Source organism: Magallana gigas, chromosome 9, assembly GCF_963853765.1.
Source record: "Magallana gigas chromosome 9, xbMagGiga1.1, whole genome shotgun sequence".
In the NCBI taxonomy this organism is placed as follows: Eukaryota; Metazoa; Mollusca; class Bivalvia; order Ostreida; family Ostreidae; genus Magallana; species Magallana gigas.
The window spans coordinates 37,696,461-37,984,818 of record NC_088861.1 but is presented as its reverse complement, the minus strand read 5'-3'; the positions used below and the strand labels follow the sequence as shown (position 1 = coordinate 37,984,818).

Below are 288,358 nucleotides of genomic sequence, written 5' to 3'. Positions count from 1 at the left end.
GAACAAGGTAGGATTTATCTGTACTTCCCCTAGATATTGTTTTATATTATTTAATACTGTTGGATGGAACGGTAACGAAGTGAATTTCCTCGGCTTTGATTTTGTTTACTTGTTTACATTTGTTTTTCATGTAATATTGTGTTCAAACATCAGTTTGGTGACTCAGTCAGGCAAAGTAATTGTTCTGCGTTTCGCTAGTTTTGATCATAAAGAGCGTTGATGCTCATTGTAGCTTTTTACTGGTCTCACATCGCGATAATATTAGATCGCATTTCCTCCATGTTCAAAGTACACATTAAAAAGGCCATGGCCAAACACTGTATGTGCTAGCACTACAAAGATTACTATGAGGATCTGGAATGATTATAAACAAGATTGTAATGTTGTTTAAGTAAATCGAAATGTGTTATTTTATTCAGCCTTCTTTTATGAAGATCTAATTAATTTTATTTAAGACAAAATTAAAGTGTGTTCAAACTGAATTTCCACACATTTAAAAAAATAAACATTTGATTATGCCTGTTGTAATATCACTGAAATTGAAACCGCCATTAATATGCCCAATACTAGAGTAATGTTTCATTTTCATGTTATCTTTAACACAATAGCTTGCTAATTATGACATATTATTCATTTTCAGGGTTACTTAGGCAGTAGATGGTCCACTGAAAACACTTCTTGGGATGTTGATAAAAAGTAGGTACTACAAATGTATATAAATATTTCTTTTACTCATTAACTTCAACTTCATGCATAGTTTGTTGTTTTTTAATATCATATTGATAATGATACTAATGTAACATATTATAATAATTTGCATTGATATCTATTGAAATGAAATTTGAAATTGATATATATTCATCATTTCAGGTATTGGTTTTCTTATCAACTGGACTACCTCCTATTATCAAAAAGACAGAAGAGAAGAACATGTGGTGTGCAAGAAGAATTGTCAATTTCCATAAATTACACATTATGACTGAAAAATACTAAAAATCAGAAAACACTAGTCTTGTTGAACAGTTTGTCACAGAAAAGCAATCTTTATAGTATTTGTAAAGTTGATTATCAAAATAAATTCTTGATAATATTGATATATTGTTTCTTCTTGCTTTCTTTAATTAGTACTAAAATATCAATTATTATTACAAGTAAACCTGATTATACATTAAAAGAATTTATTCACCAGCATAGTAACATAAATTATTATGAAACATAAATGTGTAAATTACAAACTCAACACTTACACCCCCCCCCAAAAATGCAACTGATGAAATTATTTTTTTCCAATTTCAACAATTTTATAATGGTGATTGGTGTGAACAGAAACAACATTTTAACATTATTTTAGTGAAATTCACAGCGTTAAATTATTTTACGAATGAAAATTAAAATCATGATCTTAGTCAGTGTTGCGTTTGAATTTCACGCAAATGACGCTGAAAGTGAAGTTGGTCAGATAAAATGCAGTAGTGCAAGGGCATACACTTGATCAAATATATTGAAAATTTCCATGTCTTACCATTGTATCCCTATTATATCAAAAAGTGCTGGGAGCTGTATGAAGTCGCTACGCATTTCATATAAATAAGCGTTAATTGCGGGAAATCCCAGTAAACTGATGTTCATACACTGTTTACATTGAATTTAATAATTGTTCTTACTTGAATATTTTAAGCTCCCAGCACTTTTCGAAATTTTGAAGGTTCATTTTACAAGTTAGAAACAGAAATAACTATATTTGTTTATGTTATGCCCTTGCACTTTGCATTTTTTCGTATTATTCCTGGTTCATCTTTTTTTAGCAGTATCACGTGACAGGGTATTCCCAAGAGACTCAAAAATTGCTCATCCGATAACAAATTATTTAATTTGTATAATCGATAAAATATCACTTTGTTTAACAAATGTTTGGAGTAGAATACCAAGATTGTTCAAAGGCTAACATTTTATGTGATAAATATCGCTATTTTTGTATGGACGCCTTTAACATAGCTGAGCTGCCAATCTTATTAAAATTTCAGGATATTTGATGGACCAGTATATTTGTATTCGCTGTTAATATTACTGCAAAGTATTTAGAATTGACGATTGCCGATCTGCCCCGGCTTTTATTTGGCCACGGCCCGGGTTTGCATACCCATTTTACCAAGACTCGTATTCCATACTTCTAAAACGAGGTTTTTCGTTTAAAGCAGCCATGACATTATACGAAAAAGGGTCGATCTGACTATGATGAATTTGCTTGTTGTGCAACAGTTCGCGTATGAAGGGAAATTTTTGAAACATGCAAAATATATTGGTGCCGATTTTGTGAAGTAAATTGAGGCTAAATATTTCAATGCGTTGACAGTTTTCACACATGACGTTGGTGTTAGCTTGTTCTGATTTTCGTTTCGTTTTCATTATTTATGCTTTGTAACCTGGAAACTATCGTCTGTATTTCGTGATATTTACGTTACAAATCAAACGGAGACTTCGGTAAATCAAACAGTTAACTGTTTACCTGCGCAAATTAAGCAAAATCTGATGTATCAAACCAGTACTGAAATACAATTCATTCTATCGGTAATTCGGTATTATCTTTTGCGTAATGGTAGATTAATGCAATAGGTTTTGTTAAGATGCTCGGCATTTTCTCGAGTTTATTCAGTTTAAATAGAGTTTGATACCGCTGACGGAAATATGTAGGTATATATAGTACATGTATATATATGATTCATTTCGAAAAAATAAATTGTGTACTTTATTTGTTATAGTGCATGTTTCTTGTGTTTAATTGTTTACAATTTCTATTTACCAACCATATTTGAGTGTTAAGCTTCGAATTATAAGCAAGATACAGAGATTTGCTCACAAGTCTATGTTTGTACACAAATCTTAAAAACTAAAGATTAAAAAAGTCAAAAATTTGTCAATATTTTTAAAGTCTGTTCTTCCAGAAACCAACTTTAACAACTTATTGTATTGTAAAACTAACTTTTTTTTCGTCATTATTACTCCTACTGTACATGTCATCTTTGACTGTGTTTGCGTACATTTGTGTTACGAAAATAAATTCGTACATCTGTCATACCATTCATATCCCTAAAAGCATTAATAAACTAAGAAGTGAAAACCCACACAATTCATACAAGGGAAAATAATTAAATTATGATAAATGTTTTTATGATATTAAATCACATTGATATACAGGTAACTCTCGATAGCTCGAATTCCATGGGACCGAGGAAAAACTTCGAGGTTTCAAGAGTTCGAGTTTTCAAGAGTTCGGAATTTTCCAGGTTGACCGACGGGTTTTAAAATTAGTCTTACCGGATGTTATGATTCAGCCATTTATTTAGTGCTAACCTTACGCACGTTCTTACACAACGTTTTCTTTTCAGTAAAATATACAGAAATGGATGTTTTTCTTTAAAACTGAATAAAACAACTATGAAATAAATTCATAATAATTATTTATTTTGTCCATCATATTAAGACCAGATTGCTCAGTACTACTGTACTGCGAGATGATCGACATGTCATAAATGTGATAACTGAGTACCACCCATTGTTCCCACTGTACGGGTCCTTCACCAGCTGTAAGAACTTGTTCAGCAATAACCATTATAATGACAACGATGCTGCTAAACACAATTTTTACAGTTTCATAATTTCAAAATTTGACCATGGCTCAATATCACCGTTTCGTCTTAATTAATTTCTCATTTTCATTGCGTCTCCAAATTATCGTAAAACGGTTGGTGTTAATTATAGATTAGGTATCGGTATGGGCAATCATCAAACAATTATCACCTTGCAGGACAAGTGTCGCCTAAATAAACAACCCGTGACACGGGTCCCACGTCTAACGCCTGGAGCAATTTAAATGACCAAGTAGGTGTTAATTAGGTATAGCGGTTGGAGATACAGGGCGACTTCGAGGTATCGAGAGTAAAAAACTATAGATTATGAATAACGGGACTTCAGTTTGACTTCGAGGGATCAAGGGTTTCGAGAGATCAAGAGTTCGAGAAATCAAGAGTAAATTTGCTTAGTTATATAGGGAAAAAAATCGGGACCCTAGACTCACTTCGAGCGATCAAGAACTTCGAGGGATCGAAGTTCGAGCCATCGAGAGTTACCTGTATATTGATATAATTACCGAGGTATCGTCATAACTAACGGGAGTGAATTACCCGAGTTTCCTCGACGATACATTTGGTCTTATTTATAGTTCCATGCATCGTCAAACCCTTTCGTTTCATTGAGTTCCTCAATCACAACTCCCTCTATTGCTTTTCGATAATACATATCGTCAAAACGCCGTTATTCACGTGATTCAGTTCTCCCATCTTGTTTACTGCTTTCCCCATTATGGCGGGTTTGTATAGCATGCGGTATGACGTCATAACGGCCGAGCCCGATGCTTTATAACCGGGCTGCCAGCTGATTTTTAAGCAAACGGTCGAGTCCACATCTGGACAACATCCACACATTGGAAATGACCATGGAAATATCCCGTTGGGTAAATGCTGAATAATTCAGCAGTGGGAGCTGATGCAATAACCTTCTTTTATTAATCAATTTATTATATTTAAGTATATAGGCTACAGGGGAAAGATTGTATAGGAACGGGACTCCCGCACGGTTAAGCGGGATATTTAGAGCTATATTTATTAAGGGTTTTGACTATTTGTAATATTTGTATTTTAATCCCATCAAGTTGGGAATTAAATTATGTTATATTTACACTCCCAGAGTCTTGGGACTATCCTCGTTTAATAAACTGAAATATCTATATTTTATTTGAATCCTGACTTTGAGTTTTCTTTGGTACCAATATACAGATTTGGGAGACCCACAAGTTGCGTTTCACAACATCCCGGGTTATATATAAAAGTTCATTAAAATATAATTTATAAGCGGGACAGTTTTAAAAACGCAACATTGGTGTCAGAAGTGGGATTATATTTTTTTATTCCCAATATATCTGATTGGACAAAGAACATAAACTCAAAATAACATTTTTTTAGTAGTAATTTTTCTATAAATTTTTGTGTAAAAATGTCCCGGGAGAATAGTCCATTGGGAGATTCCGGTGAGATCATCTTCAATCCAAGATCAGTTGGGATAAGTGAAGATGCATCTTAAGGGGGGAGTGACTTCAGAAATTCTTGTTCTCCCGATTTATCATCAGCTCCCACAGCATCTGAAAATGTAAATGAATTATTGTTAAAAGCTATTGAAACAATGAATAGGGATGTGGTTTGCATGAAACAAGATTTGGGTGAGGAATTGTCCCACATTAGTGAAACGTCCCGAGGTTTACAAGAAAGAATTGGGATGCTGGAAAACAATGTTAATGTAAATTCCCAGTTAGAGTATGGGAGGCCTACAGAACATGTAAATCCCAGGCATTTACCATTTGTAGGGGCAGGGGAAAGTTTCCACTGTGACAGAGTCACATACCAGGCACGTAGCATCAGGGGGGGGGCCAGGGGGGGGGGGCCTGGCCCCCCCACTTTTTCTCGCAGCAACAAATTTTTTAAAATATACATATAAAAAATTGAATTATCATGGAGTTGGCCCCCCCACTTTTTTGGGAGTATGTAAAAAATTGATATGAAAATAAGGAAATAAGGAGTGAAATTGAAGTTATATACTACGCCAGCCCTTCCCCCCCCCCCCCCCTCCCCCCCACGGATTAGGATTTTGAAGATTTTTGAAAACCTTAAATTTACCTTTTTTTTTTTTTTTTTTTTTTTTGCTTGTCAAGATTTTTTGGATGAGTCTGGCCCCCCCCACTTTCAAAAACGATGCTACGTGCCTGCATACCCCCCGTTTCAAAGGGTCAATAGAAACGAAATAGTCGTCAAAATATGGTGTTCAATCCAAAACCCACAGTATCTCTAAAACCTCAAACATATGATGGGTCTGAAGATTTTGAGGAATATTTATCCCAATTCAAAATACTGGTTGATTTGCATGGGTGGGATTATTGTACCAAATCCCTTTATCTGGCAAGTAGTCTTACTAGGAGTGCTAGAGCAGTATTGGGAGAGCTAAGTGAAATTCAAATAAGGGACTTTGATTCCCTAGTCAAAGTTCTCAGCATGCGCTATGGGTCAGTGGAAAGATCAAAAATGTTCAGGGCAAAACTGAAAATATAGAGTAATGGGAACCAAAGAATCTCTATCGGAACTATCCCAGTCTATTAAAAAGTTAGTCCGTCAAGCCTATCCTACAGGTGACCCAAACTTGTTAAACATTTTGCCCTCCCAGTTCCTAACATGCGGTTACGGCTCAGAGAATCCCGGGTAAGAGATATAGGGGAGGCCGAAATTATGGCCATAAGATTGGAAACGTACAAAATGGCAGATGCTCAGAGGCAAAGACCAATAAACGTTGTTTCTTCCAATGCCCCAAAAGATGAACATAAAGAAATTATATCTCTCCTGAAAAACATTCAGGATACCTTAAGTCAAACAAACCAGAACTCCCAAAATTTTGGTAGACTTCCACAAATGCAGAGAAATCCCAGTTTCAGAAATTGTGACAATGGGAGAAGTTATCAAAATAGGTATAATGGGGGAAATCATCAGTTCAGAAACCATAATATGGGAATCCCTCAGCGGAAAAACCATAGGTTTAATGACAGCTATCACTCTCAAAATAGAGACCAGTCAAACGGTCAAACGTCGTGTTTAAGGGGCGAAAGTCGGCGTCCTATGGCAACAAGCCTCGGAAACAGTCAATAAAGAAAACTAAAGGGGAAGATCCGGTATCAAGAGATAAGAAAACAGAGTGTACAATTGAAAATGAAAGTATTGAGAAGAGTAAAACTAATCCCATCCCTACACTTCCTAAGTCAGTTCCCAGGAGCATAATAGTGGGAGATGTAAAACAAGGCAATGAAGGAATTTTTATAACAGGGAAGATTGGGAATGCTAATACAACAATTTTAGTGGATACCGGATCAAGTGTGACAATTATTAACCCCAAATTATTAAGAGAAGTAGATTTAGAAAATAGATCAGATTTAGTTATAACTGAAAGTAGCCTTAGATTGAAATCAGCTAAGGGAGATGACATCCCAGTAGTGGGAGAGTGTACACTCAGTATTTTTCTTGGAAATTTGGAATATTTCCACAATGTAGTCATAGCAGAAATTGAAAATAGTTGTATATTAGGAGTCGACTTTATGTCAAAGTTTGCTTGTGGTATTTGCATGAAGCAAAGATTATTAAGGATACAGGGAGTAGAGATCTCTTATTTTAGTGACCAATCAGAGATTACGGAATGTAGAAGAATTGTTTTATCAGAGGATTTAGTTGTTCCTCCCAATTGTGAATTTGTAGCACCCGCTAGAGTAGAGAGCCCTAATTTTTATAGAAGGCCAGCTATTGTTGAACCAGTAGAGAAATTTATGGAGAAGAAAAATGTACTAGTGGCAAAGTCATTAGTTAAGGTGTCAGGGGAGAGTGTCCCATTACAATTTTTGAATTTTAGTTGTGAGAGTTTAAAACTTTACAAAGGGAGTGTGGTAGCTACAATTGAAAGAGTTGAAGATGTAGATGTAGAAAATACTGATACAGAAGTAGTTAGGTCAGTGTGTTACAGAGATGAGGGGGATCCCTCGGCTTTACCAGATCATTTAGAACAGATTATTGACAAGGTTCATGAGAGCATAAGTGTTGAAGAGAAGCAAAAATTAGCAAAATTTTTGAAAGAATACCAATCAAGTTTTTCATGCTCATCATCAGATATGGGAAAGACAGACTTAGTTAAACATTCCATCAATACGGGTAATGCAAGACCCATTAAACAACCCCCTAGGCGTATTCCCTTAGCCAAAATGGCCGAAGTGAGAAGGGAGATAGATGATATGTTAGAAAGGGGAGTTATTGAGACATCAGACAGTCCATGGAGTTCTCCCATAGTCCTTGTTAAGAAAAAGGACGGGACAATCCGGTTCTGTATAGACTATAGAAAAATAAATGATGTCACTGTTAAAGATAGCTATCCTATACCTAGAATTGATACTACGTTAGATGCGTTGTCTGGAGCAAAATGGTTCTCCACTATAGATTTAAAGAGTGGGTATTGGCAGGTGGAGATGAAACCTGAAGATAAGCCCAAAACTGCTTTTTCAATCCCGGGGGGGTGGTCATTGGCAATTTTTGAAAATGCCATTCGGCTTGTGTAATGCCGGAGCCACTTTTGAAAGATTAATGGAGAGAGTATTGTCTAACCTCTCCTGGAAGGTATGTTTGGTGTATTTAGATGACATTATTATTGTCCAAAACTTTTGATGAACATTTAGAGAATCTGACACAAGTTTTTGAGAGGTTAAAGGGTGCAAATTTAAAAATGAACCCAAAGAAATGTATTCTTTTACAAAAAGAGGTATCCTTTTTAGGACACATTGTTAGTGAAGAAGGGATAGCTACTGACCCTTCAAAGATAGAGGCAATAAAGCACTGGCCTATTCCTAGGAGTGTTAAGGAAGTTCGAAGTTTCTTAGGCCTATGCTCGTACTACCGGAAGTTTATCTATAAGTTTTCAGACATAGCTAGGCCACTGAATAAGCTTACTGAGAAAAACAAAAGGTCGAATGGAACGAAGATTGCAACAGTGCATTTGACAAACTAAGGAGAGCTTTGAAAAGTACTCTCATTCTGTCATATCCCAATGAGGACGGGTTAATTATCTTAGATACCAATGCCTCAAACATGGGACTGGGAGCAGTTCTCTCTCAAGAGCAAGATGGGGTTGAAAAGGTCATCAGTTATTATAGCAAAACTTTTAGCTCAGCTGAACGGCGATATTGCGTCACGAGACGGGAATTGCTGGCCATAGTTAGCTCCATTAAACACTATCACCATTACCTATATGGGAGAACCTTTAGGGTGAGAACAGATCATGGATCACTAACATGGCTGCTAAACTTCAAAAATCCCGAGGGACAAATAGCTCGCTGGTTCGAATTCTTATCATCCTTTGATTTTAAAATTGAGCACCGGGCAGGTCGTCTGCACAATAATGCAGACGCACTATCCCGCAGACCCTGTTTTTGCGAAGACCAAGATTGCAAACATTGTAGCAAGGCAGAGGACAAATTTGAGCCCACTGAGTCGGTCAATGGTCAAATAAAACAGCCCTTATGTGATTTAATCACTGATGTATCGAAATTCTGCGCTGTTCAAACAAGGTCCAAGATGGGAAATACCCAAGATATGGGAAACCCAAGTGAACCTTTAGCAGAAACACACAACCCAGATATAAAGGATTCAGAGTTTGGGAACAAAATAAAATCCTTGCAAACTAATGACCCCGACCTAAATGAAATTATTAAATGGGTAGTTAATAAACAAAAGCCCCAGTGGGAAGATATATCACATACTAGCGAAACACTGAAATACTATTGGGTTAGGTTTGATTCATTCTCCCACAGTGATGGCGTGATTTATCACAAATGGGAAGGTATTGTACCGAAATATTAAACTGTACTCCCTAAATCCCTTGCTTGGGAAGTTTTAGTGAATATCCACTGTAATATAACTGGAGGCCATCTGGGTGTGAACAAAACTCTGTCCAAAGTCCGTGATAAATATTTTTGGCATAAAATGTCTCAAGATGTCAAAAACTTTTGTAACGTCCGTGATAAATGTGGGGCCCGAAAATCTCCCAATAATGCACCAAAAGCCCTATTACAGAAATATGTTGTGGGCGTCCCTATGGAAAGATGGGCCATTGATATACTGGGACCCTTACCCCTAACTCCCAAAAAGAATATGTATTTAATGGTTGTGGGAGACTATTTCACTAAATGGATCGATGCAATCCCTGTGAAAAATAAAAAGGCAATTACCATTGCACATAAATTTATCACCCATATAGTTGCCATATTTGGTGTCCCTATGCAAATTCACTCTGACCAAGGGCAAACATTTGAGTCCGAGGTGTTGAAAGAAATATGTCAGATTTTAGGTATAGATAAGACCCGAACTACACCCTATAGACCACAATCGGATGGCATGATAGAGAGGGAAAACAGGACAATTGAAAACATGCTTGCCACCTTTGTTAGTAAAAATCAGAAAGATTGGGATGATTTAATACCTTTGCTTATGCTGGCTTATAGATCAGCTACCCATGAGGCAACAGGTGTGAGCCCCAATGAGATGGTGTTTGGGCGCTCTGCAACTCTCCCTGTAGATCTGGTTCTGGGTCGTCCTGATCCTGAAAAATATGAGCAGATATTGAGCTCTGAATATGCAAAGAATTTATCAAATAAACTAGATAAAATTCACGAATTTGCTCGGGGTAAACTAAAGATTTCTTTTAACAATATGGCAAGGGATTACAATGCTAAAATACAACAAAATTCATACAAACCCGGGGATGCTGTATGGGTCTTTTTCCCAAATCAAAATATGGGACTTAAAAAGAAACTATCATTGAAATGGCACGGGCCCTACATAGTATTGGAGAAAGTAAATGATGTTCTGTATAGAGTGGGAAAACATGGAAAACACAAGGGGAATATAATCTACCACAATAGACTTAAACCATATCAGGGATCTGACAAACCCAAATGGTTCATGCAATCCAAATCCCAGTAAAACAGTTCAACATTTACAAATATCAGTTTAAATCAAATGGTTCTTAACTTAAAATTTTATCCATTAGGTTCAGCATTACCAATGCCTGCTATGCACAGAGCAGAGGGCCTTTACACAGATGATGCATTGCGAGAGACATATAACCTCAGTGCATTCCGGATTCGGCTTTAGATGCACAGACTGTTTTGAGATCTTCAGTAGGAGAGATCAAAAGCACTCCTGTAAAGATCATAGGGTGACTGTAGTAAAAAGGGCAACGGATACTTACACGGAGGAAGAAAAGAAAGAGTTTCTAAGATTCCAGATATCCCGGGTGCAGCATGTCAAACCGTTTATGCAAGAAACAAGTTGCTGTCCTTTAAAAAAGGACTACAATACGTGGACCATTTGTATGTGTTTCCAACGAAAAAGTGAAAGCCTTAAGATTATCAGAGATTTCACCGACTCTAGCCCTCTGCCTTTAACCACTAAATGTGTACGTTGTATTACGTATACATGTATGTATAGCCCTGACTTTTTATCTCAGAATTTAAAGGATTCATACTTCTAAAATAATTATGATCTATCTATGAATGAAGTTTGCATGTACAGTATCAGGCATTCGGTGAATTCTACTATTTGCGCACACATTACGATTCGCACTACTTTGTTAACTATGCAGTGACAGTGTTGTGTAAATTAAAAATTTCATATGATGCATTTTTCTTGAGATTTAAACTTTTATACAGTGACATAATTATTCAATCATACTTAAATGCTTAAAAAATTTGATCGGGAAGTTCTTTAGCCTCGCATACTATAAAAGTAAAGTTAAGTTACTTGTGTATTCGGAAAACAACAAAACATTGCAAATTATGCTATTTGTTGCATGTTGTAGTTTCGGCATAACATTAACTTATTTCATGATACTGATAGTTCATATCACATGCCAATCATTTTTTAAAAGGAATACTTTGTTTCTGTACTGTACCGACAACTTTACAATTACAGCGCCTTTGAACTTATGTGTGCATATGGCACGGAATCCCGATCCCTATTCAGATAAACGTGTGCTAGCCTGGTTCCCTGAGCTACCCATTACGCACAGGAACCAGGCTAGCTCATGCGCAGGCTGAATTTTCCCCATAGCATCCGGTTTAACCTCGCTTATATATTTTCTGCGTGGACCTCAGGGTCCACGCAACGCTAGCTCATGCGCAGGCTGAATTTTCCCCATAGCATCCGGTTTAACCTCGCTTATATATTTTCTGCGTGGACCTCAGGGTCCACGCAACAAAAACAGATATGTACCCAAAGACCAACAGCAAGAAGAGGACTATATGCGTGGAACCACCCTCCACTTTATATAAAAAGAAGAAAAGAGTCTCCCTGATGAATAAACCCGGAAGTACTGGAGATGCGGGCAACGCCGAGGCCCCCACACAGGCCACAGAAACGGTTGGCTCACCACCAGAAGTCATACGACAACTAAAGGAAGCTGCCGTCATTGTGCCTCCAGCCGCAGATCCTCTTCCAAAAGCTGCACAGGAAGTCCCGCCACCCAATCCGGCTAAAGAGCCAGTACTCACCATCACTTCCGCCAGGAGACCACACATGTCATCCAGCTTATCGTCATCTAGCTCCTCGTCATCCAGCTCGTCAACCAGCTCATCATCCAGTTCATTATCCAGCTCCAGTTCATCTTCTGCTCCAACAACATTTTCAAAATCTGAAGACCCTCTGCTAGAGATCACCGATGAAATCACCACCCCGCACACCGTTGATGAAGTACCTGCGCCCATCTACACTCCAACAAAGAAAAATGAGGGCCCATTAAATATATTAGCTCAGTGCCAAACAAAACGGATCGTTCTTAACGTGGGAGGAAAGAAATTCGAGACTAGTACGCCGATACTCACCTCAGCACCAAATGGTTTATTGGCCGACATGGTTGCGCCTGGGCCCCAGTCAAGCCTTACAACACCGAAGGAGTGTTTTGTTACTTTATTGACAGAAATCCCCGGTTCTTTGACTTTATCCTGGATTTCCTTAGAGATCCTAGTAATTTCCATAAAATTGTGCCCACAAACCGCCAAGTCTTGAGACAGATTCATGTGGAGGCGGAATATTATCAGCTTCCAGAGCTGTGTGAAATCACTGTAAAGAAGAGCATGTCCGCCTTGTGGGAAGAATAAAAATGAACATTAAAATTTGTTAATGTCATTCAGGACGGTTGGTAAATTGTTAATATTGTGTATGTATGAATTTTATATTTTTAACTTAACTTTATACTTTGTTGATGAATTGTTCAATTGTTGTTGCATGTGATATTGTTATGTTATAATGTATTTATTAGAACAGATTAATGAATATTTAACAACCCATCATGACTTGTGTTTTATGAGGAAAATTTACTTACCAAAAGTTTAATAATAAGTTCCATTCGAGGACGAATGCTTTACAAGGGAGGGAGCAGTGTTACGAAAATAAATTCGTACATCTGTCATACCATTCATATCCCTAAAAGCATTAATAAACTAAGAAGTGAAAACCCACACAATTCATACAAGGGAAAATAATTAAATTATGATTAATGTTTTTATGATATTAAATCACATTGATATATATTGATATAATTACCGAGGTATCGTCATAACTAAAGGGAGTGAATTACCCGAGTTTCCTCGACGATACATTTGGTCTTATTTATAGTTCCATGCATCGTCAAACCCTTTCGTTTCATTGAGTTCCTCAATCACAACTCCCTCTATTGCTTTTCGATAATACATATCGTCAAAACGCCGTTATTCACGTGTTTCAGTTCTCCCATCTTGTTTACTGCTTTCCCCATTATGGCGGGTTTGTATAGCATGCGGTATGACGTCATAACGGCCGAGCCCGATGCTTTATAACCGGCCTGCCAGCTGATTTTTAAGCGGACGGTCGAGTCCACATCTGGACAACATCCACACATTGGAAATGACCATGGAAATATCCCGTTGGGTAAATGCTGAATAATTTAGCAGTGGGAGCTGATGTGATAACCTTCTTTTATTAATCAATTTATTATATTTACATGTAAGTATATAGGCTACAGGGGAAAGATTGTATAGGAACGGGACTCCCGCACGGTTAAGCGGGATATTTAGAGCTATATTCATTAAGGGTTTTGACTATTTGTAATATTTGTATTTTAATCCCATCAAGTTGGGAATTAAATTATGTTATATTTACACTCCCAGAGTCTTGGGACTATCCTCGTTTAATAAACTGAAATATCTATATTTCATTTGAATCCTGACTTTGAGTTTTCTTTGGTACCAATATACAGATTTGGGAGACCCACAAGTTGCGTTTCACAACATCCCGGGTTATATATAAAACCCAAGTTCATTAAAATATAATTTATAAGCGGGACAGTTTTAAAAACGCAACATTTGTATAAACTGATTTTGAACCTCAAATACCCGTGAACTGGTCTTGAGTGAATAAAAGAATTGAAAATCTTAGGCCATTCTTTTTTTCCATTTTAAATGCTGAATAGGAAATACCAAGTTAAAAATCTTAAGGTGAATGTAATAAACTCATGTGAACAAAATATGACTCAAACCTAGGCGACCTGTGAGCTCTGTTTCTTGCTTATAATTCTACGATTGACGCTGAAATTTTGGTTGAACATTAGAAATTCTATATGAATTAGAGTATGTTAAATACTTGTACAAAAAAATAAAAGAAAGATATTCTGTATATACCTACTCCCTGGGGCCCCCTCTTTATACATAAATAATGTGAAATCTACACCAATTTTGATAGTTTTTCAGACACGAGTAAATAAAAACGAAATCTTTAAAACAGTTTCCATAGTTCTGACACATTTATGTTGCGGGGATAAGGTAATTATTGCTATTCCTAATAAAATATCACAGCGGAAAATTATCCTGGTTTGTACGCGATGTTAATATCAGTCATTTAATTATAATGGAGAAGATAAATTAAATTTTTGAATGTTTTTAATTTGAGGAATTGAGCACATTGAGGTACAATTTTCTTTTTCACATCTATACATGTAGGATTTTTAAAATAAAAAACAATAACAATTATATTTTTTTAATACAATAACTAGTATGTACAGTGCTTTCGTGAAAGTTGACAAAACTATCCTATCCTATCCTATATCCTGTATCCTGCATCCTATCCTGCAAATAAGCTCTATCCTATCCTATCCTATCCCATACTTTCAAAATATAGGAATGCAAGTTAAATGAAACGAAATTTAAAAATAAAATGATTTTATCAATTAATGTAGTACTCACAATGAATAATTAAATCTTAAAACCGAATATTCATCGAGCGGGATAACTTACTTACCTGTGCTACGGTAAAATTAAATCGTACGCGGAATGGACACAATAGCGTAAACAAACAGGTAAGCGATTAGATTTTTGATTTAATTATATTTATGCATAAAAAACAGATAAATAACTTCGATGCACTTATTCAGGAACTGTTTAGTCACATATTTTTATCAAATTATTTTCTTATCACATATAACTGAGTGTTATTCTCATTATTCAAGCGATTCGTTCGGCGATGAATGTAAACACGATCTGAATATAAATAATTCCTTTAGGAAGTTTATATCGTTTATAGTTAAACCACTCGGAGTTATTTTTAAAGTATCAATTCTGAGGCATTTATAGCTAGCTAACATTCATTAATTCGATATGTTCAGGTTAATATCAGACAGAAATATGCGTCCCTGTTATTGGGCATCGAAGAAATTATATTAAACGTGAATCAATGTCTGATTCTTGTATACATGTTTATCTTTTAAAATGCCAAATTAGTCGTTTATAAATTCAAGCTTTAATTAATTTGCAGACTTTAAATGAAGTAAATACAGAAATCTATTTCTGACGTTGTCAAATGTTGCAACGAATTCTCGCAGTAACTCCGTACTTGCGTACGAATTGACAAAGATGTAGCGCCGACATTTTAGCGCGCATTAATGTTATGCACCGCGTTCTTGATTTAATAATTATTCTTAAATGGTTAAACTTGTAAAACGTATTAATTTGACATTAAAAATATATTGTTTAGCCAATTTTCGTTTCGCAAAATAACTCTGAAATTTATACTCGAATCTGATTGGCTACAGGATGCAGGATAGGTTAGGATAGGATAGGATAGAACTTAACTTTTATATTTCTATCATGTATCGTGCATCCTGCATCCTGCATCCTATCCTATCCTATCCTTGTCAACTTTCAGGATAGCAGCACTGTAGTTTATGGAAAAATGTACCTATATGCTCTAATATATTTTGATCGCTTTACAAAGTGGGGGAGGGGGCGGGACAGAACGAAAATATAGGGAATTGGAAGTTAACAACTTACAGTGTACCCCTACCAAATGTTTAGTTTTATATCTTGCGTAGGATTTTCTTATTCTGGTAAAAAAAAGTATTTCATGAAGGTACAATGTCAAAGATTACGTGTATGCAAAAATAAGTGTAAATTTCGAATACTTTACAACATTTTTGTTATTCTACCGAGGGACCATATGGCACAATATCTTTTGAACGCCCATTGTTGCTCAGGTGAGCGATGTGGCCCCATAGGCCTCTTGTTATACTTTATCCTCTTTTGGCTAAATTGTTACAGGTTTTACTTATAAAATTAACGCCTGTTGAGGGTTCGTATATTTATTGTGGACACTGCGACAATGGTTGAAATTAATCAAATGATAGAGAGCCTTGCAAATATAAAACAATAATCCTCATGCTATGAAAATTTACTTAATTTCCATCTAGATTTGAATTTTCACATAATATTATATAGCGATATCATAATTCATATAATGTATTTACATAAAGCAATTAAAGGGAGGTCACTCTTACAATATCAATGTATATACAACAGGTTTGGGGTAATGCTAAATGTAATGGTAATGCATTGTAATGCATTACATGTTTTCAAAGTAATGCTAGTAATGCGTAATGCCACAAAATTAGCATTACAAGTAATGGTAATGTAATTCATTACATTCCAAAATCTAGTGTAATGCTGGCATTACATGGCATTACTTTGCATTACTATGCTTATTTATGAATGTTCACTTTAAAAAATGTGATGAATACATGTAAATGAATAGTTGAAATTGAATTTGACTAAATTTATTTTTTAAGAAGAAAGAAATAATTCTTGAGATAAAAATTTTTAATTGTATTATTAAAAAAAGATTTTCAAAATTTTATTTTTGAATTGTTAATATCACTAAATATTACAGCAAATTTTCATAACATTTTTAAGAGTGCTGTTATTAAGAGTTTTTAATCATTTAAACAATTTACTCCAATTAGTTTGCACTTCAATAAGAAATGTGTCAACAACACACTATGCCCCCAGGATAATCTAAGTATCAAAACAATCTATTGTTATAAGAAGTGCTAAATACCCCAACCCCCTTCCCTTCGCTATGTCCAAATAGAATAGAAGACAGACATGCACCTTTAAAAGCAAAATGAATGCACTGTCCATCCATGATGAAAATCAATATCACTACCAATTTTATAACCCATTTGAAAATAATTTTACTTACTTACTCTCTCTCTCTCTCTCTCTCTCGTATATTAAGTACACTGTACATTAGTTTGGACTGATAGAAAATACAAGATTCATGTATTTTTTCTATTATTGCACTAAATATATCTTAAGATAAAGATAGTCAAACAGTACTTTTCAGTCCAAGCTTCGACTGCTCCTGTAAAACATTTATTCAGTATAGCTGGGAAGATTACTAACAGGATGCAGTTAAAAGATGAACCCTTTGAAACTTTGATCATAAAGTGCAATAGCAATCTTTTGTCTTAAAGTGTCCTCATTAGAAAGAAATACATTCAAATACAGTATCTTAAGAAATATAACTGGGAAAAACCATCTGTTTATGAATTATAATACAATTAAGTGTCCAAAATTATAAAGATTTGTGTAATCTGGGGAAATATCTCTATTTAGCTTTTGATAACCGCAACATTATTCCATAAATTGTTTTTTGTTATGCATGTAATTCTGTGTCTCTATTTCGTATCCTACACTGTATCATGCCAAATGTCTATAGATATCATTTTACTTATGTAATATGTTGTTCATAATGCCACAAGATGATTATATATTGAGCAAATAAAGAATGACTCTTGTATAGTCATTGAATTTGAACCTGATACTGAGCATGAAGCTGTAGGTATGTTAAAGAGTGTTTTATATTTGAAACATTTGCAAAAACTCTTTATTAGCTTTACTTTTTTAAAACAAAGTAATGGTAATGGTAATGTATTACTTTACTCATGTAATGGTAATGTAATGCATTACTTCAAGAAAATCAAGTAATGATAATGGTAATTTAATGCCCAAATTCATGAAGTAATGGTAATGTAATGCATTACTTTACAATGTAATTCGCCCCAAGCCTGATATACAATATGCATTTCTTCCATAATAATCATAAAAATAGGTTGCAATTAAAAATATAATAGACACATTATTATCTCACAATTCTATGGGAATGAGCTTTCCTCAATTCATCTAATGATGAGTTTATAATTGGTTATGTATATCTGTAATTCAATTAACAGAATACTAAAAATACTTATATTGAATTAAATACATTTACATTGCTCATTTTGAACAATTAGACCAAATATTTGATCATCATAAAATCACTCTGTAAACTGATTAGAAAGTCAGTTACTCCTTTGAATAAGAATCAAATACTGACTTTACAATCAATATTTACTAAATAAATCTATAATATACTCTTTCACGACACTCATTCATTCTAATTAGTTAAAGTGCTTCATAAGAAATTACTTATTTGCTAATTTACAAAAAAGTACATGTTAATAATATTTTAATACATGGGATATTAGTTTACATGTTACTTACCAGAAAGAGAAATAGTCTGTTGTCAAACTTTATGATGTAGGTCTGATTCAGCTAGTTCAACTATATATAACTGCTACCCTCTGGCTGACCAAACAAAGATTGACAAACCTTGGCAGCAAAATATCATAACCAGAACAACCGACCAACCACAACAACCCTAACAAATATCTGACCAATAAAACTCGTTCACACAAATGTTTACCAAAGCACTGCCTCTGGGGTATATATACAGGTGTGAAAAGGTACAGGGTGGATCTACATGTAAGTGTGTGTGGTGTGTATTTAAAATGTGTCAATTTTGGTTGGTTTTATCTTAAAATCTTTATACATATCTATATTCTTAGATAATATGATATCCATAATATTCATTCTATTACAATATGAATAAATTCATTTTTAACACAATTATAAAAACTATATAAGAAATAGTCCGTATCTCAATCTCAAGTTAAGATCACATTTGATATATTAATTATTTACGCTTATTTTTTGTAAAATCGATACGCATTTAGGTATACTTTGAGCTATGTTTCTTAAACATAAACTGGGAGAGCAGAGGGGGCAATTTATTTGTAGTTATGACTGTTGCGATTTAGAATTTTCTTGTCTCAGAGATGGAAAAAATCTTCAGAATAAGTTGAAATTGGTTTCTTTAAAACATTTAAATGATTTATTGGTTCAACTGAAAGATGGTTTTGGTCTTTAAAAATATTAACTTCTACCAAGTAGCAGTCAAAGGCAGGTCGGTATTTTTTTTTAAAAGTACGCTTACGTGATGAAACGTTATCTTCACACTTTTAATGCTAAGAACAAATCAAGAATCACCTAGCACATTGTATTTTTGATTTCTCTGGCACTGTCGTCCAAGTGAGGGTAAAGCGTATCTGGCAGCAAATCCTTCAGACAGACTGCAGAACATACCTATAGTCTGTTTTAAGATAGTTATGCAGCGCATTTGGCCCATTTTTAATGAAAAATACACACATCTGTAATTGAAATCGATGAAAGGGAACATTTCCAAGATATCTTCATTGACATATTATCATTTTCACTCATAAAAGTTCACAGGAACGAAAACAGATTTCTTACGGAGATTTATAATAGGGATTGTTTACATCTTTTCTCCATTCGGAAGTCACTCGGAATACCTCTCCCAATTTTTCAACGTTATCACCCGGGTCTGCTGCAATACAAAATCCCCGTAGACATCACATTTGTAAGCCGTGGATACCTGATAAGCTATAGGGGGCGTTTCAACAGAGAAATCTTGGAAAACTCTTATACTTTTGAATGAACACCATTTAAACCCTAATGTATTTATGAATATCGAAAAAGTAAGCAAAATATGAATCCAGGATATCTTGGGACAGAGTAAAGGAGAATTCACAGTGATAAGATCGTGGAATTGATGCAGTGAGTAAATTAAATTTTAAGAATTAGAATTCCAAATCAACTTAGTCTAATATTTCACTGAATCAGCAACTCGAAACTATGTGAAACAGTAAACTTTTTAAATTAACATATGTTTGAATAGGTCCAAGTACCTGTAAATTCCAATTCCGTGATCATCACTCCAACTAAGTTGGTGCGGAGCGTCCACTTATTTGAAGTAAACTTCGAGGCGTGACAAAGTGGGGGGATAACCGTTTTACTTTTATCAATGCCATCGATGAGCATTGACAAGTTTTTGTCCGGAAATGCCCCTGCCCTTTGCTGGTGATTATAATACATTGTCCTCTTCTGGCTATATGAATGAATTTTATTTTAACATAATTATAAAGGCTATATAAGAAATAGGTCGTCAATCTGAATTTTGTAGGGATGAACATTGGATTCATTTGCAATCGATCGTTTTCGCTATTTTATTGTCTCCTATAAAAAAGGATATTTCCAAATATATGTTGTAATCCAATTAAAATGAGAACTCCCATCAGTTTCCCAGATTTCGATATGTTGTGTGGCAACGTCACCTCCCTTCTCACTGCAAAATATAAAACATAGGTAATCATAGATTACTAAGCTCACCGAGACGGAGCATCACCCTTATGAGACATCACCTACATAAGACCACCTTTATCATTTTATATGAAAATCATACTTTATGATCTTGGATATTCATGGATTCTGTTTTGACAAAATATCGTATATCATCTGATAAATTTTTTTATGATAATCATATGTTCATATGTTAATCAATACAATGATATAAAATTAAATATTGCATCATGTCATATTTATAATATATATCATATAATACAATAAAATACCGTAATAAACAATAATGAGATATGATATTGTAACGTATAATATGACATTGTATTGTGTTATACCTTATTGTATTTGATCACATAATACAATATCATAAAATATTATACAATATAGTATTATATTACAATATCATATTACATAATACTGTTATTTATACATCATAACATTGAAACATGATATTATATTGTATAATATAGTATGATATTGTATTGAATGACACTGAAACATATTTGATACATTATATGATATTATATCATATAATACAATATAATTTGATTCCAACATTGTATCTTATCAAATGATACAATATCATGTGATAAAGTAAAATATTATAAAATACATTATTATATTAAACATATTGTATCATATGACACAATAATATATTACAATATCATATAATACAATTTCATGTGATATGATAATATATCATAAAAACCAATATCATATCATACAATATCGTATGATACAATATTATATAATATTACAATATCATATAACACAATTTCATGTGATATAATTCTATATTACTGTAACCAATATCATATTATACAATATTGTATGATACAATATTATAGAATATACAATATTGTATCATAGGATACAATATAATATTTTGCAATATCTTATGTAATTGTATCATGTGATAAAATAATAAATTAAAAATACAGTATAATATTATACAATATTGTATCATAATATACAATACTATACATAACAATATCATGATACAATATCATAAAATTAAAAAAAAATGATACAATATCATATCGTATAACTTTTATAATATAACATATGATATCATATTGTATCATATCAAACAATATTGTTTCATATCATACAAACTATATCATAGAAATCATGTTATATCATTTATCAACAAACACATCTATCTATCGAGCTGGTTTGAGTGAGGTAGGAGATTTCTTTAGCATCCTTGATAATGGAGATCAGGCTCTGCATCTGAAGCAACCTCTGCATTTATTTTATAATAAAGTTAAATCAACTATGCAAGCTATCATCTATAAAACATGTGACCTGTTCCAAAAAACTAAACCTCATCCAGCATCCGAAACCTATGGCTCAGATTCAGCATTCAAGCCCATCAGGTGCATTGGTATCATAAGACGCATCATCCATGCAAGTTTGGTGAAGTTTGGACCAGTAATAACTAAGATATCATCATCAGAGGGCACTAGCAATTAAAACCTTAACTTCCCCCAGGATCCCTAACCTATGGCTCAGATTCAGCATCCATGCCTGTCAGGTGCATCTGTATCATAAGACACACCATCCATTCAAGTTTGGTGAAGTTAGGACCTGTAATAACTAAGATTTATTTTTTAGCATCCTTGATAATGGAGATCAAGCTCTGCATCTGAAGCTACCTCCTGCAATTCATTCATATTACAGTTAAATCACTTATGCAAGTTTGAAATAGTACTACTATCTATTAAACATGTGACCTGTTCCTAAAAACTTAACTTTATCCAGCATCCGAAACCAGACTCAGCATTCAAGCCTGTCAGGTGCATCAGTACCATAAGACACACCATCCATGGAAGTTCTGGTGAAGTTAGGACAAGTAATAACTAGGATATCATCATCAGAGGGCACCTGTTTCAAAAACTTTATTTAACCAGCTCTTAAAACCTTAACCTCCTCCAGCATCCGAAACCTATTGCTCAGATTCAGCATTCAAGCTTGTCAGGTGCATCAGTATCATTAGACGCACCATCCATACAAGTTTGGTGAAGTTAGGACCAGTAGTAACTAAGATATAATCATCAGAGGGCACCTGCAACAAAAACTTTAACCAGCTCTAAAAACCTTAACCTCTTCCAGCATCCGAAACCTATTACTCAGATTCAGCATTCAAGCTTGTCAGGTGCATCAGTATCATAAGACGCATCATCCATACAAGTTTGGTGAAGTTAGGACCAGAAGTAACTTAGATATTGCTATCAATGGGCACCCGCAACAAAGACTTTAACCTGCTCCAAAAACCTTAACCTCCTCCAGCATCCGAAACCTATAGCTTAGATTCAGCACTCAAGCCTGTCTGGTGCATCAGTATCATAAGGCACACCATCCATGCAAGTTTGGTGAAGTACGGACCAGCAGTAACTTAGATATTGCTATCAAAGGCCACCTGCAACAAAAACTTTAACCTGGTCCAACAACCTTAAACTCCTCCAGCATCTAAAATTTAGGACCCAGATTCAGCATCCAAGTCTTTCAATTCCATAAGTAGGTCCAGATGCATCATCCATGCAAGTTTGGTGAAGATAGGACAAGTAATAGCTTGGATACAGGACCTGCAACAAAAACTTTAACCAGGTCCGGACGCCGACGCCGACGCCACCGCCGACGCCGAGGGTATAGCATAAGCTCTTCTTGACTTCGTCTCGGTGAGCTAAAAATAACAATATGTACTCCTCTACTGATCTTGCAACCTCCTCCATTCAGTTTCTCTCTCCAGCATTCTGCTCCTTGACTCTATAGAGTTTAATTTATTGAGATTTTCTGCTTATATTATTAAAAAACCATATTCAGAATACTGTAGTCTACTTTGCTCAATGCTGGTGCTCTTTCTTTGGAGTGGACTTAATGTTTGTAACGAATGGCTAACCAATCACATACTTTTCAGTATTATCAACGTCGAGAAGATCGTACAAAATATAAACTACTTCGGCCATTTTTCAACACGACGGGCCTTCCGTACAATACAATATTTTGCTTTTAACGAAATGCATAAGCATTTTTGAAGGCGGTATATATTTTTTTTTAAATCACTGTCAAAATAATGCGTACTTTAAAGAAGAAAAAAATATTTATAATTCAAGCTTATAACAGTGACTTTACACAGTAAGTAATGTCCATGAAAAAAAACCACACTCCCAAAACATTACATTAGCAGGCGTTTGAATATCATTTTTTAATCTATTTTATTTTCAATTATTGATGTATTATTTTATTATTATGCGATTGAAAAAAAAAGAATTAAAATATTCTAACTGTTCGGGGATTTGAACCTAATAGTAGTTTAATTCCCGCGGATAAGGGTTTGAGTCAAATGAGTGCGCTTGACAGGCCCCTATAATGGGGGGGGGGGTGCAATATTGAGGTCAAATTTACTTAAAGTCAGTCAAACAAGCCCGCATGTCTTACGTCAAAAAATGAAAGACAAGACAGTTGACATTTTGAATTGCTTTTATTGGAACTTGAAGCTGTGAATGAAACAATGAAAATTGAACGAACAACCCATTCGAAATCCAAAAATAAGTTAAATTTGAGTCCAAAATAAAAAAAATATTCACACTGAAAGTTCACTGTATTCACACAGAAACAGACTTCTATATCAGAATTTTACATTTTTATTCGTTGGCTTTATCCGTGAAAATTACAGAAAGATAATTTGGCAGCTATGGACCATTTTAATTGTGCTTCTTCTTTTAGTACGCCGTTGATAAAGTTGTGGGGGCCAATGGGGTCTGCCAGTTCTTCAATGTTAAGCGGTTTGTTCAGCTGAATTTCTCCGCTGATGTTGTTAGTTTTTCCGTATTTGAGAACAGTTCTTTCAAGTCCTTAACGAGGCCGAGTACAGTTGGAGTACGGAGCATTTCATTTGCATTGTTGCGTCATGTTTTAGCTTGGTTGACGCCATGGCGTTATGGTCTCAACTGCAGATATTCGGCGAAATTTGTCGAAAATAGCTCGCCTGAGGCGTAAAATGTAATATTGAAAATGAACATAAAGGTCTTGAAGTATAAGCTATATTTGGGCTCAGGTCGAAAACGTGAAGAGGGTTTAGCAAGCCTAGCCCGCTGTATCGTTTCTTACCCTTCCTAAATATAGCTTAATACACGTATTCCAATAATTATACTATTTTCAATACTAATACTATAAAGTACACCATTTCCGCCTTTGTCAAAAAAAAAAAAATAAAAGCCATTATCTGTCAAATATGGGAAATTGGGCATACAAAAAAAACCCAACCCAAATTTGATAGTCCCCCGGAAATAACCAGGAGGTTAGAAGTTCTTTTTTTTTTTACCATTTGATGCCTTTTAGCAATAACTTTCATATGTAGTAGAACAGAAAAAGAAATCCTTAAAGCAGAAGTTAATAAAAAAGTAAACAAATGTGCAAAATTGATACATTTTAAGCAAACCCAATAGGGTCCTATGTTAAAGATTAATGAATTTTGAGATGACCTTCTAAACAAACGATGTGGTAAATGTCTGATTTTTTTCATCTTAAAATAGTAGTTATTTGAGTAAAAATTAATGTAAAAAATTTCATTATAAAGTCTATGGCATAACAAATTAGACCCGGACTCGTTAAATCTGTTTTCCGTGGCATGATTGGGGTCAACGTAGATACTCCACGATTTTCTTTGTTTTTTTTAGATTCCATCCAGGCTAATTTTGGATCTAGTTCCTGTTCTACCATCCATTTTCGCCGCCTAGTTTTCTAAACGACAGAGGACTTCATATTCTGACATTTGTGCATCCAAGAATTTATTTCTCACCTCTTCTATTTTAGATCTTTACCTTTAAAAGAGATTCAACTTTAAAGGTCAATAATTGTTCAACATGGTGTTTAAAATCAATGTTTTTGAATTGCGTATGTAAATGACGTTAAACATTCAAAAGTAGTGATTAGGTTGTTGCATTTAGAAGCATTTAATGATCACAGAATGTTGAAGAAAAAACACAATAGAATGTTAAATTAATATATAGATTTAAACTCTAATCGAAGCTACAACGGAGAAGAAACCAGATAACGCCAAAGAGGACTTATTACTTATAAGCTTGTGTTGAATTTTAATTGCATAAAAACATATTTTTAGAAATGATATTCAGCGAATGGATATATTTATTTGTAGCAGGTAAGTTTAGTGGTAAACTTTAAAATCAAATCTCGAGAATAATATATATAAAGTTTGATTTTTTAAACTTGTGGATAGGTTTTTCATAAACACTGTATCCATTTAACTTAAATTCTTAATATACTACAGTAATTTAAATTGGAACAATTCTAAAGAATATTTTACATGACTTTAAAATGTCATTTTAAACAAATTATTAAGGCTTTGATTATAAAGGTATTTTAGCTGTATAGAATGATTCATATTGTTTGCACGATGCTTAGAGTTCAATAGTGTGAACAAGATATAAAACTTCCTAAAATTCTGTACAGTAATCGCTGAACCTTCGCTCACGGTTTAGAACGTGCGTTAAGTTAAGACTTATATTGTAAACAATTCGACGACAATACGAGAAAGAAGTTTTCGCAGCAATGTTAAGGCGTCCCGATGCTAAAATACGGCTGGAAAACAATAATATTTGAACCATTGCAAAAATACTTTGACCAGGAGTATTTCTAAAAATCTATGTTACATTTATTGACAACGATGTTAAACATTATATTTAATGCATTTTTGTGACGTCATATGTTCTTTGTAATCAAGTGACGGGCGAATCCTAATATTGCAAATGATCTATTTAAATCGCATCGGCACAGGTGATTAATGACATTAAATCATACATATTTTTAAGAAAAATCCTTTGTTAAGTCATAAACTTTGATGTTCTTGCTTGGGAAAGAAATATATATTTCGTTTTATGGAAGATATTGTTGAAATATTCTACAAAATCATCAAAATAATGCACATTTTTACTAATCAAAAGCGATTTACAAAAAATTGGGGTAAATCCGTAGGTTTCCCAAGCACGATTCAGATAGTACTTATATTCTCTACCAATTTTACGTAAAATATTCTAAAATTGTGTTCATCTTTCACCTGCGCTAAGCTGGTTTTACATGCATTAAAATTTCTTCATTCAGTTGTTTACACGTAGCAGCGAGAGTCTCTTAACCACTAATTTATAAATAGTCTTTTACTTAAAACGAAGCTTAAAAACTGCCGATTATTTGATACTGGTTTTAGATATGAATCAATTCTGTACGTCTAGCATTAACGGCAGCATCTATGTAAAGGAAACATGCGGTTTTATAGTGGTTTGATATTGTTTAAAAGAGCACCAAGTAAACACGTGCGTCCATTTCTAACATTTATTCAAGAACGCAGAAAACGTGACGTCATACACATCTGTACACATAAAGGTCACATGGTACACAAACAGCTGATTCAACATAGAAAATGAATGAGACATGAAACACCTCCCCCTCCCAGTTATGAAAATACAGTAAATTTTAAACAAGTTCCCTTTGGCTAGAAGTGTGACTAGAAGAAATTTAAAGGTAAGTAACCTTATTACTAAGGACATATATGATACACATGAGACACAAATATTACAGTCTTAGAACATACAAGTCTTCCGCAAATGAGACATTCATACAACACATAGTCATTCAACAAACGTAATCGTCCAGGTTCTTTGGACGTCTGACAGCTCGTCCACTGCGCGTTTGAGTGACTCCAGGCGACTGCGGAATCGTAGGAATATCACACGCGTTTTGGTTATGCGGTCGCAATTCCTTATCAGTGACAGGTGGATTTGGATCGGCATCTGGGACGAATGTTTCGGAGGGTATTACCGGTTCACTGTAATTGGAGTGTACAGGTCTGTCGGTTTTCTGGAGATGTCGGCGGTTCCTGCAGTATGTTCCTCTGGGAGTTTCAACAGTGTATGATCGCCTTTTTGTATCTGCTTCCTGTACAGTTCCTTGAGTGAGCCATAATTTGTCTTTGTCTGTTTTGATTCTGACTGAATCTCCTGGCTTTAGTTCGGGTAACGGTTGCGCGTTGTAATGTTGGTCATAACTACATTTGTACCGTTCCTTGTATCGTTGATCGCGAAGGAAAACGTCATCGCGGTCCATCCATTCTGGGTCTAGCATTTCCGGTATCATGGGAATTGTTGTGCGTAGCTTTCTCCCCATCAAAAGTTCAGCTGGACTTTTACCCGTCGCTTCAATAGGGGTATTGCGGTACGATAGTAATGCTTTGAAGATATCATCCTGGCGGAGAATTCGTTTTGAGATCTTTACGGCACTTTCTGCTTCCCCGTTGGATTGCGGATAATGAGGACTCGTAAACGTCTGTCGGAATTTGTAGTCTTCTGCAAATTCGTGAAAAGCTCCAGAGGTAAATTGGGTACCGTTATCTGATACCAACTCTTCTGGTATTCCCCATCGAGCAAATATATTCTTCATTTTTCCAATAACATGTGCACTGGTGATAGACTGTAGGAAAGCTATTTCAATGAATCTGGAAAAATAGTAAATGATAACTATAAAGTGTTTTCCGTTCAACTCACAAAGGTCTGCAGCGACTTTTTGCCATGGTCGACTAGGTAATGGAGTATACTTCAATGGTTCTTTATGTTGCGATTGACGGTGTGTTTGACAAAATTCGCAAGAATTTAAGAAATTGCGAATGTGAGATACCAGGCCACCAAGCTGAATCCTGAGCTCGTGCCCTACATTTTGTAAGTACAAGGTGTCCCTCATGTATATTCCTCAGAATTTTGTTTCTAAGTGTCTCGGGTATTACAATACGATTTCTGTACAAGAGTAGTCCTCTCGACTCTGACAGTGCACTGCGTATTGCAAAGTAGTCCTGCAATTCACTTCTGTAAATGGATTTCAGGTGTGTTGGCCATCCGTTTCGAGTATGGTTGATGGCCTCTTGTAGGATGCTGTCTTCTCCTGTGGCTTTCTGTATTTGCTCTAATAGCTTGTCGGTCAATGGTCTTGAGTTCTCTAGCGAATCAACATAACACTGAAGTTCCTCCGCAAAGGTATCACTCTGGTTTGGTCTTCCTATCGGACTTCTTGAAAGTGTGTCCGGAACAATAAGGTGTTTTCCTGGAACGTGTTCTGCATGTAAGCTGTATCCCCGTAGTCGCATAAGCATACGCTGACAACGTAATGGTGCTTTATCCAAGTCTTGAGTATTAATCAAAGGGACGAGGGGTTTGTGATCTGTGAGCAGCTTAAATGATTTCAGTCCTACCACATAGCGCGAGAATTTTTCACAAGCCCAAAGCGACGCAAGGCATTCTTTCTCAATTTGCGCATACTTTAGTTCAGTGTTAGTTAGTTTACGTGAACAATATGCCACTGGCTTGTATTTGTCTCCTTCCATCTGAAAGAGTGCTGCCCCTAAGCCATAGCTACTAGCATCTGCACTAACGACAATAGGCTTCTGTGGATCATAGAATGTCAACACTGGAGCACAGGTAAGTAATTCCTTAACACGACTGAATGCATTAGCTTGAGCTTGGTCCCACAACCAGGCATTTCCGGATTTCAGTAGGTCTGTCATTGGGCTGATTACTGAGGCTAAATCAGGAATGAATCGTCCTAGGTAGTTCACCATACCAATGAATCTGCGTAGTTCGGTAAGGTTGGTCGGAGTTTCAATCTGTCTAATGGCATCAACTCGACTGCTACTTGGTTGGATACCTTCAGATGAAATGTTGTGTCCAAAGTATTCTATCTCAATCTTACGGAATTCACATTTTTCCCGGTTCAATTTCAGTCCTGAATCTTGAATTCTGCGCAACACTGTGTCAAGCCTCCTGTCATGTTCCTTGCGTGTTTTCCCGTGAATCAGGATGTCGTCAATGATAACTTCCACTCCCTCAATTCCACGCAGTAAATCAGTCATCTTGCGCTGGAAGATTTCTGGGGCGGATGTAATTCCAAATGGTACTCGTCTAAAGCAGTAACGTCTCATCGGGGTTATGAATGTTGTCAATTCGCAGCTGTCTGGATGCAAAGGAATCTGATAAAATCCACTTGATGCGTCGAGTTTGGAAAACAACGTTGATCCTGCTAATCTCGGAGAAATATCATCAAGATTTGGAAGCATGAAATGTTCTCTTTTCACTGCTTCATTAAGCTTTTTGAGATCTACGTGAATCAGGATGTCGTCAATGATAACTTCCACTCCCTCAATTCCACGCAGTAAATCAGTCATCTTGCGCTGGAAGATTTCTGGGGCGGATGTAATTCCAAATGGTACTCGTCTAAAGCAGTAACGTCTCATCGGGGTTATGAATGTTGTCAATTCGCAGCTGTCTGGATGCAAAGGAATCTGATAAAATCCACTTGATGCGTCGAGTTTGGAAAACAACGTTGATCCTGCTAATCTCGGAGAAATATCATCAAGATTTGGAAGCATGAAATGTTCTCTTTTCACGGCTTCATTAAGCTTTTTGAGATCTACACAAATCCTCACATTTCCATTCTTCTTTAACACTGGCACCATAGGAGCACACCAATCCGTTGGTTTCTCCACTTTTTCGATGATGCCCTCCTTCTCTAATCTGTTCAATTCCGCTTCTACCTTTGGCATCAGTGGAAATGCAATACGACGAGCAGTAGTTAGACTGTATGGCTTTGCACCTTCAGTTAGTGTGATTCTGACAGGCTCACACTTAACAAGTCCAAAACTTCCAAACAAACTTGGTTCAATACTGTCAATTTTCTGAATTAATCCAAACTTGTATGCAGCTGATCGTCCTAACAGATTACTTGTTCCTTTGATTACATGGATTGGAAATACAAAGTTTTTGCCCTTGCAGCTGGTCTCAGCTGTAAATACTCCAAGACAGTTTATACGTCCTCCTGGTCCGAATAAAGCTGTGTTTGCAGATTCCAGTTTTGGTCGGTTTTGGAGTGCATGGTAAGTTGGTTCACCCATAACTGAGGTGTCCGCTCCTGAGTCGATCTTAAATGTTACAGTTTTTCCACAGATTTTCAGATTTATTTTCCACACTGCTTCATCGTCAATACAGGTTGTGACAGATCCAAGAAATCCTGTTTCCTCATATGGTTCTTCTCGCTCGGATTGTACTATTTCTGCTATGCTATTCTGGTTACAACACACGGCAAAGTGATCATATTGGTGACACCGTCTGCACTGTTCGCCCTTAGCAAAACAATTGTCCCTTGCATGGTGTAGGTTACACTTGTTGCATTTCCCTAGACCTTGTCTCCTGTGATGGTTACCTCTGCCACGGCTCTGTGGGTATCTGTGTCCACGACTTCGACCTCTGCCTCGGCTGTTATTGCTCTGCGGACTCTGACCTGTAGCGCTGCGCTTGCGAACTGCCTCCACGTTGGTAGCTGACACACTCTGGTCCTTGATCTGTGATTTCACCATTTCTGATTGCCGCGCAGTTTCGACTGCTTTCTCGAGTGTCAGATCTGATCTGAGCTGTAATTTTTCTGAGAGTTCTTTGTCCAAAATACCAATCACCAATCTATCTCGAATTTGCTCTTTCTTGTCAGGAAAGTCACAATGTTCAGAAATTTCGTGGAGAGTTCTAACAAAAGTTTCTACTGACTCACCAGGTTGTTGTGCACGCTGATGAAATCTGGCTCGCTCGTGAATAGTATTTCTCTTTGGAACGAAGTACTCGTCAAAGTTCTAAAATACTTTTTCGAACTTCTTCTTATCCTCTTCATCAGCAAATTGGAAGGACTTAAAAATGTGTTCAGCCTCCTTACCCATTGCGTAGATGAGGGCGCTGATCTGGACCTCCGGGTTGTCCTTGTACAATTTCGACGCCATTCTGAAGCGCGAAAATCGTTCCCTCCAGTCGAGCCATTCCGTTGGGTTGCTGAAGTTAAAACTTTCAGGGGGGTTGAACAGAGGCATGATTACGTTTCCGCTAGCTCTGATATAGTAACTGTGGGTTTAATTTCACTGAAGAGCCGCTTCTGACACCATGTTTAAACGAGCACCAAGTAAACACGTGCGTCCATTTCTAACATTTATTCAAGAACGCAGAAAACGTGACGTCATACACATCTGTACACATAAAGGTCACATGGTACACAAACAGCTGATTCAACATAGAAAATGAATGAGACATGAAACAGATATCATTCACTTTAAAGTAGTCCGAGTATCGCACTACGTCATAATACGGATTTTACAATATCGGTTCGACTTTTACAAAGCGTTTTTGATACCCGGTATTGATTTTGCTCTACATCGCTGTTGTAAACAATGGCAATAATAAGGAATTAGAACGGTAATATATGTATTCTATGAGAGATAGAAATGATTAATGTTGAGAAACTCGATTCTGTTAATATAAGTAAAATGAAAAACGGAAGTTTCTGATTAACCAGGATCTCAGGTATGCTTATATCTTCTTTGTTTTGATCCCCCCCCCCCGAATTTTTTTTTTTATTTTACTAAAACCGGTTTTAATTTAGAGACAGAAGCTATTTCGAATTTAATCGATCGTCAATTAATTAATGTTTAAATGATATCTAACATTGTTGACAGATCTAGGCAGAAAACTGTTGCAAAATGTGATTTTTACGGATTTTTTTGTCAGGGTCTACTTGGTTTAGAGCTTATAGCGTGAAAAGTAATCCGTCAACATATAATTTATTTTACCAAATCTTTTTTCTAAGATGTCAATCTATAGAATAAACACCATGAATTTAAATTTGAGTCCATAAAATATTTTAAAAATTACCAAACGCGATACTAGCATTGAATTTTTTGTATTCTATTTTGATACATCAGGTCCATAAAGCGTACTTACTTACAAATATTTGCGCAAAATTATTGATGGCTTGAAAAAATATTTATACTCTATTTTGTATGTTCAGTTCTAATTTTCCCAAAATTGGTAATTATCTTTAGGAAAAACGGACGTCTGGCAAAGGACTATGTGCGGTATGGTCAAATATCTGCCCCCGATTTCAACCAATTTTTAAATATCATCGTATAAAAATAAAATCTTCACAATTCATTGAATAGAGGATGCTTATAACTTTAAGGCGATCATAATTTGATTTTTAGTTTTACGGATTTTTTTCCAAGAAAAGTCAAGTCGGAGGACGAAAAAAAAAAAAAAAGGCATGTCAGCTGCTGGCCCGGGTACTTTGAGGCAACTCTTGCTGCCATATATCACTACCACCTCCAATTGTGAGGACTCCAACTGTGCGCATTGCATGCAGACACTAGGTCTGAGGGTCTCTTGTTTTGCATTGGATGAATTGGTTTGTAAGTGTAATTTCAATGCAGGGACCAACCTAGAGCAAAATTTTTGGGAGACTTCAATTCTCTCTAATAGAAAAATAGAGAGAAGTTTGAGAAATCAGGGAGACTTCCATTACTTGACAATGACATAACACTAATGATGATATACACAGATTCAACCTTTAGTAATTTAAATTAGATTAGAAGCAAGTCAAAAAAAAAAACTTTTAATAATTATGAAAAAAAAATTATTAATTTACTTTATTTGAGGCATTCATTCATTAAATAGATGAAATGTGTTGCAATTGTGTTAGCTAAATGACAAATAACAATGACAGTTTATGTATTTCTGTGTATTTTGGGGGTATTAGTACAACCTTTTGACCCAATTACAACCGTTATGTAGAGGGTCTTTTTTTTTTAAAGATAACTGTAAACAACCCTAGGGTTTTATGATTATTTAAGCATTAATTTGGCAGAGTTATCAATTAATTACAAGTTACCACCTAATTGTAGCATCAACACTAAAAGAAATCAACATCGGTTGCACAGTATGTGGTTGCATCATCCGTATATTAGGCCTACCCCTAAAGATAAGTCTCAGTAATTATCCTAATCACAACAGGGGTTAACTGAGGCTGTGAAAATGTCTTTAGAATATGTAAAGTATCATTTTATTGCCTTTTGGGTTAATTTAGACGATTGTGAACTCATAATACAGGACGACTTCCAACTTCTCTTTTGGAGGAAATTCCGGCGAAGTTAACTATTTCGCCCAATTCGCCCCCTTTCAACACAACGAAACCAATCCAACGATGTTCTGCAACACCTTGACCTTCCTCCATCATTCTGCAAGCGTTTTTACATCCAGATTTAAATATCTCAGTGATTTATTATTATAAAACACGGGTTTGACTCGAGCAGCTTGAACTGAGCATGAAAATTTCGATTTTTTTTTTTTTAAAATGCAAATTTTTAGAGTCGGCGGATCCGTAAAACTAAAAATCAAATTATGATCGCCTAATCTTGATTTTAGTCACCATTGCTCATTCGCTGTTTATCTATGACGTCACTTAAATGACCTAATTCCCGCAAATTTGCAAAAAAATGAAAATATTCTCATTTTTTCACCATATTTTGCATTCGGAAGTATAGAGCGCAGGTCTGCTCAAGTGCGATTTTAACATATGTTTTTCGTCAAATAGTTATACACATTGTATTAAAAAATGGTACTTGGACAAGCCTGAGCTCGATGTTTCCCAGTCGAAAAACCATAGGAAAATACCCATATTTTGCAACAAAACACCAATTTATCAAAAAAGTGCAATCTTCATGACGTCATTTCTACATTATGACGTCACTGTGGTGATAACCTTTTACACCTTTATTTCCAATATGATTTTAACTATCTTTCACCTTATTTTTAAAGCTCTTTCTAAAACTTAGATTTTGGGGGCAAAAAAAATGCATAAAACCGCACATAGTCCTTTCATAATTGTCAATAATTTTCGCAAGGGGGTACATCCGTCTGAGAGGTGATAACAAACAAACTAGCATGTAAACATACATATTTTCTTTTGTATATGTATTGCTAGAATGTATATTTATCATTTAAAGCTAAGCTTTTAATGATTGAGCCCATTTAGTGCCGAGTATAGGACTACTTTAAACGTTAAGGACGTTGTTTACTCAGGGTTTGAGTTCTCAAATCCGGATTGTTAAAAAGTTCAATGTTATGAGTAAAATTTGTTTTAAATACAAAATGTATTATAAAATAAATTATCATTGACATTACAATCGATAATTGTACTAAGTTATTGAATTAGGCTCTAACAAACTTAGACTTTTAGCAAAACAGAGGAAATTCGGACTAAATTTTTCAAATTTTGTTTTCCACTGAAATATTTTTGGTAGTACTATAATATTTAAAGTTAAGATTTTATTTGTTAGTTAATATAATTTTGCATGTTTTCTGTTGGTTTTATCTTGCTTTTTCGTTTAGATAATTGTATGGCACGCACTACAAATATTTTGAAAAATGCTTAAAAATGATACAAGACACCATATCTAAAATTTTGATCATTCACCTCATATAAATTTTATGCCAGCAGAGAAAGATCAATATACTTAGATTAATACTATAAATATTTTAGCATTATCATCATTCAGTTTTTTGTTATATTGAATCAAAATGGGTAGTATTTTGAAAACTGATAGAGGAAATTCGGACTAGAATATCTATAAAAAATGTGAATGAAAACTTAATGCTTTGTATCTATTTAATGTCACTGCCATTCATAAACTGTTTTTCATTTGTTAAAGAGTTAAGCAATTCGTATTATTTTCACAATTAAGAAAATCTCAATCAAAGTGTAAAATTTTTATGGATTTTTCTTAAATTTTCAAAAAATATTCAATGGCCATTAACTCAAAAGTAGGCATTGACCTACTTTTTTGAAAGTAAAGAATAACACTACCATGTAAGGTCAATAACACACAATAGTTGGTTTTTCATTATCATCAGTGGAATTTTTTTTCATTCTGAGTAAACGTTATCCTTAAGGTAGCTCGCGGGTTTACCTGCTTGTGAGAAAAGCTAAATTGAAAATTTGTCCACGTGATCCATAGGTTTTATAGTTTTATTTCTAAAATTTATTTAAGATTCGTCTGCGCGGTAATAATGTTATCGTGTTTCAAATACAGTGTCATTAATAAAATCAAGCTACGCCATTTCAATGAAATATGTAGTAAAATGCACATTTTAACCGAGAAACGCATTACAAAACTATGCTCCAAACTTTTAAACGATTCAGACGAAATTAATCATACTCAACACAAAAACAGAGGAGATAATTATGAATCAATTCATAAAAAAATATCAGTATGTGTTCTCGGCCAATTTTTGGCAAAAAAACTTTAAAGATTTAAAAGATTTCTCAAAACCTTATATTTTCATTACGACGTTAGCCTGACGTCATCATTTCCTTACTTCTTAGAACACCAAAATTGAAATGCATTTATTGACAAGACTAGCTGTTTAACACATTTTAGAACATGTAAATGCTTATTAGACATTATTGTGAATGTTCTCAAATGCAATTAATGTAAGGCTGTAAAGATACAGAAAATTGCTATTTTTGTATTTATGAAACTCTGAGTCAATCAATGCAAAAATAAAATGCCAGGCAACTACTGACATTATAAGTAAGTAATCGAATAAAACAGTTATCTCAAGCCAAAAGAAATTTAAGAATTTAATCGGTAGTACAAATTACGGAAGTTATAATTGTAAAAAAAAAAAAGCGAAGTTAATGCATACATTCTATTTTAAAACATGACTTTAAATGGAAGAGTTCTAACGCACACTCATTCTTTATCTTTATAAAACAAAATGTGACAATGTATGTGACATCTTTAAATTTTCAGCACTTGTTATCATAAAAACTTTGTATAAACAGTCATAAACAGCATATAAGCTTTTTAAAATATTTTCTTTTATACTTCTAAATATCTCATTTGTCATTTTAAAATAAAATTATGAGTTTACTATGACGGTCAACTCTTTACGTCGATTCCTATCATGCGCGGATCCAGAAAATTTTTCCAGGGGGGGTCCGAAGGATAATTGTGTTTGCCAGGGGGGGGGGGGGGGGTCCGAGGCATGTTTTCGCGATAATTTTACTATGTAAATTTAATAAATTTTCATTTTCCAGGGGGGGTCGGGACCCCCCCGACCCCCCCTCCCCTCTAGATCCGCGCATGCCTATTGTGACGTCAGCAAACCCGCGAGCTACGTTAAGATACATTCCCTGAGAACTATCGACAGGAATGCAGATCGTGACGTCAAAGTTAATTATGACGTCATATCGTATGAAGTACAGACAAGTGACTTTTTACACATCGCTGCAAAATCCATCGGGAAGCCTTTTAAAACATGCCCGCGTTTTTTTTATATGGATTGAAGAAAAGGGTTTGAGCGTATTAAAACATTCACATTCTTAAGAGTTCCATTTAACTATTTTGCTGAACTTCAGTACAACATTGTATGATCTAAAAAAAATTGCAAATAATTTTTTTTTCTTACATCTAGTTATTGTGAGAAGCACAGATTCCCTACATATAAGCGAATGGTATCCTATTGAAGCCCAGAAAAAAAGTCCAGTAACAATACCACATCCATTACAAGGCAAACCTGCCAAAGTAGAGGTGCAGGTCAAAGTTCAAAAAGACGGACGTGATGTCATATTTCCTGCATCGGGGTCAGCACAGCGTGACGACGACTCGGACAATGTTTACGGAGGTGTCGTTTACTTTTACAACGAACATCATGTAAAGATATTTGTTCCTATTAGAAACTCGCATACATATAAAGGAGTCGTTATCTACTCAGGTAAAAACACAATTAAAATGAAGCAAAATGTTCAAAAGAAAGATTATCATAATGGTAGTTAACTACAGAATCATGTCTCAAAAACTGTACCCTGGTTTCATTGACTGTCTACTATCAGGTAACATTGTCTTACAGTTCAATAATAGATATATTCGCTGAAGGGTTTGAAGGATCAATAGGTTTCTAAAAGAACGAATTTTGATATGCTTTAAACAGTGGGACGGACGACTCTGACATGGACAAGATTTCATGGGTTGTACAATTCTTACATTCAAACTATCTTCATTGATTTATCAACACGATGCATCTGTACCTATAATGTTGTTGCACTGTCATATTAGCCCGATTACTTGACATGCGACAATGAGTAGTGTGAAGTTATGTTAGTAGAACGTGATGGCGTGCTGTTCAAACAGTGCGATGGCAAGTTAAGTGTGGCTGTGAAAACGCTAGTGCTTAATCAGAAAAGGTGTCAGCACAGGGCGCCTGTAAAGTGCGAAACGAAATCGAAACGAAACGAAATCGAACGAAACGAAACCTAACCAATTGAAACGAAACGAAACCAATCGAAACGAAACGAAATCAATCGAAACGAAACCAAAAATTGAAACGAAACGAAACGGAATTTAAACAAAACTAATATCAATCTTGACTACATAAAAGTGAAAATAAATCGTAAACTGTTGCCGAGATAATCGCATTTGAAAAACGTATTCGTACGAAATTCGCACGATCCTAGCGAGCGTTGTGTGATGTAAACGCAATCAATCTTGTGATATATCTTGCGTCTATATGCAACTGTTGAACAATAAAAGCGACTGTTGAAATATAATGCGATATGATCGCACGAGAGACCATATCTGGCGCTCCTCAGTAGACATAGGTGAGAGTGAGAGAACATGCCGCCCAAGAAGAAACAGAGATACAGCAGCATTTATTATTATACCTTAATATCATTTTTAGCTCACCTGAGCTGAAAGCTCAAGTGAGCTTTTCTGATCACCTTTTGTCCGTCGTCCGTCTGTCTGTCCGTCCGTCCGTCTGTAAACTTTTCACATTGTAAACTTCTTCTCTAAAACCACTTAACCAATTTCAACTAAATTTGGCACAGAGCATCCCTATAGAAAGATGATTATAAATTGCAGAAATGAAAGACCGATCTTTATTTAAAGCGGAGGAAACAACGAAACTGTAGAAAAAGGTGGGTGCATTTTAAAAAATCTTCTTCTCAAGAACTACTTAGTCAATTTCAACGTAATTTTTCATAAATAATCCTTATGGAAAAGGAAAAAATTATCGGCAAACTCTGTTTCAAATTTGAGTAATTAACAAAAATAAAAATAAAGAGATAATTGCTGTCAATCAGTTGATAACTGCGGGTTCGGTATTCCAAATCGAAAACGAAAGTTCATTGTGTTAGGCAGTCAAGTTTGAATGTTGACGCATGACAAACGGGTCAAACTGACAAAGATGATTTTGCTTGTTGTGCAACAGTTTACATGCGAAGGGATACTTGAAACATGCTAAAATTATTTGTGCCGATTTCGTGAAGTGAATTGAGGTTCAATCTTTCAATGCGTTGACATTTTCACTCATTACCGTGGTTTTACGTTGTTTTGAATTTCGTTTATGCTTTTTTACTTGAGAGGAAATATTGCCTGCATTTTGGAATTTTTACGTATCGAATCAAATATAGACCTCGGTAAATCAGACAGTTAATTGTTTACCTGAGCAAAATAAGCATAATCTGATGCACTAACAATATATTATATTATAAATACTATACATTTTATTGGTAATTCGGTACGATCTCTACGTTATGGTTGATTATAATGCAACGTGTTTTGTTAAGATGCTCTGCATTTTCAGTCTAAACGGAGATTGTTTTTGCAGCTAGAAATATATAGGTATATGTATGTTATGAAAATTAAATTGTGTTCTTTCTTTATTTTAGTGCATGTTTCTTCTGTTGTAAATACTTGTAATTGTTTACAATTTTCTCTTTACTAACCATATTCAGCTGTGTCAAGTTTCGAATTATAAGCAAGATAAAGAGTTTTGCCATGCTTTTGTTTATTCTGAATAGGAAATACATGTATTAAGTTTAAAAATCTTAAGTTGAATGTAATTAACTCTTGTGAAAAAAAATTGACTCAAACCAAGCAGAATTGTGAGTTCTGTATCTTGCTTTTAATTCTACGATTGATGCTGAAATTTTGATTTATCACTAGAAATGTCTTACTTAGCGTTAAATACTTGTACAGAAAAATTAAAAGGATGATATGCTGTAACAACTTTTTGGGGCCCCCTCCTTATGCGATGAATCTACACCAACTTTGTAAGTTTTTCAGACACAATTAAATTAAAACGACCTCTTTAAAACAGTTAAAAACATTACTATTACGGGGATAAATTTATTATCGCTATTCTTTAGAAAAAAATACAGCGGAAAATTATCTTGATTTGTTGCCATTTGTTAACGTTGATTTTGAATAAAGATGAAAATAAAATGTGGGCTTAAGTAAAATAGAGCGATATACCTGTCAATACATTGCAGTCTGAGACTCATTGAGAGGGATTGGAAGGGGGGGGGGGGGTAGACCTTATCAAAAATCTTGGCGAGCAAAAAAAAAGGGGGTTTTGAGTACGGCTATGTCTAACTTTGCAAAAAAGTGGGGAGGGGCGACACCCTCCCCCTCCACCCAGTTCCGACGCCTATGCATTGATTATTCATGTAATAGCTCTTTAACATATCACATGACAACATTTTTCATTCGAGTGTTATCATCGATCAAATAAAACGTAGCACGAAATCACACCTGGTAACAACAATCGTTTATAATGTGGAAGACCAATTAAATTTTTGAATGTTTTTAATTTGAGCACCTTGAGGTACAATTTTCCTCTTTCACATATAGGAATTTGTTTAATAAAATACAATAATTAGCCAGTACAATGTAGTTGAAGATGAATATGTACCTATATGCATATGCTCATATATAATTTTTAATCGTTTTATAAAGTGAGGGGGCAGACCTAAAATAAAGAGAATTGGAAGTTAAGAGTGTACCCCTACCAAAATTTAGTTTTATATCTTGCATACGATCTTATTTTTGGTAAAAAAAAAATCATTTATGGTATTTCATATAAGGGTATAATGTCATAGATTAAGTGTAAATAAATGAGTGTAAAATTTGGATACAGTTTATTTCATGGTAATCTTTTTTTTCTTCCGAGGGGCCATATGTCACAATATCCTTTGAATACCCATATAAAGCCATTGTTGCTCAGGCGAGCGATGTGGCCCCATGGGCCTCTTGTTCTATTACATCTGATTGGTCTAGAAAGTCACGTGACAGTGCGATTTCATAGGAATGAAAAAGCCGATATGAGCATACGATGTAGACAAATATGATTAAATCAAAAATATTTATTCATTATGATTCTCTTTCTACCACAAAACCATCTTAATTATTTATGATTCGAAATTATGAAAGAAATGTTAGACAGTAACATAGGAAATCCAACAATCACGACGTTATTTCTATTGAGGTGATACAATTCTAAAATTCAACGTATTTTGTATAAGCATATGTTGTTCGGTATAATAAAACGTTTATTGCATTGATGTTCAGGGAATCTGAAGATTTATTCTTCCAGAAAAACCAAATTTCCCTCGAGTGAAGCCCTCGGGAAATATAATTTTTTTGGAGAAATAAATCTTCATATTTCCCTCATTATCATGCAATAATGTATATTGTCAATTGTGGTCTGAAACAGAGATGCTTATATAGAGTAAATATACTAGTGGTAAAGCATGTCATATTGAGGCTGATATATAAGTCGTGCAATGATAGCAAAACGTTGCAAGATTACATGAGACATGTTGAGTAACAGTCTCATGGTCGCAAAACACACGCATAAACTGCAGCGATTCATCTCACGACCTTTAAAAATCGTGCATCACTCTTGCGGGTACACAAAACTTTGTAAAACGTTCGTACGAATGTACGTGCGTTGCACTGCGATGATTTGGATCGCATTCGGTCGCGTCTGAATAGTGTACATGTTAACTATTCTGGAGACTTGATGCAAGCACTAAAACGCATACAACGAATGCAACGAATGCGGGAGTTTCTGCAACGCATGCGAGAGCTCGTGCGAATCTAAAAACTTCCGATCGCATTGTGTTGTAAAGTGCTCGTGCGCCAATTGTGAAAGGGGCTTGAGACACATTATTGCTGTCTTTTTCATACTTGTTTAACCATTATTCATTCAATGGACTGACTATGGTTTCTTTCGTGTTCCATCATGAGAATGTGTTTGCTCTGCTTTGAATTACTATTTCGCTATTTGGATTTTTGAGACGGTTAACAGTTTGTTATGGTTATTTCTTTATTTCTCTTATGTCATCAATATTGTACTTATAGGAGGGAGCTCATTTTCCGGACCATTTTCCGCTTACTACGCAAAGGGTGAGGTCAGAGTGAAAGTTTGGAGTAGATGTGATCTTCCACAAGCTAGTTTTACATCATTTGAAAAAGTCTCAATTTCGGCCAGTAAGTGTATGAATTTTTTGTTTATCCATTTACTTGGTACATGTATGTGTATTTTGTCAACAATGACCCAATCCCAACTTCTCGGGCCTTTTTGACAAGCTCGGAAAAACACCTCGAATGTATTACCTAGGCATCCATGACAACCCCCCTTTTTGTAAAACGTGATAAACACGGGGGGCCACAATGGGGGGGTCGAAGTTTTACATAGGAATATATAAAGTAAATCTTTAAAAATCTTCTTCTCAGAAACTAATCAGCCAGCAAAGCTGCAACTTGTGTGGAAGCATCCTCAGGTAGTGTAGATTCAAAGTTGTGAAATTCACGACCCTCGGGGGTAGGGTGGGGCCACCATAGGAATATATTGAGTAAATCTTTAAAAATAATCTTCTCAGAAACTAATCAGCCAGTAAAGCTGAAACTTCTGTGGAAGCATCCTCAAGAAGTGTAGACTCAAAGTTGTGAAATTCATGACCCGCGGGGGTAGGGTGGGGCCATAAAGGGGGGTCGAAGTTACACATTGGAATATATAGAGTAAATCTTTAAAAATCTTCTTCCCAGAAACTAATCAGCCAGCAAATTAAAGCTGAAACTTGTGTGGAAGCATCCTCAGGTAGTGTAGATTCAAAGTTGTGAAAATCATGACCCGTGGGGGTAGGGTGGGGCCACAATAGGGGGTCGAAGTTTTACATAGGAATATATAGAGTAAATCTTTAAAAATCTTCTTCTCAGAAACTAATCAGTCAGATGATTCTTTATAATTGTTAAGTTCTTTGGCCTCACAAGAAGGTTCAGAGTTTGATGTAGCTTTATATCCCATATATACACAATTGTTAAGGATCTTTTTGAGAACTGCAATACTCAACATGTGATATGACTATAAAATCATCCTGTTAGAAAAGGGACTAATGATTATAAACATAAGAATATCCAGGGGGGAAAGTGGATTTTATTTATACAGGATCTACATGTATTATTGTACATTGTCCACATTTTTTGTATTATGACTCCATTAATCTGATTTTATCATACCTATTGTTCCTCAGGTGAGCGATGTGGCCCATGGGCCTCTTGTTATGCTATCCAATTGAATTGCATCGTGATCAGAGAGGTAATGTAAACATTAAGAATAGAAAATGAAAAGGAATATATTTGGTATGGTTTAATATATGCCCCCAATTTTAACCAATTCTTAAATAGTGTCTAGTAAAAATCAAATCTTCATACCTTGGTGTACAGAGGATGCCTATTACTTTTATCTTGAGTTTATTCATTATTACTCATTCCTTGTTTATATATGACGTCACCTAAATGACCAAATTCCCGCCATTTTGCAAAAAATGAAAATATTGTCATTTTTTCTTTATAATTTGCATTCGAAAGTATAGAGCACAGGTCTGCTCAAGTACCGTTTTAACGTATGTTTTTCGTCCTATAATTACACACAACATACAAAAAGATGGTACTTGAGCAAGTCTGCGCTCAATGTTTCCCAGTCGAAAAACCATCGGAAAACACCCATATTTTTCTACAAAACTTGATTTTATTAAAGTAAGACAATTTTTAATGACGTCATGTCTACGTCATGACGTCACTGTGATGATATCCTTTTACACACTTATTTTCAATATGATTTTAACTATCTGCCACCCAATTTTTAAAGCTCTTCAAAACCATAAATTTTTGGGGCGAAAATGCATAATACCACACATATTCCTTTCATTTGAACATTTTACTTCGAGTTTAAGCGTAGAAATGGTTTTGAATAGAAAGATTCTTTTATTTTCTCTCAAAAGGTAATTTCAAGACAATCAGCCATGGACTGGGTACAGTACCCGATATGGTGGTGGTGCAAGTGGTAATGAGAAACGGTTACATTTCAGAGGCAGGAGGTAAAAGTCAATGTAATAAATGATGACGGTAGGTGTAGGTCAATGAATTCAATGTAACAAAAAGTTACATATCGAGAGCGGGAATATAATGTGGTCAATTGAATAATGGTCACCGAAAAATATCAGAGTCGGGGGGTAAATGTTGCTAGAGTGAATGAAATAAATAGTTACATATTTCCAGAGAGGAAAGTATAAATTGATCTAGTTAATGCCAAGCGAAAGCTACAATTTGGGGGCAGGAGATTTTAAATAATATCATCAATGCTTACAATGTAAACATATTGGAGAAAGGACATTTAATTCAATGTAGTCAATGTTATAATTGGTTACATATCGGAGACAGGAGGTAAGTCAATGTAGTCTTTGTTACAAAAAGTTACATATCAGAGATTTTACGTAGTAGCAAATCTATAATCAATAAATTAAAAGTTATACATCAAAGGCGGGGGTATAAGTCAATGTAGAATGTACAGTAAATAGTAACATATCCGAGTTAGAAGATACAAGAGCTTATAAATACTTATATTTAGGTGTAAGCTCGTGTAGTTAATGCTTTAAATGTTTACATTTCGGAGGCGGGAGGTATTTATCAATATTATCATTGTTACAAACGGTTACACATCTGAGGCAGGTGTGAATTTTAAAATTAGTGACTAATAACTTTTTCAAAGTAAAAAATGCCCTTGCAGACTATAAAAGTGTGATACAATGCATTTTGTTCATAATGAAAAGGCTATTGTGACGTTACAATACTGATCATGCCTAAAGCGTTATTTTCCATTGATTAATTACTTTTAGTATAGCGAGGTATTTTTGAAAATTAATAATAAAAATATCTAAACCTAATTGATAACGCGATCACGTGTCAATAATTCACAAATTACATGATTAAGGAAAATACTTACTCATTATGAAATAAATGTAAATGGATATTACTTCTACATGTTGTTCTTTCATATCAATGTTTTATGATACTTTGCAAAATTGAGATGAACTTAACGTATCATTCAAAGGGTTTGATAACATCCTGTATAATACAGTTATCATTCTATGGGCTAGCTGTTCATTCGACCCACAAAAGAAACAGGGTTTACACGACCAGTAACAGACATATGCAGACTTTATCACTTTGAGTTATCCGAGTATTCGAGGGTAAAATAAATAAAAATAGGTTCTTTCAAATCCATTTTGTCAAAATATCAGTGTTCGAGCTAGCAAAGCTCAACTGACATTTCATATAAAAGCGGACAATGCAGCTTTAAATTCAGTTATCAATGCAGAATTTGAATTCTGTGTTTAACCTGGATAATCATGTAAGCGTAATTTGCATGTACTTAAGGTGGGTCGCGGGTTTGCTTTCGTGATCAAATTCTGTACGCAATTTAGACAACTTGTTTGGCCGTTTTGTGCACATTCGATTATGACGTCATAACGGATACATCTCAAGTTTCCCGCTTACACTCTAAAACCAAATGTTCGGGGTGATAATGAAGTTATTATATATATATATATATATATATATATATATATGCCGTTAATACTAGACAGTAGTAGTCATTCATATCTATTCTCCACGAATCAAAAAAGGAAGTGCACATTGAATGCAACGCATTATAATTATGCAGATAATCAGCAGGAATTGTAGCGTTCTTTTTCAGTCTATGTTAAAGTTTAAACTGTAAATAAAAACCAGCGGTGTAGTCTCAAACTTATAACACAGGAGAGAGAAAAAGGGAGAGAGAGAGAAGTAAAAAAATTGGTCCTCGGCTTCGGCAATAATTTTTTAACAATTGATTAGTTATTAAATTAATATATAATGCTATAATATATCAATAATATATTATTATTACATGTAACTAATTTGCCTGAAAAATAGGGAAGAGCTATTTTTAGTTGTGAAGATCTTGATAAGCAAATTAATTGCCCAGAGCTTACAAAAAGCAACCGTTTTATAGATTCGAGATTATATACATGTACATTAGGTCTAACTTATATTTCGACCAAGCAAATTACAATGGAAATGCACTTGCTAACAAATTTGAAGCCCCCTTTCCCTCCGTGATTTTAGATATTTATATTATTATGCTCTGCATCATCTGATTTAGAATAAGACTGTAAAAGCCAGCTTTTCTGGTTAATATTTTTTTTAAAATCAACTAAACAGATCTCTTCATGTATATAAAACTGGAGGTACACGAGAGCCCTGCCCCCCCCCCCCCCTTTAATAGTTTTGGTTTCATTATAAAATGTCTTTAATCTCGAGCTCTTTCAAAAAGTCCATTTTTTAAAAGAAAGATGTATGCTTCATCAAGTTTATTATGGTAGGTGGTCCAATCACTAGAAAGAATTGTCACTTTAACTTTTTCAGAATTATGTGTACGAACGTGGCTTTATATGGATGTATGTAAAATATTTTCTCTTTTCAGTAATTTTGTGGACAATATTTATGTAAAAAGAATATACATCGTCCTTTGAACCTTAAATCTGTAAAAGTTTTAGCTTACGCAGTCCTAAATTTAGTTTTTAAATGATTGCATCATAAGTGGAACAAGTTTAACATATTTTGACATCGTAATCATGACGTCAAAAACGGAAAAAATGCGACAATTTTTAGTAGAATAATCAGAAACATAAAATAAAATAGCAAAACATCTAGCGAAAACACATATATATTTTTTTACATAAATAATTTGTAAATCACTCCATCTCGAATATAAAGAGAAATATGCTCATTTTTCTATATATTTCATTAGAAAAGCGTCAAAATAACACTACGAACGATACTAAATTTAGAGCGGTATTGCATAAAAATAGCTTAAGCAAATTTGATAAAAATTTTATATAATGAACTGTGTATCCTAAATAACGATTTAACAAATTTTCAGGGTATGTTTTCTCGTGAGGTTTTTTATGGGGTAAACGCGCGACCAACCTTAAATACGTATTAAAATTTTATTTAAATACGCATTAAAAATTTACTTTAATGCGTATTAAATGTGTTTTTGTCATACAAATACGTGTTTGAGCAATTTTGCTGAAAGCTCAAGTGAGCTATTCTGATCACAATTTGTCTGTCATCCGTCTGTCTGTCCGTCTATCTGTCTGTAAACTTTTCATTCACATTTAACATCTTCTCAAGAACCACAAGACTAATTTCAAGTAAACTTGGCACAGAACATCCTTAGAATAAGGGGATTTCAGTTGTGAAAATCATGACTTTCGGAGGTAGGGTATGGTCACATTTGGGTTCGAATTTTTACATAGAAATATATACACTAAATCTTTAAAACTCTCCTTCTCAAAAAGCAATCAGCCAGGAAAGCTGAAACTTATGTAAAAGCATCCTCAGTTAGAGTACATGCAAAGTTGTGAACATCATGACCCCTGGGGTAGGATGGGGCCAAAATGGGGGTGGGGGTGGCTTTTCACATAGGAATATATAAAGTTAATATTTAAACATCTTCTTCTCAAGAACCATTTGGCCAGGAAAGCTGATACTTTTTTGGAAGCATCGCCAGGTTGTGAAAAATTCAAGTTTATTCAATCATGATTCATGGGGGATAGGATGGAGTCACATCATCATTTGGTTGCGTAGATTTTAGTTATGAAATTCGTGACCCTATGGGGTACGAAGGGGCCACCATGGAGGGGTGTGTCGACTCTCTACATACTAATATATAAAGTAAATCATTAAAAATCTTCTTTTCAAGAACCATTCGGCCAGGAAAGCTGAAACTTGTGTGGAAGCATTCTTAGGTAGTGTTAATTTACAGTTTTGAAAATCATGACTCATGAGGGTAAGGTGAGGCCACAATGGGGGGGGGGGGGGTTACATGGGAATATATAGAGTTAATCTTTAAAAAATCTTCTTCTAAGAAACCATCAGGCCAGGAAAACTGAAACTTGTGTGGAAGCATCCTTAGGGAATGGAAATTTTAAGTTGTGAAAATCATGACCCTTTGAGGGGGGAGGGGAGGGGTGGGGGGGTTAGGCCACCATGGTGGTCGACATAGGAATATATAGAGTAAATCATTAAAAATCTTCTTCTCAAGAACCATGTAGGCAGGAAAGCTGTAACTTATTATTGATGGGGGGAGATAGGATGGGGTCACAATTGGAGGGGGGGGGGGGGAGGTCGGGGGAGGGGTCAATTTTTACATAGGAATATATAGAAAAATATCATTGAATATTATTCTGAAAAAAAGAAAACGTTTGTCTAGAAAAGCTGTCACTTTAGTGAAAGAAGCTTTCGATAGTGTAGATTCAAATTTGTTCAATATTTCGGATTCTTTAAAATTGTTTAAACTTTAGCCCCTGGGCTAGTTTTGGGGCTCACAAGGGGTTCAGAGTTTGATGTAGGTTTATATCCTTTATATATACAATTGTTAAGTGTCTTTTTGAGAACTGCAATGCTGAATGTGATATGACTATGAAATCATCCTGTTAGAAAAGGGGCTTAATTATAAATATAAGAATATCCAGGGGGGAAATAGATATTTCGTACAGGATCTACATGTATTATTCCACATTGTCCAGATATTTTTTATTATGACTATATAAAGCTGATTTTATCATGCCTATTGTTTTCCAGGTGAGCTATGTGGCCCGTCGGCCTCTTATGAAAGAAATACGATTTGAAAACTTGTGCAATACTAAGATGCATCTTACAATAATAATACATTTCAATTGGTGAACACAAAATAAGTATCCCTGGTTTTGCTTTTTTGTAGGTGTTACATTCAATTCAGAACACTATGATACTAAAGATTATTTTCAAGAAATTGGTGGAACAGTCTTTGCATTTAATCACCTGGATATTAGGATTTGGGCTATGTCTGGTCAGAGTTTTTCTCTTATGTACATCCTATACGTTTCACAATGCCCTCAAGAAGGAAAATAATATTGTTGTACTGAACTGTTAGTTAATGATGAAATGATTTTTGAAAAACCTATCATTCTCCTTTCGTTCTCGAATACAGTCAACTTATTTTTCTGTTCTAGCTTTTGTTACGCTTTTTAGCTCACCTGAGGGCCACAAAAAGTAAAAGGGGGGGGGGGGTATAATGGGAATAAAGAAAAAACTTTCTACATGTACAACAACAAAAGGGACTTGGTATTTACCATAACAATATGTGAAGAAAATTGGCAGATTTTTAAAGTTTTTTTAAGCAAGTTCTTCTGATCTTAGTTGTCAAGATTTTTATTCTTTTGAATGCTAATTTGATCAGAGTTAAAACTACATGTAGTATTGCTCAGGTGGCCCCTGAGCCTCTTCTTACTACATGTACATGTACTTGGTTGATAAGGTTGAATTCACGTTTCATGCCTCATCGCATTTGAATATTTCTTACAACCAAAGACAATATATAAGACGCAAAACATTGTTTTTGAGGAATTCGTGTAATTTGTGCTGATAGATTCCACTAGATAACGCTAATAGAAGTTCAGGCGTCATCTTTAGAACTCTCTGCACATATGCTAAACATATCATCATTTATTTTCAATTTTGAAGCCTATAATATACATATACCAATTATTTTATTCAACATGAATACCTGAGGACATAGATTTTACTACCATTTCCTTATAATTTGAGCCGAGCTAAAAATTATAAAACAGATTAGATAAATATATTTCTTTGACTTATTTGTCGACAGAAAAGTTCATGAGTATTAATACGAGTATCTCGAAATCAATGCTAAACAAGACATTTTACCTGCTAAAATCCATATGTGTGATAAGTCAAACCCTTTTATTATTCGTTCACACAAGAGAGGCACAGGCCTTTTATTTGAGATATCTAATTGCCATTTTGTCGATATTGATTTTTTATGTACAGTTGACGTAAAACTAGAATAATACATTCTACATACTACGAATTTACTTAAAGAGATGGTACAGCTGAAAACACTTGTATGAATAACTTCAGATTTACCTATTGTATCGTTAGGAAATAAGAAATAACGTTGATTGTAATAGTTGAAATACGTTCCTCTGATTTTCAGACATAGCGGCCTTTTCCTCAAGGTATCTTTTCGCGAGTTCGGGGTCCGGTTGGTAATATTTGCTCCAAGGAGACTCCAAGTCTTCCTTCTGTTCTCTGAATCGTTGTGCAAGACTTTCTGAGGTTGTCCCTGTATTGTGAACGGTCTTCCGAGCTTCCAACTTTCTGCTACGACGGAGCTTCTTGGGGTTTGAAATGTCTCTCAGTTCAATATTTTGTTTGGAAGTCCGTGCTTCAGGATCGACACAACTATAGGATGTACTTCCAGGAGAATCCCTTTCAACTCCGTCACTAGGTCTCCTGTGGTAACGTGTCCATTAACAACCACAGCAACCACACAGTTTCCTAACCGTTTTATGTTTCTTAATACAAAGTCCTATCGTTACTGTCACTGCCAAAGTTAAACACACATAAAACCAGGGGCTTCCCACTCAAGACGAGGATTTCATGGGTTGCAAATTAGTTACTGGCAATTCCGCCATTAGTGCATTTATATGGTAAACTTTAATATCTTTATAAGTCTTAAGACATTAAACCATGAAAACCTGATCAACCTTGCCCCATACTCAAGATGTCGGTCGCAATTTTTTAATTGTTTTTACCAATAATCTTAAATCACTTACAAAAATTAGTTTTACAGTTTCTTTACTTATTCGCTGTCTCATGTATTTCGAGTATATGTTAAATCTCTTTAACTTCGCATATACATATAAATAACCGAGGTGCTGAGTCCGGGTTTGCTAGTCGGCGTATCTCAATACATGTTTTAATGTCACAGGGGGTCATCCTGTCATACCTCTTTAAAAGCGTGCAATATATACAAAGCTAAGCATCTTCTAAAAGTATTTAAATCTACAGTCGGTTACGAGTGGCGCCCTCCCTTACAACACTAGAAGAGGTATTTTCTCCTCTCATGCTTATCGTAACCACATCGGAATACGGTTCATGATTGAGTATATCCAAGGTTGCTGTTAATGTATTTCTTTCGAACGTTATTTTGATATAAAGTTCATTAAGGGGCGTCAATCTCAAGTCCAATAACTCAGATTCTGACACCTGAAAATAAAGGATACTTTATCTACCCTATTACTAACTGCTTTAAGACAGCTAAACAATCCTTTTTAAATTTATCTTGTTTATTAAGTTTACGAGGTTTAGGGATTGGTTTTCGTTGATTGGGGTTTGGGGTGAAGCCTAGACCTATTTTAACTTCATATACTTCCATGTCTTCATCCAAGGGAACTCTTAAATTATCTAAGGGAATTTGTGACTCAGGGTGCTCATTTTCAGACTCTGGCTCATAGTCCTCAAATGTCTCTTCTGTCGATTCAGTGTTCTGTTGTTGATCGTCCATTATCTTTTTGGCTCTTTTTCATTGTTGAAGTTCTGCTAAAGGGATATCTTCTTCATCGGAAGATTCTTCTCTTTCTTAAATTGAATTGCTCTTTCCAGTGGTTCTGGTTGTGTATCTTCCTCTTCGGAAGAATCGGATTCTTTTTCAGGTGGTACCATATAATTATTTCTTCTTAAGGTTCGACCATTTTCAGCACTTCCTTGCAAAAACGAAGTGGGCCAATGCGAGATGTCAGCCAACCTTAACTGTCGTGCATGACACTTGGTAGTTGCTCCTGTCAATTGGTCCTTTATGACGAACCTAACTGGTCCTTTTTGCTTGATGATTCTGTAATACGGAAGCTATTTTCTTATCTAATTTATTCTGCCTCCTATTATTCTTTAAGTAGACTGGATCTCTTACTTGAAATTCTTCGTCTTTACTCTTCTTATCTGCTTGATCTTTTTGTTTTTTCTTGGCTTCTTTCATGTTTTTGTGTACCAACATGAAGGCTTTATGTTGTTCTTGTAACGCAATCTTATGTTGTTCCTCTCCCATATATTTTCTTCTAGGTTTCAACAAGGTATCCAAAGGTGGTAACACGTCTCTGTTATACATAAGATAGTACGGAAAGAATTTTGAAGAATCATTGGGGTGGAATCGGATTGCGGCCAGCGTTTGGTTAAGATGAATATCCCAAGTTTCTGCACTGTCTACCAACTTCTTAGCCATGCATGACATCATGTAAAGTTCTGTGGAATCTTTAAACTTTGCCATTTCCTTTGGGGACTGTAATAGGACGTAGTTATATGGTTGATATTAAGTTCCCTTAACGTCTCTTCTACTTCCTTGTTGATATTTTCCGTTCCATTATCCATGAGGATTTGTAAAGGGCAACCATATCTTGGATATATTTCTTCTAGTATCAAGTGTTCTATATTGCATGCTGACTTGTCGGGTACAGGAAAAGCTTTTGGCCATCCAGAATAGATGTCGATGAATGACACTATGTATTTATTTCCGTTTCTTGCAGTGGAGGTTGATTTTTCTTGTAACTTCTGGTCTGACACACAACACATCCCTCTATGTAGGAATGTAACCTTTTATACAGGGTAGGCATATAATATTTCTGTCTGATGACGTCGTAAGTCTTGTCCACTCCCATGTGTCCGAGTGCGTCATGATATTGTTGCACCACTAAGAACTCTAATTCTCGTGGTACGTATAAGCGAAGTCTTGGGCATTCTGCGTCTCCGTCTGACAGATAATACATTAACCCATCGATTTCTAGAAATTTCTTCTCTTCGGTTGCTGTCGCTATTCCTTTCTTGAGCCTATCTTTCAATTTCTTAATTTGTTCGTCGCTCATTTGACTTTCCCTAACATCAATGTCTTTTGGGAGGTCGATGAACGGCTTATATAATTCATCGGGCTGCTTTACTTCACATTTAGCTAGACTCTTAGGTGAGAAGGCGTTTGAATTTAGCCCATTAACTTCAAAGAAATTATCTTTCACATCTGGTTCATCACAATCAGATTGATCTTCTGTTTCATCGTCTTTACTTCCAGATGGCACTCTTGACAAGAGGTCAGCACAGCAGTTAAATCTGCCTTCGATGTACATGTATTCCACTTTACAGTTGTACCCAGCAATACTTAGTGCCCATAATAGAATCTTTTTATTGTGCACCGGTGATTCTAGGATATACTTCAATGGTTAATGATCTGTCCTTATGGTAAACTGAGCCCTGTGAAGATAGTGATCTAACTTCTGTAAGGCATAGTGTATGGCAAAAGCCTCTTTTTCAATAGTTGACCATTTCTCTTGAGTTTTGCTCAACTTATGAGACAGATAGTGAATTCGTTTGTCTTCTCCTTCATCAGTCTTCTGCGAGAGACAGGCTCCTATGCAGTTGTCACTGGCATCGGTATACAAGATGTAAGGTTTATTGGTGTCAGGGTATGCAAATAATGGTACTACTGTTAGGCTTTCTTTAAGGAAATCAAACGCTTCCTGACAGTAAGGCGTCCTTTTGAATCTGGCGTATTTTCGAGTTTGGTCAATCAAAGGTTCCGCTATTTTCGAGAAGTTGGGGATGAATCTTCGATAATAGCTGCACATTCCTATGAAACCACGGACTTCTCTGACAGTAGTAGGTGCAGGTAACTTCTGGATAGCTTCTACTTTCTTCGGATCGGGTTTAACTCCATGTTCATTGATAATGAAACCGAGATATTCTGTTTGTTCTTTGAAGAAACTACACTTTTTAAATTTCAATTTCAGTCCGTGTTGTCTTAAGCGATGGAATACGTCTTGGATATGGCGTAGGTGGTCTTGTGGTGTTTCAGAAAATATCAAGATGTCATCCAGGTATGCAATGGCAAACTCCTCCTGTCCCTGAAGAAATATGTCCATCAGTTCTTGAAAGACTGCCGGCGTGTTACTCAACCCGAATGGCATCCGATTGAACTGGAACAGTCCTTTGTGGCATGCAAAGGCTGTCTTTTCTTTACTAGAGTCTTCTGATTTTACTTGCCAATATCCACTTTTAAGATCTAAAGCTGTAAAGTACTTGGCCTTTCCTAGCAAGCATAAGATGTCGTCAATTAATGGTAATGGAAATGACACTGGCTTCACAATCTTATTCAAGCTTCTAAAGTCAACACACATCCGATTTGATCCATCTTTCTTTTTCACTACCACTAAAGGAAATGACCAAGGTGATTGTGATCTTTCTATTATCTTGGCATCCATCATCTCTGCTATTGCCTTATCTATGATTTGTCTCTTATTTAGGGGGGCTCAGTAAGGTCGATTCTCTATAGGGTGATGACTTTCTGTGTCTATCTTCATCTTCACTGTCTCCGTAACTCCCAGATCACTATCCTTCTTGGCGAATAAGTCTTTGTTCTTGTTTGCTAGTCTTTGTACAGATTGTTCAAATCTTTTTGGTACGTCAATCTTTTCGTTTGTGTCTTGTCCGGAGGATATTTTTGAGATTTCCTTCGGGTTTATACTGGTAATACGGCCCACGATATACCCTCTTGGAATCTTGTAGCCTTTATTTGATTGGTTTACGATGATCAAGGGAATTTTTCCGTCCTTGCGAACTTCACAAACAGAGTCTTTTAAATAAAGTCCTGGTTCCTCCATTATACAGTTATTGTCTATACAATTCACTTCAACCAAGTCACTGTCTTGAGAAGGGGGTTTGTTATTCACTTCCCCATAAAACACAATTACAGTATTTGGTTTCACAAATAGTTTCTTTGGGGTTCTCACAATTGTTGAGATATGTAAGTCTTCTTTGAGTTCTGCATAAGTTTTACCATTTATACGCATGAGTCCTAAGTCAAAATATAATCGAACATTGTTCTCCCTGAGCCAATCGCGGCCAAGAATCAGATTCCGATTGAGTCCCTTTGTCACATAAAGCTTATGTTCTAACACTAAACCTGAAATCTTGAAAGAAATATTTACGTACCCTATCGCAATTAAAGAATTACCGTTTGCTGCTTGAAGAGTGGGGGTCTCGTTTTTACATAATTTAGGGCGAGGGAATAAATTATCAAACATTTTCTTGCTGATTAAAGATACAGCTGCACCGGTATCTACTAAAGCTTAATTTCATGTCTAGGTCTTTGTTTAAAGTTCTTTCTTCGGGCTTCAACGAAGGAGGAACATCTTAGTTTTCCTGATTTTGTTCATAAAAAGAAGAGCGAGGGGTATTTCCTGAAGTCGACCTCTCATTGTTTTCATTCTGATTGTCGCGTGACATATTCTGACGACCTATCATTCTCCCACGGCTTTGTTGAGTTATCTGATAGCTACGCGAGCTCCAACAGTCAGCACGCACATGACCTACTTTTCCGCAGTTCCAACATTCCACAGATTAGCGGGGGCTTCGTTCAACAGTATGTACATGCCTGTTTTGATTGATTGGTTTATTTATTTTGGGGCGGGACCTAACCTGAGGTTTGTTTTGTTTACAGAATCTGGCTCGGTGGCCTGTCTTTTTACATTTAAAACATCTATTATTTCGCGCATGGTCAATTTCCATGGGCTCTTCATGCCTACTGTTTACCGGTGCGGGATTATCCAAACGATCTCTGAAGAAAGGAAAGGTAGTATCAAAAGCAGGGGTAATTAAACCATTACTTATATTCTGTTTTTCGGTTATATCTGACCCTCGAATGGCCAATCTCTGTCTTAAATTTTGTTCTCTCATAGTAACTTGAATCGCTGATACTAAGTCTTTCGGACACTCTCTGAGAATTTTCATCCTTAAATAGTCGAACGTAAGCCCATCGCAGAAAATGTCAACCAATTGCACTGAAGGGTCTTTAATTCTATCTTTGTTATACGCGTCTTCCGCGATTTGTAATAATCTTTCGGCAAATAATTGCACGCTCTCGTTAGAGTTTTGTCTTGTCCTGCGCATTACCGCTAATGCATGTTGTGGATCTGTTATCTCAGCAAATCTATTTTGTAATGAGGCCCTAAGATCATGCCATGATGGCACTTCTTCGGCTGCTGCCGTTTCATCTAGATATCTTTTTATAAAATCTCCCACGGACCCTTTACTAGTTACGTAAGCTAACATCGGAATTTCATGCTCTGGTTTTCCTGACATTAATGCATATTTCTCTACCTCTTTAAGCCACTGTTTAAATTTTCTGGGGTCCCCCTCAAACGGAGTGATTACTGAGGACAAGGGTACTGATAGAGCGGCTGTCACTGCCCTCATTTGACTCATGAACAAAATTTTTTCGTCAACCGGCTTCGGATGTCTGGGTTCACGGAACTGATATGCCTTAGTGTCATCAAAAGATTCTTGACTACTTGATGGTGATTTATCTGAAGGACCTTTACCCTGTTCCCCTTTATCTTGGCCTAGACCTGTCATACTTTGTTCTAACTGTTCCATTTGTTTTCTATACTCTTCCCTATCATAACCAGTTGCCATGTTAGTCGCTGATCAAATTACCACTAAAAATAGAGACGATAGTGCTATGTAAAAGGATTCTTACCTTAAGAAGTCCTCCTGAAGAGTTTTCCTTGTCTTTTCTTGTACTTCGTCTTATCCTGGTCACGGCACCAAAATAACTAAGACAGATGTAAGACTTCTACCGCAGATAGTATCCCCGTTTGTACTTGTTATTGACAAAGTCAAAAGTCCGGTAAAAAGCTTCACAAGTTTATTGGATCGTTTAGTGGTATCAAAGCTGGTCTAATTCCGTTCTGTTCTGATCTACTAACAATTTGACATGCATATATATACCTTTTCGGCTGGGACAGACAGTTTCGGTTACTCATGACCAGCGTAGGTGGTCATGAGTGTAGATTTAGTGATCAAATTCCTAAACAATATTTTAATTCTAAATACAGTATCAACACTGTCAAACTGTCCATCACAGCGTAGGGGGATGCGGGCTTACAATCTCCCGCATCAGTACAAAACATGAATATAGGTTAAAAGGTTAACAGAAAACATACTTTGTGACAAGCTTGCAATATCAGGATTCCATAGAGTCTGTAAATATGGCAAATATAGCATTATTGTCCCACACCTAGACGTTTGAGATCATGCTGCTGCGCAATTAATTTCCAAAATATTTTTTACCAAGGACTTTCCAACATAGCTATTGACAGATTAATGCGCAGTTTAACATGTTCATTTCATAGTACCTTTCAAGGTGACCTTATAGTCATCTGTTTACAAGGGTCGTAAAAACCGGAATAATCTCATATCGTTTATTTGTACCACGTGGACTTTGACTGACAGAAATAGACACGTGCTGAAAACTATAGGATCTTCGTCCGACTACGGTCATCATGGTATACGAGGTTAAAGGGACTCTCTAAACGAAACACATCCTCACTTGCTAGATAATGAACAGACATAAATATGTCATTTTTAACCCCTCAAAGGGCCCCATTTAAAAAAAATGAATTTAGAATGTAGCAACTCATATGAAATAAATATCGTGGTTATTTTAAAAACTTTGAACAAATATTACCTAGGAAAAGTAGAAAAGACATATTTTTATCGACAAACACACATGTTAAGGAGGATCTTCGCGAGCCTTGCATGTGTTTTGTTTACAGAAAATACGCATGCGTTATAGTAAAGAAGGCTGAACCTCGTAATACGTTTCGATGTCAATATGTAATACGTTATTCATACGAGGGTTGTTCGGAAATTATTGAGACATTTACTATTATTTCCTTTGGAAAAAAGATAAACCCTTGAAATTTCACCAAAACGTACACCAGGATAGAGTTTACCAATGTAAAAAATTTATTTTCCATAGCATGATTAGATCATTCCTGGTAAACTGACCAAATTGCCATCGCCCAGTTACCCGGCGCAACCGCAAAATTACCGCAACGTCATTTTAACGCTTCTTATTGATCCTATGCTTTAAACACCTAACAAACAAAGTGAAAGTAGAATAAATTCTTCATTTCTCATCTTTTGTTTACATTTCAAGATGTCGACATTCGTATATTCCCTCCATTCTTGATTTTTGTGAGAAAAAAATCGGGTCATTTCTAACCGAAAGTCAAATTACTGTGCAATGTCTCCTACAGTGATTCTGTGTACATATTTTAGAACTATTGACATCAGTTAGTGTGTAAAAAGTACTTGATATTTAGTCACTTTGTCTGAATTCTAGCTAAACAATTAGTAAAAAAGACTATAAACTGAAGTTCTCTATCCCTTGCCATCGTATAGTTTTTGTTAAAGCAATTGGGTGGCATTAATAGGTTTTTTTCCGAAATTTCCATCAATTTGATGTATATTCGCTGCGCCGCCTTGACGTCAAATTTCTATATACCGTCGTTTTCAAATTCCTATTGCTTGGTAAATATATCTGTACCATATCCGTATTCCAACTCAAAACACTAATTAAACTTAATCAAAAGTTAGTCACAATAAATAGCAAACTGAACATATATAATCTGATCTCTTTTAGTATAAGCTGTAAATTTGCTGACACTTAGATAGACGATGTTTTAGTTTTCTTACTCTCCAAGTTTATGCTTGCGCCGGGTACCCCGACCACCGATTTGTTAGCTACCGTTGTAAACAAAATATTAAACATTTTTTAAATATTACTTTCTTTAATTATTTGTTAAGGTTTCTTCAATGTTCATGCTAATTTTCACCCAAATTCGTCACTTAGAAAGCGAAATATCCGTGTTGTCTCAATAATTTCCGAACAACCCCAGTAATGATTAATTTTAATGAAATAATTAGATTTATTTCATGGAGAACTTTGTAATTTTCTGAAAGTTTATACATTCATGAGTTGTACAAGAATACCGTACCCGATCAGAAAATTTTTTTCAAGTCGGTTTTTTGATAATTTGCGCCGAACCGTACTGTCTCTTTAAGTGTTTGGCAGCATATCTAATTATAGTCTTAGCACGGAGTTTTTAGACAGATGTGCAATCATCACTAGTTGACAAAATTCATGTTTCACACTGGACGGTTTAAATATTAAACTTAAACAAATATCGCGTCTCTCTCTCTCTCTCTCTCTCTCTCTCTCTCTCCTCTCTCTCTCTCTCTCAAATGTACATATTTTTTTGTATTTAAAATAAGAAAAACAACCGGTGGTATGCTGTATCGTGGCCAGCGGTTATATTTAATGTACCATATACACATCATGTAAAATTCATGTATTTTCCCTATACATGGGGTAATGTCTATATAATCAAAAGATTTTTCATTGTTCGTTGATTGTCTTCATATTGATTGGAAGTCCTCGCTAAAACGTCATGCGTTTGCACCTGTGTTTATGGAGTAAACAAATGTGAACAGAGGGGAAATACACTATTAAAAGAAATTAATTTCGCTTTTAATAAATATATTGATTACAGCAGGTTGCATATATATTATAATTGATTTAAATCTGCCTTAACTTTATAATTGTTTACAAAGGACAAGTACATAGATTTGATAATTGCCTAAAATAGGACATTATTAAACCTATTTAGTGTTTACCTATCTACTAGGTGAAAATTAATATACATTTAATTTGTATTTGTTTAATCAACCTATTGTTCAACACAGAGCACAAGGGTATCGTGTGAAGAAAGGCTTTCGTCACTGACATACATGCAGATGAAAAATGCCCGATTTTCCCTATTTATGTAAACATCACATTGCATTTATTATGTGGATAAGGGCGTGATAATAAGGTTCATTTCCTTTACCCCATGAATGTTTTCTAGCCAATATCATAATGTTATCTGGTCTTAAGCCGCTGAGTCTGACCCCTACATGTTGTAATGTATATTTTACTGGTTGAGGTTTTCATTTTGAAGCCTAGCTGCTTGATCGATTCCGGTCATATATTTTCATGGTATTTATATGCTCATTCCTTCTTTCCTCTAACATTTAGTGCCGTGACATGCCCCTGGAACAGTGTATGGTGTGTAGTTCAATAAATTAAAGGAAAAGTTGAACTGGGCATATCCTATATGACGTACTGCAGGACATGCCTCTAATGAAATGTTTTGCACCCCGCTGCAGCTATTTGCTATCAATAAGGCGACTGAACGCGCCTTGTTGACGCGGATGGTAAGCAAACGACAAAGCAAATCTAAAAAATAAACACATTCAATCAGAGAATTCCGATTTATCATTGTTTAAAATGAAACTCAAAATGTTTTTTTAAAGCAATCAATCGATACATTTTAATCTCTTAACTTAATGGAAATGAGAAAAAAGACGAAAACATGAATAATTAGCGGAGCTAACGTAATAAAGGTCAGGGGATTTTCATTCGCTGAAATCTATGGAAGGCCTTTACCCAGCTGCGTGACATGCCGCCAAAACACCCACGCAATTCGACCGCATTGAAGCTGGAAGGATCGCTTTGCTGGCATTAAAGAAAGGCTGTCATCTTGACGATTATACACGACATTAAAAGGAGGACTGTCTAGTATTTACCTAAATGGATACATGTATGCTTGCAAATATGCATGCGTTTAATGATAAATGTTGTTTATATATTGATTTCCTAAACACCACAGGTCACAGCTTACATACATGTATGTCTTTATATATTTGAATAATTTCGACACAGTTACTTCCTTACTCTCTATCCCACTCTCATTCAAGTCACGAGCGGTAATTGTCTTAACTCCACCAACTACGATATCATTGGACAAGATCAATCAAAAAACAAATACGTAGTTCACAAACCTGAATTGGGTTCAGGGGTCAACCAAGAAAGATGTCGATACTAAAAATTGCATTCTTCTCAACACAATCAACTGCAACTATAACAACTCTCTCCAAAAATTCCAAGATTCTGTACAAATACAGAAATCTGACATGTACAAACGGCTAGTTTCTTTGGCGTTTTAGTAGTGATTTATACAATGTTGATCATGTGGCGTATTGAATTGATGAATTATTTGACATATTTAATTGATAGATTATGTTGCGTGCGCGCGTGATGGTTGGGGGACTGAGGAGATCAGTGACACATATGGTACTTTATACATACAAGCCTGGCTTCTTGATTCCTGTAAAAAGAAGTTTTCTAAATCCTTCATGATGGATAAAAACAACATAAATACAACGTTTCCTACGGAAGACAATGTTAAGTTTGATTCATCATATAGCCTGACTTCTACAATTGTCTCTGTGCAGGTACGTTTACTATCCATTTCGTTTAATTATATCAATATGATGTCAATATCTATTAAAAATCTACACAAATTGGAGTCTGTTCAAAATAGAAATAATAAAGAAACTTCAATATTTTTCCTTTAGGCCAATACAAATGTGGCTTGTTTCTTTATTTTAGCAAAGTAAGTGTCTATATAATGATTAAACACCGGCTCTATTTTACTGATCATCTATGTCACCTAGAATTCTTCACTTAAGAATTCATTTGTTCAAACATTTAAATCCAGTCTATAATTCATAATTGCAATCCCTTGTTTAGCTGGACTAAGCTAAAGGTTCTTTTCTGATCTGAATTTGTATGGGGGGGGGGGGGGTTCTGTCGTCGTCGTTTTAACATTTTTTACATTTTCATCTTCTTCCACAGAACTTCTTGGTCAATTTTAACCGAACTTAACACAAGGCATTCCTCATCTTCCCAAGTCAATGGTTTGTTATTTGCTACGCTCAACGGAAAGCCTTCGCCAAATAGGCAGAATTTTACGGGGTTAAATTTCCCGCACGCTGGTTGGTGTTATAAAAGTTTGCATGGTCCAATATGAAACATTTTTTTTCAAGAATGGTGTTAATTGTGCTTTTTTATATAATTTTGAAACAGACTATGAAGTATTGACTTATTGCTATCGGTTGGAATTTTGCGTGAAACCCATCAAATCACTATGAACAATTTGTTCATTGGAACAGCCATATTGCGATAGTGTATCAGAACAGGAGGCAAAAATGGTTAAAATGAGTAATCTCACTACATGGCGCATTCGCAAACCCGGATATCTTTTATCTGCTCGGTCAAGAGGTTATTTAGAGCGAGCGATTAAGAAACTCTTGACTTAGGAAGATAGGCGTCCTTCCGTAAAGGGAATTTAAATGTGTTCAAGCGAAGGACCATCCCCTCTTCCAAAGGGATCGATAAAAAAAAGTTCTTCTCAAACACATTTTGGCCAGAAACAACTGAAACTTGGGTGAAGGAAGTCTTGATTCAAGTTTGTGTCGAAGGTACTCTTGATTCAAGTTTGTTCAAATTATGATCCCCCACTGTAAGGTTTGGGCACAACAATGAGTTGAAATTTTTTGTAGGAATATACAGAAAACTTTTTTTTAAAAAGATTCGGAAATCATGTGGCCAGATAAGGTTTAAGCTTGTGTTGGAGCATCGGCATGTACATTGTAGTTCAAATTTAAGAGTTTGCAAATCTTGATACCCTGAGATAGAAGGGAGCCACCATGGGAATTGAATCTAAACATAAAAATAAATAGAGAAAATCTTCTTAAACATTTCATTAACAAACGGGGTTCAATGTTTAACTTAAGACTATGTTGAGAAACATTTAAAATTCTTTTTAAGCTGCATCTACTGTACCAGTTAGGCTAGCTATTTTGTAATATATAATAAAAGTAATGGCTATTGTTTCCCAGCTGGTGAGCTTTGCAGCCTCTTGTATAAACAAATGTGTCAGGTAAAGTCATCTGTTTTTATGTATTAAGGAATTCTAAACCATATAGTTGATTTCCATCTGCTGTGTTTGTAGATGAAAGTTTTCACATCAAACAATGCTGGATTTGTGTTTCACGCCGGTGGAAGTGCAATGATTGACACATCATCAGACCGATACGGCGCCATTATATACGGTTACACAGAAACGGAAGTGTTTCTATGGAGACCGGACAAAGACACATCAAATGGTTATTTGGTCTATGTTGGTGGGAAATGGGGAAATGGAGAAAGCAGCCAGCAGGATTCTATTGTAGAAGTCACTGTAAAAGTCATAGACTTCGATGGTGCGTACTTACTCTGTGTAACATTTAGTGTTTTAAAGTATATATGTTTCACATGCACATTTTGAACTTCTTATCGTAGTTCGCAAAAAACCATCTGATAAAGACTATATCCAAATTCATCTTCTTCAGGAGTATGCCAATTACCACCAGACATTCCAAACGCAGATGTGACGGTCAAGAACAACACGGCTAGATATTTCTGTAATCCAGGGTATTATCAGCTGGAGAATACAGATGACTTCATTTCCTTTGACGGCAATAACTGGCAACCTACGAACTTTGAATGCATACGTAAACTATCAAATTTGATATTGATTTTTTAATTCCAAAACCTCTGTTTTATATATTTTGTAATACATGAGTTTAAAACAATTTACTGGGTCTACACCTATCGCTATCGTTAGTTATATGACATTCAAAGTTTGTTCAACACAGTAGAATTTGAGACAGTTAGTGAAGTGCAAACAAAAAAGATTGCCTCTTATCCATTCTCACAAATCATCTTACATCACAAAGTTACATATTATGACTCTATTATAATTAAATTCATATAGATTGATGTACTCTGTTTTGATGACAAAGCATCAATGAAACACCTGTTCTGCATACATAACTGTATGAAACAGTTTTTCATACGTTGCCCCTTTTACACGACTCTTACATGTGCATCACTTAAAACAAACGAAAAATTCGTAGGTAAATCAGATGAACCACATATGATTCATACGTTGGTAGGGTTTCTCTGTATACTACATGTATGTACAAAAAGTCATTACTGCAAAAACGAAAGTCATTTTGAACATTGTTTCTACGTGACGCCAGTATGTAAACCTGACTCAATAAGAGAATGGCGCAGCGACACTTTTGCGCAACAATGAAATATTTTATTGAAGGTATAAATACTACAGAAGGTAGGCTTGTATATTGGTAAACGAAACGCACCAATAATATGAATTGAATTATAGTACAGGCTTACAAATTAAAAAGAAAGATTTATTTATAGGCAACTGTTTTGTATATGATTTTCCTCCCTTTGGCAGATAGTAACGTTTTAACACATGAGTGTCGTTTATGTATCTTACTGTTTGTGTCTTCTTTATAGAAATTTGTGAAGACCCGCTCCCCATACCAAACGCCGAAGTGATGAGATTTTACAACAGAGCAATGTACTCTTGTCGGGAGGGTTATCGCTCGATGTCTGGCAGTAATATAATCAACTGTACAGCGTCTAATTGGCAATCGACGACATTCTCATGCTACGGTAGGATACATCTTTTTTTGATGTTCTTAAAAATAAGAATGATGCAAAATTGTTTTCTGAATAGATGTTTGATACATTAGAAAGTCTCGACTTTAGATATATTATAACTGAATTATCTTAAATTTCAGCATTATCCTGTGGTCCGGCACCAAACATAACAAATGCAGATGTACTTGTAAACAATGATGGTGCTATGTATGGCTGTGATTATGTTACATACCAAGTAACACAAACAACAAGATTGTCTGTGACGATGGTGTTTGGTCATTCACGGATTTCAAGTGTCTAAGTACGTATGATATACATGATATATAACCGTATTGTACAGCAAGTATCACATTATTGTCTATTTCCACTTCTCTATTTTAAAAAAAAAGTAACATCCGTTCCAACAAAAGCTAAAAACCGTTCGGGTCTGTTGACCAACAGGTGTGTAACGCTTCGATTTCAAAAACCCACCTGCACACCTTAAACTCGTGACTGACAGCTAAAACTCGTGACTGACATGTCGTTTTCCTTTCTAGGTCTTTAAATTTTATGCCTTTTTTCATTTTATATGCGTATTCCGTTTGTAAGTAATGCATTGACCTGTTTATTTGATGTTAGTATTATCCTGGCTTGGAAAAACATTGCACAAATATTGATAATCGCGACGGAGTAACACGGCCAAAAAAAATTAACTTGTTACACGCCTTGCTTTAATATGAGCTAATGTAAAAGATTCCGTGCAACAAAACCATCCTATAAAGACTATATTTTAATTCATCTTCTTCAGGAGTATGCCCAGTACCACAAGACATTCCAAACGCTGAAGTGACGGTTGAGGACAACACGGCTAGATATTTCTGTAATCCAGGGTATTATCAGCTGGAGAATACAGATGACTTCATTTCCTGTGACGGCAATAAATGGCAACCTACGAACTTTGAATGCATAGGTGAATTATCAAATTTGATATTGAAATTTAAATTCAAAACCTTTTTTTTTAATAGATGAGTTAAAAACAATTCATATCGCTATCATTAGTTGTATGACATACACAGTTTGTTCTACACAGTGAACAGTCCACAGTAAGTGAACTGCTAACAAAAACGATTGCCTCTTATTCATTCCAACAAATCATTTCACATCACAAAGTTACATATTATGACTCTATTATAATTAAATTCATATAAATTGATGTACTCTGTTTTCATGACAAGGCATCAATGAAACACCTGTTCTGCATACATAACTGTATGAAACAGTTTTTCATACGTTGCCCCTTTTACACGACTCTTACATGTGCATCACTTAAAACAAACGAAAAAATCGTAGCTAAATCAGATGAACAACATATGATTCATACGTCGGTAGGTTTTCTCTGTATACTACATGTATGTACACAAAGTAATTATTTACTACAAAAACGAAAGTCATTTTGAACATTGTTTCTACGTGACGCCAGTATGTAAACCTGACTGAATAAGAGAATGGCGCAGCGACAAATTTGCACAACAATGAAATATTTTATTGTAGGTATAAATACTGCAGAAGGTAGGCTTATATATTGGTAAACGAAACGCGGCAATACTATGAATTGAATTATAGTACAGGCTTACAAATTAAAAAGAAAGATTTATTTATAGGCAACTGTTTTGTATATGATTTTTCCTCCCTTTGGCAGATAGTAACGTTTTAACACATGAGTGTCGTTGATGTATCTTACTGTTTGTGTCTTCTTTATAGAAATTTGTGAAGACCCGCTCCCCATACCAAACGCCGAAGTGATGAGATTTAATAACAGAGCAATGTACTCTTGTCGGGAGGGTTATCGCTCGATGTCTGGCAGTAATATAATCAACTGTACAGCGTCTAATTGGCAAACGACGACATTCTCATGCTACGGTACGATACATCTCTTTATAGTGTTCATGAAAATAAGAATGAAGCAAAATTGTTTTCTGAATAGTTGTTTGATACATGAGAAAGTCTCGACTTTAGATATATTATAACTGAATTATCTTAAATTTCAGCATTATCCTGTGGTCCGGCACCAAACATAACAAATGCAGATGTACTTGTAAACGATGATGGTGCGATGTATGGCTGTGATAATGGTTACATACCAAGTAACACAAACAACAAGATTGTCTGTGACGATGGTATTTGGTCACTCACGGATTTCAACTGTTTAAGTACGTATGATATACATATAACCATATTGTACAGCAAGTATTACGTTATTGTGTATTTCCACTTCGCGGGCATGTTAAGGCTTCCCGATGCGATATGTAGAAAGTCACTTGTCTGTACTTCATACGATATGACGTCATAATTAACTTTGACGTCACGATCTGCATTCCTGTCGATAGTTCTCAGGGAATGTATCTTAACGTTAAAAGTGAATTATATCAAACCAGTATAATACCGCATGTTTCCTTTATTTAGATGCTGCAGTAAATTCTAGACGTACAAAATTCATTCATATTAAAAACCAGTATCAAATAATCGGCAGTTTTAAAGCTTCGTTTTAAGTAAAAGACTATTTATAAACTAGTGGTTTGGAGACTCTCCCTGCTACGTGTAAACAACTGAATGAAAAAATTTTAATGCATGTAAAACCAGCTTGGCGCAGGTGAAAGATCAACACAATTTTAAAATATTTTACGTAAAATTGGTAGAGAATATAAATACCAATGTGAATCGTGCTGCGGAAACCTGCGGATTTACCCAAATTTTTTGTAAATTGCTTTTGATTAGTAAAAATGTACATTATTTTGATGATTTTGTGGAATGTTTCAACAATATCTTCTATAAACGAAATATCTATTTCTTTCCCAAGCAAGAACTTCAAAGTTTATGACTTAACAAAGGATTTTTCTTAAAAATATGTATGATTTAATGTCATTAATCACCTGCGCCGATGCGTTTTAACTAGATCATTTGCAATATTAGGATTCGCCTGTCACGTGATTACGAAGTACATATGACGTCACAAAAATGCATCAAATATAATGTTTAACATCGATGTCAATAAATATAACATAGATTTAAAGAAATACTCCTGGTAAAATCATTTTTGCCATGAATCAAAAAATATCGTTTTCCAGCCGTATTTTAGCATCGGGACGCCTTAACAATGCTGCGTTCTCTATTTATAAAAAAAGTAACATCCGTTCCAACAAAAGCTATAAACCGTTCGGGTCTGTTGACAAACAGGTGTGTAACGCTTCGATTTCTAAAACCCACCTGCATACCTAAAACTCGTGACTGACAACTAAAACTCCTGGCTGACATGTCGTATTCCTTTCTAGGTCTTTAAATTTTATGCCTTTTTCATTGTATATGCGTATTCCGTTTGTTAGTAAGGCATTGACCTGTTTTTTATGTTAGTATTATCCTGGCTTGTAAAAAAAATGCAAAAAATTGATAATCGCGACGGAGTAACACGGCCAGGCAAAATGTACGTCCAGACTGAAGACGTCTACTGAAAAATACTTGAGACTGTGAAGAGGTCTGCGGCTTATAGAGGAGTTGTAGAGATATATAGCGGTGTTGAAAGAAAAACATAATGGGCACTGTCTATTTACGAAATGCGTTTAGCTTTAAGCAATAGATAGAATTACATAGTTAGGAAAAGTGCGAAAAAAATCCTTGCACCGCTCAATATTAAGTTGAACAATAGTTTTACTATTTATAATACCGTCTTGTATGCCTGATAACAATAAAAATTCTAAGGATTGAGTAATGCACTGTCTCTGGAACATGGTTGTCATCAGAAATGAACTTTAATTGTAAACGTTTGCGACTTTGTTGGTTAAGGCGTAATTCTACTGTAAATTAAACTCATTAATTAATTGAAAAAGTTAACTTGCTACACGCCTTGCTTTAATATGAGCTAATGTAAAAGATTCCGTGCAACAAAACCATCCTATGAGACTATATCTAAATTCATCTTCTTCAGGAGTATGCCCATTACCAAAAGACATTCCAAACGCAGAAGTGACGGTTGAGAACAACACGGCTAGATATTTCTGTAATCCAGGGTATTATCAGCTGGAGAATACAGATGACTTCATTTCCTTTGACGGCAATGAATGGCAACCTACGAACTTTGAATGCATACGTAAATTATCAAATTTGATATTGATTAATTCCCAAACCTCTGTTTTATATATTCTTTAATACATGGGTTGAAAACAATTTAATGAGTCCACACATATCATTAACTATATGACATAAAAAGTTTGTTCTACACAGTGCACAGTCCACAGTTAGTGAACTGCTAACAAACAAGATTCCCTCTTATTCACTCTCACAAATCATCTTACATCACAAAGTTACATATTATGACTCTATTATAATTAAATTCATATAGATTGATGTACTCTGTTTTGATGACAAAGCATCAATGAAACACCTGTTCTGCATACATAACTGTATGAAACAGTTTTTCATACGTTGCCCCTTTTACACGACTCTTACATGTGCATCACTCAAAACAAACGGAAAAATCGTAGGTAAATCAGATGAACAACATACGATTCATACGTTGGTAGGGTTTTCTCTGTATACTACATGTATGTAAACAAAGTCATTACTGCAAAAACGAAAGTCATTTTGAACATTAATTCTACGTGACGCCAGTATGTAAACCTGACTGAATAAGAGATCGGCGCAGCGACAAATTTGCGCAACAATGAAATATTTTATGGGTAGGTATAAATACTACAGAGGGTAGGCTTATATATTGAAATGTAGTACAGGTTTACGAATTAAAAAGAAAAATATTATTTATAGGCAAATGCTTTTTTTTTTTTTAGGTTTTTCCTGTGTTTGGCAGATAGTAACGTTTTAACACATGAGTGTCGTTTATGTATCTTACTGTTTGTATCTTCTTTATAGAAATTTGTGAAGACCCGCTCCCCATACCAAACGCCGAAGTGATGAGATTTAATAACAGAGCAATGTACTCTTGTCGGGAGGGTTATCGCTCGATGTCTGGCAGTAATATTATCAACTGTACAGCGTCTAATTGGCAAACAACGACATTCTCATGCTACGGTGGGATATATCTCTTTAAAATGTTCATAAAAATAAGAATGAAGCAAAATTGTTTTCTGAATAGATGTTTGATACATGAGAAAGTCTCGACTTTAGATATATTATAACTGAATTATCTTAAATTTCAGCATTATCCTGTGGTCCGGCACCAAACATAACAAATGCAGATGTACTTGTAAACGATGATGGTGCGATGTATGGATGTGATAATGGTTACATACCAAGTAACACAAACAACAAGATTGTCTGTGACGATGGTATTTGGTCACTCACGGATTTCAACTGTTTAAGTACGTATGATATACATATAACCGTATTGTACAGCAAGTATTACGTTATTGTGTATTTCCACTTCTCTATTTATAAAAAAAAGTAACATCCGTTCCAACAAAAGCTATAAACCGTTCGGGTCTGTTGACAAACAGGTGTGTAACGCTTCGATTTCTAAAACCCACCTGCATACCTAAAACTCGTGACTGACAACTAAAACTCGTGGCTGACATGTCGTATTCCTTTCTAGGTCTTTAAATTTTATGCCTTTTTCATTGTATATGCGTATTCCGTTTGTTAGTAAGGCATTGACCTGTTTTTTTATGTTGGTATTATCCTGGCTTGGAAAAAAATGCAAAAAATTGATAATCGCGACGGAGTAACACGGCCAGGCAAAATGTACGTCCAGACTGAAGACGTCTACAGAAAAATACTTGAAACTGTGAAGAGGTCTGCGACTTATAGAGGAGTTGTAGAGATATATAGCGGTGTTGAAAGAAAAACATAATGGGCACTGTCTATTTACGAAATGCGTTTAGCTTTAAGCAATAGATAGAATAACATAGTCAGGAAAAGTGCGAAAAAAATCCTTGCACCGCTCAATATTAAGTTGAACAATAGTTTTACTATTTATAATACCGTCTTGTATGCCTGATAACAATAAAAATTCTAAGGATTGAGTAATGCACTGTCTCTGGAACATGGTCGTCATCAGAAATGAACTTTAATTGTAAACGTTTGCGACTTTGTTGGTTAAGGCGTAACTCTACTGTAAATTAAACTCATTAATTAATTGAAAAAATTAACTTGCTACACGCCTTGCTTTAATATGAGCTAATGTAAAAGATTCCGTGCAACAAAACCATCCTATAAAGACTATATCTAAATTCATCTTCTTCAGGAGTATGCCCATTACCAAAAGACATTCCAAACGCAGAAGTGACGGTTGAGAACAACACAGCTAGATATTTCTGTAATCCAGGGTATTATCAGCTGGAGAATACAGATGACTTCATTTCCTGTGACGGCAATGAATGGCAACCTACGAACTTTGAATGCATACGTAAATTATCAAATTTGATATTAATTTTTTAATTTTCAAACCTCTGTTTTATATATTTTTTTTAATACATTGGTTAAAAACAATTTAATGGGTCTACACATATCGCATATCATTAGTTGTATGACATAAAAAGTTTGTTCTACACAGTGCACAGTCCACAGTTAGTGAACTGCTAACAAAAAAGATTGCCTCTTATCCATTCTCACAAATCATCTTACATCACAAAGTTACATATTATGACTCTATTATAATTAAATTCATATAGATTGATGTACTCTGTTTTGATGACAAAGCATCAATGAAACACCTGTTCTGCATACATAACTGTATGAAACAGTTTTTCATACGTTGCCCCTTTTATACGACTCTAACATGTGCATCACTTAAAAACACAAAAACTTTGTAGATAAATCAGATGAACAACATACGATTCATACGTTGGTAGGGTTTTCTCTGTATACTACATGTATGTACACAAAGTCATTACTGCAAAAACGAAAGTCATTTTGAACATTGTTTCTACGTGAAGCCAGTATGTAAACCTGACTCAATAAGAGAATGGCGCAGCGACACTTTTGCGCAACAATGAAATATTTTATTGAAGGTATAAATACTGCAGAGGGTAGGCTTATATATTGGTAAACGAAACGCGGCAATAATATGAATTGAATAATAGCGCATGCTTACGAATTAAAAAGAAAAATTTATTTATAGGCAAATGTTTTTTATATGATTTTTCCTCTCTTTGGCAGATAGTAACGTTTTAACACATGAGTGTCGTTTATGTATCTTACTGTTTGTGTCTTCTTTATAGAAATTTGTGAAGACCCGCTCCCCATACCAAACGCCGAAGTGATGAGATTTAATAACAGAGCAATGTACTCTTGTCGGGAGGGTTATCGCTCGATGTCTGGCAGTAATATAATCAACTGTACAGCGTCTAATTGGCAAACGACGACATTCTCATGCTACGGTACGATACATCTCTTTATAATGTTCATAAAAATAAGAATGAAGCAAAATTGTTTTCTGAATAGTTGTTTGATACATGAGAAAGTCTCGACTTTAGATATATTATAACTGAATTATCTTAAATTTCAGCATTATCCTGTGGTCCGGCACCAAACATAACAAATGCAGATGTACTTGTAAACGATGATGGTGCGATGTATGGATGTGATAATGGTTACATACCAAGTAACACAAACAACAAGATTGTCTGTGACGATGGTGTTTGGTCATTCACGGATTTCAAGTGTCTAAGTACGTATGATATACATATAACCGTATTGTACAGCAAGTATCACGTTATTGTCTATTTCCACTCCTCTATTTTAAAAAAAAGTAACATCCGTTCCAACAAAAGCTATAAACCGTTCGGGTCTGTTGACCAACAGGTGTGTAACGCTTCGATTTCGAAAACCCACCTGCACACCTAAAACTCGTGACTGACAACCACAACTCGTGACTGATATGTTGTTTTCCTTTCTAGGTCTTTAAATTTTATGCCTTTTTTTTCATTTTATATGCGTATTCCGTTTGTAAGTAATGCATTGACCTGTTTATTTGATGTTAGTATTATCCTGGCTTGGAAAAAAAAAATGCACAAATATTGATAATCGCGACGACGTAACACGGCCAGGCAAAATGTACGTCCAGACTAAAGACATCTACAGAAAAATACTTTAGACAGTGAAGAGGTCTTCGGCTTATAGAGGAGTTGTAGAGATAAATAGCGGTGTTGAAAGAAAAACATAATGGACACTGTCTATTTACGAAATGCGTTTAGCTTTAAGCAATATATAGAATAACATAGTCAGGAAAAGTGTGAAAAAAATCCCTGAACCGTTCAATATAAAGTTGTACAATAGTTTTACTATTTATAATACCGTCTTGTATTACCTGATAACAATAACAATTGTAAGGATTGAGTAATACACTGTCTCTAGAATATGGTAGTCATCAGACTTGAACTTTCATTGTAAACGTTTTCGACTTTGTTGGTTAAGGCGTAATTCTACTGTAAAATAAATTTATTAATTAATTGAAAAAAAATTAACTTGTTACACGCCTTGCTTTAATATGAGCTAAAGTAAAAGATTCCGTGCAACAAAACCATCCTATAAAGACTATATCTAAATTCATCTTCTTCAGGAGTATGCCCATTACCACAAGACATTCCAAACGCAGAAGTGACGGTTGAGAACAACACGGCTAGATATTTCTGTAATCCAGGGTATTATCAGCTGGAGAATACAGATGACTTCATTTCCTGTGACGGCAATAAATGGCAACCTACGAACTTTGAATGCATACGTAAATAATCAAATTTGATATTGAAATTTAAATCCAAAACCTTTTTTTTTTTTAATAGATGAGTTAAAAACAATTCATATCGCTATCACTAGTTGAATGACATACACAGCTTGTTCTGCACAGTAGAATTTGAGACAGTTAGTGAAGTGCTAACAAAAAACGATTGCCTCTTTTTCATTCTTACAAATCTTATTACGTCACAAAGTTAAAAATTATGACTCTATTATAATTAAATTCATATAGATTGATGTACTCTGTTTTGATGACAAAGCATCAATGAACCACCTGTTCTGCATACATAACTGTATGAAACAGTTTTTCATACGTTACCCCTCTTATACGAATTAAACATGTGCATCACTTAAAAACACAAAAACTTTGTAGGTAAATCAGATGAACAACATATGATTCATACTTTGGTAGGGTTTTCTCTGTATACTGTATGTAAACAAGGTCATTATTTACTGCAAGAACGAAAGTCACATATTATATTTATATATACATATTATATTTTGAACATTGTTTCTACGTGACGCCAGTATGTAAACCTGACTCAATAAGAGAATGGCGCAGCGACACTTTTGCGCAACAATGAAATATTTTATTGTAGGTATAAATACTACAGAAGGTAGGCTTATATATTGGTAAACGAAACGCACCAATAATATGAATTGAATTATAGTACATGCTTACGAATTAAAAAGAAAAATTAGTTTATAGGCAAATGTTTTGCATATGATTTTTCCTCTCTGTGGCAGATAGAAACCTTTTAACTCATGAGTGCCATTTATGTATATTAACCGTTTTTGTCTTCTATATAGAAATTTGTGAAGACCCACTCCCCATACCAAACGCCGAAGTGATGAGATTTAACAACAGAGCAATGTACTCTTGTCGGGAGGGTTATCGCTCGATGTCTGGCAGTAATATAATCAACTGTACAGCGTCTAATTGGCAAACGACGACATTCTCATGCTACGGTACGATACATCTCTTTATAATGTTCATAAAAATAAGAATGAAGCAAAATTGTTTTCTGAATAGGTGTTTTATACATGAGAAAGTCTTGATTTTAGATATATTATAATTATGTTATCTTAAATTTCAGCATTATCCTGTGGTCCGGCACCAAACATAACAAATGCAGATGTACTTGTAAACGATGATGGTGCTATGTATGGTTGTGATTATGGATACATACCAAGTAACACAAACAACCGAATTGTCTGTGACGATGGTGTTTGGTCACTCACAGATTTTAAATGTTTAAGTACGTATGATATATATATAACAGTATTGTACAGCAAGTATCACGTTATTGTCTATTTCCACTTCTCTTTTTAAAAAAAAGTAACATCCGTTCCAACAAAAGCTATAAACCGTTCGGGTCTGTTGACCAACAGGTGTGTAACGCTTCGACTTCGAAAACCCACCCGCACACCTAAAACTCGTGACTGACAACCAAAACTCGTGACTGACATGTCGTTTTCCTCTCTAGGTCTCTAAATGTTATGCCTTTTTTCATTTTATATGCGTATTCCGTTTGTAAGTGATGCACTGACCTGTTTATTTGATGTTAGTATTATCCAGGCTTGGAAAAAAAGTGCAAAAAAATTAAAATTGCGACGGAGTAACACGGCCAGGCAAAATGTACGTCTACACCAAAGACATCTACAGAGAAATACTTTAGACTGTGAAGAGGTCTGCGGCTTATAAAGGAGCATTGAGATACATAGCGGTGTTGAAAGAAAAACATAATGGACACTGTCTATTGAGGATTTGCGTTTAGCTTTTAGCAATATATAGAATAACATAGTCAGGAAAAGTGCGAAAAAAATCCCTGCACCGCTCAATATATAGTTGAACAATAGTTTTACTATTTATAATATCGTCTTGTATGCCTGATAACAAAAAAATTCTAAGGATTGAGTAATACACTGTCTCTGGAATATGGTCGTCATCAGACATGAACTTTAATTGTAAACGTTCGCAACTTTGTTGGTTAAGGCGTAATTCTACTGTAAATTAAATCTATTACTTAATTGAAAAAATTTCCACGCCTTGCTTTAATATGAGCTTATGTAAAAGATTCCGTGCAGCAAAACTATCCTATAAAGACTACATCTAAATTCATCTTCTTCAGGAGTATGCCCATTACCAAAAGGCATTCCAAACGCAGAAGTGACGGTTGAGAACAACACAGCTAGATATTTCTGTAATCCAGGGTATTATCAGCTGGAGAATACAGATGACTTCATTTCCTGTGACGGCAATGAATGGCAACCTACGAACTTTGAATGCATGCGTAAATTATCAAATTTAATATTAATTTTTTAATTTTCAAACCTCTGTTTTATATATTTTTTAATACATTGGTTAAAAACAATTTAATGAGTCCACACATATCGCTATCATTAACTATATGACATAAAAAGCTTGTTCTACACAGTGCACAGTCCACAGTTAGTGAACTGCTAACAAAAACGATTGCCTCTTTTTCATTCCAACAAATCATCTTACATCACAAAGTTACATATTATGACTCTATTATAATTAAATTCATATAGATTGATGTACTCTGTTTTGATGACAAAACATCAATGAAACACCTGTTCTGCATACATAACTGTATGAAACAGTTTTTCATACGTTGCCCCTTTTACACGACCCTAACATGTGCATCACTTAAACACACAAAAAAATCGTAGGTAAATCAGATGAACAACATACGATTCATACGTTGGTAGGGTTTTCTCTGTATACTACATGTATGTACAAAAAGACATTACTGCAAAAACGAAAGTCATTTTGAACATTGTTTCTACGTGACGCCAGTATGTAAACCTGACTCAATAAGAGAATGGCACAGCGACACTTTTGCGCAACAATGAAACATTTTATTGAAGGTATAAATACTACAGAAGGTAGTCTTATATATTGGTAAACGAAACGCACCAATAATATGAATTGAATTATAGTACAGGCTTACAAATTAAAAAGAAAGATTTATTTATAGGCAACTGTTTTGTATATGATTTTTCCTCCCTTTGGCAGATAGTAACGTTTTAACACATGAGTGTCGTTTATGTATCTTACTGTTTGTGTCTTCTTTATAGAAATTTGTGAAGACCCGCTCCCCATACCAAACGCCGAAGTGATGAGATTTAATAACAGAGCAATGTACTCTTGTCGGGAGGGTTATCGCTCGATGTCTGGCAGTAATATAATCAACTGTACAGCGTCTAATTGGCAAACGACGACATTCTCATGCTACGGTACGATACATCTCTTTATAATGTTCATAAAAATAAGAATGAAGCAAAATTGTTTTCTGAATAGTTGTTTGATACATGAGAAAGTCTCGACTTTAGATATATTATAACTGAATTATCTTAAATTTCAGCATTATCCTGTGGTCCGGCACCAAACATAACAAATGCAGATGTACTTGTAAACGATGATGGTGCGATGTATGGCTGTGATGATGGTTACATACCAAGTAACACAAACAACAAGATTGTCTGTGACGATGGTATTTGGTCACTCACGGATTTCAACTGTTTAAGTACGTATGATATACATATAACCGTATTGTACAGCAAGTATTACGTTATTGTGTATTTCCACTTCTCTTTTTATAAACAAAGTAACATCCGTTCCAACAAAAGCTATAAACCGTTCGGGTCTGTTGACAAACAGGTGTGTAACGCTTCGATTTCTAAAACCCACCTGCATACCTAAAACTCGTAACTGACAACTACAACTCGTGGCTGACATGTCGTATTCCTTTCAAGGTCTTTAAGTTTTATGCCTTTTTCATTTTATATGCGTATTCCGTTTGTAAGTAAGGCATTGACCTGTTTTTTATGTTAGTATTATCCTGGCTTGAACAAAAATGCATAAAATTGATAATCGCGACGGAGTAACACGGCCAGGCAAAATGTACGTCCAGACTGAAGACGTCTACAGAAAAATACTTGAGACTGTGAAGAGGTCTGCGGCTTATAGAGGAGTTGTACAGATATATAGCGGTGTTGAAAGAAAAACATAGTGGTTATTTACGAATTGCGTTTAGCTTTAAGCAATTTATAGAATAACATTGTCAGGAAAAGTGCAAAAAAAAAACCCTGCACCGCTCAATATAAAGTTGAACAATAGTTTTACTATTTATAATACCGTCTTGTATGCCTGATAACAATGAAAATTCTAAGGATTGAGTAATACACTGTCTCTGGAATATGGTCGTCATCAGACATGGACCTTAATTGTAAACGTTTGCGACTTTGTTGGTTAAGGCGTAATTCTGCTGTAAATTAAATGTATTAATTGATTGAAAACAAATTAACTTGTTACATGCCTTGCTTTAATATGAGCTAATGTAAAAGATTCCGTGCAACAAAACCATCCTAAAAAGACTATATCTAAATTCATCTTCTTAAGGAGTATGCCCATTACCACAAGACATTCCAAACGCAGAAGTGACGGTTGAGAACAACACGGCTAGATATTTCTGTAATCCAGGGTATTATCAGCTGGAGAATACAGATGACTTCATTTCCTGTGACGGCAATAAATGGCAACCTACGAACTTTGAATGCATAGGTAAATTATCAAATTTGATATTGAAATTTAACGAGGCCGGGTCTAATTAGTTCTGCCCTAGATTTTTTAATGAAATTTTTTACCTGAATTTCTACTGATATAATTATTGTTTTAAGATTAAAAAATAAGACATTTACCACACCGTTTGTTTAGGGGGTCATCTCAAAGTTTGTTAAAATTTAACATAGGACCCTATGGGATTTCGCTTGAAATGTATCAATTTTACACATTTTTTTAAACTTCTGCCCTAGGGATTTCTTTTTCTGTTCTACATATTAAAGTTATTGCTAAAAGGCATCAAATGGTCAAATAAAAAAAACCTTTTACCTCCTGGTTTGTTCCAGGGGTCTTATCAAAGTTGATTTTTGTATGCCCAATTTCCCAGATTTGTCAGATAATGGCTATTTTTTATTTGACAAAGGCGGAAAAGTAATCTTTATAGTATTATTAAAGCCTTCAGACATATTTAAGTAATAAAAAAATATATAACATCACATATTAAGGGTCATTAATATAAAATACATGGTTACTGTCTTGAAATATATGAATTAAGCTATATTTAGGCGGGTTAAGAAAACGTGACAGAGGGTTTGGCCTGCTGAACCCTCTTCACTTTTTCAACCCGAGCCCAAATATAGCTTATACTTCGAAACAGTTATGTTTATTCCACAATATAACATTAATTTTACGCATTAAACGAGCCATTTTCAACAAATTTCGCTGAATATCTGCAGATAAAACTATCACGCCATGGCGTCAAACAAGCAAAAAGATGACGTCACAATACAAATGAAACGCTGCGCGAAAGCGTGCGTACTCGTTCTGTACTCGGCCTCGTTAAATCCAAAACCATTTTTTTTTAATAGATGAGTTAAAAACAATTCATATCGCTATCATTAGTTGTATGACATACACAGCTTGTTCTGCTCAGTAGAATTTGAGACAGTTAGTGAAGTGCTAACAAAAAACGATTGCCTCTTTTTCATTCCAACAAATCATCTTACATCACAAAGTTACATATTATGACTCTATTATAATTAAATTCATATAGATTGATGTACTCTGTTTTGATGACAAAGCATCAATGAAACACCTGTTCTGCATACATAACTGTATGAAACAGTTTTTCATACGTTGCCCCTTTTACACGACTCTAACATGTGCATCACTTAAAACACAAATAAAATCGTAGGTAAATCAGATGAACAACATACGATTCATACGTTGGTAGGGTTTTCTCTGTATACTATATGTATGTACAAAAAGACATTACTGCAAACACGAAAGTCATTTTGAACATTAATTCTACGTGACGCCTGTATGTAAACCTGACTGAATAAGAGATCGGCGCAGCGACAAATTTGCGCAACAATGAAATATTTTATAGGTAGGTATAAATACTACAGAGGGTAGGCTTATATATTGAAATGTAGTACAGGTTTACGAATTAAAAAGAAAAATATTATTTATAGGCAAATGCTTTTTTTTTTTAGGTTTTTCCTGTGTTTGGCAGATAGTAACGTTTTAACACATGAGTGTCGTTTATGTATCTTACCGTTTGTATCTTCTTTATAGAAATTTGTGAAGACCCGCTCCCCATACCAAAGGCCGAAGTGATGAGATGTAACAACAGAGCAATGTACTCTTGTCGGGAGGGTTATCGCTCGATGTCTGGCAGTAATATTATCAACTGTACAGCGTCTAATTGGCAAACAACGACATTCTCATGCTACGGTGGGATATATCTCTTTAAAATGTTCATAAAAATAAGAATGAAGCAAAATTGTTTTCTGAATAGATGTTTGATACATGAGAAAGTCTCGACTTTAGATATATTATAACTGAATTATCTTAAATTTCAGCATTATCCTGTGGTCCGGCACCAAACATAACAAATGCAGATGTACTTGTAAACGATGATGGTGCGATGTATGGCTGTCAGAATGGTTACATACCAAGTAACACAAACAACAGAATTGTCTGTGACGATGGTGTTTGGTCATTCACGGATTTTAAGTGTGTTGGTAGGTGATGAATATATTTAAGAGTATTGTTTCAAAATTACACTGTTGCCAGTCGATTTTAAATGTTTCGATAAAATATAAAGCATTACATACCAGACATTGTGTCTAGTAATTTCTTAAGCTGTAAACAAAAGTGATACAATTATTATTACGAAAATTCAAAACAAAAGTTTGCAAATATTTATTGATTTGTTTTAAACTTTACATTAACTCAATAGTAATAGCAGATTTGATGTACCCTATAGCTTAATATATTTGCAGAAAGTCGATAAAAAGCAAGATTTTTTCCACCGCTCTATGTCATTTTTGATATAACAGTTGTCAAATTTTCATCTATACTTTAGCAGAAGTTGTCATATAGTGACATTTTTTTCACATTGTAAAAATATAGCTTTAAGTTAATACTTTACAGATGGATTAGGGAATACCAGAGGTCTTTTAAACAACCAGAGTTTAGAAATATGGCTGAAACAGATCAAAAAGGATCTTTTGATAGATAAAAGAAACACCAGTGCCTATAGGCGCACGCTGAGCAGTGTTTATGATCCGCGTCCTGCCTCGATTGCCATCGGTGGATCAGGAGTTGTTCTAATATGCACGGCAATATTCATTCTTGTTTTGCTGGATGTTTTAAATTTCTGTAAATACGATTTCAGAAAAATCTCGAAAGTAACAAAATCAAAACCCCGCTTTAAGTGATAAATGCATGTTTGTACCCTGTCATGAGAAAAATAGTATAAAGGGATACAACTAGATATATTTAACTTAAATATGATGCACAATGTATATCTGGTTGAACATTAGTGATGAAGGGAAACATCTATTACAAAAATAAATGCTATTCTACATATAAACTTTAATCCCACCTTGAAAGCAATAAATGTTGCACGCACGATGCATTATAGCTACGAAGTTTACGTTTTTTCAATGGTGTTGATTTCGAGTTGCTTAAACAACTTTTTTTGAAAATATACTTTAAAAAGCAAAATAGTTGTTAACAATCTTTTTCTAGTTTGTGGTTTATCTCAGGAGCTCCGATAATGCATCCCAACAAAGACACTACAACGTCACAAATGACAATAAAAGGGATAAATTACATTTTTGCTGCCTACTTAATTTTTATCCTACATTGATCAAAGAAATCTTTTAAAACGTCATATTTTTCTCGTTTTTCTCTATCTCTGCCACTTTTCTTTTTATGTCACTTGACTCACCCAGATTACCTATCATTGGAATTGCTTTTCGTTTGTCGTCGTACCTTTTAAATTTGACATGTTTAGCATCTTGAAAACTATAAGGTCAATTGTTACCATTATTGGTTTGCCACATCAGTTATGTATCAATCTTTTTATTCTTTAATATATTAACGAAAAACTAAATACATAGCAATGATATCCAGAATGCTTTCTTTCACAATTGGGAAATTCGCAGCCCCTTTGTAAGTTTTTCAGTTTCTGTGAAACAGCTATTGAATTGAGTGATGTTTTGGTTTTTTTTAATCAAAATCAATTGATTGTTTTTTTTATTCACACATTGGTATATTGATTACTAGTGTTTTGAAAATAAATAGTTTTTTTGCCTAACTTTAACAGATTTAAGCGCTGTGTTTAAATAATTCGTTTACCTGTTTCGAACGGGAATTTTTGCACCGTGTTTCTCTTTATTTTTACGATAACAATACGATTTTTGATTTTATATTTCTATTGTAGTCTAGCTTATTTTACAAAATGTAGTTTTCAAAGAATATGTATGAACTGTATGATAAATGTCTCATTATATAACCTATCAATTTAATTGTTTAAAACAAAATCACTTTTAAAACGAATTTCCTTCACGTGTTTTATATATATATATATCTACAATTACTGCTTGACTTTCAATGTAATATTTGAATTGTACATGGAAAAATAAATCACTCGCCGTGGCCTTCAACTCAACATTAATGTATAGCGACGATGTATTTTAAATAAACAATAATTTATTGTTACTTCAATTTTTACGTCGACTTGATATATCCCAACGAGTTTGAAATAAAAGATACCACACAATCCAATTCTTATGTTTTACATTTAGATATTTTTCTAGCAAGAAACATTGATGAAATCTTATAAAAAATCTTTATGATTAACATGGCGACTTCAAATTTTCTATTGTCAACTGTTCTTACTTGTGTAGGAATATACCTTTATCACTGGCATATGAAGTTTTTGTCTCTTAGTTGATGCGATACGCAAGGACATATTCTACCTATTAACAATTTTTATAACGAGACAAGCTTCTGACAAACAAGTTGATAAAAAAAAGACTATAAACAGTCTCAATTTAGGTCATCATTTTGTTAGCAATACGGTCGATACCAAGAACTTGTTAGCAAATAAAATCTTCTGCTAGGTCTAATGCCGACTGAAGTTGTTCATACTTATAGTGAGGCCGAAGGACTTTTCTGTGTTTTTTTTTCCTTTTGACCGATTCCTAAAAAAAGCACGCCAGTTGTAACTGGTCAGCAGAGGATGCTCACTCCTCCATAGCACATGCTCCTACATGTACCTCTAATTTCTGTAGAAGTCCGTGTTTTTTTATTTGCTTTTGATTTTGGTATACTGTTCGTTATCACCACATTGCATTTATATTTCTGCTACTGTTTCTTTAATATGGTACTGCAAGACCACATTGCGTGTCTAAATTTTATTACTTATGACGACTTTGTTTAGCATTGATAAATTTGTCGATGACCGGGCGACGGGTTGATGGAATAACTGAGTATGGACCTTAATACTTGAATTCTTTTTGTTATTTTTTTTTCTTTATTTTTTTTACTGAGTTTCTTCCTTTTTTCCCAAACGATGTGCATGCTCAGGCATACACTGTATAAGCATACATGGTAGCTACGCCACTGTATGCCTATGTAAACCCTATTTCAAAAAAGTATATATCTACAGATATAGATCTTCAAATAAGCAAAACTTTGTTTTACAATATGCAAGAAGTTACTTCCAAAGCTTACGTTTATAAAGCTGTACATGTGTTACATGTATTTTACTTTTATGAAAAAAATGTTAATCTACTATGTCTTATGATATACGAAAAATGTCTCAATGATGCATAATGTTTCCACCATAGTATTACTAATTTATTTATGTAATATATGATTGATGGTGCATTATTTAATTAAAAAAGATGAAAATATTTACAGTAGATTTTTTTGTGTGTTTTTAATGTGAATTTGTGGTCCTTATTTTATATCAATTGCCTATGAATCTAACATAAGTAGCCCAATATATTATAATTATGTACAGTTTCATAAAAAATCATAAGTGAAAGAATATATCAGGTTTTGTGTTATGAATACTGGTTTAGTATACCCAAAAAACTCTTCTAAAAAAAATATGTTTTTTGCATTTCACTTTTACCGTTCACTTTCTGAACCCAAAAGCTTGCTTGTAAAATGAATATTCGTAAAAAAAAATTCAGATCTTTATAAAAGTACATTAATATACAATACAGTAAAACTTCTTTAGCACAAACACGGAAACAGAGAAATATCATATATAGTCAAGACGTTTTTGAGTCCTCTGTAAAATTATCAAAAAATTGGGATATACGAATTTACGGATATAGCGATCCGATTTCGAGTCACGTGGAGGTGAATAATGATCGTGATAATTAACACGATAACAACGAATTTCTTAACAGTTTAAAACAGTTTACACTACCTTAAACATAATAGTTTGAATGAATTTATTTTCACGTCAATTTTTCAATTTACCATCCGATTATTAAAGGTATCAAATAATGTATCTTTATTCTATTCATCTTAATTTAGCAAAAACTCTAGTCGGGCGAAAGAAAACATGTATATACTGATTTTGCTGTAGTTATTTTTGCGAATTCATTATACAGATATAAGAAATTACAGATACAACGAAGTAAATCCATTGGTCCATAGGATTATAACTGAGTTTAAATGTGGAATGGTGTGGAAAAAAATGCATTTTTTTTTTACAAATATTTAAATACATTCAGGTTTTAAAAAGGCATATTTTGGAAGAAATATTGATTAATCATTGATTCACAAGATTAGTATATTGGTTATTATGGAAAATTGTTGCCTTTTAAACAATATTTAAGTATCTACATGACCTCTGCGTTAAGTTTTTTTTAATTCACATTAATCAAAATGACCCAGCAGGGTATTTACATCAAAGCATATATAAAGAGAGTGTTTTTCTCCCTTCCTCAAGCTTTTTAAACATGGAGGAGAGAAAAGAACGCGTTCTGATATTTATTTCTGCAGTTTTCATTGAATTTTTTAATAATACCAACGGGGTCATTCTGACTAGAGATCAGGAGGGGCAGAGGCTGGTCACTTCTGGACAAATTCTGGACATTATAGGACAGAAACAGTGCGTTCGAGAATGTATGCGGCGGGGGGATTGTCTATCGGTCAATTACTGGAGGAGAGACCTACGATGTCAACTGAACCCCTCCACAGTGGGCCTGGGGGCTGTCCTAATACCGGATGTTAATTGTGTGTATATGGAGAGGGCATCGCAGCCTCAGGTAATGTCGGCATTTCGTATTGAAATCAATTAGTTTTATCAAACCATTCAGACAAAATAAGAAAAAGATGAAAAATTAAAATCAATATAAAAATGTTATAATTTAATGATTAATTGAAATGATTTAAATCAGTGCATCAAGTCTTACCTTTATCCTTAAAAATATATACCACTATATTCTTTTGCATTGATTGCTACAGCTATATTAATTATTTTTGTGATTAAAGATTGAACATTTTCAATCCCGAATTTCTGTATATAATTGGGTAAAAAAATTATGTTTACGATTATTTCAATTGAGTACATTTTTGCCTTAATGCATTTTGATATTAAAAAAAAAGAAATATGGTGAAAGGTTATACAATGGTGTTTGTTATATAGATTAATCGAAGAATAATATCACAACTGAACTTTATCACTGCCATATTGCTCCTCATTTTATTAGTATATTTCGTTTCACCACGTTTAGAAACAAATCTTTTGTGAAAATATGAATTTACTTAAAGAATATTATTCTTCATTTTCAATAATTTCTTTGTATTATACGGCCCAATTGCACATAAAATGCACATGTCACTTTCATGAATAAATTAATTAGCACTTACTTTGTTCTTAAGCTTCATTTTATCTCTAATAATCAGTAACGAAAACGATTTTGGAATAAAATCACATGATTGCAATCTTTATAAAAGACAGAAAGGTTTAGGCTTTGTAGTTATTAGTTGGATGTTTATTCATGTCAACACATTTTGATGTATACTCCTCTGGGCCAGCATTTTTTTTATTTTTAGGTTTACAAACAACAAGATGATAAAGTTCCGTAGGAGGAGGAAATAAAAAAAAAATCTCTTTTGACCTACAGTTTTTTTATTTTTAGGTTTACGAACCACAAAATTGCAAAGTTCTGTAGGAAAAAAAACCTTTTATGACATCATAAATGTAATGATAATAATAATATAATGAATGACAACTTCATGATAGTGGTGTGTAACTGCATCAAGTGTAGCATGTGAAAAGTATGTCATCTGTGTAACATATCACTGAAATAGTACAATAGAATATTAGACATACAGTTTTGATATTACATGTACATATAGCAATGTCAAGGGTGTGCAATTACAAAATTTGGCCACAAAGTTACTAGCCCAATTAAGATTCAAAGTTACTAGTCAGACTATTTTCGGACATGTCAACATTTCATTTTTTTTAAAAAAACGAAATTTTATGTACATAAAGTCATAATGTTTTCTCCTGTATGATACTAGTATATAATTATTAATATACAAAATATTTTTTACTTTCATGTTTTCTGCAGTAGACTAGTTAAAAAATATTCAACTTCATTGATCTCTCACATTTTATTTACAAAATTGGTTTGGGTATTTATATGTGAGAAAACTCAAGCATAACATTGTGAATGTGAACAGACTCTATAAAATCACTGCAACTATATGTGTGCATGTATTTTATCCTGTTGAATTTCCATGTACAAAGTACAACTATGCAATTAATTATGTAATGGTAAATTCTAATTTTTAATTATGGTTTTTTTTTTAATTCACTGGGCACGTCACTTTAAAATGTGTTTATGAGAATAGTTACTGCAGAAATTTATAATACCTCGAATACATCTCTCTCTCTCTCTCTCTCTCTCTCTCTCTCTCTCTCTCTCTCTCTCTCTCTCTCTCTCTCTCTCTCTCTCTGTGTGTGTGTGTGTGTAAAATAACTTTTAAAGAAGCCAATGAATACATATGCCAGTTCAACACAAAAAGAAAGGGAATCATTTTACAGTGATGTACTTGAAAACAGCTGCACATATAACTATCGAAGCCATGTTCAGTGAGGTGTGACTATCTCGTCTAGCCACTGGTCAACACTGTCGGTAAAACTTCAAAGTATGAAACTTACGGCAGAGTGTTTGTAGAAGCTTCTCTGAAGAATGTAGCACGAGAAAAAGATGCGTAAGAAATTTTTAGGCTATAGTGACACAAAAAGAGCAGATTTTATGCCTCTGTGATAACAATGACGATACACTTTTCCTACTAGGAAAAATTTGCTGTCGGGGAGAATTTTTTTTATTTTTTTTTTATTTTTTTTTTCTAAAAACTCAAAAACGAGCGGCGGGTTTGTAAACCTAAAAATAAAAAAATGCTGGCCCTGCGTGTGTACAAAATTTCAAAGAAAATTCATGTATGGCTATAGAAAGGTAAATTAAATTTAAATCATCCTTGGGTTTCTTTAGTTAACCGATCATTATTTAGATACAATATGTGGTTATTAAATTCACTGTTTCGCATTTTTGTTACATTTCAGTTAAAGGAAAATAGTACGAATTAAAAGGCTGTCAATTACATTCCTTATTTGAACGCTGTTTTGTTAATTATAAACGCTGTTGCTTAATATGTGATAAATTTTGGTTCATTAAATCTTACAAATAAAAATATTGACCGCGGTCAATGATTATTTTATAACTCAATAACACAGAAGGGTTGCATTGTAACTTTTAAGTGTGTTCATTTGTTTTGGTTGAGAGAGGAACATAATCTCGATACAGTCCTTGTCAAGCAATAGGAAAGACAGAGAGAAATGACTTAAGGAACGTAGCACGTTTTTATGGGGGTATGGTAGGGGCAGTCGTACCCAAAATCTTGATAGTGCTTGTTCGCTTTTATAGTACGTCAATACTTACGTACAAAAATGTACTGACTAAGATACATCGTGAACATTTGTTGGCGCATTAATAAACGTAATATAAATAAGATGTAGCCCAGAAAATTTTTGAAAAAAAAAATGCAATTGTATCTAAATATCATGAATTTATTTTTTTTTAATGTATGTGCATATTTGGAACATATTGAACGTTTTTAAGGAAAATCAAATAATGATTTTTTTAAGATAAATTATACCCTAAGGGTTTAAATGTTTTAATTTGTTCGTCAAGTAATCAGTCCAGTCAAGTAATCAGTCCCCCAGTCTTTTTTTTTTGTTCGCGCATCTCTGGTTTAACTCCTGCAAAGATTTACCTAAACTATGTTGGTATTTCGGACACAATGTGAAATGTACATAGTGAAAATATTTTCCCTTTTAAATTTCCAATGAATGCCCTATTTTTGATATTGTATTTAAGAGATTAAGTGAAAGAGCAAAGTGAAAAAGCAAACCCTCTTAATCTGATTAATGAAATTTATTGACAGTTGTACATTTAACGATTTATTTAGATCACAATGAGTAGATGTGCGTAATACCAATAAGTCTTTTTCTTTTTACTTTGAACTTGGCAACAAGTTCATCGATTTCTGACAAGGCTGGCGTAAAGCAAAATAATGACCCTCGTGAAATAATGGACGGAGAATACTGACCCCCGGTTAAAAGTAGAAAAATGACCCTTTTGCCTGAAGAATAATTGTCATTTTCATAAAAATGAGCTCATTCTACGTAAAATTTCATTTATTTCATTATTTTTTTTCTTTAAAAATGTTAAAATAGTTTCTATCATATTGTAATTTTTATTGCAGAACACAGAAACAGCAGAAATTATAACTCAAATAAACTTAAAATAAAAGAATGTTCATATATAAGAAGGAAAAGAAATTCTTTTGTTATAACAAGATACTACGATGGCTGCTAAAGAAGCCTACAGCAGCCACCTCAAGATACTAAGAAAATGTACCGAAGTATAGTTCTCATCTCAACGAACAGCATATGCATCTCATTACTACGAGGGGAAACGCATTGAAATTGTTTTAAAATATAAGTCATTGTGAAATATACGTAAAAAATATATCTCCGCGAAAAAACGCATTAGTTTCGCGAATAAACGCGTTAGTTTCGCGAGTAAACAGTTAACTTTCGCAAATAAACGCGTTAATTTCGCGAAAAGACGCAAAACTTTCGCAAATAAACGCATAAGTTTTGCGAACCAACGAACTTTTTTATAACATATTTACAAATTTTTCGCAGACATCAAAATGGCAGGCCTTGTCATAATTCGATGCGGTTGCAGAAAAAAAGTTCAGTGTGCATGGAGAGTACTGTAGAAGCACATATAGTCCTTGGGTTAGAATTTAATTGTTTTTTAAACCAAATAAGTTTGGAACTAATTTATCATTTCGTCATCTCCGAAATATATAACAAACCAACTATGTCTTTATAAATACTTATGTTCAAAATTCGTCAGGGATTTAATTTAGTTGATCTTTGCCACTACCGAAAATAACGAAATTAAATTCACGACGAATTTTTTTGCTTCTCCAGTATATAAAGAATTTTACTGGAGTTTGAGAATGAAGTAGCGGCGTTTAATTGGAAATATTAAAAGATAAGTGCACTCCGCTTTTCAGAATACTACTGTTATCAAAGGCAAAAACCCATCAAAAGCCTCGGGCCAGTTAATGTCAGAGTAAAAATAAACTGGTGACATCGAAAGAAACATGAAGTACATCTCTTCTTTTTTAGGACAACGCAACTTGAATTTCAGCATGCGTGTATATCAGACTTCACTTTTCCTAAAACTAAATGTATATTGCAAATTTTATAAATTTAGATTATTTATTACGCTATTAAATCGAGCTGGTAGTTTTTTTTTTATCTGGGTCAGAGTTTTACTCTTTTCTTTATGCATGGTTACTTTAAAATTATGTTCAAATGGGCTTTAATCGTACTGCTTTTAAATTTTGTTTTGATAATGACAAGGGAATAAATTTGTACATTTACAGGCAACTTTGAGCCTACGATCTTTTTTTTATTATATGCCCTTAATTAAAACATATTGTGTATTATTACATACCTTGCAGTAAAATACGGTTCGCATATAATGGTAATAGAGAAACGTGGGTTATGTGCGATTGCTCATTTTTTCGTCATATTTGATGGACCGTTATGGTAGAACATGAAGTATAAGGTGAAACAAAGCATTTTTTTCATATTAAAAAGAATGTTTACAGGAATTAATTACCGGGCCATGTGTTTCCACCACTTGTCCATTCAGATGTACGTACCTTTCGAACGGAGGGACGTTTTGTGGACCTGATATCAATGATGCTGTCGTAACAAGTATGTACTAATTAAGGTATTTTTTACGTGTACTTGTGAGTCACAAAAGTCACGATTAGTTGGAAATGAGAAGACATACAAATGTATATAATTAATTGGATAAAATAACTAAGGAATAAAATAACGAATTTCAAAATTGTGATTAGAAAGCGTATTCATATTTATCTTTCGTTAACATTCGAACTTTTCATATAAATGTACATAATGTTTAACAATAATAAATATACAAAAAGTGATTATATACCAATATTAATTATTGTGTTAAGTACTGCAGACTGATGAACTAATATAAATAATTACAGTGTACAACACACTGTTAACAGTAATGTTTACAATACGAGAATGTGGCAAGCTCAAAAATGATACCCTCAGCTAATAAAATATAAAAACTGAAGTATTACTCTATTAGAAAATAAGGGATGGTTTGTGTCTTATCATTCTCCTTTACAATATATGGCCTAGACAAGAACTAAGCATTTTAAAACTTTAACCTTGAACTTGCACAACTGACCCTCGGCCATTGTCATGACACACCCTGAGGTCTTAAACAGTATTTGTGTGGAGAAAGAAATTACAATGTTTCTCCGTTAAAAAGATATGAACCGGACACGAATTTTGCACTTTACTTGCTAGTGACCCTGACCTTGCCCAAATGACCTTGTGTCAAGAATATATTTTGATTTTTTTTAGCATTACAACTGACAGTGCAATTAATGATTACTTTAAAATTATGTTGACGTAACATGTAACACTGATACATATCTTATTTGTTATCAGTAAAAGTTAAATCAAAGCCATACTCATCGGTGTTGCATAAATGTTTGCGGTTATTATGAGACATAACCAAACGCCAGAAAAAAGGATTCACACCGATATCTTGCGTCTAAAAATATTTAGCCTTTCAAACATCAAACACCATTAAGTTATTGGCGTTCCCCTTTTTAATGTTCTTCAAAGGACTGCCAAATCTCACGTGTTGATCAGAGCGGCTAGCTAAGAAATATTTCGTTTCTGTTTTCAATGAATCAGTCCCAGCTGGATGTTGGTAGTACTACTTCTTGCATACACAGCGAGTACTTTCTGTCGGGGATAAAATGAAAATCGAAAATCATTTCATACAAATATTTAAAAAGGGAAAATAATTACGACTTTTGGTGATGTGTACATGCGTATATATAGCATGTGTATAGTAGATATTCATTCTTGTGTGGGATAGTGCAAATAAACCTTGAGACCAAACGTAGGACAGGTATCTGCCTTAATTCTAGTCCACAGTAGAATCTTACAGTCCCTCACCCGTATTATTACTGAATAGTACTGGAATATTCATGATCCAGGGAATTCTAAACCGTTTAACTTGAAAACATCTTCATTTTTATTATGTAAATACATGTACAGGTATATTTCGCAGTTTAGTTTCAGCTTCCTCAAAATCTAAGATGTCTGCTACACATCACGCAAATAAAAAAAAAATATTTATTCCAAATATGTGCAAAATATGTTTAGAAATTACAAATATTCTGTGTTTTTTTTTTTTTATTGCAGAAAGAGTTAGAATTACATCTAAACATAAACATACTTGTAGCATAAACAATTACAAAACTTCAACTCATAAAAAGAAATCGTATTCTGAAAAGAGATAATTTTTAAGCCTTTTGGACATTTACCTTTTTCTAAACAAACAGGAATGAAAGCAAATTAAGGGATTTTGACAATGATTATTTACTTCTAACTGCGAAAAAAACTTTATCTGTTTTTAAAAAGACCAATTGCCTGCAATTTTTTTCTCAGCCATTGAAACAAACTGTCCATCAAACTACAGATGGGTACCCTCTGTAAACCTTTGCTACATAGTATTTGAATCAACAAGAACCTGGCAAGACGCCAAGTCTCTATGTGAAGGTGCAGGAGCCAGACTTGCTCTACTAGACACCCCTATGAAGCTTACTGCAATGCAGAATGGTATGGGCTTCAAATTCACAATGTAATAGGAGAATATAGACACTTACTATTCTGAATACAATTCAAATAATATTTGATGCTACTGGTGGCATGATGTGAGATACATTGAAGATGTTTTGAATGTTTTAAAGTTTTCCAAATAAATAAAGTTTAAACTTTTATCATGAACAATTGGAGAAATCAAGTAAATGCTATTTTGAATAAAAGATCACAGTCATTATTATCATCGTGTATTTTAAGTAATGTTTTTCAGCTTAATTTCATATTAAAACATGGAAAGCAAGAAAGGCATTACATTTCTTTTTAAAATAAATCGAATGGTTTGTTTATTTTTTTTTGTGCATCTAGAGTATGATTCGGGTGCTGTGACGAGTCAACCTTATTATATTGGAGCCTCGTTCGACAATACCTTAATGGCTTGGAAATGGATAAACGGCTTTAGCGTGGATCCTTTTTTTCTTTCTATGTATTCGGTACCTAATGTTACTGATACATGCCTCACGTGGAATCATCTGGATACCCTTCAGGAGTTTCCCTGTATTTTGAAACATCCGTACCTTTGCGAAATTCCTACTTGATTCAATTTAAAAAGATACAAAGAAACGATACCATTGTTTTGTAATTATTTGTAATTGTACATAATTTTACACGGTGTTTCATTACATTTATCTGTTTGAAACTGAGGAGTTATGGTACCCTACTAGTGATTTAGAGGGCAGAAACTGTAGAGTAACATGATTGTATTGAGGATAAATAATTGGATAAATATGATTTGCATTTTTTAATATATTCAAAAGCCATATTTTATGTATTGTTTTAAATGTATGATTATCTTATTCCAAAACAACGAAATCAATGTTGATTGATGTTCATCTTATAACACCTTTGTCTCAATTGATTATAAGATTAAAAATAAATCTTGATTGTAAATCGTTTTGTTTTTATTTTTCAAAACCAGGTATCATAAGACCGAATGTACTTATAAACAACAATTATGTAAGAACTTTATAAACTGCATGTAATTTCTGATTTAACACGTGTCCTGCTATAGAATAATTGTGAAATATAAAACAACTCGAAGATAATTACGCATTTAATGTTACTCTAAACACATATTTAAGTCGTAAAAATCACTTTAAAATGATTTATTTGTTTGGTAACAGAGAATCTGCTCCAATTTTTCTTGATAGCTGTACAGTTCTAATACACCGGTGATCCACTCTGTTCGGCGCTGGAAAATCGATATATATCATATAAACATATAATTCATTACTACATCTTACCGTATATCCGATAATTTTCGCGATTATTTAATTTTCGCTTTGTTTGCTATCTCTTTTCAATAAAAGAATATTTAATATGCAAAAATTATTTATTTCATTATTTCTATAAAAAACTTTTGAAATCACAACATTTTTAAATCGCAAAATTTGTGACACGCGAAAAAAACCGAATATACGGTAATAATAAAACTTTGAATTTTAAAAATCTATATATATCGTACACAATTCCGAATCATAACATTTCAAAAACTTTTTATTATTTCTTATAGGACATTGCAAAATGGATTGTGAACTTTTTTGAGCATACATGTACATCTAAAAATATTGCATAAGAAGAAAGAATTAAAAAATCAAAAATGTTACGAAACCCAGCTATAGATAGTTTCATTTTCATAAACAGTTAGCTATATGTACCCGAGTTTTAATATAGAGGACTGTTATACCAATTTTAAGCAATTAAGTCTGATACAAGTATTACACCACAACAAACTTTTGAGAGCATGTGTGAAAATTGCAAAAAATGACTTTAACTGATTGATAAATTGAGTAAGACAAGGCATAATAAGACTAAAACAAAGTGGGTTTTTTTTTATAAAAAAAAATTAATTGATTATTTTATGAGCGATGAAAAGCAAACAAAATAACCATTTAGAAGCAAAAATATTTATTTTGCATACACACTGGCCTGGTTATTTTCCAATTATTTGAACTTTTTCAGTAGTAACAGAGGCAGTATTTTCCGCACTGTAAAAATAAACGTTATCTTGAAGTTTAAATTGATTAATGAATCACAAAATTAAAACTGATTCTTATGCTTTTTTTCATGTTAATCAAGCATTTGTCAAACATCTTTTTATAGACCTCTCACAAAAGCAAGAAAAATTATTAGAATATGTTAAAGGTAAATCCTTCATCCGTCGCATTGTTTTTCAAAATAATTCAATTTAAAACATATAATTATAAAACAATGAAAGACTTTTTATTTTTAAAAGTTTTATTTAAAAGACAGTTAACTTCATTCAGCACGAAACCAAAACCTCACTTTATCATTGTATTGTCAATTGACAACCGTTGAAAATTGACAATAAAAATACTTCTTGAACAGTTTTTTGTATAGTTATCCCACCAGAATACATTTCGTATAATTATTCCATCAGACAATTTATCTTGTTGGTTCTAATCTATATATTTGCTATATTGTGGTCGAAATTTTTTGCCTGATTGAAATGAATTACATTGTTGGTTATACTCTTAATTATTGCCTGATTATAGCGTTTTGTGATTACTTTTAACATATCTGTAATCGGTATATCTAACCATCAAAGTTTGTACTTCAGAAGAGCACTTACGGTTTCTCACAAATATAATACGTGGTTCTATCGCCACAGGAGACGTCTTCCCATTTATACTGATCTCCATTGTAGAACATACGTAAGCAGTTGTTTGTATCGTTACGTGTTGGTTTCCCTGAGCCCCAGGCGGAGAAGTTGCCTATAGGCAGCCCGGTCTCCAGCCAACGGAACGAGCCTTCTATTGCAAAATCATTGGCACCGATCCAAAACGTGTTTTGATGTAATGCTAGGAATAAAAAGATACACAGTTTCATTTCTCAAACTTTTCATTCTAATTAATTTATTTTATTCATTTTCAAAGGAAAATACGGTTATTGAAATGGCGGGCGGCTGCGAAAATTGTACTCCTCTTGTACGGTTAACCTACAGTCTTTGAGATATAATGTTGATATTTTGCAGAAATGTATAACTTTGTTTTTTAATGTTTGATAATTTATGACAACAACCAGCTGCTGAACTCAGTTTTTTTCTTGCAGAACATTGCATAAAGGGTACCTTATTTGTACGGATAACTCCTCCCACATTTTCTGAGATAGGAATGTGATGTTTTGCATATCAATTGTACACATACTTTGATATTTGATGTTTATAAAAAAAATAAAAGCTGCTGAATTTAGTCATTTTAGAATATTGCATATAGGGTACTACATTTCTTTGGATGGGTAGTGTTTATCAATTCAGTGTTGACAAATAGATTATAGATACAGTTATCATAAAAGAAAACCCGGTCTGCTGTCTCAAAGACAGCTTTTTACTTGTCTTTATTTCCTTTAATCAAGGAGAGCGCTGAAAAGGTTAAAGCTGTGCCCGTGTTATTTTAATCCTTATAAGATATTAAAATGATAATACATGTGCATGTTTGAATTAATTTTTTTTAATCATAGAATACAGAAATTGGGGAATAATACATGTAAGATGAGAACAATTAGTTACAGGTTCAATCTCAAAATATCTCATTACAAGTAGAACCGAACACGTCTATTACGGATGTGATAGCCTGTTGTTTTGGCAAGCAATGCATTCACATATTGGACAATTGATGGAAATACTCACAATGTAAAACACTAATGACATTTGAAATAAAGTTGTGTTTGTCAGCATTATCGTCTGTAACAAGATATGCATGGAATTTTCGGCAGTGGTTCTGAAAGGAATAAACACGTTTTTCCTCGTATTGTTATCATTAGAATGGACACTTGAGGCATGATCTAAATTAATAGGCACTTATGACGTATGTATATTATTTTATGATGAATCTTCTTACTTGTTCGACGATTACAACAACAAAATATTGATGTATACACAGAATTTAAAAAACAAAATGTAGCATTTTCAAACATTAACATTCAAAATCCTTTGCTCCAAATTTGAAGCGCACAGTTTTCATTTTCATTTATTGTATCAATTTACTTTTGTTTGGCATCTTCTCTGACAGTTTTCTCTGAATTCTGTTTATGAAATACTTTAAAGATAATTTAGTAAATATCAATCAATTAGTTATTCTTGCCAGACGACTGCTTTGTTTTGTTTTCTAACAGTTTCTTACCTCTGCGTCCAGCCAGCGTTGACGACTATTACCAAAGAAGAGACATTCTCCTTTATATTCTGCCCAGTCCACCGGGCAAGACGTCTGTACGGTGAATATACCTAAATATCATACAACTATACGATATAACACAGTAGTTTTCTTCAACTATTAAAGGTCAACAATGTTTTTCATGCTCGAATACTTTGATGTATTGTTAATATCATGAGAATACATGTTTTAAAAATAACCTAAGTGCCAAATCCTTGAAAATTGAAACTATAGAATACAGAATGTGAATCATTCAACATAAATGAATATTATGTCGGTAAATAATGTGATCAGTGTCTACGTACATAAAATATGAAAAAAAATCAAATAATTATTCACTTTAGATACATAGATTAAATATAGATTATCTAGAAACATTTGATATAAATTAAAAGAAACCTGTAACAGCAAACACGGCAAGGTAGAGAATATTCATTGTCCCAATGTTGTTATCTATGATTTGACCTATATGTCATTCCTTTAACACTCACAAAGAGCGGTCCCTAGGCATAGTACATTCTGTTGTACTTTTACCTGTCTGTTTGTCCCAAATACAGACAAATTCTATGTATACTTAAAATGTACCGAATATAATACAAAAATATAGGTCAATTAAAAATTACTCTGAAGAAATTGATTGCAAAAAGGTTAAAAAAGTGTTATTTAGTAAAATTTGATAATATCCCTTTTGTAGTAATACAGTTCCACATATAACATCTAAACCTTCAAAATGTAATACAGAAAAATTGATTTCTAAAATTACTTGTTTATCTCATTTGGATCGGAGGGATTATGAAGCATTAAGAAGTAATTATATCACATTTTTAACTTATTTTTATATTAGAAAAAAAAACTTATAGCAAAACTTTCAAAACGTATTCATTGAATGCAATCAAATATATATATATATTGTTAACGTATTTTTGACGTGCATATTTATAAATCTACCTCTTAAATGAAAATCCCCTAACAACTACACTTACTTGTTGTTTCAAAGTGAGGTGGAGAGGCGGTTCCTTTTACGCAGGCTTTATTATTGCAGAAACTGCTGTCACAACAGTACTGACACTCTGTCAGTGGAAACTGGATCTGTCGTCTGCCAAGAGCAAGAGGTGGGGTTCGGCTTGGTTGCCCATAAAACTGTCCTCCAACCGACCTGTCACATATCTGTAAAACTTATGATGTTAGCATAGTAAGGGGTTTGGGTGAAATTAAAATTACATTCTGTTGCTGTTAGTGTTTTGTTGTCACAAATGCATACGTGTAACCTACGTGCTTTTTCTCGCATCTAAGTTGATAACGTTCTTGGAATAATTCCGTCAAAACTAATGCTGCTAGACATATCTGCAAAAATAAGAAAATTAAACTCTGCCAACTGAAATTAATGTGACTAAAAGTTACCTAAAAGCAGATAGTTTGTCAGGCTATTAAAAAAAGAAACATTTTGCAACAAACAACATGCAAATAAAAAAACAGTCGACGTAAAGATAAATTTTATTGATAAAAGTATAACTTTTATAAATATGTAAGTTGTCTTTAATGTAGAATAATCTACACTCGCTTAGGTTTATAAAATGGTGAGTTTTAAGCAATATAACTGAAACGTTTGATGTCCTAAAACATTTAAGGTTAAAATAATTTCATACCTCGTCATAGTTACAAACATCAACTGTGTCGCACTTCTCTGGACTGCTCGCGTCTTGACAGTTAAAGCATAAAGTATTGTTCACACGAGTCACAGCTTAAAAACAAACCCAGGAAAAAACGACATACATTGTAATAAATCAAAGAAATACATAAATATTTTCGAAGATAGAACAAATGCTGAAAATGTACATTTAAATGGACGGCTTAATGCAAATGACCATCTGAAATAGATAACACTTTAAATAAGGAAAATCCATTCAATCTGTAAATAAACAAACATAGAAATGACTAGATTTTGTTCTAACAAAACTGATGCAAAAAGAAAACCAACAAACAAACAAACAAAAGTCATCTGCTTTATGCAGTATGATGCTCTCTCCTCTTGCCCCGCTCTGTATCTCTCTTACAACAGGGAACTTCTGTTCTAAATAATACAAAAACTACTAACTGGTTAAATAAAAAAGTAATTACTGATTCATTGTACTCACATGTACACAAGAGCTCATAAAAAATCCAATGCAAATGTTTTTCTACATTTATAAAATTTACGTGCAATATTTCGAAAAAGCACTGTTCTAGACCACCTGATGTGCAGAGTCACAGTGATCGTACTTTTTATGTCCATTATTTCAAACAATTTAAAATGTACCACGTTTTCACTCTTTTCTTTGAAATTTTGAAGCAAATAATAATATTTGAAAAAAAAAATTTCTCTTGAATAATAAATAATATAACTTGCATTTCTCTGGGCATCCTTGTCTGTTACAAAAGTCGGTAGTGCAACATTCCTCACAAAGATGGATATTTTCGAATTGTCTCTTTTCTAAAAACTGTGTTCGTGTGTGTTGTCCATTAAGAACTTGACAAATCTATGTTTTGATAGAACGATTAGGTAAAAATCAACTGCAGGGAGGCTGTCTTGATTTTTTTTGGAAATCAGCGTTTCATATATTACTAAAACCCTACCTGATTTATCCTGCATCCTAAGTCATAATAAAGAAACCCTTGCTCAGTTACATAGAAGTCGGTGAAACATTGCTGGAAATAGAAAACAGAGTGCTATAAACTATCAATTAGATAAAAACAAATTACTGTCCATCCGGTATATTTGATTTATATGCTTTTCTTCACATTGGTGAATATAAAAAGGAGCAAAGGACTATATATGGTTTGAGCCTAAAATGGCCCCCTTAAATGAACATTGTCACTTTACTGTAATCCTTTGTTTTATTTGTACAAATATACATTTGAAGTTTTTTCATAATTTTCATTTCGATTTTAGTGCCCACAATTTAAAAATATGACATCATAAAGTTAACCCTTTTCCCGCCATTTTCTCATTTTAAGCATAAAACGGCTATTTTGAAGCAGTTTTTCTTTAAGGAAATATTGAGCGACTGCTTGAACAAACAAAATATTTTCACCAAGGATGTATCTCCCCAATACTTATAAGTGACAAAAAGTGCGTTCTTGTTCAAAGAGTCGCTCTATATTTCCCATTCGAAACAAGATAAGAAAAATGTCAATTTTTGACTGATTTTGATTGAATTATAAAAATAGCGTCACTTCTGACGGCATATGCTGCCGGTGACTGCATATGAATAAAATAAATAGGTGAAAAACATATTTTATGTCAACTCTTTTATAAAATAACACAACAAATTAATGTACCTGAATCATTTTAATTATGGGGGCCAAATTTGACGAATATCATATATAGGTCTTTAAGTGAGCACAGAAAATAATGTATCTTTAACAACAGTATCAAACGAAGAATTAAAGACGGGATTAATTCCTTTACTTTCGCAATTTTCCAAATATAACACGGGCCAAAATTATCCGATATAAAGGTTTTGAAATATTTATAATCTATATGTGTTTTTATTTCAAGTAAGAAAATTTTTCTTATACGGAGACCGTTTACACAAAATGCAAAGATACGGTTTCAAATAGCACACAGAATTAAATTCATATTCTACATATCAATTTATGGTTTTGAATTTGAATTTGTAAACCTTTTGTGTTAATGCAATAAAGTAACATAACATATCAATTGTGAAGATGTTTTTGCATTGCCTAACTTTATTGTGATTATTTCATGTACTCGCTGACTTTTGCTAACAATTTTATTAAAAATTTTAAAAAAAATTGAAATGTAAAGACTTACATATTGGTCTGGACATGTAACTTTTGTCAAACAATCTTCTGGACTTGATACACCAGCACATTGCATACATTGTAAACCTAATAAAAACTTGTATTTGTAAGGTACTTTCATTAGAATGGGAAAATGGTAATTTATTTATCAAAGGGAAGACTTGATATATGAAGAATAACTTTATGCGTCATTTAGCTTACTATATGGACAAAAGTAGAATCATTGTTTTGAAAGGTAATTGTCCTACACATATCTTGGAAACGAAATCATTTATATTGTGCATAAAATACTGTTACCTTTAGTGGTGGGGGGCGTGGTTATACATAAAACTGGAGAAAAAAATGTATATTGCACTAAAATCTAAATCATGCTACTTGCAGAACTAAATGACATGTGGTGACCAAAAAAAACAGTATTTAAAATCAAAACTCCAAAGGAAAAATACAAAACCGAAGAGCAAACAGGGACTTCTAAAAATTAGAGGTAGGATCAGAAATTTAACATCTTAGTACTTTTTGTTCTTTCAGTAAAGGTATTTTAGAAAATACTCGTTATCAGCTAGTATAGGTACACTTTATGAAAGTTTATCTTGCTCATTGAACATAAACATGTATAGCTCAGAATAAAATCAATAACGATTATATTTAAGCGCAACTGTACTACTAACAGGTAGTGGTAATACTCAATTTCTACACATGTACATTAGTAAGAGATATGTTCTAACTCTGACTGTACTTCTTAAACGTTCATTTACTTGTTAAACACAAAATGGTGAAAAATAACTCTTATAAAAGCTTCCTATATGACAGCTCAAGACTTATGACATTATTTCCATGGTGACGATAACAAACGTAACTCTAAAACATTGATATTAAGACACTGCATTGGTAGTGTATAGTTTGATACATTACATGTAATATCAACATAAAAATAATTTAAATTCATGATTGCGGTCTTTTTTTGACTTACCAAACAGTAGAATGAAATCAAAGTTTTCTAACATCATTATACGTTTTGTTCTTTCAGAGTTAAGAGTTTTTAACAATACTTTGTTATCAGCTAGAATAGGTGCACTTTATGAACTATCTATCTTGTTCATTAAACATGTAGTACTACATGTATTGCTCAGCAATCATATTTGCAGCCCAAATGTAGCACTGAATTAATTCAATTTATTGATAATCATTTAAATAATTAATTATTTTAATAACAAAGAATGAAAAAAACTTCTGACATTTCAAGGAAAAAGAGTCAAATTTTGGCTAGGATTTGTATTTACTTTATAGAGAATGCAACACGAGTGCATTGTTAAAACAAAATGTATTATGCATGTATCTCATTTTGTTATGTATGGTTTCCCATAAAAGCTATATCTAACTGGAAAGGAAATTTGCGGCTCTTTATTTGTCTTTTTTATGATGATGTTTTTCTTTTTGATTTGAGGTCAAGTAATTATGTCTCTTATGACAAACACCAACATGATTAAAATCTTATAGTTTTATTATATTAACAATTTTCTCAAATATATAAATTGTCTGTTCGGATTTCAGCTACTGGACACCCTGAAAAAAGTCAAAATGGAAATGTTAATTTTTTTTTTTATTTAACATATTAAACCTTGTACGATTTTGTTTAATTAAACGACAACTGCAAAAATAGTAAATTTTAAAAATTGCAACTTTTGCAAAATGCTTTGTTTAATGACGAATACAAATATTTGGAACAACTGCAATTGTGCAACATCATTTGTGTACATATAAACGATGTTTATGTCATTATATATCTTTAGGTACCACAGACTACGTGTAAGAATGTTCGAATTGAATATATCTTTGACAAAAAATAGATAACAAAGGCAATAATATTTGCCACAATAAAATAGAATTATAAAATTAGGTGTCCTGCTTACGCTGTTTCACATATGTAAGTGACATCTCGATGGTTGCATTCAACATCTACCCACTTTAGCCCATCGCCCACCCATTCCATCATCATACAGTTGAACGTGCCGTTGTTTGTTGGGCGCCCATCAGCCCAGTTTGTGTAGGGTCCAATTGCTGACCCTGTCTCCAACCATCTCCAAGAGCCCTCAATGGCGAAGTCAGTACCACCGATCCAGTAGCGGTATAGCCGATTACCTTAAATCAGATAATAAAAGAAGTTCTAATTGTTAGACAATCATGGCAGCAGTGAGCTGGATTGTCAACAAAATCATCAATTAAAGATTCCTTTTATTTTCAATATGATTATTTAATCCATAATGTGTCATTAAGAAAAGAAAAGTTGTCTTTATATATAGAGCTATTCTTGTTAAAGAGATTGTTTGAGTCTAAAATGGTAATCAAACCCTCTTAAGCAATAGGAAAAGCAGTTCAAAAACCAATACATATTTTTCTAATAAAATCTAACAAATTCGAAAAAATATTATTAACAATTTAATTTTTTCATATTCAGATATGTATGCTAAAGTCTGAATTATGTTTTTAAATTAATGAATCAATAATATTTGTTTAAGTTAATATCTGCTGTAGGTAAAGAGTATAATTTTTTTGATGACCACCAACAGAGTCTACGAAAACTAAGCAATTAAGAATTTGAATTATTCTACAGAACTTTTTACTAGTTGATACTGTTATTGTAATATGATAAAAATGCAGTTTCAAGAGAAATACAACATGAACTTTGTGTCTATACCGTTTCCAGTATCTGATAAACCTACATAAGGCCATTTGATTTCATTTGCTAGACTTTATTGATAAATTGATACATTTATACACAATACAAAGAAACAAACTACTCACTATGCATTACACTGAGAATCTGTCGGATAAAGTTGGCTTTTCCTGCATTGTCAACTGATGCTAAGTAGCTATGCCTATGCTTGCAGTCATTCTACAAAATTTTATAAGACAGTTATCAGTGATAGATCAATATAGTAAAAAACATATAAACTAAACAATACATATAGTACCTGTTCTAAAAAGCGATACAAAGTTATAATGTTCTAATTGAAATGATTTAAAACAAAATTAGAATTAAAAGTATGAAAAAAACAAGACATTTTTGCCACATAACATGGTTTATATTTCCTCATTCCCATACTCAAACAACAAACCAACGTGTACTGACAAAGTACATTCATTTAATTAGAATATGATACAAATATTTGTCTTATTAAAAAAATGAGTTCTTGGTCATATATTCAGATACGATCAATAGCTAAATTGCAACTTCATATGTATAAAAGGTCGTTTTGCAAGAAAAAAAAGTATTAAGTTTTGACCTAATGTGGAGAATCGATACATTAGATTTTCAAACTTACTTCTAAATTGCAATTTCTAAAACAATTACACTCATCATATTGAGTGTCATTGCACTATATTTTAAGCTTAATTTTCAAAATTCTAAAGCAATTATTACATGCATTTATACCTCAGCTCCAATAAAGTCCCTTCTATCATGTCCAAAGAACAGACACTCTCCGTCATACTCCGCCCAGTCCTGTGGACAGGAACAGAGAGTACAGGCGATGGCTGTAGAGAAAGAAAAGATGAACGCTATAATATGCAGAATTAAGTAATGACGAGGAGGTGCAAGTCATGGCTGTGTAGCAAAACAATATAAAAGGTAACATTGCAACAATAGTAGTTTTAGTATTAATGGATAAAAGACAATATAACTTTACGGCAAGCCAAAATGAAAGATCTACTATTCTAAAACACGTTAAGACAAGAGTCGAATTTGGTGGTTAATTCTATAACATGCAACATAGCATTATAAGACTAAAGTACACACACTAAGTATAGATGTATGTGCGATATAGTCGTTTTATAAGACTTTCTCGCAATTCACAATCAAGTGTGTACATGAATGTGCGATGTAAAACTTTCATTGTTATATTAGTGTAATGATTTTTATAGACAAGATGATTTAATGTAATGAATTTCGAAAGAACAAGCATGAAAATATAATTAAAAGAAAAGAACAATTGCATATGTGTTGCATACCAATAACAGAGAGAAGTTACATTACGTTACAAATATATCATGGACGGAAAATGATTCATAAACATAAGATTCCAAAACTATGTTGCAAATTAAGGTAATCGGAGAATATTGTGTGAACTAGTATTGTAGAGAATATTTTCATAAAAAAAAATCCTCGACTGTAGCAATGTTGAGAAACAAAAGCTTAAAACAAACCTGTACAAATAAGGACAAGATATCGAATCATGATTGACTTCGTTCACGAGTCATGTGACTATATTCTGCCCTAGATCAATGTCTTGATAATTTTCCAACGACGTCCAACAACCAGAGACCCCGAAAAATTGACCCCAATTATATAATCTTTTTGTTGTCATGTAGATTTCATATTACATGTAACACTGCCGATTCATATACTGGAACAAGTGAAGAACTTGGTCAATTTACTCATTCAACATTTAAATATTATTATCCATGTACTCTTTACAAATTTATATCTGAATTAATACAATAGGTTTTTCATCAATTCATTAACAAATATCAATTGTCGAATAAAAAGGTCAGATAAAAACTCTTTAACTAACAATTTTATAAAATCAAGATTGCAGATTTTATCTGCCTTTTTATCTCGTTTGGAAATATTCTGTAAGAGGTAAAAGCAGCACTTTATCAATTGGGTTATTGTAACTGTACTTTAAGGTGCATCTCATAAGACGACCAAATTAAGACCTAGGCCTCGTCTGATAACAAAACCGTGACAACAATGGCGACCGAAGTGCTAACAGGGTTTGTACTAGTCTATTGTGAGTACCTTGAAATGTTTCTTGATATACCGTTAACTCAAAGCAAATTGATCCAATTAACAGAGTTGAGAGGAGTTGCAAAAGCAATACCAAAGAAAAAAGCGATTTTGTTTTATTTAATGGCGATATAATGACTACAGACACTTTGCTATCTTGTTTCTGTTTTACACTAGGTGTCGTCTTTGCTTTCGCTGCCTGTCCAATAGACTGGTCAGAATTTCAGGGAGAATGTTTACATTTCAGCAGAGCCAGTAGAGGCTGGATAGATGCCGCGGTAAGTTAGGACCATGCACAAATAATAAAACTTAATCAAAGGACTTAGGACATAAAAAGTTAAATAGTACGTGCAGCTGTATACCTCACCTAAGGTAAAAACACGTGAGCTATTCTGGTCATTTTTTTTAATCCTGCGTCCGTTTGTCTGTCTGTTCGTCTGTCTGTCTGTAAACTGTTTTTCGACTTTTTCTGCAAAACGTTGCTTTCAATCTTAACCAAATTGTGCCCAAGATGAAGAGGAGTTTGTTAATTAGGAAGGCATTTTTACATAAGAAAAAATAAATGATTCTTGCTAAATGATAAAAGAAATGTTATAATACATGCTTTTACTAAAACAAGACTATCTTGACATAACATTGATATTCACTTGCTTAGAACGTGAATAATTATGGGCTCAAATTAAAGTTTGATGTAAATTTATAGATGTTTAAGATGTTCTTTAAAACTTAAAAACTGTAATACTTACTATGAGATATGACTTCGAAATCTTCCTGCTCAAAAGTGGTTCAATGTTCAACATATCTTTTTATATCTTTATTCAACTACATTGTCAAGATATTTTGTATATGATTCCATAAATCTGATTTCATTATGGCTTTTGTTGCTCAGGTGATCGATGTGACCCTTGGGCTTTTATTTCATTAATGCCTTGCATTCATATTCTGCTTGGTCGTCTTTCTGAACAACGTAATAATACATAGTCAAGCTATACAGCTCCTTTTCGGAAACCAATGGCATTTAAAACTCGAATAAAATTCAAAGCACAAATGCCACACAATTCGTATTCAATGCCTTAAAATTTCCGTTGATTTTATTGTAATTTTTCATTGACAAATTGATTCGTGAAATTCACTTTCCATCTCTCATTTAAACGAAATCAAACTCGATCTTGACATGCCTTACAACATGCAATAAATGTTGTCCACGAAAAGATGCACTGTTCCAGCTAACTCAAAATTACATGTATTTGTGTAAGACGTGTAGTGTTTATTGAAAGTGATTTTTTTTTATTTATTGAACAAATATATATTATTTTGTCATATTGACTACTGTATATAGGGTTATTTTCCCTCCGTGTTGTTTTCGCCCTTATACATCTGGAAACTATTTCGCCCCGTCTTAAATTCCGAATCGCCCAGTCATACTTGTGTACTTAAGCAATAGCTCGGAATATTGGAATTTGCCCAGTCTTAAATTTGCCCGCTGACAACGAAAATACAATGGGGTGCATATTTCCCTGTATACATTATATCCATGAGTATTTTTTCCGGTTTTTTTTTGTATGACAGAGGGATTGCAGGAGTAAAGGTGGCTATCTGATGACAGATGACAACGAGGATAAACACAACTTTGTAACACAGATCCTCAGTGTTCTTCACGGTATATACGTCAGAGAGAGAGAGAAAGAGAGAGAGAGAGAGAGAGAGAGAGAGAGAGAGAGAGAGAGAGATTTAAATGATGTGAATGTCGTAAATCTTTCTTTTGTACTTTTGATTATGAATACCATTGACGAAGGCAATCCTTCGCAATTTATAGATCTATATCAACAGTTCGTGTCATTTACAGAGTTTAGGGAGTCAGGCTTTTGGGTTGGGGCAGAGGACAATGTGTTCGAGGGTCAGTGGCGATGGTTAGAGACAGGCACCGCTCTCGGTCCCTACACAAAATGGGCGTCAGGATATCCAACTAAAAACGAGACCACAAACTGCCTCGTTATGAAGTTTGAGGGTACCACTCTATTTTGGATGGATGATAATTGTGTTCCATGGGCCCACGGCAAGGAAAGGGGAGGATCTCACTTTTACATTTGCGAAAAACCGTAGGTTTTTAGTTTTTTATGTTTGTATTTCAACGTAAAGCGATTCAAACAATGAACTTAAAAAATATTAATTCTATGATTATAGTTATTTTTAATTAAATGAAAATTGCATGTTTTACTCTTCTTTTAAACATTATTTTTACAGAGAAAATGCGGACGGAACCGGTGTGATAGGTTAGAAATATTGGGCTCAGAAAGAGAACAAGAGGGAATGAACAGTAAATAAAGATGAAAACTAATAAGTGTTTAGATTTGGGTTGTACAGCCGAGAGGCACGTTTGCTGTTGTGACAAAAATGACCCTGTAGGATTATGACAAGGGGTTCAAATTTAACTTGGAGTCATTACTGTGGACTCCTTTTTAAATGCGAGGAAATAATTTCCGCGGTAATCGCAAGGAGCAACCCTCGGGGATTTTGAAAGTCTCGTTTATCGGACAGTTTTAAATTACATATATATGAACTATTATAATCACAAAAAACTGGTGATCGCGATTTAATGTTTTTACGATTTGATACACAATAGTGGAATTGCTTAAAATGAGAAATTTACAGTAATTGCATCTTTTGTAAAGTTTCCTCTCGACCATTTTGTAAATTTTAAGACCCGTCATATTGACAAAAGACCCCCTGAGAAATTTTATACCTAACTAACATATTATCATTCATTTTAGAAGAAAATATTAAGTATAAATTGTCTCGCATCAAATAGTGGAATTGCTTAAAAAAAGAAAATTACAGTTACTGCATCTTTTGTAAAGTTCCCCCTAGACCATTTTGTAATTTTAAGACCCATTATTGATAAACGACTCCCCGAGAAATTTTATACCTAACTGACATATTAGTATTCATTTTAGAAGAAAAATATTGAAGTATAAATTGTCTCGCATCACCAGCATCGTCGGTTCCGATTAAGGCTGGTTTGACAGCGAACTGAAGTTAGAGCTTTGTTTGAAATTAAAGATTAAATAGATGTTAAACTATAGTCTCAATTTCTTGTACGTTACGTGTTTTTTTAAAATACAATACGTTTCTCTGTTAGAACATTTCGCTTCCCTGTACATATAAGTTGTGTTTTTCATTCGGTATGCTGTGTTTATACAGATTACAGATTATGTCGATTTTGTGAAATTAAAATGGGGAAAATTCGTCATTTCATGCAAGATAAACATGAGCAGAAAAACGCAAATGTATAATTAGTCGGCTGGTTTTAATAAACAGAAAACGGGAGTTTTGCTTTGCAACGGGGTAAAAGCTGAAATATGCATTTACATTTTGTACTTATATCCATAGGCGCCTGACATATATTTTTCTCATAATCAAAAATGTATACCCTCTACCTAATATTCCACAGGGTAGACATGCATCACCGCCAACTTAGATATATTTAAAACTGTCATATCGGCTTGAATCATCGGTAAAAATGTTTGGCGATGATGACCTCTCTGACTTCGGAGTTCATATCGGTCTTTCAACATTAAAACACTTTTAATCGCCGTTGTACAAAGTCACTATTTAATTTCAATCAAGACAACATTTTGCTCATCTCAATTTAATCACCAATTAACAAACAATGTTTCTCCATAGTATAAAGTCAAAACCATTGCCGACTAATGCTGCGCATGCGTGTGTTTGTGTTGAGTACTGGTGGGAAGTGTACTAGGAGGGAAATTTTCGTCGACGTCTGCTTTGCATGTACCATAGACGGAAGTGTAAGTAGGGACATTGATGTTCGGTTTACACTTTAGGCCGCTGGCGCATGCGCACTCGGATTCTGACTGTACGGTGATGCAATGGTGGGTTTCTGTTGGTATCCGTTTACAGTAAACATAAGATGCTAGGAATTGGTCTCGAACGCAGCAAAACCCTGAATCGCATGTACCATATCGGTCACTCATATCACATCGAATATTGTCCTGAAAGAAATTTGTCCTAAACTTGCATGTGCATTTATTGATATTCTTGTAGAATAAAAAGAAATGCTAAAACTTGCAATATCTAAATTTTTTTTATTTTAAATATTTTATAGATATTTATATATTCTTTTACATTATTTGGGAGTTTTTCTAATATAACATGAAATCAGTACTGTTACAATTGTCAAGGGGCAAGGTCATATTATTGTAAGAGTGATAAAGGCAGGTCAATCATACGCGGCGAATGACGTACATCTATAGGTCAGCTAATTTGTGGTATAAATAGGTTGTAAATATGATTAAACTTTCATTATACATAAAATAAGACCTGGTACGATTGTTTTCATTGTGTACATCATAGCACAACATTTTGAAAATAATTGAAAGCATTGTTCCATAAAAAACATTTCAATAATATTAAGTAATTGATCGTTACACTACCTGTAATTTCAATCAAAGCACTAATATTGATTTTAGAATTTGAGAAAACGTCGTATACAATACTTACCTGGGCCTGTATACCTACAAAGAGCAAAATTCCAACGAAATTAAAGACTGTTTTAGCGGCCATTGTTCATACAGGGATTGGACACAAAAGCGCCATCTGTCGATTCTCTTGGCATACTGGCGGCTATATCGTTATCTTACAATTGCAGCTAGTATTTCAAATTATTCAAAGTCGTGAATTATAATTTTGTTCGACATTTTTCTAATAAAAGTAATCTATTAATTTACATATTTTCTCATCTAATGTCATTCGTGCTTGACCGTTTTTGAATGATGGAGGAGGTGAAATTGTTTCTTACATTTTTGTTTATCTCAACAACTTGCCCCTAGGTTGAAAATATTTAATAGACTACTAGTAAATGAATGGGATTAGGAAAACTTCTTTTAAGTTACGAGATCATCGATATCTGACTCCCTTGATTGTTGCCCTTAAACTAATATACATACAAAATATAAATCACCAGGGTATGTAAAGCACCCTTACCAATCACTAACACATTGCATAATGCCTTTTCGTGTGTGGTTTTGAAGACCGCTGTTTCTTTTTTCTTAAAACAGCGATGCATTGCTCAATGCCCTGTCGGGGCTTTTACCCGACAAATTATTCCTATACGTACTCAGAGCAGTAAGTTACTGATATGTCACTTGCCATGATCTTATTTTCAAATTGATTGATTTCTTTGTTTCTATTATCAAATTTGTAAAGCTTCCAAAATGTAGTCGAAGTAGAGAGAGACTTTACACATTTGAGTTTTGATTACTTACTTTTTCTTTAAAGATTATTAAAATAAATGTTTATGGCAGTAGGAAACATAGCTATTATCGATACAAGCCCTTATCATACATGTATTTAAGATATCTAATAAATCACACTATGTATGCAATAAGCTATATGTGCATTCAATGTATTAAAAAAAACAAGAAAACACACAAAAATCACGTAAAGGTTAATGATCTTGCTATCTCGAAGCATATCTGATTTCCAATGACTTTTGAGGTAGTTGATCATTTAAAGGTATATAATTATTTATTGAAATTGATTTTTAGGAGAAAATTCAATTCGCTGCATTCCCTTCAAATGCGCAGTGAAAAATTTAAACTCGTCTCGTACTTTTCTTCTTTTATGATAAATGAATTGCTGCAATTTTTTTTCAAGACTTGCACAGTAATTAGAAATATTCTGTCCGTGTCCAATGTAAACATCCAGACCATAGTTGTATGTTGTTTTTTTTAATACGGAAACAATTTGTATTAAAATTAGAAAGTGTTTTTGCCCCTTGCCGTTTTAGATAATAGAGTATTGATCCTAAAGATCGAAAAGGCACTTAGTATTGTGAAAAAAAGCCTCTACGATTACGTGGTATAACTTAAAGAATCAAAAGTAATTAAACAGTATATATGAGACAACTAAAATTGAATTCACAATTTTTATTAGATTTTAGAGTAATGGTAAAAATAAACACTAAAATGGGTTTATAATACGTGTCCATTGTCCGTGTATAAAATCGTACCGATTGCCAAAGATTGTTTATCTACCGGTTCAATGTGAATACTACAGTTTATTTTCCAATCACGCTGGATGATCCGTGACCCCCTCCGAGTCTAGAGTACACATAGAGAGCGGGGTAGTGTCCCTCGGGTAAGGTGTAGTAGCTCTGACCGTCAGCACTCCAGCAGATGGCTTCTCCAAGACCAGTGGGATGGTAGGGTACTTCCACAGGGGGTTTTGTGAGAGACGTCAAGACGTCGCCGTTTTCGATTTTCCAGTAAAAGATGTTGGACTTGGATTTGATGAGGAGTTCAGTACCGTCCCTTGAGACGTCCCCAGACACGGGGTCGTGGTGGTGGGTGTGGATCGGCAGAAACTGGGTCGTTTCGATATTGGCGGGGGTGGATGATCCCCAGGCGCTAGCAGGGAGGTGGGAGACCATCCCACGCCCGCTGTAGATGACCCCGATCAGATAAACCTCTCCGTTTGGATCAACCATTAACGTTTGGGACTCGTCCTCAGACCAACTGAATATGAAAACAAATCCTTTTAACCACTTATCAAATGAATATTGTTTCCTAAATTCATAGAAAAAATTCGAAAAATCTTTTTTGCTAAAGTAACTGACGCTTGTTTTAGATTGTTTAAAGCTTTTTCGCGTATACGGTCCCTCAATATATGCATATCAGTGGCAGAAGTTATCATTTGTTTAGTAAAATCATAAAGCAAAGGTAAAGGAAGAGGTTTATAGTCTTTCTGGTAAAGTAAATTGCCTCGCACGACTACAATTCATAACAACCTACATACTAGCAGAGCTGCCAAATTATGATGCTAATGTTTTGGTTTTTTTTTTTTTTATTCAGATAGTCTCGTGTACCGGGTACCCATATTAACCTCTGGGTGGTGAGAGTCAGAGTGCACAAGCACAAGTAGAGTAAAATCACCCTCATAATCTTGCCCAAGGTTACAATGTTACATGTACAGCGAGAGCGACAGACAGAACTCGAAACAGGGGCCACCGTTTCAAAATCAGTCGCCGTCATCAAATGCGTTAAAGGAGCATGGTCACGATTTTGGTCAAAAATTATTTTTTCAATTTTCAAGTTTAGAATGCTTCAGTAAGGCATTTTTAATTGGCAACCAAAATTTTAGTGTCATTTGTTGAGATATAAGCGAGTTACAGAGCTTACAATTCCTCGCTATGTGTACAAAGCTTTTGTTTAGATTTAGAACGTTGAAGTGAAAATTCCAGTTTTAGACCAAAAATGAATGTGTTAATCGTTAGGAACTGTTCATTTATGCTTAAAATGAATAAGAGTATAGACAAATCATCTTGAAAAAGATGTTGTACTGGTATATTGAACCTATGTAAACAAAACCAGGGCACGAGCCTTGTTTACATGACGAACTATGTGAGCCTTGTATCTTGCTTAAAACTCATCGACGGGCACCCAAATTTCATTTGATGATTAGAAATGCATTCATTAAGCATTGTAAATAATAAAAACAGAAAAAAAAAATATGACCAAAATCGTGACCATGCCCCTTTAACAGCTACTTGAATAAAATATTGCTGATCGATACATGTACATGTACCTATTAACAAAAAACCCCAAAATAATTACGTGTATGTTGCCGTTGAATCGATGGCCAGTGTTAGGCTGGGGCTGAGTGTGGCTGGTTCCTGTACTCTGTAGATGGTGTTGGCCGAGGAGCCGCCCCTATAGCCGGAGTCAGCGATGTATATGCAGCTATTCTCGCCACACGGACCCACCGCTATATCCTCCCAGTCGTGGTTGGTCGCCATGGCAATCTCCATTGTAGAAATTACCTCCCCTGTCGTGGCGTTAATGGCGTATATGTAAGGCCCGCCGGCGCCATCATTGTGAGTGTATATGACGTCTTTGAATTTCTGGCTTGCTGCCAAACCGGAAGCGTCGGTGAGTTGAGGTTCGTGGACATTGGCGACAAGCTTTCCAGCAGAAAAGGCAGGCACTGCAAAATGGGATTGTTTGAATTTACAGCGTCATGTTAAATATATTAATATAACAAGTTGCTGTCCTTTAAAAAAGGACTACAATACGTGGACAATTTGCATGTGTTTCAAACGAAAACGTGAAAGCCTTAAGATTATCAGAGATTCCACCGACTCTAGCCCTCTGCCTTTAACCACTAAATTTGTACGTTGTTTTACGTATACATGTATGTATAGCCCTGACTTTTTATCTCAGAATTTTAAGGGTTCATACTTCTAAAATAATTATGATCTATCTATGATTGAAGTTTGCATGTACAGTATCAGGCATTCGGTGAATTCTACTATTTGCGCACACATTACGATTCGCACTACTTTGTTAACTATGCAGTGACAGCTTTGTGTAAATTAAAAATTTCATATTTTGATGCATTTTTCTTGAGATTTAAACTTTTACACAATGACATAATTATTCAATAATACTTAAATGCTTAACAAAAATTTAATCGGGAAGTTCTCTAGCCTCGCCTACTATAAAAGTAAAGTTAAGTTACATGTGTATTCGGAAAACAACAAAACATTGCAAATTATGCTATTTGATGCATGTTGTAGTTTCGGCATAACATTAACTTATCTCATAATACTGATAATTCATATCACATGCCAATCATTTCTTTAAAAGGAATACTTTGTTTCTGTACTGTTTACCGACAACTTTACAATTACAGCGCCTTTGAACTTATGTGTGCATATGGCACGGAATCCCGGACCCGATTCAGATAAACGTGTGCTAGCCTGGTTCCCTGAGCTACCCACTACGCACAGGAACCAGGTTAGCTCATGCGCAGGCTGAATTTTCCCCATAGCATCCGGTTTAACCTCGCTTATATATTTTCTGCGTGGACCTCAGGGTCCACGCAATAAGTCAAGTTTTATTTCCCAAGATATTCGATCAGACAGTCATTTTAGAAAATAGTGGGACTGAGCCTTCAATACCGTTCTAGGGAATTGGTACTTGATTTATTGTTAAAGTACATTTGTCATGCAAATGATCATTATGTTAACTGATGTCTACAAGAAAGAGACAATCTTTGTGTGACCCTTTTAGCTGATAAATATTGGTCTGTAGAGTATAAACTGTATCTATCTTGACTGACTACTCAAACAGTACCTCAACCAAATATTCAACGTTTAAGGTACCTCACTACACCTACACTTATACTTTTTAAGACACTACGTCACAAGATGGCGATTTAAATGTTTTGTTAAACTATTTTAATCGTTCAATTCGGCTGTATATCGTCGTAGCTCAGTGGTTAAAGTATTGGGCTTCTGAACCGCAGATCATATGTTCGAATCCACCTGGAGCTTTTGTTCATTTTAACTTATTAAACTTTTGAAAATGTAATTTTTCAGCTTTTTGCACATTGTTTGCATATTAGACTTGAATACTTCTTATTCATCATGATATCTATCATAATCAAGTAATTTTCTGCTGATTTGAGAAAATATTTCCCGGTGTAGTGAGCCGCCTTGGGGCAATATTCTGATCTATTGAGTGCCGTTTGATAACCAAGACAAACAGGAAATTTTCGAAATACTCGTTACATATTTATGTCTGATTATGCATGAATTTACCGAAGAAAGTGATTTAAAACGCTAGAAAAAAAGGGGGTTATGATAAGATTCCAGAGTTCTGTTCATTGACATTTTTACCAATTTGAAGTACTTTCATGTTGCACTTGATTTCGATATCTTCAATACTTTACTAGTTCCTATTTTTATACGTATAGTTTCCTGTATAAATCATACAGGTTACACAATAGTTAGTTAAACAACATTTTCTTTTAAAACAATATCCAATATATTTTTAATAGTTGATATATGTGTATTTTTGCCTGTGGTCAGTTAATCCCACGGACAACAGCTAGAAATAAATTAAAAGTTTATGCAAGCTTTTATATTCCATTTTAAGGGGCTCCTTTTACCTTCTAAATTGGCCTGTCGTCGCACTGCCAACGTTGCAGTCAAACTCAGCAGAAGACACAGAAACACGGCGGCCATGTTGGTTGTTCGTCTGAGATAACAAGATCCCTTTACCGGAGTGTAACCTGGGCCTGCGCAATGTAACCTTGAGATCCATTCTTGTATAGATAATATATGTTTAAAATAACAGACATGTAGTGAATTTGTAGGAAGACATGACTTGTGGAGTTTTTTAAAGACAATTTTAACTTTATTAAGCCCTGAATTTCTCCGTTCTCGGTCATATACTAATAAGCTCATTTTTTCCAAAATGGTCGTTACATAGTTGTTGGTTTTAGATGGTGTGCATACATGTATATATTGGAACTTTCTTTTTACGAAGCCACACACATATTAATGTTTTTTTTCGGGTGTACAATTTATATTTATTCATTAAATTTTGTGTGGTTTTTCGGGTGTACAATTTGTTCATGCTTGTGGTTTTACTTCTGCACAGGCAGAAACACCATGGAGTTCAACACTTTAAAAATGTAAAGTGCAATACATTTTAAGGCCAAATAAATCAATGCAGTTAAGAGAAATTTTTTAAAAACAAACCTTTTACAAAAGGTCATAAGTCTTAGATTCAGGTCTGTAGCCCCCGGTCTGATTTTTTTTTTTTCATATGGACACAGGTGTTATGGTAGGTTAAGCCACGGATGCTAGCGGATTTTTAGCATATTACAAATAACGCCATTTCTAACTTTTCTAAACTTTTATCTGCGCATGCTCAATAAACAAATCAAGTCGTACATAGAATATTTCTTATAATATGACATCTCCCTTTTTTCAAAGGAATTGGAAATTAACTTTAACTACACAATAAATTTGATGTATTAATTATATTGTACACAAATAATGACAATTAACTGAAAAGCCAAAATGGCACATATTGGTTTGTAAATATATTGACAGTAGATTGTATCAAATGTCTAAATTACACTTCATCATTGTTAATATAATGGCTGATATGATATATATAATTTCTAATTAAAGACAACAGAGTATTCAAAGATTCAGTATCTGTTTTGGTTTAACAATCCTGCCTGATCTGGTAACATATTGCTTGTCATTTTGTACTGGTTTAGGGGAGGCAAGGTTGGGCTGGTCACCTAATGTGTTAGAGGTAGTAGACATGGGTTGGACAATGTCTGGGTCAAATGTCTCAGGCTTTGGTTCAGGTTGAGTAATAGGCTGTGGGGATATTATTGATAGGTTAGGGGTTTCAATATCACTTTCTGCCTTTTCCCTGGACCTAAAGATTTGTCTTCTATTTCTCCTATAGACAGAGCCATTATGTGTTTTAACAATATATGATCTATCATTGTGAGGTTCTAAGACAATTGCTGGGGTCCATGTCTTGGAATTTAGCTGAACTCTAACACTATCTCCCTTATCCAAAGGTGGTGATAATTTTGATCTCTTGTCATAATTTTGTTTTGATTTCATCTTATCACTTATCATGGAGTGTTTGACATCAAACTGGTCATGGACATGAGGTTTTAGCAAGGAGGGGTGTATAGGCAAGTCTGATCGTAACCTTCTAGACATAAGTAATTGAGATGGTGAAAGACCAATACTGAGGGGTGTTGAACGGTAAGCAAGGAGGGACATAAATATGTTGTGTCCATCTTTCTTAGACTTTATCAACAGACGTTTGGCAGTTTGGACAGTTCGTTCGGCGAGTCCATTAGACTGGGGATATCTGGGACTAGAAGTTCTGTGGTTAAAGTTCCACTGTAGAGCAAAATCCCTAAATTCATGACTAGAGTATTGTGGACCATTATCCGATACTACTTTCTCTGGAATACCATTTCTAGAGAATGATTCTTGTAATTTAGAGATAACACTCTGACTAGTTGTGTTTTGAAGTTTAAAGATTTCAAAATATCGACTGTAATAATCTACGACTACAAGAAAATCCTGATCTTCCCATGTGAAAAGATCAGTGGCAACAACTTGCCATGGGTATTCAGGTACTTCTGTCACGTTCAAAGGTTCCCTAGGTTTTGAGTTGCGGTGGGTAAGGCATGTAGTGCAAGTAAGAATCATATCACGTACTTGTTGTGATATACCAGGCCAAAACATAGAGTCTCGGGCCCGTCTAAGGGTTCTCTCTACCCCTGGGTGACCTGTGTGAAGTTTATGCAACATCTCATATTGCATTGACCTTGGAATGACAATTCTATTCCCTTTCATGACTAACTGATCTATAACAGACAATTCATCTCTAAAATTCCAGAAATCTCTTACAGAGAGTGGACACTGAGCCATGTGCTCTGGCCAACCATTAAGGATAGTACTCATTAAGGTAACTAACTGAGAATCTTGAACAGTTTCTGACCTGATTCTGTCAAGACATGTGTCACTCATGGGTATAGTGCTAGATATCATGTGAACTTGGGCTTCAAGATCATCAGAAATAGATGGACATGTATCAGGTAAGTATTTTCGAGACAAAGTGTCAGCTACTGGAATTTTCTTACCAGGAACATGTGTAAGGTGAATAGAATACCTTTGAAGTCGTAATATCATGCGCTGTAACCTAGCTGGCGCTGAGTGAATGGGTTTTTGCATAATCGATACCAAAGGCTTGTGATCAGTTTGAACTGTCACATCTCTACCATAAATGTACTGGTGAAAATAACTACACCCAAATACAATAGCATACATCTCTTTCTCTATCTGAGCATAATTTACTTCACTAGGAGTCAGTGCTTTTGATGCATAACAAACAGGTTTGCCATCCTGCAATAATGTAGCTCCTAGACCATACTTTGAAGCATCTACTTGCAACACTACGTCTTTACTGGGGTCAAAATATGAAAGAATAGGTCCTGGAGACCTTGTAAGAATGGACTTGACCTTGTTGAAGGCTTCATCTTGGGCTGCATCCCAAACAAATTCAGACTTAGACGATAATAGCATTCTCATGGGAGCAGTTACCTCTGACAAGCTTGGTGCAAATTTTGCTAAATAGGTAATCATACCTAAAACAGTCTCAAGCTCACTGCGATTCTTAGGGGGCTGCATCTCGCTGATGGCTTTGACCTTTTTGGGGTCAGGCTTAAGACCTTGACCTGATATTATGTGACCAAAATAGTCTACTTCTGTTTCACAAACAGCGAGTTTTTCAGGATTAAGCTTTATGCCTTTCTCTCTGCATCTTTGCAGAACTGCACGCAAGTTTGTATCATGTTCTGCTTTGGTCTTGCCATATACAAGAACATCGTCAACTATAGCAACTAAACCTGGTAAATCTTCAAAGCATTCATCAATTTTGCGTTGAAATTCATCTTGTGATGACTTCAGACCAAAGGGAAGTCTTAGAAATCTATACCTGCCATAAGGGGTATTGAAAGTAGTTAACATGCTAGACTCCTCTGTGAGTTTCAATGTCCAATAGCCACTACGAGCATCTAGTTTCGTAAAGTACTTTGCTTTAGAGAGCTGTGGAAGAACATCATTGAGAGTTCTCATGGGGTAGTGTGGGCGACGAATAGCCTTATTTAGATCTCGTGGGTCTAAACAAATTCTAAGTGTTCCGTTAGGTTTTTCAGCAATAACCAGGGAATTAACCCATTGGGTTGGTTCTTTGACCTTTGTAATTACCTTGACCTTTTCCATCCTATCCAATTCTACTTTAAGCTTTTTAGATATGACGTGCGGGACCCTACGGGGTGGGTGAATAACTGGTTGTATAGTTGGGTCAACTTCAATTTTAACTTCACCTGGGAACAGACCTATACCTGTAAATATATCTCGGTATTCGGCAAGTACTTGATCTTTATCAAGGGACTTGGAAGGTGGGGTCAGATTAACTGAGTCAACTAGTTTTACAAGTCCTAAGTTTAAACATGATGGTAACCCCAAGATAGGCGGAGCCTTTTTCCCCTGTGGATCAATGACATGAAAGTCTGTCTGTACCCTTTGACCCTTGCAATCAATATCTAGACTGCAAACACCTACTGACTTAAGTGGGGAACCCCCATACCCCAAGAGATTTTGAGCCGGACGGAGAGGGCATGACACTTGCATACGTCTATATACACTGATGGGGAGTACATTTACTTGTGAACCTGTGTCTAGTTTACAATTTACAGTGCTGTTTGACCCTGCATGCAATACATTCAATTCAGCAAATGCTTCACTATTTGTGACACTTGTAGATGATTTTGCAATACAATCAATAAAGAAACCATCATAATGATCATCTACATCATCATCTACATCAACATTTTCAAATGATTGACACACATCATCATATTCATCTACACCACTATATTCATGAATTTCACAAACACTTTTGCACACTTTTGAGAAATGATTCCATCGTCGGCATTTGGTACACTGCTTTCCTTTTGCGGGACATCGAACATCTTTGTGATGGTCGAAACCACAGTTCTGACACTTATCTTGATGCGCGTACGCGTTGTCTTGTCCCCGGTGATCGTCTCGTCCTCTATGAGAAGTTCCTCTCCTGCGCGACGGTACTGTAGATCTGTGAGCGCGAATGTTTCCTCGGCCACGTCCCCTGGAATAAGGTCTGCCACGAGTCACTGCATTGACATCCTTCGGTATAGTAGAATTATCTGTTCCAGGTGGCCCCATCGTCTTCAGCTGCTGCTGCGAGTATTCAAAATTCTGAGCAATTTGGATTGCCTTCTCCAGTGTGAGTTGTGCCCCTTCGTTGATCAATCTCTCTCTCACCTTAGCTGAGTTTGTGCCAAATACAAGGCGGTCTCTAATCATTTCATCTTCTGCTCTACCAAATGCACAGTCTTTAGCTAACAGACGCAAGCGGGTAATATATTGCTCCACTGGTCGTGCACCTTGTGTCTCGTTATTGAAAATATATCTCGAAAAGACTGGGTTATGCTTGGGCTGTACGTATTCTTGAAATTTCTTGAAATGTACTTCTAGCGATTTACCTTCATCTTCGCTGAGGGTCCAAGTATTGTAAACATCTCGGCCCTTTTCTCCTGCCCATAGAAGTAAATATCGAATCTTCTGCTTCTCCTCTTTTTCAGCGAGAGGTCCTTCAAAAATGAGTTCAACGTGTTGTCTGAATTTCTTCCACGCATCGAGTGGGTTTGATGCGTCCCATTGCATCTGCGGTTGCGGAATACCTGCTAGATCCATTCTGCGATTATTTTACTATGTAACTATAATTCTGACACCATGTTATGGTAGGTTAAGCCACGGATGCTAGCGGATTTTTAGCATATTACAAATAACGCCATTTCTAACTTTTCTAAACTTTTATCTGCGCATGCTCAATAAACAAATCAAGTCGTACATAGAATATTTCTTATAATATGACAACAGGTACATCCCATTTTTTTTGTTCAGACCGAGTGCAACAGACCTGCAGCTTAGAGAGTCCAAACCGTAATGATTGTCATTTACCTTTTTTAAATTTTAAAATGGATTGCAAAACTTTTAACCTTTGCCTAATATATTTGAGTTGAACCCGGTGTGTACATAACAACGATTTAAGTATTTATACTTATATGTACATGTATTTATACTTATACAGGTTATAAAGATTTTCGCGCTGTGCAAATAAACCAATAATCGCCCTTTCTGTATGATATAAACCTACGGTAGTTTAATTATGTTGGTAATAATTAAATTTAACTTCATTTATAATTGATTAACAGAATCTACAGAAGCGATCAAAGAACCTAAAAAAACCCTAAACCATAAGTTGTGGATAAGTTGCGGGAGCGCTTCAAGCACCGGCAGCACAACCTCAAAATGACATTAGAGACTTTCATGAATTATCCCAAAAGTGCAGCATAAAGTAAAGAAGGTCCTGCATGTAATGGTTTTAATTACACATGGGGTGTAAAAGATGATAATTATACATTGTAATCCAGTGTGTGTTTTGTGGGATCGGAATAAACACATGGGCAGAGGAAGATGACATTTATAGCATCGAACATCGACTGTGGTCCTAAAACTTTTGATGATCCGCAAAAAACAACAATTAGATTTTTCGTACAGACTTTCTGAGTCATTTGCATGTGATTTTTTGTCATTTTGTTTGGAATAACAAACATATATATTTTAAGAAAAGTTCAAGTTGTAAACATTTTTTTATGGAAGGAATTATTTAATGGAATACATGTAAATATTAATTAAGCTGATCGACTGACATCTGACGTTGTACATTGTTTTTCATAACAAAATATATGTTCACTCTACTATAAAAATCTAAATACGTATTTATAGGTCGCTTGTGTGTGTGTTAATTAATATATAATTAATCCTTCCTGGTTCAACCGTTGTGTAGTGTACACATGTTTGTTTATCATGGATGTCTCAGGAAATCTGAGTTGTACTGTGATTTGTGAAAGGGTTTCATTTCTCGTGTTTCTGTGCATGCAATTACGCCTGACTTTAACTTTCATAGGCAATAAATGATTTTTTATGCCTTTACCATATCTTTCTTTATCAATGATTTATTCCACAACACCTGGCTTGCAAAGTTGATAAATTTAATATACGTATAAAATGCTTAAAGAGCTCGCCAAAAGAAATGCCACCGCGCCCATATGAGGCCGGGGTACGATTTCTTTAGAGTACGAATTCCATAAATACCTTCTATTTATACAGATCGGGTTCGGGATTACCTGGATCTATTTTTAGTTTGTTTACGCAATGTCCTTCCCCTTCCCGACTGTGTCGTCTTTGTGTGAGGATGGTTTGTTTTGTCTGTCTGATTACTTAGGATAATGTAAGTATCTTTGAATTATTATGTATTACTTGATTAAAATAATATTCCAAGTATAGTCAATGTTAACTACATGTATGAGAATAGTTTTCTTGTTTCGTTTTGACACACCACCGCCTTAATTAAAAAAAATAATCTGGTTTAGCCTTTCTGTCACAAAAATATGCCTATTCATTATCTATAGATGTGTACATTGTACTCCTCGTGACTTTTGATTGACATACATGTACATTGTATGATAGATTTGTAGATTAAGCACCCGGTACATCAAAATACCGAAATGACATGAATTGCTGATATGACATTTAAAATTATAACGTTACCTAAATAACGATAAAATCTTTAGAATTGAAATTGCCAATGCATTAGTGTTGTTATGTATCAGACTGTACATTTATATCTTTCAGTAGAATGCCTTATTACAAAAAAACAAAGAAATGAAGCTTTAGACTTGAGTTGAACAGGTCCAGTACAATCTCCAGATTTAGCTATATAGCTTGAATAAGCTAAATAGCTTTATTAAGCTATTCAGAATAGCTTCATTTAGCTATTTTGTCATACATTTTTCTTAAATGTGTAATTTTTTCAGTTAATTTAAAAAATCGCACTTTAGTGCAGTGATAATTTTCAACTTTGAACTGTTCTGTAAACAGTGCATGTAAAGATTACTCATAAGTTTGCATCTCCTTAAGAGACTTTGCACTAAAAGTTTTGGGGCAACTGATTCATGACCACACAGTTACTTCTTGAATGAAATATAAAGGAGGTCAGTTATGGTAAACAAGATAATTGATTGGTAATAATTTATCACAATGAGAAGAAATCATACTTATCCACGCTTCATTGCACACAAAATGGTGAACAGTTACCCAAACAATGGAAATATACATTTTGCTTAAAAGTGTTTAAAAGCTGCAGTGTTAAAACTATCTTACATTTGGGTCAAGTTTATAATGGTCAGTGGCGCAAATATGAGTAGCAAGTTAATTGCGATTTCTCGTCCATTTCTTACAATTAATATTTTCTTCAAAAACTGCATATAAATAGCTTTATTAAGCTATTTTGAATAGCTTTATAAAGCAATATAGCTTTTTCAAGCTATATAGCTAAATCTGGAGATTGTACTGGACCTGTTGAATAATAATCAGTAAAGTCAAAGAACGATAACTCCTACAACTTAAACTCCCTACTTCAATATATTAAAGATTGCAAAAAATATTTCGAAATTATGTAAACTCATTGACTGAATCTCTTCATTTAATAAGAATGAATAACTAAAATAATTGATTCATGATAACATAGGGCACTGCATGAGGACATGGGTCCACTAAAACAACTGCTACTTATCATTTGGAATATGCAATGATGAGTTTGATTACCAGTATATACTATATAATACATGTATATGTGAAAGAAAAATCAATTTGTATTTTAATTTCAAACTAATGATACTTATATTACATTAAATTGTATTATAAAAGGAACGACTTTATTACATGTAGCAATTAATAATAAAACAGTATTAAAAATAATTAATTAAACATATCATACACCTACTATACAATCAAAGTCTTTTAATACTAATGAGGTCTCGATGGTATTCACCATTTTTAGACTGTATTGATCTCTTTTCAAAGAAGAGCGCTATATAAAAATATAGGAGAATACCCAATTTTAAGGTAAAATATATGGATTTTTTCTTTCGCACATACTTTTTTCCTTATAGCATAACAAATTGTATCTAAATTTTTAAGGTAGATCTGATGGTTAATTGTTTGACCATCTAGCCTCCGTTATCAAGTACATTTGAGCCATAAAATGTTGATTGAAATGCAAATGAAATAGAACAATTTTTAACAAGACCTTGGACTTTCAGTAGGACATAGCTATCTATTTCTTGCGTCAAAGCAAGTTAAAAATGACGCTGATTCAAGCAAAACATGCACCGTAGTCTTTGCTCAAAAGCCGAACAATTCTTGTTGATATCAGAGGGCTGTGGCTGACAATGAAATAGACAGGCCTATATGTCACATTGCTGTTTGACACAACTACCCAAAGTCCATGCTCTTGTTAAAATGGTTCTGTGTTTATTCTATATTTCACTGTAGTACTACATGTACATGGAATTTATTGATATGTATTAAAATTTATATGAGGCGAATGAGAAGTAATTAATTTTATAAACCCTTCCCATAGAATGTTTCAGGCACATGATGAAACATGTTTAAATTCTTTAATTCTTTATTATATTGTGTGTATTACATGTAACAGTGCTTAGAAAAATGTCTGTAATATTTCTTCCAAGGTCTTGTTGATTTGAGAAGTTTTTATGAGTGTATTTGCCACTGGAGCTTTGTAGGAAAAATGAATTGAGAGGGACTCATTATTTTTGTTTTGGGACTGCACTAATAAATGATGTAGTTTTAATTGATTACAAAACAAATTCATGCAATCCTTCTATTGAATTTTAAGAAGATTGAATGAAATATTCAGTAAGTCATGAAGTTTTACTAATCAATGAAATGTTGGCATAATTAAAAAGATTATAATTTAATACTTTTAGTGTTAGGGTCTTTAGTAAATATAGGGACCTAGTATAGAGTATAATTCTCTGGGTTTATCAAGAAGAGAGACCCTGCCACCCCCACCCCACCTTTTTCTTGCAGCAAACTTTTTTCTAAAATTTACACATAAAAAATTAATTATCAGGGAGTTGCACCCCCCCCCCCCCCCAAAAAAAAAATCCGTTTTGAGAGAGAACATAAAAATTGAAATGAAAATAAGGAACATGAGAAATCAAGAGTGAAGTTAAAGGTACATGTACTATGCTACTCCCCCCTCTCCCCCCCCCCCCCAACCAACCCACCTACCCACAGATTAGGATTTCTTTAACTTCGGGAAGGAAGTGGGTTTTTTGTGGGTGTTTTTTGTTGTTGTCTTCATATTAATAAGATTTTTTGGATGAGTCTGCCCCCACCCACACCCCATCCCCCACTTTCAAAAACGATGTTACATGCCTGGTATGATTTGGAAAATGGAATTTATAATGTTTTACGATATAGTCGGGGAAGTCATTTCATTTTTATTGAATCCAATATAAATGTATTTTCATTTTCCTTGTGCTTCATTGGGAAGTTTCATAATTGTGGGGAAGTACTAAAGACAATTAGTTTTTAATGATAATTTTCATTTATTGATACATGTATTCATGAACAATATATAAACTCATGCTCGGATAACATGGATAATTTAAGGATAATCTTTAACCAGTTTATGGTACATGTAATCTTGCAGGTAAATGTCAATTAATTCATAATTAATATTGTTCAAATATTGCTTGTCCGATATTTTAAATTTTTTAATCATAACACATTGGGCATGTAAATTTTGAATAATATTTACTCCTAACAAAATCTTTCTAAATTAGTATTGATAAACATCAGTTGGTGTACAGTGCACTTTAATTAAGAAAAGATAGGTTCACAATCTAAATGTAAGTGTTTTTTGTATAAATGAGTCTGTAATTCCTTAAAATTTTATTTTTACTTCCATTGTTATAACCAACTCTACTATTTTCTTCTTGAACATGTGTGGTAAAATCAAGTACATGTTACGGAATTCCTATAAAATCTGGCTTGATGGTTAGCCTTTAGCTTGTCATCGGTAGAGTGATTTGTATGCCATTCAAACCCCACCAAAAGCAATGAGTGTCTACAATACATTTGGGGCCCTTGTTGGGGCGGGGTATTTTCTGGCGGGTTAGACAAATTTACTATGTCTAAACCTCACCCCATACATATAGGTGTTGGTACTCCAAATTGTTAAATAAGGACAAAGTTCTCTTTCCAGTGGTATCTGAAGCAAATTGAAAGTCAGAGGAAATAGATTTATCAAAAATCTCTAAACAAAGTTCTTAGGTTATGGTTATGGATAACCTTGCAAAAAAAGTGGAAGTGGTGGGGAGAAGGGGGGGGGGGGGAGCTAAGCCATATTCATTGAAATTCATCTCTTATAGGGTACCTTTAAAATGCTGAGTCTTACTCAAATTTCTATATTAATGATTTACAGGTTCCATGGATTTTGCAACAGATATTTAAACAAATTTATAGGACCTACCAATACAGAGCAATAAGAAATAGAAAAGAGTGCATTATGGAAGCAGATAGATCAAACTATGACATCATTCCCACATCCCCTCTAGAGCGATTCAAGCCCCTCCAAGTGGACATCAAAAAGAGATTGAATACGTTCAAGAATTATCCCAAAAATGCAGTAAAAAGCAAAGAAGATCTAGCACAAAATGGATTTCATTACATTGGAGATGGTCAAGATGATAAGGTCCAATGTGTATTTTGTGGGATCATAGTAAACAACTGGACAAAGGAAGATGACATCATGTCGGAACATCGTCGGTTTTCTAGAGACTGTATGCATATCTACCAGCTGGACCGCAAAAACTTCGGATCAATGATGAACGGAGGTTTATCACGAGCCGACCTCATCAGCAACTCGCTAAAGGCTGATATTGGAAGGCTCCCACAGATGAAAGAGCTCACTTTACGGTTGAATTCCTTCCGTGACTGGAAATACACTAAAGACGAAAAACCCAGTCCAGAGGCCATAGCTAAGGCAGGTCTGTTCTACACTGGTAAGTAGCAGCATTATCATGATTATAGGCCTACATGTTTAATACATTTACATACATGCACATGATTTATAGATATTTGTAGTTGCAAGCAAATTTCCTTATTTAACATAGGGTTTGTGTAAATTTACAGAAGAACTGAAAAGTTCTTCTGTGTGTGTAAACATTTTAACAGGGTCAAGGGGTCATATTTTTGATATTACAATAAACATGGCACACATCTACACTCATCATAGGCTCATGGTTTGACTGTTATATTCTTACAAACATGATTAAAAGCACTGTTATGTTCATGATTCTAAACAGTTTGACTTTCTCAAAGCATGGATGTTTAATTTATCGGTTTCTAAGCTGTTAATGAATTGCTATGCGCATTTATTTCTAATATAAATTCCCTGGCTTTTCATACTAGAATTCCAAGTTATAACTTGAAAATCCTAGGACCTATTTAAACGATGTTGTGTAATATTTAGTGTTCAAACTCAATGGTGTATTATGACTATATTAAGTAATTGAAATATATCAGTCTTGAAAATTGTATTATAGCAATTTTTTAACAAACAAATAAGAAGTCAAGTCTACACAAGTACTGGTTCTATCTTTAATTTGGATATAAAGTCTGCCCTTGATTCCAAACACTGGAAATGGTGCTTTTGTAATCAGTGACAGCAAACTATTTAACTAGGGTGTATACATAGGAATACATACTACTTCAAAACATATCTTAATTGTTTGTATCTTTTAAAATCTAATTATTTTATTATAAATAAGTTTTCTTTAAAAAAAACAATGCCTCTCAATACATTGCATTGATATTATCGATTATCTGCAAGTACTAAGTGTTGTCAGCAGTGATGATTTGTGCTTGGATCCAAACACTGTTTCACTTCCAATTTGCCAGAGTAGCTGCGTAGGAGAGTTGATTAAAATCAAGTTAATCAACTCCCAAAAATCATTGATTCCAATGATTTCTGTGCAATTTTCATTCATAATATCAGATTGCCATTAACATGCATGTTTGAATGACTTCCTATGTGTTGTCATGAATGAATTTATTGATATCAAGACACTAGAGGGGTGTAGGGAAATATATTCAGTATCGGGCCTCTCGAAATATACATACTAGTCACCTTTTGCCTTCTCCAAATGTATTTTTTAAGAACCCTAACTTTTATAAATATTTATTTCCATAAAGCTTCATCATGAGGTAAATTGCAAAACTTTTGTTGAAGGAATTTTTGTAGAAAATGTTCAGTTCTTTATGATAAGGATGGATTAAGACATAGCTTCCTTTTAATCAAGATTTCCTTGTATTTTAGTTCCTTCCTTGTGTAAAAGTTAGCTACATTAACTGTTTTACATGTATGCAAGTCTATAATAAAATCAGGACAAATATTATTACATGTACTTGTTAGGTTTGTTAGTGACTGACTATGGAAATATATTGGGTTGATCAATTTCATAGATGGCAGGGCAAAGCAGAGCATCTATGAGATTGATCAACCCAAGATATTATTGTCGTCTGTCAGTCACAAACATAATATTAAGTGTTTAATATTTTTCTAAGGATTATCAAGAGAGACATTTATTCACATGAAGTGATGATACATTGTACAATGTATATGCAAATTCATGTAAAAGTGACTAGGCCTTAATTACATCTCATCTAATTTTACCCAGTCAAGCTTTTTAAAATTCTCATTTTTCCCTTAAGTATCACCTTTTAGTAAGCATTTGAAAATCTTTGTTCCAACCTTGTTCATGTTCTTTTCCAAATTTTTGTAGCAAAATTAATTCTAAAAGTTTTCTCTTCCCCACCTTGGTTTGAGAAAACTTTGATGTTTTTTTCTGCTCCAGACCCAGCTAAGTGACATCTTTTTAAATGACAAGTACTCCAATTTTAAAAGTCATTTTAGAGGCAACTACTCCAAATAAAAAGAACTTAAATTGAACTTGGTTACTGTATTTATTAATGACAAAAGTTGAGAAGTATGCAAAATGTAGGTCATATTTCTAAATATATATTTTCACCAACCATCAGGGTTGTCTCTAAAAATTGAAGTAGAAGGGAGAAATAAAAAAGTAGAAGGGGATCTGAAGGTCTAGTTTATAGCTAGATTGTGTTTGAAATGCAATAATAGCCAGGTAATTACGTCACTTTAGGCGGGGGAATTCCCCACCTCCTGGGTCTTAGAGACAACCCTGAACCATACACAGAAATATATCAGGCAGTCACATGTAAATACATGTGTATTTAAACCAATGAAAATGTGACAGTTTAGTCGGAGAGGAAACAAAAACCATTATAAAGATCATGTAGATACTATTATAGATATATACTTTTAAATGTTCAGTCCCTTATAATTAATGTGTAAACAATTCCTTTACTAATTAAACATCTCTGAAGTCTAATGATCTTACAATTCTTGCTAAATTTATAGGCCTTAAATTGGCAGTGATACATGTAGTCACATAAAATTTGGTTTATATATTTTTTCCTCACAATACAAAATAACATGTTACATGTAATTAAAGGTTGCTGTTTATAATATTTCGATTAGGTAAGAATGACACGACACAGTGCTGGTATTGTGGGAATCTACTAGAGGAATGGGAGCCTGGAGACGAACCCAAACAGGAGCATGACAGCAATTTTCCTGATTGCAAACTGGCAGCGCATTAGAAATGTGCAAGGATAGACAACTCTTTAATAATTTTTTTTCCTAAAAATCCAGATTTGTTTTACCTGCTGTTTATACAAAAGATTGTAAACACAGTTGCCATGTATAAACTTTTGAATGGAGTGTCTCTCGTTGTTATTTAACCTTTTTGGTGCTTTTAGTTTCCATTGTAATGTTTTTCTTATATCCTTATTTATAGACATGTTGACAGACAGACACACAAATTATGACTTACAGAATGACATTCCGAGGACACATGACAATTTGGTAGCTAACCCTGCTAATTAATACAAAAACTGTTACAATTTACTGGTAAAAAAAACCTGTAATCCATCATAGCTCAGAATTGTGTAATTTATATCACAATAAAGAGAGTTTTACTGTTATTTTCTCTTTTCAAATTGTTATTAGTTTAAAGATATGTTTGAAATTGTTTTGTTGTTGATGTTTGTTATCTGTCACTAGTATTTGTTTTTGTCTTGTGTAATGTTTGATAATTGCTTTGTCAAGATATCAACATTGTTTGTGATATATTTGCTAACAAATTGAACCTACAACAATAGAATATTTTAGGATTCATAAATTACCTAGTAATCCTTTTTCACACCTTCAACTGAGAGTTGGTCACAATGTCCCACAATGGGATTGGAACAAACCACTGAGGGGTTTACTGCTGGGAGTTTGAAATCCCATTCAGTTAATTTATCACTGCAAATTATGAACACATTTTAAGACTGTTGCATGTTTAAAGATCAAAGGCAATACTGCACATTGTCTCTTATTGCAAAAAGTGAAGTATAAAATATTTTTACTGAAAGATCTGAATCTTCTGTAATAGTACACATTTAGCATGTATCATTTTTATGATAACAATTACTTCATGCAAGTTTTGAAGATATGAGAAAAAGATATAGATTATAACATGTGATATAGCAAAATATAAAGCAAATTTTGGCTTTACATACTTTCATGATAGAAAGAATTTAGAATGTTCATGAGATCGAATTTCAATTGTCAATACATGGTAAATAATACGCCACTGATAAATGATTGGAACTAAGGCTGTAGTCTTAGATTGTTGTAGGATTTTGTCAATTCAACACAAATCGGTCAAAATACATCAAGTTAACGAATAATGTCTGCATGTATAACAATGACAACCAATCATGTTATATATTTGTCTTGATTAAGAAAGGAATTGTGAAAGGTAAGTAAATTTAATGAATTTTAATTATTTATAATAATTTTCATAACATACCTAAATGTTCATTTAAATAACCTGTTATACTGTAAATTACTTTTTATTCCGCCACATCTTTTTTTCGCGTAACAATTACCGTATGCTAATTTCTTAAAGATAAGTGACCTGTTTTACTTAAAAGATTCAAATTGAGAATTTTCTGTTTACTGGTAGTAAAGCTGAATTTGCGAAAACGCGCGTAAAGAAAGATTTGTTCCATAAAAAGTTATGAACAGTTAATGATATTTTATTTACTAAATATTTACCGTGTACATACAGAGCTGTATATCTCATATTACTCTATTGTTTTTACTCTGAGCTATGAACTCTGGACAGTAATCGAGGGGGGGGGGTTAATATTATCTGATCACGCATTTTTGTGAAGTTACATGGATGCGCATCAAATTGAAAGAAACAAAAACATGAATAAATCAAGTCAAATTAAAAACTTAAATTTTATGTATTCCGAACGTATTCTTATAACCGTTTAATAATGAGCATTCATCAGTCTGCCGGGGAATTGTTTTTCTTTCCATTATACATGTACTTGTACATTGAACGAATTATAGATTTGTGTCATAATCAGTTTGATGTGTACGTTGTATATATGTAAATGTTTACACATTACTCGAGTTTTAATATGTTGTTGTTGTTTACATAGGAATCTTTTTATGGTAAGATATGGTGGTATTTTTTAAAATATCCTGATACATGAAACTATTACAAAAGTAAAGGGAGGAAGTGTGTGTGTGTGGGATGGAGGGGGGGGGGAGTAATTGTTCAAGTATTTATACACAAATCAAGAACATACCAAATGCTAACCGTATGAAAATTTCATGTATATTTTCTTTAATTTCACAAGAAAAAAAATGTTCAGAGAAATGGCTATATTATAGATAGATACGGAAAATATATGCTAAGTTGTATAGTGAAAAAAAATATGAAATTTTTTGTCAAACATTGTAATTATGAATTAATCGCCCATTGCTTATTAGACCCTTTCTTTATGCAGTTTATAGAGTGCCTCAGAACATTATTAACTTAATGGTAAATTTTCAAAAAATTTGATTTTTTTTGTAACTGCCTGGCTATTTATAAGTTTTAGAATTTCTTAATTAATTTATATTTCTTATGAATGTATAAATATTTTCATTAGCTTATTATATATGTTTATAATTTATATTTTTATGGTCTTGCATTGTTTTGTTTTTTTTTATCAATAAATTCATGACAATTTTCTCGTTTAATTTGATGAAATAAGAAACACCCTCAAGTTTTTAATAACTCTTTTGAATACCTTTTTAAACAGATAAATATTTATATATACATAGAGCTGATGCTTGGAATGATGAAGTGTTGTATTAGAAAATGAAGAAGAAAGCAATGTATGAGATGATATACAGCGCGATTTGACATTAATACCCCACAGATCGTTTACATGTACCATATGTTTAAGCAATCGCGAACGCCTTTCTCTCCAAATAATATAGATCTCTTTGACCGTTCTTTTAGCAGTTTAACGCAACTAAAAATTGTAATTTTTGGCAGTGGAGGGCTGGTATCATACATGTATTGTTATAACAATAAAATGGTAAAAAGTACAAATATAGAAACTGGATTCTATAGGTCCAACCGCCAGTTGAACAAAGATTTCAGGAAGCAGAAAATTATACATTATCACAGAATCAGTCTGAATATTAAATTACATATGACAGACCAACCACAAGCTACATATATGAACTGAATGAACCATACTAAGCGAAGCTCTTTATATTTTACGCACGTTGTTGTTCAATGCATTGGGCTTGAGATCACAAATCAAACACCCGCCGAATAGTAATGGAAAAAAATATCAAAAAGGGACGGAAACGATAACTTGGGACAGGCTATAGTATTTTTGGTGACTATCAGATATTAGTATAAGACTATTTTGGCCGTTACAGATCAATCCTACACGTCGTGGTTATATAGGAACTGAAACGATTAAAACAAAATAAAAAAATATGTAACCTTTTTTACTTCCATCCATCGACCATTTTCTTATCTATCTTTGAAGAAAAAACCGATTTTTTTTAGAATTAAACTGACAGGGCTGAAGTCTGCAAGATTTAGTTATATTAAGTTTATTGAAACTTTCATCGACATACATGCAACAATCACGAACCAATGCGGGTTCCGTATTTTTTTTCTGCAACGTCACTTCTTTCATACCCTTATGAATCACCAATTTCAAATAGGCCTAAAGTATTTTATTGTTTAAAAAACACATTTTTACTGCGATGCTTTGGTATTTATTTTCATAGCCCCCCCCCCCCCATACAGAGTGCAGATTTATATATGTTACATAATAGTTATAAAACTAATTTACTACAATTCTATAGTTGTATATTCTATGAATTTTAAAACTTTAATGTATTATCTCTTAAAGCGATTTTTTCTGTGCATTGGACATTGTCTGAAATTCTAACATAAACATAATTGTTTTTAAATTAATTCAAGATATTTCTTATCCATCAATTATCAACACAAAACTGGCTTATTCCAGTGCTTCAGTGATTTAAGCAATCAGACTAATGAACAGCATGAATACGATTTTCTCTAGCTAAAAATAAATGATGTAGTAAATTTCAATGGTTTTAAACGTTTCTTATCATGCATCATCGGAGCAAAAATTGAACGCCTGATGGGGGTTTTATACGTGATTGACACCCACACATTTCATAAGAAATAATCTCAAAATTCTGCGGGTGGTATTTTTTATTAGCTATATAGGTTCTGTATTATATATAGCTTGACATAGCAATTGGAACTAGATGCTTTGCTGAAACTTCAGTATAGTGTTGGACGGGCGTCTAGTCTTACGCGGGGTTCGTCTTGTATATTTATTATGTCAAATGATGCTCACTTTGGAAACAAGCCAACCAGCTAAAGCAAATGCATAAATATTTCTAGAATCTTTTAAAAACAGATTCTGTCTGTCAATTTATTGCCGATCTCTTCTTCGCGGTGTAAACATGTCGGTCCGGAGATTCACGGGAGCTAAAATCGTGGTGTTTGGCGGTCCCGGGGTCGGGAAGACGGGTGAGTATTTCCATAAAATTATGTTTGCATTATTGTGTAATTATAAATAACTGTGCGATAAGAAGAATATTTCATGAGTTTATACTGTCAACATTTTTTTCATAACGTATTACATGACTGTATGCTGTGTCTGAAAATTAAATGTAGAGTTTTCATTATACTTATGCATCAAGTTGACTTTAAAAAAGTATAATATGAAGGCAAATACGAGCAAAATTTATTTGAATTTTTTGTTAAAGAGATATTTTTTGTCTTTTCATTTTTCATTTATTTACTTATTTATTTTGGTAAATTTTTATGAATTAAATGCTGTTAAAATTGCTTTTATGTAGTGTTATCTTTTTAAGCTAATTAGCATGCACAAGATTATTAAATATTAACAATCATTAAACATCCTCCAATATACTACTTCAATCAATATATATCGCTTTGATTTGAAGATATTTTATTCTAATGATACATGTTAGGGATTAAACACAGTCATGCTTAAATTTGTTTTCCTAAAAATCAATTAAAAAAAGAAATTTTAAACTATCATACCGAGCTATGATGTGAACTTATTTTACAGGAATTTCTGCAATTTGATAAATATAATTGCATTAACATTCTTCATATCTCGCGAAAAAGAAGAAATATTTATAAACAAAAAAAAAACCTCCTATGAAAATGATATTCATCTAATGATTTCGGGAACTGTCGGTACAAAGTATGCTTTCACCACTGCGTTAGCTTGAACAATAATTGAAAGAGATCGTCTAAAGTGGAACGAACTGAAGATCTGTGTTCTTTTCCTAACACTTCTTATATTTTCCATGTGCTCTGCTCTTTTTTTCTTATTTTGACGAGTTTTTAGGTACAGGATCAAACACATAAAGCTCGATACAAGCGTCTGATTCGTTATCTGCAATTTGTCTTCTTAAAAAAACGACAGGGTTTTTTGGAATAAACGAAATAAAGCGATTTAATTTGGCGATGTGTTAACTCGTGTTGCGACGTTATGAAGCAAGCGGCTTTCTTGTTGATGTTCTAGGAGTATTGTAAGCTTTAATTGACCGAGAATATATAGTCAGGAGATTATGAGTTACTACATGGAAATGAGATAATGGTGATGAGGATTATCGCCAACATTATCCGAATACTCATCAACATCATTTACATGCGTGACGCCATTGGCGTGATGCTGCATCATCAGTGACAGCCATGCCCGGCACAGCTTATAAAAGTGCACTGGGGTGGGGGTGGCCACGACCAGCAAAACCTCATATCTTTTGGGTTTTTTTTGGGGGGGGGGGGTTCAAGTTTTGATGGAATTATTTCTATTGGGTCGTGAATGACACTGGTGGTTTGAGAAAGATATAGCGAGAAGTACATGTAGTATAAACAAACAGCTAACTTTGAGTGCTAATGGAGATATGCTTTTGATTATATTAAATTGAATCGAACAACAGGCAAAATGTTTACAAGTCCGAATTACATCTGCCGTTTTCCTGGGGATTTTAACGATTTCATTATTTGACATGCCAGGTCCTGAAATATATATGCATATATGTACAAACAGTGTATGTACCTGTGTACGATATAGATTATCATCCACAGCTTTTAATTTTAGCCTTGATTTATAGTACAGGGTAAAGTACATTTTGTAGATTACATAATGTTTTCTCCATGTTCTCAGCGATGCGATTTTTTCTTTACCTTTGTATCACGCGCACCAACACTTTTACAAAATTTTGATTATACCTGGATTACGTTTTGAAAATAAGAAATCAAAACTTGAGAGAGACCCACATGGTAGACTTATTTCTGCAGCGTTAATTTGTTTATATCCAGATCCCCCTGTGAGCAATCTAAAAATGACGTGATTCAAGCGCTTCAGATCCCCTGATCAACATGAGATCTATTGACGAGATTAACTACCGGAAATTACATCGGGAACAAATCAATCAACTTTAAACTCGACTTCTCGCGAGATTTCTGTTTTGTTTGGAGATGTCTGTGTTCTACATGCCAATATGTCCGTCTTTCTCACCCTTTTCTGAATCATTGTAAGCAGACAGATCTATGTATACAGCTATCTGCCGCGTAATGTATTTAAATTCCGAGTAATGAAAGGGTTTTTGGATATCCATAAAAACTACTGGTATATTCTTTCAAATAATAATAAATACTGTTCTTTATATGATGAAAATATACATTATTTCGTATACATTTTTTCTAGCGAGGAGTCATTCTAATTCGGAATGGGCCAATTTCATTAGATTGTCAATTTTTCGAAAAGTTCGTTGTGAAGTTATTTCGCAGATGGGCTTGTTTGTATAATGAATTTTGCAATGAATCCGGAATAATATTTGTTGGGTAAGTGCTTATGGTGTCAACAAAAACTTCAAAATTAAGCTACAAATGATTACACAATATTTTGTAAATTCTTGCCAGTTTTCACATTATTGCCACCAATAAAGTTGATTAATATGTAGGGTAAGAAAATCATGTACCAATATACGTACATGCCTGTACATTAGTCACGTAGCGCAGCTCTCATAGACATTTATACACAAATATTACATAATCATGTCTATGATAAAGTGGAATACGCTCTGTAAAAATGCCATCTTTTTTTTCCATACGAACCGAGTTTGTTGGCGTTGAAAAGAGTTGCTTATTAAATAAAACACCCCCTAGCACATCTTTCTTGGGTTCTTTCATTTTCAACATTAAAAAGAAATTGAACTTTCATATTTCCTTTGTTTAAGTAAATAAAAAATGGTTTGATGTTGGTATGTTTTCCCTAACTAAATGAAGGTCTAATGTAAAGTTAACGATTGTAGCGCCATCTGTCGACCTAATGGCGGCAGATGATGGGTTATAATTCCCTTCCGCCGAGTCAAGATAACCCCCAGGGGAGAAATCATGTAGTGTTATTGATCTCCGAAGATCTCCTAAAAACAAATATGCCGATAAGTCGACTTGTGTTATACGCCATGTTTTTTTTTAGAGACGTAAGCAATATTTGCAGTTGGATTACTCTGCGTAATTCTGAGTGCACCTAAACCCGTTTGTAACCTTTGTGCTTGTACATGTTTATTAAAGATCGATTGAAAGTCTAGTTTTCCAATAAAGATAAGCCTGCATTTTTTTAGACATTGATATATATATACTTAGTGTCACAACGTTTGAAAGAAAGATGAATTTGATTTAAATAATATTATTTTTGTGTGTTGGTTAAATATTATGTCATTTTTTCAAGATGCTTCTTACATCTTTTTTATAGTTTTGAACCAATTTGCATAATTGCCTTCAATTCTATTTATCATTGTGCAGTTGCAGTAACATGCATCCTAATAATCAAATACATGTATATTATGAAAAATCGTAGTAATATACAAAATATTTGTGTATTCGATTTCAAGTATTTCAATGTATCCTATGTTTTATTTTACATGACTTAGCCTAATTTATCAAGTATGTAAACATATTATTACTTTATTTCAGCATTTGTGGTCCGGTACATGACAAAGCGATACATAGGGGACTACGATAGGAACAAAGGTAAGACAGACAACGGCGGGGTCTGTGTGTGTAGATATATAAGACAGACAGACAGACGGATTAATGGATTAAAGAGGGGACAGGCACTGTAAACTAAGAATTATACACACATGATAAATATTGGCGAGATTTGCGAGCATAAGGTTACTTAAGGATATATATATATATATACCTTAAATTGTGGAAAAAAAATAAAAGAAAGTTTGTATGATATTGTAAATCTATACACAATTACGTGTATAAATTCTACAACGACACGAGTGAACACAACCCGAGGATGAATAACAGGGAGGGCGGTTAGAGGTGGGATGAGGGTGGTAGCTGAATTTGTGTGACCAAAAATCATTATAAAGCAAGTTGACATTATCACTCATCAAGCCAATAAAAAGCATTTTCAGGGTTCTTTGGGTGTCCAAAGGAAACAGTACGATGTACAAAAATATCATTCTAAATGCTGGTATCTAAAGACTTTCTGCAGAATATAATGAATATTATTTGGGAAGAAAAAAACATTAAACATGCTACTGTGGTTTCATTGATATTCAAGGGTATTTATTTTCGTGGATAAAGTAAAAATCACAGATTCAAGGATACGCAAATTCGTGGCCAATAACCTTATCAATACAAAATGATAATGAAAATTGCACTTCAATGAACACTTAATTTCGTGGATCAACTGAATAACGAAATCCACGAAAATTGGTATGAATCAACGAATATTGATGAAACCACAGTATTATGAAACAGAAAAAAAATACCTTTCTTGAATGTATTTAGAAAACGTAATGTAAACTCATGTAAAATATATGTGTAATTGTCCATTAATTTTGAAAAAAAATACTCAATATAGACCTACATATATAAAAAAGTTAGCAAAAATATTGGATTCAAATTTAGAAATTGGTAAACAAGTATGCCATGCGTCTCTTTTCATTGTTTCCTGATGCCCGTTTCATTCATTAGAATATCTTAAAACTGCATTTTGAAAATATACAGTCATATTAGAATGAATAACTAACTTCAACATTTCTTTCAACTATTTTTTTTAAAAAGTGTGTCGTAATAGATTGAAAATAGATCAAGGAAGTAAAATAAAAAAAGAAAGTGTTATCTAATCATGTGATGTCTAAGTACTTGTATTTTAGAGCCTTCATTTCCCATCATAAAGTACTGTAAACAGATGATTTTAAGTTGTCTGTGGGTTTTTTTAAATACGTAAAGTCGGTAGTAGCATAGCATAAGGTTGTTTCGGTTTTTTAAGGGCATTTAAAATGTTGATTGTGTTGAGAGAGAAGTCCGGATTACCCATGTTTTATTTTTGTCCCATTATTCGGCTGAGTATGACACACATTTGTGGAAGGTGTGTGCACCTTCTTTACATTTTATATAAAATGTTCAAACATTCCCTTAAATAACCCCGCGCCTAATAAAAAAAAATGCACTATACTCATTACCGTCTATTAGTCGGTAATCCTTCAATAGCTAAAAATATCGTCTTCAAATGAATTCCTGGCTATCAACAAATCCTGTCATAAATTATTTCATACAATTTTTTTTATCATTTCATGGCAAGATACGGAACACATGTGTTAGTTATCCTTACGATAAGAGCCAAAATATTGGATCAACCTACCAATGTATTTGAAGAAGAGAATAAGAAAACATCCTTGAGACTATATGGTTTTATACCAGAACTTGTGGTTTTGGATATAGAATCAAAGCATCTCAAAGATTCTTTTCCAAGCGTCGTTTACATATCCTTGTAATAACAAACTTATTCCAAAGAATGGTGTACACTTCTAAGAAATGAATGTATTGAATTTGGATACAGTTTGGAGAATTTGTGTACTCTCCAATTCAGAAAATCTCTCTCTCTCTCTCTCTCTCTCTCTCTCTCTCTCTCTCTCTCTCTCTCTCTCTCTCTCTCTCTCCTTTGTGAAGAAAAAAAATGTAACAGCAGTGTTTGATTTGTTTATGATAATAGAATAAATTTTGAAAATTTATATTTGTGTAATATAGCTTGAAATTCATCAAGTGGGGGGAATAAACAGCTATTCTCATGTTCATTTTTTTTCACAGAAGAGGGTGACCATATTACGCTTTTGACGTTATATTTAAAATGTATATTTTTCATAATGAAATATATATATCCCTTATCTAATAATATGCATCACTGGATAGTATATACAATTTTTTATTTAAGGAATGGCTTTATGATAATTTTGAGCACGCCCACGGCCGTATTTGATTACCTCATAATACTCAAAGAATGATTCCTTGTTACGTAGTTATATAATTTTCAGCAATTTTATCACATAGACACTGGAAAATGTAAATGATATGAGATAAATATATAACGTCTTGCTTATGTGTGTTTTATGATATTGGCAACATTAATATTTTACTTTATTCACTCTATTTCATTGTGAATCCACGTGATTTACCTACAGGCTGTCTCCGGTTTAAATATTTCATCACATAAAAAAAACGTATTTAGGTTTTTTCTGGAACGTTCCAGCAATTTAAACTACCAACATTTAACTAGATACAGTAAAATTCGACATATCAATTTTAATCATTGACAGTTTTATTAATTATTATTTTACTTCAAAATGAAGGAGCATGTTTGTTCAACAATCTTATTAAAGTTCTTAAAATTGTATTCGTTTAAAATGCTCTCCTAGTGTTTAAAATATGAGGACTTTTCCAAATCTATATATAGATTTGACATAACTTAAAGGTCCTGTTTACCTATTTGTTGAACAATTTTAGATTTGTCATATTTAACCTATTTGTGTTATCTTCAGACCAGTCACTGATACTAACACTCACTGATAGTATCTCGCTGGTTTCTCTTTGAGTTTTATCCCGCAAAACATCGAAAACGTCGAAAAGAAATGAGAAATTCTATACGTTTGACATTCCAATTCATCAAACGTCTGCGAGATATATACAAATTTCATCTTACATTTCGTTTCAAGTCATACATGCCAGTTTGTTTTGACACGTGTGTATTTTCATCCTGATAGATAACTGATTGTAATGTAGATTTTGTTCTATTTTTAACAGAGATGCTCTATAATCACAAAATACCATCGCCACGTGATGACGTCACTCTGGAAATCATCGACACGGCAGCCAATGTAAGTGTATAGCATATAACATCCCAAAAGAAATACACAATGTTGAGGAAACCGGCAATTTATAGGCAATGAATTCTTTTTTGCAGAGAAGATAAAGAAATAAACATTGCAATATCCCAAGGCATTTAATGCTATTCATAGCATAAAAAGGACGTAAAGATTCAATCGACATCAAATGGATAAGTGAACAGCTGTTAACAATTGATGGTTCACATAAGTTTTGAAACATACTTAGAACTGTATACAGAGAGAAACATGAATGCAATAAAGTTTGTCGTGTTTATTAGGTTTCTTTCTTGATTTGAGTAAATACAATCTGAAACAGAAACATGCATATAAAATAAACGTTTATGTATTTCAGATGGATTTTGTTTATTGATATCTAATGCGCATGATGGGTGCAGTCTCAACATTTGCTCTATTATAAGTTAATATTTAAATTAGAACATCATACGTATGCACAAAAATCATTTTGAAAATGATTTTGGTATATTAATAATTTGTTAATCCCTTTAGATGTAGTTCCCAAGCTCTCTTTCCACATGCATCTGATATAAATTATCAAGCTTTATATTGTATTACTTCATAAAATCCTATACTTTCTTTAAAATAAGTATTTATAGTATGGTGTTTTGTGTTTTAGGACAGCACAGAACACAAGGAGAACCACATCAAATGGGGCGACGGGTTCGTGTTCATCTACTCCATCACAGACAAGTCAAGTTATGAGTACGCGTACACTCTAAAAGACATGCTGGTCAAACAAAGGGGTCAGGAGATCCCAGCTGTGGTGATAGCGAACAAATGTGACCTGTTATCTGTGAGGAAAGTCAGTGACAGTGAAGGGACTACTTTGGCGGAGCAATTAAACTGTCCGAAGTTCGACGTCTCAGTGGCGGATGGATATAGCGGTGTTTCGGAAGCCATGGATGAACTCGTTATTCAGTTGAAGCGGGAGTTTGTGAAACATTGTTCTCAGGCCGCCGTGGTGGCTAATGATAAGACAAAATCTAAGCTGTTTACTTTCAAGAAAGGGTTCAAGAAAAGAATAAGTCGAAGCCATAGCGACACCGTCTGAATTGATACATGCATATACACTTTGGATCATTTTAAAAGTGTAAATTCAGATTGTGCCAGCATTCACTGTTACTAGATTGGAACTCCCGACTGTTTGTATTTTTCGGACTACACTTAATCCATGGTATTGCGTGAACATATACATGTGCTATATACGAACACACAATGAAATATGCACATCATTCTGCCGAAAAGGTTAATTTCACTGTTTCAGCAGCTATATAATATCATATATACTAGAGTTGTTTGCCTGAAAACATATTATATTTATGCTACATGTACAATCTATATTTAACAAATTTCCAGAAGCGGATAACGCGCGCTGAGGTTTGCTTGTATGAAACAGAATCAGTGGAAACATTAGTCTTTGAAAACGTCATTGCAAAAGTGTGATAGCAAGATATTGCATACTTATGCATGTACATAATTTTTATTAAAATAAATCATTATCTTTCTCTGTTATCAAATACATTTGGGTATAAAGTAACTGTACATGTTGGAAACCTCATGGTAGACTGATACAGTAAAATCGTCTTATATTAAACCTGGCTAAATTGTACTAAAAGTACTTGGTTCTTGAAAACGATATTAATGTAGATATAGTATTAAATCAATAATTATGATAAATTAAGATTGTGTCTATGCAAGTCATATGCATCAGAAATATGCATCTGTTGGATTTATCATGTGTACATGTAATATTTTCGGCTAAATGGACAAAACAACTTTTGAATCAAATTTTATTAAAACGATCACATAAATATAGTACATGGAAATATAAAGCATATCACTGGGTGGTATGGAAGATGATTTACGTTGAAATAAATACAAAACAAACGCATTAAGAATTGATATAAATAAAATAAGATATTTGACATTAATTAAAAAGAATACTGGATATAGAGGGACCTGAAATGGATATCAGAAAATATCAAATAAAACAATATGGGTTGATACATGTATTGAGCAAGATCGCACGAAATACGAATTTATAAATTGCTAAATATGTATATTATTTTTATCATATAATTGGTATATAATCGTGTAAACTATATCACAGTTTTTTTTTCTGAAACACAATGTATTGTCAGTGCATTGATTGTTGAATGAAAGTCAAAATGTCAAACAAACAAAAAAAAAAACAAGAAAAAACAAACAACAACAACAACAAAATAACCATGTAAAGTCAAAATCTCTCTCTCTCTCTCTCTCTCTCTCTCTCTCTCTCTCTCTCTCAATGGACGATGTTTATAAAATGTCGATAATTATATTTTTAAAAAACCCATTTATTTCAATACAAAATAGATCATCAAATAGATATTGAAGCAGTGACAGTATCTTCCACTAACTGATAGCTTCACTCAGTCAGTTGTCTGTATCCAATAGGAGCGACGTTGTTGGCGTCGCTCAAGGTTCCAAAATGGCTGGTGTACTCATCTTCGGCACTGACTTTATTCTAGCAAAAGAAAAAAAAAACATCCCTGAAATCAATATCAGCGTTTTTACGTTACTAGATTATATTCTGGTAGACACAGATAATATTTTTTTAGAATCAGTGTTGTTTGATATAAATGTATCTGACTTCATGTTAATGCGAGTACATGTTCTAAAAAGGCACACCGGAAGTTAATTTATCTATTGATTCTAATACCATTTTTAGAACTCTATTGATTATTTTATCTATGCTCAATATTTGCCGATATGAACATGCGTTATTAATCATTGTCAGATCAAAAGGATAGTGCTAAATTTTAATAAAGACATATACAGTATTAAATATAATCTTACCTTCCGGAATCTGTATCGTAGAAAGCCAGCAAGCAGAGACAGCAATGCGAGGAGCAGGGCTCCCCCGGCTGTTCCGGCGATCAGTGCGGTCTTGTCGGATTCTGTTAATAAAATACCAGAATATTACCATACTCTCAAAACAAGACCACTGGTTAATGAGATATTTGTTATAATTACTTGCATATACACAATGTCATGCATAAACACAAAATAGGTAAGGATCACAATGAAGTATATCTGGAAAAAATGCAACAGTATTGTCGGTGTAAATACTTAAGAAGAGCCAACATCTTTTGAAAAAAAACAAAAAAACTTTAGTTTATTCTAGATTTTTTTAAAAAAAAAAAGGTATTCATATATTTTGTTAATTAATGAAAAAGATAACTATCCGATAGATAATTTATTAATTAAAGGGGCATGGTCACAAATTAATCTTACATCTCTCGATTTCTTTCCATTTTTAGTGGTTTACTTGGGCATTCTTAATGCCTAAATTTACAATGCAACTATGATTTGAAAGTCAGAAATCGAGTTAGTAGGTAGATATGTCTACAAATAAAAATCAGCTGAATGATTGATTGATTGGAAAATCCGATTGATTGAGTGATGTTTGAGAATTGTTCGAGGAATAGAAAATGAAACAGCAGAAGACTTTAATGAAGGGAAAACTAACAAAAACTCCTTTTGAGAGCGTAATCAACATCTTTTTATTTACTGTAATCACTTTTTTTTTAACCATTTAATTTCGCTTCTTGTAAATTTAATTTGAAAAATATTAAGTTTTGTTGTATTGAGCAAATGCATTAAAACAAACAAGATAATACTCAAATATACCACTGAACTGTCGGGGAAACATTTTTCTTCAATATGTACATTTAAATGTATGCGTGTATGCGGAGCGTTTAACGATTAAATATTTATTGGTTTTATATGCAAAATTTATTGTTTACCATTTATATTGATAATATGATAATATTTGACCAATCAAACTTGATATTGAATCGTGATTACTATTTTCATTTTAGCCATTTTATTTTTTGAAACAAAACACAGAATTTTCCAACAATTACAGCTGATTATTTGTGTCAATTTTCTTTATGTTAGTTAGCAAAAAAGAAGCTGCAAATAGCAAGAATTTGGTTTCTCTATTGATAAAAATATGTGGATATCAATCTAATTTACATGTACGTACATGTATATCATTTTGGTGTAGGTTTCATACCAACGCATTGTTTCTCTGAGTAAAATGCATGTTTCGGAACCAATTAACCTTTTAATTAAGGTTGTTTTACAGATTTGTACATGTATATAATTTGTTACCGAATGTTAAAATGCCCATTCAGTAAGAGGAGTTATTCAAAATAAAATTATTATCTTCTTTAATTTAAACATATCTTATTGAGTAATCAAATGGATTAGGCAACGGGCAAAGCCTATATATAAACCCTCTCCAAAATACAAAGTCAAGAAGTGGTGTTATAAAAAATCATAGTATATAGTATAGAGTATAATTTACCAGTTTACAGAGTGGTATATTATTGATATATTTGTATACAAGACAAAGGATAATTGGATAATAAACAATAAGCTTGACTTTTGTCATATGATGATAAATTAACTTGTTGTTTAGCATATACATGAACACATTCATTCCTACATTTATAAACCCATCACCTCATTTATTCATACCGACAGACATACATAGAATATTGGTGTCATGATCCAGCCCGCTTGAAAAAAAAATCAAAAACGCTTAGAAGCTATAATATAACTATGAATATAAGAAACAATTTTACAATTTAAGTTGTATGAAAAGTAAGAACTACCATAAAGAATATTGTTAATATGAAAATGGACACTAATGTCATTAAATTGATTAAAAAGTTTAACTCTTTGTTGAGTGTATCTTGGACACCCAAGAAAAAAATGTATATTACCTTCAGATTCAGACCCACAGTTTGTACATCGACTATCAGCAATTAAAAAATCCTTAAATAAATGAACATTTAAATTGCTAGCTTTATTCCGTAATTGACATAAAATAATATTTTCTTTCCTATTGCCAAAGCTGTAGTGTTTGCAAGTTTTGGATATATTTTGGTTTTTGAGTTTTGACTTAAAAATAGACAAAGATGATGAATGTTTTATTTCTGCATCAAGATTATTCCATAATTTAATTGTAGATGGAATAAAGCTATTGTAATAAGAAGTAGTCCGACATAGTGGCAGAGAGTAAAAATTGCCATTAGACCTAAGATTATATATGCATGTTCAGTTGGAAAGTATGGTTGAATTAAGTCTAACAAGTACTGCGGTGCTAAACCATGAATGATTTTGTAGAAAAGAATAAGCTTATGTTTATAACTTCGAGATTGAAGGGTTTCCCAGCCAAGTTCGCTATATAAGATACTTCTAGATGAGTTAACTCTCAACCCTGTTATTATTCTGGCTGCTTCAATTTGTACTTTTTCAAGCAATTCGGAGTTTGTTTTGGTACAGTTGCCCCACACAACATCACCATATTCCAGTATAGGTCTGATAAAAGCCATATATAAATATAAATTATTATTTGGCGTAAGATATATACTAAATAGATTACATGTATTCATATTTATATGGATATGGGATAGGGGAAAAAGTCAGCGTTCTTGGTTACTATTATTTAAAATAAATCAGAATTGACATATTGGCTCACTACAATATGTAGAAATTTTGAATTAAAACATCAAAATATCCGAACTCATGATGTTAGAAACAAAGACCGCGTAAATAGCCACTTTTAAAGTACATGTAGTTGATTTTATGCTTGTAATATCTATATTTTCATCATCCAATCATGCTTTATACATGTTTTTAATTGATTTTATGGATGCAAAAATACCAGGTTGGATGAGTTACTTCGTAATGTCCTAAAGTTCCTGATCTACATTCATGTTTTATTTTTTTTATTTTGGAAAAATTAAATTATATCTTGATGGCATAACGTTAGAAGCAATGCTTATTCCATCTTTGTTGCACTCAATGTCCACATACAAGTAGTAAAACAGGATGTTTGAGCTAAAAAATATCTATAATAAAAACTGTAAGCAATTTCCTCAGAATCCATGTTTCTGTTTACTTTTGAGTCATGATTGTGCTATCAGAAGCAATAAATATTTTCTACTGAAAAAAAAATACCATCAGCTTTGGACTGGCTTGCAGCAGCAGACAATGACGCCGTAACTGATGACGTCAAATCTGTCGTTAAGACAACCAAGGTAGAAGATGACGTAGTAGAACTATTTGATGAAGATGAGGAACTATTTGTTGAAGTGGAAGAACTATTTGATGGTGACGTCACGATGGTTGGTGCTGGTGTAGTTGGAAGGGATTCCCCACAGGAATACACGGCGGAGGAATTCCCACAGGTCAAGGTCAGAGTTGCAGTACTGTCTATCGCTGAAAAGAGTGTGGGACATTTCGGTATTCAAACATAAAACATATACACTTATTATGATAAATATTAAGAAAAAAAATAGGAGAGTTTAAAAGTTTATAGGAATATATTTACATCTACCAAGTATATTCCCTCTATTTCTTACGGAAAATTATAGTTAATTCATAGTTTTATATGAAATCTACACGCCTCGTTTATCGATTGGTCAAAATCTACAACGGCTTAAACTGACAAGAAAGTGACAGGACTGAAATTTGCACGCCCTGTTTATCGATTGGTCGAAACCTACAGCGACCTTAGAAAACTCACGAACTGCACGAAATAATCATGATGATGTCAGACTCAAAGTCTCACAGGAGCCGATTTGGCTGTTTCATTTAGCTTACATACTTATGTACATTAACAGTAATTTAGTGAATTGTTCTTACTTTTCATAATCAATTCATTATTAGTTAAAAGAAAGATTTAATATTAACAATAAAATGCCTTCTTTGGTGATTCATTCGGGAAATGAAGGTAGCGATCATTGCAGAAAAAATTTACATAACCCGCTAACGCGTGTTATTTATTTTATTTGCAATGTCAGTACCTTCATATCCCAACTAATTCACCAAAGAAGGCATTTTATTGTTTAAATAAACTCGGTTGGTAACGCAACATATTCAAATCTTATGATTTGCATGCTATGATCACAATCAAGTATGATTTCTTTATCTGTTAAAACAGTTTAAACAGATATACTAATTACCTGCTCTGCTCTTTAATAGCGTTAAGGGAAATACTAATTTGCAAAATTTTTGTTAAATTTTGGGAAATGACTAGACATAGTTAATACATGTACACATGTACATTGTAAATATATATTACCTCGCAATGCTATCCAAAAGTTTCCACTTTGTCCTGAATGTGTGTTGTCAAATCGAATGTCGAAAGAATCTGACTGGCTCGTGTAGATGGGCGTCAAAGCGAATTCGTTCTTTTTATCACAATCAATGGATGTGTCCACTCCTCCTTCAGATATTACTAGCCGCTGGTAACACGTGCCGACGCCATCTTCATACAAACGGAGATCTAAGAGGTCCACCTGGATAGTTGAACCTTTGGTAGCAGAAACGGAACAGGCACATCCGGAGGAAGTTGCGCAGTCGCCACTAGTGTCTGGATACCCATCATTCCATACATATAATTCATTTCCTGTTTTTGTTGAAGATGTGCAAATGTCCGATATCAAGGAAGCTGAAACACAAGATTCATATCAATCGTTGAAGATATAAACTTCGACGAAAAAAAAAGATCAGCTGTCGCTCTCAATATTGTTTTGGAACCATTGTGACGCCATACCTTTCGGCTTTAATGAAATTATGCCAGAAAATGAAACAATTTTCTGACATTCTCTATCAAATCATGAGAAAAGTAATCCTGACACCTATTTTAAAGACATTTGTCGGAGAAATTGTACGCATTCTAAATTTTTTTCATTGGTTATAAAAGTTCTAGATTTGACACTTATATCGTTCTTTTCTTTTGTTATAGAAAATCAGAATTTAAAACATGACTTTCTAATATGTTTACTAAACGTTATAGCCACGATAGACCCTAGCTAACAAAGGTATTGTTATAAAGCATCATTGAAATAATTTATATCTTTAATTTTATAAACCTATAGGTACCATCTTGGCCTTAATAACTCTAAAGAGGCATGAGAAAGACAACTGTGTATTTGAGTAGGTGTTTACTGTATACAGGGAAATATTCGCTTTATTTTCGCTTCTTTCGCCCTCATTGTCAGAGGGCGAATTTAAGACTGGGCGAATTCTATATTGCAAAAAAATATCTTTGTTAACATAACTGCATCTGGACGAATTCAAGACGAGGCGAAACCGTTTGCAATTGAAAAAGGGCGAAAATAACACGGGACAAAAATAACCCTGTATACAGTATTTCGGTTTGGATTGTTGGTTATTTATGGAGTTATCTCAAACTTCTAAGAGTTCACCCTGATAAATAGAATAATTAAGAAAAAAAAGGAAATCAAATAATGTCAAATTTTAAACATTTCTTAATTTTTCATTAAAATAAACAGATAAAATAAGACAACAATGATTGAAATCAATCACCCATGATGACAAAACGTCAAAACATTAAATTGGTATTTTTCTGCGCTTGCTTATAATTGAAATGAGCTGCAATTTTTTGTGATTGATAAAGAAAAACACTTAATAAATTATGGCCAAAATGATCATTGAGAAACCAGCCAGGGCGTTGAAATATTGATGTCTGTCACTGTCTGCACTCTCTCTAAGACAGATAGCACTCACTTAAAATTTGCTGTTATTTTGTCCTCGACATTGTTTTGAAAATCAAGCAATCCGAAGGAAACGTTATTTTGATATAGCTTTTCTCTTCCATAAATTTGACGTCGTTTCAAAAGTTCTGAGCGAAATTCAACCTAACCGGGAGTGTTTGTGATGTTTTTTAAAGGTCAAGGTCTTGGGTCGCAATCAGAGGTCAAGGTCAATCCATCGTTCCTAACTATTTGAAAGTTAAATGGAAATCAGTCACCCCGACGACAAAATAAACATGAATGTGCTTATTTAATATACATGTACTAGTAGTAAATACATTATTCTAGGTAAACACGTGAAACTTTGGTTCAGAGTACTCGTATAGTGTTTATTTTTTTCTGAAATAATTTTAGTTAGGGAATACCTCTAAATCAAACGTGTTAAAATGATGTGCATTCGATTTCAAGACGCATTGACAAGTTTACCTTCGTTTTATTGAACTTGCAATAAATCACAAGTTTAGTTAAACAGACCTTACATGATAATTGCTTGCTGTAAACATCACACTAAGGTATCGTTCTAGACGTACCAACAGTCTTTGTTTATCAAGACAGGGGTATATATTATAATAGCTAGTGAGATTCGAAGTAAATGTTAAAAGCTTTCGTTATTTCCAATTACAGCACTCATAACATTTGACGTCAGGTACGGTAATGTGACTGCTATTCAGCGCGGACGTCCGTGAAAACAGATTATAAAATATGACTTGAAAGTAAAGTATCATTCTTACTTTTTATACAATGGTAAAACTGCCTCATGAAGTTACTTTTGGACATGTAAATGTGCGGATCGCAGTTCAGTTCCGTTCTATTCCACGCCACCTGAATGGTGCACTTCAACCTTCCCACACAGTTCGTATAATGAACGCCTTTATAAGATTCGCCATAATAGCGCCAACCGCAGTCTGTGGTGTCGTTGTTATAGCGACAACAGAATGAGTCGTTCCGATTGGTCGGCGTCGATTCTTGTGGGCATCCGTAGGAACGCGGCTTGGCGTAAGTAAATACGTCCCTTATATACAGAACTTCACTGATATTACACACCGGCTCCAAAAAGTCGTCAGCCGTCACTCCGTAGCAGGCCTCAAACACTTGTTCCAGCGGCTTGATTGCTACAAAATAAAGATTATTTGATGAACATATTATATTTATGACATGCATTTAATCTAAATTGGTGTTGACTTTTTATTTTTCCAAATGAAAAAGGAAATAATCTCAGACATACTAAATAGAAGAAAAGGGGATTTTTGCTGAATTTAAATTCAGTTTTTTTCTGTTCAATCAATAAGGATTAAAAATAATTGATAAGAGGCATTCCTATAATTCACTCTTTTTTTCTGTTATGCATTCAATTCAAATTAATTCATAGATATAATTTTGGCATGGATTGCTTGCGCGAATCCAGAAAATTTTTCCGGGGGGGGGGGGGGTCCGGCGGTTCTTTGAGTTTGACGGGGGGAGGGGTTCCGAGGCATATTTTTGGCAATTTTATTATGTAATTTAAAGAAATTTAAATTTTACAGCCCCCCCCCCACCCTTCCTCTAGATCCGCGCATAGATTATCAATATATTTCATTTGTTTATTTATATTTCTGGATCGTCAGAAATCTTGTGTACGACAAGATAATAAGGATGAGGAAAACTGTTTTCAGTTTTCAATAATTTTAATTCAACTAAATAAATTGGATTGATGCGCGTTGAGGTGGTGTTGATTTGTAAAAACATAAAATGCATGTCTACATGTATATCACTTGTGGTCAAATAATTTTCGAAGATTTTTTAGTTTTTCTTGATTGCATAAGATCAATGTCCTTCCAATTTTATTGACACGGTCAATTTGTTTCATCGAATCCGACAAGCAATAATGAATGATCATACAAAAGATTAAAGACTATTCGCAAATTCATCAAATAATTATCGACTATTCGTGAAATAAAACAAATTAACTTGCTATTAACGAAATTCAACAAAGAAATCTACACCTCGCGAAATAAAAGAGAAAAGTCAACAATTCGCAAAATTCAACAAAAGAAATCGCTTGTTCGCATAATCCACGAATTTTAAGAAATCGACAATAAACAAATTAATAAAAGAAACCTGTTAAAGAAATAATGTGATTGACCTCGAACTTTGACGACCAGCAGGCATGTTCACGAAAGTTTCCTAAGATATGACCTAAGTGTGTTCCTAAGATATGACTTAGGAAAAAGTTAGGAACATCCTAAGATCAACTTAGGACACGTCTTAAGATGTAGCTCGACGGTAACTTAGGAACATCTTAAGTTAGTATGTCCTAACCTTCTACAGCCATTCTTATTTTTGACATTTATTCATAAAAATCGAATTTGAGAGACTTGTGCAGGGATAAATCATCAAACATGTTGCCAGAGAAAACGTGGCGGTAGTTACATGTAACACAATAGGCCTAAAACTAGTAATTTTAACGTATACATTTTAAAAAATTTACATTTACTTAAATGTATTTTAGTGAACAAAAACAACATATAAATAGTTAAAAATATCAACAACCAAAAAACAGGGTCCCTCTCCAATTTTTATTGATAAAATGAACGTACATGATAAAATTAATGACCATGCGCCCCCCCCCCCGCCCCCCCCCCCCACCTCCCTCCTCCAGGATTAGGAATTAGATGTTTGTTGGAAATGCTGGAACTGTAGAAAATATTGCTTTATTCTATCAGTCTTAGGAAAAAGCTTCACAACAACCCCGATATCCCCCAAAACGTTATTATACAGCCTAAGGATGGTCTTAGGACAAGGTAAGAGATGTCCTAAAGTTAGGACAAAGTTATGACGTTTCCTAAATTTAGGAGAGCTTCGAGAAACAGACTTAAGGGTGTTGTTTACTCAGGGTTTGAGTTCTCGAATTCGGATTGTTATAAAGTTCAATGTCATGAGTAAAATTTGTTCTAAACACAAAAAGTATCCGTGAAATGAATTATTATTGACATAACATTCGATATTTCTACTACATTATGGAATTATGCCAAAACAAAAAAAGACTTTTAGCCAAACAGAGGAAATTCGGACTAAATTTTGCAGATTTTGTTTTCTGCTTAAACATTTTTGGAAGTACTCTAATATTAAAAGTTAATATTTTATATTTTAGTCTATATAATTTTGCATATTTTCTGGTAGTTTTAACTTTCATTATAATAACCGTATGGCATGAATTTAAAAAATATTGAATTATGCTTAAAAACAAGAAAAGACACCATATCTCAAAATTTTGATCATTGACCTCATGTAAATTATATGCCAACAGTATAAGATCAATATAAGTAGTTTAATACTATAAATGTTTTTGTATTATCATCATTCAATTTTTTGTAAAATTGGATCAAAAATGGGTAGGAATTTGAAAAGTGTGTAACATAAATGGTAAATGAAAATGGATGATGAGTACCGAGAGACACTCTGAAGTCGCAAACGCCCGATTCTTTGATTGTTCCGAGTATCTCAGATCACGTGATCAAAGGGTATAAATACGAGATGCCGTGAGTCAGCAGTCAGTCGCAGTGTAGACGCTGAAGTGAATACTTCAAGGTAAGCTTATTGTTCGTAAGTCAATATTGCTCAGCGATTTGCAGAACAATAATACTGGCGTATAGAAGCAACTTGTCTTCGTGAGCGTTGCTTAGATTCAGCGAGTTGACATTTGTTATCAGTTACGAGGGTGCTTCGTGGGGTTGCTTTGAAGTGACCGACAGAAGCGACGGGTTGTTTGAAGCGACCGATATAAGCGACGGGTCGCTTGAAGTGACTGATAGAAGCGACGGGGTGTGTCGGAACGACGCAAAGAGTGCGGCTACGGCCCATACATTCAAATATTTATAATTAATTGAGTTTTGAATCAATAAAAGCTAGGCAAGCGATAAGGAAAATTATTATATATCTTAAACAATTATCATAAAAATCAAACACCTCAGCAAGGTATCTGAGGGGACCCATTATAATTATTAGCGTGTTTAGGCAGACACGTTACAAAATTTGGCGCCCACGTTGGGACCACGTTTGATTGTATGATTTTTGTACATTAAAGTTTTTAAATAATAATCTCGTGTTTTTATTGTAAGAATGGCATTGGATAATATTACCGAGGAAATACAGAGAATTGAAGCGGAGCTTGAGGAGCTTAACAGGACGACGTTTGAACACTCGATGAAACTTAGAGAAGATATGAAACAGCAGACCTCGACTCCAGCACATCAAACTGTTCGGAAAAGCGACTCTGGAATTATGTCTGAAGGTCCAACAGAAATCAGATTCAAAAGAAGAGAATATAACCAAATGTATGACCCTGAATATCAAGAGGATCTCAGTTTTACGGCATCGCCGAGGTTCCGTGAAAAGAATCGAATAGAAGTAAGGGAAAATGAACCGCGAATTACTGTCAGGCGACAACGGCCGCTTGAAGCGCCCACAGAAAAAGATGAGGGAGGATATAAAAACCCCGATACTTCTTTTAAGAAGCCATCCAACTATATAAAGCCAGCGACATTTGATGGCAGCGCTTCGTGGCTAGATTACAAATCGCATTTTGAAGCGTGTGCAGCCTTGAATGGATGGACAGACAGGGAAAAAGGTCTCTACTTAGCAGTGTCCTTAAGAGGAAACGCCCAGGGAGTGTTAGGCAACCTTGCTGGCGAATTAGGTAGAAACTACAATGAACTCGTAAGGGCTTTAGAGGATCGCTTTGCACCTGCAAATCAAACAGAGCTATATAGAGTTCAATTGAGAGAACGTATACAGAAAGCAACAGAGACGCTCCCAGAATTGGGCCAGACAATAAGGAGATTGGCACATTTAGCTTATCCAACGGCACCGAATGACGTGAGGGAAACGCTCGCAAAGGAACAATTCATTGATGCTTTGGTGGATGCGGATATGCGCCTTAGAATCAAACAGGCCAGACCACAGAGTCTAAACGATGCAATAAGGCTTGCAGTAGAGTTAGAGGCTTTCATACAGTCAGATTTCAGAAGAATAGAACAGAAGTCACACTTGCGTATGGCTAATGGTGACTCCTCCAGAAATGATGATGCCGACAACACCGATGAATTGACGAAGTGTCTAAAAGGCTTACAAAGCTCTTTGAATGAGCTTAAGTCGGAAATACGAGAAATGAGAAAGCCTGATGATTCAAGGAGATCAGCCCAAAATGGCAGTAAGCAAAGACACTTGCCGAAAACAATAAAATGTTACAATTGCCATGAAGAAGGACACATAAGCAGACAATGTCCATCAAAGCAAAAGAATAGAAAACGTCCAGTAGAAAGCAACTATGGTCCTAAAGCGCCACGTCCTGCATCAGTTAGTGCAGCAAAAACTAGACCAGAGGAAGAAGTTAAGCAACCTTCAGTGGCATTTAATAGACCGAGTGAGGCCGGAATGTATGCCGTTGTCTGCATAGGCGGAACTGAGATAAAAATGTTGGTAGATACAGGAGCGACTGTTACCTTGCTTTCGGAAAGAGCCTACGACAGAGTTCAACAATCAAATGGCACCTTTGCTATAGACAAAGTAAAGCAAGATATTATGACCGCTGAAGGCAGATCTTTGAGGGTGTTAGGAAAGATTGTGACCAATATTCAATTGGGTGATAGGGAATATCTTTCACAAATAGTAATATCAGACATTACTGTGGATGGAATCATTGGCTTAGATTTCATGACTGAACATAAATGTTCGTTAGATATACCTAAGAAGGTATTAAGCATCGGCAGAGAGAAACACTCGTTGTTGCTTGAAGGTACGCTAGGGTGTTACAGAGTTGTTGCTTCAGAATCGTTCGTTGTTCCAGCTAGAAGTGAAATCATCACAACTTGTGATGTGTGCGTGCCAGATGGGGTAAACCTTTGCAGTGGTTTGGGGATCGTAGAGCCAAAGGACTGTTTGATTACGACTAATAGAAGTCTGGTGGGGAGGACTTTAGTAAACAGTGAAACTAGAGTACCTGTTCGGTTTATGAATCTTTCACAAGATCCTCAAACTATTTATAAAGGGACTAACATTGGACAACTTTGTCCAGTCGAAAAAGTGTTAGAGACTACAAAAGCGACCGACCACCAAATGACTTGGTCAAGGGAACTTGAAACTCTGAGTGAAGTCACGAAATACAGGTTGAATCAAGAGCAAAGAAAGTCAGTGGATAAGCTTATTGAGAACTATGCCTTTTTGTTTGCTAGTTCAGATAACGATCTCGGGAGAACAAACGTAGTCAAACATAAAATTGACACTGGAGATGCTCGTCCTATAAAGCAACCACCAAGGCGACTCCCAGTCCACATGAGGGAAGAGGCAGATAAATTAGTAGACGATATGCTACGGCGAAATGTCATAGAGCCGTCTTCGAGTCCCTGGGCCTCTGGGGTTGTTCTTGTCAAGAAGAAAGATGGTTCTACACGCTTCTGTGTAGATTACCGGCGTTTAAATTCGGCAACGTTAAAAGATGCGTACCCTCTGCCGCGCATTGATGACATGCTCGATAGTCTGAGCGGTGCGTCATGGTTTTCAACTCTCGATTTGTGCATGGGCTACTGGCAAGTAGAAATGGAGCCTGAGGATAAGCCGAAAACAGCCTTCGCGACAAGAAAAGGTTTATTTCAATTTCGGGTAATGCCGTTTGGTCTCTGCAATGCTGGAGCAACATTCGAGAGGCTTATGGAAACCGTACTTGCCGGGTTGAACTGGGAAATTTGTTTGATTTACTTAGATGATATTATGGTCATCAGCAAAACATTCGAAGAGATGGTAGAGAATCTTTCAAAAGTGTTTGGTCGGTTGGCTGGCGCTGGACTAAAATTGAAAGCGAAGAAGTGTTCTTTGTTCTCTAGGTCTGTAGAATATCTTGGGCATGTCATATCCGACAAAGGAATAACTACAGACAGCAAGAAAGTAGAGGTAATCAAAACAATGAAAGCACCAGCCAATGTCAGCGAACTTCGCTCATTCTTGGGCATATGCGGATATTACAGGAAGTTTGTTAAAAACTTTGCCGGTATTGCAAAACCCTTACACAAATTGACAGAGAAGAACAACACTGATTCTTTTACATGGAGTACAGATTGTCAAACTGCCTTCGATCAATTGAAAACCGCCCTGATAAGCGCCCCAGTACTTGCACATCCCGACTTTAACAAGTCGTTTATATTGGACACCGACGCAAGTAATTTTGCAATGGGGGCTGTGTTATCACAGGTTCATGAAGGTAAAGAGAGGGTAATTGCTTATGCTAGCAAAGTTCTATCAAAGTCGGAAAGGCAATATTGCGTGACAAGGAAAGAACTCCTGGCTGTGGTGTATTTCACAAAGTATTTTAAGCATTACCTCTATGGGAGGAAATTCATTCTGCGGACAGATCATAGCTCATTAAGATGGTTGACTACTTTCAAGAATCCCGAGGGTCAATTAGCTCGGTGGCTTGAAGTGTTGTCTACCTTCGATATGGAAATACAACACAGACCAGGAAAGCAACATCTGAACGCAGACGCTTTAAGTCGTCTACCCTGTAGGCAATGCGGCTATGATATTGATGATGACAAAGAGCCGCATGTTCGAAGGGCAAAAGCCGATGATAAAGAATTCGCTTTTGACGAACCTTACATAAAGACAATACAAGATAATGACAAAGAGCTTAAATTAGTCAAAGAATGGATGGGCAAGGAAAAGAAGCCAAAGTTTCGCGAGATCTCTAGTCAAAGCGTATTTTTACGCTCACTATGGTCACAGTTAGATATACTTACTATAGAGAACAATTTGGTTTGCAGACGAGTAAAAGACACGGACACAGGATTAGAGAATTTACAAGTTGTTGTACCTATGTCGGAAAGGAGGCGCATCTTGCTGGATTGTCATGACAAAAGAACAGCGGGTCACTTGGGGATAAATAAAACGATAGCTAGGATACGAAGTAAGTTTTATTGGCCCGGCCTGAACAAGGATGTTCGAAGATACGTGAACGGGTGCGAGGTTTGTGGGAAAAGAAAACCTTCGTTCGCTGGACAGAGAGCGCCGATGCAGATTGTGCAGAGTGGGTTTCCAATGGATAGGTTAGCAACGGACATAATGGGTGAATTGCCCGTGACAGATTCAGGGAATAAGTATATTCTCGTGGTATCCGATTATTTTACTCGTTGGACCGAATGCTTCGCGATGCCGAACATGGAGGCTAAAACAGTGGCCCAGATAATAGTGGAGGAGGTTATAGTAAGATTGGGGGTACCATACACTATCCATTCGGACCAAGGGCGTCAGTATGAGAGTGAACTGTTTAAGGAGGTATGCAACCTTTTGCAAGTAGAGAAAACTCATACTACACCTTACCATCCACAATCCGATGGTATGGTGGAACGGTTTAACAGAACTCTGGAGGCCATGCTAAGTTCATGTGTAAACCAAAATCACACCGATTGGGACAAGCAGCTACCATACCTCACGATACTACTGGGTTCAGTCCAAATTATCTTATGCTCGGTAGAGAAGCAACTACCCCGTTAGATCTCGTATACGAAATGGAAGTGCAACGAAAACCTATTCCACAAAATCGATGGGCGTGGTTGCTCCAAGAGAGACTGGAGCAAGCTCATCGCATCGTACGAGAAAACACAAAAGCAGAAATGTTGCGACAGAAGCGTTACCACGACAGAAAGTTAAAGTGGCAGATATTTTCCCCCGGAGATAAAGTTTACGTTTATTTTCCGCGAAGAAAATTAGGTACATCGCCAAAACTAACAAGCTTTTGGCAGGGCCCGTTTTTGGTCCTCGAAAAGTGCTCGGAATGCACGTACAAAGTTTCGTGTGGAAGCAAAGGTTCTCCTCAAGTGATACATGTTGATAGAATGAGGTTGGTTAAGTCTCAGATTTTGACTAATGAAGAGGAGGTCCCTAAGTTAGAGTCAAATTTCGATGAAAGAGAATCTGGTGATCAGATAGATGATGAAAATGATAACAAGTTGGGTTTAATTAATATTGAAGCTGAACAAGAGTTACCGCAACGATCTGTTAGAAACAGACGCGCTCCTGCTTATTTGTCAGACTATGTGTTAGGTTTTGATTAATTTTGAATTGTTGTTTTATATGCCTGTGAGTTAAGAGTATTCATGTCTCGGACTAGTAAATATATTAAATTGGTTTTTGTATCCTTTCAGAACCAAACCCATGGCTAATACCAAGTTAACTAAAGCGAAGCAACAGGAAGGATGTCCTTTCTGTGACAAGCCAGTAAACGAGCCTTGGCAAGATCATGTTATCTTATGCTCAGGCCAAAAACACAAATGTCTGACGTGTGGAGTTCGCTTTAAGAAGAACAGCTATCTTCTGAAACACATGAAGAGACACGCTCAACCAGCTACAGTAACGCCACCAGCGAAAAAGCAGAAGTTAAGTCCCTCTCAGTCTTTAGAGAAAGCCCCAGAAAGGATCGAATCCACACTCACTACACCAGGTTTAGAAGAGGATGACAGCCCGAGTGAATGGGAAACGCAAGACCCTGGCAACCTAGAAGAAGTTCTATTGGGATCGTGTAGTGGGACAGATGAAGAGGAAGAGTCAATGGCAAAAGATGAAGATAATGAACTAGAAATCGGAAGAATAGTGAGGAAGAAAACTCAACCTGTCTTGTTCACTGGTCGCAGATCCGAAGAAACCAATCGAGATCAAAAAGTTCGTAACGAAAGTAGCAATCTGGAGCCATCTACAAGGGATGTAGCCGTGCAAACAGAGCCAATTTTGTATGTACACTCCACGAAGAAAGTAACAACCAAGTGGGAGAATGGAGTGAAAGTAAAGGTGATTGAGAAGAAAAAGAGCCTGAACATGGTGTAGAGACACTCTGTTTGTTGTTCGAAAATGGTAGATAACCATTTCTTGTTGTGGGAAACTTTTTGTTTAAAAATATTGTTAAAAATAATCTACGATCATTGTAAATAAGAAAAATTGTACACACTGCTTGTTTGTTTTTATTCCTGGATTCAAGCGAGGACGCTTGAGAAGGAGGCGTGGGTAATGTAACATAAATGGTAAATGAAAATGGATGATGAGTACCGAGAGACACTCTGAAGTCGCAAACGCCCGATTCTTTGATTGTTCCGAGTATCTCAGATCACGTGATCAAAGGGTATAAATACGAGATGCCGTGAGTCAGCAGTCAGTCGCAGTGTAGACGCTGAAGTGAATACTTCAAGGTAAGCTTATTGTTCGTAAGTCAATATTGCTCAGCGATTTGCAGAACAATAATACTGGCGTATAGAAGCAACTTGTCTTCGTGAGCGTTGCTTAGATTCAGCGAGTTGACATTTGTTATCAGTTACGAGGGTGCTTCGTGGGGTTGCTTTGAAGTGACCGACAGAAGCGACGGGTTGTTTGAAGCGACCGATATAAGCGACGGGTCGCTTGAAGTGACTGATAGAAGCGACGGGGTGTGTCGGAACGACGCAAAGAGTGCGGCTACGGCCCATACATTCAAATATTTATAATTAATTGAGTTTTGAATCAATAAAAGCTAGGCAAGCGATAAGGAAAATTATTATATATCTTAAACAATTATCATAAAAATCAAACACCTCAGCAAGGTATCTGAGGGGACCCATTATAATTATTAGCGTGTTTAGGCAGACACGTTACAAGTGATAGAGGAAATTCGGACTGGAATATTTATAAAAATTGTGAAGGAAAACTTACTGCTTTGTATGTATTTAGTGTCACTGCCATTCATAAATTGTATTTCATTTTCAAAAGTGTTTAGCAATTGGTATTATTTTCACAATTAAGAAAATCTCAATCATAGTGTAAAATTTTAAGTGATTTTCCTTTAATTTTCCAAAAATATACAATGGCCATTAACTCAAAAAGTAGGTCATTGACCTACTTTTTTGAAAATGAAAAATAACACTACAATAAAAGGTTTATAACACACAATAGTTGGTTTTTCATTATCATCAGTGGAATTTTTTTTCATTCTGAGTAAACGTCATCCTTAAGACTAAGACGTATCCTAAGATGTACTTAGGACATACCATAGTCCTAAGATAGCTTCGTGAACATGCCTGCAGGATAATAAACGGTTCAAAATTAGAAATTCGTGAAGATAATAAAATTTACTTAGAAATTAAAGTAGATACATGTACGTAGAAACACATTTCTCCTTTCACAGTCTCGATGTCTAATTTGATACGAGTTAGAAACGCGAAGGGTTTATTCCTCTTTCCTTTACAAGAATTTTCAGAATGCATTTCATGGTCAAAGAAACCCGTATATAATTCATTTCAGAACTGTGGAATATGCTGTACTTTTATTTCAAGATGTAAAATACCCCCTTATCCGAGACAATTGCATGCAATAAATTACAAATGAAAGTTGATTTTTACTCCTCTTTCGCTAGTTCACAACTGCATGCAGTAGTTATCTTGAGAGATGAGTTTATATGTGCAAACCGTGTGCATAATATGCAACGATTTCTTCTTTCGCCGCACTTTATTCTGTTTGCCAAAAACGCATTAGAATGTTTGCTAAATCGGGCATTTACTACTCATGCGTTCGTTCAAATATGGTTTGGCTTGTCATCAAAACGATGACAAGTAATGTTGAGTGCATGACTTTCAGACAAATGGGTAAAAAGAAATGGAGGGAGGATTCCATGGATCATTGCGTCATCGTTAAGATGTATTTTTTTTTTACAATGACGATTACAAGGAAAGAAATGAATAAAATTGTACAACAATTATGTGGACTATTTCTTAAATTACTCAGCAGATCAATCAATGAATTAATAGATAAACTGGTAAATAAAATGCAATCTATTAAAGGCCTTTCCTCCCTTTAAAATTCATATTTATGCAGACTATTACGTCATACCAGAGACATAAAAAACATACCTTTGAAATGAAGCAGTACAGAGTTAAGTCTTAAGTACGAGTTTTGGATTGATTCTAAAATTTAATTTCATACAAGACAATGACAAAGAACAATATAAAACCATGCTGTGTAAACAAACAATTGATGAATGATGAATTAAAATAAACCTTTTTCTTGCAATTTTCTTATACATATCTCATCAATCTACAGTATAAATGTTTTAACATCCGTTAATTCATAAAAACTCCATGATTTTGGTTAATTTAGCTTAAAATTGTTTACCCTAAATAAACTACAAATAATAATTGTACGCGGGGTCAGATACCGGGCGCGGAGGGGAAGGGTTGGCGGGGGGGGGGGGGGGGGGGGGAGATAAAGTTTGAAGTTCGGAGGAATTTGATGGAGATTGGGTGTTAACTAGTAAAAAAAGTAGACTGGTGTTCTCCCATTTAAATATTCAAAGTATTATTAACAAATATGTAAATGTGCCTGTCAATGAAAACATTTCAATGAAAAATCATCAACGACACTCTGCTGTTGTAACTACCTAGAACACCAAATATTTGTGTAAGTCTAAATCATTTCATGCGACTTATCTTGTGTAAACATTAATTATATAATCTAAAAGGTAAACCAAAGGGACAAATGGGTCGGTGAAATGTAAATGTGATTCTATTGTTGTAAATTGTGTACTAGCTATCTACACATGTCCTATAGTTGCAATCTGAATATATTCTCTAAAAGAAAGTGAAATTTTTCAACTACAAATTTACTTAAAATTGAATGTATTTTAAAGATACATAAAATGTTTATTGTTTGTAAAAGTTTAAAGTACATTTAGTTGACAGAAACCCTTTTAAAATCCTTTCAACCCCCCCCCCCCCCAAAAAAAAATATATATATAACAAAATCAAAATAACAAAAAACACCCAATTTGTGAACTGAACTCCTAAAAAGGGTAATCCCATACCGGTATTTTTGTGTTCTGGTTGTAGCATCTCTGTATTAATCATTCGCAAATATTATTAATCATTTATATCAGCGTTCTTTTTCTTTTGTTAAAAAAACTGATATGATATCTAAAAGTCAATTTTTAAAAAAAAACTTTGAATGAAATATAGCAACCAAACTGAATTGAGTTATGTACAATAGCCTGCTGATCGGTTTGACAGATTAGGTGAGAACGTATTAAATCTATACCTTGTCAGGAAATGGATTTTGAACTAGATTTATAATCCGTCAATCAGGAAGTGATTAATTTGTGGAGATTTGGTTGCTTAGAACATTAATAAAAAAAGAAATGCAAAAATACTTCAATGTTCATTAAATATAAAAAATAAATAATAATACAAAAAATATTGAAAAGTCCATAATACACTATTATTACGCAAAAACTGTGTATGTATGGCGGTGTTTGCAAAATTTTTGTTGATCAAGATTTATAGATATCGTTTTTACTGTTTTCATTAATTTAAAATCAATATATTAAGCTGAATTTTTTTACGTATGAAGTAATTATTTGCAATTTAATTTCCCTCTGAATTGATAAAAAAAAATTATCATAATTTGTGAATATCTGTCGTCATATTTTAGAGGTTTTAGAGGACCCAGATTTGCTCAAATTGGCACTTTACAGTCGTAAAAATAACGAATAGCTATATATTTCATAATTACGCAAGATTTTCTTCTTTTAAAACGTAATGATTTGTTTTGATTGGAATCATTACTAGCGGTTAATCCAGTTACATTCATAAAAAGACTTTTATCATAAAAGCAAAATTTGCAGCAAAACTAAATTCAGAAAAATTCAGAACATATTGAGTAAAAAATAAAAAAGCACACACACACATGCGTATTTATAGTATCAAAAAAATCTTTTGATGTAAACACATAAGAAGGTTCTTTGTTTACTCGGATAAAAGAATTACAGATATAAGTATATAAATCTATCAAGAGATCGACCTTTCTTAATTCTTATTTAATTATATATAACGGTGATTTATTTTTACGGAACATCACAAAATTCCACGTGACGGCTTAGTATATGTGTAATGAACAAATCATTTGAAGGTCATGAAGAATTAAAATATATATTTACAGAACACACATTTATATACACAGATTTTTTTTTCATTTCATACGTACCAGTTCCCGATTTTGTAGAGAATAAGACACATATAAATAGGAAAGGTAGAAATAACGTCCATATTACATGGAAAAATCCCATCCCGCAGCACATTCGTTTATTTACTTAATCATTGTTAATTTTACACAATCATTGAATGCTGGAATTTTATAGAGTTGTATATCTCAATTTTCACTTCGATCTTCGAATGGTTTGGCAAGAAGTGAACTTTTTATTTCTACTACCGGGTTGAGGGTTTTTAAATTCCCTCGTTTCGTTCTTATTGTATAGATCAATTGACTATACAGCTACGGTTAAAATCAATCGATTGAAAAGTTTAAAGTTGTATGCTCATGATCGGCAATCATATCTAGGTGCAACGAGCTTTCTTTTATTCTTTTTTTTTATCTTGCATTTAAATAAATATCTAAAGTTGTTTAACACGGGTCTGTGCGGCGTAGAACTACGTTACAGAAAGTTAAAAATAAATTTTCTAAGTTTTAAATCCTACACATGTAAGACTTAGTGTAAATCAAAAGTTCTCCGGCGTTTGTTTATCATTACCGCTGTTTCAAAAAACCCGAAGGACTTGAATCTGTTTCGATACTTAGCCTATAAATAATGTCTTAAAAAACAAACAACGACAAAATTAAACAAAAGACAAAAAAAAAAAAATAATGAAAAAGAAAATAAACAATCAAGAAATAACTTTTTTTTGGAAATAATGACCAGGCACGAAGCATAAAAAAGGGGGGGGGGTGCATGCAGCTGCCCCTGCCTCTACTTTTTCTCGCAGCAAACATTTTTCCTATTTAGATTTACAGATAGAAAATTGATTAATCACACAGAGTTACTCCCCGCCTTTACTTTTTGGGGAGCACGTAAAAGAAGATGGATGAATAAGGCGTGTAAATTGCCGATATGAAGACAGACAAGGTACATGTAGAGTAAAATTAAAATGTCAAATGACAAATCTGATAAATTTTTTAATCATTCAAAACAATGTATTATAATATCAAACATAACATCAATTTGTACTACTTAAATATGTTAAATACTTGGAATATGTTGATTTAAACTGGCGTCTGCGTAACAAATCCTCCAAATAGAGTCATTTTTAGAACTTCAATGCTTTTTCTTTTGCCATTGCCTAAATGAGGTCTAATGGCAATCAGCAAAAACGTAGAGAGATGACCCGGGCCACTATACTTTTAAAACATGATTTTGTATCCCAACAATTGAACCTTTAAGAAAAATAATACAAGTCCGTAAATTCGTGGTCAAAGTCATATATATATATATATATATATATATATATATATATATATATATATATATATATATATATATATATATATATATATATATATATATATATATATATAGTTTTTAAACTATGCACTTTATTAATTGTGACTGTAAGCTCAGCGGTTAGAGCACCAGGCAGATCTAAGCCTTTTAGATTGTGGGTTCGATACCACCAAAACTTTAGAAATTATGTTTTCTTATTATCATTTGTTAAAATTTTTAAAACTGAATAAAATTAGAAATTGTCCTTTTGTAAACTTCTAGCTATTATATCATGAAAAAATATTAAATTTGAATTTGTATTTTACGACTATTTGATGATTGTGCCCCCCCCCCCCATCACCTTCACTAACAAGAAACGATTTTTCTTACAATATTGTATATACATGTATATGTACCCGAATATTAGCCCCCCCCCCCTTTATGTCCTTTGAAATTCCTGTCGGGCACGGGATACTATATCAATAAAGTATGACCTACTTTCACTTTGATTCTGATGGCTACTTTACGTTCATTTCTTTTTTCAAATGCTTTTAAGACCTCTAATTGGTCTTATTTAGTTTGTAGAGGCTTCCGAAACAGATGTTTTATAAATTCTTTAATCCCATCTGCCAGTGGTAAATCTTTCAGTCCTATTCCTGAAAGTATTTTGAAGTCGAAGGTATTTTGTTCATCAGAAATGCATTTGCCTTACCCCCGAAAATATCTTGCAAGTCTGTTGTTTGTTAGGTTTTATTTTTATTTTTGAGGAGGTACACAAACTTTATTTTAGATATATTGGAAAACTTAAAGAGAACCGAACAGTGGATCATATCAATTATTGTTTTATTTTAAAAATGTATGTATTTTTAAAAAAAAAATTAATTATTAAAACTTATATAACGCACTCTATATATATTTCAGAATTTCAGTACAAGTAGGTCTCTACTGTCTGATGAGGTAGAAAAAGCCAAAGGAGCAAAAAAGACAGCAGAACCAACCATATTTTCAAAGATAGTTGATAAATCGATTCCAGCAGATATTATCTATGAGGATGAACAGGTAAAATTAATAATTGATTTTCCAAAACAACTGTAAGGGATAATCCCTTCAAAGATAAACTTCGCCTAGGATCTTATCTATCTATAAATTATTCATAATTGAATTTGATAAAATACATTGTTGAAAGATTATTTGAAGACGTACATGTACATGTAGTAGCTTGGGGCTGTTAGGAGAGTGGATACTGGCCTTGGTATACACATAGCTCAGGGATAAAGCTGATTAGATTTGCAGGGGCTCCAGGCTAGATTCCCAATCCAGCCATACATTTTATTGTCTAGTCTAATTATAGTACCATTCTGTTCATGTCAGCTCCACCTCTCATGCATATTAATGTTCGATCAAGGGCCATTTGTCTTTGCCTTAGCTATAGTGCCTGGTTGTGATTGGCTACTGTATACAGGGTTATTTTTGTCCCATGTAATATTTGCCCTTCTACTTCTGTAAACAGTTTTGCCCCGTCTTGAATTCACCCAGACATAGATGTGTTTTAAAACCGATAGTTTGAGACATTGTATTTTGCCCTGTCTTAAATTCGCCTGTCAACAACAAGGGCGAAAGGGGCGAAAATAAAACGGGGGTGAATAATTTCCCTGTATACAGTATTGCCTTTTGTTTTAGTGCATGACATTAGTTGGCTATTTCATGTGCCCTTTTTTTTGCGTGTTTTGATTGGCTCAATGTATCATCTTTGTTTTAGTGTATGTATTTACATGTAATTGGTGCTTACCTCTGTTTCAGTGCCTGGCTTTCCGTGACGTTTCTCCGCAGGCTCCCGTACATTTCCTGGTGATTCCCAAGTCCCCCATACCAGGCCTCAATGATGCCCAGGACACAGATCTACAGGTCTGTTATGTTCATATAAAACTTTTATGTGTAAATTCATCAAATTTCCCGACACAACAGCTACACCAAGTTCCTAATATAAACTCTTTAATAAATAAAGGCATCAAATGAATGTAATGTATGAATACTAACCATTTGGTTAGAGGTTAAAGAATACATGTATTTGTTGCGTGTTATGGATTTTAACCTTGACATAAAAACATATTCAAAAGATTAAAACTTTTAACAGTATAGATATTAAAAATTCATGATGTTTAACTGCGTTGATTGGGTGCCGTGAATTTTTGAATTCTTGATTTCATAACCAGGTAAATTATTGATACATGTTACTACATGTAGTTTGTAGCCCAATTGATTGATTTCTTCATTAATAATCAGCGGAATTAAGATTGAATGTATCAGTTTTTAATAAAGCATACTTAATGCTAGAGTCAATTCATACCCAATAATATGTTTTTCCAACAGCTATTGGGACACCTTCTACTGACAGCAAAACGAGTAGCAGAGAAAGAGAACCTCTCCAAAGGATACAGACTTGGTAAAATTAACCATTTATAATTGGAAACTGAATGTAACATGTTTATGTACCTATTTCTAGCTCACCGAGACGAAGTAAGGGGGAGTTTATGCTATACCCTCGGCGTCAGCGTCGGTGTCGGTGTCGGCGTCGGCGTCCGGACCTGGTTAAAGTTTTTGTTGCAGGTCCTGTATCTAAGCTATTTTTTATCCTATCTTCACCAAACTTGCATGGATGATGCATCTGGACCTACTTATGGACTTGAAAGACTTGGATGCTGAATCTGAGTCCTAAATTTCAGATGCTGGAGGAGGTTAAGGTTGTTGGACCAGGTTAAATTTTTGTTGCAGGTGCCCTTTGATAGCAATATCTAAGTTACTGCAGGTCCGTACTTTACCAAACTTGCATGGATGGTGTGTCTTATGATACTGATGCACCAGACAGGCTTGAGTGCTGAATCTGAGCTATAGATTTCGGATGCTGGAGGAGGTTAAGGTTTTTGGACCAGGTTAAAGTTTTTGTTGCAGGTGCCCTTTGATAGCAATATCAAAGTTACTACAGGTCCATACTTCACCAAACTTGCATGGATGGTGTGTCTTATGATACTGATGCACCAGACAGGCTTGGGTGCTGAATCTGAGCTATAGGCTACAGATGCTGAAGGAGGTTAAGGTTTTTAGAGCTGGTTAAAGTTTTTGTTGCAGGTGCCCTCTGATGATTATATCTTAGTTACAACTTGTACTAACTTCACCAGACTTCCATGGATGGTGCGTCTTATGATACCAATGCACCAGACAGGCTTGAATGCTGAATCTGAGCCATAGGTATCGGATGCTGGAGGAGGTTAAGGTTTTTAGAGCTGGTTAAAGTTTTTGAAACAGGTGCCCTCTGATGATTATATCTTAGTTATTACTTGTCCTAACTTCACCAGACTTCCATGCATGGTGCGTCTTATGATACTGATGCACCTGACAGGCTTGAATGCTGAGTCTGAGCCATAGGTTTCAGATGCTGGATATGGTTAAGTTTTTTGGAACAGGTCACATGTTTAATAGATAATAGTACTATTTCAAACTTGCATAGTTGATTAAACTGTAATATGAATGAATCACAGAGGAAGCTTCAGATGCAGAGCTTGATCTCCATTATCAAGGATGCAAAAAAATATGTCTTAGTTATAACAGGTCCTAACTTCACCAAACTTGAATGGATGGTGTGTCTTATGATACAGATGCACCTGACAGGCATGGATGTTGAATCTGAGCCAAAGGTTGCGGATGCTGGAGGAGGTTAAGTTTTTAATTGCTAGTGCCCTCTGATGATGATATCTTAGTTATTACTGGTCTGAACTTCACCAAACTTGCATGGAGATGCGTCTTATGTATACTGATGCACCTGACAGGCTTGAATGCTGAATCTGAGCTATAGGTTTCGGATGAGGTTTATTTTTTTTGGAACAGGTCACATTTTTATACATGATAGCTTGCATAGTTGATTTAACTATATTATAAATGAATCGCAGAGGTTGCTTCAGATGCAGAGCCTGATCTATATTATCAAGGATGCTAAAGAAATCTCCTCACTCAAACCTGCTAGATAGAGAGATGTGTTTGTTGATAAATGAAACAACATGATTCCATTGATAAAGTATGGTATGGTATGAAACAATATTGTTTAATATGATACAATATATTGTTATACTTTCATGTTAAATACTGAAATCTGATTGGTTAAGACGCAGTTAATAATATTTACTATTACCCTCAGCGTTAGCAACGCACTTGGCAACGGGTAACATTAAAAAATGTTACATGCGCGAAAATTATGCGCGTACGGTTCGCTGTAGAATTCACGTTATTCCTATATAAAAGCAGTAAAATTTTCTTAAAACTTTTAAAAAAGACATTCAGTATAACAAAATAAATAGTGCCTGTTTGGGAGGATAACAGTTGAAATTGACACCCCTCGAAAACCATTGTCAACCTCCGCTTCGCGTCGGTTGAATGGTCAATTTCAACTGTTACCCTCCCAAACAGGCACTATTTATATAATATCATATGTAATATTATAAAAAATTATATGATACTTTATGATAATGTATTAATTTTTTTGATATTTTATGTTATGATATTGTATCATGATATTGTTATGTATAGTATTGTATAATATGATACAATATTGTATAATATTATATTGTATTATTAATTTATTATTTTATCAAATGATACTATTACATAAGATATTGCAAAATATAATATTGTATCTGATGATACAATATTGTATATTCTATAATATTGTATCATACGATATTGTATAATATGATATTAGTTTCTGTAATATAGAATTATATGACATGAAATTGTATGATATGATACTGTAATATTATATAATATCGTATCATTATACAATATTGTATAATATAATATTGGTTTATAATATGATATATTATCACATCACATGAAATTGTATTGTATGATATTGTAAAATATATTATTGTATCATATGATACAAGATGTATAATATAATATTGTGTTATATAATATTTTACTTTATCACATAATATTGTATCATATTATGTATCAAAAATGATACAGTATCATACAATATCATACTATATTATACAATATAATATTATATGTTTCAATGTTATGATGTAATATGATATTGTTATATAATACTATATTGTTTTATATATTATGATATTGTATTATGTGATCAAATACAATAACATATAACACAATACAATGTCATATCGTTCGTTACAATATTATATCTCATCATTGTTTTTTATGGTTTTTTATTGTATTATATGATATATGTTGTAAATATGATAGGATGCAATATTTAATTTTATATTATTGTATTGATTAACATATGAACATATGATTATCATACAATTTTTTAACAGATGATATACAATATTGTGTCAAAACAGAATCCATGAATATCCAAGATCATAAAGTATGATTTTCATTTAATATGATAAAGGTGGTATCATAAAGGTGAAGTCTCATAAGGGTGATGTCTCGTCTCGGTGAGCTTTGTAATCTGTGATTACCTATGTTTATATAACTTTTCTTTCTATTTACCTTCATTATGGTTTTTAGTGGAAATTAATGCAATTAAGGATGATGCAAGTATATGCAGTACAAGTACATATAATTTCTGTTTATTACAATATCAAAGTTAAATAGAAAAATATTTACTTATGTTCTAAAACAAAAACAAAGTGGATTGATGTTCAATGGCATGACTTTAACAATCTCTGTAGGTTTTTTCTGTATTTTCTTTCTCTGTTTCTCTCCCTTTCTCCAATAAATTCATGTATTGCAACTCTTATCATTTCTCTCTCTCTCTCTCTCTGTCTCTCTCTCTGTCTCTCTCTGTCTCTCTGTCTCTCTCTCTCTCTCTCTCTCTCTCCACACACACGTTTCATCTTTATTACTCTGTTGTTTTTCAGTGATAAACAATGGACCTGACGGTGCCCAGTCTGTGTACCACCTCCATATACACATCCTGGGAGGGAGACAGATGAGCTGGCCCCCGGGCTGATGCCAGTAACAGGGGTCAATAAACGCAATTGTTTATTTATTATGTAGTTTTCTTGTGAATGCGTGTGCATTATTAAGGCTATTCAGAATGAATTTTTCTAGAAATAAATTCTGTTCAGAAACAATTGCTAAACCTCACAGCCAATGTTTAACTATTTTTGCATTTGACAGCACCAGTTTCACGATAAACAAAATAAAATGTTGCAATGATAACCTTTTGTAGCTTTTAACGTAGCTTTTAACGTTAGTTTTGTATGTTAATGTATTCTTATACTGTGTCAGACTTAAAATTCGATTTACTAGGAGTTTTCATTGGTTGCTACCTCAATCAGGAAATAGAGCAGACCAAGAGCCGTTGGATTGTAAATATGCCAAAGAACCCGTTTTATTAGTTCGATAAATACATGTATATCGGGTAATTTCTACAGTTTTCACTTAATCAATAAAACGCTTTCTTTGGTGATTCATGGGGGATATGAAGGTGGCGACATTGCAGAAAAAATACATAAACCGTGGTATATACTTCCATTTTTCTTTTAACAAATTAATAAATTGATTGTGAAAACTAAGTAAAATTCACTAAATTACTGTTAATGTACATCAGTATTAAAAAAAGGAACAGTCAGATCGTCTCCTATGGGAATTCTATTCTGACATTTACAGGATTATTTCGTACAGTCCGTGATTTTTCTTATGTCGCTGTAGGTTTCGACCAATCGATAGACGGGGCGTGTAGATTTCAGTCAGCTGACTGTTTCTATAGTGTTACGAATCAGATATATACAAGAAAAAATATTGACGCAAGCGTCAAAAGGGCCGCAAAAATATAATTGTTGTATGAATTATCAATAGTTGTTTGCATAAAAACACACCACAAAGAAGAAAAAACGATTTGGTTGTACAATTAATCTTTATGGTAAATTTTAATATATTTTTTAGCCAAACGTTTTGAAGTTTTACATTTAACTATTGTCATTAAGAATTGAGTTCTACCATTGCCATAGTTATGAAGTGATGGAGAACACATTGATTTGTACATCATTCCAATACAAATTAAGTTCTACTCATCAATATTCTCTTGGGGATTATGTATTTCAACTTATTTGACGCAGAACAAAGAAATTCAAATATATCATTTATACAAGATTTCATGTCATTCAGGTCTTTAGAATGTCCCGCATACCGATCCCGATACAATGAAAAACTCCGAAATTTTCCGAATAGATTATAGGCTCAGTAAAACCGCGCCTAACACGACAGTCTAAGACCTACTTTACATTTATGAGTAAAAACAAAAAATATGTAATATTTTTAAAAGGCATAAAATATATTTCTACATGCACATTTACTTTTAATTCATAAAAATAAGCATAATATTAATTCTATATAAAACAAAAACTATCCCGCAGAAACGCAGTTACAATATCTAAATGTATATCAAATAACGGACCGCCTTCTGGCGGCCCGTAATAAGTTTCCCTAAGGAATAATGGGAATTATACTCGGTAGATGTAAATATAAGGTGTTACGGTTCTCCGATCCTCAGCCTTATAGTGTTTTCTTATCATATAAATGTTATCTATCCTTCAAACTTTATTAATGAAATGAAATTAAAAAAAGTATATTGATTGTGTGGTACTTTCATTTTACGAAGTTACTGCAATTTTGGCCTCGCTGAATATGATGGAATAAAACAAGTGGAGATTAATTAAAATTAGAAATAATAAACCATTGTACCGCTGCATACGTGGTACGAACCCCTTTATATTTTTGTTGTTAAGTCTTTGCGGAACCACTAAGCCAAGTATAGTTCAATTATTTGATACCGCATTAATTTTGTAATATTAACAATACAATACTAATTAAATTTGTCTATTTAGAAGGGAGATTTATGGTACGAATAAAAAAATCCGGATAGTTTAGATTTGTCGAACAATACTGATGAACGGAGATCATTAAAAAGATATGGAATTGCCTGTATATGATACACTCGCTGTTAGAAATCAAATTTATTTAATATAATGATAGACATGTTTTTATCACCATTTGTGACCTGTTTTTACCCCCCCCCCCCCCCCCGAATGCTGCATGATGTTGGTTTTCCTCAGCTGCGTGAACGACATTTTGGACACAAATAATGAGTCCGTGAGAAAAATACGGCTCCAAATGTTGGTCGGATTGGGGAAATTAAAATTATAGCTAGTTTCCTGTTGATTAGATATTAGGCCCTTGATTTGCTATATCCAGATAGACTAATTATACAAGGATTATATCACACGGAAATTATTTTACAAATAGAGATGGGACTCATATTCGCTGATAAAATATTTAATAAACTTGCCCATTTTGTTTCAAATCCATAAATTCATATCTATAGAAAAATATTCTTCTCTCTCTCTCTCTCTCTGAGAGAGAGAGAGAGAGAGAGAGAGAGAGAGAGAGAGAGAGAGAGAGAGTTTCTCTTATTAAAACGAAATTTAAATATATTAACTCTGTAGCTGTGTATCTCTCTCTCTCTCTCTCTCTCTCTCTCTCTCTCTCTCTCTCTCGAGAGAGAGAGAGAGAGAGAGAGAGAGTTTGATGTGTAAACGTGCACCTTATTAGATATTCCGGAAAACAGATGAACCACCAACTTATTTTCGTTTTTAGCGAGCTAGATTTAATTTCCAGCTGTAAGTTCAACGTAAACAGGATCGTGGACGACATTGTACATGTATTTTTTGGCCTCTTTTAATCAAGTAATACACCAATGACACTTATAAAAAATTCTTTTAACTTTTCAAATAAATATTCAAGTGCAATAGAATTTCTTTAAAATCGATTGACAGAGTCAACAATGATCGGGGAAGAGGCGGGAGTCATGGAGTATGTCCACCTTCGCGGTGTGGAGATAATACAGCAGATCCAGCACACATTTAGGGTAAACAAATACTTATACGTATATATTCCTGGTCGTAGATATAGACATATGACAGTTCTCCAGCATTGCGATTTATTTCCTCGGTATTCATTTAAAAACCTTGAACTTTTTTTGATAGTTAGTGAACATATGTAGCTATAGCCACTTTTGCCATATATATTATCATTGATAATAAGTCAGATACTTGTCATTCTGATTAAATTCAACAGTTCTGACACGATACTGTCCTCAATCGCTGTATCATATCAGAACAGCTGATTTTAATCAGATTATATACTTGTGTTATAATTACAATATTGTGTGACAGTGTTTTGCCTGTGAAACAGTATAAGGCACAATTTTTCAAAGGAGTTTATACATAAACAATGGAAAACTTTGTTAAAATTGACAAATACCGTTAATTTATTCGGAATCAATATCCATGAACCAATTTTTAAAATCAGATAAAATGAAAAAAAATCACATCAAAACTCCCAACTATTTGTTGTAGTATCTTTAATTTTGCCTTTCTAATCATTTTAGCACCATGTAGACCTGATGCAGTTTCTGACACGCGTGGGAGATCCTAGATATGCTTTCCTTATCTATTTCCCTCTGGCCTACTGTTTTCATCGCTCCACTGGAACAAGAGTATTGTGGATTGCTTGTTTGTCTGAGTGGCTGAATGGGGTCCTAAAATGGCAAGTAACAATAAAGCATTAAGCATCAAGTATCATTTAATTATACATGATTGTAATCTTGATTTTTATCAATAAAAAATTGTAAATTTACTGCATTTTAGGAATTCTCAATTCATGCACAACTCCATACTTACCCCATAAAAAAAATATGACAGAGTTTGATCATTTCAACACTACATGTATTTCATAAGTTGTTGATTAATACTGGTTTACAGTATATACATTACAAAATGAATTGTAGTGTTATCATAGATAAGTCACTGGAAAATGTAAATATTATCCAAAAAAGCAGGTATATAGAGAGCAAGGAATAATAAACACATCAAGGAAAGGCAGACAGATAAGATAGATCCCAGGGAAGCAAAACATATTTATTAGCATATAATGAGTAGCCTACTCAATACTTACTGATAAATATGTTTTGTTGTCACTATGGCAGTAGGAGTAACAACAAAATGGATTTGTTTTTCAAGTGTAGATTAATATACTTTGCAAGCACAAATTCAAAATAAAGTGTATGATTAATTCTTGAAGGATCTTACATGGAGAGAGACCGTATTGGTGGGTGAATGAAGTCAGACTACATGACCATGTTGTAAATGTCCCGTCTCTGGAACAGTACAGTCTCACCTGTGAAACAGGGCCAGGTAATTCAATTATTGAAAACCCTATCAAGCATTGTGTGGGATTAATGCATGTGAAGAATGTTACAGAGTATGAAATATCACAAGTTACATAATTAAAATCCAGTTTAATATACAGGAATAAGTGATAAAAGTTTGTTGAATTCTAGTTCATGTAAGTTGGAGATGCTATCATAAATCTACATTGTTATAATAATTATCTGAATTTGATTGTAAACACAAAATAACTGACATACCGGTAATCGTTGAACAATACAGGCAGTCCTTCAGGACATGCAATGGTAACTTCTGCAGTTCTGTATTCCATTGGAACATCCTTTATCAAACATGGGGTAAAACACACAGGGTATGTTACAACATACTTATCACAATAATTATGCCTGATCAATATTTAATAAACATGGTAATCAGAATTCTTTTCAATTGTTTTTTTTTTGCTTGGTATTAGAAAACTGGAGCGTTCCCTAGTATGGATATCATTTACAATAGTACTTATAGCAGTCAATATATCCAGACTATTTATTGCAACGCATTTTCCACACCAGGTTGTTGCAGGTTCAATCACAGGTAAGTGTATGATTTAATTTAGATCTACTTTGTAATTTGGTCATTGATGAAAAGGAGCAAAATTCTTTAAGCTATATTTTAGGGTAATACATTTATCTTCTAAATCCTGATGATTCTGAAATTATCAAAATGATTAAGATATATAAAGATTGTGAAATGCACATGTATATTTTTTGCTCTATCTCTCTCTTTTCCATAGAATTCAATAGGAAAGATACCTAATATTTTGAGGGTATTCTTCATTCATCATGTAGCTCTGTTTATCCATTTATCTGTAGGCATTGACAATCTTGATATAGCCAGTGTACACTATCCTTACTTTGTACATGTAGATCCCGCACTACTGATTTGGTACACCTTTCTCCCTGATTGACAGGCATTCTCCTGGCAGAGGTTGTCAAACATGAACACACCAGTCACCTCTCCTTCCGTCACTACGTTGTCTGGAGTCTGCTCCTGGTGTCTGGAGTATTTCTGACTTATTCAGGAATCATCCTCCTCGGTCTGGATCCTCTTTGGAGTCTGGGTCTTGCAAAGAAGTGGTGTGCCAAGTCAGAATGGGTCCATCCTGATACTACACCATTCTTTGCTTTTGTTAGGGATGTCTCGTCTCTTCTGGGCAAGTAGTTTTGCTGTAAAAATTTCTGCCAAGTTAACATCTTGCAAAAAAGTATAAGACCTGTTGACACGTCTGTTAGTCTTTAAAATCCGTAGGCATGAACATACATTATCTTTCATAAAGGTCAATAATTACAATGTACTATGTACAAAGTGTTAATACTTCAAAACCTAAACCTAACAAAAGAGTCAATGTAAGTGTTATAATTATTACATTCTTTAATTGGCTACAATTATTTTCCCAATTTTGAAAGGAGGATATTATTTTCAGGCTTTGGTGTTGGTGTTTTATTAAGTGGGAATCGAAGAATTCCAAAGAAGTTGAGTATGGGCCAAAAACTGCTGCATCTTGTGATCTCACTTCTTTTGACTCTGACTATAGAAAACATCAACATCTCTTCATCCTCAGCAATGTTTTATTTTTTTGGATTTCTAAAATTCACTATAATGATGATTGGGGTTGTTTATATTATACCACATCTTTTAAGTAGAAATAAAGTTGAATGATCGTGATGAATATATTTGTTATGAACACATCTGTAAATAATTTACACATTGTATTCTTATTTTATGAAAGATATAGTCTCATAACTGCAACGGAATGTAGATACAAATTGAATAACACGCGATTGCGCGTTATGAAAATTTGTTAACACACACCTTTGCATTTTGAGACTATATCTTTCATGTACTTCCTAAAGGCAGAAAGTTAAACAAATGCAATACATATACAATATGATGCAATATTCATTCTTGTTTAAAGGAAATAAGGAAATTGTTCATGACTAAATCGATGTTTGAAATTAAATTCAAGAACATGAATATCAATTATTATGTAAATGTGATTTTATGCAAGTTGTATTTTGTAACATAAAATAGATGTAAATATCAATTATAGGTTTGTTATATTTATTTTATTGTCGATTGCCCTCGCAGGAACATTTATATAGACTTTAACAATTAAACACTTATCTCACCTGGTGAAATTCCCGTTCGCACACATTTTTTCGATACCTTATTTTCAAATGTGTGCAAAACAGGAACAAACTCATTCAAGCATGTATAAAATATTTTAGGGCCCCAAACATTGATTGTAAAACTGTAAATTTGATTTATTATTTTTTTTATAAAAAGTGTTCGAAAAATAATTACATGTCTTTCTTGTATGACCAGCTGTTTCTGTAAAATTGATACAGAGAGGGTTACTAATAAAATAATACTTCTTTATATTAATCATAACACAACATACAATTTAGGTAATACTTTAAATGGAGTCCACCAAAGACTATTATAAGGGATGAAAGCTTTACAAAGCGCCAAATTCATTTATAATACCCATGCAAGCACAATTTTGGGGGTATATATAATGTAGAAATCACCTCGTCCGTCCATCTGTACGTTCGTCTGTCCGTCTGTCTGTCTGTCAATCGTGTCCGGTCCATATCTTTTTAAAGTTGGAACATTTAAAGTTCTTACTTTACACAAAGATCGTTTGTCACCAGAGAGTGTATTAAGATCAGTCACTGAAAGGAAAAGTGCAAAATATGTGTTCAGTCTGTGAATTTCTTTTGGAGAAACATGAGAAACATTTGAAGTTCTTACTTCATCCAAAGACTGCTTTTCACCTGATATCCTGTCATGAGTTTGACCAAAGGTCATTGAGACATGTTCAAGGTTATTGGAAGCAAAGTCTTCTATATACTTTTCTTATGGAGAAGTATTGGAAGGTCCCAATAAAAAAAGGAAGTGTCATGATCTTGACCCAGGGTCAGTTGTGCAAGTTCAAGATCATTGTTAAAAAGTACATAATTTCTGTCTAGACCATACCTTGCAAATAAATGGAAAAATGATAATAAACTAAAATCTGACACAAAGATTGCTTGTGACCTGTGAATAATTCTTGATCTTGCGATTTGGTCATTTTTAAAAGTTAAAGCATCCATTACTTTTCGATAGTGAAACACTTGAGCTAGGTATCATTTGTGAGCTTGGTCATAGTACCTTTAGTTTTATTTCACAAATTGACAAGAAAATGTTTGTGCAACGTATCGCGGACTCGTGATTTGAGAGTTGTTGCGCTTGCAATATCAATGTCACCAAATAAAACAAAACACAAAAGGCTTTGTAAGACGTCTTTTGGACCTAAAAAATACAATAATGCAACTTGGGGTGGATCTGTACTGCTTTTAAAGCAATATAAGCTGCCAAAATTGCAGTTTTTTTACAATGGCAGTAAAAGTGCTGAAATGAATGTTGATATGATTTTTAAAAAAAGATGCATCGAATATCTACTCTTAATATATCGCTAACACGCCTATATTTGATGAAAAATATGTTCCCCGACATTCCGTTCACGCACTACAATGGCAGCTAATTAATCCCGGCGAAAATCCCGACGATGACCGATGTATTTACAAATGATTCTGATGCTGATCGGGGTGTATCCGTGCCACTTAAGATGGACGGCGAGGTGAGACAAAATTCTATTTACTAATTATTTTGGCATTTTTAACGATGTTATATGTGTTTTTACGTTATTAAAGTTTAGGGATCGCTCGAAACATTAATTAGGACTTCTCTCATACTTCTACTGCTATGAAATATTACAGAAAATCACGGCGATTTCAGTGTGGGGCTCCAATAGGGAAAAAAAAACCCTTTGAACCCGAATTGTCATTTGTCAAAAACCAAAACGTGTAATAGTATATCAGATAATATTTGTACACATTAGGCCTAATATTTATTTTTTTATTTTATTTTCGATAGAAATCAATCTTGAAATTGAAATAAATGTTAAACAACTTTTTAGACAATTGTATAACGTTACGTTTTTTACTTGATGAAAATAATTCAGATGCATATACCGTTAGGGTTCTGAGCAATCAAACTATTAAAAAAAATACAAATAGATCTATATTTGGAGAAAAGAAATCTCTGGCACTTTTTGCATTGTAATTTTTAAAAATTAGGCGTATGTGTACTTGAAGTACATAAATAACGAAAATTGAATTAACAGTTTTGTTGGTTTGAGTTGTCATATAGATGCACGTTATCTCAATGACTTTTTATTGCATGTACATTGTAATTACATGTATATTATTGAATAAAAATTACAGTACAAACCAGTTAGTAATTGTTAGATTTTAGATAGTAGTAGCAGGATTACACCAGAGGAAGAGAACCCGATTCGCTGTAGGGTTACCAACAGGAGACGGGGGAGAGGAAGGGCAAGAGGAAGCTCAGGAAGGACTAGAGATGGTAGAAGCAGAGGTCGAGGTGGAAGACCAGTACAAGACTTTGGTCAACCTGTCAGAGCTGAAGTTGAAAGAGATCAACTGATGCAGATAAATTCATACACCTGAGTTTTGAAATTAAGAATTGGTCAATAATTTCAAAATTCAAAATCAAATTCAATTACTTCTCTGAATATATACTTTTACTGATAATTTATGTCTTTAAAAACCCAATATTGGCCAATAACCCATTCTAGATTTAAATATCCCCCTTGTATAAAAACTAGTCTTTGTAAATCATCTAACATTTAGTTTCATAACAAAGAGCAGAACATTTTTTATTTTATTGTCCAATTTACTTTAGAGATTACATGTTTTGCATTGTAACACTTTGTTTTTAGGAAAGAATTAAAGGCTTATCTTTGGATAGCATGAGAATTGATATTTTGAATGCCTACTACCAGCAAACTAATTTTATTTTCCGAGTTTTAGAAGCAACAAACCATCCATCTAATCTACACGCAAGTCCAATTCCGCCTTCCCCACAAGACATATCTTCTTGGCGTCGCTGCACCCACTGTAGGGAAATGCCAAGTGAAGTTGAAAAACGGTGTTGTACATTTGTTACCAGATCCAAGGTTAAATGCTGCCCGTGATGATGTATAGAAAATAGCGTTGAACAGTTGATCAGTGGTTGTGATTTTTCCTGTCTGATTTTGGATCATTCATCATATACTAGTAATTATGTAGGTTGGGCATTCTTAAAGGGGCATGGTGACGATTTTTTTTCAATTTTTATTGTCTATAATGCTATAATGCAATTTTGATAATCAATTAAAGTTTGAGTGTTTGTCGTAGAGTAAAAGCAAAATGCAAAGTTCACAAATATTTGTAATGAAATTTTTGTTTACACTGGTTCAATAAACCGGTTAAAGTTCTTTTTCAAGATGATTTCTCCCACTTCTAATTCGCTATAAGCATAAATATTTATATTTTCCAGTGGCTTTGCCCATAATAACACTACGTATCCGTATCGATTTTGTACTATATACATGTAGTGCTTATTTATATTTAACTATATAATCGTACAATGGCTTAAAATTATATAAATTTAAATAAGAATTATTCTTTGAGTATTATGATTTGATAATTTGGGTCGAGACGTGATCAAATCTATCATAAAGCCCTTCGGGCTTCATTGGATTTGATAACATCCCGACCGAAATTATCACCTTAAAATTCTCAAAGAATTATTCCTTATTCCTTAAATTAAATGGTTCCTAGCGTTTATCACAAATCCATTTAGGTCTAAATCTACAACTTTTCACTTCAGCATTCAAAACGTAAACAAAAACTTGACATACGCTTTGTTAACGTCACAAAAAATTGTGAGCTCTGTATCTCGCTTATAACACGACGACTGAAACTCAAATTAGAAATGCCTTGCTGGAACATTTTAAACATTAAAAATGGAAAAAAATGGTTTTTGACCAAAATCATGATTTTGCCCCTTTAGAAGGACATTGTCGCGATATTGATCAAATTTTATTTTTCTGTTTTTATTATTCACAATGATTAAGATATGCATTTGTAACGATCAAATGGAGCTAGAAAGTCATTCGTGGAGTTATAGGCAAGGTGCAGAACTCACACTTCTTCGTAATGCCAACAAGGTTCGTGCCCTGCTTTTATTTCAAGTTCAATATACCAGTAAAAAATCTTTCAAGCTGATATGTATATCTTTTAATTCATTTTAAGCATAAATGAACAGTTCCTAACGTTTAACATATTCATTTTTAGTCTAAAACTGGAGTTTTTCTTCAATAATATGTTTTACAGTGCGACCGTTGGGGCGAGCGCAGCATGTGCTCAAACAATGAATTATGATAAATCAATAAAAATAAAATTAACAACGTAAATAAATTTGATTTCAAAATAAAATAAAACGTAACTATTTTTTCAGTAAATTTACTACATTATTCATAGCTATAAGATTTGTTATTTATTTATTAATAAGTAAAGCAATAGTTTAATCTCAGATACAAAAAATTGTTGAATAATAAAGATTTTAAGATAAATGTTCATTGCACTCTAACTCCTCTTTTATAGTGATTGTAACGTTAGTCAGTTCATCCCCCTTTTTGCAGTATACTTTTTTTCTTAAACTTACATACAAAAATTGACTATCATGATCTTGAGAATTATCCTTTTTTTTTCTTTTTGCTTGTAAAGATTTTTTGGATGAGGTTGCCATCCACCTACCCATCCCCCTTTCAAAAAACGATGCTACGTGTACGTTACTGGAAATTAACGTTACCGTAATTATAGTGAATAAAATAAATGTTAGCATTCATCCAAATGAGTGCAAGTTACAATTGTTTCCTATATCTGAAGAAATGTCCTCATTTTTAAGCTTTGCAAAATTTTTCAGCAGATTTACAATAACTTCAGTTAGAGTAATTTCCCCTTATTGTGACGTCAAAGTTCACGTGTCGTCTGACTCTTTAAAGCTCCCCTGAGAAATAAAAGTACACGAAATATACTTTTTTATTTACTAATTTAAAATGCATGATGTTCTTAAACTTACTTCTCAAAAGTTTTACTTTGATTCTCGCGAGAACGTGAGGTTGGAAACCATTGGTACTATGAATTATGGGTCAACATTTACCGACGCCGAAAAAATCTATCGGATCAATGTGTAAACCTTTGTGACGTCACTCGATTATTTTTGATTGAGTGTACTGAGGTGAATTTTAGAGGTAACATTGATTGTATGTCGTATACATCGCTATTGTTTTTATTGTCTTGCTGGTTCTCGTGAGAGTGTGAAGTGATAATTGCCATGATTACAGGGAACTACTGGGACGATTAAAACAATGCATTACTTGTCTGATTTACTGACGCCAAAAAAATCCGTTGAATGAATGTGCAACTAGTCCGAATTTTCTATTCACACATGCCTTGCCGGTAGAGCTGCGCTCGATATTAAAAATGTTGAGAAACGCAAGCAAAGAAATTTCAAACTCTGCAACCTGTTGATATCTCAACAAATGACACTCAAATTTCATTTGCCTATTCAAGATGCTTTACTGAAGCATTGTAGATATTTTAATCGGGAAAAAAAAGTGACTAAAATCGTGACCTTCCTCCTTTCAGGTTAAAATTTATGATTGTGTAATTTAATCTGAATTCTAAAGCTGCATATAAAATGTCAACACTTGAATAATGATGCAGCGATGCAACATTTGATTATCTTTTTAATGATATTTTTCAATTTTTGTGTGTAAACAATTGGTTCAGAATGTATTATCAAGTCACCAAAGTATAATTGTTAGTATTATACACACACACACAGATATATATATATATATATATATATATATATATATATATATATATATATATATATATATATATATATATATATATATATATATATATATATATATATATATATATATATATGGTGATAACATTGCTGTAAAATCATGTTGATTTCAAATATAAAAGTAGCATACTCTAAAACGCTGGATAAAAATAAAAAAATAATCATATATAATGAATGTTATTATGCAGTCAAATACTAGTTTACACCTTTTAAAACATTTTTCATCAATGCTCTAATGTAATTCTTTCCTGCTTCCTTCATTGCGGTTTAAAAAGTAGTACGATGTACAAGTTCACAATTTCACATCAGCTTGAAAACTCCATACAATCTATTGTTATCATTATGTAAAGTATACATAGTTACAAGTACAGTGTACATGTATATGTGCACCTTCTTTGATATTAAGCTTAATTGAAAAGCAGCTGCATTGTCTACATAGTTTCTAGAAATAAAACAACGCTTATTTTCTCTCGTCATTAAGCTTCAATAAGATAATACAATTGTTACTCAAATTCATAAATTCAGCAATCGTGCATTCGTTATGATTAAAATGTAAATATCATTTATTATTTATTTTCAATGCCTGACAGAACATTTACCGATTTCTTTTTCATAAAGTTGTTTGATTTGAACCAAATTTATTATGCAAATATACATTTACATAAATGGATTAGGCAGCAGGCAATGCCTATGTAAGCCTTCTCCAAAAACAATCATAAAATTCATAAAATTGTTATGCGGATATAGCTGTTGAGCATGTCCATGTACCAGTATCATGTTGGTATTAATAATTCTGACTCAACTCTTGTAGAGTTTCCTTAATTGTATTTGCCAAGAGCAGTCCACAACACCCCATGATGTTTCCTTATCGATAACCTGGGAAAATGTATTCATTTAAAGGGCCTATTAATTGAGAACAAGAATCATTGAAACTAATAATATATTATATATGAAATAACGGTATACTCACTTTTTACATGTAGCACCCGCAAATTTAGTACTTTCATGTCGACAATAAAGAGGTTAGCGTTACTGATTGTGTTTTCTTAAATCAAATGAATTACTGATTAACCATTATGATTTAATCTAGATGTAAGAAAATAAGTGCTAAATTGTTTTCTCGATTAGTTCATGTTTTTTAATAGATGAATCTGCAGTTATGCCGAAAATAACAACTTTAAATATAATCTCCAAATCTTTTTAACACATACAAATAGAAAGACGGACATAATTCCTAATTTTCTCTCTGAATTAGAGACTAAATTCATCAAACAGGTATTTTGTACTTTGTGTTTACAATTAATAGTGCTCAAATTTAATATTCATTATTAATAGAATATTAATACGAACGCTTATATACAGTTACATAAATACGAAACATCATACATGTAGTTTCTGAAACGATAGTTTTGAATCACATCTATTTAAACAAAATAGCGTTACACCAATGTCTGCATGGCCTTTATCATCACTGTGATGCCTTCTGAAACTGAAAACATAAAGTTTGCCCACACCTTCTTTTAAAAGACCTTATTGTCCCAGGAGCCAAGAATTGCACCTACTATTACATTTTCAGATTTATATGTCAACTGGACATATCTGTATATGTATTTTCAGATAAAGAATTGAAAAATAAATGCATGAGATGTTATATAGGACAGGTCAGTCTGAAATAAAATATTGTGTTGTACTAAATATATATATATATTGTTGACTTTTCGCGACACTTCTTTGTTTCATACGAAAAGAAAAATTGATCAATTTAGATAAATTTCAAGTATACTCCGGATCTTGAAGGCTCAGTGACCAAAATGGATGAGGTTCAAGATTTTTATGCACTTCAGGAAAGCAAAAATCCGGTCGACTTTTCAGAGAATCTCTCCATTCATACTAAGAATTGTGAATGCGAATGTCGATGTACTGGTTCCAGCTTGTTTTTGGAAATGCGTTCCTGTGAGGTAGAATCTCACTGAAGAAGTCAATTTTGTAGCATGAATACAGTTATTGAAGCCGCATTTCTTTTGGTGTGTTTCTACTGAATGTGTGCTAAAGCTTGCAATATACGATTTCTTTTAAATGGCGAGTAAATGCAAAGTCGATTCCAGAAAAGTAATTGCAATTTTTAACCATCTTTTCCATCCTAATAGACCTAGTAAATAAAAAATGTATGAAGAGAGCTTTTGTTGATCAAAACTGTTAATCCTTTGCGCCGCAAATCATTGTAGAATAATAAGATTTCCGAAGATATCTGTCCATAGTTCACAAAAAAAAATGCTGATCAACAATTTTCCACATTTTTCAGCTTAAAAGTTGGTTAATGCCATGTATAGGTATTAAAATTACTTTCTATTTTACCTTGAGTTACCATGAGTACCTTACCTTTGATAAATGTTCGACCCTATTTGAAAATCTACGTACATCATAAGGATTAACAAAGATGCCTTATGCATTATCTTTATTTCTTTTACACTTAAGTTATTCGTATGGATGTGTAAAATTGTTTACTCGTAAAATATAAAACAGTGCATGGCTACTGTACATGCCGCTTTTCAATAAAACACAAACATAAAGCAGTACAAATTAATGCAATACGTTTTCTTAATTCTAATCTTAAAAATCAATTTTGATTTTGCGTGTTTAATGGTGTAGAATCGTTCGGTTGCGTGTTTTATCGTTTTTGTTCGAGTATCGTGAACATTCAGTTAGTTAGTGATCGTCCGTGTATCGTTCGTAATCGTTCGTGTATCGTGCGTGATCGTTCGTGTATCAGAATCGTGCGTGTCATTTGTCAACAATAACGTTATATAACGAATTTTAGAGACTTTTTTATATACATGTATATTTATAATTTGAACATTAAGCTCCCTTTGTTGCTTCCTTTTTTTCAAAATAAGATTTTTAAAGATTTTAAATCATCACCATTGTGACCTTATCTTAGTCCTGTGAATCATGATTTAAAAAAAAAATTTAATTAACATTACCTGAAGATGCTTTCACACAAGTTTCAGCTTTCTTGCGGTTTTTGAGACAAAGATTTCTTGAAGATTTTTTTTTTGCTGAATATTCCTATGTAAAAAGTAAATCCCCATTCCTTTTGTAGACTAACCTTACCCATGGTGTTGATTATTTGAACAAACGTGAATCTACACTACGTTCTAGCTAATTTACAGTTTTTTTTGCCAATTAGTTTATGAGAAGATTTTTAATGATTTTCACTATACAAATATTATTGAAAAAGTTGTCCCCACCTGCACCCGGGAATGATTCGTTGAACAAACTTGAATATAAGCACTCTACATGATGATTAACTTCAACGTGTAGATTTTCTAAAGATATTTTTAATTTATTCTTTTGTAAAAAATGACCACCCACCCTGAAGTCCCATCCTTAATTATCTTCCATTAAAAGATGGCTTTGCCCTTCATTGTTCAAACTTGCCAAGGGGTTCCCTTTACCAAATTATGATTTGTAAAGTTTGATTGAAAATTTCCAGTGGTTTTGAATAAGACAAAAAAGTGAAAATTTAACGACAATGACAACAACGGCGACGAAAAACAACGGAAACATTTTGATCAGAAAAGCTCATTTAAACATCTTGCTTGGGTGATCTTAAAGGTATAAGCTTTGTGTTAATTGTAATACATGTATAGTGAAATTTGATATGATATAGCGGATAAAAAAAGTTGTTGTACAAACATTAAACTACATTTCTAATTTAAATCATATTGATACACACAAATTAAAAGTGTATCTTAAAGTCATGAAATATCAGAAATATAATATAATAATAATCATTCTTTGATTTTTTATAAGTAATCAAAAACTGTTGTTAATGTATTGTTAAATTTATTGTTTAAATTTTAGACAATACATTGAAATTTATTCTTGAATCTAATTGGCTTCAGGGTGGGGGATATGATAGAAAATGATAAGATAGACTTTAACTTATCTACTCTATCGGGTATCGAGCATCCTGCATCGTACCATATCCCTGTCAACGTACGTGATGGCTGCACTGTAATTATTAACCTGAATGGTTTGTTCTGTCGTTGATATTTTTTTGCTTAACATTTGTAAACAAATATAATAATTTAGCTTAGTTTTTAAAACAATGAATTATTACATCTTTCCCTCGCTTGGTTTATCGTCAAACATTCTAATGTTGGTCATTCATTCAAAATGCACAATTGAACGATTTTGTACATAAAAACTAAAAAAAAAGGTTTGACCAAAAATCGTGTCTAGATTTCTTTAACTTAATGTTTTGGTCATTTCCAATATCATTTTCACAAAAATTACAATCTTTTATTTCAAGATGTTTTGTATGTCTGACTGTCTCCATTGATATTTTATGATAACGTGTTCTGAATCAAGCTAGTGTAACAAGACGTATGGAAAAATATACATGTTTATTTTCATAACTATTGCCAACAAATGATAGATTTAATGGTAACCATACACAAGATATAAAAAAAAGTGTGCATGCACAAGTGCAACAGACAAAGACAATTAATAATCCAATACATATCTAATAAAATCAGTCTATCGTAAGTTCCCATATCTAGATATTGATACAAGTTACATGTACTAGTACATTTTTCTCTTGTTAAGTTCTTTTTTATCACCTATAGTATTCAAATTCGATCACCGTACTTCACAATATTATTTTTACAATCCAAAACTGAGAGTGCTTTACTCAACTATAGAGTAGGTATTTCCAAGTCTATACTTTCAATAATTACAAGAGATGTCGTATGGGGAAAGTTTTATACATGTACGTTGCTTTGTGTATACGGAAGGAAAGCTTAATTGGCGTGGGAATAGTCTAGATCTACAGTCATCAAAAAGAACAAAAACCGTTTCAGATGTTTTTTTTAATGGCTGATAGCGCCATTCTTCTTTCAGTGCAGGATTGCATGGTTTCCTGTTTAAGACATGCTCTCCTCATCATCGTTTGAGTCCGAGGCGAAGTAATTACTCTCGACGGACCGCTCTACAATCAGCAAGTAACTCTTTAGCAATTTCAATTCCTTGTAAATAGCTTAGCAATAATGATGAAAACGATGTTAACGCAAAATAATTTGTTTCTGCTGTTTTGTTACTCACTCTCTCCCCCTACATTCTGAATAAAAAAATCTGTATTTTGATTTCATTGTTTTAATGTATTAAAATACATGCTCCTCTGCTCCTTAACCGAAGGGTCAAAGTTATTACATGTGACGGACTGGCCTTTCAAGTTATCTAGTTTGGAGTCTAAATACGATTTAAAGAGGCTACTGAACTAAGAGAAGTATCATCATCATCATTTTGACACTAGGTAATAGGTCTTTGCCTCTTGGCAGCGAACTTTAAATGACACAAAACATCTCTTCCATGGCTAAATGATGTTCAAAACAAACGCATGGGATTTCCGCAGATTTTATGACTATTTTATTGTAGTGCCACCCCCCCCGCATATTACCTCAAAACAAAATTTGGTTGTTCATTAGATGAATTCATCTATTACAAGTACAGGAGATAAGGACGTTTTCAAGCTTATTTAAAGACGTAAACTAAAAAGGGTTGTTAGACTTAAAAAAACAGGACAGTGACTGAACATTTGATTTCGATCCAAGTCTGTTTCTACATCTCTTTATTGTTATTTTGTTTCAATCTCTTAAACTGATGCATTGTATCCATTTTGTTCATCATCCTGTTATATCAACATACGAACACGTCTCCACTTTGTTATCGGATACTTCGTTTTTAAGAACAGAGACCGGTTGAATGTAAGAATCAGAATTGTTTATGTCTTCTTCAAATCCTCCTGTCGTATTTGGTAATAAATACAAGTCGCTGCTTTGAGGAATAATTCCATCGTTTATTTTATTGAGAGAGGATGATTCTTTTAACTGTAGCGGGATTGTGTCACTCTCAAACTCACTTTCTCCATTTTTAAAAGCTGCAGTATGTATCAGCTCCACACTTTCGTCTATTTCACTGTACACAGCGTCCATATTCCGATAAAAGTTATTAAAACGTTGGGAGGAGGAAATCTTTTGGTATTTTTCATCTCTATTTTGAGGGTCATTGCAGAATTCTTCACATATTTGATTCACATTACTTTTTTGTTTGGAGGGCTTTTTCCTTGCAGATTTGGATTTTTTACATAATTGTATTACAATTATGAGCAGTAGCATTGAAATAAGAATTCCAAGACTCACTGTTAGATAATTGTTATCGATTTGATTTTTTTCCAAGGGTTTTTCTGTAATTAAAGATGTATTTGTGCTTTTGGTCTCAAATCTTGAACTGTTTACATCTTTTAGATGTGTTGCTTTTGAAGGATATTTGTTTTGAACTCCAACAGTTGCATGTAGACTTGTTGCAGCTTGGAGGCTATAAGCACCACCTGAAAATAGATACGCATACAATTAATGTTTATAATTACGAAAGTATAGAATTTGATATGTACCGACAGAATCGTGGCAGGACACACACAAAATACTACACTGGAAAATATACTACATTCTAAAAGGTCTTTAAAATTAAAGTGTTAACAACGACAATCAAGATAAGAGTCATCACTGCATAACAATACACAATTTATGATGCAACCGAAAGTGCTAAACATTATATAAATAGTGCCTGTTTGGAAGGGTAACAGTTGAAATGGACACCCCGAGGAAACCATTGTTAACCGACGCAAAGCGGAGGTTGACAATGGTTTTCGAGGGATGTCAATTTCAACTGTTATCCTCCCATACAGGCACTATTTATTTTATTATACTGAATGTCTTAATTTTAGAGAATATTTTTACTGCTTTTATATAGAAATGACGTGAATTCTACGGCGAACTGTACGCACATAATTTACGCGCATGTAACAATTCGTTGTGTTACCCGTTGCTCAGTGTGTTGCTAACGCTGAGAGTAATAGAACTGATTATCAACTGCGTCTAAACCAATCAGATTTCAGTATTTAACATGAAGTATAATAAAATAAATTAGTTTCTAACTACAAAAGTGCACCAATTCGACAAATATATTGAAATATATAGATAATTCTATACTTTAAGCAATAGTACACTTCTATAAAATGTCGTCCTGACTATGTTAAAAGTCTCAAGTATGTTTTAAAGATCAGCAATTATATAAATAAAGCACTTGTCGTTGATTGATTTGTATAATTAACACAAAAGCTGTGATTTACAGAACTGATACAAAATAAACTTTTCAAACGCAGTTTAGAATTTAGTTAGACCGTAACTCCTGTTGGTCAAATTAGGGCCTGAGATGTTCAGCTTTTTCTCCAGTATCGTTTGGATTTTTTAACAGTACTTTTCACAAAGAAACAATGGTCAGAAAAAGGCAAATATTAAGTTAGAAAATTAATTTTATATATCAACCAATTGTAAAGTATGCTTTATCTTAAAAAAATGGAAAGTAAAATTAGTTGTAAAAGTAAACTTATCAATAATTCGAAAATTTGTAATCATCTTGACACTGACGGCTCTCATTGATGTAATACGAGGTGATAGGAAGTAAATTAACAAACAATGAAGAAGTTGAACGCTTTGATTTGTTGAGTTTAAAAACAAGCAAAATAATTGTAGGTTTATAAACTTACATCTACTTTGCCTTAATGTAATTGTCACTATTTGTCCAAGAAAGACCATCTCTGAAACACCTTAGATGGAATAAGTTCAAAACTCGCATTATATAAAATCTCACTAAATCAAATAAAAATACTTTGAAGGCACTCGAGGATATAATTTGCAAAGCAAATAATCAGGACGCAAATTAAATTGCAATTTACTTTTAGCCAATGCAAAGGGTAAGATAAACACATCTCAAGAGTATTCATTCTGCAATTTGTAAAACTGATTGAAAGCAAGCTAATTTTGAAAGAGATTTAAAACAATTTGGTTGAAAGGGGGGGGGGGTGGTTTAACAATAAAAAATTATAGTCAAACAACATTTCAGAGTATATAAAATTTCACAGAAAAAAAGATTATTGATATAGTGTACCAACATTTACGAGCATTTGAACGAAATTTTGAATAAAAAAAGCAAACCAACTAAATTGATTTAAGGAAAAGAAGAGATATTGCAAATAAGACGATGAATAAAGTGTCACAAACATTGTATTTTTTCTCAAATTTGAATGAATTCCAATGGAACCACATCTGATTCCATTTAAAACCTTTCCATAAATTTTACCACAGAAAATACAATCTAACCGAGAAATTAATATGTGTTAAAAGATCAATTAATATAGAAACCAGTTTACTGCTTCATAAACTAGAATTGCAGAAGCATGATCATAGCATATTGCAGGTTCCTCAGTGAAGGAAACATTTTTAATTTGATCATCAACGGTCTGACAACCAAGTGAAACAAACCTCTGAACATCATCTTTTTTCAACAAATAGGGTAGGCTTATATGACTTAGAATCACTGCAATTTTACTACAAGTTGTTTAAATCAAAAGTCCCATACTTTTTAAAAACTTTTTTTTAAAAATATACATGTAATACTCATCAAATAAGTTTCCTTATTTCATACCTGATGATGTTGTTTGTCGTACTTTTTCTGTTATATGAAAACATCCTTTGACAGAGTCGCAAAACTCATTAGTGCACCCTGGAAAACAACTGCCTCCACATCTTTCCCCAAATTTACCGACAGGACACGAAATGTTGCAATATGGGCCAAAATATCCTGGCTTGCACTCTGCAAGATATTATAGTTATTTAAGATATATAAGCTGATGAATTAAGACATTTTGCAAATAAACTATAACATGCCTGCACCAGAGTAGCTGTTTACACCTTTGATATTTAAACACGTGAGGTGTCCGTAAGCTGTAATTTAATTTTACCTGATACGTTATCATTGCAAAATTATGTAAAAACCTTTTATTATTTTCAATAAACAAGCCAGAACTAGCAAAAATGAGAGTTAGGTGGTGGACACTCTTTGGCGGATCAAAGTCAGTGGGAGTTAAACTGTATAATTACAATTAAATAATATTGAATGATTACGTGATGAGTGAATAAATTTAATGGGAACTTAAGGTAGTCCTATACTCGGCACAAAACGGGCTCAATCATTAAAAGCTTAGCTTTAAATGATAAATATACATTCTATCAATACATATACAAAAGAAAATATGTATGTTTACATGCTAGTTTGTTTGTTATCACCTCTCAGACGGGTGTACCCCCTTGCGAAAATTATTGACAATTATGAAATTTGCCAGACGTCCGTTTTTCCTAAAAATAATTACCAATATTGGGAAAATTAGAACTGAACATACAAAATAGAGTATAAATATTTATTTAAGCCATATCTCATCAATAATTTTGCGTAAATTGTTGTAAGTAAGTACGCTTTATGGACCTGATGTATCAAACTAGAATACAAAAAATGCAATTCTAGTATCGCGTTTGGTAATATTTTTACTATTTTATGGACTCAAACTTAAATTCACGGTGTTCATTCTATAGATTGACATCTTAGAAAAAAGATTTGGTAAAATAAATTAGATGTTGACAGATTACTTTTCACGCTATAAGCTCTAAACCAAGTAGACCCTGACGAAAAAATCCGTAAAAAATCACATTTTGCTACAGTTTTCTGCCTAGATCTGTCAACAATGTTAGATATCATTTAAACATTAATTAATTGACGATTGATTAAATTCGAAATAGCTTCTGTCTCTAAATTTAAACCGGTTTTAATAAAAGACAAAGAAAATTTCGGGGGGGGGGGGGGGCATCAAAACAAAGAAGATATAAGCATACCTGAGATCCTGGTTAATCAGAAACTTCGTTTTTCATTTTACTTTAACAGAATCGAGTTTCTCAACATTAATAATTTCTATCTCTCATAGAATTTATATATTACCGTTCTAATTACTTATTATTGCCATTGTTTACAACAGCGATGTAGAGCAAAATAAATACCGGGTATCTAAAACGCTTTGTAAAAGTCGAACCAATATTGTAAAATCCGTATTATGACGTAGTGCGATACTCGGACTACTTTAAATAGAAGTTAAATCCTCTTATTTTGATAAATGTTCCGAGTTTTAAAAGAATATTTTCAAATAATGTAAACGTAGTTATTTACGCTGGTGGTTAAGTACGCGTTCTGTAGTCAAACAATACGCTTAATTTTTAAATTCTATGATGCTTGATATATCACACTAAAATTTTCATATTTGCGGCGACATTTTACCAGTTCTAAGCTTACGTGTTACTGATGTAAATAAACGCTATGTAAATAATAACAAAGTGAAAAAAATACGAATTGCACGGCTTTATTTTGATTTTAGTTGTCTCTTCATGTGCTTCTTACTAACATATACTCAATCAACCACATCTTCTTGATAAACATATCAAGATAACGTTGATTCGACTCAAATTGTTTCGATATTTTAAATTTGTTTGTCTTTTTAAAGTTTTGATTTTATTCATTTAAAAACCTCAAGTTCTGACAGCTAAATGTACAACTATACGTATAGTATCAAGTTTGCCTGTGATATTGTTTTCTGTTTTATTAACAAGAAATTTTTAAAAACTAGAATATCTAAATTTCAAGATTGAAATTGGAAATACCAAAATTAAATTTAAATCCAAATTGAAAGTTTGCTTTTCCATAACTAAAATATGAAATTTTAACTTTTTATGTTGGTAATTACAAGCTTGAAGTATAAAATTTTCATGATTGATTTTGGCTTTTCCAACTTTTAAGTTGGCTTTTTCAACATTAGGGTTGAAAATTCCACCTTTTAATTCTTAATTCTAAGATTAAAGTTTGAATTTTCAAGAAGCAATTCTAGCTTACATGCTGGAATCTGGGGCAAAGTATCAATATTATTCAATACTACTTTGTACCTAAAACAGTTTGTTTTGTTTACATTTCATGTTTCTTTGCAATTGAAAAATGAAAATAAAAATAAACTAGACATGATCTCGTTGCGAGCAACGAGGAGGTCTTCCGTCCGATTTTTAGAAGATGAAATGACCTTGCCTTTTATTTTCATCAACGAAACATATCAGGAAATGCAGATGTGATCTAAAAGAGCGATGGATGAAGGATTATACACCCCGTTGGATCCCTTATTTAAAGGACCAGCCCCATTTTATTTCATATTAAATAAGAGGTCTCTTGACCTAATAACAAGTCTAATGACCTGTAATAAAAAGAAACCGAAGAAAAAAAGAGGGTAGGCCTTTGTAAACGGAAGACCCTAATAACAATAAGAATTGAAGGGTCTTCCGCTGAAGACGGAAGACCCTAATAATAAAAGACTATTTTTGTCTAAATCCTAATTGAAGAGTGTTTTTCAACTTGTACTACAGTCCAACAACCCTTTTATGTTGAATATTTTAGTTAAAAAATTAAATAAAAAGGAGAGAAAGAAACAGAGAAAGAACAAATCTTGGCTCCGGCGAGATTAGAACACACAGCCTTTGCAGGTGTCTCAAAACATGGCTGACGCGAAATAATTCCCGAATTTGTCTTTGAATTTGGGGCGTTTTCGCCCAGGAGAGGAGCTGAGTTTTTGTATGAGATGAAAAACAACGTGTAAGATGTCTGGCTATTCAGGTTTGGTAACAGTGCGAGGTCATTTGAAATATTGATGCGTATTTGTGTCTGGAGGGGGGTGAAAAGACCCGAGCTTGATTTTCGTCTTAAATAAATCGAAATAGAATTTTGAGGTGTGGATCTCGGATTCGGTTAACAACAATTAGGGGAAGTCCTAAAACAATGACTGATGCATTTTACCCATGTATTTCAGTTTTGAGAATATTTGTTCGTGTCGTTTACTATTATGTTTGACTGTTTTATTTCAGCAGGATTGATAAAATCTTTATAAATGTAGAAATAACGAAATCAGTAACACTTAAATTTATTCGGTAAAAATTTGATGACAGTAATTTCCACAGTTCTAACATTCATAAGTAGTTCACACGCTATCGTAGATACAGACTAAACGGAAAACAAGAAATATACATGCAAAGGAAATATTACGCGGCTGCTTACATCCTTTGTACTCTGTAAATTTTAAGTGCCCGTACAGGCTATACTCGCCGTTTGATCTCAGGAATTTCTTCTTAATTGTTCAATCCGCTGCATATTTGGCAGACAATACGAATGGGGTCCGAGGTACATTTACACAAAATGTCATTAGGATTGAGTAAGGGGCTCGGGAGTAAGAATTTTTTTCTACAGTACATGTCAAGCACGCCAATCGAAACTCGAATGCCCAAAACTTCATATCTCTCTTAAAAATGAACCAATAGGTCTGGTCATTAGTACAGTAATCTAGGCTTGAACTAGGTTGAAAATAAAGGTTCAAGATGACAGATCCATTAAAATCAGGCCAGAAAAACTAAATGATTTCGTGAATAGGAAAGGGGGGGGGGGGTCGGTGGGTGTACTGTGTAAATTTAATTTCCACGTATAGGCAATAAGCGCCGTTTAATCTCAGGAATTTCGTCTTAATTTTTCAATCCGTTGCATATTTCACAGACAATAGGAATGGGATCCGAGGTTCATTTTCACGAATTTTCATTAGGATTGAGTGAAGGGCTTGGGAGTAAGAAATTTTGTTTATAGTACATGTCAAACACGACAATTGAAACTCAAATGCCAAAAACTTTATAACTCTGTTATTAATGAACGAATTGGTCTGGTAATTAGTAAAGTAATCTAGAATGGTATTAGTTGAAATTAAAGATCAAAGATCAAGTAAAGTAGGGCCAGAAAAACTAAATGATTTTATGAATTGGGAGGGGGGGGGGGGTCGGTCGGTGAGTTCTATATTAAACGTAGAATATTAAATTCTAACTATCACATATTACACAATTTCTAAATAAAATACATATGTTAGAACAATGTATAAGCGTTGTTTGAAAGATGTAACTATTGATTTTTTTTACATCTATTTATTCTTAGGCTCAAATACTCATAAACGGGTGATCAATTTTTAAACCTTGTCGCAGTCACCCGTTCGTTTGTATAGTTACGTGTATTAACTTCGGAGGTTTTTCTTAATCCCAAAAGGCAACAGATTTGTATCAGTATATAGACATACACAAAAAAAGAAAAAGTACACCATCTTTAATAACAATGACTTTTTAGCGTTGACTTCCAATCAGTAAGAAGACAATCATTAAACAATGCATTTAGAATTATTTGAATCCATAGACATTATCCCGTAACTTGATATAAAATATGTATAATTTTTGGACGCCGCTGTACATTTAGCTTCTATCCACTTTACTCCATGTTACCTGTACTAGTTTTTATTCAAATGCTAAAACATTTGTACTTTAGAGAGAGAGAGAGAGAGAGAGAGAGAGAGAGAGAAAGAGAGAGAGAGAGAGAGAGAGAGATTGATTACATGGTGTTTTATAATGTTCAGGAAATCAATATATAAGCAACCTAGGTCAATAAACGCATGTATACATGCATATGTGTATCTATATATGGGATTAAATACTAAGCAGTCCCCCTTTTTAAGCCGAGTAGAATAACGTGGGTGCATTGCTAAATGTTGTGTGCATACAGTCATTGAGATTGCGGCATTTCTTTGATGCCGGCAAAGCGACCCAACGAACTCTAATGCGGTCGAGCTGCATGGGCACTTCGGCGGCATGTCTTTGATGTCGGCGATGCGACGAGCTTCGGAATTTAGAGAGCCGCTGACAGAAAAGAGCCGCTATTTTTTTTTTTAATTATGACAAAAATAAAACGGAACCCATTCAAATCCATCATTTTAAAGATAAAACCATTAATCAAACCACAAATAAGAGAGAAAAAAGATTCGGCACTCCGGGACTGAACCCGGGTCGCCTGGGCACAAGTCCACCACTCTAACGACTGAGCTACGCAGCCTCTCGCTTCAGAACTTTGGAGTCCAAAATCTCAAGAATGCGTGGATCGATTTTAAAACAAATTTCATATTCAGAAGTTTTGAGAGCGTCTCTATCGAATGAAAAAATAAAAAAAATTCAAATAATTTTTTTAAAAAATTAAGGTTTTTCATTTCCTTCCGGTGACGACCGGAAGTGACGGCGGACGTTCGGATACGCAAAGGGCACTGCGGCCGTTCACTCTCTACCTTCTCTGAAAATTTAAAAGTCCTACTTTGAATACTTTTTGAGAAAAATTGTGAACAAGCAAAAACATAAAATCTTTAATATCTCGGTACCGGAAGTGACGACCAAAAAAATCTCGTGTAATTTTCTTACAAATTTTGTCATTAATAAGATCTGATAGTTTCACGAAAATCGGCTGAAGCATTTTTGAGAAAACGTGACAGAAAAAAAAAATAATAATAACTAGACATGATCTCGTTGCGAGCAACGAGGAGGTCTTCCGTCCGATTTTTAGAAGAGGAAATGACCTTGCTTTTTATCTCCATCAACAAATCATATCAGGAAATGCAGATGTGATCTAAAAGAGCGATGGATGAAGGATTATACACCCCAATGGATCCCTTATTTAAAGGACCAGCCCCATTTTATTTCATATTAAATAAGAAGTCTTTTGACCTAATAACAGGTCTTATGACCTGTAATAAAAAGAAACCGAAGAAAAAAAAGAGGGTAGGCCTTTGTAAACGGAAGACCCTAATAACAATATGAATAGAAGGGTCTTCCGCTGAAGACGGAAGACCCTAATAATAAAAGACTGTTTTTGTCTAAATCTAAATTGAAGAGTGGTTTTCAACTTGTACTACAATCCAACAACCCTTTTATGTTGAATATTTTAGTTAGAAAATTAAATAAAAAGGAGAGAAAGAAATAGAGAAAGAACAAATCTTGGCTCCGGCGAGAATAGAACACACAGCCTTTGCAGGTATCTCAAAACATGGCTGACGCTAAATAATTCCCGAATTTGTCTTTGAATTTGGGGCGTTTCCGCCCGGCAGAGGAGCTGAGTTTTTGTATGAGATGAAAAACAACGTGTAAGATGTCTGACTATTCAGGTTTGGTAACAGTGCGAGGTCATTTGAAATATTGATGCGTGTTTGTGTCCGGAGGGGGGTAAAAAGACCCGAACTTGATTTTCGTCTTAATAAATCGAAAATAGAATTTTGAGGTGTGGATCTCGGATTCGGTTAACAACAATTAGGGGAGGTCCTTAAACAATGACTGATGCATTTTACCCATGTATTTCAGTGTTGAGAATGTTTTTTCGTGTCGTTTACTATTATGTTTGACTGTTTTATTTCAGCAGGATTGATAAAATCTTTATAAATGTAGAAATAACGAAATCAGTAACAATTTGATGACAGTAATTTCCACAGTTCTAACATTCATAAGTAGTTCACACGCTATCGTAGATACAGACTAAACAGAAACCAAGAAATATACATGCAACAGAAATAATACGCGGCTGCTTACATCCCTTGTACTGTGTAAATTTTAAGTCCCCGTACAGGCTATAGTCGCCGTTTGATCTCAGGAATTTCTTCTTAATTGTTCAATCCGCTGCATATTTGGCAGACAATACGAATGGGGTCCGAGGTACATGTACACAAAATTTCATTAGGATTGAGAAAGGGGCTCGGGAGTTAGAATTTTTTTCTACAGTACATGTCCAGCAAGCCAATCAAAACTCGAATGCCAAAAAATTCATAACTTTCTTAAAAATGAACGAATAGGTCTGGTCATTAGTACAGTAATCTAGACTTGAAGTAGGTTGAAAAAAAAGGTTCAAGATGACAGATCCAGTAAAATCAGGCCAGAAAAACTAAATGATTTAGTGAAAACGAAAGGGGGGGGGGTTGGTGGGTGTACTGTGTAAATTTAATTTCCACGTATAGGCATTAAGCGCCGTTTAATTCAGGAATTTAGTCTTAATTGTTCAATCCACTGCATATTTCACAGACAAACAGAATGGGGTCCGAGGTCCATTTTCACGAATTTTCATTAGGATTGAGTGAAGGGCTTGGGAGTTAGAATTTTTTTTAAAGTACATGTCAAACACGACAATTGAAACTCAAATGCCAAAACCTTCATAACTCTGTTATTAATGAACGAATTGGTCTGGTAATTAGTACAGTAATCTAGAATGGTATTTAGTTGAAATTAAAGGCCCAAGAACAAAGATCAAGTAAAATCGGGTCAGAAAAACTAAATGATTTTATGAATTGGGAGGGGGGGGGGGTCGGTCGGTGACTTCTATATTAAACGTAGAATATTAAATTCTAAATATTACATATTACACAATTTCTAAATAAAATACATATGTTAGAACAATGTATAAGCGTTGTTTGAAAGATGTAACTGTTGAGATTTTTTTTACATCTATATATTCTTAGGCTCAAATACTCATAAACGGGTGGTCAGTTTTTAAACCTTGTCGCAGTCACCCGTTTGTTTGTATAGTTACGTGTATAAACTTCGGAGGTTTTTCTTAATCCCGACAGGCAACAGATTTGTATCAGTATGTAGACATGCACAAAAAAAAGGAAAAAGTACACCATCTTTAATATAAATGACTTTTTAGGGTTGACTTTCAATCAGTAAGAAGACAATCATTAAACAATGAATTTCAAATTATTTGAATCCATAGACATTATCCCGTAACTTGATAAAAATATGTGTAATTTTTGGACGCCAATGTACATTTAGCTTCTATCCAATTCATTGCATGTTACCTGTACTAGTTCTTATTCAAATGGTAAAACATTTGTACTTGAGAGAGAGAGAGAGAGAGAGAGAGAGAGAGAGAGAGAGAGAGAGAGAGAGAGAGAGAGAAAGAGAGAGAGAGAGAGAGAGAGAGAGAGAGAGAGAGATTGATTACATGGTGTTTTATAATGTTCAGGAAATCAATATTTAAGCAAACTATGTCAATAAACGCATGTATACATGCATGTGTGCATCTATATATGGGATTAAATACTAAGCAGTCCTCCTTTTTAAGCCGAGTAGAATAACGTGGGTGCATTGCTAAATGTTGTGTGCATACAGTTGAGATGGCGGCATTTCTTTGATGCCGGCAAAGCGACCCAACGAACACTAATGCGGTCGAACTGCAGGGGCACTTCGGCGGCATGTCTTTGATGTCGGCAATGCGACGAGCGTCGGAATTTAGAGAGCTGCTAACAGAATTTGCTCTATATTTGTATTGAAAAAAAGCCGCTATTTTTTTTTTATCTATGACAAAAATAAAACGGAAAACATTCAAATCCATCATTTTAAAGATAAAACATTAATCAAAACACAAATAAGAGAGAAAAAAGATTCGGCACTCAGGGACTGAACCCGGGTCGCCTGGGCACAAGTCCACCACTCTAACGACTGAGCTACGCGGACCCTCGCTTCAGAACTTTGGAGTCCAAAATCTCAAGAATGCGTGGATCGACTTTAAAACAAATTTCATATTCTGAAGTTTTGAGAGCGTCTTTATCGAATGAAAAAAAAAAAAAATCAAATCCAAAAAATTGAAAAATTGAGGTTATTCATTTCCTTCCGGTGACGACCGGAAGTGACGGCAGACGTTCGGATATGTGAGAGACACTGCGGCTAACGACTCTCTACCACCACTGAAAATTTGAAAGTTTTATCTTTGATACTTTTTGAGAAAACGCGTGAACAAGTAAAAACATAAAATCTTTAATATCTCGGGACCGGAAGTGACGACCAAAAATTTGATCGATAAATTTCTTACAAATTTTGTGCTCAGTGAGATCTGAAAGTTTCATGAAAATCGGCTAAAGCCTTTTTGAGAAAACGTCAAAGAAAAAAAAATAATAACTAGAGCAAAGCTCGTTGCAAAGCAACGAGTGGGTCTTCCGTTAATGTCGGAAGTAAAGCTGGAAGTTCCTGTAAGAAGCAGAGCTCTAAAACCAATAACAAGAGTAACAAAAATAAAAAGATGAAAAAAATCGAATATTCCTGGTACGACTTGACAAAATACGAATGATTTTAAGTACGCCTTAACAAAAACTTTTCCGATTTTAAGAACGACTGAACAAAAAAAATCCGAATGTGTTCAGGTACGACTTAGCAATTATTTTTGGTACGAGTTAATTTTACTTTGAACATTACGCTATTTTTCAAACCAAGGACGCGGAATCAAAATTTCCGGAAAAATCAATTTTTAAACCCCGATATCTCTGTAATGCATCGTCCGATTTTCAAACGGATTTCAGTTTTGTATTCAGCATGACCAACTCTACAAACCTCATAAATATTTGAAATTGAAACGAAAAATTCGAAAATTCGAAAATTTTAAAACACTTCCGGTTTGGACCGGAAGTGACGGAAACTAAATTCCAGCCTTATGTCCAAATAAAAACGATCAATTCATCAACACAGTAAATTCCAAGTCTCCATCTTAAAGCGTTTTTGAAAAACGCCCTGGACAAAATCACTTTTTTAAAATTTAAAAATTGACGTAACATTGAAAAGGAGGTGACGTTGTAGTTGAAAATTTAAGATCTTTACGGGACGATGATGCTACAGAATCCCTGAAAGTTTGATGTAAATCCGTTGAAAACTTTTTGAGATATTAAGCTTTAAAAAAGTCAGAAAAATAAAGAAAAAGAATAATAATAATAACTAGAGCAAAGCTCGTTGCAAAGCAACGAGTGGGTCTCCCGTTAATGTCGGAAGTAAAGCTGGAAGTTCCTGTAAGAAGCAGAGCTCTTAAACCAGTAACAAGAGAAAGTAAAATAAAAAGATGAAAAATCGAATTATTCCTGGTACGACTTAACAAAATCCGAATGATTTTAAGTACGACTTAACAAAAACCTTCTTGATTTTAAGAACAACTTAACAAAAAAAAAATCCGAATGTGTCTAAGTAAGACTTAACAATTATTTTTGGTACGAGTTAATTTTACTATTAACATTACGCTATTTTTTAAACCAAGGACGCGGAAACAAAATTTCCGGAAAAATCAATTTTTAAACCCCGATATCTCTGTAATGCATCGTCCGATTTTCAAACGGATTTCAGTTTCGTATTCAGCATGAACAACTCTACAAACCTCGTAAACATTTGAAATTAAAACGAAAAATTCGAAAATTCGAAAATTTTAAAACACTTCCGGTTTAGACCGGAAGTGACGGAAACTAAATTCCAGCCTTATGTCCAAATAAAAACGATCAATGCTTCAACACAAAATATTCCAAGTCTCTATCTTGAAGCGTTTTTGAAAAACGCCCTGGACAAAATCACGTTTTTAATATTTAAAAATTGACGTAACGTTGAAACAAAAGTGACGTTGTAGTTGAAAATTTAACATCTTTTAGGGACGATAATGGTACATAATCCCTGAAAGTTTCATGTAAATCTGTTGAAAACTTTTTGAGATATTAAGCTTTAAAAAAGTCAGAAAAATAAAGAAAAAGAATAATAATAATAACTAGAGCAAAGCTCGTTGCAAAGCAACGAGTGGGTCTTCCGTCAATGTCAGAAGTAAAGCTGGAAGTTCCTGTAAGAAGCAGAGCTCTTAAACCAACAACAAGAGTAAAAGAAAAAAATGAAAAAAATCGAATTATTCCTGGTACGACTTAATAAAAAACGAATGATTTTAAATACGACTTAACAAAAACCTTTCCGATTTTAAGAACGACTTAACAAAAAAAATCCGAATGTGTTTAAGTACGACTTAGCAATTATTTTTGGTACGAGTTAATTTTACTTTGAACATTACGCTATTTTTTAAACCAAGGACGCGGAAAGAAAATTTCCGGAAAAACCAATTTTCAAACCCCGATATCTCTATAATGCATCTTCCGATTTTTAAACGGATTTCAGTTTCGTATTTAGCATGACCAACTCTACAAACCTCATAAACATTTGAAATTGAAACGAAAAATTCGAAAATTCGAAAATTTTAAAACACTTCCGGTTTGGACCGGAAGTGTCGGAAACTAAATTCCAGCCTTTTGTATAAATAAAAACGATCAATGCTTCAACACAGAAAATTCCAAGTCTTTATCTTTAAGCGTTTTTGAAAAACGCCCTGGACAAAATCACTTTTTTAAAATTTAAAAATTGACGTAACGTAGAAACGGAAGTGACGTTGTACTTAAAAAATTAACATCTTTTAGGGACGGTGATTTGCCATAATCCCTGAAAGTTTTATGTAAATCCGTTGAAAACTTTTTGAGATATTAAGCTTTAAAAAAGTCAGAAAAATAAAGAAAAAGAATAATAATAATAATAATAACTAGAGCAAAGCTCGTTGCAAAGCAACGAGTGGGTCTTCCGTGAATGTCGAAAGTAAAGCTTGAAGTTCCTGTAAGAAGCAGAGCTCTAAAACCAATAACAAGAGTAACAAAAATAAAAAATGAAAAAAATCGAATATTCCTTGGTACGACTTGACAAAATACGAATGATTTTAAGTACGACTTAACAAAAACCTTTCCGATTTTAAGAACGACTGAACAAAAAAAATCCGAATGTGTTCAAGTACGACTTAACAATTATTTTTGGTACGAGTTAATTTTACTTTGAACATTACGCTATTTTTTAAACCAAGGACGCGGAATCAAAATTTCCAGAAAAAACAATTTTTAAACCCCGATATCTCTGTAATACATCGTCTGATTTTAAAACAGTTTTCACTGTTAGATTCAGCATCGTAAGCTCTACAAAACACATATTCATTTTTGATTTGATCAGAAAATTCATTTTTTCGAAAAATTTGTTTCACTTCCGGTTTCGACCGGAAGGGACAGATTTTCATTTCGAGCCTTATTACAGAGGTAAATCGACCAAATCATAAGCATTGAAAATTTCAAGCCTCTATCTTAAAGCATTTTTGAGAAACGCCGCGGACAAAATGACTTTTTAGAATTTTTAAAAATGACATAACGTAAAAACGGAAGTGACGCTAACAATGAATCTTCACAAACTTCAAGGTATATTAATTGCACATAATCTCTGAAAGTTTCATCAAAATCGGTTGTAAACTTTTTGAGTTATAAAGCCGAAAAGGAGTCAGAAAAAAAAATAAAAAGAATAATAATAACTAGAGCAAAGCTCGTTGCAAAGCAACGAGTGGGTCTTCCGTTAATGTCGGAAGTAAAGCTGGAAGTTCCTGTAAGAAGCAGAGCTCTTACACTAATAACAAGAGTAACTAAATAAAAAGATTTTTAAAAATCGAATTATTCCTGGTACGACTTAACAAAATCCGAATGATTTTAAGTACGACTTAACAAAAACCTTTCTGATTTCAAGAACGACTTATAAAAAAAAATTCGAATGTGATACAGTACGACTTAACAATCATTTTATGTACGAGTTAATTTTACTTTGAATATTACGCTATTTTTTAAACCAAGGACGCGGAATCAAAATTTCCGGAAAAATCAATTTTTAAACCCCGTTTTCTCTGTAATGCATCGTCCGATTTTATAACGGTTTTCACTGTTAGATTCAGCTTAATCAGCTCTACAAAACACATATTCATTTTTGATTTGATCAGAAAATTCATTTTTTCGAAAAATTTGTTTCACTTCCGGTTTCGACCGGAAGTGACGGATTTTCATTTCCAGCCTTATTACAGAGGTAAATCGATTAAATTATTACCATTGAAAATTTCAAGCCTCTACCTTTAAGCGTTTTTGAGAAACGCTGCGGACAAAATGACTTTTTGAACATTTTAAAAATGACGTAACGTAAAAACGCAAGTGACGTTTTCAAAGAAACTTCAAAAACTTTGAGACATTATAAATGCACATAATCTCTGAAAGTTTCGTAAAAATCGGTTGTAAACTTTTTGAGTTATAAAGCCGAGAAAGAGTCAGAAAAAAAAAGAAAAAGTATAATAATAGAAAGAAACCGAAGAATAACAAGAGGGTCTTCCGTTGAAAACGGAAGACCCTAATAATAGAAAGAAACCGAAGAATAACAAGAGGGTCTTCCGTTGGAAACGGAAGACCCTTATAATAGGGGAAAAGAAACAAAGCAATAAAAATAAGGTCTTCCGTTGAAAACGGAAGACCTTAATAATAGAGGAAAAGAAACAAAGCAAAAACAATAAGGTCTTCCGTTTTCAACGGAAGACCTTAAAGACTCCATGATTATATTTTAGCTATATAAATGAAAAGAATCTGGGGGAATAAGCCGAGGCAAAAAACCACATAGTTCCATTAAAAAAACTAACATTTTTTTTCTAACAAATTTCACTTTTGTTACATTTATTAAACATATGTAATCATATACATTCAGCGCTGCCATAACCCACAAAAAGTAACTTCACATTCAATTGTTATTAAGACAACAAAATAGTTATATGCTAATTTGGCAACAAAATGATATAGAAATCGGATGTTCAAATTATATTTTTACATAGAGTGGGTCATCGTACCATTTTTTAAAGAACGAATACTGATAACACATATTAACGTCTATCTTTTTCGATTTTCCAAAAAATGGTACAAAAACCCACTCTATGGTAAAAAGTAAGTTTTCTTCTTTTAACTTTTAGGATTGGTCTTTAAATGGCTAAGTCCAGTTGTTAGCGTAATACTGATAACAATACAATCAGCTATATTATACCCTATAAACAAGCGACTCGGTGGTGTAGTGGTAAGCAAGGATTTCTTTGAACAAATGTCACTGAAAAAGCGGGTGTTCGAATCGTATGCGTTTTTGTTTTTTTTTTGTTTATCTTTTTGCTTACATTGTTAAAATGTAATTTTCTTTTTATAATTAATAATATACATTGTTACAATGTATTTTTCTTTTCTTTTCTTAATAATAAAAAAATTGCAAATAATAACTTGAAATTATTTGATATGCGTTTTCTACTACTTTTATAAAATATGAAATGTATGTTATAATTCTCTTTAAGATTGCACGATTTAATATTATAAACAGATGGTTGTTGTGCATGCAAGAAACTATTAAATGGTAAGATAAAACGTCCCATCTCTGAATCCTTAAGAGTCAAGTTAACACAACAGGGACATGCGCTGGACAAAAGCATATAGTTGTGCTCAAAATGCAGAATACAAGCTATAAGTCAAACGTACAGTGTGCGCCTAATGAAAATTCAACAATTAACAATTGTATTTCACTTCCAATTGTATCGGCAGGAAAATCACATTACAAATGCGTGTTGTGTTGTGAAAGTAGTTGTACCGGAAGACACATAGACCACTCGGACCAATGACCAACACAAAGCATGACCAGTGACGAATAACAAGTCCCCTTGTTATACATGTACGTTAGTGGTTTGACTACCGCTGTCTTCCGTGTGGTATATATCATAGGCGTCGGAACGGGGGGGGGGGGGGCGCTAACTTTTTTTTGCAAATTTATACATTCCAAAGACCTTTTTTGCTTGTCAATATTTTGTACAAGTCTAGCCACCCCCCCTCCCCACTTTCAATTTGATTCCGACGCCACTCATTTTTTTTTGGAAAAACTTGTTTTAAATACCTACAAAAGGTGTTACCTAAATTCCTCCTGTTTCCGATGTGGAAAAAATCGACTACTATACAAATGGTGAAATCGACTCCCCCATACTTTTTGTCGACTCCCCTGCGTTGTATATGATGACTGAGGTAAATTAGTAAATAAAATATTTTTAGAAAGTAATCAAGATGTTATATTTAAACTCTTTAAATGGGTACGTGATTGTCATTTCAAATTTGCCAGTTTAAAGTATATGTAAATACTATAAAATTTAAGCACAGTTACGCCTTTTTGGACATTTTCATTTGGCCAATACTGTCCACCGTTTAAATGCCCAGTTAACTCGTACGTTTATTACTTCTTATTAGAGGTATGAGAAGGTCGTGGGCATTTGCAACGGCTTATTCCCCAAGATTCTTTGCTTGCGGTGACATCAGAAACAAATAGGGTGTGGTTGATCAGTTTTATCTTTAACGTATTTCTTAAAAAAGAAACAAAATAGCGAGATTTTCTCACATCATTAAACTACCTAAAAGATATTTGTTGATTAAGGGAGTTAGGGACAGTTTCGGAAAAAATACCCGGCAATATTTTGGTATTGAATTGAGAATTGCTGTACTTGAAGGCTTATAAGTGATGCTAAAATATATGAAATAAATTTCAATGATTTTCATTAGTTAGAGGGATGTATCTTGTTGAAATTAATATGCAATATGCGGGCCCCAATATGTTAGGTACATGAGAATCAAAAGCAAAATGTGAAACCTGCGGCTACGATTGTTGTGTTGACGTTACACAGTAAAATTGAGGGGAGGTCTTGGGGAGGTCTTGAAAGAGTCAAAATCTCATAAAAACCACTATGTAGAAAATTTTACAGGTTTGACTAGTACTTTACTTCAGAATTGGTGATTGGACTTATAATGAGTGAATTAAAGGCATTTGGGCTGAATGGGAACTGAGGAATTTCTAGTTACAGAGTTCTAAAGATACACACCCCCTGGCTACAAGGAAATGTATAAAAAAAACCTGTCCCGTGTCACCTAAATACATGTAATAGCGTTTAACAGAGGCTGCACTTGTAGATGCATGTTTCGAAATAGTTAAAATAATGTATACAATACCAGAAGTCAAACTAATATTAAAGCTTGTAGACATCAAACCCATTGGATGCTTGCATCACTAACTTTTTTCCGGTTAGATGATAGCCTTTTAAATCAACAGAGGAGGAAATAATTTTACTTTAAACATTTTTTTAGAGGAAAAGCCTATTATTTTCAATTTGTTGTTAAACAATATTGCCTTTTTTTTTAAAATTTTGAACAGTTCCCTATTGCAACACAACTGGTCACGATTAAAATTATAATAAAATATTGAAAATTACTTCAATTACTGCAGTTTAAACTGAGAATCAATATGCATAATTAAACCAATTACTCTAAAGCATTAAAGACTACATTTAGAATTCTTGCAAAAGTGTGATTATAGATTACTACGGGTTAGCTGAATGAAAGCGTCAGACACATTTGATCAATAATCATCGAAATGCGTAAAAAAATCCCAGTGCGCGATATTTTTTTTTTTTACAAATATGATTTTTCAACTTAGTATAACTTTATTTAAAAAAATGTTTTCACGAGACGCTATTTAATATTTTTATTTTATTTTCATTAATAATATTTGTTTTTGGATAAATTAAAATTGGTACATTCATTGAAAGTATTATATCAAATCTGTTTTTCCCAACTTGATAGATTTCCATAACAACCGATGAATTTCCTTACCTAATGAAGTTGTTTGTCGCATTTTCCTAGACACATAAAAACATCCTTTGACAGGGTCGCAAAACTCATTAGTGCATTCTGGAAAACAACTGCCTCCACATCTGTCCCCAAATTTACCGATAGGACAGGAATTGTTGCAAAATGGGCCAAAATATCCTGGTTCACACTCTGAAAGATATACGTTTTGTCAAATATATTTTTAGTATGCGCAGTCTTGAAGATTTCACCATCATAGTGATATTAGTAAAGAAGTGAAGGACTTTATGATCATATTTTAAAGAAAGACTTTTTCTTGAGATAACATTCGAAACATGTTTTGATTAAGAATTTATCTCTTGTATTTACTTTTTTATTAATGGCTAGTCCTTAACGTACATTCTGTTAGTTTAATGAAAAATCATGCGTATCAAAATACTTACATCACCCTTTAGATGCAGATTTCGAAAAAATAATTGTTGATAACAGTCAAACCTATAGTAAAATATATAAACATCATACCCATTTCGTGTGTGCATCAATGACGTTTGGTTCCTGTTATGAAATTTAACAAATGTGAGAATTTTTAAATCAAATCAACAGGACATACACATAGGATATAATGAGAAGGAAGTAAGTTTTACGTTACATATCAATTAAAAACAGATTTGTTTTGTGGTAGATCTTAGTTTATTTATAGGATACATATTTTTAAACGCTTCTTTCAATCACAATCTTTTTAAATAATTATCCTACAATGTAGACAGGAAACGTTCAAAATTATTACGTAAACTTTCACTGTACAAATGAAAAACCGTTTAAATATGATAAGCCAGTTAAAGAAAATAATACCTTTATCCCTAACTTTGATACATTGTTCCAATTATTTATAATAATTAATCGGATGACAACATTCTTAAGTTTAACGTGTAAGGTTCCTTCTTGATGATAGATTAAGGATTTCTTTTTGTATTTAATAAAGGACTCTATCAATAAGGTCCGATTTCTTCCCTTAGAAAAAAAAATCATCATAACACACAAATATTTTGATGAAACCTGGAACAGTTATGTCAGTTACTATTATCTAAAAGTCTGACAGCTTCATTATTCATAGTAATTGTTTGAAGTCACTGAGATTGGATATTGTTGGCTCTTTCTTAACAATAGAAATAAATTATCACTTTTTTCATAAATTTTATAGTAGTAACAATAGAGCACAGGGTTGCTAAAGAGAAATTTTCACAGATATCTTTATTCATGTTATTTCATGTTACATTATTATCGTAATTAAAGTTTATGTTGGTGTAAACATACATTCGGTGTTTCCTATTAAAAAAATCGCATATGAAAACCCCATTAATCATTTTAAACAAAACTTTAACTTTATTAGGTAAATAAATAATGTCTTGCACAATATATATATATATATATATATATATATATATATATATATATATATATATATATATATATATATATATATATATATATATATATATCAACAATCACGTTATTTTCTTTTTAAATGTGTTTATATATACATAATGTATATCGAAAGTCTTGTCATACAGTTTGAAATCAATCTTAAGGGTTTTGAATGTTTTCAATATTGAAAAATAAATTAAAATTAAAAAATTTTAACTTTGTAATCTTCTGTTGTGATGCAGTCTGTATGTTGTACGTCATTTTTATACGTCATTTTGGAACCATTTTAAACTGGCAGATGACTTTTAAAAGATATTACGGCAAGAATATGTCTTTTAAAAAAAAATCGCCGTTGCCAGGGATCTCCATGTTGGTCTGTCTTGTGACCTGTTCTTCCTGTTGCATATTTTTGGAAATTTGTTTAACTGATACGTATAATAAACCAATGTCTGATCAGGTAAGATACAAGTTCAATAGGTTGAACATGTACTATTTTAAATTATAAGATCTTTTATGGTTCGTGTTTGTAGTATATGTATTCAACGTTCCGTTAAAAATAACATACGTAATCATTAGGTTACCTGAGTTACTGAGATGACCTATTGCAATTGTCTTTGTACGTCAACGTCCATCTTGCGTCGTTTATTAACAAAATGTCATGTTTAGCTTCTTTATGAAAATTGCATAGCCATTTGTTACCAATTGTGGTTTGAAGCATCTCTAGAATACGAGAAGTCTGTTTTGACATTTATGATCCTACCACCCTCGGGGCTTCATAGGGGGAAGGGCAAATTTTCAAAATTTTTCTCCTCTCTCATTGCTGAGAATTATAAAATACATGGCAATGATGTCCATGGAGAACTCTACACACATTATGAAATTGATGGCCCCTAGGTAAGATATTCTGGCCCAAGTGCAAATATAGCCATATTGTTAAAAATACATTAAATCTTAAGAAAATCAGCTTTTATTAGCACTCCCATAAATATTGGAGATAATATATGGTCACAAAGATAAACGTATTGATTTATTAACATTGTCTTCTGTACTAACACAGTTGTGGGGGATCAACCAATTGCGTTTTGTTATTTTGTTTAGAATGTCCTGTTCATAAATTTATGCACTGTTAAGTTAAGATTTTTGAAACACACTGTATGAATGTCGTGTGCATTATATGAGTAAATGAACATGAGTATTATGAAAGGTTCACCAATAGATCCCTGCAGGTCTTTCTTAACAAACTTTTACACTTTTTCGCTAGGATATAGATATTATGAGATTTCTGAGACTCTTAACCCCCACCCTCATTTTCATGAGTGAATATTTTTTAAACATCAAATTATAAAAGTGGAGGTTACATACAGAGGGTTTAACTTCTATCATTTTAAACACGACTTTCAAAAACCAATTGTTGTTTTCATCACACTCTCGGATAAATGCATACATATGTAGATACATTATTACATTTCGCTATAATAACATAGATTATGATTCAGTGAACGTTTAAAAATATAAATTAATACCTCGGTTTTAAAAAAAAACTTTATTTTACTTACAAACACACACGCTACAATAGTGTTTACATTGTTTAACACACCAGGTGATTCAAAATTATTATACGTGTATATATCTCCAATTCATGAATTTTCTCCCTGCATTTTCAAAATAAAAATTAGTAGACTGTGGCGCTTAGCTTACTATTGCAAAGGTGCTGTGTATTAAAACTACGTTTAGCAAATTCCTGTGTGCGTTTAATTTATATTTCAATTAAATGAAAGTTTACAATAATGTATAATTTCTTTCACAGTTTAAACAATATATTAATACTCAACCAAACACGTGTTGTAGAAAAAAGGTTGATAAAATTATCCTCCACCATTTTTACATACAATCTATATCAGTGTCAAAGCAAACGAGAGTACGATAATTTTTATTCATTCAAGGGTGAAAACAAAGATACAGTTACTTTGCAAAAGTTGTTTCCCATTGCGGGGTCAACCCAAAGGTTAAAAAAATATGGGTTTTTTTCCTCAAAAGATGGCGCCCAAGGGACATAACTTTTGTTAAGTTGATCGGTATATTCTTTGTTAAGTACGTTAAAAACAAAACTGTAAATCAAATTTGTAGAACTCACATCCATGTAGTCAGAGGCCAACAAAACTTGAATATGACATGTGCTGTTAACAGTGTTTAAAATTAAAAGTACAAAGGAAAAAAACCAAAACAGTAGCAGAGCAAACACGGACCTCTCAAAAAATAGATGTAGGATCAGTTGCCATGGAGGAGTGAGCATCTTCTGCTGACCATTCACACCCGCCATGTGCTCTTTGTCGTATTGGAGACAGTTAGGTGAAATATTTAATATAAAGATAAGTATGAGAAACGTCAGTCAGCATGCAATCCAGTGTAAGGTTGTTTTTGCAAAAAAACACCGTTATATTGTTAATAGAACTTACCATATTATTTCAGATTTACATTAAATAAAAAAAATGCTTTTTATCAAAAAGAGAGAAAATACTTCAAGGACGATTGAAATATCCAGCTATGTACATTAAATTGTGGGTGTATAAAAAAGTTTTTAAAATATTCTGGTGACAAAAAGGATTTTTGATGATAAACTGTATAAAAATCATACATTATATACTAAATACAACGATTCTATTATCATCTTTCGTGGTTTTTATTCAAGCAATTTAGAACAAATGCGCTGAGAAACTTTTAAGATGAACATTTAAAAAAAACAGAACTTAAATAAAAAATGAACAGATTTTTAAAATATAGAGCGATCAGAAGTTCAGATAATTTCATTCAAACTCAAAAATATACGCTATCGTTTTGAGTGAGTACATGGCCAGCAAATAGAGAGTGAGAAACCTTTTCAAGGAACCCCCCCCCCCCCCCCCCCCCGAATTTTCGTGATCGACCTTAACTCCAGCAACTTACAGTCAGTTCAAGCATATATTTCACAACATACACCATATTATACGCTAGCAAAGTCTTAAAATCTCTGTATAAGGAGGCGTTTTCGTTCAAATCTCATAACATACGACGCATAGTCTAAATGATTGATATAGTATAACCGTAAATTGTTAAATTATCGACAAGTTATTTTAGGGATTCTAGGGCATTTACAAACATAAAATAATTACAATTGACACTTTATGGCGTTGTATTGGTGCTGCATTGTTCAGATCCACAGTGACAATCCACCAATGTTAACCACTCAAAAAAATGAATGACCACGCTCAGTAGCTGCATATATTGTAAACTACCATATTTGGGACGGACAGTACAGTCAGTTAAAGAATATATTTTACAACATGCACCATAGCATAGCATTGCATTGAATATCATAGCATAGCATACAATCTCATAGAATCTCATTCGTCATATCATTTCAAAGCATAACATAGCATAACATACAACATGATTAAACTCGCATTTAAATGCTTTTATATAAAATAATAAATGTTAACATAGCAGATTAGTGGCAAACATTGGTTTTTTATCATTTTACTTCGTAATGTGAAGAGCTTTTCTGTGTCTAGAGGCGTTTTGGTTCAAATCCCATAGCATATCATAGCATAACATACCATATCATTAAACCATTCGTTTCAATTAAAATCTCATAGCATATCATCAATTTTACACACGGAAGGCTACCCTTTTCAAGACGGGCAAAGAATATAGCAGTCTGGATCAACCAATAAGAAGTCTACCTATACAGTGGCTAGCCTTTCAGAGGAAAGCCGTCTGAGACAGATGATTGCAACACTTAACGTACAATATTTAGAGGACAACCTCTCTATGACAGGCCAAAAATCAATCAACATCATAACAAACAGACGAGCCCAGTATTTACACTATACCTTTTATTCAATTGTCACCAACTTTTTCTGTCTGATGAATGAGTTCCAACAAGGCAGCTGATTCAATGTCGTATTTATGCCATTGTTATCACGTTACATAAACAAAGAACTAAAAGAAACAAGAGGCCGATTGGCCTTATCGGTCACCTGAGTAGCATATATGCCATACACAAACTTGTCATGGAGTCTCAAATATGCATCTTATTAATTAGGTTTCATACTGGAGTAGAAAAACTATAAATTTGTAATGACGACCACATTTAATTCAAAAAGAACTTTGAAACCTATAATTTTGGTGAAAACTAAAAGATCTGGTCTACAAAATCATGAATTCAGTTTTCCTTTCAGGTGTGTGGGAGTAAAGAAGATAATGTTTTAATGTTATATGCATTAACATATATACATCCATTTTAGCCCTGCCCTAGAGTCAAAACCCATTCCCCAGGGGACATGAAAATTAAAATTTCAGTGGAGGACTTCCTGGTAAACATAATTATTAGTCAGTTTTTTTTATACAGACGTGTGAGAATAGAGAAGATCTTTAAACTATATATGCATTAACACTATATTGCCATATTGCCCACCCCCCTCATGTCCTGAACCCCTGACCCAGAGGCCATGACTTTCACAATTTAGGTAAAGGAGATTGTGGATATCATAACCATGTATTCAGTTTTTTGCACACATGTGCGGGAGTAGAGAAGAAGATTTTTAAAGATTTAATACATTTTTACTATTTGGCCATATTGTCCCCACCCTAAAGCCTGAACCCCTGACAGAGGGGTCATGAATTTCACAATTAAGGTAGAGGGCTTCATGGACATCATAACCATGCATTTAGTTTTTAACAAATATATATGGGAGTAGAGAAGAAGATTTTCTAAGATTTAATACATTTTTACTATAAGGCCATATTGGCCCCACCCTAGAGCCAGAAACCCTGACTCAGGGGCCATAAATTTCTCAATTTTGGTAGAGGGCCTCACGGACATCATAACCATGCAACCAGTTTTTTCTTCACATGCGTGGGAGTAGAGAAGAAATTTTTGAAAAATTGACTTTTTTTGCATATTTGGCTCTGCCTGTGGCACCCCAGGGGTGGTAGAGCCATAAATTTCACAATTTAGATTCTTCTTACCATAGAGATGCTTCACACCAAAAATGGTAACGATTGGCCTGGTAGTTTTCAAGAAGAAGTTAAAAATGTAAAATTGTTAACGCACGACGACGGACGAAGACCAATTGCAATAGGTCACCTGAGTGACTCAGGTGACCTAAAAACTAATTGTATAAAACCGGGCAAAACATAAAATATCCGGAATCCTTACATGTTGACTTTGTTCCAAATCTAACGCATTTGAACTTTTCAATTTTTACACTAAATTGATTTTATATGAAGCGTCCGACAAAGTTTACTAATTGCATTATTTAAACGTATTGCATCATTACTTTACTTTTGAAAACTGATATTGCAATTTCTAAATATAAATGCTGAGAAACATATTGTTACATGTATGCTATTATCTCAAGATGTAAAATCAATCAAGTTGCATATTGAGTTATTTTTTAATTCCGTTTTTTTTCTTTTCTGTGTGTTATTTTTTTGTGTTTGTTTGGTTTTGTTTGGCTTTTTTGCATAAGGAAAATAAGAAAATTTTGAGCGGAGATAAAATTCACTTAGTTAAAAGTAATTCTCTCATTGATGTTCATTAAAAGCTACAGATCTTTAAGTTTAAAATAGTGCGACTAACTAATTTACAGCTCGAAAGACAGTTGGCGAAGCTGAAATTTTGTTGTGTCTGGAAATCCCGAAAAATATCATTCATATCTATTTCCAGACTATCAGTTGGAAAAGAAATAAATATGATCATTTTTTGGCATATACTTCTATAACATATGATCATAAATCAGATGCTGCAGTCCCCATATTGGAAAAATAACAATTGATGTAATCGTGTTATTAAAATGGTTTTAAATACACGGGTGCACAAACAAAATATATGCCTGTCCAATTTTATGACTTTTACCATTAAGACTACAGATATCGTTTGAGTCGACCACATGTACAATAAAACAGACATTGTGTCCAGGTATGAATAGAAGGTTGTAACTTCGTCATTTGACATTAGAAATCGGTTTCCTCTGTGAATTTTGAGTGCCCCAAGTTAGGGCAATACACACATCGAAGGAATAAAATAAATTCTAAGAGATTTCTTCACAGGACGCCCACATATTTGGTTGCATAAAGAAGGGAAAAGTTGTTGTTTCCCTTTTGACCTTTGGGTTGACCCCGCAAAGGGGAACAACTTTTGCAAAGTGTGGATTGGACTCTTGGACTACAACTCTGACTCTTGACATCCAACTATAACTAAAGAATGCATTAACATAGCAAAGGAGGTATACAAAAATACAAAAAAAATCATAATTTGGTGTTTAAAATGCTCAATTCAAGGCTTAGGTGGAGACACGTTTTTAAAGGTGGTAAAACATTACGATGGTGGAAACTTATATTTAATAATCTAATTTGCAGTAGGGCTTTCCGCCTTTTGGAAAATAAGGCTGGTCCTCTAAACTAACCCCACATGTCTAAAAAATAAAAATATAAAACCAATTTTTTAAAACATAAGAAACTACAAATATATTTTTGAATGTTACAAAATCTAAGACAAAATTATGGTAATTAGATTTACTCTTGCTGCTAAAAATACTTTTTCATATGCTTTCTCAACAAAGTTTATTAAGCAAAATATTACAAAAATTCATATTGATGTATTACAAACACTAGTAAAAATGTTAAGGGGAAACATCGCTTGCAAACTCACCGTACAGTTGAAACATTTAGGGTGGTAGGCACTTTGCATTGCTTCCACCCAGGGAACTGTAGGATCAATGTTTTCATTGCATCCCTTGCATACCTTCTTATAAGTGTCTACAATTATAAAAATTCTATAGTTAAAATTTCTGAAAAGTCACAAAATGTATACTTTCAAATTTAAAGCGAAGATTACCACACACACACACACACACACACACACACACACACACACATATATATATATATATATATATATATATATATATATATATATATATATATATATATATATATATATATATATATATATACATAATTGATAAAATTTAAAGATCAATTCACAATTTAACTAACCAAATTTGACAATTCTTTTTAAGGGATACGAACAAATTATACACGCTTTATTTGTCAAAAATTCCAGATTAATCAGATGACATGAAAATTATCAAGTGCCAGTTACTATGACACTTAAGATATCTATTATAGGGAAAAGGGTTTCACAGGGCCTCTATCATTAACTATTGTTAGTATCAGCTAACTTACGATTTTCACAATAAAATGTGCCATCCTCATGTTGAAAAGTGCTACCACTTATTGGTTTTTTACACGTGTGGCAGATGAAGCAAGTACTGTGATATGTCTTTTGCTGTGCCATCACATATTCCTGTGGCGGTACAAAGTAGAATTCTAGAAAGTAATGTTACATATTCGAAAAAATCATAAAATTTTCATTAACTTAAAGATGTTCTTTAAAAACAATCCAGCCATTTAAAAAGATAAGAAGAATAAGACGGGCTGCATAGTTCATGATATATGGTCAGAATACATGAGATTTGTCATATTCTTAGCTATCCAATCTTATCCTTAAGTCAATAAGATTCGAGTAAAAATTTGAGTTTTACTTCACAATTAGAAGTTTAAACCTTCACTGCATAACGATTACTAATTCTTATAACTGATACAAAATGAAACAGTTAAAAATCGTTTAAATGATTTAACATAAAAGCAATATAACATTGCTCTACGTTTTATTAGAATTATCGTATAGAGTACACATAAAAAAATAACCCCCCCCCCCCAAAAAAAAAAAAAGAAAAAGAAAAAAACACCCCCTCCAAAAAAAACAAACAACCCAAAACAAAACAAAACAAAAATCAAAGTATTGTAGAACTGATGGGAGTTGATTTTATTTATTTTAAAATCAATGATACGTTATTTTGCATGGCAAGTACTTTCCTATATGTATTTGAATTACGCACATTTTTATAATATGAATTCTCCCACAGGAATTTCGTGAAAACCCAATATGAATCATGTTGTATAATATTCAAAGATGTATTCCATCAAACTACGTATCAGTAATCGGAATAGTTATGAGAAATTGTATGGATCCAGACAAAATTGAACTCTAGTCTCGTTCAACCAGACTCTCAGCTGTATCCGTTTATCACCGACAAGCAAGAGAGACTTTCTGCTTGTCGGAGATTTATGGAGACAGCCGAGCGTCTGGTTGAACGAGCTCTGGCGTAGGAATATATAAAATGTACGACTTCAAAAATTATCTAAATTGTTCGTACCATTTAAAATCTGACTATTTACAATGTATCTTTAAATAAGTTTCCTCGAAAAACAATGCTTAAGAACTCATTACATCGAATTTATCGATTGAAACTAAATGTTGTCAGCGGTGTTGATTTGTGCTTAGGTCCAAACACTGTTTCACTTTCGGTTTGCCTGAGTAACTGCATAGGAGAGTTGATTAAAATCAACTCCCAAAAATTAACGAAACAAACAAACGAAAAAAAACACTAATAAATAGCATTTATAAAGCATGTAAGCATTTCATTATTTGATAAAATTCTCATCTAATCATTTTGTTTCATTTATTATTTTTTTTATTAACCTTCAGAACAAGAACACTTTAAAACATTATATTTATTTTAAATTTTCAGCTGCCTTTGTCTGTGATAAAATTACGAATCAATTTTTAACCCAAAACCCGATAACTTCATAAAACATGAGTGGCATGACATGGGCTTGTCTTGCAGCATAACCGAGACACATAGAATGTGCTTCATGACAAAATAGTGGTTTAAAAAATGTTGGTTTAAAGCATAGAAATTGGAAATAATATAAAGATAAAAAATAAGGAATCATTCTTTAAGTATTATTTGGTGATAACTTTGGTCGGAGCGTAGTAAAATCTATTATAAAGCTCTTCGAACTTTTTTGGATTTGATCACGCCCCGACCGAAATTATCACCTCATAATACTTAAAGAATAATTCCTTAATCCTTAAGAAAATGCCTTTACTGGCATGGATCCCTTTCGCTCTATTGAACGTTGTGTTAATCATCAATTGCAACAATCTTTCTCTGGTGGATTTGACAAATCCACTAAGAAACACTTCGCATCTTTTTTAACTCAAAACAACGTCGTATCCAGCATTTTTATTATTTTTTAAGACAAAAAAAGAGCATAAAACCAACAGTTATGGTTATAAATTGTAACAACAGTTTGAAAAAAATTATTCTAGATTGCCATTAGAGTGTTGGAATGAATTTTTATTATATGTGTTCATATGTACTTTTTTGCCAAAAAGGCTTAAGTGCATAACGTGGCGTGCATTATTTATTACAAATTTAATATCATTTTAATTGATGAAAGAAATTCTATTTATTAAATAATTCAACTTGAAATATAAGTTGAATCAATCAATAACCCGCCCTTAAGAAAGGCGTTGCATTTAATGGCATTACTTTAGATCAACCCGTGAGGTAAATGAATTGGTTATATCAACGAATTTGATTGTAGCAAGTAAACTTTTAATGAAAGAAGTGTCGAAAAAAAGGATCCTTATCATTTTCGACCATTTTATGTCTTTTCATAGATAAAAAAATAATTTTTAACATACCTTTTCGATGGGTTTTCCACACATGTTACAAATCAATGCAAAATGTTGTTTACAATAAAAAACGCCTTCCTTTTCATGGAATCCAATATGTACCAAATTCCGTCCACATCCATTATATTGGCAAATAAAATGTTTCGGACACCACGTCTTACCCAAAACTTTCACTGAAGGCCCTCTTGAAATATGAATGATATGTGTAGCTTAGCCATTTGTTACAAATACATGTATATATTGAATAATATTATTGCTCTACTCATAATGTAATGATTTTACAAAAAGTGAGTAATTACATGTCTGGTCTTTAGACAATTATAAGCTAAGAATAATCAATAGTTATACCTAATAGAGTTGTTACAGTGAGAACACAATGGAAAGTTTGTGATTTCCGAACCAGGATCTGTGCTTATCTTTGCTTTGCCCGGCTTGACTTGTAATGAATCCACACAGGTTCTGCTAATTTTAGTAGTTTGTAATGGGATTTCTGCTGCATAAAAGAGTTACCAAAATGTTTAACCCTTTATACTGATTAACGGTGGATGTGAAAATATCCTGGTCTAGAGAAGTTAGAAAGTTAAGATTAAGCGAAGTACAGCAAATTAATTTTATATTCTATATTCAGGGTTAGTTAACATTTATTGTGATGAAACCAAGAGTCGTCTTTATTACTCTTGTTATTGATTATACAGGGTTTTGTAAAAGTCCTATGTTTCATATTAAATGAAGCTGTGTTCGTTTGGTTCCTGTTATACACAACTTTCATATTCAGTTGTTTTAAATGTTATATTCATCAGTGTGTCTGTAATATTTCCTATCTTTGTATAGCTTGTTCCAGTTACCATGGAAATTTACCGATGTTCTAAAGGTATACACATACTTGTCAGGAACAAAAGAATTGAAATACTAATAAATGATTTATGACCAACGTCTATGAATGCACACTGTTACACAATATTATCAATACTACTATATCAAAATAATAGACTTGAAATGTTGGGCTTTGATACTGAGAAATCGGAAGTTTTTTTTATATATTAAACATCATTGGTACTTGAAGATTACCAATTTGTTTGTATTTTTTCTAAATCAAACTTTACTAATTAATAATCAACGAAAATTCCTTTAAAAAATCCGGAATCATCTGGATTTTTTTTTATATTACAATCTTGCGCATGCGCTTTACATGCACGCTAAATCACGAAAGGCTCTTTAGTTTATGTTTCCACAATAACACATTTGCATGGATTAACTCAGAAACGATAATATAAATACTTGTAAATTTTTTTTGAAAATTTGCTATATACTGGTGTCTTATAATATCGCTGAACTTATTTTTTTCTCTAAATTTTTTTTCCAAGTTATCACACGTCATTAGAACTTGTATTAGACTTGCTTTTCTGAGGAACATTTATTTCCAAACTTACGTAGTTTATTTTGTGTGCTTTTTTTAAATCACAAGTCGTATTCAACATTAGAGAGTTCCATTTTATCGCGGCATTGGAAATCTGGAAGCCTGGTTCAGTTATAACGGACAGTTTTTATTTTTAAAAATAAAATATGATTCATTCTTCATGAAAACAAAGTCAATAGACTGGTTAGGGAATAAAATATACATTCTATTATTCTTCTTATTTATTTATTTTTAATCAGATAAATTATTTGCTTTTGAACTTGCTTTCTCTCCGGAAAATTTTTATTTGTGAGAAAAACTTTATTTGCCGATATATTTGACAACCTTCTTTGCACTCATCCTGAAGTTGGTGCATGAACTCCTTGTGGAAAATTGCGGACAAAAACGGAAATCCTACCGCGATACAACGGAACCCGCGAAATAATGAGAAGATAGTATATTCTGTTTATCATAGGAAACACGGGAGATAACTCTAACTCGGTGCATTTAATATGAAAAATCCCAAGAATTCCGAATATTCACCATGGTGAAGAACCATTTATGTCTCTGGTGGATCATCGTAAAAATGTTGGTGAAAAAGTTTTGAATTATTTATCAATTCATTAATTTGAATAAAAAAATTAGATGAAAAGTATTTAGTCTCAAAATGGTTTGCTATAAATAATTTGACTGTTATTTTCAATGCAGCTTCATTAATTTTTAATTTCATTTAATCTTTCTAGTTTCGGAGCGATTCTGCAATTTATTTTTACATTACGGGTATATGGGAGGCATTTTAACTGTGGTGAAGGTCTGTCCTGAGTCACGGTTAGATAATTCTACCTAAGCAGATTGTTTTGAAATTAATAACATTATTAAAGGCTTATGGCTTGGTTATGTAAATGTCAACAATACGGTGTGTCGTTGAATCTATTTCGTAAATGTCCGATATCATGATTATGCAATGTTAACCCATGCACGGGTCAAAGTGTAGTTTATAAAATACAGCCACAATTGTCAACATCATCATGGGTTGCTTTTAAATAACGTTTGCAATTTCCGAATATTTTATTTTATTAGGGCTATAAGACCTATGTTTTCGTCTTTTTTATTATTATTTTCGACAAGATGTATATGTCAGCATTTTATTAAAGAATGGAGAGTAATATTAAAACAATTATGCAATAATCTTAGAGCAAGCCATAATGACACTTGTAAGTAAGGTTTTGGACGTCTTTCCGGTTCTTTTGGTTTTCACAAGGAAAACACTCAAAATTGAGTGAAACGATTCTTATAATCTTTTTGGTTTTAGAAAAAAGTAAGATATGATTTTTTCTGACAATTTAATTTAAATAGGGAATAGGTCAAAAAGTCCTGAATTGTTGTTGAAGACAAAAACAGTTCTAATTAATATTGTTTTGTAATGAAACATCAAGCAAAAGGGGGTTCGTTTCTAGGGGACATAGGTTTTTGTTGATAATCGAAACATTAAGAAAAAAGCGATGGAAGCAGAACTTGGGAAATATAACAGTTAATTTATAATTTAAAACATGCTTAAACATGCAATACTTCTATCAAGTATGATTATTGCTCATAAAAGTTTTAAGTTACGATATCCTCTCATGTTAATTTTTTTTCCACGATATTAAAAAAAGAAACCACCTTTTCAAATATACTATATTATTTGTGAGTTTACCATTTGGTCTAGTTTTAATGCACAACAATGTGTAATATCTATGTAATTTTTTGAGTTGAATTTTTGCAATTTAATTCGACCTACAACTTCTTATGATGTAGGGCTGCTGCTTTTAATACCAAGTGGATAAGTTTGGTATTATTTTAACTTGATATTTGTCAGTTTATATATTTTGACCACTTTATTCATGTATATCAAATGATATCAGAGTAAAAAAATAAATGAATTATGTTTTATGTAACTAAAACCCGTGCAACGTTTGCTTAAAACAAGAGGCCCATGGGCCACATCGCTCACCTGAGGAACAATATGTATGATAAAATCAGCTTAATGGAGTCATAATACAAACAATCTGGACAATGTACAATAATACATGTAGATCCTGTATAAATAAAATCCATTTTCCCCTTGGATATTCTTATGTTTATAATCATTAGTCCCTTTTCTAACAGGATGATTTTGTAGTCATATCACATTATGAGTATTGCAGTTCTCAAAAAGATCCCTAATAATTGTTTATCTATGGGATATAAAGTACATCAAACTCTGAACCTTCTTGTGGGGCCGAAGAATTGTCCTGGAGCCAAAGTCTTAACAATTATAAAGAACCATCTGGCTGATTAGTTTCTGAGAAGATTTTAAAAGTTTTACTCTATATATTCCTATGTAAAACTTTAACCGCCCCCCCCCCCCCCCATGTGGCTCCACCCTACCCCCATGATTTTCACAACTTTGAATCTACACTACCTGAGGATGCTTCCACACAAGTTTAAGCTTTCCTAGCTGATTAGTTTTTGGGAAGAAGATTTTTAAAGATTTACTCTATATATTCCTATGTAAAACTTCGACCCCCCCCCCCATGTTGCTCACCCTACCCCCAGGGATCATGATTTTCACAACTTTGAACTACACTACCTGAGGATGCATCCACACAAGTTTCAACTTTCCTGGCTGATTGGTTTCTGAGAAGGAGATTTTTAAATATTTACTCTATATATTCCTATGTAAAACTTCGACCCTCCATTGTGCCATACGTTACCCCCAGGGATCATGATTTTCACAACTTTGAATCTACACTACCTGAGGATGCTTCCACACAAGTTTCAGCTTTCCTGGCTGATTAGTTTCTGAGAAGAAGATTTTAAAAGATTTACTATATATTTTCCAATGCAAAACTTCACCCCCCCCCCAACCATTGTGGCCCCACCCAATCCCAGGGATCATGACTTTCACAACTTGGAATCTACACTACCTGAGGATGCTTCCACACAAGTTTCAGCTTTCCTGGCTGATTAGTTTCTGAGAAGAAGATTTTTAAAGATTTACTCTATATATTAGTATGTAAAACTTGGAGCCCCCATTGTGGCCCCACCCAACCCCAGGGATCATGATTTTCACAACTTTGAATCTACACTACCTGAGAATGCTTCAACACAAGTTTTAGCTTTCCTGGCTGATTGTTTTCTGAGAAGAAGATTTTTAAAGATTTACTCTCTATATTCCTATGTAAAACCTTGACCCACCTCCCCCCATTGTGGCCCCACCCTAACCCAGGGGTTCATGATTTAAACAACTTTGAATCTACACTTCTTGAGGATAATTCGACACAAGTTTCAGCTTTCCTGGCTGATTATGTTATGAGAAGAAGATTTTTAAAGATTTACTATATATATTCCTCTGTAAAACTTCGACCCCCAATTGTGGCCCCACCCTATCCCCGGGGGCCATGAATTTCACAACTTTGAATCTACACTACCTGAGGATGCATCCACACAAGTTTCAGCTTTCCTGGCTTTATGGTTCTCGAGAAGAAGATTTTTGAAAATTTCTCGAAATTTTTCATGAATTTCTAATTATCTCCCCTTGAAAAAAGGCGTGGCCCTTAATTTTCACAACTTTGAATCCCCTTTGCCTAAGGATGATTTGTGCCAAGTTTGGTTGAAATTGGCCCAGAAGTTCTTGAGAAGATGTTGAAAATGTGAAAAGTTTACGGACAGACGGACGACAGACAAAATGTGATCAGAATAGCTCACTTGAGCTTTCAGCTCAGGTGAGCTAAAAAAACTAAAGATACTTTTTTTGCATCACCGTGTGCTTGTTTACTCAGTATATTTTCTTATTAAATAGGAAGTGGTGCTTCTGATTAATGAAATTTCAAAGTTCAAAACTAAATCATTTTTGATTTCCGCTTTAAACAGGTTCATGAATAAATCGGAGGATACATCACATTAACAGTGTTTCCTAAGTTATATTAAAACATCCTCTTTTTTTTTTTTTACAATTTCCATTTGAAAAAAAGATTAACTATACATGTTAACTTATTGCATCAAAATCACTTTTTTTCTGCTTAAATTCATTTTGGAGAACGTGCCCAATAACAAATAAATTTACATATTAAATTTTATTTTTATCGGGCGCGGTATCCATATAAAGTGTAAGCGGTAAACTAAAATAATATTTGCTAGTGGTCTCGTGCGCTAGAAACTACGTAAGTCTATATTTCTGGAATACGCATGTTTGGCTTCACGGTCGGGAATTCTGGGGAAAACATTGTAGACAAAAGGTACGATGATAAAAAAAAGAATACTAAATTAAAAAAAATGTATGATCCGATTACATAAGTTTATTTATTTCTAACCCATCCCTAAAAAACCAAGAAAAACTTGTCAAGAATGTAGAGATCAACTGGTAGACTCTAACTTTCCTTACACAGTCAACTATCAGATTATTTCATCTACCATTTTAATGATATATATTATCAGCGTTTAGACCAGGGTATGGCTGACAGAGTGTACTGCTAAAAGTTGTCGAAGATTTGAAGTTACATGTAGCTCTTGAGTGTGTGAAACTGGGAAATGTTTGTTATGATTTTTCTTATAATTATAAAAAGGTGTTCGACAAGGCTCTATACTTGATCTTCAAATTTTTTATATCTTTATCAATCATATTTTTCATTTTGTAACAGATTGTGACCTCTATAATTAGGCGAACGATCACACCCTTTCTATTTCTAGCAATGATATTTACTCACTGTTAAACACTTTAGACTCAAACTCTTCAATCCTTGTTTGATAATTCAAAGACAACCAAATGCAAGGCATCTGAATAAATTTTAAGCTATATATAAAGGGAAAACAAAAACAAAAGAAGAACGATTCAGTTTTGAAATAGACGGAAATAGGATTCAGCCAGAAAATGAAGTAAAACTACTTGATGTTAGTATAGATTTCAAACTTAAATTTAGCTCTCACAATTCAAATATATGTATGAAAGCCTTTCAGCATTTAAACATTTAACATTTAAACCCCCAATCTTATAAGAAATAGGGTACACCTGACCAAACAAGGAAAACTTACAAATGATAATACTTTTATACCGTCAAATTTCAACAACTGTCCATTAGTTTGGCATTTCTGTGTTGAGAATGATACAGGAAAAGTAAAAAAAAGGACCGGAGGCCACATTCCACATCTGAGCAGCAATATTTCTAACTCTGATCAAATTAACATTACAGTATCAAAATCAAAATATCTTGACAACTAAGTACAGTAGATCTTGCTTAATTTTATCCACATATTTTAATTGTACATATCAAGCCCCTTTTGTTGTTGTACCTGTAAGAAGATTTTTTTCCTTTAAATATACACCCCCCAATTGTGGCCCCAATTTTCCATAGGGAATAATGTTTTAATCAAAGTTTAATCTGCACAACCCGTGCTTTCACACAGTTTACTGCTTTTTGGAGCTGAAAACTTTCCCAGAATATTTCTAAAGATTTTCTCTGTATTCTTATGTAAAAATTCCCCCCTCCCATTGTTACCCAGCCCTACCCCTGGCGACTACGATTTAAGCAGATTTGAATCTACACAATTTGAGAATGCCTTCACAAGGTTTGAGCTTTCCTGGTTTAACAGATCTTAAGAAGAAGATTTTTAAAGATGTTCACTTTATATTCCTATAGAAAAATTCATTCCCTGTTGTGACCCCATCCTAACCCTGGGGACCATGATTTAAACAAATATAAAGCAACGCTATCTGAGGATGCTTCAACTCCTAATTGAGCTTTTCTGGCCAAATACTTTTTGAGAAAAATATTTTTAAAGATTGTTTTCTATATACTCTTATAGAAAAATTCATTCCCACATTGGGGCCCAGCCTTCCCCGAGGGACTATAGTTTGGACAAACTTGAATTTACACTATCTGAGGATGCTTCAACTCTTATTTGAGCTTTTCTGGCCAAATAATTTTTGAGAAGAAGCTTTTTTCTATATATTCCTATGCACAAATTTGACCCAACATTATGGGCCCATCCTACCACCAGGGACCATGATAATAAGAAACCGGAAGCTACACTACATGAGTATGCCTCCATAAAAGTTTTAGTTTTTCTGTCCAAAAAACTTTTGAGAAGAAGATTTTTAAAGCTTTACCCAATATATTCCTATGCGAAAATTTGACCCCAAATTGTTGCCCCACCCTACCCTCAGGGACCCTGATTTGAAGTAACTTAAATGTACTCTACCTGGGGATGCCTTCACACAACTTTAAGCTTTTCCGTCCAAATAACTTTTGAGAAGAATTTTTTTAAAGATTTTCTCTATATATTGTTATATAAAACTTCAATCCCCCATAGTGGCCTCACTCTACCCTCGGGGACCATAATTTGAAATAACTTGAATCTACACTACTTGAGGATGCTTCAGTACAAGTTACAGCTTTTCTGGTCTTACAGTTTTTGAGAAGAAGATTTTTGAAAAAAAAACAAATTTTCAATATTAATATCTTTATTATATTCCCTTGAAAGAGGATGTGACCCTTCATTTGAACAAACTTGAATCCCTTTCACCTAGTGATGCTTTGTGCAAAGGTTTGTTAAAATCTGCCAAGTGGTTCTTGAAAAAAAGATGAAAATGTGAAAAGTTTTATAACAACGCCAATGCCGACAGACAACGGACACATTTTGATCAGAAAAGCTCACTTGAGCTTTCACCTCAGGTGACCTAAATTACAGGAACGGGGATTGAGATTTGTCTACGACGATTACAGAGCTAATGTTTATTGTTTGTAAAATCCGAAAAAAAATATTTTCTTATCTATTTTATTTAGTAGAATTCAGAAAATAACCCAGCTGATCACAAATCTTCATTTGTGTGTATAAAAATTGCTACAGCGCTAGCTCACCTATCTGTTTTAAAAGAAAAAAAATTCTAATGCGTATTATAATGGCGGCGCAGGAGAACAATCTGGACGCTTGCCAATCTGGACGATCGCTAAAGGACTTCCGAGCATTAGCTCGACGTCTTAAATAACGCATAGAATTGAGCTCTACAACTTAAGGTCTAGGTCTAGTACATCATTCTGGAGTGTCTTTTTGGTGCTAAAACCACAATGACGTCATAATTGATTTGTCACATTTTTCCCGTACTTTAAGGTTTTAAAGTGAATATTTAGAGCATGAAACAATCTCTTAACATTCTTAATTGTATCATAGGAAACGTAATTTCGAGACTTGTTTCGACACCATGTTAAAGAGGAGATGAAGAGCTTGTTAAATGCAATATTTGGAGAGACTGTACACATTCTAGTTACATCTGCATAGTAAAAAAAAAATGAACAAACCTCCAGGATTTGTTACCTACATCCTTCATATTTTTAAAACATGGTTTTATTATGTTTACCAAAAAACGAAAGCCTTGATACACCCAATCAGACAAAGCTTTTGTTAAGAAGCATCATTGAAAGAACTTTTATCTTGAACTTGATAAATTTGTATCACCTTTCGTTTACTAGATCATGCCCTAACGTTTTGTTTAATTGTTATATCTTTAAGAAGTTAGGTTGTGTGGCGCCTCATGTTTTTGTAATAAAAATATGAAAGATTTGTAATATTAAGGCTGTAAAAGGATTGGAATGTTCGATAAAACTTAAACATTTTATATCTTAAGAAAAAGGTTAAAGATTTAAAAGCGCAATTGAACACACTTAGATGCATTAGATGATTATTTTGAAATAAGTTTTGGTTCATAGCGCGTTTAAAAAGAAAGAAGATGGGGGAATAAGATGGTGCAATATCCCATTCGGTTTAGTAGTGAAATACAATTTTGTATTTATTTTTCCCCAATTGAATCTAATCAAATATATTATAATACAACTTTGCAAAAGCACAATTTCTAACTATAGTCAGTTTTTAATATATTTAACCAAAAAAAAAGGAAAAACAATATTCTCGGAAATTTTGGTGGTATCGAACCCGTAACATAAAAACCCTAGATATATAACGTTAGCTTATGCCAGGGACTCTAACCACTGAGCCATTTCGGACACAAGAAAGTGGGCTTTTTAAATATTATGTGTGACTAAAGCCACGAACTATCGGACTTGTATTATTTTTTCAAAACGTTCAATTGTTGGGATACAAAATGGTATTTTTAATGTATAGTGGGTCATCTCTCCACGTTTTTGTTGATTGAAATCGGTTTGTTTTCCAATAGACCTTAATTAGATTATAAGAAAAATTTGGAGCACCGACCCACTCTATAAAAGAAAATGTCTTGAAGTTCTAAAAATGACAGTATTTGCAGGTTTTGATACGTATACGCCTATTCGAGTCAACATATTCCAAGTATTGAACATACCTACAGGTTAAAAATCAATGATTTGTTAAATATATATTGTTTTAAATGATTTAGAAAAAAAACCCATCAAATTTATTGATAATTTAATTTTTCAGTAGCCTGTCCGACCGCGTATGGGCATTTTACACGCCTTATCCACCCACCTTCTTTGTTAAATCACAACGGTTAAAAAGAAAATGATATATAATAAAAAGGTCAAACTTCAAAAACAAATATAAAAATTATTTTGTATCTTGCTATGTATTCGTTCGGCAACATAGAACTATAAATGATATTAGTCAAATTTGGCCCCCAAAATTCGCTATTTTTAAAATGATTCAGGTACATTAACTTGTTGTGTTATTTTATAGGAGTTGACATGAAATATGTTTTTCACCCATTTATTTGATTTTTATGTACTCACTGGCAGTATATGACCTCAGAAGTGACGCTATTTTTATAATTCAATCAAAATGAACCAAAAATTGACATTTTTCTTATCTTTTTTCGAATGGGAAATATAGAGCGACTCTTTGAACAAGAACGAACTTTTTGTCACTTATAAGTATTGGAAAGATACATCTTTGGTGAAAATATTTTGTTTGTTCAAGTAGTCGCTCAATGTTTCCTTAAGGAAAAACTGTCTCAAAACAAGCCGTTTTATGCTAAAACTTAATGATGTCATATTTCTAAATTGTGGACACTAAAATCAAAATGAAAAAACTTCAAATGTATATTTGTACAAATAAAACAAAGAATTACAGTAAAATGACAATGTTCATTTTAGGGGGCCATTTTAGGCTCAACCCATATAAAGTCCTTTTATGATATTCAAAAGAAAAAATGCATCGATGCTTACCGCTTGAAAGAGGTTCCTTTTCAGCATTCTGTTCTTTACTTTTTAAATCTAAAAAACCCAAAAATGAGTAATTTTCTTTATTTAACGACATTAAATTCTAGATTAAGTAAACTTATACCTATGCAGCGAGTTGTCAATAAACAGGAAGTCACAGATGGGTTTTTGTGCACAATTCAGATGAATTGATGTAACAGAAATCTGTAATACTTTTAATATTTTAAGGAATTTATTTCTAATGCGTATTATAATGGCGGCGCAGGAGAACAATCTGGACGCTTGCCAATCTGGACGATCGCTAAAGGACTTCCGAGCATTAGCTCGACGTCTTAAATAACGCATAGAATTGAGCTCTACAACTTAAGGTCTAGGTCTAGTACATCACTCTGGAGTGTCTTTTTGGTGCTAAAACCACAATGACGTCATAATTGATTTATCACATTTTCCCCGTACTTTAAGGTTTCAAAGTGAATATTTAGAGCATGAAACAATCTCTTAACATTCTTAATTGTATCATAGGAAACGTAATTTCGAGACTTGTTTCGACACCATGTTAAAGAGGAGATGAAGAGCTTGTTAAATGCAATATTTGGAGAGACTGTACACATTCTAGTTACATCTGCATAGTAAAAAAAAATGAACAAACCTCCAGGATTTGTTACCTACATCCTTCATATTTTTAAAACATGGTTTTATTATGTTTACCAAAAAACGAAAGCCTTGATACACCCAATCAGACAAAGCTTTTGTTAAGAAGCATCATTGAAAGAACTTTTATCTTGAACTTGATAAATTTGTATCACCTTTCGTTTACTAGATCATGCCCTAACGTTTTGTTTAATTGTTATATCTTTAAGAAGTTAGGTTGTGTGGCGCCTCATGTTTTTGTAATAAAAATATGAAAGATTTGTAATATTAAGGCTGTAAAAGGATTGGAATGTTCGATAAAACTTAAACATTTTATATCTTAAGAAAAAGGTTAAAGATTTAAAAGCGCAATTGAACACACTTAGATGCATTAGATGATTATTTTGAAATAAGTTTTGGTTCATAGCGCGTTTAAAAAGAAAGAAGATGGGGGAATAAGATGGTGCAAATGCCCATTCGGTTTAGTAGTGAAATACAATTTTGTATTTATTTTTCCCCAATTGAATCTAATCAAATATATTATAATACAACTTTGCAAAAGCACAATTTCTAACTATAGTCAGTTTTTAATATATTTAACCAAAAAAGAAAGGAAAAACAATATTCTCGGAAATTTTGGTGGTATCGAACCCGTAACATAAAAACCCTAGATATATAACGTTAGCTTATGCCAGGGACTCTAACCACTGAGCCATTTCAGACACAAGAAAGTGGGCTTTTTAAATATTATGTGTGACTAAAGCCACGAACTATCGGACTTGTATTATTTTTTCAAAACGTTCAATTGTTGGGATACAAAATGGTATTTTTAATGTATAGTGGGTCATCTCTCCACGTTTTTGTTGATTGAAATCGGTTTGTTTTCCAATAGACCTTAATTAGATTATAAGAAAAATTTGGAGCACCGACCCACTCTATAAAAGAAAATGTCTTGAAGTTCTAAAAAATGGCAGTATTTGCAGGTTTTGATACGTATACGCCTATTCGAGTCAACATATTCCAAGTATTGAACATACCTACAGGTTAAAAATCAATGATTTGTTAAATATATATTGTTTTAAATGATTTAGAAAAAAAACCCATCAAATTTATTGATAATTTAATTTTTCAGTAGCCTGTCCGACCGCGTATGGGCATTTTACACGCCTTATCCACCCACCTTCTTTGTTAAATCACAACGGTTAAAAAGAAAATGATATATAATAAAAAGGTCAAACTTCAAAAACAAATATAAAAATTATTTTGTATCTTGCTATGTATTCGTTCGGCAACATAGAACTATAAATGATATTAGTCAAATTTGGCCCCCAAAATTCGCTATTTTTAAAATGATTCAGGTACATTAACTTGTTGTGTTATTTTATAGGAGTTGACATGAAATATGTTTTTCACCCATTTATTTGATTTTTATGTACTCACTGGCAGTATATGACCTCAGAAGTGACGCTATTTTTATAATTCAATCAAAATGAACCAAAAATTGACATTTTTCTTATCTTTTTTCGAATGGGAAATATAGAGCGACTCTTTGAACAAGAACGAACTTTTTGTCACTTATAAGTATTGGAAAGATACATCTTTGGTGAAAATATTTTGTTTGTTCAAGTAGTCGCTCAATGTTTCCTTAAGGAAAAACTGTCTCAAAACAAGCCGTTTTATGCTAAAACTTAATGATGTCATATTTCTAAATTGTGGACACTAAAATCAAAATGAAAAAACTTCAAATGTATATTTGTACAAATAAAACAAAGAATTACAGTAAAATGACAATGTTCATTTTAGGGAGCCATTTTAGGCTCAACCCATATAAAGTCCTTTTATGATATTCAAGAGAAAAAATGCATCGATGCTTACCGCTTGAAAGAGGTTCCTTTTCAGCATTCTGTTCTTTACTTTTTAAATCTAAAAAACCCAAAAATGAGTAATTTTCTTTATTTAACGACATTAAATTCTAGATTAAGTAAACTTATACCTATGCAGCGAGTTGTCAATAAACAGGAAGTCACAGATGGGTTTTTGTGCACAATTCAGATGAATTTATGTAACAGAAATCTGTAATACTTTTAATATTTTAAGGAATTTATTTCTAATGCGTATTATAATGGCGGCGCAGGAGAACAATCTGGACGCTTGCCAATCTGGACGATCGCTAAAGGACTTCCGAGCATTAGCTCGACGTCTTAAATAACGCATAGAATTGAGCTCTACAACTTAAGGTCTAGGTCTAGTACATCACTCTGGAGTGTCTTTTTGGTGCTAAAACCACAATGACGTCATAATTGATTTATCACATTTTCCCCGTACTTTAAGGTTTTAAAGTGAATATTTAGAGCATGAAACAATCTCTTAACATTCTTAATTGTATCATAGGAAACGTAATTTCGAGACTTGTTTCGACACCATGTTAAAGAGGAGATGAAGAGCTTGTTAAATGCAATATTTGGAGAGACTGTACACATTCTAGTTACATCTGCATAGTAAAAAAAAATGAACAAACCTCCAGGATTTGTTACCTACATCCTTCATATTTTTAAAACATGGTTTTATTATGTTTACCAAAAAACGAAAGCCTTGATACACCCAATCAGACAAAGCTTTTGTTAAGAAGCATCATTGAAAGAACTTTTATCTTGAACTTGATAAATTTGTATCACCTTTCGTTTACTAGATCATGCCCTAACGTTTTGTTTAATTGTTATATCTTTAAGAAGTTAGGTTGTGTGGCGCCTCATGTTTTTGTAATAAAAATATGAAAGATTTGTAATATTAAGGCTGTAAAAGGATTGGAATGTTCGATAAAACTTAAACATTTTATATCTTAGGAAAAAGGTTAAAGATTTAAAAGCGCAATTGAACACACTTAGATGCATTAGATGATTATTTTGAAATAAGTTTTGGTTCATAGCGCGTTTAAAAAGAAAGAAGATGGGGGAATAAGATGGTGCAATATCCCATTCGGTTTAGTAGTGAAATACAATTTTGTATTTATTTTTCCCCAATTGAATCTAATCAAATATATTATAATACAACTTTGCAAAAGCACAATTTCTAACTATAGTCAGTTTTTAATATATTTAACCAAAAAAAAAGGAAAAACAATATTCTCGGAAATTTTGGTGGTATCGAACCCGTAACATAAAAACCCTAGATATATAACGTTAGCTTATGCCAGGGACTCTAACCACTGAGCCATTTCAGACACAAGAAAGTGGGCTTTTTAAATATTATGTGTGACTAAAGCCACGAACTATCGGACTTGTATTATTTTTTCAAAACGTTCAATTGTTGGGATACAAAATGGTATTTTTAATGTATAGTGGGTCATCTCTCCACGTTTTTGTTGATTGAAATCGGTTTGTTTTCCAATAGACCTTAATTAGATTATAAGAAAAATTTGGAGCACCGACCCACTCTATAAAAGAAAATGTCTTGAAGTTCTAAAAAATGACAGTATTTGCAGGTTTTGATACGTATACGCCTATTCGAGTCAACATATTCCAAGTATTGAACATACCTACAGGTTAAAAATCAATGATTTGTTAAATATATATTGTTTTAAATGATTTAGAAAAAAAACCCATCAAATTTATTGATAATTTAATTTTTCAGTAGCCTGTCCGACCGCGTATGGGCATTTTACACGCCTTATCCACCCACCTTCTTTGTTAAATCACAACGGTTAAAAAGAAAATGATATATAATAAAAAGGTCAAACTTCAAAAACAAATATAAAAATTATTTTGTTTCTTGCTATGTATTCGTTCGGCAACATAGAACTATAAATGATATTAGTCAAATTTGGCCCCCAAAATTCGCTATTTTTAAAATGATTCAGGTACATTAACTTGTTGTGTTATTTTATAGGAGTTGACATGAAATATGTTTTTCACCCATTTATTTGATTTTTATGTACTCACTGGCAGTATATGACCTCAGAAGTGACGCTATTTTTATAATTCAATCAAAATGAACCAAAAATTGACATTTTTCTTATCTTTTTTCGAATGGGAAATATAGAGCGACTCTTTGAACAAGAACGAACTTTTTGTCACTTATAAGTATTGGAAAGATACATCTTTGGTGAAAATATTTTGTTTGTTCAAGTAGTCGCTCAATGTTTCCTTAAGGAAAAACTGTCTCAAAACAAGCCGTTTTATGCTAAAACTTAATGATGTCATATTTCTAAATTGTGGACACTAAAATCAAAATGAAAAAACTTCAAATGTATATTTGTACAAATAAAACAAAGAATTACAGTAAAATGACAATGTTCATTTTAGGGGGCCATTTTAGGCTCAACCCATATAAAGTCCTTTTATGATATTCAAAAGAAAAAATGCATCGATGCTTACCGCTTGAAAGAGGTTCCTTTTCAGCATTCTGTTCTTTACTTTTTAAATCTAAAAAACCCAAAAATGAGTAATTTTCTTTATTTAACGACATTAAATTCTAGATTAAGTAAACTTATACCTATGCAGCGAGTTGTCAATAAACAGGAAGTCACAGATGGGTTTTTGTGCACAATTCAGATGAATTGATGTAACAGAAATCTGTAATACTTTTAATATTTTAAGGAATTTATTTCTAATGCGTATTATAATGGCGGCGCAGGAGAACAATCTGGACGCTTGCCAATCTGGACGATCGCTAAAGGACTTCCGAGCATTAGCTCGACGTCTTAAATAACGCATAGAATTGAGCTCTACAACTTAAGGTCTAGGTCTAGTACATCACTCTGGAGTGTCTTTTTGGTGCTAAAACCACAATGACGTCATAATTGATTTATCACATTTTTCCCGTACTTTAAGGTTTTAAAGTGAATATTTAGAGCATGAAACAATCTCTTAACATTCTTAATTGTATCATAGGAAACGTAATTTCGAGACTTGTTTCGACACCATGTTAAAGAGGAGATGAAGAGCTTGTTAAATGCAATATTTGGAGAGACTGTACACATTCTAGTTACATCTGCATAGTAAAAAAAAATGAACAAACCTCCAGGATTTGTTACCTACATCCTTCATATTTTTAAAACATGGTTTTATTATGTTTACCAAAAAACGAAAGCCTTGATACACCCAATCAGACAAAGCTTTTGTTAAGAAGCATCATTGAAAGAACTTTTATCTTGAACTTGATAAATTTGTATCACCTTTCGTTTACTAGATCATGCCCTAACGTTTTTTTTAATTGTTATATCTTTAAGAAGTTAGGTTGTGTGGCGCCTCATGTTTTTGTAATAAAAATATGAAAGATTTGTAATATTAAGGCTGTAAAAGGATTGGAATGTTCGATAAAACTTAAACATTTTATATCTTAAGAAAAAGGTTAAAGATTTAAAAGCGCAATTGAACACACTTAGATGCATTAGATGATTATTTTGAAATAAGTTTTGGTTCATAGCGCGTTTAAAAAGAAAGAAGATGGGGGAATAAGATGGTGCAAATGCCCATTCGGTTTAGTAGTGAAATACAATTTTGTATTTATTTTTCCCCAATTGAATCTAATCAAATATATTATAATACAACTTTGCAAAAGCACAATTTCTAACTATAGTCAGTTTTTAATATATTTAAGCAAAAAAAAAAGGAAAAACAATATTCTCGGAAATTTTGGTGGTATCGAACCCGTAACATAAAAACCCTAGATATATAACGTTAGCTTATGCCAGGGACTCTAACCACTGAGCCATTTCAGACACAAGAAAGTGGGCTTTTTAAATATTATGTGTGACTAAAGCCACGAACTATCGGACTTGTATTATTTTTTCAAAACGTTCAATTGTTGGGATACAAAATGGTATTTTTAATGTATAGTGGGTCATCTCTCCACGTTTTTGTTGATTGAAATCGGTTTGTTTTCCAATAGACCTTAATTAGATTATAAGAAAAATTTGGAGCACCGACCCACTCTATAAAAGAAAATGTCTTGAAGTTCTAAAAAATGACAGTATTTGCAGGTTTTGATACGTATACGCCTATTCGAGTCAACATATTCCAAGTATTGAACATACCTACAGGTTAAAAATCAATGATTTGTTAAATATATATTGTTTTAAATGATTAAGAAAAAAAACCCATCAAATTTATTGATAATTTAATTTTTCAGTAGCCTGTCCGACCGCGTATGGGCATTTTACACGCCTTATCCACCCACCTTCTTTGTTAAATCACAACGGTTAAAAAAAAAATGATATATAATAAAAAGGTCAAACTTCAAAAACAAATATAAAAATTATTTTGTTTCTTGCTATGTATTCGTTCGGCAACATAGAACTATAAATGATATTAGTCAAATTTGGCCCCCAAAATTCGCTATTTTTAAAATGATTCAGGTACATTAACTTGTTGTGTTATTTTATAGGAGTTGACATGAAATATGTTTTTCACCCATTTATTTGATTTTTATGTACTCACTGGCAGTATATGACCTCAGAAGTGACGCTATTTTTATAATTCAATCAAAATGAACCAAAAATTGACATTTTTCTTATCTTTTTTCGAATGGGAAATATAGAGCGACTCTTTGAACAAGAACGAACTTTTTGTCACTTATAAGTATTGGAAAGATACATCTTTGGTGAAAATATTTTGTTTGTTCAAGTAGTCGCTCAATGTTTCCTTAAGGAAAAACTGTCTCAAAACAAGCCGTTTTATGCTAAAACTTAATGATGTCATATTTCTAAATTGTGGACACTAAAATCAAAATGAAAAAACTTCAAATGTATATTTGTACAAATAAAACAAAGAATTACAGTAAAATGACAATGTTCATTTTAGGGGGCCATTTTAGGCTCAACCCATATAAAGTCCTTTTATGATATTCAAAAGAAAAAATGCATCGATGCTTACCGCTTGAAAGAGGTTCCTTTTCAACATTCTGTTCTTTACTTTTTAAATCTAAAAAACCCAAAAATGAGTAATTTTCTTTATTTAACGACATTAAATTCTAGATTAAGTAAACTTATACCTATGCAGCGAGTTGTCAATAAACAGGAAGTCACAGATGGGTTTTTGTGCACAATTCAGATGAATTGATGTAACAGAAATCTGTAATACTTTTAATATTTTAAGGAATTTATTTCTAATGCGTATTATAATGGCGGCGCAGGAGAACAATCTGGACGCTTGCCAATCTGGACGATCGCTAAAGGACTTCCGAGCATTAGCTCGACGTCTTAAATAACGCATAGAATTGAGCTCTACATCTAGTACATCACTCTGGAGTGTCTTTTTGGTGCTAAAACCACAATGACGTCATAATTGATTTATCACATTTTTCCCGTACTTTAAGGTTTTAAAGTGAATATTTAGAGCATGAAACAATCTCTTAACATTCTTAATTGTATCATAGGAAACGTAATTTCGAGACTTGTTTCGACACCATGTTAAAGAGGAGATGAAGAGCTTGTTAAATGCAATATTTGGAGAGACTGTACACATTCTAGTTACATCTGCATAGTAAAAAAAAATGAACAAACCTCCAGGATTTGTTACCTACATCCTTCATATTTTTAAAACATGGTTTTATTATGTTTACCAAAAAACGAAAGCCTTGATACACCCAATCAGACAAAGCTTTTGTTAAGAAGCATCATTGAAAGAACTTTTATCTTGAACTTGATAAATTTGTATCACCTTTCGTTTACTAGATCATGCCCTAACGTTTTGTTTAATTGTTATATCTTTAAGAAGTTAGGTTGTGTGGCGCCTCATGTTTTTGTAATAAAAATATGAAAGATTTGTAATATTAAGGCTGTAAAAGGATTGGAATGTTCGATAAAACTTAAACATTTTATATCTTAAGAAAAAGGTTAAAGATTTAAAAGCGCAATTGAACACACTTAGATGCATTAGATGATTATTTTGAAATAAGTTTTGGTTCATAGCGCGTTTAAAAAGAAAGAAGATGGGGGAATAAGATGGTGCAAATGCCCATTCGGTTTAGTAGTGAAATACAATTTTGTATTTATTTTACCCCAATTGAATCTAATCAAATATATTATAATACAACTTTGCAAAAGCACAATTTCTAACTATAGTCAGTTTTTAATATATTTAAGCAAAAAAAAAAGGAAAAACAATATTCTCGGAAATTTTGGTGGTATCGAACCCGTAACATAAAAACCCTAGATATATAACGTTAGCTTATGCCAGGGACTCTAACCACTGAGCCATTTCAGACACAAGAAAGTGGGCTTTTTAAATATTATGTGTGACTAAAGCCACGAACTATCGGACTTGTATTATTTTTTCAAAACGTTCAATTGTTGGGATACAAAATGGTATTTTTAATGTATAGTGGGTCATCTCTCCACGTTTTTGTTGATTGAAATCGGTTTGTTTTCCAATAGACCTTAATTAGATTATAAGAAAAATTTGGAGCACCGACCCACTCTATAAAAGAAAATGTCTTGAAGTTCTAAAAAATGACAGTATTTGCAGGTTTTGATACGTATACGCCTATTCGAGTCAACATATTCCAAGTATTGAACATACCTACAGGTTAAAAATCAATGATTTGTTAAATATATATTGTTTTAAATGATTTAGAAAAAAAACCCATCAAATTTATTGATAATTTAATTTTTCAGTAGCCTGTCCGACCGCGTATGGGCATTTTACACGCCTTATCCACCCATCTTCTTTGTTAAATCACAACGGTTAAAAAGAAAATGATATATAATAAAAAGGTCAAACTTCAAAAACAAATATAAAAATTATTTTGTATCTTGCTATGTATTCGTTCGGCAACATAAAACTATAAATGATATTAGTCAAATTTGGCCCCCAAAATTCGCTATTTTTAAAATGATTCAGGTACATTAACTTGTTGTGTTATTTTATAGGAGTTGACATGAAATATGTTTTTCACCCATTTATTTGATTTTTATGTACTCACTGGCAGTATATGACCTCAGAAGTGACGCTATTTTTATAATTCAATCAAAATGAACCAAAAATTGACATTTTTCTTATCTTTTTTCGAATGGGAAATATAGAGCGACTCTTTGAACAAGAACGAACTTTTTGTCACTTATAAGTATTGGAAAGATACATCTTTGGTGAAAATATTTTGTTTGTTCAAGTAGTCGCTCAATATTTCCTTAAGGAAAAACTGTCTCAAAACAAGCCGTTTAATGCTAAATCTTTATGATGTCATATTTTTAAATTGTGGACACTAAAATCAAAATGAAAAAACTTCAAATGTATATTTGTACAAATAAAACAAAGAATTACAGTAAAATGACAATGTTCATTTTAGGGGGCCATTTTAGGCTCAACCCATATATAGTCCTTTTATGATATTCAAGAGAAAAAATGCATCGATGCTTACCGCTTGAAAGAGGTTCCTTTTCAGCATTCTGTTCTTTACTTTTTAAATCTAAAAAACCCAAAAATGAGTAATTTTCTTTATTTAACGACATTAAATTCTAGATTAAGTAAACTTATACCTATGCAGCGAGTTGTCAATAAACAGGAAGTCACAGATGGGTTTTTGTGCACAATTCAGATGAATTGATGTAACAGAAATCTGTAATACTTTTAATATTTTAAGGAATTTATTTCTAATGCGTATTATAATGGCGGCGCAGGAGAACAATCTGGACGCTTGCCAATCTGGACGATCGCTAAAGGACTTCCGAGCATTAGCTCGACGTCTTAAATAACGCATAGAATTGAGCTCTACAACTTAAGGTCTAGGTCTAGTACATCATTCTTGAGTGTCTTTTTGGTGCTAAAACCACAATGACGTCATAATTGATTTGTCACATTTTTCCCGTACTTTAAGGTTTTAAAGTGAATATTTAGAGCATGAAACAATCTCTTAACATTCTTAATTGTATCATAGGAAACGTAATTTCGAGACTTGTTTCGACACCATGTTAAAGAGGAGATGAAGAGCTTGTTAAATGCAATATTTGGAGAGACTGTACACATTCTAGTTACATCTGCATAGTAAAAAAAAATGAACAAACCTCCAGGAGTTGTTACCTACATCCTTCATATTTTTAAAACATGGTTTTATTATGTTTACCAAAAAACGAAAGCCTTGATACACCCAATCAGACAAAGCTTTTGTTAAGAAGCATCATTGAAAGAACTTTTATCTTGAACTTGATAAATTTGTATCACCTTTCGTTTACTAGATCATGCCCTAACGTTTTGTTTAATTGTTATATCTTTAAGAAGTTAGGTTGTGTGGCGCCTCATGTTTTTGTAATAAAAATATGAAAGATTTGTAATATTAAGGCTGTAAAAGGATTGGAATGTTCGATAAAACTTAAACATTTTATATCTTAGGAAAAAGGTTAAAGATTTAAAAGCGCAATTGAACACACTTAGATGCATTAGATGATTATTTTGAAATAAGTTTTGGTTCATAGCGCGTTTAAAAAGAAAGAAGATGGGGGAATAAGATGGTGCAATATCCCATTCGGTTTAGTAGTGAAATACAATTTTGTATTTATTTTTCCCCAATTGAATCTAATCAAATATATTATAATACAACTTTGCAAAAGCACAATTTCTAACTATAGTCAGTTTTTAATATATTTAACCAAAAAAAAAGGAAAAACAATATTCTCGGAAATTTTGGTGGTATCGAACCCGTAACATAAAAACCCTAGATATATAACGTTAGCTTATGCCAGGGACTCTAACCACTGAGCCATTTCAGACACAAGAAAGTGGGCTTTTTAAATATTATGTGTGACTAAAGCCACGAACTATCGGACTTGTATTATTTTTTCAAAACGTTCAATTGTTGGGATACAAAATGGTATTTTTAATGTATAGTGGGTCATCTCTCCACGTTTTTGTTGATTGAAATCGGTTTGTTTTCCAATAGACCTTAATTAGATTATAAGAAAAATTTGGAGCACCGACCCACTCTATAAAAGAAAATGTCTTGAAGTTCTAAAAAATGACAGTATTTGCAGGTTTTGATACGTATACGCCTATTCGAGTCAACATATTCCAAGTATTGAACATACCTACAGGTTAAAAATCAATGATTTGTTAAATATATATTGTTTTAAATGATTTAGAAAAAAAACCCATCAAATTTATTGATAATTTAATTTTTCAGTAGCCTGTCCGACCGCGTATGGGCATTTTACACGCCTTATCCACCCACCTTCTTTGTTAAATCACAACGGTTAAAAAGAAAATGATATATAATAAAAAGGTCAAACTTCAAAAACAAATATAAAAATTATTTTGTTTCTTGCTATGTATTCGTTCGGCAACATAGAACTATAAATGATATTAGTCAAATTTGGCCCCCAAAATTCGCTATTTTTAAAATGATTCAGGTACATTAACTTGTTGTGTTATTTTATAGGAGTTGACATGAAATATGTTTTTCACCCATTTATTTGATTTTTATGTACTCACTGGCAGTATATGACCTCAGAAGTGACGCTATTTTTATAATTCAATCAAAATGAACCAAAAATTGACATTTTTCTTATCTTTTTTCGAATGGGAAATATAGAGCGACTCTTTGAACAAGAACGAACTTTTTGTCACTTATAAGTATTGGAAAGATACATCTTTGGTGAAAATATTTTGTTTGTTCAAGTAGTCGCTCAATGTTTCCTTAAGGAAAAACTGTCTCAAAACAAGCCGTTTTATGCTAAAACTTAATGATGTCATATTTCTAAATTGTGGACACTAAAATCAAAATGAAAAAACTTCAAATGTATATTTGTACAAATAAAACAAAGAATTACAGTAAAATGACAATGTTCATTTTAGGGGGCCATTTTAGGCTCAACCCATATAAAGTCCTTTTATGATATTCAAAAGAAAAAATGCATCGATGCTTACCGCTTGAAAGAGGTTCCTTTTCAGCATTCTGTTCTTTACTTTTTAAATCTAAAAAACCCAAAAATGAGTAATTTTCTTTATTTAACGACATTAAATTCTAGATTAAGTAAACTTATACCTATGCAGCGAGTTGTCAATAAACAGGAAGTCACAGATGGGTTTTTGTGCACAATTCAGATGAATTGATGTAACAGAAATCTGTAATACTTTTAATATTTTAAGGAATTTATTTCTAATGCGTATTATAATGGCGGCGCAGGAGAACAATCTGGACGCTTGCCAATCTGGACGATCGCTAAAGGACTTCCGAGCATTAGCTCGACGTCTTAAATAACGCATAGAATTGAGCTCTACAACTTAAGGTCTAGGTCTAGTACATCACTCTGGAGTGTCTTTTTGGTGCTAAAACCACAATGACGTCATAATTGATTTATCACATTTTTCCCGTACTTTAAGGTTTTAAAGTGAATATTTAGAGCATGAAACAATCTCTTAACATTCTTAATTGTATCATAGGAAACGTAATTTCGAGACTTGTTTCGACACCATGTTAAAGAGGAGATGAAGAGCTTGTTAAATGCAATATTTGGAGAGACTGTACACATTCTAGTTACATCTGCATAGTAAAAAAAAATGAACAAACCTCCAGGAGTTGTTACCTACATCCTTCATATTTTTAAAACATGGTTTTATTATGTTTACCAAAAAACGAAAGCCTTGATACACCCAATCAGACAAAGCTTTTGTTAAGAAGCATCATTGAAAGAACTTTTATCTTGAACTTGATAAATTTGTATCACCTTTCGTTTACTAGATCATGCCCTAACGTTTTGTTTAATTGTTATATCTTTAAGAAGTTAGGTTGTGTGGCGCCTCATGTTTTTGTAATAAAAATATGAAAGATTTGTAATATTAAGGCTGTAAAAGGATTGGAATGTTCGATAAAACTTAAACATTTTATATCTTAAGAAAAAGGTTAAAGATTTAAAAGCGCAATTGAACACACTTAGATGCATTAGATGATTATTTTGAAATAAGTTTTGGTTCATAGCGCGTTTAAAAAGAAAGAAGATGGGGGAATAAGATGGTGCAAATGCCCATTCGGTTTAGTAGTGAAATACAATTTTGTATTTATTTTTCCCCAATTGAATCTAATCAAATATATTATAATACAACTTTGCAAAAGCACAATTTCTAACTATAGTCAGTTTTTAATATATTTAACCAAAAAAAAAAAGGAAAAACAATATTCTCGGAAATTTTGGTGGTATCGAACCCGTAACATAAAAACCCTAGATATATAACGTTAGCTTATGCCAGGGACTCTAACCACTGAGCCATTTCAGACACAAGAAAGTGGGCTTTTTAAATATTATGTGTGACTAAAGCCACGAACTATCGGACTTGTATTATTTTTTCAAAACGTTCAATTGTTGGGATACAAAATGGTATTTTTAATGTATAGTGGGTCATCTCTCCACGTTTTTGTTGATTGAAATCGGTTTGTTTTCCAATAGACCTTAATTAGATTATAAGAAAAATTTGGAGCACCGACCCACTCTATAAAAGAAAATGTCTTGAAGTTCTAAAAAATGACAGTATTTGCAGGTTTTGATACGTATACGCCTATTCGAGTCAACATATTCCAAGTATTGAACATACCTACAGGTTAAAAATCAATGATTTGTTAAATATATATTGTTTTAAATGATTAAGAAAAAAAACCCATCAAATTTATTGATAATTTAATTTTTCAGTAGCCTGTCCGACCGCGTATGGGCATTTTACACGCCTTATCCACCCACCTTCTTTGTTAAATCACAACGGTTAAAAAGAAAATGATATATAATAAAAAGGTCAAACTTCAAAAACAAATATAAAAATTATTTTGTTTCTTGCTATGTATTCGTTCGGCAACATAGAACTATAAATGATATTAGTCAAATTTGGCCCCCAAAATTCGCTATTTTTAAAATGATTCAGGTACATTAACTTGTTGTGTTATTTTATAGGAGTTGACATGAAATATGTTTTTCACCCATTTATTTGATTTTTATGTACTCACTGGCAGTATATGACCTCAGAAGTGACGCTATTTTTATAATTCAATCAAAATGAACCAAAAATTGACATTTTTCTTATCTTTTTTCGAATGGGAAATATAGAGCGACTCTTTGAACAAGAACGAACTTTTTGTCACTTATAAGTATTGGAAAGATACATCTTTGGTGAAAATATTTTGTTTGTTCAAGTAGTCGCTCAATGTTTCCTTAAGGAAAAACTGTCTCAAAACAAGCCGTTTTATGCTAAAACTTAATGATGTCATATTTCTAAATTGTGGACACTAAAATCAAAATGAAAAAACTTCAAATGTATATTTGTACAAATAAAACAAAGAATTACAGTAAAATGACAATGTTCATTTTAGGGGGCCATTTTAGGCTCAACCCATATAAAGTCCTTTTATGATATTCAAAAGAAAAAATGCATCGATGCTTACCGCTTGAAAGAGGTTCCTTTTCAACATTCTGTTCTTTACTTTTTAAATCTAAAAAACCCAAAAATGAGTAATTTTCTTTATTTAACGACATTAAATTCTAGATTAAGTAAACTTATACCTATGCAGCGAGTTGTCAATAAACAGGAAGTCACAGATGGGTTTTTGTGCACAATTCAGATGAATTGATGTAACAGAAATCTGTAATACTTTTAATATTTTAAGGAATTTATTTCTAATGCGTATTATAATGGCGGCGCAGGAGAACAATCTGGACGCTTGCCAATCTGGACGATCGCTAAAGGACTTCCGAGCATTAGCTCGACGTCTTAAATAACGCATAGAATTGAGCTCTACATCTAGTACATCACTCTGGAGTGTCTTTTTGGTGCTAAAACCACAATGACGTCATAATTGATTTATCACATTTTTCCCGTACTTTAAGGTTTTAAAGTGAATATTTAGAGCATGAAACAATCTCTTAACATTCTTAATTGTATCATAGGAAACGTAATTTCGAGACTTGTTTCGACACCATGTTAAAGAGGAGATGAAGAGCTTGTTAAATGCAATATTTGGAGAGACTGTACACATTCTAGTTACATCTGCATAGTAAAAAAAAATGAACAAACCTCCAGGATTTGTTACCTACATCCTTCATATTTTTAAAACATGGTTTTATTATGTTTACCAAAAAACGAAAGCCTTGATACACCCAATCAGACAAAGCTTTTGTTAAGAAGCATCATTGAAAGAACTTTTATCTTGAACTTGATAAATTTGTATCACCTTTCGTTTACTAGATCATGCCCTAACGTTTTGTTTAATTGTTATATCTTTAAGAAGTTAGGTTGTGTGGCGCCTCATGTTTTTGTAATAAAAATATGAAAGATTTGTAATATTAAGGCTGTAAAAGGATTGGAATGTTCGATAAAACTTAAACATTTTATATCTTAAGAAAAAGGTTAAAGATTTAAAAGCGCAATTGAACACACTTAGATGCATTAGATGATTATTTTGAAATAAGTTTTGGTTCATAGCGCGTTTAAAAAGAAAGAAGATGGGGGAATAAGATGGTGCAAATGCCCATTCGGTTTAGTAGTGAAATACAATTTTGTATTTATTTTTCCCCAATTGAATCTAATCAAATACATTATAATACAACTTTGCAAAAGCACAATTTCTAACTATAGTCAGTTTTTAATATATTTAAGCAAAAAAAAAAGGAAAAACAATATTCTCGGAAATTTTGGTGGTATCGAACCCGTAACATAAAAACCCTAGATATATAACGTTAGCTTATGCCAGGGACTCTAACCACTGAGCCATTTCAGACACAAGAAAGTGGGCTTTTTAAATATTATGTGTGACTAAAGCCACGAACTATCGGACTTGTATTATTTTTTCAAAACGTTCAATTGTTGGGATACAAAATGGTATTTTTAATGTATAGTGGGTCATCTCTCCACGTTTTTGTTGATTGAAATCGGTTTGTTTTCCAATAGACCTTAATTAGATTATAAGAAAAATTTGGAGCACCGACCCACTCTATAAAAGAAAATGTCTTGAAGTTCTAAAAAATGACAGTATTTGCAGGTTTTGATACGTATACGCCTATTCGAGTCAACATATTCCAAGTATTGAACATACCTACAGGTTAAAAATCAATGATTTGTTAAATATATATTGTTTTAAATGATTTAGAAAAAAAACCCATCAAATTTATTGATAATTTAATTTTTCAGTAGCCTGTCCGACCGCGTATGGGCATTTTACACGCCTTATCCACCCATCTTCTTTGTTAAATCACAACGGTTAAAAAGAAAATGATATATAATAAAAAGGTCAAACTTCAAAAACAAATATAAAAATTATTTTGTATCTTGCTATGTATTCGTTCGGCAACATAAAACTATAAATGATATTAGTCAAATTTGGCCCCCAAAATTCGCTATTTTTAAAATGATTCAGGTACATTAACTTGTTGTGTTATTTTATAGGAGTTGACATGAAATATGTTTTTCACCCATTTATTTGATTTTTATGTACTCACTGGCAGTATATGACCTCAGAAGTGACGCTATTTTTATAATTCAATCAAAATGAACCAAAAATTGACATTTTTCTTATCTTTTTTCGAATGGGAAATATAGAGCGACTCTTTGAACAAGAACGAACTTTTTGTCACTTATAAGTATTGGAAAGATACATCTTTGGTGAAAATATTTTGTTTGTTCAAGTAGTCGCTCAATATTTCCTTAAGGAAAAACTGTCTCAAAACAAGCCGTTTAATGCTAAATCTTTATGATGTCATATTTTTAAATTGTGGACACTAAAATCAAAATGAAAAAACTTCAAATGTATATTTGTACAAATAAAACAAAGAATTACAGTAAAATAACAATGTTCAATTTAGGGGGCCATTTTAGGCTCAACCCATATATAGTCCTTTTATGATATTCAAAAGAAAAAATGTATCGATGCTTACCGCTTGAAAGAGGTTCCTTTTCAGCATTCTGTTCTTTACTTTTTAAATCTAAAAAACCCAAAAATGAGTAATTTTCTTTATTTAACGACATTAAATTCTAGATTAGGTAAACTTATACCTATGCAGCGAGTTGTCAATAAACAGGAAGTCACAGATGGGTTTTTGTGCACAATTCAGATGAATTGATGTAACAGAAATCTGTAATACTTTTAATATTTTAAGGAATTTATTTCTAATGCGTATTATAATGGCGGCGCAGGAGAACAATCTGGACGCTTGCCAATCTGGACGATAGCTAAAGGACTTCCGAGCATTAGCTCGACGTCTTAAATAACGCATAGAATTGAGCTCTACAACTTAAGGCCTAGGTCTAGTACATCATTCTGGAGTGTCTTTTTGGTGCTAAAACCACAATAACGTCATAATTGATTTGTCACATTTTCCCCGTACTTTAAGGTTTTAAAGTGAATATTTAGAGCATGAAATAATTTCTTAACATTCTTAATTGTATCATAGGAAAAGTAATTTCGAGACTTGTTTCGACACCATGTTAAAGAGGAGATGAAGAGCTTGTTAAATGCAATATTTGGAGAGACTGTACACATTCTAGTTACATCTGCGTAGTAAAAAAAAATGAACAAACCTCCAGGATTTGTTACCTATATCCTTCATATTTTTAAAACATGGTTTTATTATGTTTACCAAAAACGAAAGCCTTGATACACCCAATCAGACAAAGCTTTTGTTAAGAAGCATCACTGAAAGAACTTTTATCTTGAACTTTGATAAATTTGTATCACCTTTCGTTTACTAGATCATGCCCTAACGTTTTGTTTAATTGTTATATCTTTAAGTAGTTAGATTGTGTGGCGCCTCGTGTATTTGTAATAAAAATATGAAAGATTTGTAATATTAAGGCTGTAAAGGGATTGGAATGTTCGATAAAACTTAAACATTTTATATCTTAAGAAAAAGGTTAAAGATTTAAAAGCGCAATTGAACACACTTAGGTGCATTAGATGATTATTTTGAAATAAGTGTTGGTTCATAGCGCGTTTAAAAAGAAAATTTGTTAATTCACCACGGTTAAAAAGAAAATGATATATAATAAAAAGGTCAAACAAATATAAAAATTATTTTGTATCTTGCTATGTATTCGTTCGGCAACAAAGAACTATATATGATATTAGTCAAACTTGGCCCCCAAAATTCGCTATTTTTAAAATGATTCAGGTACATTAACTTGTTGTGTTATTTTATAAGAGTAGACATGAAATATGTACGGACCCCAGATTGGGTTCAAATGAATGTCACCAAATTTAATAAAACTTATATGGAAAATTAAAAGTGTATATGAGATTTATTTTGCATAAAAAAAAATTTGGCTGAGACACATCATAGAGGTTATGGCCCAAATATTCATTTCAGGGTTAACCCATAGCAAACAGGCTAAACAATCAACAATTCGGTGTCATTTTATGAAAAATCCCAAGATAAGTTTATAAAATTTTAGCAATAATTTAAAGATAAACATACTGTATTTATTATTTATTTTAGTTTTGGAGATGTGTTTTGTGTATTAAGAAAAAGAAATGCATATAAAAACTCTGAAAATCTTGGTTTTGGCTAAAAGAGTTATCGCCCTTTGTAAAACTCTCTAGTGACTACAGTGAAAGAAGGTAAAAACAGTCCGATTTGTAAGCATGTCGTTTGGAGTATATTTATACAAACCTTTGGTTTTTACTAGTTTTATACCAGTTTACAGTATTTTTATGACCTTACATTGATAACTTCAAAAGAAAGTAACCAACATGCAATGCAGCTTTGTTGGGAGATGTGAATTAGACTGCTCTGAAGAAATACAGCATCTCGTGAATTTCAGCTTGGATCATGTTTGTATTATTTTATCTGAAGTAGGCCTAAAACCTTGTGTCGCATTCGCTAAATACAACAACTATCAAATATGCACGAGCCATTTTAACTTTTATTTGAAATCAAATACAAAACGATCAAGAAGGAAGCTGTGTCAAATCCCAAGTTTGCTAAGCTCCCACCCTCACATAGACAACACCAGAGAAGATGGACTTGGATCTCTTCCTATTCGTACGCATATAAAAAGTGCAAGCAGGGGATTAAAGGAGAGTGATATCATCCATTTGATTAGTCATGCTGGTATAACACTACCTGTGAATACACGTAAGTATCTTTTATAGATTATTAGTTCTTATTTAAATATATTGATAAAAAAGACTAACCTTGTGTTCATTACACATGTCATGTACATGCAAATAATAATGGTTTCTGTCACATATTTTAATAGAATGCTAATTTTAAAAAGTTTTTAAATCAAAATTAATGTTAACATATCTTTGATTAACTTGAATTGTATGATCATAAAGGATTCTCCAAAATTTATTAGGTAATAAAATAATTATTTATATAAAAAGACCCATTTTGGCAATCTGTCAACATAAATTAAAACGCTTTGAATTATTTTGAATTTATTGTTCATGTAGCATGCTGTACCATGTGTCTTAAGAAAATAAGAGAGGAACATGAGAATGAAGAGGATCATTACATGGAGTGTTCAACGTCAGACAAAGACAAGGTTCAGTAGCAATCTTTATTTTGAATTCCACTGAACCCAATCACAACTTCTCAAGCCTCCGGGCGGAGCTCGGAAAAACACCTTGAATGTATTTTGATACTGAATAAAGTATTGAATTTTATTACCGCGGCATTTATATGAATTAAATTGATAAATAATGAAAGAAAAAAAAGAAAATAAAGTTCGGAATAACGTAATTCTCTTCGGCTATTTCTGACGACAAAACGTGTACGTTTTACATCTAAAACATGACGTCAACATGTAGACTGAGCACGCGACGTTTAGTTAAACTTTGTCTAACGATTTGAGTAGGCAACCAAGCGGAACCTACTGTATGTGTTTCAAATAAATTTTGTTCTACAAAAATCAAACTGCACCCTGTAAAATCTGCGCTCGGTCCAACGGTCACACCGTTTACATATTAATGTGAATGATTGTTGGGCCTATTCAAAGACTTACGATGTCTGCAGTCTCCACACCCAGAAATAAAATAAAAAAACTTTGCCTCTGCTTTTTTCTTGTACATCTTTATATTTATTTATAACACATCACTGCCGTATGAAACTATTTATTGCATTGATAATTTAGCTAAAATAATCAAGGATAACTTTCATCCATGCTGTAAATCTGCACATAAAAATCTTTAAAACGTTTTGATAAGTGGTGTTTTCTATTGAATTGTTACAAGCATTTTTTGAACTCTGATTTGTAAAGACTCTATTGTTTAAACCATTTACGGTTGGTAATCTGGATTTAGAATAAAAAGTGTTAGGGAAGGCTCATAAAAAATAAGGTCGGTCGGGAAACTGGAAACACACATTTTTTTTTGGCCTAATGTAATCTTCCTAAGATCGCTGGAAAGTGGTGTGATATTCCCTGTAAATCTTATACATCACTCCCAGTGTTTATATCACACGGGTAGGCAAATTTACGGTTTATATCACACAGGGCGGAAAAGGGTATGTTTTCTATAAGTATATGATATAAAATTCTAACATCCAGTAACTTCAATACATTCGAGGCGTTTTTCTGAGCTCTGCCCAAAAGGCCGGAGAAAGTGGATAAAAATTACATACCATCGCAAATCATGAGAGATCCAATACACATATAATTATTATTATTCTTGCGTCATATTTTAACTACCAATTTGAAATTTGATTCTGTTTTTGAATTTATAGCAACTGCAGCAAGCTACTTCCACTGAGACGGAAGGGTCTTACCTCTCAGTAGCAAGGGAACCACCTAGCATTACAGTAAGTAATCTCAAAAAGTAAAGTGTACCAGTGTGTGGTATAAATAGCATTGATGTTCATTGATATAATTTTTATATGAAACATCACTTTTAAAAGAAATATGTTAATTATTCAGTGAATTTGAATTGTCATCTATATATTTTGACACATTTACACTATTTACAATTCCATTCTACATGTACATATGTATCACTTTTCCTAAGTATCAATTGTACTGAGGTTTTTTAAATTTTTCTAAAATGCTTATGTTACAAAAATTTATGATATGGAATATTTACAATATCTTGGTAATGATTTTCAGGTTACCGAAGATACAATTAGTACTCAAACTTCTTGTGAAAATACTGAAAGTACATGTAGCCTTTCTCAGACATCTTGTGAAAGTAGCATGGAATGCCTCTCTCAAGTAAGTACAATAGAGAGACATATATTTACATGAAATATATGACAATAAGTAAAATATGAGAACAGTCAAATTAAGTGTCAAATGAATCTAATCATTTGATATATCAATATGTATCAATTTGAAATCTAATTTTTAACATCTCTTTTGATAGAGCCTAAATACCTATGAGTAATGTTCTGGCAAATCAAAAATAACAAGTACACAAGTCAATTGGTATGAAGTCATTTCGCCCCATATTAAAATTTGCCTCTGATGTTGAGGAGGAGATAATTGTATTACGGCTTTGACATTGCTTTTAATAGAGTCTAAACACCTACAAGTAATGTTCGGGCAAATAAAAAATAAAAAAGTACACAAGTCAGATGGTTTCATTTAAAATTAAGACTTTGTTTTATAATACCGTACATGTAGTATTTAAATCTAAAGTTTATGTTATTTTTTACAGAACTCGAACAAGAGTTTTACATTTAGCCATGACATTCAGCACCTGAATGAGTATCTTAAGATAATTGGTGAAAGAGAATTCTCAGATGATGGAAGATACCAGTGGGACTCTTACTCTAAGTCAGCTAAATCTTACTACGCCAAACGATTTAGAAACATCTTGACAAAATTGATCACCATAATTTTCCAAAAGAATGTTGAAGAAGTGGTGAAGAATCTTCTAGTGTCTGAAGAAAATCAAAAAATGACACCCAGTATCATACCTGAAGGAACATTTGGACCACTCGTTCATGTATATCAATCTTCAGAAACATGTCATCACAGACGGCAAATTCTCTCTTTTTTTACGCAAACTTTATCATTCAAAGAAGCAAAATCCCTTTTACCAAACATAACAGAATCAAAGTACTATGCTGCTAAGAATCATGCAAAGAATGTTGGCCCTGGTCTTCCTGTAGGTACAACTTCTACAAGAAAAAGAATGGATCCAGTGAAGTTGGACAGTTTTCTGGATTTCATTACTTCTCCTCATGTTATTCGAGATCTACCATATGGAGAAAGAAAGATCAAATTGTCAGACGGAACAGTATATGAAATGCCAAACGTGATTCGTTGCATGGGATCCAGTGATGTTATTCAACAGTATAAAGCCTACTGCTCTGAAAATAACATTTCTCCTCTTGGTAAGTTAAAATACAAATTTCAGATACTGATTAAGTAAGCTGTTACCCAAGTAATTAATATAATTGTACTAGTGCTTTAGATAAGAATCTTATTAAATGTAGGCAACTAGTATATAAAAGAAAATATATATGTATCATATGTTTACTACAAAAATTACTTAATATGTTGTGGACATTTTACCAGGTGACAGTACAATGTATAGGATCCTGTCTGAGTGTGGAGCGCAAATAAGAACCAGTCTCGAGGGTATTGACTACTTCATTGCTGAGGGAGGTCGTGCATTCCGCACCATTTTGGAAGCTTTGGAGGAACTCCTGAAGTTTCAAGTTTTAAACCAACAGGAGAAAAAAGACTTCTCTGCCCTCTTTCTCCAGTGTAAACAGTATCTTCGTGCAGATTTCAAGGTATGTTTGAATGAATGTATGTTTGTATTTACGACTTATAACAGCGAATTACAGAAGACTGATAGAATTTTCAAGCAAGCAAAAGATTACTAGATATAACTCACTTAAAAGGTATTGATGTCATACCTGAGTAATCACATGACTACATATAAACCTTGCTGACCCTGTTGAGCAATCTGACAAGCTATTGAAAACTCTACCAGTATTCTGTAAATCACTGTAAAACAAAACAAGGGCCAATCAATTTGAAATTACATAGTTCAGCACATGTTGGTTTGTCAGAACACAGAACGTAAATAGACTCAGGAGTTAATCTTTGGAACTTTAGATAGACAGAAAACATATTTGTGTACATGGTGGTAGGATGCCCATGACTTTAAAATATGCTTTGGTTGAGATGACATCACAAAATATGCATTATTTTTAAACTCCTACAAAAGTGTGGGCCCTTATTGATACATATCGACCTATACCAAAGTCTGTAGTTCTATGTTTTTGCACAGTGGAGGTTAGCTTCATATAGATGATTTTTTTGTTTTTTGCTTTAGGTACACATCTCCCCAGACAGCAAGGTAGCAGATCATTGTCAGACCTTTGCCCTCAGTGATCCACTTCATCCCGAATTTGCTGTCACTTGCCAACATCACCATGATCTAGTTTGCGTGACGTGTGAACAAATGAAGGATGCGATCTCTTCTTTAATGAAGACTATCCAGTGTTCGTGCAACCATGGACTGACTGATTCACTTCGGGACTTGCAGTTCAACCTCCAAAATGTTACGCAAAGTATCACACATTTGAAACGTCATCTCATTCGATGCAGAAACAAGGACGCAGCAAAATCTGATCTCTTTGACACGATGCAACATAATGAAGTGCTTTTGATCTGTGACTGGTCCATGAAATACCTCCCACGAAAGTATAGAGAAGACCAAAGTGATTGGTTTGGGAAGCGTGGTTTACCATGGCACATCACAATGGCATTCCACAAGACAGAAACTTGTATTGAGAGCCTAGGCTTTGTCCACATCTTTCAGAGCCAGGTATCACAGGACAGCATAACTACTGCAGCCATCATCATTAATGTTATGGAAAACATTCAGTCAATTGATGCATCAATATCCTCTTTCCATGTCTGGTCAGACAATGCTGGTTGCTACAAGTCGACAGAGATGATGGCCCTCCTCAAATCACATGGCCTGGTTAGATCCTTCAACTTCTGTGAGGCACAGAATGGAAAAGGGCCATGCGACAGAACTGGAGCGACTCTAAAGTCAGCTATCCGACGCTTTGTTAACCAAGGACATGATGTTCTAACAGCACATTCAATGAAAGAGGTACGGTATTTAGATCATTTATATCATTTCTAAACTAAAAAAAAAATAAAAAAAAATGTTTGTTTGCTGAAAATCCTTATACTGTTTTATCTTTAACAATATGTACAGCACAAGGGGAGATAAGAGGTTTTTTTTTTTTTTAGAGAAACACAGATGCACTATCGCTTTTAAGAAAGAAATAGAAAATCATAAATTCAAATTGATTTATCTTTTTGATTTAGGCAATCGAGAAAACTGCAAAAAAATGTGAAGTACAGGGTTAGTGTTTCAGAAGTTGCTTCACAAAAGACATCCTTCAAGCCAATTCCTGCCATCAGCTCCTATTCAAACTTTGTATTTGAGGAAGAAGGCATACGTGTTTGGAAAGCATATGGTATTGGAACAGGTAAGTAAGCTGTTTGAATAAGTACAGTTATGTTTAAAAGCAAGAATTTTTTTACATTGATTTTTGAGATACATGTACATGAACATTTTATGCATTTGTGTACACAAAAGTGTCATTCAAATCAACATTTTATTATTTAGAGGGGAAAAAAACCCTGCAAATGTAAACATCATTGAAAGTTCATTATCTTAAAACAGTAAAACATTATGACAACAAACCACATCTGTGTAAAAAAAATTCCTGACAATCATTATACTTGGATTCAACTATAAAATTTGTAGGTTTATTGATCCCAAATACTGCCATTGGCATTCCAAGTATGGAGCACCTGCCATTGACCATTTTGGAGCAACCAGAGGACATTGGTTTCCATATGATAAAAGTCAACACAACTACAGAAACAGAAAAGACCTTCCATTGCCCAAATGAGGGTTGCGTTTGGCTCAAGTGAGGATTTATCGAACCATCTTCTTTTTGAAAAGTGTAACCTTGAATTGGAACTAAGTTCAAGTTCCATAGCAGATCTTACAAAAAGAAAGTATGTAACAAAAATATCTCATTCAGAGAATCTGAATCTGAAGTTATGTTTGACTGAAGACACAGAGACACAAGCAGCAGATAGTGAATTAAACTCTGGCTGGGCTTTGAAAGATGAGAGACGCTCAAGGAGATTTAATGAAAATCAGAGAGATTTTTTAGTCCAAAAATTAAACGTCGGACTTCAGACAGGAAAGAAAGAGGACCCTTTTATTCTCTCTGAATCCATGATGTATGAAAGAAGGGCAGATGGTACAAGGCGTTTTTCATACGATGAGATACTGTCCATGCAGCAAATAACTTCCTTTTTCTCAAGAATGAGCAAGAAAAACAAGATGGCTGAAGCTGAAAATTGGGAAGCCAAGAAGGAAACAGAAATTAGTAAATTAAGAGCAAATATTATTGATGAATAATTCACTAGACATAATCAGCATTGCTATTGTTGTATTCATATTGTTGATTCTTTTTAATAGGAAATGTACGCTGGGATAATATATGATAAATTTTGAATAGTCACATGTAGTATATATTGGTATGCTTTTATTGTTCTACAATTACATGATTGTGTATTTCTGTTCATAGGTAATTAGTTATGCTTTATTGTACATGTAAGAAGTAAATAGAACTGGGAATTATTATGTATTTATTTATAGGATAAATACTTGATGTTATTCATACTTAAAACACTTCATTTATCAATTTTTGCAGTCAGTTTGCTATCAAAAGTGAACATGTGGTTCACGTTGTAATTAACATGTTTATGTTTTATTATTGCACTCATATCAGCCCGAATGTTGCATGGTTTGACCTCTTGACATTAACTATGGCTTTCTAAAATCCACAAAAATGTTTATCCCCTTTATTTAAGCAAAATGTGAATGGAGTTAGTTTAATACCATTTAAGCAAGGGTGTATTGCATTTTAAAATTTTTAATGTGTTAAAATGTAGAGCATAACGTGATTTTGCAGAACAGGATGCGATCCTCTGGCGCAGGTGAAACATACTCGTAACATCGCAAGTCACTGGCGTAGTTGAAATATACTCGTAAACTTGGCCTGCTGCAAAATCTGAGCTTGCTTCTGCAGTAAACATGTTAATGTAAATGTTAATGGGGAGGGTTTTAATGTGTGTTTATATATAGATTTAATTTTGCTTCTTTTGAACAGATTTCAACCATACATGTATCGTCATGAGAGATCATAAAACTAAGAAAAATTGTCAAAAGACTTTTTTGGGCATTGTATACTTGTATAGACCCAATGTACATGCAGCTTTATATGTTGCTGATATTTGAAATTCAAGATTTTATGCAGTTATGATTGGAATCTTTAGGTTTAAGAATGATTATAGTAGCCAAATAGTTGAAATGATTAATTAACATCACATGTAATGTGATTTGCATTTGCTATTGTGGTAAAAAAAAAGTCAACAGTAAAATTCTTCTAACAATTTACATGTTGTATTTGTTTGCTTATTTTCTTAAGTTTTGAGATGATCAAGACCTTATTATACAGAATGTCAATAGCTGATATTTTACATTACTCAAGCAAAGGTTTAATCATCAGGGCAAGGCCAACTTATCACACGCTAGGAACAGCTCTCAATAAATATATAGGATACTATACATAAAACCATTTTAACATGATGTTGGACTTACTATCTATTTCTTGCGTTAAAGCAAGTAAAAAATGACACTTGTTTCAAGCAAAATATGCACCGATTGCATAAGTCCTAACTCAAAAGCCAGACAAATCTTGTTGATTTCAAAGAGTCATGGATGAGTGGCAGCAATGAAATAGACAGGTCTATTTCAAATTGCTGTTTGACACAACTACCCAGTTACAAATATAGTTTGTGTACTTTGAAAAATGATTTTTAAAAAATCATGATTTCTTAGAATGGTTGCCATGGTAACCACTTTTTGCAGTTATCAACCCAATACATGATACAATTTCATTTTCATTATCAAATAAATGTAAATGTTTTGCTCCCAAAGATGAAATAAACACAACAAATAAGCCACCTATGGTAGAATTTCAAAATTTGTATCAGAGAAAATTCGGAATTTTGGGTCATTTTCATTCTGGCATATCCCTTGTTTACAAAAATACACACTTTTAAAATCTATATGATATGAAAGGTAAAAGTATAATTATTAACAACATGCAAGTCTTTTTGAAAACCTATCTTGGAATATCTAGATATATTGAACTGAAATTGTTGTAAAATTGGGTATTTTCTACATTTTGAAAAACCACGAAATTCGACATTTTTAAACTTCAATTTGCTCTTTATACTCGAGGTAATGAAAAAATTTCTTAACTATTCTTAGTTTTGGGGAATTTTCAAAACATTTAATCTAATTTAAAAGATAATCACAATTTGTATTAAAATTAAATATGGGAGTTAAAAATGCTATATTTCAGAAAATAGATTCTGTCAAATTGACTATTTATTGGTCAGTTCTGGTTGCCATGGCAACGGCCACCCCAAAAAATAAACTAAGTCGAATTTTACCATCAGACACTTGAGTACACTCCCTGTAAAAAAATTTTGCATTTTGGAAGTATTTGTTTGAACGGCATCCTTGGATTCTTTGGTTTTTACAGAGAATGACTCTTAAATATTTACTCTATATATTCCTATGTAAAACTTCGACCCTCTATTGTGCCCCACCCTACCCCCAGGGATCATGATTTTCACAACTTTGAATCTACACTACCTGAGGATGCTTCCACACAAGTTTTAGCTTTCCTAGCTGATTAGTTTTTGGGAAGAAGATTTTTAAAGATTTACTCAATATATTCCTATGTAAAACTTCGACCCCCCATGTTGCTCACCCTACCCCCAGGGATCATGATTTTCACAACTTTGAACTACACTACCTGAGGATGCATCCACACAAGTTTCAACTTTCCTGGCTGATTGGTTTCTGAGAAGGAGATTTTTAAATATTTACTCTATATATTCCTATGTAAAACTTCGACCCTCCATTGTGCCATACGTTACCCCCAGGGATCATGATTTTCACAATTTTGAATCTACACTACCTGAGGATACTTCCACACAAGTTTCAGCTTTCCTGGCTGATTAGTTTCTGAGAAGAAGATTTTAAAAGATTTACTATATATTTTCCAATGCAAAACTTCGACCCCCCCCACAATTGTTGCCCCACCCAATCCCAGGGATCATGACTTTCACAACTTGGAATCTACACTACCTGAGGATGCTTCCACACAAGTTTCAGCTCTCCTGGCTGATTAGTTTCTGAGAAGAAGATTTTTAAAGATTTACTCTATATATTAGTATGTAAAACTTGGAGCCCCATTGTGGCCCCACCCACCCCCAGGGATCATGATTTTCACAACTTTGAATCTACACTACCTGAAATGCTTCTACACAAGTTTTAGCTTTCCTGGCTGATTGTTTTCTGAGAAGAAGATTTTTAAAGATTTACTCTCTATATTCCTATGTAAAACCTTGACCCCCCCCCTCCCCCCATTGTGGACCCACCCTTACCCAGGGGTTCGTGATTTTAACAACTTTGAATCTACACTTCTTGAGGATAATTCGACACAAGTTTCAGCTTTCCTGGCTGATTATTTTATGAGAAGAAGATTTTTAAAGATTTACTATATATATTCCTCTGTAAAACTTCGACCCCCCATTGTGGCCTCACCCTATCCCCGGGGGCCATGAATTTCACAACTTTGAATCTACACTACCTGAGGATGCATCCACACAACTTTTAGCTTTCCTGGCTTTATGGTTCTTGAGAAGAAGATTTTTGAAAATTTCTCGAAATTTTTCATGAATTTCTAATTATCTCCCCTTGAAAAAAGGCGTGGCCCTTAATTTTCACAACTTTGAATCCCCTTTGCCTAAGGATGATTTGTGCCAAGTTTGGTTGAAATTGGCCCAGAAGTTCTTGAGAAGATGTTGAAAATGTTAAAAGTTTACGGACAGACGGACGACAGACAAAATGTGATCAGAATAGCTCACTTGAGCTTTCAGCTCAGGTGAGCTAAAAAAACTAAAGATACTTTTTTTGCATCACCGTGTGCTTGTTTACTCAGTATATTTTCTTATTAAATAGGAAGTGGTGCTTCTGATTAATGAAATTTCAAAGTTCAAAACTAAACCATTTTTGATATCCGCTTTAAACAGGTTCATGAATAAATCGGGGGATACATCACATTAACAGTGTTTCCTAAATTATATTGAAACATCCTCTTTTTTTTTTTTTTTACAATTTCCATTTGAAAAAAAGATTAACTATACATGTTAACTTATTGCATCAAAATCACTAGATACGTTTTTTCTGCCTAAATTCATTTTGGAGAACGTGCCCAATAACAAATAAATTTACATATTAAATTTTATTTTTATCGGGCGCGGTATCCATATAAAGTGTAAGCGGTAAACTAAAATAATATTTGCTAGTGGTCTCGTGCGCTAGAAACTACGTAAGTCTATATTTCTGGATTACGCATGTTTGGCTTCACGGTCGGGAATTCTGGGGAAAACATTGTAGACAAAAGGTACGATGATAAAAAAAAGAATACTAAATTTAAAAAAAATGTATGATCCGATTACATAAGTTTATTTATTTCTAACCCATCCCTAAAAACCAATAAAAAACTTGTCAAGAATGTAGAGATCAACTGGTAGACCCTAACTTTCCTTACACAGTCAACTATCAGATTATTTCATCTACCATTTTAATGATATATATTATCAGCGTTTAGACCAGGGTATGGCTGACAGAGTGTACTGCTAAAAGTTGTCGAAGATTTGAAGTTACATGTAGCTCTTGAGTGTGTGAAACTGGGAAATGTTTGTTATGATTTTTCTTATAATTATAAAAAGGTGTTCGACAAGGCTCTATACTTGATCTTCAAATTTTTTATATCTTTATCAATCATATTTTTCATGTTGTAACAGATTGTGACCTCTATAATTAGGCGAACGATCACACCCTTTCTATTTCTAGCAATGATATTTACTCACTGTTAAACACTTTAGACTCAAACTCTTCAATCCTTTTTTGATAATTCAAAGACAACCAAATGCAAGGTAATCTGAATAAATTTTAAGCTATATGTAAAGGGAAAACAAAACCAAAAGAAGAACGATTCAGTTTTGAAATAGGATTCAACCAGAAAATGAAGTAAAACTACTTGATGTTAGTATAGATTTCAAACTTAAATTTAGCTCTCACAATTCAAATATATGTATGAAAGCCTTTCAGCATTTAAACATTTAACATTTAAACCCCCAATCTTATAAGAAATAGGGTACACCTGACCAAACAAGGAAAACTTACAAATGATAATACTTTTATACCGTCAAATTTCAACAACTGTCCATTAGTTTGGCATTTTGTGTTGAGAATGATACAGGAAAAGTAAAAAAAAGGACCAGAGGCCACATTCCAAATCTGAGCAGCAATATTTCTAACTCTGATCAAATTAACATTACAGTATCAAAATCAAAATATCTTGACAACTAAATACAGTAGATCTTGCTTAATTTTATCCACATATTTTAATTGTAAATACCAAGCCCCTTTTGTTGTTGTACCTGTAAGAAGATTTTTTTTTAAAATATACACCCCCCAATTGTGGCCCCAATTTTCCATAGGGAATAATGTTTTAATCAAAGTTTAATCTGCACAACCCGTGCTTTCACACAGTTTACCACTTTTTGGAGCTGAAAACTTTCCCAGAATATTTCTAAAGATTTTCTCTGTATTCTTATGTAAAAATTCCCCCCTCCCATTGTTACCCAGCCCTACCCCTGGCGACTACGATTTAAGCAGATTTGAATCTACACAATTTGAGAATGCCTTCACAAGGTTTGAACTTTCCTGGTTTAACAGATCTTAAGAAGAAGATTTTTAAAGATGTTCACTTTATATTCCTAAAGAAAAATTCATTCCCTGTTGTGACCCCATCCTAACCCTGGGGACCATGATTTATACAAATCTAAAGCAACGCTATCTGAGGATGCTTCAACTCCTAATTGAGCTTTTCTGGCCAAATACTTTTTGAGAAGAATATTTTTAAAGATTGTTTTCTATATACTCCTATAGAAAAATTCATTCCCACATTGGGGCCCACCCTTCCCCGAGGGACTGTAGTTTGGACAAACTTGAATTTACACTATCTGAGGATGCTTCAACTCTTATTTGAGCTTTTCTGGCCAAATAATTTTTGAGAAGAAGATTTTTAAAGCTTTTTTCTATATATTCCTATGCACAAATTTGACCCAACATTATGGGCCCATCCTACCACCAGGGACCATGATAATAAGAAACCGGAAGTTACACTACATGAGTATGCCTCCATAAAAGTTTTAGTTTTTCTGTCCAAAAAACTTTTGAGAATAAGATTTTTAAAGCTTTACCCAATATATTCCTATGCGAAAATTTGACCCCAAATTGTTGCCCCACCCTACCCTCAGGGACCATGATTTGAAGTAACTAAAATGTACTCTACCTGAGGATGCCTTCACACAACTTTAAGCTTTTCCGTCCAAATAACTTTTGAGAAGAATTTTTTTTAAAGATTTTCTCTATATATTGTTATATAATACTTCAATCCCCCATAGTGGCCTCACTCTACCCTCGGGGACCATAATTTGAAATAACTTGAATCTACACTACTTGAGGATGCTTCAGTACAAGTTACAGCTTTTCTGGTCTTACAGTTTTTGAGAAGAAGATTTTTGAAAAAAAACAAATTTTCAATATTAATATCTTTATTATATTCCCTTGAAAGAGGATGTGACCCTTCATTTGAACAAACTTGAATCCCTTTCACCTAGTGATGCTTTGTGCAAAGGTTTGTTAAAATCTGCCAAGTGGTTCTTAAAAAAAAGATGAAAATGTGAAAAGTTTTATAACAACGCCAATGCCGACAGACAACGGACACATTTTGATCAGAAAAGCTCACTTGAGCTTTCAGCTCAGGTGACCTAAATTACAGGAACGGGGATTGAGATTTGTCTACGACGATTACAGAGCTAATGTTTATTGTTTGTAAAATCCGAAAAAAAATATTTTCTTATCTATTTTATTTAGTAGAATTCAGAAAATAACCCAGCTGATCACAAATCTTCATTTGTGTGTATAAAAATTGCTACAGCGCTAGCTCACCTATCTATTTTAAAAGACGTTAGTGACCTTATCGTATTTATCCGCAATTTCTAGATTAAGCAAACTTATACCTATGCAGCGAGTTGTCAATAAACAGGAAGTCACAGATGGGTTTTTGAGCACAATTCAGATGAATTGATGGAACAAAAATCAGTAATACTTTTAATATTTTAAGGAATTTATTTCTAATGCGTATTATAACGGCGGCGCAGGAGAACAATCTGGACGCTTGCCAATCTGGACGATCGCTAAAGGACTTCCGAGCATTAGCTCGACATCTTAAATAACGCATAGAATTGAGCTCTACAACTTAAGGTCTAGGTCTAGTACATCATTCTGGAGTGTCTTTTTGGTGCTAAAACCACAATGACGTCATAATTGATTTGTCACATTTTTCCCGTACTTTAAGGTTTTAAAGTGAATATTTAGAGCATGAAACAATCTCTTAACATTCTTAATTGTATCATAGGAAACGTAATTTCGAGACTTGTTTCGACACCATGATAAAGAGGAGATGAAGAGCTTGTTAAATGCAATATTTGGAGAGACTGTACACATTCTAGTTACATCTGCGTAGTAGAAAAAAATGAACAAACCTCCAGGATTTGTTACCTACATCCTTCATATTTTTAAAACATGGTTTTATTATGTTTACCAAAAAACGAAAGCCTTGATACACCCAATCAGACAAAACTTTTGTTAAGAAGCATCATTGAAAGAACTTTTATCTTGAACTTGATAAATTTGTATCACCTTTCGTTTACTAGATCATGCCCTAACGTTTTGTTTAATTGTTATATCTTTAAGAAGTTAGGTTGTGTGGCGCCTCATGTTTTTGTAATAAAAATATGAAAGATTTGTAATATTAAGGCTGTAAAAGGATTGGAATGTTCGATAAAACTTAAACATTTTATATCTTAAGAAAAAGGTTAAAGATTTAAAAGCGCAATTGAACACACTTAGATGCATTAGATGATTATTTTGAAATAAGTTTTGGTTCATAGCGCGTTTAAAAAGAAAGAAGATGGGGGAATAAGATGGTGCAAATGCCCATTCGGTTTAGTAGTGAAATACAATTTTGTATTTATTTTTCCCCAATTGAATCTAATCAAATATATTATAATACAACTTTGCAAAAGCACAATTTCTAACTATAGTCAGTTTTTAATATATTTAACCAAAAAAAAAGAAAACACAATATTCTCGGAAATTTTGGTGGTATCGAACCCGTAACATAAAAACCCTAGATATATAACGTTAGCTTATGCCAGGGACTCTAACCACTGAGCCATTTCAGACACAAGAAAGTGGGCTTTTTAAATATTATTTGTGACTAAAGCCACGAACTACCGGACTTGTATTATTTTTTCAAAACGTTCAATTGTTGGGATACAAAATGGTATTTTTAATGTATAGTGGGTCATCTCTCCACGTTTTTGTTGATTGAAATCGGTTTGTTTTCCAATAGACCTTAATTAGATTATAAGAAAAATTTGGAGCACCGACCCACTCTATAAAAGAAAATGTCTTGAAGTTCTAAAAAATGACAGTATTTGCAGGTTTTGATACGTATACGCCTATTCGAGTCAACATATTCCAAGTATTGAACATACCTACAGGTTAAAAATCAATGATTTGTTAAATATATATTGTTTTAAATGATTTAGAAAAAAAAACCCATCAAATTTATTGATAATTTAATTTTTCAGTAGCCTGTCCGACCGCGTATGGGCATTTTACACGCCTTATCCACCCATCTTCTTTGTTAATTCACAACGGTTAAAAAGAAAATGATATATAATAAAAAGGTCAAACTTCAAAAACAAATATAAAAATTATTTTGTATCTTGCTATGTATTCGTTCGGCAACAAAGAACTATAAATGATATTAGTCAAATTTGGCCCCCAAAATTCGCTATTTTTAAAATGATTCAGGTACATTAACTTGTTGTGTTATTTTATAGGAGTTGACATGAAATATGTTTTTCACCCATTTATTTGATTTTTATGTACTCACTGGCAGTATATGACCTCAGAAGTGACGCTATTTTTATAATTCAATCAAAATGAACCAAAAATTGACATTTTTCTTATCTTTTTTCGAATGGGAAATATTGAGCGACTCTTTGAACAAGAACGAACTTTTTGTCACTTATAAGTATTGTAAAGATACATCTTTGGTGAAAATATTTTGTTTGTTCAAGTAGTCGCTCAATGTTTCCTTAAGGAAAAACTGTCTCAAAACAAGCCGTTTTATGCTAAAACTTTATGATGTCATATTTTTAAATTGTGGACACTAAAATCAAAATGAAAATTATGAAAAAACTTCAAATGTATATTTGTACAAATAAAACAAAGAATTACAGTAAAATGACAATGTTCATTTTAGGGGGCCATTTTAGGCTCAACCCATATATAGTCCTTTTATGATATTCAAAAGAAAAAATGCATCGATGCTTACCGCTTGAAAGAGGTTCCTTTTCAGCATTGTGTTCTTTACTTTTTGAATCTAAAAAACCCAAAAATGAGTAATTTTTTTTATTTAACGACATTAAATTCAATGTAACTCATTTTGTAAAAACGACGAAAGAGATACAAAATACAATACAAATATATGTAGACAAATTGTTGATGGAAAAATTACAGCAGTTGTTCCTTAAATATTATTGATTTCTCTTTACAAAGACTGTAATGTAAAAATATCTCCTCCTCAATATAGCACGGGGAAAAATCGTCTTAGAAGAGAGCATTGATCCTCGTTATCTCTTCTGTTGAATTGAAATAATGATATTGTATTGTAGTGAAAGGAGAATAGCTCAATGATGGAGGAAATTATAGACCTTTATTTTATAAAAATCAATTTCATAACATAAAATTTAGATAATATAGATGAGGATAATACATGAAAAATGCACGATTTTAGACATTTAATAGTGGTCAGAATAGAGAATTAGTTGAAATCTTTATAGATAACAGCACTGTTATTGCTTTCTAAACATTGACAGTAACTAAGGTGCAAGCACTGCCCAGCTTACATCTACACTGTAGATTTTACTAAATTGCATAATTCAGCCATACATGCCATTGATTAAAATGTCGAATTGAAGAATAAAAAATTAAGGATATTCATAAAAATATACTTGTTTTTTTTTATTGTCTTAACTTTAAATTACTTTTTCAACGGATCTCTTACCTCACATAAGAGGAAAATAAGCTTTTTCAGATTATGACCATTATTTATTAGAAATATAAAAGAAATGGTATGCAAATATCTAACAGCTTTATTTGCTTTGAATTCTTACTTTTTCTTCTCCACAGACAACACAGGATGATACCAATAACGACGACGACGAGAATCAAACACCCAACTGATGTTAAAACGATGGCAATATAGTTGTATGATTCATTTTTGCGTGGAATGGATGGACAAAACGGATCCGCAACATAACAGTGAAACTCTGTGTTGATGTTTTGGCATGCAGGGTCTATTAAAAATACGGAATTCGATATAACAGCTATACCGATATACAGTGTAAAACATTTTAAATATAAAGGACTATATATGGTTTGAGCCTAAACTGGCCCCCTAAAATGAACATTGTCATTTTACTGTAATTCTTTGTTTAATTTGTACAAATATACATTTGAAGTTTCATCAGAATTTTCATTTTGATTTTAGTGCCCACAATTAAAAAATATGACATCATAAAGTTTACCTTTTCCCGCCATTTTCTCATTTTTAGCATAAAACGGCTTGTTTTGAGGCAGTTTTTCTTTAAGGAAACAGTGAGCGACTAATTAAACAAACAAAATATTTTCACCAAAGATGTATCTTTCCAATACTTACAAGTGACAAAAACTTCGTTCTTGTTCAAAGAGTCGCTCTATATTTCCCATTCGAAAAAAAGATAAGAAAAATGTCAATTTTTGGTTGATTTTGATTTAATTATAAAAATAGCGTCACTTCTGACGTCATATACTGCCAGTGAGTGCATATAAATCAAATAAATGGGTGAAAAACATATTTCATGTCAACTCTTTTATAAAATAACACAATAAGTTAATGTACCTGAATCATTTTAAAAATAGCGAATTTTGGGGGCTAAATTTGACTAATATCATATATAGTTCTTTATGCTGTAATTTGTTTTTAGAAAAGCAAATAAACTTACATTTAAAGAATTCATAATCGTAAAAATGATCCGAAGGGCATCCCGAGGAAAAGTTGTAGCAGCTGTTTTTAATCACCTTCCCTTCAAATACTTCTAAACAATTACCTAAAAGATAAACATCAAATGGCAAAATACGGTTAAGTGTTACTTAATAAACTCTTTTATTTATAAATCTTTACTGAATTATAATTTGTGAATAATGATAGAAACAAAAATCAGCATTGTATAGCTGTGAATAGATATTAATAATAAATTTATATATTAATATCTGATACAGAATATTTAACTTCATGAAACTCTTTGTTTATGCCAGCATATGTATTTTAAATAGTTTATTAATTTGTTTCATGTGGACGTTGGATTTAGTATTGAAATGCAATGTGTGAATGTGTTGAAGTTCATGATTTTAAAACGCTGCAGCAAAATTAACTCGAACCAGAACCGATCTGCCTAAACTGCTACAGTCTTTCTGTAGCAATTTGAATTTGTTCGTTATTTTGGCACCCGTACTTTTTTAATTAGGTTTTGTTCGTTCGGGTAATTTGATGTCTGTTGCAATGCAAAATCGCTGTAGACTTTTTGTGTGTGTACTAACACCGGACAAGCTAGAGGGGGCTTTTCAAAGGCAAAATATTCGGTTTTGTCACTCTATTAATAATAAATAAACATTGTATGTGCCATAATGGTTTTTATGAATAACACATAATTTACTAAAATGTGCTGCATAAATATCTTTCGACAGAGTATATGTATATCATTAATATGTTTGTTAAAAAGAAGAATACATGGTTCAAGAAAAGTAAATGTTCTCTTTTAAGCTCAACGTACCTTTATCCTGTATCCCCATTACTCTGTCAATACATAATTCTACTAAAGATGTTTTGTCTTTTTTTGGAAGACATAGATACTGAATGTTTCCATATTTATCAACACCACATCCAAGTTTTTGCGATGCCTTGCCTACTTCCATCTTATTCTTCGGACACTCCAAAACCAAAGCCATTCCTATCCCAAACAATGATTGCGGTAGTTGTCGTATATTAAAGGTACATATATCGCTATCATCATGTATGTTATAAAGTGTAACATTAAATGAACAGAATGCGATTTTTGAAAAGAATATACGATTTTCTAGATAATAAAGCAAGATAAAAAAAAACTTTAATTTTGTTACTGCTATGCATTTTTACTTTTATATACAAAAAGTGACTAAAGTTATTACTAGCCTGTTCAGATCATATTCTTAGTACCCACAATTTCACCATTACAGGTCTCACATCGAGAACCTTTTTTCGTAACACTTCAATATGTGGAGTTTATGAAACATCTTTTTCAATAAAAGAAAACTCAATGAACAAACCGTAAAAGAGGAAAAGAAACTCCCAGATAAAATGAGGAGTACGTGAAAATTTAACTCACTTTTTTTAGAAATTAACCAGAGGCGTTCAACTACTACTCTAATGCATATGGCGGCAAAAACTATATGAATGATTGTTTATCTGTATTTATTATGCGTACTTTGAAAAATAATCCATCAAATGTGTAAAAGTTTAAGCCAAGTAAACACAATTTGAAAAGTGCAGTGTTCAATGAAAATTCTTTTACATATGTTTAAACATTTTGATTTTCAAATCATATTCGAGTTCGTTCATACATTGCACAGAAAGCCCTGAGATTTCTAGCAATAAGGGTAAGAAATATTTTAATGTAAAAGCTTTAGAAATATACGTCCACAATAAACATATCAAAAACAACAGTGGAAAAGTTCGAGAAATTTGCATAATCAAACTTATAGAATAACTGCAACGATTAGCCATCAGCTTAATTTCACTTTTTAATTTTTTTTTTTAATTTTGTAATAATATTTGTATAATATCATTTCAAATGAATGATTACTTATATAGAATAAACATATCGGCTTTTCTGGGAACTAAACAATGACATATTTCTTGCCCATTACAGTTTATTGACTACAATAAGATCTGCTTTATATCGGTCAAAAGTGGTTCTTTTAAAACTTATAAAGTTTTTCGATGCATCTTCTTAACACGTTTTCCTTTTAAAAGAATGATCTGCATGTACAAGTAATATCATAGGTCAGCTCTTATAATCTAAAAATACAAAAGCATTAGGCTACAGGCAATGAACTGTACATAACATAGTTTTGTTGATTTCCGAAGTAGCAAGGAATGAATAATATTCAAATATGGTACGTGAAAAAAATAAAATACTCGCTGTGGCCTTCAACTCAACATTCAGGTATATCGACGACGTATTATCAATTAACAATCGTTATTTCCATTCTTACGTCGACTCGCTATCCCAGTGAATTTGACATAAAGGATACCACAGGGTCTGAGTCCTCTGTTTCATATTTGGATTTTTTACTGGAAATGGACATTGATGGCAACCTAACAACAAAACTTTATGATAAACGCGACGACCTCAATTTTTCTATAGTCACCTTTTCTTTTTCACCAAAATAAATTATTTTTTTTTACTTCTAACAGGGGACGGCGAAGAAATTATAAAGGAAGGGTCAGGGCTCTTGGGAGACAGCATATACTTAGACTAAATAGAACGAGCATCGAACTCGGGTATTGAGAATTCACAACCTTCCATCAAAGATATGGTAATGCCTAGGATCACTGAAATGTGTTATATGTATGAACAGATGATTGCCTTAGTAGTGCACATTTATGTTATTGTCTTTCAGGCGAATGAGAGTCAACTTAAATATTATAAAAATATTGCAGTTTTTTTATCCAATTAAGTTACATTGTAGGAGATAAAATCAAGCAGCGAATGAATCGGGAGGTGACAAAGATTTGTTCTCTAAAATGACGATGGTATCAAAGAAGACATCTATGATATATTTAAGCTAAAGTTAAGCGTACAAATGATTGAAAGTATAAATGACAGACTTCTCTGAAATATCATCCTCATTATTAAGATCTTGTTAATGAAAGAAGCAGTAAGATTTTAAAAATCCTAATTTCTTTTCAATAATTTTTTTTATCAACGAACGCTTGGTTAAAACCAAAGATGTATCTGGCGTTAGTTTGAAGATAAGCACATTGATTAAACGTGTTAAAACTCATATTTCCAATAAATTATAAAGAAATTTTGTTCTATTTTTCGGACGGGCTTTTCTTCTAATTTTAATCCAATATTCAATTCAAATACAGATATACTAAAATCAGTATCATTCTCTGTGTGTTTATTTCATCCCGACACTGGAATAGAGCAGTACTCTCTGTTCATACACATAGTTAATTTTGTTGTTGCTGCGGTAGTATATAACTCTACTTCTTTTTAACCAAACATAGGGGCGTTGTGAATTCCTCAACCTGTTTTTGAAATGCTGTTTTACAGACATACTCACTACATTCAATCGACACAAGCAATGCACTGAGAAGGAAAAGCGTTACGGTAGCCATCGGAAAATACATCAACTGTAAAACAAAAACAAGGCATAACTATCAAGAAAACCTTCGACATTATAAAACATAACATGAATACTCTATCTGTTTATGCATGAAATAAAGTAAAACAAGTAAATGATTCAAATTTTTTACTAATCGTGTCTTCTCTGATGAGTGGCAGTGAGTTGAATTTAGAAGAGGTGTATACGGTGTGACAGAGCTATATAAAATATTCTTTTTCCCATGCTTAGATCTGTAAAATTTGCTGTTCAGTCAAATAAAAAATAAATATGAATGATCCATAATTTGATTTGTAAAATGTACAATGTAACTTAAAGGTATTTGGTGGTTGTTGATACAAAAATATGACAACGTTAAATACTATATTGGGTGCAAAGACAAATATCAAGATGCTTAATAAATCACACGATTTTAGAATAAATATGGCGTCAATATATTTTCCTACTGTAGATGCATTTATCTCGCAATTTAAAGCTGAAAAGTTTACAGCCTGCAAAACAAGATTAATCAGAAGCATCTGACTTGTCGTACATAATATTAAATAAAAATAGGCCTTCAAAAGGTTTTACCCTAATTTGTCTTAAAAAAGTATATGAATCCTGAATTCCAGATGTGACAGTTCAGCAGTAGATGCTCACTCCTCCATGGCACCAGATCTTACCTCTATATTTTTAGAGGTCCAAGTTGCTCTGCTTTGAATTTGTATTTCGTTTTATGAATTTTTGAGATGGTTGACAATTTGTTATTGTCATTTTTTCATGTCGTTAAAAAATTTGTTTGATGTATTTAAGAAGATGCTAAAGAAAGAATTATTTCATAAAAATTTATTTTTTAAGAATTATCGTTAAACAGTTATAACCATTTATTTGATTTGATCAAGAAAATATCTTGAAAGGCATATCCACTCAGGATTTTTTCATATGACGTTCTGAAAAAAGAAGCAATTTACATTACATTTTTGCACCTTTTGATTTTATAGCTCAAACATATCATAATTTCTATAGAGTTCTGTTTACATTTCGTTTATTTGTATTGACACATTTTGTGCATTGGTTTGAGCGTGTGTTTATTCCCACTAATTACTTAACAAAGTACTAAAGCACAGAAGAGCACTTAAATGCATTTTTTTTCTCAACAGATCATCAATAGAAATTCCCGTATGTTATCCTCAGAGAGGATAGTTGGCTATTTAATCGTAACAACGGAAATTAGTAAGGTACATGAACATAAACATACACATTTTAATTGATATTAAGTGTCACATCTTCTTATTTATCCCTTAAAAGCTTATAAATCCTTTTGTTATATTCGGAAACGCAAACGATGGCCTGGAACTTTATAAAAATCATCGTGAATGATTGTATTTTTTTTTTAAATGACAATACTTTACATTAAAAAAAATTAACTCTGAAAAAAGAAAAAATATCCCAGCATGCTATGACATACGAATTGTAAGAAAAAAAAGTTTTATTGATTTTATTTTCTTTATTTTCAAAAAAAGTTGGTCACAATACGAAGGTGTCCTGTACTTCCTTGGCACAGAGATATGGTCTGACAAATTTTAAATGTATCTTAACATGAAATTTATTAAAAAAAGGACTGCTAAATGGTTTTTCTAAATATGCATTTATAAGTGTCTACTCTGTGGTATTCTTATACATTTTTACACTCTATGACAATTTTGGCCACATCCTGCAGTGAGAACCCCTATGCTGAAGGTAATTTTTTTTTATAATTTTGATAGAAGGCCTCTTTATCTATCACAATTTGTCATCATGTTTAAATCAGTTTCAGCAAATTTCTAAATATAGTTTACAAATGGTATAAACACTACATAACCATTGTTGCCTCGCCCCAGAGTCATGACCCCATCATGTACAACTGGGGACATATTTTTCAATTATTTGCTGAATATAATGCATATGCATGTACACAGCACTGTGCACCGTGATCATTTTCATGCAAATAAGCCGACTTGACAATTTATAACACCATATTTAACGACGTTCTACAAGAAAACTATGAGAGATATTAAAAAAAGAAAAACATTTCCAAGAAGCACATATTCTATAGAGTATATAATGGTAAAATTTTCAATATTTGAAACTAGGCCATTTTTCATGGTTTGTGGGTCGAGTTCTTTAAAATATTGGTGCATGGATCAATAGTTTTATTAAATATGTACATGTATACAGTTTCTGTTCAGTGTCAGCAAGAGTAAAGAAAAAAAAACTAAGCATTATAAACATTTAAACTAAATAACTGTTGCGACCTTACCCAATATTCAGTCACCCCTACCTTGAATGACATGGAATTTAAAATACATGTAATTATGAATTCAGTTTTTTTTACTGTTGTGTTGTACTATTTACACTCAATTGAGTCTAAAACAAGCTACTTTGATAAATACACGTATGGTAACAAAGGATCACATTATAAAAGACATTGTCAAGATTGTACAGCATGTCTATGTAATATTGATAGCGATCTTGTCTTAATCATGCACGAAGAATTTGTAAGTATGCCATTTGCAATAACATTGCAAGCATTTATGCTTTGCTAACGATATTGTGTATTCAGCCTTTAACGCATTCAGATATGTGCATTCATTTGTCAAATTTGGCTTCAAACACATAATGCCGATGACTCATAAAGATATGCATTTCTAAGGGGGGAAATGCAGACGAGACATTATTGCTTCTTTTTCAAATATTTACCTAAGATCGGATTGCACGAAAATCAATAATCATTGTGCAACTTATATTTGTCAATCCATGCAAACAAAAATTAGGACAAGAAGGGTATATTCACTGAAAATCCGAATTTACTTTCGATTTATAATCGGTGACAAATAAGCATATATTATAGCCTATCAAGACACAGCCATAGTTAGGAGCAAAAAATGTAAACAATTAAATAAAAACGATTTGCTTTTTTACAAAAACGGTTTTTCGTGTAGTGTTGATGTACCGACCGAGCTAATCAGTAATAGGCAGGCCTTAACACACACACACACACACACACACACATATATATATATATATATATATATATATATATATATATATATATATATATATATATATATATATATATATATATATATATATATATATATTTGTATATTTGTTAAGTATAAACTCCGGGTGCACGTTTAATCAGTGATTTGTTCGTTGTAATTTTGTGTCTATATATATTCATAATTATGTGTGACTGTAACGATTTTTTGCGTTCATTAAACAGAACAGTGTAAACGACGAAAACATAATAACGTGTATATGGTACATGTACATATATATCATGAAAGTGTGATATTCAACTATTTTTATTTTACACACATCTTTCTTATAATTTTGACAATTGTCTTGGCATATTAGGTAATCAATAATAAGTCAAAGGTAATGATTCTCCAATCTTACGCAAATGTTTCACTGAGATCTGTTCCTTTATCTAATAAAACAAGTTACATGAATATTGTGACAAAGTTAAAACGTACCTTGAACTGGAAGTGAAACAAGATAACATCAACCCACAGCTGGATTTTACCCAAAATCGACGGATTCAGTCCTTCATTATTACTCAAACAGGTTAACCAGGAAGGTAAATATGTGGAAAATACTGGCCTACTTTCAGTTTGCAATTAACATAAAATACCTTTGACCAGCATTACGAACAAAATACATTTTATTTGAATATTTAAGATTTATTCGAGTACTTATACGATTTGAAACTGAAATTTTAAGTCTTTTGTTTTTTAAAAAAAAGGGAAAACATATCATTTTGACGTCATGCCAACTATTCAGATTTACACATTGACCGCGATTATCACTTTATTTTTATTTTCGTAAATTACTCAAATTTGAAACAGAATTCGCCGATAATTTTTGCAATTTATATTTTCCTTTCCATAAGGATTTTTCATGCAAAATTACGTTGAATTTGACTCAGTAGTTCTTGAGAAGATTTTTAAAAATGCACCCCCTTTTTTTTTTTTACACTTTCGATGTTTTCTCCGCTTTGAACACAGATAGGTATTTCATTTCTGGAATTTATATGCCTTCTCATAAGGATGCTTTGTGCCAAATTTGGTTGAAATAGGCTCAGCGGTTTTAGAGAAGAAGTTCAAAATGTAAAAAGTTTACAGACGGACAGACGGACGACGGACAAAAGGTGATCAGAATAGCTCACTTGAGCTTTCAGCTCAGGTGAGCTAAAAATCTAACCTAGTTACAAAACTGACAAGGGTAGGATCAAAGGCAAAATCGTCATCATCTGATGGCGATCTTCCCTTTGCTCCTATCCTCGCCAGTCTGTCTCGTTCTCTCTTTCCTTTTCAAATCTGTCAAACGTAATGGTCTGACCAGCCATTCTTGATAGACCGCGATGACTGTTACGTGACCAATTTAGGGCAGGGTTATTCAAATATTTTGTAATTTTTACGGCACGTAAAAAATGAAATATAATTTGTTTTCGTATTTTTGTTATGCGATTAATGTGATTTGTGAGTAAGTGTGTAAGCAAAAACAACAACAACAACAAACAATTTAACATAATATACTGTAGTTTCATCAATATTCGTTAAATACCAATTTTCGTGAATTTCGTTGTTAAGTTGATCCATGAAATTGGTATTGATAGGGTCATTGACCACGAATTTACGTATCCTTGAAACTGTGATTTCCACTTTATCCATGAAAATTGATACCCATGAATATTAATGAAACCACAGTATATGGTTATAGTCCAGTAATGCATTTTCCATAGGCATTGATGTTAACGTTAGGGTTCATAGCTCCGGCACTAATTTTCGTTAAGCAACGATGACTCTTGAATGAAAATTGCTTTTTTCCTCCTTAATTAATATATGTGATAGAGTTTTCCGGTCAATTTTTCCTTTGATACTTTAATCATTCGAAAAATTATTAAATTTATTTCTCAAATCAAAGTTTTGAAAAAAATATTGTTAACTTTCGAACGTCAGATCACTAAAACTTATCATTTTTTTATGCATATCTTTTTATGCTAAGCTATGGTATAATGATATGAGATTCCAATGCAATGCTATGAGATTTGTATGCTACGCTTTGAAAGATTGAGAGTAAGGGCTTATTGATATGGTATGCTATGTTATTCTTTGAGATTTGAACAAAAACGCCTCCATACACAGAAGAGTTTCAAATATTTTAAAGTAAAATAATGAGAAGGCAAAGTTTACCACTCTTTTTTAATAAAATGATTTCTCGCCGACTGTCCGTCCTTCTGTCTCTCTCTCTCTCTCTCTCTCTCTCTCTCTCTCTCTCTCTCTCTCTCTCTCTCTGTAAAACAAGAGAAACTGTTGCCAGGCATATTGACTATCAAACAGCTCTTGATTTGCTCTGTCTCCGACTTTGTTTAAGGACAAACTCCTCGCTCCCTAAATCGACGTTGACAACAAAATTGAAGTACTTTAACACAGAAAACTGACGTTAAAAGACCCAAAAGGTTATCATCCTGGCAACAGTTTACCATATGTAGAGGGTCTGATTTTTAAAAAAAAAATGTTTGTTTTGGGTAATTTTTGGCATTGAATGTATAAATTAGATTAGAAATATGTCATAAAAGGATAATTTAATAAAAAAGAAAAAAAAAGTCCCGGGGTCTATATACTGGGGGGGGGGGGGGGGGGGGCTCAAGCACCTGTGGTACATTGCGCAATTTAAACAATTTTAACAAGATGCTAATACATATGGTATAGCATGTCAAATCGATTTATAAATATGATATACTCACTGTTAAGAATCAATTTTATTCAATCTATAATGTAACTATTTCAAACCCCCTTTTGTAGCCTCGCACGAAACGCTGCTTGATGTTTGTTTCAACTGCATGAACATGATTTTAGGAAGAACAAGCATTCTGAGAGTATTGCATAAGCAATACACGTCCCCTACTGGTTTGTATTATTCTATGAAAGCTTCCAAGCACACAACTATTTCAGAGCTAAACGAGATGTCATGCTTTAATCAGAGATAAAAGAACAGAGGAAATTAAAACTATATAGTTGATATAGAAATTAAATAGGAAATAGGTAAAAATAATACTCTTTATTTCATCTCCTGTAATTTCGCCAAGTCTATTCTGTATTCGCTGGTAAAAATTTGTGAAAACAATGCACTGTTATGCACAATATCATTTCTTACCGTCTTCTGTACCCCGAATCAAACCACACAGTTAAACAGCCCAACCCGACAACGAACCCGATTGTAATAATAATACAAAAAAAACCCCTGCCAATTAAATTTACAACACAATGCTTGACACTATTTTATAGAATTTATTTGTTTGTTAGAAATGATAAAAGGAATGGTACAGGAAAAGGAATTGTTCAAGTAACGCACGATATTATTACTGACTACATACTGACCTCGTTTATTCAGTTACACACCGAACCCGATAACGAACCCGAACATTAAAAAATTGGAATATAAAAAATTAATTTTCTCGAAAATATGTCAATCAGACGCTACAAAAGTGTAAACTTGATCTGTAGTTTGACATTTTGAGCTGTTTAGCAAGTTTCATATTATTCCTCAAATGCAAAAAAGTGTGGAAAACTGAAGTGGGACAGACAGACGGACTGACGGACGGACAGACAGACGGACGGACGGACGGACTGACGGACGCAGAGGAAAGCTATAGTCCCCTCCAGTGAAACCGGTAGGGGACTAATAAGTTCGAGATGAACACGGCACTAAATGATCGGCGAATTGGGGAAATAAGAATTTTATAGCTAGTTTCCTGTTGATGGAATATTGTAGGCAATTAATTTGCTATATCCAGAAATACTAATTAATCATAGATTATATCACACGGAAATAATTTACAGAAAGAGATAGGATTCATTTTCCCTGATATGATATAATAAGCTTACCAAATTATATTTAAATATATATTTAGAGAAATAATCTTCAATTTCTACACTTTGGCGAACTGAACTAACTATAAATTGGTTTGTTTAATAGCTAAGTGTACAGGACTAAGCAAATATTATTAAAAAATTGAAATATTATTATTGGAACAATGTTACAGTATATTACAAATGTGCACATATCAAATGTTGCTTATCCTTTTATATCTTTTATTTCAAAAGCATCTTAGGAGATATTCCTGAAAACAGTTAAGCTAAGTTTATAAAATTTTCGTTTTTAGCGGAGTAGATTTGATTTCCAGTTACACTTTCAACTTACAGAGGACGGCACTGTACATGCATTTTCAGTCTATCATATCAGATAATATCATATTTAGGCTTATTACATTACAATACATGCTTGTAGTTTTATACTTGTTATTTATTAATCATTACCGAGAAAACATAAGGTAACGGTAACTCCCATAGCAATGCAAATGTCTTGCGTACACACATATCGTAAATAGTGCGCTCACTGTTCACTCTGCGCTTGTGTTTGCGCTACTTTTGCGCTTTGCGTTTCTGTTCATCAACGGAGGGCTCGCCAATATCCGTTCAGCTTAGGCCACGGGGGCCAAGACCGTTTTAACATTTCTCGAGATGCAGTTGAGACCTCTGAAAAACAAATCATAAATAAGTTTTGTTGTTACTCCTGCTGTGGGAGTCACATAAAAAATGATTTTTTGTGTTGATTGATATATATTTTACATGTACAATTAAAAGTGATGCGTTTGATTTATTTCTTGAAGGATATTGTATGGAGAAAGACCATATTGGTGGGTGAATGAAGTCAGACTACATGACCATGTTGTGAATGTCTTATCTCTGGAAGATGATAGTCGCATTAGTGAAACAGGGCCAGGTCAATCTATTTTTGAAACGCTCTGTAGCATTATAAGTGAAGAATGTTATAGAGCATGACTATTTCAAATTTCACTTGATGAGTTCAATTTATAAGCATAAATGATAAAAGTTTATGTTGAATTTTAGTAAGTTAGACATGCTACGATAAAGCTACTCGGACATCATCGGAAGAATATTTGATATATCATTGTTATAACTCTAAATTTGATTAAAAACATATAAAAAGACATGATTGTGCTAATTTGAATTGCAAAAACATACTAATTTGTAGTGAGCTTATTTGTTTCTCTAACATGCCAGTAATAATTGAACGTCACAGGCAGTCCTTCAGGACATGAAATGGTTACATCTGTAGTTCTATATTCCATCGAAACATCTCTCATCAAACATGGGATAAAACACACAGGGTATGTTATAACAAACTTATCTCAAAAATATACCAGGGCACGGTTCAAGAAACATGTTAATTTTATGTAATGTTTGTCAATCTTAGAGTATTTCATGGCATTAATTTACTTCTTAGAGCAGCTAAGAGGAAAATATTGAGAAAGAGGAAAGATTCATACAGTCAGTTACAAGTCTAATGTATCAATATTTCCGAAACAGCATCAGAGCAGATCAGTAATCTTACCTTACGCGCATAATGAGTCAACATTCTTTTCAATTTTTTTTACTTTCTTTGTATTAGAAAACTGGAGCGTGCCCTAGTATGGATATCATTTACAATAGTACTGATAGCAGTAAATGTATCCAGGCTTTTCATAGCAACACATTTCCGACACCAGGTTGATTCAGGTTCAATTGCGGTTAGTGTATGAATAAATGTAGATCTACCTTCAGTTGCAATTTGGTCATTGATTTAAATTGATTAAAATGAACAATATTCTCGTGATTCTGAAATTACCAAAATGATTAAGATCTAGATAATAGATGGTGAAATTCTTCTTCCTTTATCTCCATCTTTCCGTTAAAATTCAAAAAGAGGTACAAATACATGTATATACATATGATATTTAAGGAGCTTTTTAGAATTATCATGTACGTCTGTAGATCCCTTTACTTGTAGGCATTGAAAATTTTGATATAGCCAACATACATCATTCTTACATTCTACATGTAGATCTACCACTTATGAACAAGTACAGCTTGCCCTTTGATTGACAGGGATTCTCCTGTCAGAGGCTGTCAAACATGAAGCCACAAATCACCTCTCCTTCTGTCACTACGTTGTCTGGTGTCTGCTCTTGGTGTCCGGAGTAGTCCTGATATATACAGGTGTCATCTGCCTTTGTTTAGATCCTCTTTGGAGTCTTGGTCTCGCCAAGAAGTGGTGTGCTGTAAGTCTAAATGGGTAAATCCTGATACTACAACCTTCTTTGCTTTTGTGAGAGACGTGTCATCTCTTAAAGGAAATTATTATTATTAGTTATACTTTGAGTTACTACCTGTCAGAAGAAGTATTTGGAATTCATATTAGTGAAAAACATTATTTGTAAATAGTTGCATAATGTCTCGTACAACTTAATATATTGAAATAAGGCGTATTATATTCAAATTTGAATATTTGTTTTAAAAACACGCTCCAGTAGTTACAATTATTTCCCAAATCCTTTTGTTTCAGGGTTTGGTAATAGTGTTTTATTAAGTGGAAATCCAAATAAATTCGAAAAACTGAGTGTGGGCCAAAAACTGAAGCATGCTGGAATGTCTCTACTATTGACTTTGACAGTAGGAAACATCAAAATCTCCTCAACTTCCGCCATCTGTTATGCTGTTAGATTTCTGAAACTCACTACGATGATGATCGGTGTTGTTTATATTATACCACAACTTCTACATAGAAATAAAAGTGGAATAAATATGATGAATGCTTTTTTCTTCACGAATGAATATCTTTGTAATTAACTGCAAGTGCCTTATGACATACATGTACATGTACTTGCATGCATTGGAAAAGTAAAATCTTAACTTGGCAATCAATTTACAAATTATATATAAATATATATATATATATATATATATATATATATATATATATATATATATATATATATATATATATATATATATATATATATAGGAGGTTTGGATGAGCGGTATAAAAATAGCTGAAGCCATATTGCCCACTTTAGACAAAACAAGTTTTTATAACCCATGTACGACTACTCAAATTGTGATGTATTATGAAAGTTAAGCCCAGATTCTGGGACACAGGTCATGCAGATATTGTATCAATGTCAGAGACAAGTTCACCTTTACCAAGTATGCATACATATGTGTACAGTGTTGCTTAAGCAAACATGATTTTTAGGCATGAGGAATTCCTACTATCGGGATCAGTTGCTTCTAAGGAAGAAGGGAAGGGGGAAGATCTCATGCTCGAATCGGGTGGAGGAATCGGAGGTATTGAATTTACATAGTAAAATTTCTAATATATATGTAAACCTCAAACCCTGGAAAACTTTGGACCCAACCCTCATATTGAAAAAAAACCTGTCTGGACCCTCGATTGGGTGTTTGATCAGGTCACCCTTATTCTGGAATATCGTTTTTCCTCGAAATGATAGACAACAATTGTTTCATATAGTTATACAAATGACGGCATTTCTTACCCTAAAGCCTTATCTTTAAAAATTATCCCCCAACCTTTATAAGTGTTTTATTGATGTCACAGCGAAGTTTGTTTTTGTCAAACAGATTAAACAAAAGGCGACAAAGTTTCCTAAAAGAATATTTTAAAGATTCAAAATTTTAATGAATCAATTCATAATGAATTTCTCTACTTACATGTACTGTCGATAGTCCTAATACTATTTTAAACAAAACGGCATTTTCACTGTATTAAATAAATTTTTGTCGTTATTAAGAACACGCGCTCATTTTGGTTTTCACGTTTTCTATAGAATTATCTTTTCACTTCGGAATTTCGAATGAGGTGAACTAAACCTGAACGGTGAACGAACGATGAACGATCACTGAACGCATAGTGATTGCAGTGAAAGCGCACGGTGAACGCTTAATGAACGGTGAGCGCGAACGAAGCAGAGAGCGCAATTTAAACTGTGAATGTTGAACGCACGCCGGGAAGGTAGAAAGTTTCAGGGACTGTATTTGCTTTGTTATAAAAGTTAATATGATTTTTAACACATTGTCAATTGGATGAATCCTCCGCCATTAACATATTATTTTTAACACTATGCCGGATAATTATGCCAGAACCAATGTGGCATTTATGCACCCGCTTAAGATGCAGTCTCGAAAATCTCCATACTACACCATTGTCTAGAGAGTAAATAACAAATTTTGTTTTAGTATGTTTCACCTGACAGCTGATATATTTACCTTTAAAAAAAAAAAAAAAAATATATATATATATATATATATATATATATATATATATATATATATATATATATATATATATATATATATATATATATATATATAAAGAAAATTTGAAATATGAAAGACAACACAGAGTAATACGTTAGCTAACGTTATGCTAACGTTTTACTCTGTGTTGTGTTTCATTTTTCAAATTTTCTTTATATAAAACCGGACAATGCGATATTTTTTGGATTAAACTATATATATATATATATATATATATATATATATATATATATATATATATATATATATATATATATATATATGATAATTATTGATTGAAATTCTCAAGTTTCACTTTAGTGCTAATTCTAACTAGTTGGTAATGTGTTAATAATTAACACAGATCATTTCCGTGTTGTGAACAAAACTCTTTTTTTTCCAAGTTGATTTTTGTAAATCAGTTGCTCTCGATGCATTAACAATGTATGAACTAAACAAAAACAATATGGTATGTACAAGTACCATTGACATTGTGTAATTAGATTTCCACTAAATACTCTCATAATCTTACAATAATTTGACCCTCATGGAGTTTTTTTCAAAGAGAATTCGATCATTTCGGAAAGTTATTTTTGGAAAGCAAATTAAGGAAATTATTCTCTTTTTTAAATTGGTTTTTCATAAAAATCACAAATTGGTCTTTACTTTACTCCTTATCTTCAACCCTAGAAAGGGTCATATATTGTAAACACAAGGGCTTGGTTCTAACTTATTTAAAAAAAATTCTTTACTCCCGGAAAATAAGCGCACACAGTTTGAATACCTTTTGTAAAGTATGTCTTATACAAAATAGTTAAAATCATTAACTATAAGCTATGGGAATTAACATCATTGGAACCTTTAAAGTTATATGCATATCTAAACAAAGAATTTTAAGAGTCAATTTATTAGATTGAAAGGTTTAAATTACAAGTTAGATTTGCTATATTCCTTTAGACAGAATTTCTAGCTTACATCCATTATAAAGCAGCGATGTTTAAAATATAAAAACAAAGCACTGAAGAACTGACGGGAGTTGATTTCGTTGTTCATTTATTTTAAAATCAATGAAATGTTATTTGCATGACAAATACATGTAGTTTCTAATTTGAATTACGCACATTTTTATAATATAATTTTTTGGACTTTTACGACAACAATGTCGAGAAACCCCCGTATGAATAATGTTAAATAATATTTAATGATAAAATTTATTCAATCAAACTATGTATCAGTGATAGAAATATTTCTCGAAAATTGTATGGATCCAAACAACATTGAAATCTAGTCTCGTTCAACCAAACTCTCGGCTGACACCGTAAATCTCCGACAAGGATTTACGGAGACAGCCGAGCGTCGAGTTGAACGAGACTATAATGAACTCAAGCGTAGGAATACATACGACTACAAAAATATTTAAATTGTTCGTACCATTTAAAATCTGACTATTTTCAAGGTATTTATGAATAAGTGTCCTTGTAAAACAATGCTTTAGCATACATTACATCGAATTCATCAATTATTTTCAAGAACTAAGTCTGTCAACAGCAACGATTTGTGCTGAGGTCCAAACACTGTTTCACTTTCGGTTTGTCTGAGTAACTGCATAGGAGATTTGATAAAATTCAACTCCCAAAAATGTTAGGAAGTGGTGGTTTTTTCACGTAAAAAAATACTGCAAGCAAAAATACATGACAATGACAAGGCAGTTCATTGCAATTGATGCTTTATTCATCTTCACTTCATAATCAAACACATTTGTGGAAATGTTTTACCTTTATTATATTCAATAAAAAAATTAAAAAAAACAGACATTAAAATCTTTTACTGTACATTTACTAGTCAGTACTGTCAGGAGATTTAGCTACATAATTTGATATACTTACATAGCTTTATTTAGTTAATTGAAGTAATTTTTTTTAAAGAATTGACCAGAAGAAAAATGAATGATGGTTTTGGAGAAGAATTTTTTTTTTTTACAAATGCCGAAATAATTTCAATGAAACAAGATGATATCATCTTTTATAGAGCGTGGGTCATGGTTTTAACAGCTTTGTTTTCTCTTCACCCACTAAAGCTTTGTGCCAAGTTTAGTTTAAATTTGCCAAGTCGTTTTAGAGAAGGAGATGGAAATTTGGAAAAGCTTACGACAGTGTCGACGCCAATGACAGACACCGGACACTTTTTTTCAGAAAATCTCATTTTGTTGTTAGCTGAGCTATGGTATACATTGACGAATTAGAATCTAATGACATGCTACAATATGAGATTTTAATGTTTAGCTAGGGTGTATGTTGTAAAAGTCTATGCTTAACTGACTGTAAATACAATAAATATTTATTAACGGGGTGCAGTATATATTTTTTGCAAAATTCTCAGTATCATAATAACAGCAAGTACTACGTACTACCACGCTTTACCAAATTATTGGAATAATACAGATTTACAATATTTAAACTTATGTTTTTTCATGGACTCTATAAAAAAAGATTTATAAGTTAATGATAAGTTGTGCAGTTAATGATATTCCGCCGAGTAATGATAGAAACCCAAGTGAGCTATTCTGGTCACATTTTGTCCGTCGTCCGTCTGTAAACTTTTTACATTTTGAACTTCTTCTCTAAAACCGCTTGCTTAATTATTTCAACTAAACTTAGCATAAAACATCCTTATGGGAAGGCAAATTATAATTGCAGAAATGAAAGACCTATCTTTATTCAAAGCGGAGAAAACATCGAAACTGTAGAAAAAGGGGGTGCATTTTTAAAAATCTTCTTCTCAAGAACTACTGAGTCAAATTCAGCGTAATTTAGCATAAAACATCCTTATGGGAAGGAAAATATAAATTAAAAAAATCATGGGTTAATTCTGTTTCAAATGTGAGTAATTAAAGAAAATAATAATAGGTTAGAGAGAATTGCGGTCAATCAGTTTAACTTCGGGCTTTCATATATCGAAAACCAGTTTAGAGGTTCAGTCAATGTTAGAAGCAGCCATCTTAAACATGTTGAACAGATATGTCAGATGAATTTGCTTGTTGATGCTACACTAAAAAATCACAATTAACGCGACACAAGCTACGTATTAAAAATATAAATACCACTGGTATTGTTTTTTATACAATCATGTGGTATACATTTTTGTTTTTCTACTCATAGCTTATTTCGCGTTAGCTGTATTTTTTAAGTCTAGCATACATATGCATCGACATATGATTAAAAAAAATAAATGATATAATATATATATATATATATATATATATATATATATATATATATATATATATATATATATATATATATATATATACACACACACGGGGGGGGGGGGGGGTCCCCAAGCACCTGTGCGTTTTCTGTGTGAAGTAAAAAAGTTTGAATTTTCAAAGGTGTTGGGCTGACTGGAACTCCCCCCCCCCCCCCCTCAAAAAAAAAACAAAAACAAAAACAAAAACAAAACAAAAACGAAAACGAAAACATAAAACAAAAAAACGAAAGCAAAGAACAAAGAACTTCGCGCATCAGTTATGTTGATGAAATGCTGTATACTTTATTTGGAACGGGTTCGGAATTCGGGTCGGGTCGGTGTATGATTTAATTATGTTGTATGTGTATTGAATAAACGCATGTTTGATCGTCACAGCTATTTAATAATCATTCGTCCCCATAGCACGAATTAACATGGTGGCAGTGGTAGGATGGACTCTGATAACATCTAAACGCTCCATATCGGCATTCTTAAGGTGATTTTGAACATTACAAACTGATAATTGTAAGAGCAAAGTTTGACTTTTTGTGCAACCACGTGCATCCGCCATTTGCATATATGAAACATGGACGAAGCAGAACCAACCCCAGTGCAGGTATATAACGGTCGTTTTTGATTACCCCCTGAGTTAGAGTTAACAACAGGAAATGTGTCAGAAAATTTTAAGAAATAGAAAAGACAGGTCGAGGTGTATTTTGCGGCTTCCGGTGGCACAGAGAAGGCCAAAGAAGTGCAGATAGGCATATTACTCAGTTGTGGAGGCCCCCACGTGGTTTAAATTTATGACCAATTCAAGTGGGACAATGGTAATGACAAAAAATGACCCTGATAAACTGTTTCAGTTATTACAATCTTATTGTAACCCCAGATCAAATGAAGTACTAGAATCACACAGATTTTGGAAGCTCCCATACCAAGATCCATTTGATATTTTTCTCACAGATCTAAAGACCCGTGCAGCATCTTGCAATTTCAAAGAACCTGACAAATTGATAAGAGACAAACTAGTGTTAACGGTTACCGGAAAGTTACAAGAACTTCTACTCAGAGAGGACAAACTTACACTCGACAGAACCATACAAGTTTGTAGGGCGTATGAACAATCCAACAGACAAGTAAAGGAGCTACGTGAAGCCACTCTGAAAGTGAAAAAAACTACAGAGATCTGAAAAGTACATGCACAGCAAACAGAAAACAGAGAAAAGGAAGGAAATTCCAAAGACTAAACAAACTCAGTATAAGAAGAAGACTGTGGATTCTGTGGGTACAAACACGAATCAGGGAGACAAAAGTGTCCAGCATGGGGAAAATGTTGTGAACAGTGTGGTGGAAGGAATCACTTCAAAGCAAAGTGCAAGAAGATACATCCAGTCAGCCAGGAAGAAGAATGAGAAAACGTTAAATATTTTGTTATGCATTATAGAATCAAAGTTGTTGAACACTACAATATCGGTTTGAAAAAAGTCATCGCCAGGCCCATGTTTGACGTTATTAGGGATTTTTATTTATTGTCTTAAAATTGGGGAGGGGGGGGGTGTTAATTTTGAAATTGTATCGATATTTCAAGGTATCATTTTAAAACAAGTGAAAAGCTGTCAATGTGACAGCAAACCGGGTTTTCTTTTATGTAAACTGTATCCATAATCCATGTCAACCCTTATCCAGTGAAATGGGTTACCTTACATGTATATGCAACATTTTGCCAAAAAATGACTAAGTTCAAAAGCTAGTATTTTTTTCATAAATAAATTCGGAAATCAAAATCCTAGCAATATGCACACCTCTGATATAAGTACAATTGATCTGCAAAAGAACAACTTCCTATCTTGAGAACTGTAGGAGGAGTTATCCGTACAATGAGGGTACCCTATATGCAATATTTTGCCAAAAAATGACTAACTACAAAAGCTGGTATTTTTTTGATAAATTATCAGAAATCAAAATCCTAGCAATATACACACCTCTGATATATGTACAATTGATCTGCAAAAGAACAACTTCCTATCTTGAGAACTGTAGGAGGAGTTATCCGTACAATGATGGTACCCTTTTAGCAGCCGCCCGCCCGCCCGCCGGCCATTTTCACCATTTCAATAACTGGCTTTCTCCGTTGGAAAACCCAATTTAAAAAATCGGACGGAAGACCTACTCGTAACGAGGTCGTATCTAGTTATTTTTTCCCAAAATTTTGTGCACGCGATTTCTCAAAAACTATCGGACTGATTTCAACCATTTTTTCACAGATGATGAGATGTAATCTGCATTTTATATTTTTTTGAAATTTTTGTTGTTGTCACTTCTGATACCGATTTATCGGTCATTTTGTACATTTTTTAGGACCTATTTTGTGCAGAGTTTATCTCAGAAACTATCAGAGATATGACTATGAAACTTTCAGGATAGGTAGTATAGTTTGAAGTTGCGCACTATTATATTGCTTTACACCAATGGCGCCATTTCTTCGAGCTCGCCTATGCACGAAAATTAGATACGAATTTTGAATCAAATTTTTCAAGTGTGTTGATCTGTATCTTTTTAGCAGTTGATATTTTGTGAAGACATATATCACAAAAATGGTAGATAATCAAACGTTCTTTCTAACAAAATCAAAAAAAGGGTCTGGCCCCTTTATTTAGGGGCAAAGACACTCGTAATCTCTATTACAGATAACTTAAAAACAATAAAGAGTTTGTAATGTATTATAGAAGCAAAGTTGTCGATCAATATAATATATATCAGAAAAATTATTGCCACGCCTATTTATTACGTAATTAGGAATTTTTAGGGGCTAAAGTACTTACACTTTGACACAATATACCTAGAGAAGGAGACATATTTTGTTAAACATTGTAGAAGAGAAAATATCTGTATTGATGATTCTAATCGATTCCATTAATCAAAACACCAATGTCTGTCCCCATTAAGGATTTAGAGGGCTGGCCCCTAAAATATTCTATCATTTGTATCTAAAAAATGAACAACAATTCTAGATAAGTGTAAGAACAAAAAATGTTAGAATTTGTGAGACCTTTTGAATGAACTCAAGAAAAAGGGACTGGCTCCTTTTTTAGGTGCCAAGAGACTAATAAAGTATCTTACACATACCTTAAAAACGATAAATAAAACTCATTGGCACACCCATAGATGATGTAGTTAGGGAATTTAGTGGACTCTTTGTAGCAAAACTCTTTGTTAAGCATTTTAAAGGATATTGACAATCGTATACATTATCTGAAAGGAAGGGGTGGAGGGGAAATTCTGAAATGTCATTGACATTTTAATCGTATCGTTTAAAAAATTGAACGAAAGACCTACTCGTTACTCGTAACGAGATCGTATCTAGTTGTAGATAACATTCGTCGAAGGGATCTCTATATTCTTTCATTACTTTTGTTTAAAATATGATCTTTTGCAGATCAATTGTACATATATCTGAGTGATCATAGTGCTTGGGTTTTGATTTTTGTTAATCTATGAGACAGATATCAGCTAGGACAGATAAGAACTTGGTTTTTTTTCTTTCGCAAAATATTGCATATATGGTACACAATCGTCTGGATACTGATTCGCAAGTTTTCAAGTTAGGAAGTTGTTATCTATAAAATAAATTGATCATTTATCCGAAATGTGCATAGTTCTTGTACTTTGCTTTTAAAATAAAAAATTATTAGACTAATACAAGAAAAAAAAAGAATCTGTTGATTTGAATTTCTTTGTCAAATGATCAATATAGGGCACACAATTTGTCTTGATACTAGTAACTCCTCGACCATTTTTTTCAAGATGAGATTTATATTATTTTGTACATCAACTGTACATCTATCAAAAATGTACAGAACCCTGTCCAGAACATACTAGTATCTTAAAAAGTTTAAGGTTGGTGAAACCTAACTACACTTGAAAGATAAACCCACTGCACCATACAGTTACAAAAATGATTTCATTTGCCCTGTAATTATAATGCGCACAAAAGTCACACTGCAGTTACTTAGGTCACCAATAAGGCCCAGGTGCCCTTTTGTTTATAAAGGTAAACTCATGATTTTGCCCCATATATAGATCCGTCCTGGTTATGAACATATTTGGACCATGGCACTAGCCAAGAGATGTAGTATTGTTTGCAAGCTTTCTAGAATCATTAAAAATAAAAACTAGATTTAAGAGAACAATTAATTCAAATACAAAGCGACAAAACAACAAACATTGTATTAATTTTGTTAACTCTTAAATTCATAGTATAAAAATGTGAAAGTCTTTAACTCGGTTTGTGTGCAAAAGCTATGTAACTCGTATTGCAAAATATCGATCAATCACAAACCAGGGTTGGCCGGGAAATACCAGTGGTGGGAATTACCGGTGGTAAATACCGGTATTTTCCGTCCCGGTAAATACTACTGTTTTTCTCTAAACTGGGAAATACAAATTTATTTCTTAATCAATTTGTTCACGGTAAAACTTATGTTTAGGATATAAGATAATATTAACAATAAGCATCAAAAACCAATTTATCATACTTTCCCATATTTCACGGTCAGTTTATGAATCTTAAGTTCACCAGATCACCTATTCTCAAAGACTTCATAGCTGCCAATGTACAAATTTTAGTCCAGCTTCTTGAATTTCGTTTTGTGTTTTGCAGATTTATGATTCAAAGCACAAAATAAACTGTTATAATTAGTGTTTGTGTTACAAGTAAAAATTTAATAATCACACATGTTGTTTTAACAAATAATTGACACTTGACAGTTTTGTGCTTCTGTTTTGAGGAGATATATACTATGAGTGGGACTGATTGGCTTCTTCTTAAGTGTTGCATACTGAGGTAGTGACACAGTCACACTTTATTTTTCACAATTTTCTTGCCCCATTTTCACATTTACCATATAACCAGAAAATGGAACTTATGATATTATGTTAATGGTAATTGTACAGATGCACCTATACCTGACTAAAGCCTTAAAAAAAATTAAAATAACAATGGTGTATAATTGAACCATGTTTTGAGTATTCATAAAAGGATTTTTAATGCATTACTGACCTGTCAAAACTTGTTAAAATCAAAGAGCATTGTAAAATGTCATATAGCTGACAAGGTGTACTATTGTCAACATTCCTACATACTTCATTAAGACTAATGTCTAAGTATGAAGTACTGTAATATGGAGTTGTACTTTATTTCCCAGTATTTCCCGGGAAATACCAGTAATTCCCGGGAATTACCAGTATTTTCCACCGTCCAGGGAAATATTAGTATTTCCCGCTTTTTTGCCAACCACGTCACAAACAGGTTTAAACAAGTTTTGTTTGCATAATCATTTACAAACTGGGGAATGCTTGGTTCCCTGTCACCCAATTTTTCAAGGGGAGATAAAAACTTGGGCCACATTAGGAGGTCAATTTTTACTTAGGAAACTTTGTAAACTTAAAAAAAATAATAAAAAAAAAATACACTGCATTGCTATGCTGTATGGTATTATTTATATGCACGCATATGTTGCTGATTTTTAATTGTTTAGACTGTGGCCTCTGGACAATTTTTGGGCCTCACAAGGGTCCCAAACTTAAATGTAGGTTTATATGTTCAAAATCGTCTTAAAAGCTGCAGTGCCTAATATTTGAGACATCCTGAGAAAAATCCTTTTATATGGATCTATTTTACCATGCATTATCCATATATTTTGTATACCGCTCCATAAAGCTGATTTATTATTTTTGAATATTGTTGGCGAGTAGTGTGGCATGTCGACCGTTACATTGATTTTGTGCAAAGTCTGATTTATTGGAATAACGATGTCAAAGGGCAGTACACTAATCAGCCTATGTGTATGACACATTCTACAGACCTTGTACCGCTGGCACATGCCGAGCTTTAATGTACACGTACTTCAAAAATTTATATATGATAATGTTGATGTTTGCATTAAATTTAGTCAGTCAGTTGAACTGTTTTTACACGCAACAAAGTAAATTCTAAATTTAGTAAAGTATACTTTCGTAAAATGACGCATATGGACAATTGAGCGGTGTGACCCTGATCCTTTTGTTTTGTACTTCCGTAGTTATTAAATGCGATATTAAATCAAAGTACTGAAGTACTGACGTAGCTTATTTTATGGATTATTATTTTGTTTAAAATCAATGATATGTAATTTTGAATGGCAAGTACTAGTAGTTTCTTAGCTGTATTAGAATTACGCACATCTTTTAAATACCGATATGAATTTTTGGGTTTTTTTTTACAAGAATTCCGATAAAACCTCCTAGGAATCATGGTGTGTAATATATATACATAGAATTAATTTCATCAAACTATGTGTCAGTTATTGAAATAACGATATTTAAGGACAAGAGCAATATTGAACTCTTGTCTGGTTCAACCAGATGTTCGGCTGTCTCTGTAAATTTCCGACAAGCAGCCAGTCTGGTTGAGCGAGATTAAAATGA

The 288,358-nt window shown here is 33.4% G+C and overlaps 13 protein-coding genes and 6 long non-coding RNA genes across 25 annotated transcripts in view; 10 read left to right on the top strand and 9 right to left on the bottom strand.

Annotated features, from left to right (window-relative positions):
- Positions 1–1,994, top strand: part of LOC109618154 (uncharacterized) — a 2,239-nt gene extending 245 nt beyond the window's left edge. Inside the window, exons 1-3 of the long non-coding RNA XR_010709379.1 lie at positions 1–7; positions 641–696; positions 871–1,994. The exon at positions 1–7 is cut by the window's left edge and continues 245 nt beyond it. This is a non-coding gene — a long non-coding RNA (uncharacterized lncRNA). The remainder of the gene's footprint in view (positions 8–640; positions 697–870) is intronic.
- Positions 1,995–4,906: 2,912 nt separating this feature from the next.
- On the bottom strand, positions 4,907–13,582 carry LOC136271616 (uncharacterized). The gene is made up of 4 exons (XR_010709560.1): positions 13,230–13,582; positions 13,009–13,109; positions 10,108–10,227; positions 4,907–5,194 (listed from the first exon to the last, which is right to left on the bottom strand). It is a non-coding gene; the product is annotated as an uncharacterized lncRNA (long non-coding RNA).
- Positions 13,583–62,202: 48,620 nt separating this feature from the next.
- Positions 62,203–74,878, top strand: LOC117692051 (sushi, von Willebrand factor type A, EGF and pentraxin domain-containing protein 1-like). Its single transcript, XM_066072483.1, has 18 exons — positions 62,203–62,444; positions 62,574–62,735; positions 63,547–63,705; positions 63,834–63,994; positions 64,481–64,642; positions 65,434–65,592; positions 65,721–65,882; positions 67,652–67,813; positions 68,593–68,751; positions 68,880–69,041; positions 69,923–70,084; positions 70,899–71,057; positions 71,186–71,347; positions 72,239–72,400; positions 73,222–73,380; positions 73,509–73,670; positions 74,544–74,705; positions 74,850–74,878. The coding sequence occupies exons 6-18, from the start codon at positions 65,475–65,477 to the stop codon at positions 74,876–74,878; spliced, it is 1,920 nt and encodes a 639-aa protein (XP_065928555.1). The 5' UTR covers positions 62,203–62,444; positions 62,574–62,735; positions 63,547–63,705; positions 63,834–63,994; positions 64,481–64,642; positions 65,434–65,474.
- Positions 74,879–75,483: 605 nt separating this feature from the next.
- On the top strand, positions 75,484–81,079 carry LOC136271733 (complement factor H-like). Its single transcript, XM_066072162.1, has 6 exons — positions 75,484–75,675; positions 75,804–75,965; positions 76,841–77,002; positions 78,578–78,736; positions 78,865–79,026; positions 79,439–81,079. The coding sequence occupies exons 1-6, from the start codon at positions 75,486–75,488 to the stop codon at positions 79,723–79,725; spliced, it is 1,122 nt and encodes a 373-aa protein (XP_065928234.1). The 5' UTR covers positions 75,484–75,485; the 3' UTR covers positions 79,726–81,079.
- A 2,213-nt stretch (positions 81,080–83,292) lies between these two features.
- Positions 83,293–91,390, top strand: LOC136271760 (uncharacterized). Its single transcript, XR_010709742.1, has 4 exons — positions 83,293–83,586; positions 88,529–88,637; positions 90,429–90,599; positions 90,948–91,390. It is a non-coding gene; the product is annotated as an uncharacterized lncRNA (long non-coding RNA).
- A 338-nt stretch (positions 91,391–91,728) lies between these two features.
- Positions 91,729–95,314, bottom strand: LOC105320261 (lectin BRA-3). Of its 2 annotated transcripts, XM_066072193.1 has the most exons (6): positions 95,210–95,314; positions 94,781–94,881; positions 94,288–94,378; positions 93,232–93,460; positions 92,560–92,626; positions 91,729–91,830 (listed from the first exon to the last, which is right to left on the bottom strand). In XM_066072193.1, exons 1-5 carry the CDS (start codon positions 95,244–95,246, stop codon positions 92,572–92,574), a joined length of 513 nt encoding a protein of 170 aa, XP_065928265.1. In that variant the 5' UTR covers positions 95,247–95,314; the 3' UTR covers positions 91,729–91,830; positions 92,560–92,571. The 2 variants fall into 2 exon arrangements, with proteins under 2 accessions (XP_065928265.1, XP_065928266.1); XM_066072194.1 differs by lacking the exon at positions 92,560–92,626.
- A 482-nt stretch (positions 95,315–95,796) lies between these two features.
- On the bottom strand, positions 95,797–96,580 carry LOC136271759 (uncharacterized). The gene is made up of 3 exons (XR_010709741.1): positions 96,457–96,580; positions 96,083–96,154; positions 95,797–95,977 (listed from the first exon to the last, which is right to left on the bottom strand). It is a non-coding gene; the product is annotated as an uncharacterized lncRNA (long non-coding RNA).
- A 254-nt stretch (positions 96,581–96,834) lies between these two features.
- On the bottom strand, positions 96,835–99,657 carry LOC136271758 (uncharacterized). The gene is made up of 5 exons (XR_010709740.1): positions 99,585–99,657; positions 98,912–98,944; positions 98,625–98,701; positions 97,424–97,495; positions 96,835–97,326 (listed from the first exon to the last, which is right to left on the bottom strand). It is a non-coding gene; the product is annotated as an uncharacterized lncRNA (long non-coding RNA).
- A 440-nt stretch (positions 99,658–100,097) lies between these two features.
- On the bottom strand, positions 100,098–102,961 carry LOC105320260 (perlucin-like protein). Its single transcript, XM_011418124.4, has 5 exons — positions 102,818–102,961; positions 102,048–102,148; positions 101,417–101,507; positions 100,525–100,753; positions 100,098–100,177 (listed from the first exon to the last, which is right to left on the bottom strand). Exons 1-5 carry the CDS (start codon positions 102,846–102,848, stop codon positions 100,162–100,164), a joined length of 468 nt encoding a protein of 155 aa, XP_011416426.1. The 5' UTR covers positions 102,849–102,961; the 3' UTR covers positions 100,098–100,161.
- A 292-nt stretch (positions 102,962–103,253) lies between these two features.
- LOC105320259 (perlucin-like protein) lies at positions 103,254–105,741 on the top strand. The gene is made up of 5 exons (XM_011418123.4): positions 103,254–103,404; positions 103,578–103,678; positions 104,970–105,060; positions 105,247–105,499; positions 105,645–105,741. Exons 1-5 carry the CDS (start codon positions 103,365–103,367, stop codon positions 105,676–105,678), a joined length of 519 nt encoding a protein of 172 aa, XP_011416425.3. The 5' UTR covers positions 103,254–103,364; the 3' UTR covers positions 105,679–105,741.
- A 3,592-nt stretch (positions 105,742–109,333) lies between these two features.
- Positions 109,334–113,524, bottom strand: LOC105320257 (uncharacterized). Its single transcript, XM_011418122.4, has 3 exons — positions 113,373–113,524; positions 111,035–111,404; positions 109,334–109,936 (listed from the first exon to the last, which is right to left on the bottom strand). Exons 1-3 carry the CDS (start codon positions 113,446–113,448, stop codon positions 109,480–109,482), a joined length of 903 nt encoding a protein of 300 aa, XP_011416424.3. The 5' UTR covers positions 113,449–113,524; the 3' UTR covers positions 109,334–109,479.
- Positions 113,525–119,996: 6,472 nt separating this feature from the next.
- On the top strand, positions 119,997–127,860 carry LOC105320256 (baculoviral IAP repeat-containing protein 7-B). Its single transcript, XM_011418121.4, has 3 exons — positions 119,997–120,151; positions 124,217–124,796; positions 127,355–127,860. The coding sequence occupies exons 2-3, from the start codon at positions 124,301–124,303 to the stop codon at positions 127,474–127,476; spliced, it is 618 nt and encodes a 205-aa protein (XP_011416423.3). The 5' UTR covers positions 119,997–120,151; positions 124,217–124,300; the 3' UTR covers positions 127,477–127,860.
- Positions 127,861–131,522: 3,662 nt separating this feature from the next.
- On the top strand, positions 131,523–140,016 carry LOC105320255 (ras-related and estrogen-regulated growth inhibitor). Of its 2 annotated transcripts, none has more exons than XM_011418116.4 (4): positions 131,523–131,795; positions 135,285–135,341; positions 138,411–138,484; positions 139,128–140,016. In XM_011418116.4, the coding sequence occupies exons 1-4, from the start codon at positions 131,729–131,731 to the stop codon at positions 139,560–139,562; spliced, it is 633 nt and encodes a 210-aa protein (XP_011416418.2). In that variant the 5' UTR covers positions 131,523–131,728; the 3' UTR covers positions 139,563–140,016. The 2 variants fall into 2 exon arrangements, with proteins under 2 accessions (XP_011416418.2, XP_011416419.2); XM_011418117.4 differs by lacking the exon at positions 131,523–131,795 and adding an exon at positions 134,057–134,150.
- A 411-nt stretch (positions 140,017–140,427) lies between these two features.
- Positions 140,428–161,388, bottom strand: LOC105320254 (serine-rich adhesin for platelets). Of its 5 annotated transcripts, none has more exons than XM_011418115.4 (6): positions 161,149–161,386; positions 147,861–148,241; positions 145,653–146,021; positions 144,527–144,787; positions 141,350–141,450; positions 140,428–141,017 (listed from the first exon to the last, which is right to left on the bottom strand). In XM_011418115.4, the coding sequence occupies exons 1-6, from the start codon at positions 161,240–161,242 to the stop codon at positions 140,919–140,921; spliced, it is 1,305 nt and encodes a 434-aa protein (XP_011416417.3). In that variant the 5' UTR covers positions 161,243–161,386; the 3' UTR covers positions 140,428–140,918. The 5 variants fall into 5 exon arrangements, with proteins under 5 accessions (XP_011416417.3, XP_065927277.1, XP_034333164.2 ...); XM_066071205.1 differs by lacking the exon at positions 140,428–141,017 and adding an exon at positions 143,287–143,318 and having other exon boundaries at positions 141,350–143,079; positions 161,149–161,388; XM_034477273.2 differs by lacking the exon at positions 140,428–141,017 and adding an exon at positions 143,287–143,318 and having other exon boundaries at positions 161,149–161,388.
- Positions 161,389–162,897: 1,509 nt separating this feature from the next.
- LOC105320253 (uncharacterized HIT-like protein Synpcc7942_1390) lies at positions 162,898–168,432 on the top strand. The gene is made up of 5 exons (XM_066071616.1): positions 162,898–163,097; positions 163,340–163,477; positions 164,219–164,323; positions 164,789–164,861; positions 168,301–168,432. The coding sequence occupies exons 1-5, from the start codon at positions 162,933–162,935 to the stop codon at positions 168,390–168,392; spliced, it is 573 nt and encodes a 190-aa protein (XP_065927688.1). The 5' UTR covers positions 162,898–162,932; the 3' UTR covers positions 168,393–168,432.
- A 2,622-nt stretch (positions 168,433–171,054) lies between these two features.
- Positions 171,055–174,333, top strand: LOC105320252 (glucose-6-phosphatase 3-like). The gene is given in 7 exon segments (XM_066071615.1): positions 171,055–171,129; positions 171,220–171,311; positions 171,834–171,991; positions 172,526–172,638; positions 172,894–173,202; positions 173,579–173,821; positions 174,092–174,333. Coding segments are annotated over 6 exon segments (1,143 nt in total). The 5' UTR covers positions 171,055–171,129; positions 171,220–171,227; the 3' UTR covers positions 174,328–174,333.
- Positions 174,334–188,994: 14,661 nt separating this feature from the next.
- LOC136271279 (uncharacterized) lies at positions 188,995–206,167 on the bottom strand. Its single transcript, XR_010709197.1, has 3 exons — positions 206,029–206,167; positions 205,610–205,777; positions 188,995–189,156 (listed from the first exon to the last, which is right to left on the bottom strand). It is a non-coding gene; the product is annotated as an uncharacterized lncRNA (long non-coding RNA).
- A 3,778-nt stretch (positions 206,168–209,945) lies between these two features.
- On the bottom strand, positions 209,946–271,047 carry LOC136271807 (transforming growth factor beta-1-induced transcript 1 protein-like). The gene is made up of 11 exons (XM_066072332.1): positions 270,962–271,047; positions 267,405–267,474; positions 264,848–265,024; positions 264,020–264,124; positions 263,150–263,332; positions 262,309–262,356; positions 216,948–217,092; positions 216,609–216,783; positions 214,238–214,358; positions 213,702–213,808; positions 209,946–213,465 (listed from the first exon to the last, which is right to left on the bottom strand). Exons 2-11 carry the CDS (start codon positions 267,469–267,471, stop codon positions 213,391–213,393), a joined length of 1,203 nt encoding a protein of 400 aa, XP_065928404.1. The 5' UTR covers positions 267,472–267,474; positions 270,962–271,047; the 3' UTR covers positions 209,946–213,390.
- Positions 245,914–252,583, top strand: LOC117690470 (uncharacterized). Its single transcript, XM_066071689.1, has 9 exons — positions 245,914–246,825; positions 247,146–247,237; positions 248,416–248,490; positions 248,792–248,896; positions 249,342–250,023; positions 250,208–250,428; positions 250,977–251,765; positions 251,987–252,150; positions 252,432–252,583. Exons 1-8 carry the CDS (start codon positions 246,441–246,443, stop codon positions 252,026–252,028), a joined length of 2,391 nt encoding a protein of 796 aa, XP_065927761.1. The 5' UTR covers positions 245,914–246,440; the 3' UTR covers positions 252,029–252,150; positions 252,432–252,583.
- Positions 271,048–288,358: the final 17,311 nt, after the last annotated feature.

Coding starts and splice junctions, on each gene's coding strand:
- LOC117692051 (XM_066072483.1), top strand. CDS start 65,475: ATGAGATTTAATAACAGAGCAATGTACTCTTGTCGGGAGGGTTATCGC. Junction 71,348..72,238: donor CACGGATTTCAAGTGTCTAA/GTACGTATGATA, acceptor CATCTTCTTCAG/GAGTATGCCCATTACCACAA. Junction 74,706..74,849: donor TACGAACTTTGAATGCATGC/GTAAATTATCAA, acceptor TGTTCTACACAG/TGCACAGTCCACAGTTAGTG.
- LOC136271733 (XM_066072162.1), top strand. CDS start 75,486: ATGTATCTTACTGTTTGTGTCTTCTTTATAGAAATTTGTGAAGACCCG. Junction 77,003..78,577: donor TACGAACTTTGAATGCATAG/GTAAATTATCAA, acceptor TCTTCTTTATAG/AAATTTGTGAAGACCCGCTC. Junction 79,027..79,438: donor CACGGATTTTAAGTGTGTTG/GTAGGTGATGAA, acceptor AATACTTTACAG/ATGGATTAGGGAATACCAGA.
- LOC105320261 (XM_066072193.1), bottom strand. CDS start 95,246: ATGAATATTCTCTACCTTGCCGTGTTTGCTGTTACAG. Junction 94,379..94,780: donor AACGCTGGCTGGACGCAGAG/GTAAGAAACTGT, acceptor TATTCCTTTCAG/AACCACTGCCGAAAATTCCA. Junction 92,627..93,231: donor TATTATATTTGTGAGAAACC/GTAAGTGCTCTT, acceptor TTATTTTTACAG/TGCGGAAAATACTGCCTCTG.
- LOC105320260 (XM_011418124.4), bottom strand. CDS start 102,848: ATGATTCGATATCTTGTCCTTATTTGTACAG. Junction 102,149..102,817: donor TCTTGTCCTTATTTGTACAG/GTTTGTTTTAAG, acceptor CTTTCTCTACAG/CCATCGCCTGTACTCTCTGT. Junction 100,754..101,416: donor GATTCTCAGTGTAATGCATA/GTGAGTAGTTTG, acceptor ATCTGATTTAAG/GTAATCGGCTATACCGCTAC.
- LOC105320259 (XM_011418123.4), top strand. CDS start 103,365: ATGGCGACCGAAGTGCTAACAGGGTTTGTACTAGTCTATT. Junction 105,061..105,246: donor GATCCTCAGTGTTCTTCACG/GTATATACGTCA, acceptor TGTCATTTACAG/AGTTTAGGGAGTCAGGCTTT. Junction 105,500..105,644: donor TTTTACATTTGCGAAAAACC/GTAGGTTTTTAG, acceptor TTATTTTTACAG/AGAAAATGCGGACGGAACCG.
- LOC105320257 (XM_011418122.4), bottom strand. CDS start 113,448: ATGGCCGCCGTGTTTCTGTGTCTTCTGCTGAGTTTGACTGCAACGTTG. Junction 111,405..113,372: donor ACGACAGGCCAATTTAGAAG/GTAAAAGGAGCC, acceptor CCCATTTTGCAG/TGCCTGCCTTTTCTGCTGGA. Junction 109,937..111,034: donor GATTCAACGGCAACATACAC/GTAATTATTTTG, acceptor TTTCATATTCAG/TTGGTCTGAGGACGAGTCCC.
- LOC105320256 (XM_011418121.4), top strand. CDS start 124,301: ATGGAAGCAGATAGATCAAACTATGACATCATTCCCACATCCCCTCTA. Junction 124,797..127,354: donor GGCAGGTCTGTTCTACACTG/GTAAGTAGCAGC, acceptor TATTTCGATTAG/GTAAGAATGACACGACACAG.
- LOC105320255 (XM_011418116.4), top strand. CDS start 131,729: ATGTCGGTCCGGAGATTCACGGGAGCTAAAATCGTGGTGTTTGGCGGT. Junction 135,342..138,410: donor GGACTACGATAGGAACAAAG/GTAAGACAGACA, acceptor TATTTTTAACAG/AGATGCTCTATAATCACAAA. Junction 138,485..139,127: donor TCATCGACACGGCAGCCAAT/GTAAGTGTATAG, acceptor TTTGTGTTTTAG/GACAGCACAGAACACAAGGA.
- LOC105320254 (XM_011418115.4), bottom strand. CDS start 161,242: ATGTGCTGCGGGATGGGATTTTTCCATGTAATATGGACGTTATTTCTA. Junction 144,788..145,652: donor CTTTTGGATAGCATTGCGAG/GTAATATATATT, acceptor CACTCTTTTCAG/CGATAGACAGTACTGCAACT. Junction 141,018..141,349: donor TACGATACAGATTCCGGAAG/GTAAGATTATAT, acceptor TTCTTTTGCTAG/AATAAAGTCAGTGCCGAAGA.
- LOC105320253 (XM_066071616.1), top strand. CDS start 162,933: ATGGCTACTTTACGTTCATTTCTTTTTTCAAATGCTTTTAAGACCTCT. Junction 163,478..164,218: donor TTATCTATGAGGATGAACAG/GTAAAATTAATA, acceptor CCTCTGTTTCAG/TGCCTGGCTTTCCGTGACGT. Junction 164,862..168,300: donor CTCCAAAGGATACAGACTTG/GTAAAATTAACC, acceptor GTTGTTTTTCAG/TGATAAACAATGGACCTGAC.
- LOC117690470 (XM_066071689.1), top strand. CDS start 246,441: ATGCAATGCAGCTTTGTTGGGAGATGTGAATTAGACTGCTCTGAAGAA. Junction 248,897..249,341: donor GCATGGAATGCCTCTCTCAA/GTAAGTACAATA, acceptor TATTTTTTACAG/AACTCGAACAAGAGTTTTAC. Junction 251,766..251,986: donor CAGCACATTCAATGAAAGAG/GTACGGTATTTA, acceptor TTTTTGATTTAG/GCAATCGAGAAAACTGCAAA.
- LOC136271807 (XM_066072332.1), bottom strand. CDS start 267,471: ATGTATTTTCCGATGGCTACCGTAACGCTTTTCCTTCTCAGTGCATTG. Junction 265,025..267,404: donor GCTTGTGTCGATTGAATGTA/GTGAGTATGTCT, acceptor TGTTTGGGATAG/GAATGGCTTTGGTTTTGGAG. Junction 217,093..262,308: donor AAAGGAACCTCTTTCAAGCG/GTAAGCATCGAT, acceptor TCTTTTATGCAG/CAGAAATCCCATTACAAACT.